Source organism: Ranitomeya imitator, chromosome 5 (assembly GCF_032444005.1).
Source record: "Ranitomeya imitator isolate aRanImi1 chromosome 5, aRanImi1.pri, whole genome shotgun sequence".
NCBI lineage: Eukaryota > Metazoa > Chordata > Amphibia > Anura > Dendrobatidae > Ranitomeya > Ranitomeya imitator.
In genome coordinates, this window is record NC_091286.1 from 4,756,023 (window position 1) to 5,042,175 (window position 286,153).

Below are 286,153 nucleotides of genomic sequence, written 5' to 3' on the forward strand. Positions count from 1 at the left end.
GAAACAGCCCCAAAGCATGATGTTTCCACCACCATGCTTTACAGTAGGTATGGTGTTTGATGGATGCAACTCAGTATTCTTTTTCCTCCAAACACGACAAGTTGTGTTTCTACCAAACAGTTCCAGTTTGGTTTCATCAGACCATAGGACATTCTCCCAAAACTCCTCTGGATCATCCAAATGCTCTCTAGCAAACTTCAGACGGGCCCGGACATGTACTGGCTTAAGCAGTGGGACACGTCTGGCACTGCAGGATCTGAGTCCATGGTGGCGTAGTGTGTTACTTATGGTAGGCCTTGTTACATTGGTCCCAGCTCTCTGCAGTTCATTCACTAGGTCCCCCCCGCGTGGTTCTGGGATTTTTGCTCACCGTTCTTGTGATCATTCTGACCCCACGGGCTGGGAATTTGCGTGGAGCCCCAGATCGAGGGAGATTATCAGTGATCTTGTATGTCTTCCATTTTCTAATTATTGCTCCCACTGTTGATTTCTTCACTCCAAGCTGGTTGGCTATTGCAGATTCAGTCTTCCCAGCCTGGTGCAGGGCTACAATTTTGTTTCTGGTGTCCTTTGACAGCTCTTTGGTCTTCACCATAGTGGAGTTTGGAGTCAGACTGTTTGAGGGTGTGCACAGGTGTCTTTTTATACTGATAACAAGTTTAAACAGGTGTCATTACTACAGGTAATGAGTGGAGGAAAGAGGAGACTCTTAAAGAAGAAGTTACAGGTCTGTGTGAGCCAGAAATCTTGATTGTTTGTTTCTGACCAAATACTTATTTTCCACCATAATATGCAAATAAAATGTTAAAAAAACAGACAATGTGATTTTCTGGATTTTTTTTTCTCAGTTTGTCTCCCATAGTTGAGGTCTACCTATGATGTAAATTACAGACGCCTCTCATCTTTTTAAGTGGTGGAACTTGCACTATTGCTGACTGACTAAATACTTTTTTGCCCCACTGTATATGAAGGGAACACGTGGTCTGTTGGACATATAAATAAAGTCTCTTAGGAGGGTGGGGGGCTTTTTGTCACGTGGGGGCTGTCACCTCCTGCCTTCACCATCATTCTCCATGGACATCGGACAAGGAAGCAACAGCTGGTAGCCATGATGACTTCAGAGTTCACACAGACAGACCGGTTTTACCATTCAGGACTTTGGGAAAGATGAGTAACAAGACAAGCGCTGATATTTACACATGGACAATCTATTCGTAACTATTTCATCTGCTTTTATGTTTTGCTGCAATGTGGTTTTTCTGTGGACAATTCAATAAACCACTATATTTTTCATGAGAATATCATGACATTTTTCTTGAAGAGTAAGCACCTGGTGAATAGTCCTGATTAAATAAATGTGCAAAATAAGCATATTTAACAGTAAGGTATGAGGAGATCCAGGATAGGACAAGGTCTTTGACACCAAAGGAAGAGAAGCTCTGTAGGAGGAGGCAGTGGTCAACTGTGTCGAAGGCAGAGGACAGGTCTAGGAGTATAGAGAATTGTCTGTTAGCTTTGGCTGTAAACAAGTCATAATTTTGGTCAGTCTCAGTGGAATGGTGGGGACGGAAGCTAGATTGAAGGTTGTTGAAGAGTTAGATGCAAAGTGAGAAGTTCAGCATGGACGTGCTGCTCAAGGAGCTTGGAAGCAAATGGGAGCAAAGATATGGGGCGATAGTTGACATAGCGCTCAAGTCAAGGGAAGGCTTTTGAGGATAGGGGTGATTGTGGCATGTTTGAAAGCAGAGGGGAAGGTACCAGAAGTTAGTGATAGGTTGAATAGATGGGTTAGGGATGGAGTCGGTGTGTGAGGTCAGGGAGGATGTGGGATGGGGTCAAGTGCACAAATGGTGAGGTGTGATTTGGAAAGATGATGAGCAAGCTCCCCTTCATAGATTTTGGAAAGGGAAGTTATGGGGTTAGGGCGTTGGTCTGGTATACAAAGGGGTTGTGGTGGTTTGAAAACAAAGACTTGCCTTGTTTGGTCTATCATTTTTGAAGTCCATGGCAAAATCCTCGGCAACGATTAGGGAACTCGGAGGGGGCAGTGGTGGGCGGAGGAGGGAGTTAAAAGTGTTGGACAACTGTTTGGGGTTGTTGGATAAGGAAGATACGAGGGTTGTGAAGTAGGCCTGTTTAGCAGAGGTGAGAGCTGATTTGAATGCGAGTGTTGCTTGTTTGAGTGCAGTAAAATCATCTTGCGAATGCATTTTCTTCCAACGCCGTTCTGCAATTCTGGCTACTTGCTGAAGCTTTTTAATTATGTAATTGTGCCAAGGTTGTCTATTGGTTTGTCGCAGTCTGCTGTGCATGACAGGGGCGACTGAGTCGATGGCTGATGCAAGAGGGGCATTGTAGAAACTAGTGGCAGTGTCTGTCGTGAGGATATGGATGCTAGTGGTAGAATAGAGTCAGAAAGCGTGTGGGTGTCAAGGTGTGCGAGGTTTCTGCGGGGGTGCGCATGTTGCAGATGGTGGTCATCAGATAGAGGGAGAGAGAAGGTTGTGAAGTTAGATAGGGATCAGAGATGGGTGAAGATCAGGTCTAATGTATGTCCGTCTGTGTGGGTGGCTGTGGAGAACCACTGAGTAAGTCCAAAAGATGAAGGGACAGGAGTTTGGTTTGAAGGCTGCTGACTGGTGGGTGTCAATGAGGATGTTGAAGTCACCCATGATGATGGTGGGAATATCAGCAGAGAGAAAGTGAAGGAGCCAGGTGAAGAATTGGTCAATAAAGGCAGTGGTCGGGCACGGAGGTCACTATATGACCATTTGGAGGTTGTAGGGGGGTAGATGCGGACAGAGTGGACTTCAAAAGAGGGGATAAGGGAGGGTAGAGGTGAGATTGGGTTAAAAGGTACAGTTGGAAGGAGAAAGCCCGCTCCTCCACCATGTCTGTTGCCAGGGCGAGGAGTGTAGGTGAAGTGGAGGTCACCGTAACATAGTGCAGCAGGGAGGATGTGTCAGAGGGTGTCAGCCATGTTTCGGTGATGCCCAGAAAGAAAAACTTACGAGAGGTAAAAAGGTCTTGAATCATGTGGAGTTTATTGCAGATGGAGTGGGCTTTCCAGAGTGATCAAGAGAGAGGGTGCAGGGGGGTGGGCGTCAAGGGCACGGATTTGAGGTGGGCAAGAATTCGGGTGTTTATATTGGGTTGGGAGCGATAGGAGGGGGTAGTAATGAGAAGTCTGAGCTGTAAGGATCCAGGATTGGGAGATATGTCGCCAGCAGTGAGAAGCAGAGAGAGACAGAGCAGGTGGGAGATGGACAATGGCAGCTTGTTTTATGTTTTATTAGGAGATCTGAGGTTGAGGAGCAGGTCAGCAGAGGTGGTCAGGTGGGGAGGCAGGAGGGAAGGAGAGATTATTACTTGGTTAGAGGGTGCTGGGGTTTGGGGATAGCGGACAGGAGTAATGGAGCCAAAACTGCTAGAGCGTATGTCAGCATGATGAGTAAGTGTGGTGGAAAGGGAAATAAATTTAGTACATTAACAGTGGTTAGTCGTACCTTCTGTTCACTTCTTGCTCATTTCTGACATATTTCTTCTGTTATCCTTTTAGAGTCATCCTTATAGAGAAAAACCACGGTCAAGACAGACCTGTCTCTCTGAATTTATAACAATGTAAGTGCACATGAAATAGGCCAGGTGTGATCAGGAGGGAGGGGCAGCAGGGAGACTGGTCACAGTCACGGGAGTGAATTACAAGTCAGAAGGGAAAATAGATCCAAATGGAGAGATAAAGCCAACTGTGTGTTGGCATCAAGAAATTAAGGTGAGAAAATGAGCAGGGGAAAAAAAATAGTGATAGCAGCCAGCGGACATACCAGGAATAGCAGACGGATACAGGGTGAGAAGGATCAGGAAAGTTGGGTGATGGTGATGGGATTGCAGCCAGCGGACATACCTGAGGATGAAGCGGATCGATTGTCAGATTGATTGCAATAAGGAAGCATAGTAATAATAATAATGATGATGATGACGCATCTATAGCAGGGGGTTATTTTTCTGGCATATTTCTGCTGCTATCCTTTTAGAGCCATCCTTATAGAGACAGACCACGGAAGATGGGTGCACCTGCAGGAAATGAAGAGTGGCTTATGAAGCCCATGGCCGGATTTTCGGCAATATAGTCCTTCAAAGCCTTTAGTTCAGACCCTGCCAGAGGGTCGATCTTACCAAAGGATATTCCTGCTCCAGGCAATAATTCAATTGGACAATCGTATGGTGAGGGGGAAGCTGGTCTGCGTTCTTCTTGTAACATACATCTGCATACTCCTGGTATATAGCTGGTAGCTCAGAGACTGACGTGGGTCTCTTAGGAACCGAACAAGCTAAAACTTCTGGACCCATCTGTTTCTCCGGAAAGTGCAGCTCCTTGGTCTCCGTTAATTGTAGGGTTCTGGGCCTGCAGCCATGGTAGCCCTAGAATGGGGAGTAGTGGGAAGAGATGAGCACAGAAGACAGCCTCTCCTAATGATCTTTACCCATAAGGATCTTCAAAGGCTCCATTTCCTGGCCCACTGGTCCAGAGTTTAGCAAGGAACCATCCAGTGTCTCCATCTGTACAGGAGTAGCCTTCTTCACTGAATGTATCCCATGTTTCTGAGCAAAGGAGAGGTCCATAAAATTACAGCTTGCCCCTGAGTCAATCATAGCAGAGCTAGACACCAAGACCGAGTCAACCTAGAGCTTAATGGAAAGAAAGCAATGAGAATTGTTCTTCTTACAGCTCTGCTGGGACAGTGCTGAGGAAACTTGAAAATCTGCCGCATTTACACAGTCATCAGCCTCTGAAATGTCGGAGTTTAAGTCCGAGAAATCAACATCTATAGCTGCAGATCTTTCTGGGGCCTAAGGTTTGGACATGAATGATCTCCTTTCCCAACACTCACAGTGAATGACTGCTGCAGTAGTTTTACGAGAAAGGCTGGGGCAGTTTATAATGAAGTGCCCTGACTTACCGCAATAGAAACAATTTTCTTTTAGGCAATGTTATTGGCATGCATCACTAACCAGTCTCTGTAGAGTCCACCTGCATGGGTTCAGGTTCTGGTTCCCGTATGATCCTGCTCAAATGTTCCTTAGCTGGGGAGGAAGATAGGAAATGATTAATGCGATTACTTTCAGACCATCTCTCCTGTCTGCGTTCAGTAAGACGGCATCAATATGGATGCAGTAGTTAAAAGTCACCTAACGCAGTTGGAGGGTCAGCACGAGCAAGTTCATCCTTAGGCTGCCGCCACACTAGCAGTATTTGGTCAGTATTTTACATCAGTATTTGTAGCTAAAACCAGGAGTGGAACAATTGGAGGAAAAGTATAATAGAAACATATGCACCACTCCTGCATTTATCACCTACACCTGGTTTTGGTTGAGAAATACTGATGTAAAATACTGACCAAATACTGCTAGTGTGACGGCAGCCTTAATCATGGGAGACAACCCTTTCTGCAAAATAGATTTTTTGGTGGAACTGTCCCAAGTGGTATCGAGGGCCCAGCTCTTGAAATCCAAGGCATATTTGAATACTGAGCGCTTACCTTGACGCAAAGACAACATGGCCGCTTTAGCTGTCGCACCTCGGTTAGGATTACCAAACACCTAGCCATGGCCGAAATGAAAAAGATTATTCATCCATCCTCAGTCTCGATCAGAGGGTTTGCCCACATCAGAGATCTGTTGGAGAGCAACATGATTATAGTAAGCACTTTGGATCATTCCAAGGTAAATTGCGAAGCATGTTGAGAGAAAAACTGTTTACATTGGATAATAAACCCCATGAATTTTTCACGTTCACCACCAAAATGAAAAGTGGGTAACTTGGGAATCCCAAAACCCGGGGGTAGGCATGGTGCCTAGACTTGTTCCTTCAGAGCCTCAATCCTGGCTCGTAAATCCTGAGTATTTTATCAGAACACTTGCAGATTGTGATTAAGATCCTGCAGACTTGCAAAGCTGGTCTTTAAAGCCTATATATCCTCAAGGATTGTATCGATAATTTTACACAAGTCCTTTACGCAAGCCTCCATCTTCCCAGATCCCTTAAGGCAGAAGTGCTGAAAAAGAAATAAGGCGCACAATAGTGTTTACCCGTGGTAATACGCCTGACTGAAAAGAAGGGAATGTGCTCACCTGAAATGGTGAAGTCACAACCACAATCATCACAGAAGGTATAAACAGATTACACGGTCCACAGCAGACGGCGTCCTCAGACCCAGCAGACACTACAGTTGGCTTCTGAATCTTGTGATGTATTGCACACAGTTCTATTTAGAGCCTTGTGCTTGGGTGCGAGGAAAACACAGGAGACAGGTTTGGTTATGACTTGCTTGTATTACTTCATACAAGTATGTCACAGAAAAAGGTTTTACACAATTGCAGGTACAGAGGCAGGAGACACGGCTGGTCAGAGTAAACCTTAAGTTTAGTATCAAGCAGAAAACAGGTTCAGAGTCTCTGTTACTTCCCTCACAAATGCTGATTAGCACGCAGCAGGGTTCGAGTGTCCACATAAGGAGATGGCTGGAATACTACATCTACTACATTTGGGCTCTCGCCTCACCCCTTAAAGGGACACTGTCACCTGAATTTGGAGGGAACAATCTTCAGCCATGGAGGCGGGGTTTTGGATTCACCCTTTCCTTACTCGCTGGCTGCATGCTGGATTGAAGTTCATTCTCTGTCCTCCGTAGTACATGCCTGCACAAGGAAGTCTTGCACAGCGCAGGTGTGTACTATGGAGGACAGAGAATGAACTTCAATCCAATATTGCAGCCAGCAGGTAAGGAAAGGGTGAATCAAACACCCAAAACCCCGCCTCCATGGCTGAAGATTGTTCCCTCCAAATTCAGGTGACAGTGTCCCTTTAAGCCTGTCTCCTGTCTCCATTAGGTAGGTATCTGGGCTCATGGTATACCATTGTTCAGTGTTCATGCTGTTCCTTTGTAACATTTTTTCCTCTCTTTAGTCCCCCCATTTTTTCTTACATCTTGGCACCCATTGGGTTATTTGATTGCAGGGGAGCACCAGTGTATGCCTATTCAAGGCTTTCTGGCACATGCTTGTAGCCCGCATTTATATACCTATCCTGGTACTGCCATCATCTTGGCTAAACAGCATGCTGATATAACACTTCACATTGTTATATACCAAACACTGAATTGCAGTAATTTTATTGCTAGATTATCTGTCAGTGTACCACTACAGGTTTAGGTATGCATTTGTTTCGGCCTTTATATATTCATGTATGTCATATTGGACCGTTACATGTTTAGACAGGACACATCTTGTACATATATAGCACTTTATCTATGCCGTGTTGTTATTTCATATTTGTGCTTAGGGGTGGTGACTTATGGTTCTGTACTCAGACCTTTTTTAAATGGTTTTATATGTTTGTCATGTTCTTTGAGGTGTAATTAAACATTTTTTGATATTTTCACATATTTTATCGGTGTACATACCATTATTGGTCGAGTCTTTTTTCTTTTGTGTTTATAGCATTCTATTTACTGACCAGGTTTTTGCACCCCATCTCCATGTGTTGTGCAGGGGTGCACCACTTATATTAATTATCCCGGGAATACTGCATCTGTGACATGGTCCCTTGGTACTTACCTGCATGCAACCTTCAATCCTCAAAAGATCTTTCTCTACTCCCCTCTCATCTCATCTTCCCACAACCGCATCCAAGACTTCTCCCGTGCTTCCCCCATACTCAAACTCTCTACCCCAACAGACTCGCCTACCATAGAAGCCTTCAAAAACAACCTGAAGACTCACCTCTTCCGACAAGCCTACAGCCTGCAGTGATCCTCAACCTACTGAACCGCCGCACGACCAGCTCTACCCTCTCTCAGTGTATCCTCACCCACCCCCTGCAGACTGAGCCCTCGCGGGCAGGGTCCTCCCTCCTTCTGTACCGGTTAGTGCCTTGTTTTTTGTTTGTTTATTGTATTTGTCTAGATATGCCCTTTTCACATGTAAAGCGCAAAGGAATAAATGGCGCTGTAAAAAATGTATTATAATATCAGTAATAATACTACTACCACCAGGACTTCCAGGAAGGAGCCAGGTCACAGGCAAACTGCAGACATGATTCAGAAGCACTGATTGAACAGCTGAGGCTGCTTAAAAAGGCAAGAGGCAAAGAACAGGGTGGAAACATAGAAGCTGGAAACTCCATACTGACTCAGGGCAAGGTAGCCACAGGACAAAGCAAAATGGCCGATGGAAAAACTAGGTTTCAATAACAAAATAATGTGAGGGTGATCCCTTAAAATGAGATCTATATGATTGCTTGTATCTGACAAAATATAAGCCGAGTGCTAGCTTAGAGGCAAAGAATGCATCAGATACACACTGCCTCTCTCTACCAAAGATGGTGCACAACTGAACTTTATTTTCAGAACAAAGGAAGATACTACAAGCAGAAAATGGTGGTGGTGGGGGGGGGCACAACTTCTGAACAGTCAGTGTCACTCTGATCGGGCCATTACAACTTCATTTCCATATATGGTATTCAATCCAATGTCCACTGACTCATTCATATTCCAAAAGTTCCTTCCAGTGTGCCGCTACTCAGGAAATAGACTCCACCTTGCTACACCATATCTGAACTGACATATAAGGTGTAATAATGGATTTCATTAGCCATTCTCTCCTTCACAATAACAGCAGATATAGCAAAGAGACCGAGAACCTTATAAGACAATGCTGTGTCCTCACAACTAAGCATCCAGGGTAACAGCAACTTACAAGTCATTATTACAGGCTTACACGAACAAGTCTGTTTTCTTGACTAACCAGAAAGAAAAGTTGAAAAGCCAACATACAGATAACAGTCAATGACTCTTGGCTTGCTGAAATTAGATGCCTGATTCATTAAAATAAAATGCTGTGCCGTCACAGCAGAGTATTATTATACCAGCTCAGCACTGCTGGATGAGACTTAATCGCATGAGTGTGATCGAAAAGTGTCACTTTTTGGTGTTTTTTTAATTTTTTTATTGGAAGGCCATGGGATAATAACCATGTTACAGTAAAGCTTGGATTTTACAAAGGATCTGGAACAAACCCCTTTCCTTTGCATCTGTTTACACATTTGATCAGAATGGAGTTCTATGCACCTGATACAATTGGACTTTCCTGGTGAGCTGGCTACATTGCGGTTTGTGATCAATTTGCCACATACCATATTTCATCAAGCACATAGCCTACAGATGGAAACTGGAACACAATACAGTAGTTGTTATTGTGGTCATCATTAAGGGAGCTTAGTCTCCAGAAACAAGTTGAGATTCTTACCCATATGGTTTGTGCTGAAGTTTGTATCCTCCATGTTTAAGTTTGTGAATAAAGAAAACTTTTCACGGATTCGGTGAAGCTGGACATTTTATTCTCTTGGAATCTACACGCCTGGACACAGCAAGTCCGTGTTCCCAAAACTCAGCTTATGCATCACGGGTGAGCTGGTTTATATTCCTTCTCTTCAAAGAATTACAGAACCCCACCAGTTTTTGTCAATTACATTCATAACTTCAAGAGTTGTAAAGCTGCTGAGGAACACCAAGTCTTCCCTCACCTTCCCCTGAAGACCCGTTTATTTGTAGACAGGACTGATGTTTGCTACGCCACCATTTGCACACTCTCAATGCCAAGAGGCTGCAGATATTTAGAGGGCAACATATGGGGGGGGGGGGGGGGTGGCCTGAGCGTTATGATATGATATGAGCGGTCGTCTGAGGCAGGAGCTCCCACTCAGTATAAGCTATATGCCGGATTGCAGCCAGTAAAATCGGTGGCCAGGTACCTGAAATTAGCAGGGAAGCCATGTCCGGTGTGGTGCCTGTGGTTCTGTGTGCCTACGGCGCAATGACCGGCAGAAAGAGCTCCAGGAAGGCGGCGGGGGAGCAGGAGCGAAAGACTCAAGATGGCACCAGCCAGGAGGCAGTGCTATCTGAGCCTGTGACTGCGAGGGAAGGTTCTGGGAGAGCAGATGCAGCAGCTAGGCAGCAACGCTTCGCCTGACAGACGGAGGAGATCCAGAGCCCAGCGGTGACAGGCAAGGTGAAAGATAAGCCTGTGGGGCACGGAGATATGGAGAAGTTGGGGGAGGAGGGAGAAGACAGTGATGGCACTGGAGTGCAGGAGGAGAGCGGGGGAATCATGAAAGGCTCTGTGCTATGCATCGATTGAATGAACTGCAGGGATTTATGTATATCCCGCTTTACAGTTCTGCTTGAACTTGAAGCTCTCTGGCGCCCCCCCTTACCCTCAGGTCAGATTAGGTACTGCACCTAGGGTAATTAGTCACCAGAAACTCTGCCTATGTACTGGCTATTGGGCACGCTGCAGCGACACGATATAACTACTCCTGCTCAGGCAGGAACAATAATTATCAACGCCACAGTTGCTACGACACCCAAAGGCACCGCACACGGTATGCTGCCACCAGCTTCGATTAAACAGGTCCGAAGCTAACCCAAAACAGTAGCATAATTCCCTTCAGAAGACTTAGGGTACGTTTTAGAGCAGGAAGAACAAATCTAGTATTTTAAATATTTTACTCCATTAAAATTAGGCAGTGTTTATGAAAAATATTACAAGGATGTTACACAAGGCCACTGAAAAATATGTACAAGGTAATTATAAAAATAACATGGATTAAAGAGGTAAAACTCACATGTTCTCAGTTCATGTCAGGCAAAACCATGCCGCAGGCTGGGCTCCCAAATGTCCCAATGCATAGTACAGCTCCTCAGGCACAAAAACTCAGACTCTGAGCTGGGTAAAGTGGAGTCACTTAACCATAACCTCGTGACATCACTAACAGGGCTGGTTTCCTCAGACCTTCCTATCTCTTCAGTCTTACCAAATTGCACAGTTTGTCTAATGCCTGTATCTCCGCTACTGAACATGTCAGAATCATAACACACCCAGCATTCATCTTGTATTAACATTGGTGTTCTAATGAAACCAAATTTGGGCTTGATGAGATGCATAGTTTCAGAGAAATCCATACTCTGTCCCTGTTGGAACTAGAAGCCCGCGCTTACCGTGGCTGATAGATGCGTCGATGGAGATTCACAAACTGGACATATTGTTTTCCTAGCCTAAACCGTTGGCCCAATCTCTCACTATAATGGAACAAAGGACTTCTTGCCTTTAAAGAAGGAAATCAGACCAGTTTCAGCTGGGACAACTGTCTATGCATCTATACTAATCGTAAAAATTTCTTTGGGAGGGGCATGAGGGGTTTGGGAGCTGAAAGTCAGGAATTTGCAGCAAGAAGCAATAAAAGCTCTTCTACACCCATTGAAAAGAAAAGGTAAACCCTGAAGTTAAGGGGGGTCAACGTCCACCCCATATGTGCTGGCAGAGAAACTAAACTTAAATACATTTTCCTCACAGGGGGAATCATGAAAGGCTCTGTGCTATGCATCGATGGAATGCAGATTCCTGAGGAGCCCGCTCTGAAGGATGTGTTTAAGATGGTTTTATACAGTCACAACACTATCACCAATATGGCTGCGCAGATGGGGGTCCTGCAGGCGGACATGTCTAAGATGCAACATTCCTTGCACGTGACCAAGGAAAGGATGGGAGAAGCGGAAAAACGTATTAGCGGCGCCGAGGACTGTATTGCTAAGGCAGATAAGGCTACAAAACGTATGAGTGCTGTGATTTCTGCCATACAAGCCAAAATGGATGACCTTGAAAATAGGTCCAGGCGCAATAATGTGTGGCTGATTGGGTGCCTGAAAAGACGGAAGGCGCGGTGCCAACAGAGTTCTTTGAGAAATGGCTATTAAACTATATTGGAGCCAAAGTTATCCCGGATGTATGCTATTGAAAGAGCGCCCACGTTACTGCGTATCCCCTCCCCCTGGGTGTCCTCCCAGACAAGTGCTAGTCAAGGTCTTGCACTACCGTGACAGAGACGCTGTCACGTATCCCTTCTCCGTGGCATCACTAATTCATCACGTGTCCGCTCTTACACGTGACTTGGGGTTGCGCCCGCAAGGGTTAATCTATCTCCCCTCTCTCAGTCCAGCATTCAACCTGTGTCCTATGCTGTAATGGGAGCATAAATCACCCACCGACCCAGGCCACATCCGCTCATACACGCTGCCACCACTCTACGAATACACGGGCGATGAGTCCCGGTACTAACAATACTAATAAAAATATGTCTATCACTCATAAGGCTCACACACCTTAGGCTATGGATTCTTTTAGAACATTCAAGGTTCAACTTGTTAAAGTTTTATACTTTAATAACAAAAGGTTCAATGCTTACAATAAGAAAAAGGTATAAGATAATAAAAAGACATACAACTTATGCAAAACAGTGTCAAAATAAACAGGAGAAACTTACAGAAATTATCTAACTGGTAGTTGCTTTCTGCTCCCTGAAAGTAGGAAGAATGTAGATTGGATCACACCAGCTTCCCAGGCTGCCCCCATCATGTGAACACAATTCGTTATCTGCAGCCTAAATTTATAACTTTGGTCTGAGGTCAGGTTTCTAGACTGGCCCCCAAGGCTAATATCATAATTGCGGTCTGTTTGATTGGGCACGGCCGCTCTACTAATGTATATTATTTTCCTCTAGAGACACTTGTGAGATGGTTCCCAGGAATAGATCCCCTCAGGCCGCAATTAGCATCTCCCCTCCAAGACCTAGGAGGTGCCAAATGTTACCTTCTTATTGGCTCTAGCTGGACCTCCTGGTGAGATATGGGGACAATTTCTACTAGTTCCAAGGAAGTACCTATTAACACCTAGGTGCGACTTACCTTCAGGACAGGTGTTACATTATCACTAGTCACACATATAACCCTAGACATATGTCACTATATATATATATATATATATATATATATATATATACACACACACACACACACACACACATTTCACCACAGATGCCATTCTCAGACATGCCAGACAGAACCCGGATTTGCAGATAAATGGCTCCAGGAGCTCCATGTTTCCGGACTTCTCTATAGAGGTGCAGAAGCAGAGAGCCAAATTTGTCCATATCAAGAAGAGGCTGAGGGAGATCGGCGTCACTTACTCGATGATGTACCCGGCCAAATTGAGTGGTTGCTGAAGGGAAAGTGCACTTCTTCACGGAGGATAAAGAGGCACTCGGATGGCTGGACAGCAACAAGCAACATTTGCGTCAAGTGAAATTAAAGGACTCAGTGGGATGATAGATCGGTTCTTTCTCATTCTGGTTCCTCTTTTACTGCCTCTTTTTTGGAGGGATCCATTGGCTTCTTTTTTCCCCCCTTGGTTTTTTTGTGTGCCTATGAGGCGGGGATGGGCCCTTGTTGGATCTCGAGTTGGAATTTATTTATAATAGTTTCCATGTGAAATGCATCAGTCCACAGGCTGCGCCCCTGGACAATATATTCTTTCTGACCTCCCCCACCTTTGTAATTCCCACAGTAAATATCAGCAGGCTCCGGCCCCCTGCGGCTATTGTAATGTATGTCTGGCCTGCTGTTTTCCTATTGGCCGGCCCTGTGTTTGTGTTATATATTGTGTGTTATAAATAAAGTGTGTTCTTAGACTGGAGAAGCAGTCAGCTTTTATATGCTCTCATGTAATCAAGAAATTCCTGCCAGCGTCCTTCATTCAGAATCCAGCAAAAGCAGAATGGACCTCCTGAAACACGGGGGGTGCTGAAAGAGGTACTCCAGCAGAGTAGACCCCGTTACAGTGGTGGCAGACAGCGGGATGTGATACCCCTTCTACAGGAGGAAAGGAATGAATGGAAGACTACTACCAGAAGTTAAAGAGGACTACATTAAAAGATCTGGTGGAGGCCCGAGGGTTAATCGCAGCAACAAAACAAAAGCGGATTTGATAGCAGCCATCATGGAACAAGACAGTGCAGCGCCCCCCAATGTGAACGTGGAGGAGACTGAATTCCAGAGGGAGGTAAACAGATTGGCGTTCTATGGCCCAAACCCTGCAGTAGAGATCATACGAGAGGTGATAGCTGATGTGCGTACTGATCTGAAGGAAGAGATGGCCGAGCGGACCAGAATAGAGCTAACCAAGATGGAGATGGCAGAGCGGACCAAAGTAGAGCTGGCCAAGATGGAAATGGCAGAGCGGAGAGTCAGCGAGCAAGGGGAGCTCTGGCCTCCGCCCAGGTACCTTCAACAGTAAGTCACAAAAAGATCAAGTATAATGCCTTCCGACAGTTGGGGGAGGCAGAGGAAGACATTGATGGCTTTCTGCAGGACTTTGAGCGGCAGTGTGCCCTTCATCAAATGAAGCCGGAGGAACGGGTTCAGATTCTGGCCAGCAAGCTGACAGGCCGGGCAGCGGACGCCTATCGCACGGTACCCGATGAGGACTGTATGGACTATGAGCGGACACAGGAATGGCTTCGGGATAGGCGGCCAATGACTCTTGAGGAAGCCGCTCGTCTGGCCGACGAACATCATGACGCCAGGAGGCCTCAGTTGTCCGGACCAAAGATGGTCACTAGGGGTCCGCCCATGGACCTGGAGGGCCCCAAACCACCGAAGATTGTAGGGGGACCAGCTAGAAACCCGGCCTACCACAGTTCTCCTGGGGCGCAATGCCACACCTGCCATCAGCTGGGCCACCTGCAAAGACAATGTCCCAACCAGACTCAGCATACCCAGTGGCCAAAGGCGGGAACAGCTATCTTCCGCCGGGCCGCTGTACACTGCTACCAAGGCGAAGCTGACCCGACATTGGGGGCTACGACTAACCAAGGGGTGGAAGACATGGAGGAAGTGCTGCATGAAGTATACCCCGTGCAGGCAGCCCGGGCAGATAATCGACAACAGCATCGACAGGTCGTGTGGGTTAATGGGAAACGCATGCAGGGACTAAGAGATTCCGGAGCAACTTTGACCCTTGTGAAGCCTCATCTCGTCCGGGACCAAGAGAAGACGGACCGGACGATCCGTGTAGCAGGGGGATCCATACATCGACTGCCCACTTCCAGGATTCCCCTGAACTGGGGAGTTAGGGATGGCCTTGTTGAGGTCGGCTTGATGGAGGATTTGCTGCAGATGTTTTGCTGGGAAATGACTTGGGGCCCATGTTGTCTGCCTTCTCGGTTGCCCCTCTGGCTGAGACATATCCTGTGACCACCCGGAGACAAGCTCGAGCTGCGGAGGCGGAATCACACTCAGAGGAGGCCCAGGTAAGACATCCCAGCCCTACACATTCCCATAGCCAGACACATTTCTTGGGCCACCCCAGATGAATTTAAGAGGGAGTTACTTGAGGATCCTGCATTGGAGGGATATCGTGGGAAGGCACAGGAGGGGAGAGGGGTACTGGAAGGGGAAGTTTATATGGAAGCAGGGACTTCTCTACTGGATCACAGAGCAGCACCACACAGGGACAAGCCCCACTATAAAACGACAGCTGGTAGTTCCCAAGAAGTAAAGGCAGGAGTTACTGCGAATCTCCGGGCACTTTGGCGTCAGTCGCACCAGGCATCATCTGACACAAAACTTCTTTTGGCCGGGGGTAATCTATGATGTTCGTCAATACTGCCAGACCTGTGAGTTGCCAGCGCATTGGCAAGAGGGGAGATCGATGCAAGGCCAAATTATGCCCCCTCCCCATTGTGGAGGAACCATTTAGCCGAGTAGCGGTCGATCTGATAGGGCCGTTAGCCAAACCCAGTCCGTCAGGGAAAAGGTATATATTGACAGTGGTAGATTATGCCACACGGTATCCAGAGGCGGTTGCGTTACCTAACATACTGGCAGAGACGGTGGCGGCTGCCCTGCTCCAGGTTTTCTCATGGGTTGGATTTCCCCGGGAGATTATCTCGGGCCAGGGTACCCAGTTTACAGCAAAGGTGACCAACCAACTGTGGAAGCTGTGCGGCGTAAAGTCAATTAGAAGCGCCCCGTACCACCCGCAAACCAATGGGTTGTGTGAAAGCTTTAACGGGACGTTAAAACAACTCATTGGGACTTTTACCAGGACCTACAGGGACTGGGAGAAATTCTTGCCTCACCTCCTGTTTGCCTATCGAGAGGTGCCCCAAGAATCCACGGGGTTCTCCCCATTCGAACTGGTATACGGGAGACGGGTAAGGGGACCCCTAGACTTAGTGCTAGAACACTGGGAAGGGGAGGGCATCATAGAAGGGGTACCTATTGTACCCTATGTGCTGGAATTCCGGGACTGGCTACAGGAGCTGACCCAGGCTGTACGGGGGAACATGCAGGTGGCCCAGCGACGCCAGCGCGTATGGTACAATCGGAGGGCCAGAGAGCGCACCTTGGAAATAGGGCAGAAGGTCCTGGTGTTAGAGCCCACTAGGCAGAACAAGTTCCAAGCTGCATGGCAGGGGCCCTACCAGGTAGTGGGGAAAATAGCCCCATCTGTGGCCATCTGTGCACCTGAAGCAGAGGATTTAGCCAGACTTCCCTTGCCTGATGTCTTAGGGGAGAGGACTCAGTCTAAAACATGGGACCAGGTACACTGGGGTGAAGACTTAGGTTCCCGGGAGACAGCAGGCGGAGGAGTTGTTGAGGCAGCGACAGAGGATGTTTTCGGGGAAACCCGGGTACACTCAGCTGGCACAACACAAGGTTGAGACCCAGGATCAGACCCCCCTGCGACAACCCCCCTTCCGCGTCCCTGAGTCTGTACAAGAAGGGATGCGACAAGAGATACAAGAGATGTTGCTTTTAGGGGTCATTGAAGAGTCAGATAATCCCTGGGTATCCCCCGTAGTGTTAGTGCCTAACAAGGATGGGACTACGCGGTTTTGTGTAGACTATCGTAAGCTCAATGAGAAAACAGTGGCGGATGCGTATCCCATGCCGCGTGTGGATGACTTGTTAGACCGGCTGGCAGGGGCAAAGTATTTGACCACCATCGATCTATGCAAAGGCTACTGGCAGATTCCCCTTAGTCCTGATGCTATTCCCAAGTCGGCATTTGTCACCCCGTTTGGCTTATTCCAGTTTCGAGTTATGCCATTCAGGATGAAGAATGCCCCGGCGACCTTCCAGAGGCTGGCTGACCGGCTTCTGGATGGTCTCCAGGACTATGCATGTGCCTACCTGGATGACATCACCATCTACAGCGCGACATGGGAAGAGCATCCAAATCACCTAGAGACAGTATTAGACAGGATCCACAAGGCCGGAATCACCCTGAACCCAAACAAGTGTCACGTGGGCAAAGCTGAGGTTCAGTATTTAGGGTATTGGGTGGGAAGTGGGAAACAGAGACCAGAACCAGCCAAGATTGAGGCCATAGCCAAATGGCCCACCCCACGCACTAAAACCCAGGTCATGGCGTTTGTGGGGACAGCGGGGTATTACAGGAAATTCGTTCCCAATAACAGCAGCGTAGCCAAGCCCCTCACTGATCTGACCCGTAAGAACCAACCCCGCCACGTAACCTGGACCCCAGAGTGTGATGAAGCCTTCCGCCAGCTAAAGGACGCCCTCACCAATACCCCTGTATTGGCCGCACCCGATCCAACTAAACGTTTCCTGGTTTACACAGACGCTTCTATGTTTGGATTGGGGGCAGTACTAAGCCAAGTCGGGCCGGACGGCCAAGAACACCCGGTAGCTTACCTGAGTCAGAAACTGCTGCCCCGTGAAGTGAGCTATGCGGCCATCGAGGAGTGCCTGGCAATAGTATGGGCACTCAAAAAGTTACAACCATATTTGTATGGACGACAGTTTTGCCTCCTGACGGACCATAATCCCCTAGTCTGGCTTAGTCGGGTCTCTGGAGACAACACCAGATTACTGCGGTGGAGTTTAGCCCTACAACCTCTGGACTTCACCATCCACTACAGACCCGACAAACAAAACAGTAATGCCGATGGACTAAGCCGGCAAACGGAACTTGTGCCAACCCCATAAACTTCGGTCATCCCTAAACCGATCCGTTAAGGATCAGACTGTGTATGCCGATCGCGTCGCTGAAAAGGGGAGCCGTGCTACAGAACCCCCCAGCACCAAGAATGTTATGCAGTATATGTATGTATAATAGTTTCCATGTGAAATGCATCAGTTCACAGGCTGCGCCCCTGGACAAGATATTCTCTTTCTGACCTCCCCCACCTTTGTAATTCCCACAGTAAATATCAGCAGGCTCCGGCCCCCTGCGGCTATTGTAATGTATGTCTGGCCTGCTGTTTTCCTATTGGCCGGCCCTGTGTATTTGTTATATATTCTGTGTGTTGTAAATAAAGTGTGTTCTTAGACTGGAAATACGTGGAGAAGCAGTCAGCTTTTATATGCTCTCATGCCAGCGTCCTTCATTCAGAATCCAGCAAAAGCAGAATGGACCTCCTGAAACACGGGGGGTGCTGAAAGAGGTACTCCAGCACAGCAGACCCCGTTACAGTCGCTTTGAAGGGAAGGGATGGAGCACACTGGTTGCAAAGCAATTTTGGAGGTGATGATGGAGTATTACTCAGATCTTTATAAATCACGGGTACAGCCAACGACGGAGGTGGATGATTTCTTGACAGAGGTACGGCTTCCCAGACTCTCAGTGGCCGATAGGGGACTCCTCGAGGAGCCATTTAATTTGGAGGCGCTTGACGCCGCATTGGTCTCTGTGCCCAATGATAAAAGCCCCAGGGGTAGATGGGATCCCCGGGGGAGGTGTATAAAAAAAATATAAAGAGATACTGCTTCCTGCCTTATTGGAGGTGTTTGAGGCTGGTCTGGTGGAGGGGGAGCTGCCGAGGTCCATGCGGGAGGCAATAGTTGTTGTTCTGCCAAAACAGGGTAAAGATCCGAGGGATCCAGCTTCTTATCGCCCAATCTCATTATTAACGATAGAAATCAAAATCTTGGCCAAGATGTTGGATAACAGTCTTAACAAGGTGATAATGACCTTAATACACCAGGACCAGTCCGGATTTATGCCCAATAGTTCCACAGCGTGTAATCTTCGACGACTTTCTCAATATGCAGGTAAAGGCGGATAATATGGGCCGGAGGGTTGTGGTGTCTTTAGACGCCGCTAAGGCATTTGATAGTGTGGAGTGGCAGTATTTGTGGACAGTCATGAAGGCTATGGGTTTTTGGTGAGAGGTTCATACGGTTGGTGCAGCTGATGTATGCGTCTCCAAGAGCCAGGATACGGGTAAATGGAGTCTTGTCGGGGGATTTCCCTTTATATAGGGGAACGCGGCAGGGGTGCCCCTTGTCTCCTCTGCTGTTTGCAATTGCTATACAGCCCCTGGCGGCGGCAATATGGAGGGACAGGGACGTAAAGGGGTTTCGGTATGGAAACTATGAGGGAAAAATAGCCCTGAAGATGCACAGGAGTCTCTGGGGGCCGCTATAAACAGTATATCTAAATTTGGGGCTCTATCCGGATTATCTATTAATTGGGAGAAGTCTGAGTTTTTGCCCGTGGACGCTGCGGCTCCTCTGATTCTTGACCCGGGGGTCCCTTAAGAGTAGTACATGAGTTTAAATATCTGGGCATTGTGGTTTCGGACAAAATAGAGGACTATGTACGGCTCAATCTGACTCCTTTGCTTGGGAGGTTCCAGCAAAAGATTGGGGCTTGGAAGAGGCTATTTCTGTCGGTCGCAGGCAGAGCCAATTTGATCAAAACGATACTTATGCCTCAGCTCCTCTACATATTGAATAATGCTCCAGTGTGGCTGCCTCGGAGTACATTTTATAGGATCAATACTCTATTTAGGGACCTAATTTGGAAGGGTGGACGGGCGCACATTAAATTGGAACATATGCTAAGGGTGAAGGATGAGGGTTGTCCAGCGGTCCCCAATCCATGGATCTACTATATAGATTCTCAATGCCAGCACATGGTAGGTTGGGGAGAGCCAGAACAAAGCTCTTCAGCGGGAATAATCATTGAACATGCGGTAGGGAAGGGCCCATTGTTGGCCAGTCTTGAAGCAGGTAGATTCAGAATTAACCCCCCAAAATTCCCAACAATAGCTATGATGGGGAAAGTATGTCAGAAAATTAAGCAATAGAGGGGAGTAATGGAATTTACGAGATATACACCAATTTGGTTTGAACCTAGGTTGGCAGAGCTTAAGAGATTGCGGGGGTTCGGTCAGTGGAGGCGCATTGGCATTTGGTTTGTGTCTCAGTTGCTTGATGGGGATGTTATCCTTAAAACATTCGAGACACTTAGAACTGAGTTTCCTTTAAACCAGAAGTCATTCTTTCAGTACCTCCAGTTGAGACATGCCCAAAACTGTCAAAACGAGGTGTCGCGCGTGAATCTGCAGTCAGATAGCGTGTTGAATTTTATTGGGCCTCGGAGAAGTACGAGGGGGTTTATTACCTTGATGTACAGGGGTCTGATGGATACCTTTTTATCGAAGCATCCGTTAAGGATTAAGGAGAAATGGGCGGTGAATGTGGGCCCCTTGTCAGAGTCCCAGTGGGAGTCCATACTTCAATGTATCCCCAGGGCTTCCCTGAGTGAGGCTAAAAGGGTGTCACAGTTATACCTGGTGTATAGGACCCCGGCATTGATGAGGAAGGCAGGGCAGAGGTGACTCAAAGTGTCCCAGGTGTGGTGAGGAAGGCACTGATCTGCTACATATGATGTGGTCGTGTGCTCGCCTCAAACCCTTTTGGGTGAAGGTGCTCAATTTGATCCAGGAGGTGACTGGAGTATTTGTGGTGCGTAACACGCTGACTTGCTTTTTGGGCTGTATGGATGATATTGCTACGGATTAATGTGGAAGGCTGACTATCGCAAGATTGTTGTATGCTGTGAGAAAGCTTATTGCAATGCATTGGCAGGATGAAAAACCGCCAGGAGAAAAGGAATTTATCAACAAGATAAATTTTATTGTTCTTATGGAAACATATACAGTAAGAGGTCAGAATACAAAATTTGAAAATGTGTGGGGTGGATGGAAGGATTACCCAGGTGTAGCATCTGCTGTGTTACTGCAAAGTAGAATGGGTGCTGTTTAGTGGATTCTGGGGGACTCATGTACAGGTGTTTTTGTAAAGCTTGTTATCTTTTCTCAAGAGGTGATGTTGTTAGATGGTTGTATTGGATAATAGGCAAGAGATTGGGGGGAGGGAGAGGGGGGTTGGTTTGGGGGCAAGGGTGTTGTTTAGTAAAATGAAAATGTATTATCAGGTTATGTATCTAACGTACGGTATTTGTCTGGAAATTGTATTGGACTGTTATTGGCGTTTCATGTTTTAATAAAAAAAAGTACATGATTAAGAAAAAAAAAAAGAGGGCAACATATAGCAACCCTGTCTACTGGTATGTAGAAAATCTCCAGACATGATGGCCAGTTGTCTACAGCATGAAAATGCCTGACACACTGGACCTTAGAGAGAAGTAACCATAAGAAGTCAAACATCCTGCAAGGTACATATAAATCACAAGAAAAAATACTAACATGAATGGAGGTACAGACTTTTATTGAACTGTTCAGAATCTGCATCAGAGACCTGGAATACACCTCCTGGGACATTTCTGCAACCTTATTCTTTAGGTCGTCTTCATATATTATATAATAAACAGAAAAAAAAATAACAGCGGGCAAAAACCCAAAAGCAGGATCAATAAGTACAAACATCTCTTACCCAGATGCGTTTCTCCAGGCTCAACCTTCGCAGTCCTTGGGGAAGACCTTGATGGAAGTTGATTGCAAGAAGCATCAAGATTAAAATCATTACAGAATTAAACAAGCAACAAAAGAACAGATGTAATTACATCAATACAACATTGTGCTGTCGCCCACGCTGGATGCAAACCTCACATGTGAAAAACTGGAATGTCAACGTAAAAATACAACAGAAAAAGTTTACAAAAGTAAAGCCAAGACGGGGATTCATATCAGAGGCCAAGTATGCTTAACGAGCAAAGTCAATTCTGTGTCACCATATCTTCTGAGTATCAGACATGAAATGATCACATTACATCCAGAAGGACATCTGCAGAGCCACTGAGGACTGGTATCAGGCTCCCAATAGATGTGAACAATTCAAGTAACTGACGAGTCAGAAAAGAGATATACTGCTCACTGTACACGACTCCTCACTACTGACCCTCAGAGAACTTTACAATGAACAAAATTAGGCTCCAAAGGAAGAGGTGCTATCCCGACCCAAAACCTTTACTACTTTTACAGATAAAGTTAACTTAGATTAGGTCTCATGCTCAGTGCATCTTCTATTTATGAGGAATTAATCAGAATCACAAGTAACATATACAGACATATCTTCCATGGAGTTTTCCGATGTAGCAAAGGTGGTCAAATGTGTGTCTTTGTATAGGTCTTTGTTCATTGAAACTTTTAGAGATGCCAAACTAAATGGCTGCTGGCTGCTACTTGATGCATAATTGGAGTGCATGAGGTTCCAGCCAGATGTCTGGGAAACAGAACTCGAAACAGCATCAGGAACTTCACACGCCATGTCGTAGTCATCAACATCTTCACCATAAACTTCTGATACAATTGGTCTGATTGGTGTTTTCACAAGAGCATGTGCCCTTCCTAATATGACTTTCTTCTCAGGTGGACTTTCTAACTTTGCCTGGAGAAGAGTTCTAGTTACATTTGTGGGTTGAGGGACAACTTCCGAGTCTTGGTCTTCAGACGTGGTTAAGTCTTCAGGATCATCCTCAGATGCTATCATCTTATAATACAAGTCAAGTTCTTGCTGCAATGCGCTGGGGTTGGCAGGGCTGTGTTTAGTACCCAAACTGGATGTAACATTTCCAAAAGGTGGAATCAAAAGAGTCTCTGTTTGGACTTGGCCATGATTGGGCTTCTGGTAATCAATTGATGCGATTTTGATGTCTTTACATCCAGCATCTTGTACATAACCAAACAAAGAACTGGGCAGGGACAATGGAGCTTTCTTAAATTTTTGATTGAGTTTGGTAGTAGTGTTGAATGTTGGTTGTGCCTTCTGTAAGGATAGCAGAGGAGTAGACACTGGTTTGTTTGCATCATCCCTGTTGATAACCACTGTAGACAAGGGTTTTGTTTCTTCAAAGTTTTGGAGATTTGTGTCCTTGGCTTTATTTTTTTGTGCAGGTAAATACTTCTGTCGACTCGTTACAGGGTTCATTAAAAACTTGGAGGCCTTAACCTCTTGGGGCGTCTGCTTTTCTGATTTGCTAGAAGTTGATTCTTCAGGTTTTTGGACTGTATTTTCCTCTTGTAGAGTAGGTCCAGCTTTTTCAGTCTGTGGGGTAGTGGGATTGATGGTGTTTCCTATTTTCGCATTGTTCAATAAACCACTGGTTGAATAGTGTAAGGATGAATTAGCAGATGTTGTGCTAACTGGAGATGGAGCCAGATTTGTAACAGGAGACTTGGTGTTTGGGGTGTGCTGAACCTTTTCAGGTCCTGTGCTCGCTGCTAGTTTTATGGGACCAAAGATGTTGGCATGTGAAGTGGTTGCGGGGACAGGATTGGATTTCTGAGAAATCCAACTTGAAGGTAACTTAGGGACTGAACTTTCCTTTTCTTTCTTTACCTCTTGCCTTTCTACAGTCTCATTTTTATTAACAAGGACATTGAACATGTCTTGTCCTTTTGTCACCTCTACAGGTTTCATGCTTTGTCCATCTGTCTTCTTAGGCTCCATTTTTGGAGTTTTATCCTTGGATTCTGGCTGTGCACTCTCTTTAAATATAACCATTTCTCCTCTAAAAGCTTTGGCGACCAAGTTCTCAGGGAAGACACCTGTGGGTTTGTTTGTCACTATTGGGATAGATTTTGATGTTGCATTTGAGGACTTTATAGACAGGAAAGTATTTAGTGGTGCAGGTTTACTCATTGTTACATGAGGGGTCGGTAAATGGACATTCAGTAGACCTGGCAGGTTGGGTCGAACTTTTGGTTGTGTTGTGGAAGTAGATGGATGTGACGCAGATGTTGAGGTCATGGAAGTAGTAGAGGTGATGGTTGTGGAGGCAGTCGAATGGGAAGGAGTAGAGGCATTTCCAGGCAGGGTACTAGGTTTACCCAGACATTTTATGACAAAAGCATTTTGCTTTAAACTGAGAGTTTTAGGCTCCTCTTCCTTCGGTTTGATAGGTGCAGCTTCCACTTTTGCAGAGTTGACAACAGCCTGGGTATTGTTTTCTGCTGTTTTCCATACAAACTTCCCAAACGTGGTGTTCTTTGCAGGATCCTTTTCTGGTGTCTTATTCCACCTCTGATCGGAGGATGGTGGAGAGGCAGTTGTGTGATGTTTGGATTTGACTTTTTCTTCTTCCTTCTTTGGCTTCTTAGATTTGCTACAGGCTTGCTCTGCAATCTTACGTTTCTGCTCTGCCATTCTCTGTTCCATTTCTTGAGCAGCAGTCAAGCTCGCCTTCTTCTTCTGCCGACGTACCACTTCATAATTGATGTGCACCTCAATGTATTTCTGTAAAGGAATATCAATCAATGAATGTCCAGAGATTCTAAGATTATAAGCATAAAGATTGTCTAAGAACACTCCTCACCAGACATCCAAAACCGATCCTGTAAGAAGAATTACCAGAACAGATACTGGTTTTAAGATTGACATGAGACAAACCTTGTACTTATCATTGTGGGCATATGTTCTCAAATGATCCTGGGCAGCAGTGTGATCCGGGAACGTCTCCTCACATAGTTCACAGTAGTGGCCATTAACAGGGACCAGGAATTCTGCACCTGCAACGTGCGACACCAATAGCATAAGGAATTGTACAAGCCCCATTCACCGCACAGTCAATGTGAAGGAAACATCTTTACCTTTCAGGGGAACATTTACTCTCGGTTTCTTTGTAGAGCTCGGTTCTTGAGGTTTCTTTTTCATCCATGGTCGCCTCACCTCTTTTAAACTCTGTACAATATGAAAAATATAACAGAAATCTATGAAAGCCGAACAACATCTAGAGCGAATCTATGGCTTCAACAGGTCACCAAATCCTGCCATAGCCAGTGACAACAGATGCAGCCATCACCCACTCATGGTACAAACCACAGCTCGGTCTCTCACCTGCTTGTGCTTCTCATCGTGGAGGTGTAGTAGGAATTCGAGCAGCGTCATGCAGATTTCATTACAGTCCTCACACCAATGTGAGCCAGGATCATGATATTCAAAGATTTCAGATATCTCAAAAAGCAGAGGATTCTCAGCATTTGCGGGTGTGTTGGATGATGGTGTCGTGGGTCGTGGGCTTTTTGACTGTGACTTGTCTCTTGATTTTGAAATGCGAGGCGAGTTGGGCTCTGGGGACTGCTCAGGGCTCGGCTTGGGTGGTCTGCCTTTACACTGGACTTCTGACTTCTCAGTGACATTGGACTGCTGGGTGGCCCCCAATATCTTTGTGTCAGCTCCACATGCAGAGCTGCTCTTGGCATTAGCATCAGACACTGGGTTGCTCCTAGACGTCAGATCACTTGCCGACTTTGAGGAGACACTACTGGTTCTCGATTCATTATCAGTGTCCTGAATAAGAAACAAGAAAGGTCTAAGAATAAAAATGACAGGTGTATGGAGCAGACAAATGAGTGGAGCACAGCTCAGGTAACATCGTTCACAACAGCAATGGAGTCAATAAGCCCTTGATAATGTGGATCAGATTTTACAATTCATGACAGGTTAACAGACTGATACTTGTATGCAGCTGCAGAGTAGACCTGGTGCTCACCTTGGTCAGCGCAGGACAACCTGAGCTTCCCTGCTCTTTCTTAAGGTCGCTCTTATCAGCCAGATCCGTGGGGCTGACACCCAGGATCTCCGCCACCTTAGTGAGCTGCAGTTGCTTCTGTTTTGCTGTGTTGGTCTCCTCAGAGAGGGAGTTTATCTGCTTTTGGGCAGTCTCCAATACATTATTCAGTTCTTCCAGCAGTGCATCCTTGTGCCCGTCCTTCTTCCGTCGCTTCTTCCGTAGGAGTCTACCTGTAACAATGAGAAGGGGTCATCTGCAGCCTTCGATTAAGCCTGTTCGCAGTTCCATATAACTCACCCTGCTGGATGCGCAGCTGCTCCACCTTGGTGCTGATGGTCTTTAAGCTCTCGCTCTTGGCCTTGTGCTCCTTCCTCACAGAGCCCAGCTCCTCCAAGACCTTCAATAAATGAAAGGCTCTTTTTCTTAGGGTTGTAAGCAGCATCTGCACACTGCAATACAGCCGCCCCCCAAAACATGGGAACTCCCTGATCACACTTACCTGGAACAGCACACGCACTGCCTGACTGATCAGTAACAACACCTTATTATAAGCTCTACTGGTCCATTTCCACTGTAGATGTTTGCCCAGAACAAGAGCTGATCGACCATATACATTTTAATGAGGGCTCCGCTTAGGCACCTGTTCACATTGGCCGATAACGTATGGCGACAGAAAGATTGTTCAATGGTTGTCCCCAATAGCATTATGTTTTCAGTAGCACATCCTTCATACAGGGGGCGATGTGATTCACTCTGCCAACTATTAGCTCTTGGCTTGTTCAATAGCGTATTCATACAGGTCAATAATTGAGAACACTCACTATCGTACATCACACCGTGGTCACAGGTCTGTTCGGCACTGACCTGCTCGCTATCATACATCGCATCATGGTCACAGATCTGTTAGTCACTGACCCACTCACTATTGTACACTACACCATGGTCAGATGTCTGCTCGGCACTGACCCGCTCACCATCTTACATCACACCATGGTCACAGATCTGTTAGTCACTGACCCGCTCACTATCGTACACTGCACAGTGGTCACAGGTCTGCTCGGCACTGACCCGCTCACTATCATACACTGCACATTGGTCACAGGTCTGCTCGGCACTGACCCGCTCACTATCGTACACTGCACAGTGGTCACAGGTCTGCTCGGCTCTGACCTGCTCGTTACCATACATTGCACATTGGTCACAGGTCTGCTTGGCACTGACCCGCTCGCTATCGTACATGGCACAGGGCTCACAGATCCGTTAGGCACTGACCCGCTCTCTATAGAACAGCCTAGGGGTCATATGTCTGCTCGGAATTGACCTGTTCGCTATCGTACAGAAGAGGTCACATGTCTTTTCGGCACTGACCCGCTTGCTATCATACACTGCACAGTGGTCACGTCTACTAGGCACAACCTGCTATCGTACAGCACAGTGAAAACAGATCTGATGGGCATTTACCCACTTTATGTTGGTCCATGAGCTTCCATTCATCCATTTCTGGGTCTCTATAAGAGGAAAGTCGCACTGAGGTGCCTACACCACTATGGGATATTAAATGAAAAGACTGCACACGCTGAAGGTTTCTCACAAAACTCTGCTGGATGACAGGAGCTACGACCCCAAGAGCTAAGAAAATGCAAGGTGAAGGATGAACACTGCAGTCCTTACGCGGCTGCACGCCCCAGGGATGCGAGCTGACTTACTTTAATTTTCTCAGCTTCCTTATTTTTGCGGTCGGCTTGCCGTTCTGCGAGCAGTGTAGCTAATGAAGTTGTGGGTTTGGCGTCTGTTTTGACAGCGGCTTTAGCATCAGTAAGATCTTCAGTGGTTTCAATGACGCGCAGGTTGCTGCGGGGGTTGTACACTGGGGCGGGTGCACTGACAGGGACACTTATAGGAGGCAGCAGTGGTGGTGGAATGTGTACTGGTGGTGGTTGGGGGGGCACTGGCGAGTACATAGTCCACATGGATGTGGGATACGACACATAGGGAGTATAGGGATTGTAGCTAGGTGGCATGCTATATCCAGGGACCATTGGGGAATGTGGGTATGGAGGGTAGACCGGGATTTGTGAGGGACTTATTGGAGAAAGCGTGGGTTCGGACACAGAGCAGGGGATGGGCAGTTGAACAGGGACCTCTACTTTCGGTGCTGCAATTGTCTCTTTGGGTAATGGATTCTTCAAAATAAGTTGAGGCTTCTCTATAGGAATGGGGGCCGGGCTCGGCAGCGTCACTGGGGGTGGTGGCTCTTTAGGGACTGGTTTTACAACTGGCTCAGTCTTCATTGAAGGTTCTTCTTTCCTTTCTGCTTTGACTTGGGGTTCAGGTTCTTTGGGTTCAGGTTCTTTGGGTTCAGACACTTTAGCCTTGAGCTCAGCAGAGTTGACCATGGGACCGCTCTGTGGCTGCTCAGCTGTAGGCTGCGTTATCTTAGGTGCCACTTTCTTCCCATGAAGTCGTTCTTGCGTTCTGGCAAGATTCCCGATTTCAGCAACACCAATATCCAGGCCAATGGTCTTCAGCAGGTCGTGGATCTTCTCAAACTCTTGTTTGTTCTCGGAGCTCTTGACTGGCGGAGTGGAGACTGTTTGGTCAGATTGAGCTTTTGTCTGCTCTGCCATCTTCTCCTCCTCGTCTCCATAAAGGAAGCGCTCCTCATCATCAATTTCGGTGGATCTGCACTGCCTGATATCTGAAGTTTTACTTAGGAGAGAAGACTGTTTGCAATCCTGGTCATGAGGCAACAAGAAGCTGCCTGCCACATCAGCCGCCGCCTTCTTAGGGAAGTCGTTCTCACCCCTGAATGGAGCAGTCTGAGATTTAGGGGAGCTCTTGGTAGAAAGGTTTCCTGTATTGGATGAGTGTGTGGTCACTTTGGAGCTGTCCTTTGGATCGCATGGAGGGGCTTTACTTGTGACATTTCGTTGCACCACAAAATCTGCGTTGCTGCTTAGTGTCCAGTTTGCTGGCGCTACCGTAAGCAGGTTACTGCCTTGTGGAAGAGGAGCTTCCGGTCTCTGTACTGCAGCTGCTAAAGCAGAAGAGTTGGAGGTGCTGGGTGTGAGGGGATCCATCTTTACCACCATAGATAGGGGGCTTTCTGTGGTCAGGTTACTCTTCTCTGTGCTCTTCCCTGCCCCCACAGAGCTGACACTTCTGCCATCTTTACTGCTCAAGAGCATGTCAGCCTGGAAAAATATGGAAATATCAAATTAGCAGAGTGAACAGTACAGGACCCCACTACCTCATCCCCGAGGACCTCGGAGAAGTGAGTGAAGAGCCGTAGAATGGAGCCATACATCCTAACCCCAGAGGACAAAGACGTTATGGAGAGTATGTAGTAAGGGGCCCCACAACCTCAGGCCAGAAAACAAAAAAGTGTGCGCAGACTTCACATTATGAGGCCAGAGGGAACATGGTCAGTATTATAAATGGCTACCATTGATCCTCAGAGCCCCCACCCTCAACCAGGCCCTTGGGAGGACACAGAAGTAGTGGTACCCGTACCTGGGGAGACTTGTCAGAGCTGGAGGGCTCCACATCTGGACGTTTCTTCAGGATGGACTTCTTGGGCATGGGCAGAGATGAAACGTGCAAGTCCCCAGAGCAGCTACGTAAGGAGGAATCATTGCCCAATAGCTTCACATCACCGTACCTGGAACAACAAGCACACCATGTCTGCAGGCGGGAAGCTCTCACTGTGGCGCACCAGGGAATACCAGCTACTGTTCCCAGCTACCAGCCATTGCCTGCAGCTCTGAACTCAGGGGAATTGCCTGCAGCTCCCCCATCAGGGGAATTTCTGGGCAACCTTCATTTTACAGTGTGCGATCTCCTGCCACTGGGTGGAAACAGTCAGCAAGCTGCTCATTAATCGCTGATATAACAGTATGTGTAAATATGATGATGTGCTGCAGGAACATGGAAAGAACAAAAACCTGCAGCACCCGAAGCAGTGAATGTTGGGAGGCCTGAGCAGTTCTAGGTTACGGGGAGGTCTGGTACCCATCATGTATCACAGAGGTCTGGTACCTATCAGAGGCGAGCGGCTGTGATCACATCCCCTCCACACATACCTGACAGGACGCAGCAACATCAGCAGCCGTCACCTCATCGGAGCAGCTCACCTCCCCATACACAGCCCCTTTAACAATGGCGGCTGTACATCAATTTAACCCCATAATGACGACAGTTCACCCAATGTTATACAATGAGCTGGACATAAGATGTAATAGTGGCTGTCAGGGCTGTGGAGTCAGTAAGCCGAAACTCCGACTCCTCAATTTCCCTGACTCCAACTCCACAGCACCAGTCACTACTGAGCATGTGCATAAAGTGCAGCTCTGGGATAAAATACTGCAAAGCCCTGGTGATTACAGAGCATGTGCATAAAGTGCAGCTCTGGGGTATAATACTGAACAGCCTTGGTCCCTACTGAGCATGATATACTGCACAGCGCTGGTCACTACTGAGCATGTGCATAAAGGGCAGCTCTGGGATAGAATACTGCACAGTCCTGGTCACTACTGAGCATGTGCATAAAGCGCAGCTCTGGGGTATAATACTTAGTAGTGACCGATGCTGTGCAGTATTATACCGTAGAGCTGCACAGAGACACTCTACAGGACAGCAGCCAAGACATCGTGGATCCATCATGAGGGACACATTTGCCATTATTCAGGATGTCGGCTTAGGGGACACTGTTCCCGACCGGACAAACATCGCGAATCCATGGACACGTTTGGGATAGTCAGGATTTAGACTCACTGTTCGCCTGAGCCCAATAGAGAAGTTTGTGGAGAAGCCGGGTTGTGACCCTCCAGTCACCTGGCCTTGTACCTAAATGGACTGTCATCTTCCTATGCTTGTCGTTACCTCCTCTCTGTGTGTGTACCACAGGTGGGGTAGCGACCCTGGGAGCTCTGAAGTAACATCTGCCATTATCCCAATGAGTCAGTGGAAGGGTGAGTCTCTAACGTGCACCGTCCTGGGTACTGTGCTGGGACTGTTCTATGTATTATCAGCCAGTTTTGTGGTACAATAAATTACCACACTGTTACCCTCACCATGTGTTGTCTGAGTAGCGTTATGCCCACGGTAAAAGAAGAACGGGCGTGCGGTAGGACGATCCCTGGTCCATGCGGTCTTGAGCCAGCGGACGGGTGCACCCGCTTCTGACCCCCTGTATCTCCACAGGGGGCATATACCAGAATGAGGGGGGATATTCCTTTTTATCTGCAGTCTGGTGTCCCTGCTCCTGTCCACCGCCTGCTGCCCCCGTGCTGGCATTTACGATACACAAGAAGATTTTAGGCTGCAGTTTGGGCAGTCCATCTCTCAAAGGTTGCCAGTCACTGTTGTAGTACATTACTTCAATAAAATGGCGCCAGTGTCGACGCATGCGCATGCCGCAATGTCCAGCGCCATTTTACTGAAAACACCAAATATGAGAATTGGCAATGTCTTCAACAAAATTGCGCCGGATATGACGGGATGCGCATGTCCCGACTCCGACAACGTCAACAGAGGGAGAACGGTGTCACAATGTGCCGCAACCGCACAAATGAGAATGGTGTCACAATTCGCCGTAACAGTACAGACAAGGAGAACGGAGTCACAACGTGCCGTAACCGTACAGACAAGGAGAACGGTGTCACAATGTGCCACAATCGTACAGACGAGAACGGTGTCACAATGTGCCTCAACCATACAGACGAGGAGAACGGTGTCACAATGTGACGTAACCGTACAGACTAGGAGAACGGTGTCACAATGTGCCGCAACCGTACAGACGAGAACGGTGTCACAATGTGCCGCAACCGTACAGACGAGGAGAACGGTGTCACAATGTGCCGCAACCGTACAGACGAGAACGGTGTCACAATGTGCCGCAACCGTACAGACGAGAACGGTGTCACAATGTGCCGCAACCGTACAGACGAGGAGAACGGTGTCACAATGTGCCGCAACCGTACAGACGAGGAGAACGGTGTCACAATGTGACGTATCCGTACAGACTAGGAGAATGGTGTCACAATGTGCCGCAACCGTACAGATGAGAACGGTGTCACAATGTACCGCAACCATACAGACGACAACGGTGTCACAATGTGACGTAACCGTACAGACTAGGAGAACGGTGTCACAATGTGCTGCAGCCGTACAGACAAGGAGAATGGTGTCACAATGGGCCATAACTGTATAGATGAGAACAGTGTCACAATGTGTCGTAACCGTACAGACGAGAATGGTGTCACAACGTGCCATAACCGTACTGTCACGGTTCATGGGGAGGATACCTTTATCATCTCCACCACTCACACCAATTAGTCAAGAACCGGGGTTGGTGGTTGCCCCGGTCCTTTCTGAAGGGGATTTATCTATATCCAACTTGCGAGTTCCGGTTTGGAACTTGCAGCTCTCTGGCGCCCCCTTAACCTCAGGTCAGACAGGGTACTGCACCTAGGATAATTAGACGCCAGAAAGGCTGCTTCACTTTGTTCTGGCTAATGGGCACACTGCAGCGAGGGTGACATAACTACTCTCACTCAGGCGGGAACAATAATTATCAACGCCGCCGGTCGCTACAAAGCCTCCTAATTGCACAGGACAAATTCTGCTGCCACCAGCTCAGATTAATTTTTAACGGGTCCGGAGCCAACCCAGATTACTAGCGTAATTCACTTCAGAGGACGTGACAGTACGTTATAGAGCAAAGAGAGACAAATCTAGTAAGGAGAACAGTGTCACAATGTGCCGTAACCGTACAGACGAGGAGAACGGTGTCACAATGTGCCGTAACCGTACAGACGAGGAGAACAGTGTCACAATGTGCCGTAACCGTACAGACGAGGAGAACGGTGTCACAATGTGCCATAACTGTACCAATGAGAACTGTGTTGTGAGGTAATTTGGCCACACCATGTGACGTACAAATAAGTCGGTGAGAATAGCACTTGGTATTTTCCAGTGCGGTAAGATGAGCGGTGTCACTGGAGCGCAACTTCTCCCGAGAACACGAGCCTGATACGTATACGAGGGCAGAAACAACAGGAGGGAAAGCATGGAAACGCAAACTGGCCGCGCCACAGAAATGGTTAAAAGGGTTTGCCCAAGAACAAACAACATTGTAACCAGCAGACCCCGGAACAACAGCGAGAGGATGTGACACCGCAACGGTACAATGTCCCCCCTGCTGTGATTGGCCACCTCTGACCGCACAGCCACATGGTCCGCGCCTCACACACCCAAGGGTCTCACACCTACCTGTCCTGCTGCGGTGGGCTGGCCCGAGTCCGGTGCCCAGAAGTTCGGGGATCCCTGGCCGGATTGGAGCGAAAACTGGGGGAACGGCGACCGGGGGAGCGACGACGCTGAAAACAAAGAGGAGGAAAAAGCAAAGTAATCTCCAGGAGAGAAAAGGAAGAGACGGCAGAGCCAGACCCCCCCAACAAGTGTACGGGAGCAGAGCCGGATCCCCCATCTCCCTCCATACGTGTACGAGTGCAGAGCCGGATCCCCCCTCTCCCCCCAACAAGTGTACGAGTGCAGAGCCGGATCCCCCCTCTCCCCCCAACAAGTGTACGAGTGCAGAGCCGGATCCCCCATCTCCTTCCATAAGTGTACGAGTGCAGAGCCGGATCCCCCCTCTCCCTTCATAAGTGTACGAGTGCAGAGCTGGATCCCCCCCATCTCCCTCCATAAGTGTACGAGTGCAGAGCCGGATGCCCACTCTACCCCCCCAATGAGTGCACGAGTGCAGAGCCGGATCCACCCTCACCCCCCCCAACAAGTGTACGAGTGCAGAGCCGGATCCCCCCTGTCCCCCCAACAAGTGTACGAGTGCAGAGCCGGATGCCCACTCTCCCCCCAATGAGTGCACGAGTGCAGAGCCGGATCCCCCCTCACCCCCCCAACAAGTGTACGAGTGCAGAGCCAGATCCCCCCTCAACAAGTGTACGAGTGCAGAGCCAGATCACCCCTCATCCCCCAACAAGTGCACGAGTGCAGAGCCGGATCACCCCCGTCAGGAAATAGGAAGAAGTTCTGATTACTTCAATTACACATACAGAGATCTCAGCTGCAGTTTCCTCTGCCTGCCAGCAGAAAACTGGAATCGTAAACCTCTCATTTCACCCCCTCTCTCAAGAATTTTTGTGGCTTTGAGCTGCCAAAGCAGGTCTCCCTACAATCCTCAATCTCCCCTCCCACCTAATACCAGCTAAAACTGGTACAGAAAGCATAGAATTCTATTGTTCGTTTAAGGTATATGTATATTGGCACTGATCAGGACTAGAGATATAAGGATTATATATTCCGGATGTCCATCGAGAGCTCTATAACCCCCTGAAATCGCTAGGAGCGAGTTTCTCCGGAAGCGGGTCATGTAACTATGCCGTGAAAAGAATCCCCCCGACGTTTAGCACATCCTGATCATTGTGTCTTTCGTATATGAGATTCATACAGCAAGATATGTATAAAAACAGTTGCCATAAGTAAGAAAAGGGGAGGATTCAGCCTCTAAATAAGGTCACCACAGGGGGGAGTGCCTTGGTTTTAGGCTGGGAAATAAGTGAGTGAAGCAGCACTCTTCCCATGTCTTGTCTAGGATCTAGCTGCTATACAGGGGTGATGCATCAGGATATATGCTCGCCCTTCACCCACAGCACACGGTCCGCCATAAGATGAAATGATCTGAACGAAATGTAAATGTTCTTTCAACTTTAATCCCATTTTATTTGTAATTGTATTGTACATACGATACTTGTCTTCTTTATAATATCTCTTTATACTTCTGTAAACACTGCCTACCTTTTTTGGAGTAAAATATAAAATTACTAGCTTTGTCTCTCCTTGCTCTATAACGAACTGTCACGTCCTCTGAAGTGAATTACGCTACTAATCTGGGTTGGCTCCAGACCCGTTAATAATTAAGTAATCTGCGCTGGTGGCAGTGGAATTTGTCCTGTGCGGTTAGGAAGCTTTGTAGCGACCGGCGGCGTTAATTATTGTTCCCGCCTGAGGGGGAGTAGTTATATCACCCTCACTGCAGTGTGCCCCTTTGCCAGTACAAAGTAAGGCAGCCTTTCTGGCGACTAATTATCCTAGGTGTCTGACCTGAGAGTAAGGGGGCGCCAGAGAGCTGCAAGTACCAAACTGGAACTGGGAAGTGGGATATAGATAAATCCCCTTCGGAAAGGACCAGGGGCAACCAAACAACCCCGGTTCATGACAAACTGGTGAGTGGTGGGGAAGATAAGGGTCTCCTCACCCATAAACCGTGACACCCCCCCCCCCAAACAAGTGTATGAGTGCAGAGCCGGATCACCTTTCTCCCCCCAACAAGTGTACGAGTGCAGAGCCGGATCCCCCCTCACCCCCAACAAGGTACGAGTGCAGAGCCAGATCCCCCCTCTCCCCAAACAAGTGTACGAGTGCAGAGTTGGATCCTCCCATCTCCCCTCAACAAGTGTACAAGTGCAGAGTCGGATCACCCACCCTCCAAGTGTACGAGTGCAGAGCCAGAACCCCCCCAACAAGTGTAGAAGTGCAGAGCTGGATCCCCTTTACAGATCCCACCAGATATGTCAGGGATCCCACCAATCTGTCATGGTTCACGGGGAAGATTCCTTTATCACCCCCACCGCTGACACCAATTTGTAACGAACCGGAGTGGTTTGGGTACCCCTGGTTCCGTCTGAAGGGGATTTATCTATATCCCACTTCCGGTTTGGAACTTGCAGCTCTCTGGCGCCCCCCTTACCCTCAGGTCGGTCAGGGTACTGCACCTAGGGTAATTAGTCGCCAGAAAGAATGACTGCTATATTCTAGCTATTGGGCACGCTGCAGCGAGGGCGATATAACTGCTCCCACTCAGGCGGGAACAATAATTATCAACACTGCCGTCGCTGCACAGACGCCCAACTGCACAGGACAAAGTCGCTGCCACCACCTCTGATTCCCTTGTTAACGGGTCCGGAGCAAACTAAAATCAGTAGCGTAATTCACCTCAGAGGATGCGACAGTTCGTTATTCAACAAGGAGAGACAGACAAGCTAGTAAATTGTAAATTTTACTACAAAAAAGGTAGGCAGTGTTTACAAAGTATAAAAAGATATTATAAAGACAAATCATGTGTACAATAGAATTACAAATAAAAAAAGGATTAAAATTGAATAGAACACTTACAGGTCGTTATGTCATTAAATCATCATGGCGGCCGTGTGCTCAGGAGGCACATCAAGGTGCATGAGAACAGCTTGCAGTGCTGCTGTTAGCTCGCTTCCCGGGCCAAGACTCATTCACAACTCACGAGGGTTAAGATATGCCCTCTGGTCGTGATATCACTGAGTGGGCTGAGTTATGAAATGCACTCATCTTTTCTCAGAATTATGAAAACTATTTTCATGCCTAACTCACTATGAATCTCGTATACGAAAGACCCGATGATCAGAATGTTCCCTCTCATCTGGGGGATTCTTTGAAGTGTAAACACGGAGTGATTACTTGCACCGCTTCTGGGGAAACTTACACTTTGCACTCGTTGCATTTAGGCTCTAGCGATGTCAGGGGATTATAGATCTCTTGATGGACATCCGGAATATATAATTCTTATATCCCTAGCCCGGATCGACGCCCGTATATACCCTTGAAAGAACAATAGAAGTGCATGGTTCCTATACCAGTTTCAACCAGTACCAGGTGGGAGGAGGGAATGAGTACAGTAGGGAGACTTGTCTGCTGCAGATGAAAGCCACACAACTGCTCAGTGGGGGCTGCGACACCTTGGTATCAGGCTGCACAGAGTGTGTCTGCCATAGGGCCGGGTGTTTGTACCAGCGAATGCAGTGTGGGAGAAAGGGGGCTCGAATCTCCAGCGTGTCTGTACCATGGTACCTTCTAGAACTAAACTCACAATATGGCATTTTTACATTAGCGTGACCCCCCTCCCCCCAAGTGTAGGACAGCAGAGCCCCCCAGACCGCAGGGCCGGACCCCAAGTGTAGGACCGCAGAGCCCCCAGACCGCAGGGCCGGAGCCCCGAGTGTAGGACCGCAGAGCCCACAGACCGCAGAGCCGGACCCCCGAGTGTAGGACCGCAGAGCCCCCAGACCGCAGGGCCGGACCCCGAGTGTAGGACCGCAGAGCCCCCAGACCGCAGGGCCGGAGCCCCGAGTGTAGGACCGCAGAGCCCCCAGACCACAGGGCCGGACCCCGAGTGTAGGACCGCAGAGCCCCCAGACCGCAGGGCCGGACCCCAAGTGTAGGACCGCAGAGCCCCCAGACCGCAGGGCCGGAGCCCCGAGTGTAGGACCGCAGAGCCCACAGACCGCAGAGCCGGACCCCCGAGTGTAGGACCGCAGAGCCCCCAGACCACAGGGCCGGACCCCCGAGTGTAGGACCGCAGAGCCCCCAGACCGCAGGGCCGGAGCCCCGAGTGTAGGACCGCAGAGCCCCCAGACCACAGGGCCGGACCCCGAGTGTAGGACCGCAGAGCCCCCAGACAGCAGGGCCGGACCCCGAGTGTAGGACCGCAGAGCCCCCAGACCGCAGGGACGGAGCCCCGAGTGTAGGACCGCAGAGCCCCCAGACCGCAGAGCCGGACCCCCGAGTGTAGGACCGCAAAGCCCCCAGACCACAGGGCCGGACCCCCGAGTGTAGGACCGCAGAGCCCCCAGACCGCAGGGCCGGAGCCCCGAGTGTAGGACCGCAGAGACCCCAGACCGCAGGGCCAGACCCCGAGTGTAGGACCGCAGAGCCCCCAGGGCCAGACCCCGAGTGTAGGACCGCAGAGCCCCCAGACCGCAGGGCCGGACCCCGAGTGTAGGACCGCAGAGACCCCAGACCGCAGGGCCAGACCCCGAGTGTAGGACCGCAGAGCCCCCAGGGCCAGACCCCGAGTGTAGGACCGCAGAGCCCCCAGACCGCAGGGCCGGACCCCCGAGTGTAGGACCGCAGAGCCCCCAGACCGCAGGGCCGGACCCCGAGTGTAGGACCGCAGAGCCCCCAGACCGCAGGGCCGGACCCCGAGTGCAGGACCGCAGAGACCCCAGACCGCAAGGCCGGACCCCCGAGTGTAGGACCGCAGAGCCCCCAGACCGCAGGGCCGGACCCCCGAGTGTAGGACCGCAGAGCCCCCAGACCGCAGGGCCGGACCCCGAGTGTAGGACCGCAGAGATCCCAGACCACAGGGCCGGACCCCGAGTGTAGGACCGCAGAGTCCCCAGACCGCAGGGCCGGACCCCCGAGTGTAGGACCGCAGAGCCCCCAGACCGCAGGGCCGGACCCCCGAGTGTAGGACCGCAGAGCCCCCAGACCGCAGGGCCGGACCCCGAGTGTAGAACCGCAGAGCCCCCAGACCGCAGGGCCGGACCCCGAGTGTAGAACCGCAGAGCCCCCAGACAGCAGGGCCGGACCCCCAAGTGTAGAACCGCAGAGCCCCCAGACCGCAGGGCCGGACCCCCGAGTGTAGAACCGCAGAGCCCCCAGACCGCAGGGCCGGACCCCCGAGTGTAGGACCGCAGAGCCCCCAGACCGCAGAGCCGGACCCCGAGTGTAGGACCGCAGAGCCGGACCCCGAGTGTAGGACCGCAGAGCCCCCAGACCACAGGGCCGGACCCCCGAGTGTAGGACCGCAGAGCCCCCAGAACGCAGGGCCGGAGACCGAGTGTAGGACCGCACAGCCCCCAGACCGCAGGGCCGGACCCCCGAGTGAAGGACCGCAGAGCCCCCAGGGCCGGACCCCGAGTGTAGGACCGCAGAACCCCCAGACTGCAGGGCCGGACCCCCGAGTGTAGGACCGCAGAGCCCCCAGACCGCAGGGCCGGACCCCCGAGTGTAGGACCGCAGAGCCCCCAGACCGCAGGGCCGGACCCCCGAGTGTAGGACCGCAGAGCCCCCAGACCGCAGGGCCGGACCCCCGAGTGTAGGACCGCAGAGATCCCAGACCACAGGGCCGGACCCCCGAGTGTAGGACCGCAGAGACCCCAGACCGCAGGGACGGAGACCGAGTGTAGGACCGCACAGCCCCCAGACCGCAGGGCCGGACCCCCGAGTGAAGGACCGCAGAGCCCCCAGGGCCGGACCCCGAGTGTAGAACCGCAGAGCCCCCAGACAGCAGGGCCGGACCCCCAAGTGTAGAACCGCAGAGCCCCCAGACCGCAGGGCCGGACCCCCGAGTGTAGAACCGCAGAGCCCCCAGACCGCAGGGCCGGACCCCCGAGTGTAGGACCGCAGAGCCCCCAGACCGCAGGGCCGGACCCCGAGTGTAGGACCGCAGAGCCCCCAGACCACAGGGCCGGACCCCGAGTGTAGGACCTCAGAGCCCCCAGACCGCAGGGCCGGACCCCGAGTGTAGGACCGCAGAGCCCCCAGACCGCAGAGCCGGACCCCCGAGTGTACGACCGCAGAGCCCCCAGACCACAGGGCCGGACCCCGAGTGTAGGACCGCAGAACCCCCAGACCGCAGGACCGGACCCCCGAGTGTAGGACCGCAGAGCCCCCAGACCGCAGGGCCGGACCCCCGAGTGTAGGACCGCAGAGCCCCCAGACCGCAGGGCCGGACCCCGAGTGTAGGACCGCAGAGTCCCCAGACCGCAGGGCCGGACCCCCGAGTGTAGGACCGCAGACCCCCAGACCGCAGGGCCGGACCCCCGAGTGTAGGTCCGCAGAGCCCCCAGACCGCAGGGCCGGACCCCGAGTGTAGAACCGCAGAGCCCCCAGACCGCAGGGCCGGACCCCCGAGTGTAGAACGGCAGAGCCCCCAGACCACAGGGCCGGACCCCGAGTGTAGGACCGCAGAGATCCCAGACCACAGGGCCGGACCCCGAGTGTAGGACCGCAGACCCCCAGACCGCAGAGCCGGACCCCCGAGTGTAGAACCGCAGAGACCCCAGACAGCAGGGCCGGACCCCCGAGTGTAGGACCGCAGAGATCCCAGACCACAGGGCCGGACCCCGAGTGTAGGACCGCAGAGCCCCCAGAGCCCCCAGACCGCAGGGCCGGACCCCGAGTGTAGGACCGCAGAGCCCCCAGACCGCAGGGCCGGACCCCCGAGTGTAGGACCGCAGAGCCCCCAAACCGCAGGGCCGGACCCCGAGTGTAGGACCGCAGAGACCCCCAGACCGCAGGGCCGGACCCCGAGTGTAGGACTGCAGAGACCCCAGACCGCAGGGCCGGACCCCGAGTGTAGGACTGCAGAGACCCCCAGACCGCAGGGCCGGACCCCGAGTGTAGGACCGCAGAGCCCCCAGACCGCAGGGCCGGACCCCGAGTGTAGGACCGCAGAGCCGGACCCCGAGTGTAGGACCGCAGAGCCCCCAGACCGCAGTGCCGGACCCCGAGTGTAGGACCGCAGAGCCCCCAGACCGCAGGGCCGGACCCCGAGTGTAGGACCGCAGAGACCCCCAAACCGCAGGGCCGGACCCCCGAGTGTAGGACCGCAGAGCCCCCAGACCGCAGGGCCGGACCCCGAGTGTAGGAGTGCAGAGCCCCCAGACCGCAGAGCCGGACCCCCGAGTGTAGGACCGCAGAGATCCCAGACCGCAGAGCCGGACCCCCGAGTGTAGGACCGCAGAGCCCCCAGACCGCAGGGCACGAGGGGCGTGGTTTGTCCGCGGGGGCGTGGTTTGTCCGCGGGGGCGGGCTCTCACCTCACGGCGGTACTCATCATCCGGGGACCGGCGCCGTTGCGGGGAGGGCGGGGAGCGGCGCCGGTGCGGGGAGGGCGGGGAGCGGCGGGGCCTGGAGCGGGAGCGGCCTGCACGGCTCCAGGACTTGGAGCGCGAGTTTCCCCGAGGTCTGGAGCGGGAGCGGAGCCGGGAGCGGCCTCTTCTGTCAGGTGAGCGGCTGCGCCTGCTGGGAGAGCGCGGCTTCCGGGCCGGGGAGTGGCCTCGGGACCAGGAGCGCTCCTCCGGAGAGCGGGGGCTGTCCCGGTACAGGACCGGAGAGTCCGGGGACAGAGCGCGGCGTCCAGGAGTCCGGTACATGGCGGAGGCTCCGATCACTGCGGCTGAGTCCTGCTGCGTCACACGCTCTACGTGCTACGTCATCACGGCAGGCGCCATCTTACTACACCCGCACTACTACATCTCTACAGACCGCGCCATCTTACTACACCCGCACTACTACATCTGTACAGACCGCGCCATCTTACTACACCCGCACTACTACATCTGTACAGACCGCGCCATCTTACTACACCCGCACTACATCTGTACAGACCGCGCCATCTTACTACACCCGCACTACTACATCTGTACAGACCGCGCCATCTTACTACACCCGCACTACTACATCTGTACAGACCGCGCCATCTTACTACACCCGCACTACTACATCTGTACAGACCGCGCCATCTTACTACACCCGCACTACTACATCTGTACAGACCGCGCCATCTTACTACACCCGCACTACTACATCTGTACAGACCGCGCCATCTTACTACACCCGCACTACACCTGTACAGACCGCGCCATCTTACTACACCCGCACTACTACATCTGTACAGACCGCGCCATCTTACTACACCCGCACTACTACATCTGTACAGACCGCGCCATCTTACTACACCCGCACTACATCTGTACAGACCGCGCCATCTTACTACACCCGCACTACATCTGTACACAACGCGCCATCTTACTACACCCGCACTACTACATCTGTACAGACCGCGCCATCTTACTACACCCGCACTACATCTGTACAGACCGCGCCATCTTACTACACCCGCACTACTACATCTGTACACAACGCGCCATCTTACTACACCCGCACTACTACATCTGTACAGACCGCGCCATCTTACTTCACCCACACTACATCTGTACAGACCGCGCCATCTTACTACACCCGCACTACTACATCTGTACAGAACGCGCCATCTTACTACACCCGCACTACTACATCTGTACAGACCGCGCCATCTTACTACACCCGCACTACATCTGTACAGACCGCGCCATCTTACTACACCCGCACTACATCTGTACAGACCGCGCCATCTTACTACACCCGCACTACTACATCTGTACAGAACGCGCCATCTTACTACACCCGCACTACTACATCTGTACAGACCGCGCCATCTTACTACACCCACACTACACCTGTACAGACCGCGCCATCTTACTACACCCGCACTACTACATCTGTACAGAACGCGCCATCTTACTACACCCGCACTACTACATCTGTACAGACCGCGCCATCTTACTACACCCGCACTACATCTGTACAGACCGCGCCATCTTACTACACCCGCACTACATCTGTACAGACCGCGCCATCTTACTACACCCGCACTACATCTGTACAGACCGCGCCATCTTACTACACCCGCACTACACCTGTACAGACCGCGCCATCTTACTACACCCGCACTACATCTGTACAGACCGCGCCATCTTACTACACCCGCACTACATCTGTTCAGACCGCGCCATCTTACTACACCCGCCCCGCTACATCTGTACAGACCGCGCCATCTTACTACACCCGCACTACATCTGTACAGACCGCGCCATCTTATTACACCCGCACTACATCTGTACAGACCGCGCCACCTTACTACACCCGCACTACATCTGTACAGACAGCGTCCTCTTACTACACCCGCACTACACCTGTACAGACCGCGCCATCTTACTACACCCGCACTACATCTGTACAGACCGCGCCATCTTACTACACCCGCACTACTACATCTGTACAGACCGCGCCATCTTACTACACCCGCACTACTACATCTGTACAGACCGCGCCATCTTACTACACCTGCACTACATCTGTACAGACCGCGCCATCTTACTACACCTGCACTACATCTGTACAGACCACGCCATCTTACTACACCCGCACTACATCTGTACAGACCGCGCCATCTTACTACACCCGCCCCGCTACATCTGTACAGACCGCGCCATCTTACTACACCCGCACTACATCTGTTCAGACCGCGCCATCTTACTACACCCGCACTACTACATCTGTACAGAACGCGCCATCTTACTACACCCGCACTACTACATCTGTACAGAACGCGCCATCTTACTACACCCGCACTACTACATCTGTACAGACCGCGCCATCTTACTACACCCGCACTACATCTGTACAGACCGCGCCATCTTACTACACCCGCACTACACCTGTACAGACCGCGCCATCTTACTACACCCGCACTACATCTGTACAGACCGCGCCATCTTACTACACCCGCACCGCTACATCTGTACAGACCGCGCCATCTTACTACACCCGCACTACATCTGTACAGACCGCGCCATCTTACTACACCCGCACTACATCTGTACAGACCGCGCCATCTTACTACACCCGCACTACATCTGTACAGACCGCGCCATCTTACTACACCCGCACTACATCTGTACAGACCGCGCCATCTTACTACACCCGCACTACTACATCTGTACAGACCGCGCCATCTTACTACACCCGCACTACTACATCTGTACAGAACGCGCCATCTTACTACACCCGCACTACATCTGTACAGACCGCGCCATCTTACTACACCCGCACTACATCTGTACAGACCGCGCCATCTTACTACACCCGCACTACATCTGTACAGACCGCGCCATCTTACTACACCCGCACTACATCTGTACAGACTGCGCCATCTTACTACACCCGCACTACATCTGTACAGACCGCGCCATCTTACTACACCCGCACTACATCTGTACAGACCGCGCCATCTTACTACACCCGCACTACATCTGTACAGACCGCGCCATCTTACTACACCCGCACTACATCTGTACAGACCGCGCCATCTTACTACACCCGCACTACATCTGTTCAGACCGCGCCATCTTACTACACCCGCACCGCTACATCTGTACAGACCGCGCCATCTTACTACACCCGCACCACTACATCTGTACAGACCGCGCCATCTTACTACACCCGCACCACTACATCTGTACAGACCGCGCCATCTTACTACACCCGCACTACATCTGTACAGACCGCTCCATCTTACTACACCCGCACTACATCTGTACAGACTGCACCATCTTACTACACCCGCACTACATCTGTACAGACCGCGCCATCTTACTACACCCGCACTACATCTGTACAGACCGCGCCATCTTACTACACCCGCACTACATCTGTACAGACCGCGCCATCTTACTACACCCGCACTACTACATCTGTACACAACGCGTCACCTTACTACACACGCACTATTACATCTGTACAGACCGCGCCATCTTACTACACCCGCACTACTACATCTGTACAGACCGCGCCATCTTACTACACCCGCACTACATCTGTACAGACCGCGCCATCTTACTACACCCGCACTACTACATCTGTACAGACCGCGCCATCTTACTACACCCGCACTACTACATCTGTACAGACCGCGCCATCTTACTACACCCGTACTACATCTGTACAGACCGCGCCATCTTACTACACCCGCACTACTACATCTGTACAGACCGCGCCATCTTACTACACCCGCACTACATCTGTACAGACCGCGCCATCTTACTACACCCGCACTACTACATCTGTACAGACCGCGCCATCTTACTACACCCGCACTACTACATCTGTACAGACCGCGCCATCTTACTACACCCGCACTACACCTGTACAGACCGCGCCATCTTACTACACCCGCACTACTACATCTGTACAGACCGCGCCATCTTACTACACCCGCACTACTACATCTGTACAGACCGCGCCATCTTACTACACCTGCACTACATCTGTACAGACCGCGCCATCTTACTACACCCGCACTACATCTGTACAGACCGCGCCATCTTACTACACCCGCACTACATCTGTACAGACCGCGCCATCTTACTACACCCGCACTACATCTGTACAGACCGCGCCATCTTACTACACCCGCACTACATCTGTACACAACGCGCCATCTTACTACACCCGCACTACTACATCTGTACAGACCGCGCCATCTTACTACACCCGCACTACATCTGTACAGACCGCGCCATCTTACTACACCCGCACTACTACATCTGTACACAACGCGCCATCTTACTACACCCGCACTACTACATCTGTACAGACCGCGCCATCTTACTTCACCCACACTACATCTGTACAGACCGCGCCATCTTACTACACCCGCACTACACCTGTACAGACCGCGCCATCTTACTACACCCGCACTACTACATCTGTACAGAACGCGCCATCTTACTACACCCGCACTACTACATCTGTACAGACCGCGCCATCTTACTACACCCGCACTACATCTGTACAGACCGCGCCATCTTACTACACCCGCACTACATCTGTACAGACCGCGCCATCTTACTACACCCGCACTACATCTGTACAGACCGCGCCATCTTACTACACCCGCACTACACCTGTACAGACCGCGCCATCTTACTACACCCGCACTACATCTGTACAGACCGCGCCATCTTACTACACCCGCACTACATCTGTTCAGACCGCGCCATCTTACTACACCCGCCCCGCTACATCTGTACAGACCGCGCCATCTTACTACACCCGCACTACATCTGTACAGACCGCGCCATCTTATTACACCCGCACTACATCTGTACAGACCGCGCCACCTTACTACACCCGCACTACATCTGTACAGACAGCGTCCTCTTACTACACCCGCACTACACCTGTACAGACCGCGCCATCTTACTACACCCGCACTACATCTGTACAGACCGCGCCATCTTACTACACCCGCACTACTACATCTGTACAGACCGCGCCATCTTACTACACCCGCACTACTACATCTGTACAGACCGCGCCATCTTACTACACCTGCACTACATCTGTACAGACCGCGCCATCTTACTACACCTGCACTACATCTGTACAGACCGCGCCATCTTACTACACCCGCACTACATCTGTACAGACCGCGCCATCTTACTACACCCGCCCCGCTACATCTGTACAGACCGCGCCATCTTACTACACCCGCACTACATCTGTTCAGACCGCGCCATCTTACTACACCCGCACTACTACATCTGTACAGAACGCGCCATCTTACTACACCCGCACTACTACATCTGTACAGAACGCGCCATCTTACTACACCCGCACTACTACATCTGTACAGACCGCGCCATCTTACTACACCCGCACTACATCTGTACAGACCGCGCCATCTTACTACACCCGCACTACACCTGTACAGACCGCGCCATCTTACTACACCCGCACTACATCTGTACAGACCGCGCCATCTTACTACACCCGCACCGCTACATCTGTACAGACCGCGCCATCTTACTACACCCGCACTACATCTGTACAGACCGCGCCATCTTACTACACCCGCACTACATCTGTACAGACCGCGCCATCTTACTACACCCGCACTACATCTGTACAGACCGCGCCATCTTACTACACCCGCACTACATCTGTACAGACCGCGCCATCTTACTACACCCGCACTACTACATCTGTACAGACCGCGCCATCTTACTACACCCGCACTACTACATCTGTACAGAACGCGCCATCTTACTACACCCGCACTACATCTGTACAGACCGCGCCATCTTACTACACCCGCACTACATCTGTACAGACCGCGCCATCTTACTACACCCGCACTACATCTGTACAGACCGCGCCATCTTACTACACCCGCACTACATCTGTACAGACTGCGCCATCTTACTACACCCGCACTACATCTGTACAGACCGCGCCATCTTACTACACCCGCACTACATCTGTACAGACCGCGCCATCTTACTACACCCGCACTACATCTGTACAGACCGCGCCATCTTACTACACCCGCACTACATCTGTACAGACCGCGCCATCTTACTACACCCGCACTACATCTGTTCAGACCGCGCCATCTTACTACACCCGCACCGCTACATCTGTACAGACCGCGCCATCTTACTACACCCGCACCCCTACATCTGTACAGACCGCGCCATCTTACTACACCCGCACCACTACATCTGTACAGACCGCGCCATCTTACTACACCCGCACTACATCTGTACAGACCGCTCCATCTTACTACACCCGCACTACATCTGTACAGACTGCACCATCTTACTACACCCGCACTACATCTGTACAGACCGCGCCATCTTACTACACCCGCACTACATCTGTACAGACCGCGCCATCTTACTACACCCGCACTACATCTGTACAGACCGCGCCATCTTACTACACCCGCACTACTACATCTGTACACAACGCGTCACCTTACTACACACGCACTATTACATCTGTACAGACCGCGCCATCTTACTACACCCGCACTACATCTGTACAGACCGCGCCATCTTACTACACCCGCACTACATTTGTACAGACCGCGCCATCTTACTACACCCGCACCACTACATCTGTACAGACCGCGCCATCTTACTACACCCGCACTACATCTGTACAGACCGCGCCATCTTACTACACCCGCACTACTACATCTGTACACAACGCGCCATCTTACTACACCCGCACTACTACATCTGTACAGACCGCGCCATCTTACTACACCCGCACTACACCTGTACAGACCGCGCCATCTTACTACACCCGCACTACTACATCTGTACAGAACGCGCCATCTTACTACACCCGCACTACTACATCTGTACAGACCGCGCCATCTTACTACACCCGCACTACATCTGTACAGACCGCGCCATCTTACTACACCCGCACTACATCTGTACAGACCGCGCCATCTTACTACACCCGCACTACATCTGTACAGACCGCGCCATCTTACTACACCCGCAATACACCTGTACAGACCGCGCCATCTTACTACACCCGCACTACATCTGTACAGACCGCGCCATCTTACTACACCCGCACTACATCTGTTCAGACCGCGCCATCTTACTACACCCGCCCCGCTACATCTGTACAGACCGCGCCATCTTACTACACCCGCACTACATCTGTACAGACCGCGCCATCTTACTACACCCGCACTACACCTGTACAGACCGCGCCATCTTACTACACCCGCACTACATCTGTACAGACCGCGCCATCTTACTACACCTGCACTACATCTGTACAGACCGCGCCATCTTACTACACCCGCACTACTACATCTGTACAGAACGCGCCATCTTACTACACCCGCACTACTACATCTGTACAGAACGCGCCATCTTACTACACCCGCACTACTACATCTGTACAGACCGCGCCATCTTACTACACCCGCACTACATCTGTACAGACCGCGCCATCTTACTACACCCGCACTACATCTGTACAGACCGCGCCATCTTACTACACCTGCACTACATCTGTACAGACCGCGCCATCTTACTACACCCGCACTACTACATCTGTACAGAACGCGCCATCTTACTACACCCGCACTACTACATCTGTACAGAACGCGCCATCTTACTACACCCGCACTACTACATCTGTACAGACCGCGCCATCTTACTACACCCGCACTACACCTGTACAGACCGCGCCATCTTACTACACCCGCACTACATCTGTACAGACCGCGCCATCTTACTACACCCGCACTACATCTGTTCAGACCGCGCCATCTTACTACACCCGCACTACATCTGTACAGACCGCGCCATCTTACTACACCCGCACTACATCTGTACAGACCGCGCCATCTTACTACACCCGCACTACATCTGTACAGACTGCGCCATCTTACTACACCCGCACTACATCTGTACAGACCGCGCCATCTTACTACACCCGCACTACATCTGTACAGACCGCGCCATCTTACTACACCCGCACTACATCTGTACAGACCGCGCCATCTTACTACACCCGCACTACATCTGTACAGACCGCGCCATCTTACTACACCCGCACTACATCTGTTCAGACCGCGCCATCTTACTACACCCGCCCCGCTACATCTGTACAGACCGCGCCATCTTACTACACCCGCACTACATCTGTACAGACCGCTCCATCTTACTACACCCGCACTACATCTGTACAGACTGCACCATCTTACTACACCCGCACTACATCTGTACAGACCGCGCCATCTTACTACACCCGCACTACATCTGTACAGACCGCGCCATCTTACTACACCCGCACTACATCTGTACAGACCGCGCCATCTTACTACACCCGCACTACATCTGTTCAGACCGCGCCATCTTACTACACCCGCACTACACCTGTACAGACAGCGTCACCTTACTACACCCGCCCCGCTACATCTGTACAGACCGCGCCATCTTACTACACCCGCACCACTACATCTGTACAGACCGCACCATCTTACTACACCCGCACTACACCTGAACAGACCGCGCCATCTTACTACACCCGCACCGCTACATCTGTACAGACCGCGCCATCTTACTACACCTGCACCGCTACATCTGTACAGACCGCTCCATCTTACTACACCCGCACCGCTACATCTGTACAGACCGCTCCATCTTACTACACCCGCACTACATCTGTACAGACCGCGCCATCTTACTACACCCGCACTACATCTGTACAGACCGCGCCATCTTACTACACCCGCACCACTACATCTGTACAGACCGCGTCATCTTACTACACCCGCACTACATCTGTACAGACCACGCCATCTTACTACACACGCACCACTACATCTCTACAGACCGCGTCATCTTACTACACCCGCACTACATCTGTACAGACCACGCCATCTTACTACACCCGCACCGGTACATCTGTACAGACCGCACCATCTTACTACACCCGCACCACTACATCTGTACAGACCGCGCCATCTTACTACACCCGCACTACATCTGTACAGACCGCGCCATCTTACTACACCCGCACTACATCTGTACAGACCGCGCCATCTTACTACACCCGCACTACATCTGTACAGACCGCGCCATCTTGCTACACCCGCACTACATCTGTACAGACCGCGCCATCTTACTACACCCGCACTACACCTGTACAGACCGCGCCATCTTACTACACCCGCACCGCTACATCCGTACAGACCACGTCAACTTACTACACCCGCCCCGCTACATCTGTACAGACCGCGCCATCTTACTACACCCGCACCGCTACACCTGTACAGACCGCTCCATCTTACTACACCCGCACTACATCTGTACAGACCGCGCCATCTTACTACACCCGCACCACTACATCTGTACAGACCGCGCCATCTTACTACACCCGCACTACATCTGTACAGACCGCGCCATCTTACTACACCCGCACCACTACATCTGTACAGACCGCGCCATCTTACTACACCCGCACTACATCTCTACAGACCGCGCCATCTTACTACACCCACACTACACCTGTACAGACTGCGCCATCTTACTACACCCGCACTACATCTGTACAGACCGCGCTATCTTACTACACCCGCACTACATCTGTACAGACCGCGTCATCTTACTACACCCGCACTACATCTGTACAGACCGCGTCATCTTACTACACCCGCACCACTACATCTGTACAGACCCCGCCATCTTACTAGACCCGCACTACATCTGTACAGACCGCGCCATCTTACTACACCCGCACTACATCTGTACAGACCGCGCCATCTTACTACACCCGCACTACATCTGTACAGACCGCATCATCTTACTACACCCGCACCTCTACATCTGTACACACCGCGCCATCTTACTACACCCGCACTACACCTGTACAGACCGCGCCATCTTACTACACCCGCACCGCTACATCTGTACAGACCGCGCCATCTTACTACACCCGCACTACATCTGTACAGAACGCGCCATCTTAGTACACCCGCACCGCTACATCTGTACAGACCACGCCATCTTACTACACCCGCCCCGCTACATCTGTACAGACCGCGCCATCTTACTACACCCGCACTCCACCTGTACAGACCGCGTCACCTTACTACACCCGCCCCGCTACACCTGTACAGACCGCTCCATCTTACTACACCCGCACTACATCTGTACAGACCGCGCCATCTTACTACACCCGCACTACATCTGTACAGACCGCGCCATCTTACTACACCCGCACCACTACATCTGTACAGACCGCGCCATCTTACTACACCCGCACTACATCTCTACAGACCGCGCCATCTTACTACACCCGCACCTCTACATCTGTACACACCGCGCCATCTTACTACACCCGCACTACACCTGTACAGACCGCGCCATCTTACTACACCCGCACCGCTACATCTGTACAGACCGCGCCATCTTACTACACCCGCACTACATCTGTACAGAATGCGCCATCTTATTACACCCGCACCGCTACATCTGTACAGACCACGCCATCTTACTACACCCGCCCCGCTACATCTGTACAGACCGCGCCATCTTACTACACCCGCACTACACCTGTACAGACCGCTTCACCTTACTACACCCGCCCCGCTACATCTGTACAGACCGCGCCATCTTACTACACCCGCACTACATCTGTACAGACCGCGCCATCTTACTACACCCGCACCTCTACATCTGTACAGACCGCGCCATCTTACTACACCCGCACTACATCTGTACAGACCGCGCCATCTTACTACACCCGCACTACATCTGTACAGACCGCGCCATCTTACTACACCCGCACTACACCTGTACAGACCGCGCCATCTTACTACACCCGCACTACATCTGTACAGACCGCGCCATCTTACTACACCCGCACTACATCTGTTCAGACCGCGCCATCTTACTACACCCGCCCCGCTACATCTGTACAGACCGCGCCATCTTACTACACCCGCACTACATCTGTACAGACCGCGTGTCACGATATGGTATGAAATATCATAAGTAGTTCTCTAGCCTGTGTGGGCTTAGCCCCCCTTCTTGGAGCAACAGTTTGTAGCTGCAAATTCCTGGCTTTCCTTCTCTGAGAGTATGGGGGAAGAGAGGTTTTATTGCTCTGGGGTCGTAAATTCCAGGCTCAGAGGAAAGTCCCTCAACCCCTCCCACATTCTCTAGTTCAAACTGGAAAAGTGGCTCCAAGATTCAGGAAAGATTCTTTGTTTAGTTTTTGTTAGATATTAGGCAAACGATTTAAGCTAGAAATACGAAAAAATATATTTTTATTCTCACTCGGTGTATCTACACAACCCGCGAAACACGAGCTTCTAACTCCCTCTGGTAAAGAAGTAGGGATTTCTCTGTAAATATGTATCCCAGATAGGACATATTTGATCTCATTAGAATGCCCACGTTAATCTGAGATGAATGAGGAGTTTGGTCTGACTCTGACATGTTTTGTAGTGAAGTTATAGAAATCAGAGAGAATAGTTTAAAGTTTAGGCAGAATGTAGAGAGAGGAGGGTCTGGATAAGCCAGCCTTTCTGTGATGTCACAGCCTTGAAAGTATAACTGACTGCACACATCCCCAGCTGTGTCTCTGCTAGATTTCTTCCTGACTTCTTGTCCTCTCCTGAAGCCAGCAGCATCCCATGGACTGGGATATATGGAAACTGCCCTAGCCTGGTTGCCTGTCATGCTTTGAACATGTAAGTGTTGCTTTTTCTCATTTATTCCCTTTATGTTATAATTACCCTTGTACATATTTGCAATTGTCTCATTTGTAACTTCTTTATAAAATATTTTTCATAAAGCACTGCCTAATTAATTTCAATGGAATATACTATTATATATTAGTTCGTTCATCCATGCTCTAAACTTACCCTGTCTTCTGAAGTGAAATATGCTACTGTTACTGTTGAGTTGGGTTAGCTTCGGACCCGTTTAATCGAAGCTGGTGGCAGCGAGAAGTGTGCAGACTTTTGGGTTATGTTGTAGCGGCTGCGACGTTAATAATTATTGTTCCTGCCTGAGTGGGAGTAGTTATCGCGTTGCTGCAGCGTGCCCAATAGCCAGTACATAGCAGGCAGCCTTTCTGGCAACTAATTACCCAGGGTGCAGTACCTAATCTGACCTGAGAGTAAGGGGGCGCCAGAGAGCTGCAAGTGTTAAGTGGAACTGTAAGCGGGATATACATAAATCCCTGCAGTTCGTGGTATATAGAAAAGCAGTGGGATACCTAGAATAAGCCCCTGCTGTAAACTAAGAGGTCAATAGCCTTGTGTGTGGTTTTTTTCATCACATCGTGGAGTGGAGGGATAACTAAGATAAGCCCCCTGCACATGTGATAGCCGTCTGTTGGCCTAAAGTCACCTCAATCCGTGACGTAGGGGTGACGGTCACGGTGTGAATCCTGACCCATTGGTGACAGCGGTCAGGGGGAATCGTGACAATTGGTGGCAAGGCGGTGGGATATCTTAGAGCATTAGTGATTTGGTTTGAGTAATCATTCCTCTCACTAAAAACTTGCAGAAAGTTCTTGCGAGGACTCTGCGCAAATAAGTTTGGAGAACGAACTCAGTGTTTTTTTAGTTGTGAGACAATTGCGTACTGGTAATTATCCCCTCCCTTTCTCTTCGTTTTTCTATCCTATCTTTTATTTGGCAACCATGGTTGTGCTGGGAGAAACCTTCTATGAGCAGCAGACCAGAGACACCCTTGTCGCCTTATGCAAGTCACAGCACACATTGACTTTGCAAGCAAAAACAAAGCCCAACTGGTCGCAGATCTGGTGCAATGGGAAGCCGCTCGAGACCAATCTCAGAGCTCAGAGGCCGCAGAAGCCAGCACCAGCGAACATGGTGCTGCAGCAGAGGTCCACCCACTGAATGCTGGCCCTGTTAGCAATCCGGGCGAATTGGACCCCCACCTGCAGGCGGCCTTGAAAGAATTCCCCACTGACGACCATGAGGGACGTCGGCAGCTGATTCAGCAATACCGGCAAGAGGCCCGAGCTGAGCGAGAGGCCCGAGCTGAGCGAGAGGCCCAGGCCCAGCAAGCTTAGTGGGAGTACCAGCTGCAGATGGCCCGACTGCAAATGCAGGGGTCGTCCCAGTCCAGCCGTGAGCCCAGCAGCGCTCAGATGCCTAAACCCCGGCCCGATCACTTCCCTGTTATGGAGAAGGACGGAGACTTGGACACTTTTCTGCGGGCCTTTGAGAAAGCCTGCAGACAGTACCGGCTGCCTACAGATGAATGGGCCCGATACCTGACACCAGGGCTGAGAGGTAAAGCTCTGGAGGCGTTTGCTGCCCTCCCTCAAGAACAAGATGGTGACTATGAGGCCATCAAGCAGGCCCTGATAGCAAAGTACCAGCTTACTCCCGAGGTGTACCGTAGAAAGTTCCGGACCCTCCAACGTGGCCCACACGACAGTTACAGTGATGTGGTGCATGGACTGGGGACCCACTTTGACCAGTGGACCCAAGGACTGTCAGTGACCACCTTTGCGCAGCTGCGAGACCTGATGATCAAAGACCAGTTCTTTCATCTTTGCCCAGCTGAGGTGCGACAGTTCGTGATGGACAGAGAACCCAAAGACGTGACGAAAGCAGCGCAGATTGCCGATGCCTATGAGGCCAACCGTCGATCGGAAGTGCGGAAGCCAGTCACCACCAGCTGGAGAGGGGGTAAGCCTGCAACCAACGCCAGTACCCCTGCCAGCCAACACACCAGAGGTCCTGTCCCCGTGGCCAACAGCACCAGACCTACCACCGAACCTCGCAAGTGTTACACCTGCCATCAGACTGGTCATATCAGTCCCTCCTGCCCAACCAAGCAGAAGAACACCCCAGCCAAGGCCCCAGGGCCTAATGCAGCAGTTCTTTTGGTGGGGGGTGTGGTTGGGAGGGTGTGTGACAACGTACAGCCCGTCACTGTGGGGGGCCATGTTGCTACAGGCCTCAAGGACACCGGGGCTGAACGAACCCTCATCCGACCCGAACTGGCGGCCCCTGAAGAAATCATTCCGGGGAAAACCCTAACTGTCACTGGGATTGGGGGCATCAGCTGTCCCTTACCGATGGCCCGGGTTTTTATTGATTGGGGTGCTGGGAGCGGGGTGAAGGAAGTGGGGCTGTCGGATAATTTGCCCACTGATGTTTTGTTGGGAACTGATTTGGGGAGGATGGTTGCATACTACGTCCCTGACACCCCTCCCCAATCTACTAATAAGGGTGACGTTAACCCTGATGATGATGATGATGATGGGAAATCGCATGTGTTACCTGACCATGCTTTATCTTGTAATGATGCATCTAATAACCATTTTTTCCCTAGGATTGAGGGTGAAAATGTTGTACCTGTGCCAGCGGAACCTGATAATGATTTTTCTGTGAAGGTTAATGTGTCCATAGGTACAGGCGTGCCCAGCCACGTCGCTCTGCGGAGTGAGACGGCTGAGGAACCCCTAACAGGGGCAAGTGTCAGTGCTACAGGAAATGGGGAGATGCATGGGAACCGTGAGGAAGGTGACGCCATGAAAGTGACCAGTGCCACCGAGGAAGGTAACTGGCCCATAAGTAGCACTGCCCCTGGAGTGTTGGGGGTGGATGGGGAGGTAGAGCCCATAGCAGCGCCGGCTGATGGGCCTGTAGAAACCCCCGGGGAGACAGCCTATGTAGCTGCTGTCACCCGCAGTCAGAGTGCCCGGAACGCAGATAACTGTCTGCCTTCCGGACCCTCCTCAGTCATCACTGTGACTGAACCAGAGGTGGACCCAGAGCAGGTCCAAGAGGGTTCCCGTGGGGAAGGGACCCTGACGTCGCTTCTGGCTTCCCCTAGCCAGGAGTTTCAGGCCGCTCTGCACACAGATGCGAGCCTAGAGAGTTTGAGACAACTCGCCGGGACGCGCTTCTCCGAGACTGATAAGGAGAAGGTGTTCTGGGAACGAGGAAGGTTGTACCGGGAGACAGTACCCGGAGAATCACAAAAGGAGTGGTTGAGGGAAAGACAGCTGGTCGTCCCGCAGCAATTCCGGGGTGAGTTGTTGCGGATTGCCCATGAGATCCCGCTAGCTGGACACTTGGGGATCAGCAAAACTAAGGCCCGGCTGTCTCAACACTTCTATTGGCCTAAGATGGGGACAGATGTGTCAAACTACTGCCGCTCCTGTGTCACCTGTCAAAGAGTGGGGAAGGCGGGGCCTGCTCTTAAGGCTCCCCTGATCCCTTTGCCAGTGATAGAGGAGCCTTTCCAGAGGATCGCGGTGGACATTGTGGGCCCGCTGGCCGTCCCCAGCAGCTCTGGGAAGCAATACATCCTTACTGTGGTAGACTATGCTACCCGGTACCCAGAGGCAGTAGCTCTGTCGTCAACTAGGGCAGATAGGGTGGCCGATGCCATGTTGGCTATCTTTTCACGTGTAGGATTTCCCAGGGAAATGCTTACTGATCAAGGGACCCAATTTATGTCTCGCCTAATGGAGGCTCTCTGTAAGAGAATGCAGGTTAAGCACCTGGTATCGAGTGCGTATCACCCACAGACCAATGGCTTGTGTGAACGCTTCAATGGTACCCTCAAACAGATGCTACGCATGCTGGTTGAGACTCAAGGGCGCGACTGGGAGCGGTACCTCCCACACCTGCTGTTCGCTTACCGAGAGGTTCCACAGGCCTCGACGGGGTTCTCCCCCTTCGAGCTCCTGTACGGCAGGCGAGTCCGGGGACCCCTTGGGTTGGTAAGAGAATCCTGGGAAGAGGAGCCGAACCCTTCTGAAGTGTCCATAGTGGAGTATGTCATGCGCTTCCGTGACAAGATGCAGACCTTGACGCAGTTGGTGCATGACAACATGACGCAGGCTCAGGCTGATCAGAAGCACTGGTACGACCAGAACGCCCGGGAGCGGACCTACCACGTGGGTCAAAAGGTGTGGGTGCTGGTCCCCGTACCAACGGATAAGCTTCAGGCAGCCTGGGAGGGCCCGTACGTCGTCCACCAACAGCTCAACCCGGTCACTTACGTGGTCACGCTTGACCACGCTCGGGGTAGGCGAAAGGCCTTTCACGTCAACATGATGAAGGCTCATCACGAACGTGAACCTTTCGTCCTACCGGTCTGCAGCTTGCCCGAAGACGGTGAGGAAGACACCCTCCTGGACTTGCTGGCCCAAGCCAAGGCCAATGGGTCCATCGAGGATGTGGAGGTAAGCGCCTCGTTAACTGAACCCCAGCGGGTGCAGTTGCAAACCACACTGGAACCCTTCCGGGTCGTATTCTCCAACCGACCTGGGAGGACTGAGTTAGCCGTCCACGAGGTGGACACCGGGAATCACGCCCCACTACGGCGAACACCCTATCGAATCTCTGACCAGGTGCAGCAGACTATGCGCCAAGAGATCGATGAGATGTTACAGCTGGGGGTGATTCGACGGTCAAAGAGCGCGTGGGCATCGCCTGTAGTTCTCGTGCCAAAGAAGGACCGGACCACACGGTTCTGCGTGGACTACAGGGGGCTCAACGCCATCACAGCCTCGGATGCGCACCCAATGCCGCGCATCGAGGAGCTGCTTGAGAAGTTAGCTGGCGCAAAATACCTGACAATAATGGATTTGAGTAGAGGATACTGGCAGATTCCCCTGAGCCCCGAGGCGCAGGAGAAGTCCGCCTTTATCACACCCTTTGGACTGTACGAGTCCACGGTCATGCCCTTCGGCATGAAGAATGCCCCTGCCACTTTCCAGCGGATGGTCAACCGCCTGCTTCAGGGACTGGAGACGTACGCCGTGGCGTACTTGGATGACATTGCCATCTTCAGTCCCTCCTGGAAGGAACACCTGCAGCATCTCGAGGAGGTGCTCAGGCGAATTCACCAAGCAGGACTGACTATCAAGCCGGGAAAGTGTCAGATGGGCATGAGGGAGGTTCACTACCTGGGGCACCGGGTAGGCGGGAACACCCTGAAGCCAGAGCCTGACAAAGTGGGAGTGATCGTGAACTGGCCCACTCCCGTGACCAAGAAACAGGTGATGTCCTTCTTGGGCACTGCAGGGTACTATAGGCGCTTCGTACAGCACTATAGTAGCCTGGCAAAACCTTTGACGGACCTCACCAGGAAGAAGCTACCCCACATCGTCAACTGGACAGATGGCTGTGAGGGGGCCTTCCAGGCGTTGAAAACCGCACTGTGCAACGCCCCTGTGTTGAAAGCAGTCGACAGCAGTCGACCGTTCTTGGTGCAGACCGACGCCAGCGAGTTTGGCCTTGGTGCTGTGCTCAGCCAGGTCGACTCGGAGGACCAAGAGCACCCCGTGTTATACCTGAGCCGGAAACTTTTGCCGAGGGAAGTGGCCTACTCCACAATCGAGAAGGAGTGCCTGGCCATAGTCTGGGCCCTGCAGCGCTTGCAGCCCTACTTGTACGGTCACACCTTCACTGTGGTGACCGACCACAACCCTCTGCGCTGGCTAAACGCCATGTGTGGAACCAACGGCAGGTTGCTACGCTGGAGCCTTGCCCTTCAGCAGTTTGACTTCACCATTGAACATAAAACGGGCAAAGAGCATGGGAATGCAGATGGACTCTCACGCCAGGGTGAACCTACTGAGGTGCCCATGGAGGCATACCGTGGGGTACTGCCTCCCTAGCGCACACCAAAAGGGGGAGGTGTCACGATATGGTATGAAATATCATAAGTAGTTCTCTTGCTAGCCTGAGTGGGCTAAGCCCCCCCTTCTTGGAGTAACAGTTGTAGCTGCAAATTCCTGGCTTTCCTTCTCAGAGAGTGTGGGGGTTAGAAGTTTTATGGCCGAACGGAATTTACGACTGGCATTTCCTGTGTAAGCTCTTGTCCAGCTAGAACAGGAAAAATGGCTCCAAAAATCCATGAAAGATTCTTTGTTTAGTTTTTGTTAGATATTAGGCAAACGATTTAAGCTAGAAATACGAAAATATATATTCGTAGTCCCACTCGATGTATCTACACAACCCGCGAAACACGAGTTTCTAACTCCATCTGGTAAAGAAGTAGGGTTTTCTCTGTAAATATGTATCCCAGATAGGACATATTTGATCTCATTAGAATGCTCACGTTAATCCGAGATGAATTATGGGTTTGGTATGACTCTGACATGTTTTGTAGTGAAGTTATAGAAATCAGAGGAAATAGTTTAAAGTTTCCTCAGAATGTAGAGAGAGGAGGGTGTGGATAAGCCAGCCTTTCTGTGATGTCACAGCCTTAATGTTTTAAGTGTCTGGCAGGCTCTGAGGAGTCACTTTTTGCTGATTTCTCCCTCTGGACTGCTTTGTCCTATTGTCCTGGAAGAGCTGGTACATCCCATGGACTGGGATGTATGGAAACTGCACTAGCCTGGATGCCTGCAATGCTTTTAATATGTGAGTGTTATCTTTTCTCATTTATTCCCTTTATGTTATAATTACCCTTGTACATATTTGCAATTGTCTCATGTATAACATCTTTATAAACTATTTTTGATAAAGCACTGCCTAGTTATTTTGAATGGGATATACTATTATATATTAGTTCTTCTCCTGCTCTAAACCGTACCCTGTCTCTGAAGGGAAATACGCTACTGTTACTGTTGTGTTGGGTTAGCTTCGGACCCGTTTAATCGAAGCTGGTGGCAGCAAAAGTGTGCTGACGGTTGGATTATGCTGAAGCAACTGCGGGTTTGATAATTATTGTTCCTGCCTGTGTGGGAGTAGTTATCGCGTCGCTGCAGCGTGCCCAATAGCCAGTACATAGCAGGCAGCCTTTCTGGCGACTAATTACCCAGGGTGCAGTACCTAATCTGACCTGAGAGTAAGGGGGGCGCCAGAGAGCTGCAAGTGTTAAGTGGAACTGTAAGCGGGATATACATAAATCCCTGCAGTTCGTGGTATATAGAAAAGCAGTGGGATACCTAGAATAAGCCCCTGCTGTAAACTAAGAGGTCAATAGCCTTGTGTGTGGTTTTTCATCACATTGTTAGCAGTGGAGGGATAACTAAGATAAGCCCCCCTGCACATGTGATAGCCGTCTGTTGGCCTAAAGTCACCCTGATCCGTGACGTAGGGGTGACGGTCACGGTGTGAATCCTGACCCAGTGGTGACAGCGGTCAGGGGAATCGTGACAGTTGCCTTATGCAAGTCACAGCACATTGACTTTGCAAGCAAAAACAAAGCCCAACTGGTCGCAGATCTGGTGCAATGGGAAGCCGCTCTAGACCACTCTCAGAACTCAGAGGCCGCAGAAGCCAGCACAAGCGAACATGGTGCTGCAGCAGAGGTCCAACCACTGAATGCCGGCCCGATTAGCAACCAGGGCGGATTGGACCTCCACCTGCAGGCGGCCTTGAAAGAATTCCCCACTGACGACCATGAGGGACGTCGGCAGCTGATTCAGCAATACCATGAGCGAGCCGAGCGAGAGGCCCAGCGAGCCGAGCGAAAGGCCCAAGCGGAGCGGGAGTACCAGCTGCAGATGGCCCGACTGCAAATGCAGGGGTTGTCTGTTGTGAATTCTGTGGTCAAGCTCCCTCCTGTGGTCATGAGTGGTACTTCGGCTGGTTCTGTCTATGAGCTTCCTCTGGTGGATGTGAGTGGGGCTGCGGCTTCTGAGTTTCCTTCCTCAGGTGACGAGGTTAAGTCGTTGCTGCTCTATTTAACTCCACCTAGTTCTTTGTTCCTGGCCTCCAGTCAATGTTCCAGTATTGGTCTTGCTCTCTCTCCTGGATCGTTCTTGTGGCCTGTCTGCCCTGCATAAGCTAAGTTTTGCTTGTGTTACTTTTGTTTGCTATATTTTCTGTCCAGCTTGCTATATTGGTTTTTCTTGCTTGCTGGAAGCTCTGAGACGCAGAGGGAGCACCTCCGTACCGTTAGTCGGTGCGGAGGGTCTTTTTGCCCCCTCTGCATGGTTGTTTGTAGGTTTTTGTGCTGACCGCAAAGCTATCTTTCCTATCCTCGGTCTATTCAGTAAGTCGGGCCTCACTTTGCTAAAATCTATTTCATCTCTGTGTTTGTATTTTCATCTTAACTCACTGTCATTATATGTGGGGGGCTGCCTTTTCCTTTGGGAAATTTCTCTGAGGCAAGGTAGGCTTATTTTTCTATCTTCAGGGCTAGCTAGTTTCTCAGGCTGTGCCGAGTTGCATAGGGAGCGTTAGGCGCAATCCACGGCTACCTCTAGTGTGGTATGATAGGATAAGGGATTGCGGTCAGCAGAGTTCCCACGTCTCAGAGCTCGTCCTATGTTAGTAACTATCAGGTTACTTTGTGTGCTCTTAACCACTAGGTCCATTGTGGTTCTGAATCACCTGTTCATAACAGTACTGGAGGCCCAAAGTACAAATGCATCTCAATAGAGGGAAAAGAGAAGTTCTGAGACCATTTTTTTTCTCTGTACTGTGTTTTGTCTTTCTTTTCCCCTAGGCATTTGGGTGGTTCAGGACACAGGTGTAGTGATGGACATTAAGGATCTGTCTTCTTGTGTGGATCATCTCACTGCAAGAGTACAAAATATTCAAGACTTTGTGGTTCAGAATTCTATGTTAGAACCAAGAATTCCTATTCCTGATTTGTTTTCTGGAGCTGGAGCTAAGTTTCTGAGCTTTAAGAATAATTGTAAACTATTTCTGGCTTTGAAACCCCGCTCCTCTGGTGACCCAGTTCAACAAGTTAAGATCATTATTTCTTTATTACGTGGCGACCCTCAAGACTGGGCATTTTCCCTTGTGCCAGGAGATCCTGCATTATGTAATATTGATGCGTTTTTTTCTGGCGCTCGGATTGCTGTATGATGAACCTAATTCAGTGGATCAGGCAGAGAAAAATTTGCTGGCTCTGTGTCAGGGTCAGGATGAGGTAGAGATATATTGTCAGAAGTTTAGGAAGTGGTCTGTGCTCACTCAATGGAATGAATCTGCGCTGGCAGCAATTTTCAGAAAAGGTCTCTCTGAAGCCCTTAAGGATGTCATGGTGGGATTTCCTATGCCTGCTGGTCTGAATGAGTCTATGTTTTTGGCCATTCAGATCGGTCGACGCTTGCGTGAGCGTAAAACTGTGCACCATTTGGCGGTATTATCTGAGCATGGACCTGAGCCTATGCAGTGCGATAGGACTTTGACCAGAGCTGAACGGCAAGAACACAGACGTCAGAATGGGCTGTGTTTTTACTGTGGTGAATCCACTCATGCTATCTCCGATTGTCCTAAGCGCACTAAGCGGTTCGCTAGGTCTGCCACCATTGGTACGGTACAGTCAAAATTTCTTCTGTCCGTTACCTTGATCTGCTCTTTGTCATCATATTCTGTCATGGCATTTGTGGATTCAGGCGCTGCCCTGAATTTGATGGACTTGGAGTATGCTAGGCGCTGTGGGTTTTTCTTGGAGCCCTTGCAGTATCCTATTCCATTGAGAGGAATTGATGCTACGCCTTTGGCCAAGAATAAGCCTCAGTACTGGACCCAGCTGACCATGTGCATGGCTCCTGCGCATCAGGAGGATATTCGCTTTTTGGTGTTGCATAATCTGCATGATGTGGTCGTGTTGGGGTTGCCATGGCTACAAGTCCATAACCCAGTATTGGATTGGAAATCAATGTCTGTGTCCAGATGGGGTTGTCAGGGAGTACATGGTGATGTCCCATTTCTGTCTATTTCATCATCCACCCCTTCTGAGGTCCCAGAGTTCTTGTCTGATTACCGGGATGTATTTGATGAGCCCAAGTTCAGTGCCCTACCTCTGCATAGGGATTGTGATTGTGCTATCGAGTTGATTCCTGGTAGTAAGTTTCCTAAAGGTCGACTGTTTAATTTATCTGTGCCAGAACACGCCGCTATGTGGAGTTACATAAAGGAATCCTTGGAGAAGGGTCATATTCGCCCGTCATCGTCGCCATTGGGAGCAGGGTTCTTTTTTGTGGCCAAGAAGGATGGTTCGCTGAGACCTTATATTGATTACCGCCTTCTAAATAAAATCACGGTCAAATTTCAGTACCCCTTGCCGCTGCTGTCTGATTTGTTTGTTCGGATTAAGGGGGCTAGTTGGTTCACCAAGATAGATCTTCGTGGTGCGTATAATCTTGTGCATATTAAACAGGGCGATGAATGGAAAACAGCATTTAATACGCCCGAGGGCCATTTTGAGTACCTGGTTATGCCATTCGGGCTTTCTAATGCTCCATCAGTGTTTCACTCCTTTATGCATGACATCTTCCGAGAGTACCTGGATAAATTCATGATTGTATATTTGGATGATATTTTGGTCTTTTCGGATGATTGGGAGTCTCATGTGAAGCAGGTCAGAACGGTGTTCCAGGTCCTGCGTGCAAATTCTTTGTTTGTGAAGGGGTCAAAGTGTCTCTTTGGTGTTCAGAAGGTTTCATTTTTGGGTTTCATTTTTTCCCCTTCTACTATCGAGATGGACCCTGTTAAAGTTCAGGTCATTTATGATTGGACTCAGCCGACATCTCTGAAGAGTCTGCAAAAGTTCCTGGGCTTTGCTAATTTTTATAGTCGCTTCATCAATAATTTTTCTAGTATTGCTAAACCGTTGACTGATTTAACCAAGAAGGGTGCTGATGTGGTCAATTGGTCTTCTGCTGCTGTGGAAGCTTTTCAAGAGTTGAAGCGTTGTTTTTCTTCTGCCCCTGTGTTGTGCCAACCAGATGTTTCGCTCCCGTTCCAGGTGGAGGTTGATGCTTCTGAGATTGGAGCAGGGGCTGTTTTGTCGCAAAGAAGTTCTGATGGCTCGGTGATGAATCCATGCGCCTTCTTTTCCAGGAAGTTTTCGCCTGCTGAGCGTAATTATGATGTTGGCAATCAAGAGTTGCTGGCCATGAAGTGGGCATTCGAGGAGTGGCGTCATTGGCTTGAGGGAGCTAAGCATCGCGTGGTGGTCTTGACTGATCACAAGAACTTGACTTATCTCGAGTCTGCCAAACGGTTGAATCCTAGACAGGCTCGTTGGTCGCTGTTTTTCTCCCGTTTTGACTTTGTGGTTTCGTACCTTCCGGGCTCTAAAAATGTGAAGGCGGATGCCTTGTCTAGGAGTTTTGTGCCCGACTCTCCGGGTTTGTCTGAGCCGGTGGGTATTCTTAAAGAGGGGGTAATTTTGTCTGCCATCTCCCCTGATTTGCAGCGGGTGCTGCAAAAATTTCAGGCTAATAGACCTGACCGTTGCCCAGCGGAGAAACTGTTTGTCCCTGATAAATGGACGAGTAGAGTTATCTCTGAGGTTCATTGTTCGGTGTTGGCTGGTCATCCTGGAATCTTTGGTACCAGAGATTTGGTGGCTAGATCCTTTTGGTGGCCGTCTCTGTCACGGGATGTGCGTTCGTTTGTGCAGTCCTGTGGGATTTGTGCTCGGGCTAAGCCCTGCTGTTCTCGTGCCAGTGGGTTGCTTTTGCCCTTGCCAGTCCCGAAGAGGCCATGGACACATATCTCTATGGATTTTATTTCGGATCTCCCCGTCTCTCAAAAAATGTCGGTCATTTGGGTTGTTTGTGATCGCTTCTCTAAGATGGTCCATTTGGTACCCTTGTCTAAATTGCCTTCCTCCTCTGATTTGGTGCCATTGTTCTTCCAGCATGTGGTTCGTTTACATGGCATTCCGGAGAACATCGTTTCTGACAGAGGTTCCCAGTTTGTTTCGAGGTTTTGGCGAGCCTTTTGTGCTAGGATGGGCATTGATTTGTCTTTTTCCTCGGCTTTCCATCCTCAGACAAATGGCCAGACTGAACGAACCAATCAGACCTTGGAAACATATCTGAGATGTTTTGTTTCTGCCGATCAGGATGATTGGGTGTCCTTTTTGCCTTTGGCTGAGTTCGCCCTTAACCCCTTTCTGACATCAGACGTACTATCCCGTCCAGGTGGGGTGGGCCCCCATGACCAGGGACGGGATAGTACGTCATGCCCATTAATGCGACACTGCGACTTAAGTCGCGGTGATCACATTAAAATTCCGATGCCATCTTACCTCAGGGAAGATGGCCTCGGCATCCTGGGGTATGGCGTCCCCTCCCCCGCCTCCCGATCGCTGTGATTGGCTGTTCAATTCTGAACAGCCAATCACAGCCTTTCTCATTGTTTCAGCCAATCAGCTTGGCTGAAACAGTGAGGTTCCAGGCTAGGATCGAGTACCGATGTACTCGATCCTGGGGCCGGTGCCTGGCAACCCAGGCACCGGCCAAAACCTCCGGATTGGCGCGATCGACGATCACATCGATCGCGCCAATCGCAGGGCATAGCGGCGGTGTTACCGCGCTGTGCCCTGCCTGAAAGTGCCTGATCCGGAGCCGCAGGGCAGCTGAGGAAGGCTCCGGATCCTGCAGCTGTGATTGGCGCGATCGATGTGATCGTCGATCGGCGCGATCGACGATGACATCGATCGCCGTCGATCGCAGGGCACAGCGGCGGTGTTACCGCGCTGTGCCCTGCTTGGAAATCCAGCCTCATCTGCCTGCCACCTCCCCCACCACCTCCTGCAGCTCTGCCAATCAGGGCACAGCAGCGGTGTGCCCGCACTGTGCCCTGATGGTGACCTTGCCGGTCACTTGCTGGTGACCTGCCGGTGACCTGCCTATGATCGGAGCTGTGAGCTCCGATCATAGGCTGGTGCCTAGCGACACCGGCGTCACCAGGGCCACCTCTGATTGGTGGGATCGATGTGATCATTTGATCCCACCAATGACAGGTCACAGCAGCGGTGTGACTGCTCTGTGACCTGTCTCACCTGTCCCTGACCTGTCTGACTGCTCTTCAGGAATCCTCACACTTGGTGAGGATTCCTGAAGAGCGGTCACGCTGACAGATCCCCTCCTGTGCTGAGACTTGTGGTGCCACAGTAGCCTGTGACACCACAATTCTTGCTAAAGAAAGAAGACAGAAGAAAGAAGACAGAAGACAGAAGAAAGAAGAGAGACTACAACCGTAAGTGTTCATCCCCGATCCCGGCCCGATCTTACTTCACCCCCCCCCCTTACCCTTCCCCCCCTTCCCCTTCCACCCCCACTTTGCGCCGCGTCCGTCCGTGCCCAAATATAGCAGCCGCCGAGCGTTGATTGGTGACGCAGTTCACCGATCAACACTCGTGCTCGCTTTTCTTTCCCACATCCCCGTCCACGCACCCCGCCGCTGCGTCTGAACCCGTGCCTTTCATTTCTTTTTTTTTTTTCCCACATCCCCATCCACGCACCCCGCTGCTGCGTCTGAACCCGTGCCTTTCATTTCTTTTTTTTTTCCCACATCCCCGTCCACGCACCCCGCCGCTGCGTCTGAACCCGTGCCTTTCATTTCTTTTTTTTTTTCCCACATCCCCGTCCACGCACTCTGCCGCTGCGTCTGAACCCGTGCCTTTCATTTCTTTTTTTTTTTCCCACATCCCCGTCCACGCACTCCGCCGCTGCGTCTGAACCCGTGCCTTTCATTTCTTTTTTTTTTCCCACATCCCCGTCCACGCACTCCGCCGCTGCGTCTGAACCCGTGCCTTTCATTTCTTTTTTTTTTTTTCCCACATCCCCATCCACGCACCCCGCCGCTGCGTCTGAACCCGTGCCTTTCATTTCTTTTTTTTTTACACATCCCCGTTCACACACCCAGCAGCCGCCGAACTTTGATAAGTGACACAGTTCACTTATCAGAGCTAGGGCCTGCTGTTTTAGACTTTTCCTTTTACAGGTATTTTTTTTCCCTTTAGCTTTTTCCTTTCGGAATAGTTTGCACCAAACACTATCCCCCCCCACACGTACACAGTTATCAATAAATATTACACCCAAGCACCATAATCACACAAAAAATGTCCCGTTCGTCCCAGCAGCGCTATTCATTGGAGGAGGCATATGCTTTCCTTGCCTCCGACACTGATAGCGAGGGAGAGGATCCCACATTCCTTTACTCTTCAGATTCTTCATCCTCTTCCTCCTCCTCATCTTCCTCCTTGGGTCCTGCGGAACCGCCACGCAGACGCCCCAGGAGAGAAGATCAGGCAGCGCCCACTCCTGAAAATGAACCAGCGCGACCCTCTTCGGACCCCACATGGACCTCGCCCCCCGAAAATTACGAGCCACTGATTCCTGATTTTGTGGCAGAATCAGGAATCAAGTTTGACACCACCGGCCTCACAGAAATAGACTTTTTCAAAGTCTTTTTCTCTGAGGCTTTCGTTAACCTCATGGTGGAGCAAACTAATTTGTATGCTCGGCAATTTTTGGAGCAAAACCCCCGTTCATCATTTTCTAACTGGTCTCCTGTGGACGCAGTTGAAATGATGCAGTTTTGGGGCCTGGTCCTCCATATGGGGATCCTGAAGAAGCCAGAAATTCGGCAATATTGGAGTGTAGATATTTTATAAAACACTCCAGTGTTCCGAATGGTCATGGTTCGGACGCGTTTTGAGGCCATCCATAAGTTTTTGCATTACAACGATAATGCACGGTGTCCCGCACGAGATGACCCCAATTTTGACCGTCTCTACAAAGTTCGGCCGGTCATCGAACACTTCAGCAAAAAGTTTGCTGAAGTGTACGTGCCCAAAAGGGACATCTGTGTGGATGAGTCCTTGGTTCATTTTAAGGGGCGGCTCAGATTCCGTCAATACCTGCCCAGCAAAAGGGCCAGGTACGGAATCAAACTCTACAAGCTGTGTGAGAGTACCTCAGGGTACACCTACAGCTTTAGAGTGTACGAAGGGAAGGACAGCAGGATTGAACCGCCTGAGTGTCCTTCCATCCTTGGAGTGAGTGGGAAAATTGTGTGGGATTTGGTGCACCCACTGCTGGATAAAGGTTATCACCTCTATACTGATAACTTTTATACCAGCATCCCACTCTACAAATCCCTCTCTGCGCGAGGTACCGCAGCCTGCGGTACTGTCCGCAAAATTCAGAGAGGCCTCCCGAAGACGCTACTTGGGCAGATGCTCAGAAAAGGTGAGAGCAAAGCCCAATGTAGCGACCACCTGCTGGTGGTCAAGTACAAGGACAAGAGGGATGTCCTTCTCTTGACCACCATACACGGTGATGGCAGTGCCCTCAGCAGTGTACGGGGTACCTCAACACAGGTCTGCAAACCGGACTGTGTACTGGGGTACAACAAAAACATGGGGGGCGTTGATCTCTCCGATCAACTCCTCCAACCGTACAGTGCTTTGAGGAAGGCCAAGGTGTGGTACAAAAAGCTGTCCGTGTACATCGTACAAATGGCAATGCTCAACGCTTTCCTGCTGTCACAATGTGCACGACACACTGATACGTCGTACCTTCAGTTCCAGGAGGTAGTGGTTAAGGCCCTGATATTTGGCACGAGGGAAGGAGCGGGCCCCAGTACTTCCGGAACTGAGGGTGCTCGTATCATACCAGGTCAGCATTTTCCGGGGGTGGTCCCGCCAACTGATAGAAAAAGTAAGCCGCAAAAAAGGTGCCGAGTGTGCTACAAAAGAGGAGTACGCAAGGACACCATCTATCAATGCGACACCTGCCCCGACAAACCTGGCCTGTGTATGAAGGACTGCTTCAAATTGTACCACACCTCCATGCACTACTAATTTACTTAACAGGAACCAATAGATTAGTTCCAAATAGGGGGCACATCTAAGTAAGTTCCTTGGGGGTCTAGGTTCCAAAATGATGTCACTTGTGTTTTTTTTTTTACTGTTTAGGCACATCAGGGGCTCTGCAAACGGAACATGACGCCCTCAGAACTAGTCCATCAAAGTCTGCATTCCAAATCGTCACTGCTTCCCTTCTGAGTCCCGAAGTGCCCAAACAGTTTTTTCCCACATATGGGGTACTAGCGTACTCAGAACAAATTGGACAACAACTTTTGGTGTCCAATTTCTCCTGTTACCCTTGGGAAAATAAAAAATTGGGGGCTGAAAGATCATTTTTGTGGGGGAAAAAATAGAATTTTTTATTTTCACACCGGGCATCATAGACTTTAGTGAAGCACTTGGAGGTTCAAAATTCTCACGACACACATAGATAAGTTCCTTAGGGGGTCAAGTTTCCAAAATGGGGTCACTTGTGGGGAGTTTCTACTGTTTAGGCACATCAGGGGCTCACCAAATGGCACATGATGCCTGCAGACAATTCCATCAAAGTCTGCATTCCAAGACGTCACTACTTCCCTTCCGAGCCCCGAAGTGTGCCCAAACAGTAGTTTTCTCCCACATATGGGGTACCAGCGTACTCAGGACAAATTCAACAACAACTTTTGGGGTCCAATTTCTCCTGTTACCCTTGGGAAAATAAAAAATTGGGGGCTGAAAGATCATTTTTGTGGGGGAAAAAATAGAATTTTTTATTTTCACACCGGGCATCATAGACTTTAGTGAAGCACTTGGAGGTTCAAAATTCTCACGACACACCTAGATAAGTTCCTTAGGGGGTCAAGTTTCCAAAATGGGGTCACTTGTGGGGAGATTCTACTGTTTAGGCACATCAGGGGCTCACCAAATGGCACATGATGCCTGCAGACAATTCCATCAAAGTCTGCATTCCAAAACATCACTACTTCCCTTCCGAGCCCCGAAGTGTGCCCAAACAGTAGTTTTCTCCCACATATGGGGTACCATCGTACTCAGGACAAATTGGACAACAACTTTTGGGGTCCAATTTCTCCTGTTACCCTTGGGAAAATAAAAAATTGGGGGCTGAAAGATCATTTTTGTGGGGGAAAAAATAGAATTTTTTATTTTCACACCGGGCATCATAGACTTTAGTGAAGCACTTGGGGGATAAAAGTGCTCACCACACAACTAGATAAGTTCCTTAGGGGGTCTAGTTTCCAAAATGGGGTCACTTGTGGGGGGTTTCCACTGTTTAGGCACATCAGGGGCTATCCAAACGCGACATGGCGTGCGATCTCAATTCCAGACAATTTTAGCTTGAAAATGTCAAACGGCGCTCCTTTCCTTCTGAGCCCTGCCATGCGCCCAAACAGTGGTTCCCCCCCACATATGGGGTATCAGCGTACTCAGGACAAATTGGATAACAACTTTTGGGGTCCAATTTCTCCTTTTACCTTTGAGAAAATAAAAAATTGGGGACTAAACCATCATGTTTGTGGAAAAAATAGGATTTTTTATTTTCACGCCCGGGCGTTATAAACTTTCGTGAAGCACTTGGGGGATAAAAGTGCTCACGACACAACTAGATAAGTTCCTTAGGGGGTCTAGTTTCCAAAATGGGGTCACTTGTGGGGGGTTTCCACTGTTTAGGCACATCAGGGGCTGTCCAAACGCGACATGGCGTCCGATCTCAATTCCAGCCAATTTTAGCTTGAAAATGTCAAGCGGCGCTCCTTTCCTTCTGAGCCCTGCCATGCGCCCAAACAGTGGTTCCCCCCCACATATGGGGTATCAGCGTACTCAGGACAAATTGGACAACAACTTTTGGGGTCCAATTTCTCCTTTTACCTTTGAGAAAATAAAAAATTGGGGACTAAACCATCATGTTTGTGGAAAAAATAGGATTTTTTATTTTCACGCCCGGGCGTTATAAACTTTCGTGAAGCACTTGGGGGATAAAAGTGCTCACGACACAACTAGATAAGTTCCTTAGGGGGTCTAGTTTCCAAAATGGGGTCACTTGTGGGGGGTTTCCACTGTTTAGGCACATCAGGGGCTGTCCAAACGCGACATGGCGTCCGATCTCAATTCCAGCCAATTTTAGCTTGAAAATGTCAAGCGGCGCTCCTTTCCTTCTGAGCCCTGCCATGCGCCCAAACAGTGGTTCCCCCCCACATATGGGGTATCAGCGTACTCAGGACAAATTGGACAACAACTTTTGGGGTCCAATTTCTCCTTTTACCTTTGAGAAAATAAAAAATTGGGGACTTAGGCCATGTTCACACAGTGCGTTTTTTACTGCGGAACCGCAGCGGTTTTGCCGCTGCGGTTCCGCAGCTGTTTTCCATGCAGGGTACATAACAATGTAACCCTATGGAAAACAGTCACTGCTGTGCACATGATCCGTAATTTCGTTTAAAAAGCCGCGCAGAATAGCTGCGGCAAAAAAGAAGGAGCATGTCACTTCTTTTTCCTGAACCGCAGCGGTTCTGCACCCATAGACCTCCATTGTGAGGTCAAAATCGCAGTAAAACCCGCAGATCAAAAATATATCTGCGGGTTTTACTGCGATTTGATGTGCAGAACCGCTGCAGCAGGAAGTGCGGGGGAGCGGGCGGAAGTGCGTGGGCGGAGTGTGGCTGCCCCCCCGTGCTCCGATCCCGCCCCCCCGTGCTCCAATCCCACCGCCCCGTGCTCCGATGCCCCCCCCCAGTGCTCCGATGCCCCCCCGTGCCCTAATCTCCCCCCCTTATACTTACCCGGCGTCCCGGTGTCCGTCCGGCCGTCTTCTCCCTGGGCGCCGCCATCTTGCAAAATGGCGGGCGCATGCGCAGTGCGCCCGCCGAATCTGCCGGCCGGCAGATTCGCTCCAAAGTGCATTTTGATCACTGAGATATAACCTATCTCAGTGATCAAAATAAAAAAATAGTAAATGACACCCCCCCCACTTTGTCACCCCCATTGGTAGGGACAATAAAAAAATTAAGAATTTTTTTTTTTTTTTCACTAAGGTTAGAATAGGGGTAGGGGTAGGGTTAGGGGTAGGGTTAGGGTTAGGGGTAGGGTTAGGGGTAGGGTTAGGGTTAGGGGTAGGGTTAGGGGTAGGGTTAGGGTTAGGGGTAGGGTTAGGGTATTTTCAGCCATTTTAGCCCTAAAAAGCTTCCTAGGAAACACACAGTCTCTGCATAGAAAACTGCATAAAAAAAGGATAAAAAAACGCATCAAAAAACGCATCAAAAAAGGACAAAAAAAGGACCAAAAAAAGGACCTGCGTTTTCTGCCAAGAGCTGCAGTTTTTAAAAAAAACTGTCCTGAAAAAAAAAGGATGGAAATCCTGAACGTGTGAACATACCCTAAACCATCATGTTTGTGGAAAAAATAGGATTTTTTATTTTCACGCCCGGGCGTTATAAACTTTTGTGAAGCACTTGGGGGATAAAAGTGCTCACGACACAACTAGATAAGTTCCTTAGAGGGTCTAGTTTCCAAAATGGGGTCACTTGTGGGGGGTTTCCACTGTTTAGGCACATCAGGGGCTGTCCAAACGCGACATGGCGTCCGATCTCAATTCCAGCCAATTTTAGCTTGAAAATGTCAAGCGGCGCTCCTTTCCTTCTGAGCCCTGCCATGCGCCCAAACAGTGGTTCCCCCCCACATATGGGGTATCAGCGTACTCAGGACAAATTGGACAACAACTTTTGGGGTCCAATTTCTCCTTTTACCTTTGAGAAAATAAAAAATTGGGGACTAAACCATCATGTTTGTGGAAAAAATAGGATTTTTTATTTTCACGCCCGGGCGTTATAAACTTTCGTGAAGCACTTGGGGGATAAAAGTGCTCACGACACAACTAGATAAGTTCCTTAGGGGGTCTAGTTTCCAAAATGGGGTCACTTGTGGGGGGTTTCCACTGTTTAGGCACATCAGGGGCTGTCCAAACGCGACATGGCGTCCGATCTCAATTCCAGCCAATTTTAGCTTGAAAATGTCAAGCGGCGCTCCTTTCCTTCTGAGCCCTGCCATGCGCCCAAACAGTGGTTCCCCCCCACATATGGGGTATCAGCGTACTCAGGACAAATTGGACAACAACTTTTGGGGTCCAATTTCTCCTTTTACCTTTGAGAAAATAAAAAATTGGGGACTTAGGCCATGTTCACACAGTGCGTTTTTTACTGCGGAACCGCAGCGGTTTTGCCGCTGCGGTTCCGCAGCTGTTTTCCATGCAGGGTACATAACAATGTAATCCTATGGAAAACAGTCACTGCTGTGCACATGATCCGTAATTTCGTTTAAAAAGCCGCGCAGAATAGCTGCGGCAAAAAAGAAGGAGCATGTCACTTCTTTTTCCTGAACCGCAGTGGTTCTGCACCCATAGACCTCCATTGTGAGGTCAAAATCGCAGTAAAACCCGCAGATCAAAAATATATCTGCGGGTTTTACTGAGATTTGATGTGCAGAACCGCTGCAGCAGGAAGTGCGGGGGAGCGGGCGGAAGTGCGTGGGCGGAGTGTGGCTGCCCCCCCGTGCTCCGATCCCGCCCCCCCGTGCTCCAATCCCACCGCCCCGTGCTCCGATGCCCCCCCGTGCCCTAATCTCCCCCCCTTATACTTACCCGGCGTCCCGGTGTCCGTCCGGCCGTCTTCTCCCTGGGCGCCGCCATCTTGCAAAATGGCGGGCGCATGCGCAGTGCGCCCGCCGAATCTGCCGGCCGGCAGATTCGCTCCAAAGTGCATTTTGATCACTGAGATATAACCTATCTCAGTGATCAAAATAAAAAAATAGTAAATGACACCCCCCCACTTTGTCACCCCCATTGGTAGGGACAATAAAAAAATTAAGAATTTTTTTTTTTTTCACTAAGGTTAGAATAGGGGTAGGGGTAGGGTTAGGGGTAGGGTTAGGGTTAGGGGTAGGGTTAGGGGTAGGGTTAGGGTTAGGGTTAGGGGTAGGGTTAGGGGTAGGGTTAGGGTATTTTCAGCCATTTTAGCCCTAAAAAGCTTCCTAGGAAACACACAGTCTCTGCATAGAAAACTGCATAAAAAAAGGATAAAAAAACGCATCAAAAAACGCATAAAAAAAGGACCAAAAAAAGGACCTGCGTTTTCTGCCAAGAGCTGCAGTTTTTTAAAAAAACTGTCCTGAAAAAAAAAGGATGGAAATCCTGAACGTGTGAACATACCCTAAACCATCATGTTTGTGGAAAAAATAGGATTTTTTATTTTCACGCCCGGGCGTTATAAACTTTCGTGAAGCACTTGGGGGATAAAAGTGCTCACGACACAACTAGATAAGTTCCTTAGAGGGTCTAGTTTCCAAAATGGGGTCACTTGTGGGGGGTTTCCACTGTTTAGGCACATCAGGGGCTGTCCAAACGCGACATGGCGTCCGATCTCAATTCCAGCCAATTTTAGCTTGAAAATGTCAAACGGCACTCCTTTCCTTCTAAGCCCTGCCATGCGCCCAAAAAGTGGTTCTCCCTCACATGTGGGGTATCAGCGTATTCAGGACAAATTGGACAACAACTCTTGAGGTCCATTTTCTTTTTTTACCCTTGGGAAATTAAAAAAAATTATTGCTGAAATAACATTTTTGTGACTAAAAAGTAAAATGTTAATTTTTTCCTTCCATGTTGCTTCTGCTGCTGTGAAACACCTGAAGGGTTAATAAACTTCTTGAATGTGGTTTTGAGCAGCTTGAGGGGTGCAGTTTTTAGAATGGTGTCACTTTTGGGTATTTTCTGCCATATAGACCCCTCAAAATGACTTCAAATGTGAGGTGGTCCCAAAAAAAATGGTTTTGTAAATTTTGTTGTAAAAATGAGAAATTGCTGGTCAAATTTTAACCCTTGTAACTTCCTAGAAAAAAAAAATTTTGTTTCCAAAATTGTGCTGATGTAAAGTAGACATGTGGGTAATGTTATTTATTAACTATATTGTGTCACTTAACTCTCTGGTTTAACAGAATAAAAATTCAAAGTTGGAAAATTGCGAAATTTTCAAAATTTTCGCCAAATTTCCGTTTTTTTCACAAATAAACGCAAGTTATATAGAAGAAATTTTACCACTATCATGAAGTACAATATGTTACAAGAAAACAGTCTCAGAATCACTGGGATCCGTTGAAGCGTTTCAGAGTTATAACCTCATAAAGGGACAGTGGTCAGAATTGTAAAAATTGGCCCGGTCATTAACGTGCAAACCACCCTTGGGGGTAAAGGGGTTAATAATCGGGCCAGCTCGGCTACTTTGGTTTCGCCGTTTTTCTGCAATTCTGGTTTCCATCCTCGTTTCTCTTCAGGGCAGGTTGAGTCTTCTGACTGTCCTGGTGTGGATACTGTGGTGGATAGGTTGCAGCAGATTTGGACTCATGTGGTGGACAATTTGACATTGTCTCAGGAGAAAGCTCAACGTTTCGCTAACCGCAGGCGCTGTGTGGGTCCCCGACTTCGTGTTGGGGATTTGGTTTGGTTGTCATCTCGTTATATTCCTATGAAAGTTTCCTCTCCTAAGTTTAAGCCTCGTTTCATTGGTCCGTATAGGATTTCTGAGGTTCTTAATCCTGTGTCTTTTCGTTTGACCCTTCCAGCTTCTTTTTCCATCCATAACGTATTCCATAGGTCATTGTTGCGGAGATACGTGGCGCCTGTGGTTCCATCCGTTGATCCTCCTGCCCCGGTTTTGGTTGAGGGGGAGTTGGAGTATATAGTGGAGAAGATTTTGGATTCTCGTATTTCGAGACGGAAACTCCAGTACCTGGTTAAGTGGAAGGGTTATGGTCAGGAAGATAATTCCTGGGTCTTTGCCTCTGATGTTCATGCTGCCGATCTGGTTCGTGCCTTTCATTTGGCTCATCCTGGTCGGCCTGGGGGCTCTGGTGAGGGTTCAGTGACCCCTCCTCAAGGGGGGGGTACTGTTGTGAATTCTGTGGTCAAGCTCCCTCCTGTGGTCATGAGTGGTACTTCGGCTGGTTCTGTCTATGAGCTTCCTCTGGTGGATGTGAGTGGGGCTGCGGCTTCTGAGTTTCCTTCCTCAGGTGACGAGGTTAAGTCGTTAGGTGCTGCTCTATTTAACTCCACCTAGTTCTTTGTTCCTGGCCTCCAGTCAATGTTCCAGTATTGGTCTTGCTCTCTCTCCTGGATCGTTCTTGTGGCCTGTCTGCCCTGCATAAGCTAAGTTTTGCTTGTGTTACTTTTGTTTGCTATATTTTCTGTCCAGCTTGCTATATTGGTTTTTCTTGCTTGCTGGAAGCTCTGAGACGCAGAGGGAGCACCTCCGTACCGTTAGTCGGTGCGGAGGGTCTTTTTGCCCCCTCTGCGTGGTTGTTTGTAGGTTTTTGTGCTGACCGCAAAGCTATCTTTCCTATCCTCGGTCTATTCAGTAAGTCGGACCTCACTTTGCTAAAATCTATTTCATCTCTGTGTTTGTATTTTCATCTTTACTCACAGTCATTATATGTGGGGGACTGCCTTTTCCTTTGGGGAATTTCTCTGAGGCAAGGTAGGCTTATTTTTCTATCTTCAGGGCTAGCTAGTTTCTCAGGCTGTGCCGAGTTGCATAGGGAGCGTTAGGCGCAATCCACGGCTACCTCTAGTGTAGTGTGATAGGATAAGGGATTGCGGTCAGCAGAGTTCCCACGTCTCAGAGCTCGTCCTATGTTAGTAACTATCAGGTCACTTTGTGTGCTCTTAACCACTAGGTCCATTGTGGTTCTGAATCACCTGTTCATAACAGTTGTCCCAGACCAACCGTGACCCCAGCAGCACTCAGACACCGAAGACCTGGCCCGATCACTTTCCTGTTATGGAGAAGGACGGGGACTTGGGACACGTTTCTGCGGGCCTCTGAGAGCCTGCAGACAGTACCGGCTGCCTACAGATGAATGGGCACGATACCTGACACCAGGGCTGAGAGGCAAAGCTCTGGAGGCGTTTGCTGCCCTCCCTCAAGAACAAGATGGAGACTATGAGGCCATCAAGCAGGCCCTGATAGCAAAGTACCAGCTTACACCCGAGGTGTACCGTAGAAAGTTCCGGAACCTCCAACGTGGCCCACACGACAGTTACAGTGATGTGGTGCATGGACTGGGGACCCACTTTGACCAGTGGACCCAAGGACTGTCAGTGACCACCTTTGCACAGCTGCGAGACCTGATGATCAAAGACCAGTTCTTTCATCTTTGCCCAGCTGAGGTGCGACAGTTCGTGATGGACAGAGAACCCAAAGACGTGACTAAAGCAGCGCAGATTGCCGATGCCTATGAGGCCAACCGTAGATCAGAAGCGCGGAAGCCAGTCACCACCAGCTGGAGAGGGGGTAAGCCTGCATCCAACGCCAGTACCCCTGCCAGCCAACACACCAGAGGTCCTGGCCCTGTGGCCAACAACACCAGACCTACCACCGAACCCCGCAAGTGTTACTTCTGCAATCGGCCTGGTCATATCAGTCCCAACTGTCCAGACAAGCAGAAGATCCCCTCATCCAAGGCCCCAGGGCCTAATGCAGCAGTTCTTTTGGTGGGTGGTGTGGTTGGGAGTGTGTGTGACAACGTACAGCACGTCACTGTGGGAGGCCATGTTGCTACAGGCCTCAAGGACACCGGGGCTGAACAAACCCTCATCCGACCCGAACTGGCGGCCCCTGAAGAAATCATTCCGGGGAAAACCCTAACTGTCACGGGGATTGGGGGCATCAGCTGTCCCTTACCGATGGCCCGGGTTTATCTTGATTGGGGTGCCGGGAGCGGGGTGAAGGAAGTGGGGCTGTCTGATAATTTGCCCACTGATGTTTTGTTGGGGACTGATTTGGGGAGGATGGTTGCATATTACGTCCCTGACATCACTCCCCAATCTACTAATAAGGGTAACGTTAACCCTGATGATGATGATGGGAAATCGCATGTGTTACCTGACCATGCTTTATCTTGTAATGATGCATCTAATAACTTTTTGTTTCCTAGGATTGATGGTGAAAACGTTGTACCTGTGCCAACTGAACCTGATAATGATTTTTCTGTGAAGGTTAATGTGTCCTTAGGTACAGGCATACCCAGCCACGTCGCTCTGCGGAGTGAGACGGCTGAGGAACCCCTAACAGGGGCAAGTGTCGGTGCTACAGGAAATGGGGAGATGCATGGGAACCGTGAGGAAGGTGATGCCATGCAAGTGACCAGTGCCACCGAGGAAGGTAACTGGCCCATAAGTAGCACTGCCCCTGGAGTGTTGGGGGTGGATGGGGAGGTAGAGCCCATAGCAGCGCCGGCTGATGGGTCTGTAGAAACCCCCGGGGAGACAGCCTACATAGCTGCTGTCACCCGCAATCAGAGTGCCCGGAACGCAGATAACTGTCGTCCTTCCGGACCCTTCTCAGTCATCAGTGTGACTGAACCAGAGGTGGACCCAGAGCAGGTCCAAGAGGGTTCCCGTGGGGAAGGGACCCTGACATCGCTTCTGGCTTCCCCTAGCCAGGAGTTCCAGGCCGTTCTGCGCACAGATGCGAGCCTAGAGAGTTTGAGGCAACTCAAAGGAGACCCAGGAGAGGGTGTTCTGGGAGCGAGGAAGGTTATACCGGGAGACAGTACCCGGAGAATCACAAAAGGAGTGGTTGAGGGAAAAACAGCTGGTCGTCCCGCAGCAATTCCGGGGTGAGTTGTTACGGATTGCCCATGAGATCCCGCTAGCTGGACACTTGGGGATCAGCAAAACTAAGGCCCGGCTGTCTCAACACTTCTATTGGCCTAAGATGGGGACAGATGTGTCAAACTACTGCCACCCCTGTATCACTTGTCAAAGAGTGGGGAAGGCGGGGCCTGCTCTTAAGGCTCCCCTGATCCCTTTACCAGTGATAGAGGAGCCTTTCCAGAGAATCGCGGTGGACATTGTGGGCCCGCTGGCCATCTCCAGCAGCTCTGGAAAGCAATACATCCTTACTGTGGTAGACCATGCTACCCAGTACCCAGAGGCAGTAGCTCTGTCGTCAACTAGGGCAGATAAGGTGGCGAATGCCCTGTTGGCCATCTTTTCACATGTAGGATTTCCCAGGGAAATGCTTACTGATCAAGGGACCCAATTTATGTCTCGCCTCATGGAGCCTCTCTGTAAGAGAATGCAGGTGAAGCACCTGGTATTGAGTGGTATCACCCACAGACCAATGGCTTGTGTGAACGCTTGAATGGTAACCTCAAACAGATGCTACGCATGCTGGTTGAGACCCAAGGGCACGACTGGGAGCGGTACGTCCCACACCTGCTGTTCGCTTACCGAGAGGTTCCGCAGGCCTCGACGGGGTTCTCTCCCTTCGAGCTCCTGTATGGCAGGCGAGTCCGGGGACCCCTTGGGTTGGTAAGAGAATCCTGGTAAGAGGAGCTGAACCCTTCTGAAGTGTCCATAGTGGAGTATGTCATGCGCTTCCGTGACAAGATGCAGACCTTGACGCAGTTGGTGCATGACAACATGACGCAGGCTCAGGCTGACCAGAAGCACTGGTACGACCAGAACGCCCGGGAGCGGACCTACCACGTGAGTCAAAAGGTGTGGGTGCTGGTCCCCGTACCAAAGGATAAGGTTCAGGCAGCCTGGGAGGGCCCGTACGTCGTCCATCAACAGCTCAACCCGGTCACCTACGTGGTCATGCTTGACCACGCTCGGGGTAGGCGAAAGGACTTTCACGTCAACATGATGAAGGCTCATCACGAACGCGAACCTTTCGTCCTACCGGTCTGCAGCTTACCCGAAGACGGGGAGGAAGACACCCTCCTGGACATGCTGGCCCAAGCCAAGGCCAATGGGTCCATCGAGGACGTGGAGGTAAGCGCCTCGTTAACTGAACCCCAGCGGTTGCAGTTGCAAACCACACTGGAACCCTTCCGGGTCGTGTTCTCCAACCGACCTGGGAGGACTCAGTTAGCAGTCCACGAGGTGGACACCGGGAATCACGCCCCACTGCGGCGAACACCCTATCGAATCTTTGACCAGGTGCAGCAGATTATGCGCCAAGAGATCGATGAGATGTTACAGCTGGGGGTGATTCGATGGTCAAAGAGCGCGTGGGCATCACCTGTAGTTCTCGTGCCAAAGAAGGACCGGACCACCCGGTTCTGCGTGGACTACAGGGGGCTCAACGCCATCACAGCCTCTGACGCTCACCCAATGCCGCGCATCGAGGAGCTGCTGGATAGGTTAGCTGGCGCAGATTACCTGACGATAATGGATCTGAGTAGAGGATACTGGCAGATTCCCCTGAGCCCCGAGGCGCAGGAGAAGTCCACCTTTATCACGCCCTTCGGACTGTACGAGTCCACGGTCATGCCCTTTGGCATGAAGAATGCCCCTGCCACTTTCCAGCGGATGGTCAACCTCCTGCTTCAGGGACTGGAGAAGTACGCCGTGGCGTACTTGGATGACATTGCCATCTTCAGTTCCTCCTGGAAGGAACACCTGCAGCATCTCGAGGAGGTGCTCAGGCGAATTCACCAAGCAGGACTGACTATCAAGCCGGGAAAGTGCCAGATGGGCATGAGGGAGGTTCACTACCTGGGGCACCGGGTAGGCGGAGGCACCCTAAAGCCAGAGCCTGACAAAATGGGAGTGATCGTGAACTGGCCCACTCCCGTGACCAAGAAACAGGTGATGTCCTTCCTGGGCACTGCAGGGTACTATAGGCGCTTCGTACAGCACTATAGTAGCCTGGCAAAACCTTTGACGGACCTCACCAGGAAGACGCTACCCCGCATTGTCAACTGGACAGATGGCTGTGAGGGGGACTTCCAGGCGTTGAAAACCGCACTGTGCAACGCCCCTGTGTTGAAAGCAGTCGACAGCAGTCGACCGTTCTTGGTGCAGACCGACGCCAGCGAGTTTGGCCTTGGTGCTGTGCTCAGCCAGGTTGACTCGTAGGACCAAGAGCACCCCGTGTTATACCTGAGCCGGAAACTTTTGCCGAGGGAAGTGGCCTACTCCACCATCGAGAAGGAGTGCCTGGCCATAGTCTGGGCCCAGCAGCGCTTGCAGCCCTACTGGTACAGTCGCCCCTTCACTGTGGTGACCGACCACGACCCTCTGCGCTGGCTAAATGCCATGTGTGGAACCAACGGCAGGTTGCTACGCTGGAGCCTTGCCCTTCAGCAGTTTGACTTCACCACTGAACACAAAACGAGCAAAGAGCATGGGAATGCAGATGGACTGACCCACCAGGGTGAACACACTGAGGTGCGCATGGAGGCATACCGTGGGGTTCTACCTCCCTAGCGCACACCAAAAGGGGGAGGTGTCACGATATGGTATAAAATATCATATATGTAGTTTCTCTTGTTAGCAGGCTGCAGTCTAAAAAGCCCCCCTTCCCTTTCACTCAGCCAAGAGCTGCCTTGCCAATGTACATGGGGGAAGAGAGTTTTATTGCTTAAAGGAATTTTTATGACCAGGCTAGAATCTTCCTCCAGCAGGAACTGGATTAGAAATCTCTAGAATACTTGGAAGTCATTTGTTCCATTATTGTAAGATATTACGCAAACCATTTAAGTTAAGAACACGAAAATATATATTCTTAATCTCCCTCGGTGGATCTACCCATCACTCTAAACACGGGCTTCTAACTCCATCTGGTAAAGAAGTAGGGATTTCTCTGTAAATATGTATCTCACATAGGACATATTTGATCTCATTAGAATGCCCACGTTAATCCGAGATGAATGCTGGGTTTGTTATGACTATGACATGTTTTGTAGCGAAGTTATGGAAAGTAGACAAATTTAAGGTTAAAATATTCAGAATGTAGAGAGAGGAGGGTCTGGATAAGCCAGCCTTTCTGTGATGTCACAGGCTGCAGGTTTTTAAATCTCTGGCAGGCTCCCAGCAGGTCTTCTTGTTTTTTCCTGGAGAGCCCTGAGCACGTCCCATGAACTGGGACGTATGGAAACTCCACTACCCTGGGTGCCTGCAATGCTCTGAGAACATGTGAGTGTTATCTTTTCTCCTGTAATCCCTTTATGTTATAATTACCTTGTACATATTTGCAATTGTCTCATATTGTAACATCTTTTTATATAAACACTGCCTGAAACTTTTGATGGGGTATATTATTTAATACTAGTTCGTTCATCCTGTTCTAAACCATACCCTAAGTCTCCTGAAGGGAATTACGCTACTGTTGTTTTTGGGTTAGCTTCGGACCCGTTTAATCGAAGCTGGTGACAGCGATAGTGTGCAGGCTTTTGGGGTGATGTTGTAGCATCTGTGGCGTTGATAATTATTGTTCCTGCCTGAGTGGGAGTAGTTTATCGCGTCGCTGCAGCGTGCCCAATAGCCAGTACATAGCAGGCAGCCTTTCTGGCGACTAATTACCCCAGGTGCAGTGCCTCATCTGACCTGAGAGTAAGGGGGGCGCCAGAGAGCTGCAAGTTTTAAGTGGAACTGTATGCGGGATATACATAAATCCCTGCAGTTTGTGGCATATTGAAGAGCAGTGGGATACCTAGAATAAGCCCATGCTGTAAACTAAGAGGTCAATAGCCTTGTGTGTGTTTTTTCATCACATTGTGGAGTGGAGAAATAACTAAGATAAGCTCCCCTGCACATGTGATAGCCGTCTGTTGGCCTAAAGTCACCCCGATCCGGGACGTACCGCTACATCTGTACAGACCGCGCCATCTTACTACACCCTCACTGCTACATCTGTACAGACCGCGCCATCTTACTAGATGAAAAGAAAAACATTAGACTCGAACAAAGACGACCCAGGAAAACATACTCAGAAGGGAGGTAAGAACATTTCTAAAACAATCCACAGTGAGGAGATTGGAACAAAACAAAATCCTCTAAACTGCATGCTCGCAAACGCCAGAAGCCTGACAAACAAGATGGAAGAACTAGAAGCAGAAATATCTACAGGTAACTTTGACATAGTGGGAATAACCGAGACATGGTTAGATGAAAGCTATGACTGGGCAGTTAACTTACAGGGTTACAGTCTGTTTAGAAAGGATCGTAAAAATCGGAGAGGAGGAGGGGTTTGTCTCTATGTAAAGTCTTGTCTAAAATCCACTTTAAGGGAGGATATTAGCGAAGGGAATGAGGATGTCGAGTCCATATGGGTTGAAATTCATGGAGGGAAAAATGGTAACAAAATTCTCATTGGGGTCTGTTACAAACCCCCAAATATAACAGAAAGCATGGAAAGTCTACTTCTAAAGCAGATAGATGAAGCTGCAACCCATAATGAGGTCCTGGTTATGGGGGACTTTAACTACTCGGATATTAACTGGGAAACAGAAACCTGTGAAACCCATAAAGGCAACAGGTTTCTGCTAATAACCAAGAAAAATTATCTTTCACAATTGGTGCAGAATCCAACCAGAGGAGCAGCACTTTTAGACCTAATACTATCTAATAGACCTGACAGAATAACAAATCTGCAGGTGGTCGGGCATCTAGGAAATAGCGACCACAATATTGTGCAGTTTCACCTGTCTTTCACTAGGGGGACTTGTCAGGGAGTCACAAAAACATTGAACTTTAGGAAGGCAAAGTTTGAACAGCTTAGAGATGCCCTTAATCTGGTAGACTGGGACAATATCCTCAGAAATGAGAATACAGATAATAAATGGGAAATGTTTAAGAACATCCTAAATAGGCAGTGTAAGCGGTTTATACCTTGTGGGAATAAAAGGACTAGAAATAGGAAAAACCCAATGTGGCTGAACAAAGAAGTAAGACAGGCAATTAACAGTAAAAAGAAAGCATTTGCAGTACTAAAGCAGGATGGCACCATTGAAGCTCTAAAAAACTATAGGGAGAAAAATACTTTATCTAAAAAACTAATTAAAGCTGCCAAAAAGGAAACAGAGAAGCACATTGCTAAGGAGAGTAAAACTAATCCCAAACTGTTCTTCAACTATATCAATAGTAAAAGAATAAAAACTGAAAATGTAGGCCCCTTAAAAAATAGTGAGGAAAGAATGGTTGTAGATGACGAGGAAAAAGCTAACATATTAAACACCTTCTTCTCCACGGTATTCACGGTGGAAAATGAAATGCTAGGTGAAATCCCAAGAAACAATGAAAACCCTATATTAAGGGTCACCAATCTAACCCAAGAAGAGGTGCGAATATCTCGCTGAGGATCTGTTTATACCAAGGAAGGTGACTGGCACAAGGGGGCATTCTTTGCGTCTGGAGGAGAGAAGGTTTTTCCACCAACATAGAAGAGGATTCTTTACTGTTAGGGCAGTGAGAATCTGGAATTGCTTGCCTGAGGACGTGGTGATGGCGAACTCAGTCGAGGGGTTCAAGAGAGGCCTGGATGTCTTCCTGGAGCAGAACAATATTGTATCATACAATTATTAGGTTCTGTAGAAGGACGTAGATCTGGGTATTTATTATGATGGAATATAGGCTGAACTGGATGGACAAATGTCTTTTTTCGGCCTTACTAACTATGTTACTATGTTACTATGTTACTACACCCGCACCGCTACATCTGTACAGACGGCGCCATCTTACTACACCCGCACTACATCTGTACAGACCGCGCCATCTTACTACACCCGCACAACATCTGTACAGACTGCGTCATCTTACTACACCCGCACTACTACATCTGTACAGACGGCGCCATCTTACTACACTCGCAGTACATCTGTACAGACTGCGTCATCTTACTACACCCACACTACTACATCTGTACAGACCGCGACATCTTACTACACCCGCACTGCTACATCTGTACAGACCGCATCATCTTACTACACCTGCAATACATCTGTACAGACCGCTTCATCTTACTACACCTGCACCGCTACATCTGTACAGACTGCATCATCTTACTACACCTGCACTACATCTGTACAGACCGCGCCATCTTACTACACCTGCACCACTACATCTGTACAGACCGCGTCCTCTTACTACACCTGCACCGCTACATCTGTACAGACCGCGCCATCTTACTACACCCACACTACATCTGTACAGACCGCATCATCTTACTACACCTGCACTACATCTGTACAGACCGCGCCATCTTACTACATCTGCAGTACATCTGTACAGACCGCGCCATCTTACTACACCCGCACCGCTACATCTGTACAGACCGCGCCATCTTACTACACCCACACTACATCTGTACAGACCGCATCATCTTACTACACCTGCACTACATCTGTACAGACCGCGCCATCTTACTACATCTGCAGTACATCTGTACAAACCGCGCCATCTTACTACACCCGCACCGCTACATCTGTACAGACCGCGCCATCTTACTACACCCGCACTACATCTGTACAGACTGCGCCATCTTACTACACCCGCACCGCTACATCTGTACAGACCGTGCCATCTTACTACACCCGCACCGCTACATCTGTACAGACCGCGTAATCTTACTACACCCGCACCGCTACATCTGTACAGACCGCGCCATCTTACTACACCCGCACCGCTACACCTGTACAGACCGCGCCATCTTACTACACCCGCACCGCTACATCTTTACAGACCGCGACATCTTACTACACCCGCAGCGCTACATCTGTACAGACCGCGACCTCTTACTACACCCGCACCGCTACATTTGTACAGACCACGCCTGTCACGATATTGTATGAAATATCATATAAGTTTAGTTTCTCTTGTTAGCCTAGGCTGTGGGCCAAAATCCCCCCTTCCCTTTCACTCAGGCAACAGCTTGCCTTGTCAATATATGTGGGGGAGTTTTATTGAAGAAAGGTATTTACGACTGTCATAGCTGCAGTGAAAAGTTGTGCTAACTAAAACCGTTCTGATTCCCTTCTGTAAATGCAAGAAGTCCTTTGTTCCATTATTGTAAGATATTGGGCCAACGATTTAGGCTAGAAAAAGGAAAAATACATATTGTTAATATTCGTCGGCGGTTCTGTCAGACACTCTAAACATGAGCTTCTAACTCCATCAGGTATAAAGTAAGGATTCCTCTGTAATTATGCATCACAAATAGGATATATTTGATCTCATTAGAATGCCAATGTTAATACGAGATGAAGGCTGGGTTTGTTATGACTATGACATGTTCTGTAGCGGAGTTACAGGCATTAGACAAATTTAGGTTAAATTTAGTTAAACTGAAGAGAGAGGAGGGTCTGGGTAAGCCAGCCCTGTTGGTGATGTCACAGGCTGCGGTTTATAAGTTTTGCCAGACCCCAGCAGTTACTCTGTCTGCTGGAGCCTATGTGAGTCTGACTTGAAGAGCTGTTCCTAACCAGAGTCCTAATGCACTGGGACAGATGGAAACTCCACCAACTAGCCTGGTTGCCTGCAATGTTCTGAACACATGTAAGTGTTGATTTCTCATGTAATCCCTGTTTTTTTTTTATAATTACCTTTGTACATATTTTCAATTGTCTCATATTGTAACATCTTTATATAACTTTTTATAAACACTGCCTTATTTTTCGGAGTAAAAATATTTAAAGTACTAGTTCGTTCTTCCTGTTCTAAAACGTACCCTAAGTCTTCGGAATGGAATTATGCTACTGTTTTGGGTTAGCTGCAGACCCGTTTAATAGAAGCTGGTGGCAGCATACGTTTTACTGGGTAGTTGGGAGTCGTTTTAGCGACTGCGGCGTTGATAATTATTGTTCCTGCCTGAGTGGGAGTAGTTAATCGCGTCGCTGCAGCGTGCCCAATAGCCAGTACATAGAAGGCAGCCTTTCTGGCGACTAATTACCCTAGGTGCAGTACCTAATCTGACCTGAGAGTAAGGGGGGCGCCAGAGAGCTGCAAGTTTCAAGTGGAACTGTAAGCGGGATATACTTAAATCCCTGCAGTTCGTGGTATATTGAAGAGCAGTGGGATAACTAAAATAAGCCCCTGCTGTAAACTAAGAGGTCAATAGCCTTGTGTGTGTTTTTCATCACATTGTGGAGTGGAGGGATAACTAAGATAAGCCCCCTGCACATGTGATAGCCGTCTGTTGGCCTAAAGTCACCCCGATCCGTGATGTGGGGGTGACGGTCACGGTGTGAATCGTGACAAATTGGTGGCAAGGTGGTGGGATCTTAGAGCATTAGTGATGTGATCATTCCTCTCACTAAAAACTTGCAAAGTTCTTGCGAGAACTCTGCGCAAATAAGTTTGGAGAACGAGCTCAGTGTTTATTAGTCCTGAAACAATTGTGTGTACTGGTAATTATCCCTTCCCTTTCTCTTTGTTTTTCTGTCCTATCTTTTATTTGGCAACCATGGTTGGGCTGGGAGAAACCTTTTATGGGCAGCAGACCAGAGACACCCTTATTGCCTAATGCAAGTTACAGCACATTGACTTTGCAGGCAAAAACTAAAGCCCAACTGGTCGCAGATCTGGTGCAATGGGAAGCCCCTCTAGACCACTCTCAGAGCTCAGTGCCCTCAGAAGCCAGCACAAGCGAACATCGTTCTGCAGCAGAGGTCCAACCATTGGATGCCGGCCCTATTAGTAATCAGGGCTAATTGGACCCCCACCTGTGGGCGGCCTTGGAAGAATTCCCCACTGACGACCATGAGGAACGTCGGCAGCTGATTCAACAGTACTGGCAGGAGGTCCGAGCCGAGCGGCAAGCCGAGCAGGAGGCTGAGAGAGCCGAGCGAGAGGCCCAGGCCCAACGAGCTGAGCGCCAAGCCCAGCGAGAACATGAACGGGAGATGCTCCGGCAGGGGGGGATGCCCTCCACCGCCCAGAGCCGTGAGCCCAGCAGCGCTCAGATACCGAAGGCCCGGCCCGATCACTTTCCTGTTATGGAAAAGGACGGGGACTTGGACACTTTTCTGCGGACCTTTGAGAAAGCCTGCAGACAGTACCAGCTGCCTACAGATGAATGGGCACGATACCTGACACCAGGGCTGAGAGGCAAAGCTGTGGAGGCGTTTGCTGCCCTCCCTCAAGAACAAGATGGTGACTATGAGGCCATCAAGCAGGCCCTGGTAACAAAGTACCAGCTTACACCCGAGGTTTACCGTAGAAAGTTCTGGAACCTCCAACGTGGCCCACACGACAGTTACAGTGATGTGGCACATGGACTGGGGACCCATTTTGACCAGTGGACCCAAGGACTATCAGTGACCACCTTTGCACAGCTACGAGACCTGATGATCAAAGACCAATTCTTTGATCTTTGCCCAGCTGAGGTGCAACAGTTCGTGATGGACAGAGAACCCAAAGACGTGACGAAAGCAGCGCAGATTGCCGATGCCTAAGAGGCCAACCGTAGATTGGAAGCGCGGAAGCGTCACCACCAGCTGGAGAGGGGGTAAGCCTGCATCCAACGCCAGTACCCCTGCCAGCCAACACACCAGAGATCCTGTCCCCGTGGCCAACAGCACCAGACCTACCACGAACCTCGCTAGTGCTTCCACTGCAAGCGGACTGGTCATATCAGTCCCTACTGTCCAGACATGCAGAAGAACCCCCCAGCCAAGGCCCCAGGGCCTAATGCAGCAGTTCTTTTGGTGGGTGGTGTGGTTGGGAGGGTGTGTGACAACGTACAGCACGTCACGGTGGGAGGCCATGTTGCTACAGGCCTCAAGGACACGGGGGCTGAACGAACCCTCATCCGACCCGAACTGGCGGCCCCTGAAGAAATCATTCCGGGGAAAACCCTAACTGTCACTGGGATTGGGGGCATCAGCTGTCCCTTACCAATGGCCCGGGTTTATATTGATTGGGGTGCCGTGAGCGGGGTGAAGGAAGTGGGGCTGTCTGATAATTTGCCCACTGATGTTTTGTTGGGGACTGATTTGGGGAGGATGGTTGCATACTACATCCCTGACACCCCTCCCCAATCTGCTAATAAGGGTAACGTTAACCCTGATGATGATGATGATGGGAAATCGCATGTGTTACCTGACCATGCTTTATCTTGTAATGATGCATCTATTAACCATTTTTTCCATAGGATTGATGGTGAAAATGTTGTACCTGTGCCATCGGAGCCTGATAATGATTTTTCTGTGAAAATTGATGTGTCCATAGGTACAGGCGTGCCCAGCCACGTCGCTCTACGGAGTGAGACAGCTGAGGAATCCCTAGCAGGGGCAAGTGTCGGTGCTACAGGAAATGGGGAGATGCATGGGAACCGTGAGGAAGGTGATGCCATGAAAGTGACCAGTGCCACCGAGAAAGGTAACTCGCCCATAAGTAGCACTGCCCCTGGAGTGTTGGGGGTGGATGGGGAGGTAGAGCCCATAGCAGAGCCGGCTGATGGGTCTGTAGAAATCCCCAGGGAGACAGCCTATGTAGCTGCTGTCACCCGCAGTCAGAGTGCCCGGAACGCAGATAACTGCCTTTGTGACTGAACCCCAGGTGGACCCAGAGCAGGTCCAAGATGGTTCCCGTGGGGAAGGGACCCTGACATCGCTTCTGGCTTCCCCTAGCCAGGAGTTTCAAGCCGCTCTGCGCACAGATGCGAGCCTAGAGAGTTTGAGACAACTCGCCGAGACGCCCACCTCCGTGACTGAGAAGGAGAGGGTGTTCTGGGAACGAGGAAGGTTGTATTGGGACACAGTACCCGGAAAATCGCAAAAGGAGTGGTTGAGGGAAAGACAGCTGGTCGTCCCGCAGCAATTCCGGGGTGAGTTGTTACGGATTGCCCATGAGATCCCGCTAGCTGGACACTTGGGGATCAGCAAAACTAAGGCCCAGCTGTCTCAACGCTTCTATTGGCCTAAGATGGGGACAGATGTGTCAAACTACTGCCGCACCTGTATCACCTGTCAAAGAGTGGGGAAGGTGGGGCCTGCTCTTAAGGCTCCCCTGATCCCTTTGCCAGTGATAGAGGAGCTTTTCCAGAGAATCGCGGTGGACATTGTGGGCCCACCGGCCGTCCCCAGCGGCTCTGGAAAGCAATACATCCTTACTGTGGTAGACTACGCTACCCGGTACCCAGGGGCAGTAGCTCTGTCGTCAACTAGGGCAGATAAGGTGGCGGATGCCCTGTTGGCCATCTTTTCACGTGTAGGATTTCCCAGAGAGATGCTTAATGATCAAGGGACCCAATTTATGTCTCGCCTAATGGAGGCTCTCTGTTAGAGAATGTAGGTGAAGCACCTGGTATCGAGTGGTATCACCCACAGACCAATGGCTTGTGTGAACGCTTGTGTCACGATATGGTATGAAATATCATAAGTAGTTCTCTTGCTAGCCTGAGTGGGCTAAGCCCCCCCTTCTTGGAATAACAGTTTGTAGCTGCAAATTCCTGGCTGTCCTTCTCTGAGAGTATGGGGGAAGAGAGGTTTTATTGCCGAACGGAATTTACGACTAGCATTTCCTGTGTAAGCTCTTGTTCAGCTATAAGGAAAAGTGGCTCCAAAAATTCAGGAAAGATTCTTTGTTTAGTTTTTGTTAGATATTAGGCAAACGATTTAAGCTAGAAATACGAAAATATATATTTTTATTCTCACTCGGTGTATCTACACAACCCGCGAAACACGAGCTTCTAACTCCATCTGGTAAAGAAGTAGGGATTTCTCTGGAAATATGTATCCCAGATAGGACATATTTGATCTCATTAGAATGCTCACGTTAATCCGAGATGATTGATGGGTTTTTTTAGGACGCTGACATGTTCTGTAGTGAAGTTATAGAAATCAGAGAGAATAGTTTAAAGTTTAGGCAGAATGTAGAGAGAGGAGGGACTGGATAAGCCAGCCTTTCTGTGATGTCACGGCCTTGAAAGTATAACTGGCTGCACACATCCCCAGCTGTGTCTCTGCTAGATTTCTTCCTGACTTCTTGTTCTCTCCTGAAGCCAGCAGCATCCCATGGACTGGGATATATGGAAACTGCCCTAGCCTGGTTGCCTGTCATGCTTTGAACATGTAAGTGTTGCTTTTTCTCATTTATTCCCTTTATGTTATAATTACCCTTGTACATATTTGCAATTGTCTCATTTGTAACTTCTTTATAAAATATTTTTTCATAAAGCACTGCCTAATTAATTTCAATGGAATATACTATTATATATTAGTTCGTTCATCCATGCTCTAAACTTACCCAGTCTTCTGAAGTGAAATACGCTACTGTTACTGTTGTGTTGGGTTAGCTTCGGACCCGTTTAATCGAAGCTGGTGGCAGCGAGAAGTGTGCAGACTTTTGGGTTATGTTGTAGCGGCTGCGACGTTAATAATTATTGTTCCTGCCTGAGTGGGAGTAGTTATCGCGTCGCTGCAGCGTGCCCAATAGCCAGTACATAGCAGGCAGCCTTTCTGGCGACTAATTACCCAGGGTGCAGTACCTAATCTGACCTGAGAGTAAGGGGGCGCCAGAGAGCTGCAAGTGTTAAGTGGAACTGTAAGCGGGATATACATAAATCCCTGCAGTTCGTGGTATATAGAAAAGCAGTGGGATACCTAGAATAAGCCCCTGCTGTAAACTAAGAGGTCAATAGCCTTGTGTGTGGTTTTTTCATCACATCGTGGAGTGGAGGGATAACTAAGATAAGCCCCCTGCACATGTGATAGCAGTCTGTTGGCCTAAAGTCACCTCAATCCGTGACGTAGGGGTGACGGTCACGGTGTGAATCCTGACCCATTGGTGACAGCGGTCAGGGGGAATCGTGACAATTGGTGGCAGCGGTGGGATATCTTAGAGCATTAGTGATTTGGTTTGAGTAATCATTCCTCTCACTAAAAACTTGCAGAAAGTTCTTGCGAGGACTCTGCGCAAATAAGTTTGGAGAACGAACTCAGTGCTTTTTAGTTGTGAGACAATTGCGTACTGGTAATTATCCCCTCCCTTTCTCTTCGTTTTTCTATCCTATCTTTTATTTGGCAACCATGGTTGTGCTGGGAGAAACCTTCTATGAGCAGCAGACCAGAGACACCCTTGTTGCCTTATGCAAGTCACAGCACATTGACTTTGCAAGCAAAAACAAAGCCCAACTGGTCGCAGATCTGGTGCAATGGGAAGCCGCTCGAGACCAATCTCAGAGCTCAGAGGCCGCAGAAGCCAGCACCAGCGAACATGGTGCTGCAGCAGAGGTCCACCCACTGAATGCTGGCCCTGTTAGCAATCCGGGCGAATTGGACCCCCACCTGCAGGCGGCCTTGAAAGAATTCCCCACTGACGACCATGAGGGACGTCGGCAGCTGATTCAGCAATACCGGCAAGAGGCCCGAGCTGAGCGAGAGGCCCGAGCTGAGCGAGAGGCCCAGGCCCAGCAAGCGGAGCGGGAGTACCAGCTGCAGATGGCCCGACTGCAAATGCAGGGGTCGTCCCAGTCCAGCCGTGAGCCCAGCAGCGCTCAGATGCCTAAACCCCGGCCCGATCACTTCCCTGTTATGGAGAAGGACGGGGACTTGGACACTTTTCTGCGGGCCTTTGAGAAAGCCTGCAGACAGTACCGGCTGCCTACAGAAGAATGGGCCCGATACCTGACACCAGGGCTGAGAGGTAAAGCTCTGGAGGCGTTTGCTGCCCTCCCTCAAGAACAAGATGGTGACTATGAGGCCATCAAAAAGGCTCTGATAGCCAAGTACCAGCTTACACCCGAGGTGTACCGTAGAAAGTTCCGGACCCTCCAACGTGGCCCACATGACAGTTACAGTGATGTGGTGCATGGACTGGGGACCCACTTTGACCAGTGGACCCAAGGACTGTCAGTGACCACCTTTGCGCAGCTGCGAGACCTGATGATCAAAGACCAGTTCTTTCATCTTTGCCCAGCTGAGGTGCGACAGTTCGTGATGGACAGAGAACCCAAAGACGTGACGAAAGCAGCGCAGATTGCCGATGCCTATGAGGCCAACCGTAGATCGGAAGTGCGGAAGCCAGTCACCACCAGCTGGAGAGGGGGTAAGCCTGCAACCAACGCCAGTACCCCTGCCAGCCAACACACCCGAGGTCCTGGCCCTGTGGCCAACAGCACCAGACCTACCACCGAACCTCGCGCGTGTTACACCTGCAAGCGGCCTGGGCATATCAGTACCTTCTGTCCAGACAGGCCGAAGAACCCCCCAGCCAAGGCCCCAGGGCCTAATGCAGCAGTTCTTTTGGTGGGTGGTGTGGTTGGGAGGGTGTGTGACAACGTACAGCCCGTCACTGTGGGGGGCCATGTTGCTACAGGCCTCAAGGACACCGGGGCTGAACGAACCCTCATCCGACCCGAACTGGCGGCCCCTGAAGAAATCATTCCGGGGAAAACCCTAACTGTCACTGGGATTGGGGGCATCAGCTGTCCCTTACCGATGGCCCGGGTTTTTATTGATTGGGGTGCTGGGAGCGGGGTGAAGGAAGTGGGGCTGTCGGATAATTTGCCCACTGATGTTTTGTTGGGAACTGATTTGGGGAGGATGTTTGCATACTACGTCCCTGACACCCCTCCCCAATCTACTAATAAGGGTAACGTTAACCCTGATGATGATGATGATGATGGGAAATCGCATGTGTTACCTGACCATGCTTTATCTTGTAATGATGCATCTAATAACCATTTTTTCCCTAGGATTGATGGTGAAAATGTTGTACCTGTGCCAGCGGAACCTGATAATGATTTTTCTGTGAAGGGTAATGTGTCCATAGGTACAGGCGTGCCCAGCCACGTCGCTCTGCGGAGTGAGACGGCTGAGGAACCCCTAACAGGGGCAAGTGTCGGTGCTACAGGAAATGGGGAGATGCATGGGAACCGTGAGGAAGGTGATGCCATGAAAGTGACCAGTGCCACCGAGGAAGGTAACTGGCCCATAAGTAGCACTGCCCCTGGAGTGTTGGGGGTGGATGGGGAGGTAGAGCCCATAGCAGCGCCGGCTGATGGGCCTGTAGAAATCCCCGGGGAGACAGCCTACATAGCTGCTGTCACCCGCAGTCAGAGTGCCCGGAACGCAGATAACTGTCTGCCTTCCGGACCCTCCTCAGTCATCACGGTGACTGAACCAGAGGTGGACCCAGAGCAGGTCCAAGAGGGTTCCCGTGGGGAAGGGACCCTGACGTCGCTTCTGGCTTCCCCTAGCCAGGAGTTTCAGGCCGCTCTGCACACAGATGCGAGCCTAGAGAGTTTGAGACAACTTGCCGGGACGCCCTTCTCCGAGACTGATAAGGAGAAGGTGTTCTGGGAACAAGGAAGGTTGTACCGGGAGACAGTACCCGGAGAATCACAAAAGGAGTGGTTGAGGGAAAGACAGCTGGACGTCCCGCAGCAATTCCGGGGTGAGTTGTTGCGGATTGCCCATGAGATCCCGCTAGCTGGACACTTGGGGATCAGCAAAACTAAGGCCCGGCTGTCTCAACACTTCTATTGGCCTAAGATGGGGACAGATGCGTCAAACTACTGCCGCTCCTGTATCACTTGTCAAAGAGTGGGGAAGGCGGGGCCTGCTCTTAAGGCTCCCCTGATCCCTTTGCCAGTGATAGAGGAGCCTTTCCAGAGGATCGCGGTGGACATTGTGGGCCCGCTGGCCGTCCCCAGCAGCTCTGGAAAGCAATACATCCTTACTGTGGTAGACTATGCTACCCGGTACCCAGAGGCAGTAGCTCTGTCGTCAACTAGGGCAGATAAGGTGGCGGATGCCCTGTTGGCCATCTTTTCACGTGTAGGATTTCCCATGGAAATGCTTACTGATCTAGGGACCCAATTTATGTCTCGCCTAATGGAGGCTCTCTGTAAGAGAATGCAGGTGAAGCACCTGGTATCGAGTGCGTATCACCCACAGACCAATGGCTTGTGTGAACGCTTCAATGGTACCCTCAAACAGATGCTACGCATGCTGGTTGAGACTCAAAGGCGCGACTGGGAGCGGTACCTCCCACACCTGCTGTTCGCTTACCGAGAGGTTCCGCAGGCCTCGACGGGGTTCTCACCCTTCGAGCTCCTGTACGGCAGGCGAGTCCGGGGACCCCTTGGGTTGGTAAGAGAATTCTGGGAAGAGGAGCCGAACCCTTCTGAAGTGTCCATAGTGGAGTATGTCATGCGCTTCCGTGACAAGATGCAGACCTTGACGCAGTTGGTGCATGACAACATGACGCAGGCTCAGGCTGATCAGAAGCACTGGTACGACCAGAACGCCCGGGAGCGGACCTACCACGTGGGTCAAAAGGTGTGGGTGCTGGTCCCCGTACCAACGCATAAGCTTCAGGCAGCCTGGGAGGGCCCGTACGTCGTCCACCAACAGCTCAACCCGGTCACTTACGTGGTCACGCTTGACCACGCTCGGGGTAGGCGAAAGGCCTTTCACGTCAACATGATGAAGGCTCATCACGAACGTGAACCTTTCGTCCTACCGGTCTGCAGCTTACCCGAAGACGGGGAGGAAGACACCCTCCTGGACTTGCTGGCCCAAGCCAAGGCCAATGGGTCCATCGAGGATGTGGAGGTAAGCGCCTTGTTAACTGAACCCCAGCGGGTGCAGTTGCAAACCACACTGGAACCCTTCCGGGTCGTATTCTCCAACCGACCTGGGAAGACAGAGTTAGCAGTCCACGAGGTGGACACCGGGAATCACGCCCCACTACGGCGAACACCCTATCGAATCTCTGACCAGGTGCAGCAGACTATGCGCCAAGAGATCGATGAGATGTTACAGCTGGGGGTGATTCGACGGTCAAAGAGCGCGTGGGCATCACCTGTAGTTCTCGTGCCAAAGAAGGACCGGACCACCCGGTTCTGCGTGGACTACAGGGGGCTCAACGCCATCACAGCCTCGGATGCGCACCCAATGCCGCGCATGGAGGAGCTGCTTGAGAAGTTAGCTGGCGCAGATTACCTAACAATAATGGATCTGAGTCGAGGATACTGGCAGATTCCCCTGAGCCCCGAGGCGCAGGAGAAGTCCGCCTTTATCACACCCTTTGGACTGTACGAGTCCACGGTCATGCCCTTCGGCATGAAGAATGCCCCTGCCACTTTCCAGCGGATGGTCAACCTCCTGCTTCAGGGACTGGAGACATACGCCGTGGCGTACTTGGATGACATTGCCATCTTCAGTCCCTCCTGGAAGGAACACCTGCAGCATCTCGAGGAGGTGCTCAGGCGAATTCACCAAGCAGGACTGACTATCAAGCCGGGAAAGTGTCAGATGGGCATGAGGGAGGTTCACTACCTGGGGCACCGGGTAGGCGGGAACACCCTGGAGCCAGAGCCTGACAAAGTGGGAGTGATCGTGAACTGGCCCACTCCCGTGACCAAGAAACAGGTGATGTCCTTCTTGGGCACTGCAGGGTACTATAGGCGCTTCGTAAAGCACTATAGTAGCCTGGCAAAACCTTTGACGGACCTCACCAGGAAGAAGCTACCTCACATTGTCAACTGGACAGATGGCTGTGAGGGGGCCTTCCAGGCGTTGAAAACCGCACTGTGCAACGCCCCTGTGTTGAAAGCAGTCGACAGCAGTCGACCGTTCTTGGTGCAGACCGACGCCAGCGAGTTTGGCCTGGGTGCTGTGCTCAGCCAGGTTGACTCGGAGGACCAAGAGCACCCCGTGTTATACCTGAGCCGGAAACTTTTGCCGAGGGAAGTGGCCTACTCCACAATTGAGAAGGAGTGCCTGGCCATAGTCTGGGCCCTGCAGCGCTTGCAGCCCTACTTGTATGGTCACACTTTCACTGTGGTGACCGACCACAACCCTCTTCGCTGGCTAAACGCCATGTGTGGAACCAACGGCAGGTTGCTACGCTGGAGCCTTGCCCTTCAGCAGTTTGACTTCACCATTGAACATAAAACGGGCAAAGAGCATGGGAATGCAGATGGACTCTCCCGCCAGGGTGAACCTACTGAGGTGCCCATGGAGGCATACCGTGGGGTACTGCCTCCCTAGCGCACACCAAAAGGGGGAGGTGTCACGATATGGTATGAAATATCATAAGTAGTTCTCTTGCTAGCCTGAGTGGGCTAAGCCCCCCCTTCTTGGAGTAACAGTTTGTAGCTGCAAATTCCTGGCTGTCCTTCTCTGAGAGTATGGGGGAAGAGAGGTTTTATTGCCGAACGGAATTTACGACTAGCATTTCCTGTGTAAGCTCTTGCTCAGCTATAAGGAAAAGTGGCTCCAAAAATTCAGGAAAGATTCTTTGTTTAGTTTTTGTTAGATATTAGGCAAACGATTTAAGCTAGAAATACGAAAATATATATTTTTATTCTCACTCGGTGTATCTACACAACCCGCGAAACACGAGCTTCTAACTCCATCTGGTAAAGAAGTAGGGATTTCTCTGGAAATATGTATCCCAGATAGGACATATTTGATCTCATTAGAATGCTCACGTTAATCCGAGATGATTGATGGGTTTTTTAGGACGCTGACATGTTCTGTAGTGAAGTTATAGAAATCAGAGAGAATAGTTTAAAGTTTAGGCAGAATGTAGAGAGAGGAGGGACTGGATAAGCCAGCCTTTCTGTGATGTCACAGCCTTGAAAGTATAACTGGCTGCACACATCCCCAGCTGTGTCTCTGCTAGATTTCTTCCTGACTTCTTGTCCTCTCCTGAAGCCAGCAGCATCCCATGGACTGGGATATATGGAAACTGCCCTAGCCTGGTTGCCTGTCATGCTTTGAACATGTAAGTGTTGCTTTTTCTCATTTATTCCCTTTATGTTATAATTACCCTTGTACATATTTGCAATTGTCTCATTTGTAACTTCTTTATAAAATATTTTTTCATAAAGCACTGCCTAATTAATTTCAATGGAATATACTATTATATATTAGTTTGTTCATCCATGCTCTAAACTTACCCAGTCTTCTGAAGTGAAATACGCTACTGTTACTGTTGTGTTGGGTTAGCTTCGGACCCGTTTAATCGAAGCTGGTGGCAGCGAGAAGTGTGCAGACTTTTGGGTTATGTTGTAGCGGCTGCGACGTTAATAATTATTGTTCCTGCCTGAGTGGGAGTAGTTATCGCGTCGCTGCAGCGTGCCCAATAGCCAGTACATAGCAGGCAGCCTTTCTGGCGACTAATTACCCAGGGTGCAGTACCTAATCTGACCTGAGAGTAAGGGGGCGCCAGAGAGCTGCAAGTGTTAAGTGGAACTGTAAGCGGGATATACATAAATCCCTGCAGTTCGTGGTATATAGAAAAGCAGTGGGATACCTAGAATAAGCCCCTGCTGTAAACTAAGAGGTCAATAGCCTTGTGTGTGGTTTTTTCATCACACCGTGGAGTGGAGGGATAACTAAGATAAGCCCCCTGCACATGTGATAGCCGTCTGTTGGCCTAAAGTCACCTCAATCCGTCACGTCGGGGTGACAGTCACGGTGTGAATCCTGACCCATTGGTGACAGCGGTCAGGGGGAATCGTGACAGCTTGAATGGTAACCTCAAACAGATGCTACGCATGCTGGTTGAGACACAAGGGCGTGACTGGGAGCGGTACCTCCCACACCTTCTATTCGCTTACCGAGAGGTTCCGCAGGCTTCGACGGGGTTCTCCCCCTTCGAGCTCCTGTATGGCAGGCGAGTTCTGGGACCCCTTGGGTTGGTAAGAGAATCCTGGGAAGAGGAGCCGAACCCTTCTGAAGTGTCCATAGTGGAGTATGTCATGCGCTTCCGTGACAAGATGCAGACATTGACGCAGTTGGTGCATGACAACATGACGCAGGCTCAGGCTGACCAGAAGCACTGGTACGACCAGAACGCCCGGGAGCGGACCTACCACGTGGGTCAAAAGGTGTGGGTGCTGGTCCCTGTACCAAAGGATACGCTTCAGGCAGCCTGGGAGGGCCCGTACGTCGTCCACCAACAGCTCAACCCGGTCACCTACGTGGTCACGCTTGACCACGCTCGGGGTAGGCGAAAGGCCTTTCACGTCAACATGATGAAGGCTCATCATGAACGTGAACCTTTCGTCCTACCGGTCTGCAGCTTACCCGAAGACGGGGAGGAAGACACCCTCCTGGACATGCTGGCCCAAGCCAAGGCCGGTGGGTCCATTGAGGACGTGGAGGTAAGTGCCTCGTTAACTGAACCACAGCGGTTGCAGTTGCAAACCACACTGGAACCCTTCCGGGTCGTGTTCTCCAACCGACCTGGGAGGACTCAGCAGTCCACGTGGTGGACACCGGGAATCATGCCCCACTACGACACCCTATCGAATCTCCAACCAGGTGCAGCAGGTTATGCACCAGGAGATCGATGAGATGTTACAACTGGGGGTGATTCGACGGTCAAAGAGTGCGTGGGCCTTGCCTGTAGTTCTTGTGCCAAAGAAGGATCGGACCACCCGGTTCTGCGTGGACTACAGGGGACTCAACGCCATCACAGCCTCTGACGCGCATCGAGGAGCTGCTTGAGAGGTTAGCTAGCGCAGAGTACCTGACCATAATGGATCTGAGTCAAGGATACTGGCAGATTCCCCTGAGGCGCAGGAGAAGTCCGCCTTTATCACACCCTTCGGACTGTACGAGTCCACAGTCATGCCCTTCGGCATGAAGAATGCCCCAGCCGCTTTCCAGCGGATGGTCAACCTCCTGCTTCAGGGACTGGAGAACTACGCAGTGGCGTACTTGGATGACATTGCCATCTTCAGTTCCTCCTGGGAGGAACACCTGCAGCATCTCGAGGAGGTGCTCAGGCGAATTCACCGAGCTGGACTGACTATCAAGCCGGGAAAGTGCCAGATGGGCATGAGTGAGGTCCACTAGCTGGGGCACCGGGTAGGCGGAGGCACCCTAAAGCCAGAGCCTGAGAATGTGGGAGCGATCGTGAACTGGCCCACTCCCGGGACCAAGAAACTGGTGATGTCCTTCCTGGGCACTGCAGGGTACTATAGGCGCTTCGTACAGCACTATAGTAGCATGGCAAAACCCTTGACGGACCTCACTCAGGAAAAAGCTACCCCACATCGTCAACTGGACCAATGGCTGTGAGGGGGCCTTCCAGGCGTTGAAAACAGCACTATGCAACGCCCCTGTGTTGAAAGCAGTCGACCGTTCTTGGTGCAGACCGACACCAGCGAGTTTGGCCCTGGTGCTGTGCTCAGCCAGGTTGACTCGGAGGACCAAGAGCACCCGGTGTTACACCTGAGCCGGAAACTTTTGCCGAGGGAAGTGGCCTATTCCACAATCGAGAAGGAGTGCCTGGCCATAGTCTGGGCCCTGCAGCGCTTGCAGCCCTTCTTGTACGGTCGCACCTTCACTGTGGTGACCGACCACAACCCTCTGCGCTGGCTAAACGCCATGTGTGGAACCAACGGCAGGTTGCTACGCTGGAGCCTTGCCCTTCAGCCGTTTGACTTCACCATTGAACACAAAATGAGCAGGGAGCATGGCAATGCAGATGGACTGTCCCGCCAGGGTGAACCTGTTGAGGTGCGCATGGAGGAGCACCATCATGTCCTGCCTCCATAGCGCACACCTGAAGGGGGAGGTGTAAGGATAATGTATAATATAAGTTTAGTTGCTCTTGCCTGTTAGCACCATACTGTGGGCGTTGACCCCCCTTTTCTTCAGGGTTTAGCTTTTCTTTTCAATGGGTTGTCACGATATGGTATGAAATATCATAAGTAGTTCTTTTGCTAGCCTGAGTGGGCTAAGCCCCCCCTTCTTGGAGTAACAGTTGTAGCTGCAAATTCCTGGCTTTCCTTCTCAGAGAGTGTGGGGGTTAGAAGTTTTATGGCCGAACGGAATTTACGACTGGCATTTCCTGTGTAAGCTCTTGTCCAGCTAGAACAGGAAAAATGGCTCCAAAAATCCATGAAAGATTCTTTGTTTAGTTTTTGTTAGATATTAGGCAAACGATTTAAGCTAGAAATACGAAAATATATATTCGTAGTCCCACTCGGTGTAGCTACACATCTCATGACACTCGGGTTTCTAACTCCATCTGGTAAAGAAGTAGGGTTTTCTCTGTAAATATGTATCCCAGATAGGACATATTTGATCTCATTAGAATGCTCACGTTAATCTGAGATGAATGATGAGCTTTTTAGGACGCTGACATGTTTTGTAGTGAAGTTATAGAAATCAGAGAGAATAGTTTAAAGTTTAGGCAGAATGTAGAGAGAGGAGGGTCTGGATAAGCCAGCCTTTCTGTGATGTCACAGCCTTAATGTTTTAAGTGTTTGGCAGGCTCTGAGGAGTCACTTGCTGCTGGATTTCTTGTCCTGTCCTGGAAGAGCCCTGCTCACGTCCCAATGAGCTGGGACGTATGGAAAAACTCCACTAGCCTGGTTGCTTGTCATGCTTTAAACATGTAAGTGTTGCTTTTCTCATTTATTCCCTTTATGTTATAATTACCCATGTACATATTTGCAATTGTCTCATTTATAACCTCTTTATAAACTATTTTTGATAAAGCATTGCCTAATTATTTTTAATGGGATATACTATTATATATTAGTTTGGTCTCCTGTTCTAAACCGTACCCTAAGTCTCTGAAGGGAAATACGCTACTGTTACTGTTGTGTTGGGTTAGCTTCGGACCCGTTTAATCGAAGCTGGTGGCAGTGATACCGATAGTGTGCAGACTTTTGGGTTATGTGGTAGCGGCTGCGGCTTTAATAATTATTGTTCCTGCCTGAGTGGGAGTAGTTATCGCGTCGCTGCAGCGTGCCCAATAGCCAGTACATAGCAGGCAGCCTTTCTGGCGACTAATTACCCAGGGTGCAGTACCTAATCTGACCTGAGACTAAGGGGGCGCCAGAGAGCTGCAAGTGTTAAGTGGAACTGTAAGCGGGATATACATAAATCCCTGCAGTTCGTGGTATATAGAAAAGCAGTGGGATACCTAGAATAAGCCCCTGCTGTAAACTAAGAGGTCAATAGCCTTGTGTGTGGTTTTTCATCACATCGTGGACTGGAGGGATAACTAAGATAAGCCCCCCTGCACATGTGATAGCCGTCTGTTGGCCTAAAGTCACCTCAATCCGTGACGTAGGGGTGACGGTCACGGTGTGACTCCTGACCCGTTGGTGACAGCGGTCAGGGGAATCGTGACAATTGGTGGCAAGGCGGTGGGATATCTTAGAGCATTAGTGATTTGGTTTGAGTAATCATTCCTCTCACTAAAAACTTGCAGAAAGTTCTTGCGAGGACTCTGCGCAAATAAGTTTGGAGAACGAACTCAGTGCTTTTTAGTTGTGAGACAATTGCGTACTGGTAATTATCCCCTCCCTTTCTCTTCATTTTTCTATCCTATCTTTTATTTGGCAACCATGGTTGTGCTGGGAGAAACCTTCTATGAGCAGCAGACCAGAGACACCCTTGTCGCCTTATGCAAGTCACAGCACATTGACTCTGCAAGCAAAAACAAAGCCCAACTGGTCGCAGATCTGGTGCAATGGGAAGCCGCTCGAGACCAATCTCAGAGCTCAGAGGCCGCAGAGGCCAGCACAAGCGAACATGGTGCTGCAGCAGAGGTCCAACCACTGAATGCTGGCCCTGTTAGCAATCCGGGCGAATTGGACCCCCACCTGCAGGCGGCCTTGAAAGAATTCCCCATTGACGACCATGAGGGACGTCGGCAGCTGATTCAGCAATACCGGCAGGAGGCCCAGCGAGCTGAGAGAGAGGCCCGAGCTGAGAGAGAGGCCCGAGCTGAGAGAGAGGCACAGGCCCAGCGAGCCGAGCGGCAAGCTGAGCGGGAGTACCAGCTGCAGTTAGCCCGACTGCAAATGCAGGGGTTGTCTCAGACCAACCGTGAGCCCAGCAGCGCTCAGATACCTAAGCCCCGGCCCGATCACTTCCCTGTTATGGAGAAGGACGGAGACTTGGACACTTTTCTGTGGGCCTTTGAGAAAGCCTGCAGACAGTACCGGCTGCCTACAGATGAATGGGCCCGATACCTGACACCAGGGCTGAAAGGTAAAGCTCTGGAGGCGTTTGCTGCCCTCCCTCAAGAACAAGATGGAGACTATGAGGCCATCAAGCAGGCTCTGATAGCCAAGTACCAGCTTACACCCGAGGTGTACCGTAGAAAGTTCCGGACCCGCCAACGTGGCCCACACGACAGTTACAGTGATGTGGTGCATGGACTGGGGACCCACTTTGACCAGTGGACCCAAGGACTGTCAGTGACCACCTTTGCACAGCTGCGAGACCTGATGATCAAAGACCAGTTTTTTCATCTTTGCCCAGCTGAGGTGCGACAGTTCGTGATGGACAGAGAACCCAAAGACGTGACGAAAGCAGCGCAGATTGCCGATGCCTATGAGGCCAACCGTAGATCGGAAGCGCGGAAGCCAGTCACCACCAGCTGGAGAGGGGGTAAGCCTGCAACCAACGCCAGTACCCCTGCCAGCCAACACACCAGAGGTCCTGTCCCTGTGGCCAACAGCACCAGACCTACCAACGAACCTCGCGCGTGTTACACCTGCAAGCGGCCTGGGCATATCAGTACCTTCTGTCCAGACAGGCCGAAGAACCCCCCAGCCAAGGCCCCAGGGCCTAATGCAGCAGTTCTTTTGGTGGGTGGTGTGGTTGGGAGGGTGTGTGACAACGTACAGCCCGTCACTGTGGGAGGCCATGTTGCTACAGGCCTCAAGGACACCGGGGCTGAACGAACCCTCATCCGACCCGAACTGGCGGCCCCTGAAGAAATCATTCCGGGGAAAACCCTAACTGTCACTGGGATTGGGGGCATCAGCTGTCCCTTACCAATGGCCCGGGTTTTTATTGATTGGGGTGCTGGGAGCGGGGTGAAGGAAGTGGGGCTGTCTGATAATTTGCCCACTGATGTTTTGTTGGGGACTGATTTGGGGAGGATGTATGCATACTACGTTCCTGACACCCCTCCCCAATCTACTAATGAGGGTAAAGTTAACCCTGATGATGATGATGATGGGAAATCGCATGTGTTACCTGACCATGCTTTATCTTGTGTTGATGCATCTACTAATGATTTTTTCCCTAGGATTGATGGTGAAAATGTTGTACCTGTGCCAGCTGAACCTGATAATGATTTTTCTGTGAAGGTTAATGTGTCCATAGGTACAGGTGTGCCCAGCCACGTCGCTCTGCGGAGTGAGACGGCTGAGGAACCCCTAACAGGGGCAAGTGTCGGTGCTACAGGAAATGGGGAGATGCATGGGAACCGTGAGGAAGGTGACGCCATGAAAGTGACCAGTGCCACCGAGGAAGGTAACTGGCCCATAAGTAGCACAGCCCCTGGAGTGTTGGGGGTGGATGGGGAGGTAGAGCCCATAGCAGCGCCGGCTGATGGGCCTGTAGAAATCCCCGGGGAGACAGCCTACGTAGCTGCTGTCACCCGCAGTCAGAGTGCCCGGAACGCAGATAACTGTCTGCCTTCCGGACCCTCCTCAGTCCCCACTGTGACTGAACCAGAGGTGGACCCAGAGCAGGTCCAAGAGGGTTCCCGTGGGGAAGGGACCCTGACGTCGCTTTTGGCTTCCCCTAGCCAGGAGTTTCAGGCCGCTCTGCACACAGATGCGAGCCTAGAGAGTTTGAGACAACTCGCCGAGACGCCCACCTCCGTGACTGATAAGGAGAGGGTGTTCTGGGAACAAGGAAGGTTATACCGGGAGACAGTACCCGGAGAATCACAAAAGGAGTGGTTGAGGGAAAGACAGCTGGTCGTCCCGCAGCAATTCCGGGGTGAGTTGTTGCGGATTGCCCATGAGATCCCGCTAGCTGGACACTTGGGGATCAGCAAAACTAAGGCCCGGCTGTCTCAACACTTCTATTGGCCTAAGATGGGGACAGATGTGTCAAACTACTGCCGCTCCTGTGTCACCTGTCAAAGAGTGGGGAAGGCAGGGCCTGCTCTTAAGGCTCCCCTGATCCCTTTGCCAGTGATAGAAGAGCCTTTCCAGAGGATCGCGGTGGACATTGTGGGCCCGCTGGCCGTCCCCAGCAGCTCTGGAAAGCAATACATCCTTACTGTGGTAGACTATGCTACCCGGTACCCAGAGGCAGTAGCTCTGTCGTCAACTAGGGCAGATAAGTTGGCGGATGCCCTGTTGGCCATCTTTTCACGTGTAGGATTTCCCAGGGAAATGCTTACTGATCAAGGGACCCAATTTATGTCTCGCCTAATGGAGGCTCTCTGTAAGAAAATGCAGGTGAAGCACCTGGTATCGAGTGCGTACCACCCACAGACCAATGGCTTGTGTGAACGCTTCAATGGTACCCTCAAACAGATGCTACGCATGCTGGTTGAGACTCAAGGGCGCGACTGGGAGCGGTACCTCCCACACCTGCTGTTCGCTTACCGAGAGGTTCCGCAGGCCTCGACGGGGTTCTCCCCCTTCGAGCTCCTGTACGGCAGGCGAGTTCGGGGACCCCTTGGGTTGGTAAGAGAATCCTGGGAAGAGGAGCCGAACCCTTCTGAAGTGTCCATAGTGGAGTATGTCATGCGCTTCCGTGACAAGATGCAGACCTTGACGCAGTTGGTGCATGACAACATGACGCAGGCTCAGGCTGATCAGAAGCACTGGTACGACCAGAACGCCCGGGAGCGGACCTACCACGTGGGTCAAAAGGTGTGGGTGCTGGTCCCCGTACCAACGGATAAGCTTCAGGCAGCATGGGAGGGCCCGTACGTCGTCCACCAACAGCTCAACCCGGTCACTTACGTGGTCACGCTTGACCACGCTCGGGGTAGGCGAAAGGCCTTTCACGTCAACATGATGAAGGCTCATCACGAACGTGAACCTTTCGTCCTACCGGTCTGCAGCTTGCCCGAAGACGGTGAGGAAGACACCCTCCTGGACTTGCTGGCCCAAGCCAAGGCCAATGGGTCCATCGAGGATGTGGAGGTAAGCGCCTCGTTAACTGAACCCCAGCGGGTGCAGTTGCAAACCACACTGGAACCCTTCCGGGTCGTATTCTCCAACCGACCTGGGAGGACTGAGTTAGCCGTCCACGAGGTGGACACCGGGAATCACGCCCCACTACGGCGAACACCCTATCGAATCTCTGACCAGGTGCAGCAGACTATGCGCCAAGAGATCGATGAGATGTTACAGCTGGGGGTGATTCGGCGGTCAAAGAGCGCGTGGGCATCACCTGTAGTTCTCGTGCCAAAGAAGGACCGGACCACCCGGTTCTGCGTGGACTACAGGGGGCTCAACGCCATCACAGCCTCGGATGCGCACCCAATGCCGCGCATGGAGGACCTGCTTGAGAAGTTAGCTGTTGCAGATTATCTAACAATAATGGATCTGAGTCGAGGATACTGGCAGATTCCCCTGAGCCCCGAGGCGCAGGAAAAGTCCGCCTTTATCACACCCTTTGGACTGTACGAGTCCACGGTCATGCCCTTCGGCATGAAGAATGCCCCTGCCACTTTCCAGCGGATGGTCAACCTCCTGCTTCAGGGACTGGAGACGTACGCCGTGGCGTACTTGGATGACATTGCCATTTTCAGTCCCTCCTGGAAGGAACACCTGCAGCATCTTGAGGAGGTGCTCAGGCGAATTCACCCAGCAGGACTGACTATCAAGCCGGGAAAGTGTCAGATGGGCATGAGGGAGGTTCACTACCTGGGAAACCGGGTAGGCGAAGGCACCATGGAACCAGATCATGGCAATGGTGATGGGTTGGCCCACCAGGGTGAACCTGCTGAGGTGCGCATGGAGGAGAACCATCAGGTCCTGCCTCCCTAGCGCACACCAAAAGGGGGAGGTGTCACGATATGGTATGAAATATCATAAGTAGTTCTTTTGCTAGCCTGAGTGGGCTAAGCCCCCCCTTCTTGGAGTAACAGTTGTAGCTGCAAATTCCTGGCTTTCCTTCTCAGAGAGTGTGGGGGTTAGAAGTTTTATGGCCGAACGGAATTTACGACTGGCATTTCCTGTGTAAGCTCTTGTCCAGCTAGAACAGGAAAAATGGCTCCAAAAATCCATGAAAGATTCTTTGTTTAGTTTTTGTTAGATATTAGGCAAACGATTTAAGCTAGAAATACGAAAATATATATTCGTAGTCCCACTCGGTGTAGCTACACATCTCATGACACTCGGGTTTCTAACTCCATCTGGTAAAGAAGTAGGGTTTTCTCTGTAAATATGTATCCCAGATAGGACATATTTGATCTCATTAGAATGCTCACGTTAATCTGAGATGAATGATGAGCTTTTTAGGACGCTGACATGTTTTGTAGTGAAGTTATAGAAATCAGAGAGAATAGTTTAAAGTTTAGGCAGAATGTAGAGAGAGGAGGGTCTGGATAAGCCAGCCTTTCGGTGATGTCACAGCCTTAATGTTTTAAGTGTCTGGCAGGCTCTGAGGAGTCACTTGCTGCTGGATTTCTTGTCCTGTCCTGGAAGAGCCCTGCTCACGTCCCAATGAGCTGGGACGTATGGAAAAACTCCACTAGCCTGGTTGCTTGTCATGCTTTAAACATGTAAGTGTTGCTTTTCTCATTTATTCCCTTTATGTTATAATTACCCATGTACATATTTGCAATTGTCTCATTTATAACCTCTTTATAAACTATTTTTGATAAAGCACTGCCTAATTATTTTTAATGGGATATACTATTATATATTAGTTCATAGTAACATAGTAACATAGTAACATAGTTAGTAAGGCCGAAAAAAGACATTTGTCCATCCAGTTCAGCCTATATTCCATTATAATAAATACCCAGATCTACGTCCTTCTACAGAACCTAATAATTGTATGATACAATATTGTTCTGCTCCAGGAAGACATCCAGGCCTCTCTTGAACCCCTCGACTGAGTTCGCCATCACCACCTCCTCAGGCAAGCAATTCCAGATTCTCACTGCCCTAGGAGTTCGTTCTCCTGTTCTAAACCGTACCCTAAGTCTCTGAAGGGAAATACGCTGTTACTGTTGTGTTGGGTTAGCTTCGGACCCGTTTAATCGAAGCTGGTGGCAGTGATACCGATAGTGTGCAGACTTTTGGGTTATGTGGTAGCGGCTGCGGCTTTAATAATTATTGTTCCTGCCTGAGTGGGAGTAGTTATCGCGTCGCTGCAGCGTGCCCAATAGCCAGTACATAGCAGGCAGCCTTTCTGGCGACTAATTACCCAGGGTGCAGTACCTAATCTGACCTGAGACTAAGGGGGCGCCAGAGAGCTGCAAGTGTTAAGTGGAACTGTAAGCGGGATATACATAAATCCCTGCAGTTCGTGGTATATAGAAAAGCAGTGGGATACCTAGAATAAGCCCCTGCTGTAAACTAAGAGGTCAATAGCCTTGTGTGTGGTTTTTCATCACATCGTGGACTGGAGGGATAACTAAGATAAGCCCCCCTGCACATGTGATAGCCGTCTGTTGGCCTAAAGTCACCTCAATCCGTGACGTAGGGGTGACGGTCACGGTGTGACTCCTGACCCGTTGGTGACAGCGGTCAGGGGAATCGTGACATGGGTGTAGAAGAGCTTTTATTGCTTCTTGCTGCAAATTCCTGACTTTCAGCTCCCAAACCCCTCATGCCCCTCCCAAAGGAATTTTTACGATCTGTATAGATGCATAGACAGTTGTACCAGCTGAAACTGGTTGGATCTCCCTTTTAAAACATGAGGCTCTTTGTCTTAATCTTGTAAGATTCTGGGCCAACGATTTGGGTTAGGAAAATAATAAGTACATATTGCTAAAGTCCATCAGCGCATCTATCCACCACTGTGAGCGCTACCCCAGGTAAAAAAGTACGGATTTCTCTGGAACTATGCATCCCATCAAGCCCAAATTTGGTCTCATTAGAACAACAATGTTAATACAAGATAAATGCTTGGTGTGTTATGATTCTGACATGTTCTGTAGCGGAGATGCAGGCATTAGATAAACTTGTGTGCAATTTAGTAAGACTGAAGAGATAGGAGGGTCTGAGGAAACCAGCCCTGTTAGTGATGTCACGAGGCTGTGGTTATTTCAGTGACTCCACTTTACCCAACCTTCAGAGTCTGTGAGAGTCTGTCTGAGTCTGACTTGAGGAGCCCTCACTGCCAGTCCTGATGCATTGGTACTTTGGGAGCTCCGCCCACTAGCCTGGTTGCCTAAAATGACCTGAACACTTGTTAGTGTTAAATTCTCATTTAATCCCTTTATTTTATAATTACTTTGTACATAATTTCAATTGTCTAATTGTATCATCTTTATATAACTTTTTATAAACACTGCCTTAAATCTTTTATGGAGTATAATATTTAAAATACTAGATTCGTTCTTCTGCTCTAAAACATACCCTAAGTCTTCTGAAGGGAATTAAGCTACTATTTTTGGTTAGCTTCGGACCCGTTTAATCGAAGCTGGTGGCAGTATACCGTGTGCTGTGCCTTTGGGAGTCGTTGTAGCGACTGCGGCGTTGATAATTATTGTTCCTGCCTGAGTGGGAGTAGTTATATCGCCTCGCTGCAGCGTGCCCAATGGCCAGTACATAGCAGGCAGCTTTTCTGGCAGCTAATTACCCTAGGTGCAGTACCTAATCTGACCTGAGGGTAAGGGGGGCGCCAGAGAGCTGCAAGTTCAAGCAGAACTGTAAAGTGGGATATACATAAATCCCTGCAGTTTGTGGTATATTGAAGAGCAGTGGGATAAATAGAATAAGCCCCTGCTGTAAACTAAGGCTATGTGCACACGTAGGAAGGGTCCTCTGCGGGTTCTCCCGCAGCAGATTTGATAAGATCTACAGGGCAAAACCGCTGCGATTATCCCTGCAGATTTATCACGGTTTGTCTTGCGGTTTCCGCTGCAGGTTACTCCTGCACTTGTTTTACTATTGATGCTGCATATGCAGCATCAATAGTAATGTTAAAAATAATTTAAAAATGGTTATACTCAGCCCCCGACGTCCCGATCTCCTCGGGGCTGCACGCGGCAATCCGGTTCCAAAGATGCTATGCGAGAAGGACCTTCGTGACGTCACGGTCATGTGACCGCGACGTCATCGCAGGCCCTGCTCGCAGAGCAACCCTGCGACCGGACGGCTGCGTGCAGCACTGAGAGGTGAGTATATCATTATTTTTTATTTTAATTCTTTTTTTTTTTAACACAAATATGGTTCCCAGGGCCTAGAGGAGAGTCTCCTCTCCTCCACCCCGGGTACCATCCGCACATGATCCGCTTACTTCCCGCATGGTGGGCACAGCCCCATGCGGGATGTAAGCGGATCAATGCATTCCTATGTGTGCAGAATCGCCGCAATTCTGCACAAAGAAGTGACATGCTGCGGATTGTAAACCGGTGCGTTCCCGTGTGGTTTTTTCCGCAGCATGTGCACAGCGTTTTCGGTTTCCCATAGGTTTACATTGAACTGTAAACTCATGGGAAACTGCTGCGGATCCGCAGCAAAATCCGCACCGTGTGATCCATAGACTTGTGTGTGTTTTTTTTCCATCACATTGTAGCAGTGGAGGGATAACTAAGATAAGTTACCCCGATCCGTGACGTGGGGGTGACGGTCACGGTGTGAATCGTGACACTCTATACGCCCGCACTGTATATACCCCGTGTAATCCTCTATACCCGCCGCACTGTATATACACCTTGTTATCCTCTATACCCCCCGCAATATATAGACCGCGCGTTATCCTCTATACCCCCGCACTAGATATATATATATATATATATATATATACCCCGCGTTATCCTCTATACTCCCCGCACTGTATATACCCCGCGTTATCCTCTATTCCCCCCGCACTGTATATACCCCGCGTTATCCTCTATACCCCCCGCAATATATAGACCGCGCGTTATCCTCTATACCCCCGCACTGTATATACCCCGCGTTATCCTCTATACTCCCCGCACTGTATATACCCCGCGTTATCCTCTATACCCCCGCACTGTATATACCCCGCGTTATCCTCTATACTCCCCGCACTGTATATACCCCGCGTTATCCTCTATACCCCCCGCACTGTATATACCTCGCGTTATCCTCTATACCCCCCGCACTGTATATACCCCGCGTTATCCTCTATACTCCCCGCACTGTATATACCCCGCGTTATCCTCTATACTCCCCGCACTGTATATACCTTGCGTTTTCCTCTATACCCCCCGCACTGTATATACCCCGCGTTATCCTCTATACTCCCCGCACTGTATATACCCCGCGTTATCCTCTATACCCCCCGCACTGTATATACCCCGCGTTATCCTCTATACTCCCCGCACTGTATATACCCCGCGTTATCCTCTATACTCCCCGCACTGTATATACCCCGCGTTATCCTCTATACTCCCCGCACTGTATATACCCCGCGTTATCCTCTATACCCCCGCACTGTATATACCCCGCGTTATCCTCTATACTCCCCGCACTGTATATACCCCGCGTTATCCTCTATACCCCCCGCACTGTATATACCTCGCGTTATCCTCTATACCCCCCGCACTGTATATACCCCGCGTTATCCTCTATACTCCCCGCACTGTATATACCCCGCGTTATCCTCTATACTCCCCGCACTGTATATACCTCGCGTTATCCTCTATACCCCCCGCACTGTATATACCCCGCGTTATCCTCTATACTCCCCGCACTGTATATACCCTGCGTTATCCTCTATACTCCCCGCACTGTATATACCCCGCGTTATCCTCTATATCCCCCGCACTGTATATACCCCGCGTTATCCTCTATACCCCCCGCACTGTATATACCCCGCGTTATCCTCTATACCCCCCGCACTGTATATACCCCGCGTTATCCTCTATACCCCCCGCACTGTATATACCCCGCGTTATCCTCTATGCCCCCCGCACTGTATATACCTCGCGTTATCCTCTATACTCCCCGCACTGTATATACCCCGCGTTATCCTCTATACCCCCCGCACTGTATATACCCCGCGTTATCCTCTATACCCCCCGCACTGTATATACCCCGCGTTATCCTCTATACCCCCCGCACTGTATATACCCCGCGTTATCCTCTATACCCCCCGCACTGTATATACCTCGCGTTATCCTCTATACTCCCCGCACTATATATACCCCGCGTTATCCTCTATACCCCCCGCACTGTATATACCCCGCGTTATCCTCTATACCCCCTGCACTGTATATACCTCGCGTTATCCTCTATACTCCCCGCACTGTATATACCTCGCGTTATCCTCTATACCCCCCGCACTGTATATACCCCGCGTTATCCTCTATACTCCCCGCACTGTATATACCCCGCGTTATCCTCTATACCCCCGGCACTGTATATACCCCGCGTTATCCTCTATACTCCCCGCACTGTATATACCCCGCGTTATCTTCTATACCCCCGCACTGTATATACCCCGCGTTATCCTCTATACCCCCGCACTGTATATACCCCGCGTTATCCTCTATACTCCCCGCACTGTATATACCCCGCGTTATCCTCTATACTCCCCGCACTGTATATACCCCGCGTTATCCTCTATACCCCCGCACTGTATATACCCCGCGTTATCCTCTATACTCCCCGCACTGTATATACTCCGCGTTATCCTCTATACCCCCCGCACTGTATATACCTCGCGTTATCCTCTATACCCCCCGCACTGTATATACCCCGCGTTATCCTCTATACCCCCGCACTGTATATACCCCGCGTTATCCTCTATACTCCCCGCACTGTATATACCCCGCGTTATCCTCTATACCCCCCGCACTGTATATACCCCGCGTTATCCTCTATACTCCCCGCACTGTATATACCCCGCGTTATCCTCTATACCCCCCGCACTGTATATACCCCGCGTTATCCTCTATACTCCCCGCACTGTATGTACCCCGCGTTATCCTCTATACTCCCCGCACTGTATATACCCCGCATTATCCTCTATACTCCCCGCACTGTATGTACCCCGCGTTATCCTCTATACTCCCCGCACTGTATATACCTCGCGTTATCCGGTTCCAAAGATGCTATGCGAGAAGGACCTTCGTGACGTCACGGTCATGTGACCGCGACGTCATCGCAGGCCCTGCTCGCAGAGCAACCCTGCGACCGGACGGCTGCGTGCAGCACTGAGAGGTGAGTATATCATTATTTTTTATTTTAATTCTTTTTTTTTTTAACACAAATATGGTTCCCAGGGCCTAGAGGAGAGTCTCCTCTCCTCCACCCCGGGTACCATCCGCACATGATCCGCTTACTTCCCGCATGGTGGGCACAGCCCCATGCGGGATGTAAGCGGATCAATGCATTCCTATGTGTGCAGAATCGCCGCAATTCTGCACAAAGAAGTGACATGCTGCGGATTGTAAACCGGTGCGTTCCCGTGTGGTTTTTTCCGCAGCATGTGCACAGCGTTTTCGGTTTCCCATAGGTTTACATTGAACTGTAAACTCATGGGAAACTGCTGCGGATCCGCAGCAAAATCCGCACCGTGTGATCCATAGACTTGTGTGTGTTTTTTTTCCATCACATTGTAGCAGTGGAGGGATAACTAAGATAAGTTACCCCGATCCGTGACGTGGGGGTGACGGTCACGGTGTGAATCGTGACACTCTATACGCCCGCACTGTATATACCCCGTGAAATCCTCTATACCCGCCGCACTGTATATACACCTTGTTATCCTCTATACCCCCCGCAATATATAGACCGCGCGTTATCCTCTATACCCCCGCACTAGATATATATATATATATATATATACCCCGCGTTATCCTCTATACTCCCCGCACTGTATACACCCCGCGTTATCCTCTATACCCCCGCACTAGATATATATATATATATATATATATATATATATATATACCCCGCGTTATCCTCTATACTCCCCGCACTGTATATACCCCACATTATCCTCTATACTCCCCGCACTGTATATACCCCGCGTTATCCTCTATTCCCCCCGCACTGTATATACCCCACGTTATCCTCTATACTCCCCGCACTGTATATACCCTGCGTTATCCTCTATACCCCCCGCAATATATAGACCGCGCGTTATCCTCTATACTCCCCGCACTGTATATACCCCACGTTATCCTCTATACTCCCCGCACTGTATATACCCTGCATTATCCTCTATACCCCCCGCAATATATAGACCGCGCGTTATCCTCTATACCCCCGCACTAGATATATATATATATACCCCGCGTTATCCTCTATACTCCCCGCACTGTATATACCCCGCGTTATCCTCTATACCCCCGCACTAGATATATATATATATATATATATATATATATATATATACCCCGCGTTATCCTCTATACTCCCCGCACTGTATATACCCCACATTATCCTCTATACCCCCCGCACTGTATATACCCCGCGTTATCCTCTATACTCCCCGCACTGTATATACCCCGCGTTATCCTCTATACTCCCCGCACTGTATATACCCCGCGTTATCCTCTATACTCCCCGCACTGTATATACCCCGCGTTATCCTCTATACCCCCGCACTGTATATACCCCGCGTTATCCTCTATACTCCCCGCACTGTATATACCCCGCGTTATCCTCTATACCCCCCGCACTGTATATACCTCGCGTTATCCTCTATACCCCCCGCACTGTATATACCCCGCGTTATCCTCTATACTCCCCGCACTGTATATACCCCGCGTTATCCTCTATACTCCCCGCACTGTATATACCTCGCGTTATCCTCTATACCCCCCGCACTGTATATACCCCGCGTTATCCTCTATACTCCCCGCACTGTATATACCCTGCGTTATCCTCTATACTCCCCGCACTGTATATACCCCGCGTTATCCTCTATATCCCCCGCACTGTATATACCCCGCGTTATCCTCTATACCCCCCGCACTGTATATACCCCGCGTTATCCTCTATACCCCCCGCACTGTATATACCCCGCGTTATCCTCTATACCCCCCGCACTGTATATACCCCGCGTTATCCTCTATGCCCCCCGCACTGTATATACCTCGCGTTATCCTCTATACTCCCCGCACTGTATATACCCCGCGTTATCCTCTATACCCCCCGCACTGTATATACCCCGCGTTATCCTCTATACCCCCCGCACTGTATATACCCCGCGTTATCCTCTATACCCCCCGCACTGTATATACCCCGCGTTATCCTCTATACCCCCCGCACTGTATATACCTCGCGTTATCCTCTATACTCCCCGCACTATATATACCCCGCGTTATCCTCTATACCCCCCGCACTGTATATACCCCGCGTTATCCTCTATACCCCCTGCACTGTATATACCTCGCGTTATCCTCTATACTCCCCGCACTGTATATACCTCGCGTTATCCTCTATACCCCCCGCACTGTATATACCCCGCGTTATCCTCTATACTCCCCGCACTGTATATACCCCGCGTTATCCTCTATACCCCCGGCACTGTATATACCCCGCGTTATCCTCTATACTCCCCGCACTGTATATACCCCGCGTTATCCTCTATACCCCCGCACTGTATATACCCCGCGTTATCCTCTATACCCCCGCACTGTATATACCCCGCGTTATCCTCTATACTCCCCGCACTGTATATACCCCGCGTTATCCTCTATACTCCCCGCACTGTATATACCCCGCGTTATCCTCTATACCCCCGCACTGTATATACCCCGCGTTATCCTCTATACTCCCCGCACTGTATATACTCCGCGTTATCCTCTATACCCCCCGCACTGTATATACCTCGCGTTATCCTCTATACCCCCCGCACTGTATATACCCCGCGTTATCCTCTATACCCCCGCACTGTATATACCCCGCGTTATCCTCTATACTCCCCGCACTGTATATACCCCGCGTTATCCTCTATACTCCCCGCACTGTATATACCCCGCATTATCCTCTATACTCCCCGCACTGTATATACCCCGCGTTATCCTCTATACCCCCCGCACTGTATATACCCCGCGTTATCCTCTATACTCCCCGCACTGTATGTACCCCGCGTTATCCTCTATACTCCCCGCACTGTATATACCCCGCATTATCCTCTATACTCCCCGCACTGTATGTACCCCGCGTTATCCTCTATACTCCCCGCACTGTATATACCTCGCGTTATCCGGTTCCAAAGATGCTATGCGAGAAGGACCTTCGTGACGTCACGGTCATGTGACCGCGACGTCATCGCAGGCCCTACTCGCAGAGCAACCCTGCGACCGGACGGCTGCGTGCAGCACTGAGAGGTGAGTATATCATTATTTTTTATTTTAATTCTTTTTTTTTTTAACACAAATATGGTTCCCAGGGCCTAGAGGAGAGTCTCCTCTCCTCCACCCCGGGTACCATCCGCACATGATCCGCTTACTTCCCGCATGGTGGGCACAGCCCCATGCGGGATGTAAGCGGATCAATGCATTCCTATGTGTGCAGAATCGCCGCAATTCTGCACAAAGAAGTGACATGCTGCGGATTGTAAACCGGTGCGTTCCCGTGTGGTTTTTTCCGCAGCATGTGCACAGCGTTTTCGGTTTCCCATAGGTTTACATTGAACTGTAAACTCATGGGAAACTGCTGCGGATCCGCAGCAAAATCCGCACCGTGTGATCCATAGACTTGTGTGTGTTTTTTTTCCATCACATTGTAGCAGTGGAGGGATAACTAAGATAAGTTACCCCGATCCGTGACGTGGGGGTGACGGTCACGGTGTGAATCGTGACACTCTATACGCCCGCACTGTATATACCCCGTGAAATCCTCTATACCCGCCGCACTGTATATACACCTTGTTATCCTCTATACCCCCCGCAATATATAGACCGCGCGTTATCCTCTATACCCCCGCACTAGATATATATATATATATATACCCCGCGTTATCCTCTATACTCCCCGCACTGTATATACCCCGCGTTATCCTCTATACCCCCGCACTAGATATATATATATATATATATATACCCCGCGTTATCCTCTATACTCCCCGCACTGTATATACCCCACATTATCCTCTATACTCCCCGCACTGTATATACCCCGCGTTATCCTCTATTCCCCCCGCACTGTATATACCCCACGTTATCCTCTATACTCCCCGCACTGTATATACCCCACGTTATCCTCTATACTCCCCGCACTGTATATACCCTGCGTTATCCTCTATACCCCCCGCAATATATAGACCGCGCGTTATCCTCTATACTCCCCGCACTGTATATACCCCACGTTATCCTCTATACTCCCCGCACTGTATATACCCCGCGTTATCCTCTATACCCCGCACTAGATATATATATATATATATATACCCCGCGTTATCCTCTATACTCCCCGCACTGTATATACCCCACGTTATCCTCTATACTCCCCGCACTGTATATACCCCGCGTTATCCTCTATTCCCCCCGCACTGTATATACCCCGCGTTATCCTCTATACCCCCCGCAATATATAGACCGCGCGTTATCCTCTATACCCCCGCACTAGATATATATATATATATACCCCGCGTTATCCTCTATACCCCCCGCACTGTATATACCCCGCGTTATCCTCTATACCCCCGCACTGTATATACCCCGCGTTATCCTCTATACTCCCCGCACTGTATATACCTCGCGTTATCCTCTATACCCCCCGCACTGTATATACACCGCGTTATCCTCTATACTCCCCGCACTGTATATACCCCGCGTTATCCTCTATACTCCCCGCACTGTATATACCCCGCGTTATCCTCTATACCCTCGCACTGTATATACCCCGCGTTATCCTCTATACCCCCCGCACTGTATATACCCTGCGTTATCCTCTATACTCCCCGCACTGTATATACCCCGCGTTATCCTCTATACCCCCCGCACTGTATATACCTCGCGTTATCCTCTATACCCCCCGCACTGTATATACCTCGCGTTATCCTCTATACTCCCCGCACTGTATATACCCCGCGTTATCCTCTATACCCCCGCACTGTATATACCCCGCGTTATCCTCTATACTCCCCGCACTGTATATACCCCGCGTTATCCTCTATACTCCCCGCACTGTATATACCTCGCGTTATCCTCTATACCCCCCGCACTGTATATACCCCGCGTTATCCTCTATACTCCCCGCACTGTATATACCCCGCGTTATCCTCTATACCCCCCGCACTGTATATACCCCGCGTTATCCTCTATACTCCCCGCACTGTATATACCCCGCGTTATCCTCTATACTCCCCGCACTGTATATACCCCGCGTTATCCTCTATACCCCCCGCACTGTATATACCCCGCGTTATCCTCTATACTCCCCGCACTGTATATACCCCGCGTTATCCTCTATACTCCCCGCACTGTATATACCCCGCGTTATCCTCTATACTCCCCGCACTGTATATACCCCGCGTTATCCTCTATACTCCCCGCACTGTATATACCCCGCGTTATCCTCTATACTCCCCGCACTGTATATACCCCGCGTTATCCTCTATACTCCCCGCACTGTATATACCCCGCGTTATCCTCTATACTCCCCGCACTGTATATACCCCGCGTTATCCTCTATACCCCCGCACTGTATATACCCCGCGTTATCCTCTATACTCCCCGCACTGTATATACCCCGCGTTATCCTCTATACCCCCCGCACTGTATATACCTCGCGTTATCCTCTATACCCCCCGCACTGTATATACCCCGCGTTATCCTCTATACCCCCCGCACTGTATATACCCCGCGTTATCCTCTATGCCCCTCGCACTGTATATACCCCGCGTTATCCTCTATGCCCCCCGCACTGTATATACCTCGCGTTATCCTCTATACTCCCCGCACTGTATATACCCCGCGTTATCCTCTATACCCCCCGCACTGTATATACCCCGCGTTATCCTCTATATCCCCCGCAATGTATATACCCCGCGTTATCCTCTATACCCCCCGCACTGTATATACCCCGCGTTATCCTCTATACTCCCCGCACTGTATATACCCCGCGTTATCCTCTATACCCCCCGCACTGTATATACCCCGCGTTATCCTCTATACTCCCCGCACTGTATATACCCCGCGTTATCCTCTATACTCCCCGCACTGTATATACCTCGCGTTATCCTCTATACCCCCGCACTGTATATGCCCCGCGTTATCCTCTATACTCCCCGCACTTTATATACCCCGCGTTATCCTCTATACCCCCGCACTGTATATACCCCGCGTTATCCTCTATACCCCCCGCACTGTATATACCCCGCGTTATCCTCTATACCCCCCGCACTGTATATACCCCGCGTTATCCTCTATACCCCCGCACTGTATATACCCCGTGTTATCCTCTATACCCCCGCACTGTATATACCCCGCGTTATCCTCTATACTCCCCGCACTGTATATACCTCGCGTTATCCTCTATACCCCCCGCACTGTACAGTGGGGCAAAAAAGTATTTAGTCAGTCAGCAATAGTGCAAGTTCCACCACTTAAAAAGATGAGAGGCGTCTGTAATTTACATCATAGGTAGACCTCAACTATGGGAGACAAACTGAGAAAAAAAAATCCAGAAAATCACATTGTCTGTTTTTTTAACATTTTATTTGCTTATTATGGTGGAAAATAAGTATTTGGTCAGAAACAAACAATCAAGATTTCTGGCTCTCACAGACCTGTAACTTCTTCTTTAAGAGTCTCCTCTTACCTCCACTCATTACCTGTAGTAATGGCACCTGTTTAAACTTGTTATCAGTATAAAAAGACACCTGTGCACACCCTCAAACAGTCTGACTCCAAACTCCACTATGGTGAAGACCAAAGAGCTGTATAAGGACACCAGAAACAAAATTGTAGCCCTGCACCAGGCTGGGAAGACTGAATCTGCAATAGCCAACCAGCTTGGAGTGAAGAAATCAACAGTGGGAGCAATAATTAGAAAATGGAAGACATACAAGACCACTGATAATCTCCCTCGATCTGGGGCTCCATGCAAAATCCCACCCCGTGGGGTCAGAATGATCACAAGAACGGTGAGCAAAAATCCCAGAACCACGCGGGGGGACCTAGTGAATGAACTGCAGAGAGCTGGGACCAATGTAACAAGGCTTACCATAAGTAACACACTACGCCACCATGGACTCAGATCCTGCAGTGCCAGACGTGTCCCACTGCTTAAGCCAGTACATGTCCGGGCCCGTCTGAAGTTTGCTAGAGAGCATTTGGATGATCCAGAGGAGTTTTGGGAGAATGTCCTATGGTCTGATGAAACCAAACTGGAACTGTTTGGTAGAAACACAACTTGTCGTGTTTGGAGGAAAAAGAATACTGAGTTGCATCCATCAAACACCATACCTACTGTAAAGCATGGTGGTGGAAACATCATGCTTTGGGGCTGTTTCTCTGCAAAGGGGCCAGGACGACTGATCCGGGTACATGAAAGAATGAATGGGGCCATGTATCGTGAGATTTTGAGTGCAAACCTCCTTCCATCAGCAAGGGAATTGAAGATGAAACGTGGCTGGGTCTTTCAACATGACAATGATCCAAAGCACACCGCCAGGGCAACGAAGGAGTGGCTTCGTAAGAAGCATTTCAAGGTCCTGGAGTGGCCTAGCCAGTCTCCAGATCTCAACCCTATAGAAAACCTTTGGAGGGAGTTGAAAGTCCGTGTTGCCAAGCGAAAAGCCAAAAACATCACTGCTCTAGAGGAGATCTGCATGGAGGAATGGGTCAACATACCAACAACAGTGTGTGGCAACCTTGTGAAGACTTACAGAAAACGTTTGACCTCTGTCATTGCCAACAAAGGATATATTACAAAGTATTGAGATGAAATTTTGTTTCTGACCAAATACTTATTTTCCACCATAATATGCAAATAAAATGTTAAAAAAACAGACAATGTGATTTTCTGGATTTTTTTTTCTCAGTTTGTCTCCCATAGTTGAGGTCTACCTATGATGTAAATTACAGACGCCTCTCATCTTTTTAAGTGGTGGAACTTGCACTATTGCTGACTGACTAAATACTTTTTTGCCCCACTGTATATACCCCGCGTTATCCTCTATACCCCCTGCACTGTATATACCCCGCGTTATCCTCTATACTCCCCGCACTGTATATACCCCGCGTTATCCTCTATACTCCCCGCACTGTATATACCTCGCGTTATCCTCTATACTCCCCGCACTGTATATACCTCGCGTTATCCTCTATACTCCCCGCACTGTATATACCCCGCGTTATCCTCTATACTCCCCGCACTGTATATACCTCGCGTTATCCTCTATACCCCCGCACTGTATATGCCCCGCGTTATCCTCTATACCCCCCGCACTGTATATACCCCGCGTTATCCTCTATACCCCCCGCACTGTATATACCCCGCGTTATCCTCTATACCCCCCGCACTGTATATACCCCGCGATATCCTCTATACCCCCGCACTGTATATACCCCGCGTTATCCTCTATACCCCCCGCACTGTATATACCCCGCGTTATCCTCTATACCCCCCGCACTGTATATACCCCGCGTTATCCTCTATACTCCCCGCACTGTATATACCCCGCGTTATCCTCTATACCCCCCGCACTGTATATACCCCGCGTTATCCTCTATACTCCCCGCACTGTATATACCTCGCGTTATCCTCTATACCCCCCGCACTGTATATACCCCGCGTTATCCTCTATACTCCCCGCACTGTATATACCTCGCGTTATCCTCTATACCCCCCGCACTGTATATACCCCGCGTTATCCTCTATACCCCCCGCACTGTATATACCCCGCGTTATCCTCTATACTCCCCGCACTGTATATACCCCGCGTTATCCTCTATACCCCCCGCACTGTATATACCCCGCGTTATCCTCTATACCCCCCGCACTGTATATACCCCGCGTTATCCTCTATATCCCCCGCACTGTATATACCCCGCGTTATCCTCTATACTCCCCGCACTGTATATACCCCGCGTTATCCTCTACACTCCCCGCACTGTATATACCCCGCGTTATCCTCTACACTCCCCGCACTGTATATACCCCGCGTTATCCTCTATACTCCCCGCACTGTATATACCTCGCGTTATCCTCTATACTCCCCGCACTGTATATACCCCGCGTTATCCTCTATACCCCCCGCACTGTATATACCCCGCGTTATCCTCTATACCCCGCACTGTATATACCCCGCGTTATCCTCTATACTCCCCGCACTGTATATACCCCGCGTTATCCTCTATACTCCCCGCACTGTATATACCCCGCGTTATCCTCTATACTCCCCGCACTGTATATACCTCGCGTTATCCTCTATACTCCCCGCACTGTATATACCCCGCGTTATCCTCTATACCCCCCGCACTGTATATACCCCGCGTTATCCTCTATACCCCCCGCACTGTATATACCCCGCGTTATCCTCTATACTCCCCGCACTGTATATACCCCGCGTTATCCTCTATACTCCCCGCACTGTATATACCTCGCGTTATCCTCTATACTCCCCGCACTGTATATACCTCGCGTTATCCTCTATACTCCCCGCACTGTATATACCCCGCGTTATCCTCTATACTCCCCGCACTGTATATACCTCGCGTTATCCTCTATACCCCCGCACTGTATATGCCCCGCGTTATCCTCTATACCCCCCGCACTGTATATACCCCGCGTTATCCTCTATACCCCCCGCACTGTATATACCCCGCGTTATCCTCTATACCCCCCGCACTGTATATACCCCGCGATATCCTCTATACCCCCGCACTGTATATACCCCGCGTTATCCTCTATACCCCCCGCACTGTATATACCCCGCGTTATCCTCTATACCCCCCGCACTGTATATACCCCGCGTTATCCTCTATACTCCCCGCACTGTATATACCCCGCGTTATCCTCTATACCCCCCGCACTGTATATACCCCGCGTTATCCTCTATACTCCCCGCACTGTATATACCTCGCGTTATCCTCTATACCCCCCGCACTGTATATACCCCGCGTTATCCTCTATACTCCCCGCACTGTATATACCTCGCGTTATCCTCTATACCCCCCGCACTGTATATACCCCGCGTTATCCTCTATACCCCCCGCACTGTATATACCCCGCGTTATCCTCTATACTCCCCGCACTGTATATACCCCGCGTTATCCTCTATACCCCCCGCACTGTATATACCCCGCGTTATCCTCTATACCCCCCGCACTGTATATACCCCGCGTTATCCTCTATATCCCCCGCACTGTATATACCCCGCGTTATCCTCTATACTCCCCGCACTGTATATACCCCGCGTTATCCTCTACACTCCCCGCACTGTATATACCCCGCGTTATCCTCTACACTCCCCGCACTGTATATACCCCGCGTTATCCTCTATACTCCCCGCACTGTATATACCTCGCGTTATCCTCTATACTCCCCGCACTGTATATACCCCGCGTTATCCTCTATACCCCCCGCACTGTATATACCCCGCGTTATCCTCTATACCCCGCACTGTATATACCCCGCGTTATCCTCTATACTCCCCGCACTGTATATACCCCGCGTTATCCTCTATACTCCCCGCACTGTATATACCCCGCGTTATCCTCTATACTCCCCGCACTGTATATACCTCGCGTTATCCTCTATACTCCCCGCACTGTATATACCCCGCGTTATCCTCTATACCCCCCGCACTGTATATACCCCGCGTTATCCTCTATACCCCCCGCACTGTATATACCCCGCGTTATCCTCTATACTCCCCGCACTGTATATACCCCGCGTTATCCTCTATACTCCCCGCACTGTATATACCCCGCGTTATCCTCTATACCCCCCGCACTGTATATACCCCGCGTTATCCTCTATACCCCCCGCACTGTATATACCCCGCGTTATCCTCTATACCCCCCGCACTGTATATACCCCGCGTTATCCTCTATACCCCCCGCACTGTATATACCCCGCGTTATCCTCTATACCCCGCACTGTATATACCCCGCGTTATCCTCTATACTCCCCGCACTGTATATACCCCGCGTTATCCTCTATACCCCCCGCACTGTATATACCCCGCGTTATCCTCTATACCCCCCGCACTGTATATACCCCGCGTTATCCTCTATACTCCCCGCACTGTATATACCCCGCGTTATCCTCTATACTCCCCGCACTGTATATACCCCGCGTTATCCTCTATACTCCCCGCACTGTATATACCTCGCGTTTACCTCTATACCCCCCGCACTGTATATACCCCGCGTTATCCTCTATACTCCCCGCACTGTATATACCCCGCGTTATCCTCTATACCCCCCGCACTGTATATACCCCGCGTTATCCTCTATACTCCCCGCACTGTATATACCCCGCGTTATCCTCTATACCCCCCGCACTGTATATACCCCGCGTTATCCTCTATACCCCCCGCACTGTATATACCTCGCGTTATCCTCTATACCCCCCGCACTGTATATACCCCGCGTTATCCTCTATACTCCCCGCACTGTATATACCCCGCGTTATCCTCTATACTCCCCGCACTGTATATACCCCGCGTTATCCTCTATACCCCCCGCACTGTATATACCCCGCGTTATCCTCTATACCCCCGCACTGTATATACCCCGCGTTATCCTCTATACCCCCCGCACTGTATATACCCCGCGTTATCCTCTATACCCCCCGCACTGTATATACCCCGCGTTATCCTCTATACCCCCCGCACTGTATATACCCCGCGTTATCCTCTATACCCCCGCACTGTATATACCCCGCGTTATCCTCTATACTCCCCGCACTGTATATACCTCGCGTTATCCTCTATACCCCCCGCACTGTATATACCCCGCGTTATCCTCTATACCCCCGCACTGTATATACCCCGCGTTATCCTCTATACTCCCCGCACTGTATATACCCCGCGTTATCCTCTATACCCCCCGCACTGTATATACCCCGCGTTATCCTCTATACCCCCGCACTGTATATACCCCACGTTATCCTCTATACTCCCCGCACTGTATATACCTCGCGTTATCCTCTATACCCCCCGCACTGTATATACCCCGCGTTATCCTCTATACTCCCCGCACTGTATATACCCCGCGTTATCCTCTATACCCCCCGCACTGTATATACCCCGCGTTATCCTCTATACCCCCCGCACTGTATATACCCCGCGTTATCCTCTATACCCCCCGCACTGTATATACCCCGCGTTATCCTCTATACCCCCCGCACTGTATATACCTCGCGTTATCCTCTATACCCCCCGCACTGTATATACCCCGCGTTATCCTCTATACCCCCCGCACTGTATATACCCCGCGTTATCCTCTATACTCCCCGCACTGTATATACCCCGCGTTATCCTCTATACCCCCCGCACTGTATATACCCCGCGTTATCCTCTATACTCCCCGCACTGTATATACCCCGCGTTATCCTCTATACCCCCCGCACTGTATATACCTCGCGTTATCCTCTATACCCCCCGCACTGTATATACCCCGCGTTATCCTCTATACCCCCCGCACTGTATATACCCCGCGTTATCCTCTATACTCCCCGCACTGTATATACCCCGCGTTATCCTCTATACCCCCCGCACTGTATATACCCCGCGTTATCCTCTATACTCCCCGCACTGTATATACCTCGCGTTATCCTCTATACCCCCCGCACTGTATATACCTCGCGTTATCCTCTATACTCCCCGCACTGTATATACCCCGCGTTATCCTCTATACCCCCGCACTGTATATACCTCGCGTTATCCTCTATACCCCCCGCACTGTATATACCTCGCGTTATCCTCTATACCCCCCGCACTGTATATACCCCGCGTTATCCTCTATACCCCCCGCACTGTATATACCTCGCGTTATCCTCTATACTCCCCGCACTGTATATACCTCGCGTTATCCTCTATACTCCCCGCACTGTATATACCCCGCGTTATCCTCTATACTCCCCGCACTGTATATACCCCGCGTTATCCTCTATACTCCCCGCACTGTATATACCCCGCGTTATCCTCTATACTCCCCGCACTGTATATACCCCGCGTTATCCTCTATACTCCCCGCACTGTATATACCCCGCGTTATCCTCTATACTCCCCGCACTGTATATACCTCGCGTTATCCTCTATACTCCCCGCACTGTATATACCCCGCGTTATCCTCTATACTCCCCGCACTGTATATACCTCGCGTTATCCTCTATACTCCCCGCACTGTATATACCTCGCGTTATCCTCTATACTCCCCGCACTGTATATACCTCGCGTTATCCTCTATACTCCCCGCACTGTATATACCCCGCGTTATCCTCTATACTCCCCGCACTGTATATACCCCGCGTTATCCTCTATACTCCCCGCACTGTATATACCCCGCGTTATCCTCTATACCCCCGCACTGTATATACCCCGCGTTATCCTCTATACCCCCCGCACTGTATATACCTCGCGTTATCCTCTATACTCCCCGCACTGTATATACCCCGCGTTATCCTCTATACTCCCCGCACTGTATATACCCCGCGTTATCCTCTATACTCCCCGCACTGTATATACCTCGCGTTATCCTCTATACCCCCCGCACTGTATATACCCCGCGTTATCCTCTATACCCCCCGCACTGTATATACCCCGCGTTATCCTCTATACTCCCCGCACTGTATATACCCCGCGTTATCCTCTATACCCCCCGCACTGTATATACCCCGCGTTATCCTCTATACCCCCCGCACTGTATATACCCCGCGTTATCCTCTATACTCCCCGCACTGTATATACCTCGCGTTATCCTCTATACTCCCCGCACTGTATATACCCCGCGTTATCCTCTATACCCCCCGCACTGTATATACCCCGCGTTATCCTCTATACTCCCCGCACTGTATATACCCCGCGTTATCCTCTATACCCCCCGCACTGTATATACCCCGCGTTATCCTCTATACCCCCCGCACTGTATATACCTCGCGTTATCCTCTATACCCCCCGCACTGTATATACCTCGCGTTATCCTCTATATCCCCCGCACTGTATATACCTCGCGTTATCCTCTATACCCCCCGCACTGTATATACCCCGCGTTATCCTCTATACCCCCCGCACTGTATATACCCCGCGTTATCCTCTATACTCCCCGCACTGTATATACCCCGCGTTATCCTCTATACTCCCCGCACTGTATATACCCCGCGTTATCCTCTATACCCCCCGCACTGTATATACCCCACGTTATCCTCTATACCCCCCGCACTGTATATACCCCGCGTTATCCTCTATACCCCCCGCACTGTATATACCCCGCGTTATCCTCTATACTCCCCGCACTGTATATACCCCGCGTTATCCTCTATACTCCCCGCACTGTATATACCCCGCGTTATCCTCTATACTCCCCGCACTGTATATACCCCGCGTTATCCTCTATACTCCCCGCACTGTATATACCCCGCGTTATCCTCTATACTCCCCGCACTGTATATACCCCGCGTTATCCTCTATACTCCCCGCACTGTATATACCCCGCGTTATCCTCTATACCCCCCGCACTGTATATACCCCGCGTTATCCTCTATACTCCCCGCACTGTATATACCCCGCGTTATCCTCTATACTCCCCGCACTGTATATACCCCGCGTTATCCTCTATACTCCCCGCACTGTATATACCCCGCGTTATCCTCTATACTCCCCGCACTGTATATACCCCGCGTTATCCTCTATACTCCCCGCACTGTATATACCCCGCGTTATCCTCTATACTCCCCGCACTGTATATACCCCGCGTTATCCTCTATACTCCCCGCACTGTATATACCTCGCGTTATCCTCTATACTCCCCGCACTGTATATACCCCGCGTTATCCTCTATACTCCCCGCACTGTATATACCCCGCGTTATCCTCTATACCCCCCGCACTGTATATACCTCGCGTTATCCTCTATATCCCCCGCACTGTATATACCTCGCGTTATCCTCTATATCCCCCGCACTGTATATACCTCGCGTTATCCTCTATACCCCCCGCACTGTATATACCCCGCGTTATCCTCTATACCCCCCGCACTGTATATACCCCGCGTTATCCTCTATACTCCCCGCACTGTATATACCCCGCGTTATCCTCTATACTCCCCGCACTGTATATACCCCGCGTTATCCTCTATACCCCCCGCACTGTATATACCCCACGTTATCCTCTATACCCCCCGCACTGTATATACCCCGCGTTATCCTCTATACCCCCCGCACTGTATATACCCCGCGTTATCCTCTATACTCCCCGCACTGTATATACCCCGCGTTATCCTCTATACTCCCCGCACTGTATATACCCCGCGTTATCCTCTATACTCCCCGCACTGTATATACCTCGCGTTATCCTCTATACTCCCCGCACTGTATATACCCCGCGTTATCCTCTATACTCCCCGCACTGTATATACCCCGCGTTATCCTCTATACCCCCCGCACTGTATATACCCCGCGTTATCCTCTATACTCCCCGCACTGTATATACCCCGCGTTATCCTCTATACTCCCCGCACTGTATATACCCCGCGTTATCCTCTATACTCCCCGCACTGTATATACCCCGCGTTATCCTCTATACTCCCCGCACTGTATATACCCCGCGTTATCCTCTATACTCCCCGCACTGTATATACCCCGCGTTATCCTCTATACTCCCCGCACTGTATATACCCCGCGTTATCCTCTATACTCCCCGCACTGTATATACCCCGCGTTATCCTCTATACTCCCCGCACTGTATATACCCCGCGTTATCCTCTATACTCCCCGCACTGTATATACCCCACGTTATCCTCTATACTCCCCGCACTGTATATACCCCACGTTATCCTCTATACTCCCCGCACTGTATATACCCCGCGTTATCCTCTATACTCCCCGCACTGTATATACCCCGCGTTATCCTCTATACCCCCCGCACTGTATATACCTCGCGTTATCCTCTATATCCCCCGCACTGTATATACCTCGCGTTATCCTCTATATCCCCCGCACTGTATATACCTCGCGTTATCCTCTATATCCCCCGCACTGTATATACCCCGCGTTATCCTCTATACCCCCCGCACTGTATATACCCCGCGTTATCCTCTATACCCCCCGCACTGTATATACCCCGCGTTATCCTCTATACTCCCCGCACTGTATATACACCGCGTTATCCTCTATACTCCCCGCACTGTATATACCCCGCGTTATCCTCTATACTCCCCGCACTGTATATACCCCGCGTTATCCTCTATACCCCCCGCACTGTATATACCCCGCGTTATCCTCTATACCCCCCGCACTGTATATACCTCGCGTTATCCTCTATACTCCCCGCACTGTATATACCCCGCGTTATCCTCTATACCCCCCGCACTGTATATACCCCGCGTTATCCTCTATACTCCCCGCACTGTATATACCCCGCGTTATCCTCTATACTCCCCGCACTGTATATACCCCGCGTTATCCTCTATACCCCCCGCACTGTATATACCCCACGTTATCCTCTATACCCCCCGCACTGTATATACCCCGCGTTATCCTCTATACCCCGCGTTATCCTCTATACCCCCCGCACTGTATATACCTCGCGTTATCCTCTATACTCCCCGCACTGTATATACCTCGCGTTATCCTCTATACTCCCCGCACTGTATATACCCCGCGTTATCCTCTATACTCCCCGCACTGTATATACCCCGCGTTATCCTCTATACTCCCCGCACTGTATATACCCCGCGTTATCCTCTATACCCCCGCACTGTATATACCCCGCGTTATCCTCTATACCCCCCGCACTGTATATACCCCGCGTTATCCTCTATACTCCCCGCACTGTATATACACCGCGTTATCCTCTATACTCCCCGCACTGTATATACCCCGCGTTATCCTCTATACTCCCCGCACTGTATATACCCCGCGTTATCCTCTATACCCCCCGCACTGTATATACCTCGCGTTATCCTCTATATCCCCCGCACTGTATATACCTCGCGTTATCCTCTATATCCCCCGCACTGTATATACCTCGCGTTATCCTCTATATCCCCCGCACTGTATATACCTCGCGTTATCCTCTATATCCCCCGCACTGTATATACCCCGCGTTATCCTCTATATCCCCCGCACTGTATATACCTCGCGTTATCCTCTATATCCCCCGCACTGTATATACCTCGCGTTATCCTCTATATCCCCCGCACTGTATATACCCCGCGTTATCCTCTATACCCCCCGCACTGTATATACCCCGCGTTATCCTCTATACCCCCCGCACTGTATATACCCCGCGTTATCCTCTATACTCCCCGCACTGTATATACACCGCGTTATCCTCTATACTCCCCGCACTGTATATACCCCGCGTTATCCTCTATACTCCCCGCACTGTATATACCCCGCGTTATCCTCTATACCCCCCGCACTGTATATACCCCGCGTTATCCTCTATACCCCCCGCACTGTATATACCTCGCGTTATCCTCTATACTCCCCGCACTGTATATACCCCGCGTTATCCTCTATACCCCCCGCACTGTATATACCCCGCGTTATCCTCTATACTCCCCGCACTGTATATACCCCGCGTTATCCTCTATACTCCCCGCACTGTATATACCCCGCGTTATCCTCTATACCCCCCGCACTGTATATACCCCGCGTTATCCTCTATACCCCCCGCACTGTATATACCCCGCGTTATCCTCTATACCCCGCGTTATCCTCTATACCCCCCGCACTGTATATACCTCGCGTTATCCTCTATACTCCCCGCACTGTATATACCTCGCGTTATCCTCTATACTCCCCGCACTGTATATACCCCGCGTTATCCTCTATACTCCCCGCACTGTATATACCCCGCGTTATCCTCTATACTCCCCGCACTGTATATACCCCGCGTTATCCTCTATACCCCCGCACTGTATATACCCCGCGTTATCCTCTATACTCCCCGCACTGTATATACCCCGCGTTATCCTCTATACTCCCCGCACTGTATATACCCCGCGTTATCCTCTATACTCCCCGCACTGTATATACCCCGCGTTATCCTCTATACCCCCCGCACTGTATATACCCCGCGTTATCCTCTATACCCCCCGCACTGTATATACCCCGCGTTATCCTCTATACCCCCCGCACTGTATATACCCCGCGTTATCCTCTATACTCCCCGCACTGTATATACCCCGCGTTATCCTCTATACCCCCGCACTGTATATACCCCGCGTTATCCTCTATACTCCCCGCACTGTATATACCCCGCGTTATCCTCTATACTCCCCGCACTGTATATACCCCGCGTTATCCTATATACTCCCCGCACTGTATATACCCCGCGTTATCCTCTATACCCCCCGCACTGTATATACCCCGCGTTATCCTCTATACCCCCCGCACTGTATATACCCCGCGTTATCCTCTATACCCCCCGCACTGTATATACCCCGCGTTATCCTCTATACTCCCCGCACTGTATATACCCCGCGTTATCCTCTATATCCCCCGCACTGTATATACCCCGCGTTATCCTCTATACTCCCCGCACTGTATATACCCCGCGTTATCCTCTATACCCCCGCACTGTATATACCCCGCGTTATCCTCTATACCCCCCGCACTGTATATACCCCGCGTTATCCTCTATACCCCCGCACTGTATATACCCCGCGTTATCCTCTATACCCCCCGCACTGTATATACCCCGCGTTATCCTCTATACTCCCCGCACTGTATATACCCCGCGTTATCCTCTATACTCCCCGCACTGTATATACCTCGCGTTATCCTCTATACTCCCCGCACTGTATATACCCCGCGTTATCCTCTATACTCCCCGCACTGTATATACCCCGCGTTATCCTCTATACCCCCCGCACTGTATATACCCCGCGTTATCCTCTATACTCCCCGCACTGTATATACCTCGCGTTATCCTCTATACTCCCCGCACTGTATATACCTCGCGTTATCCTCTATACTCCCCGCACTGTATATACCCCGCGTTATCCTCTATACCCCCCGCACTGTATATACCCCGCGTTATCCTCTATACTCCCCGCACTGTATATACCCCGCGTTATCCTCTATACCCCCCGCACTGTATATACCCCGCGTTATCCTCTATACCCCCGCACTGTATATACCCCGCGTTATCCTCTATACCCCCCGCACTGTATATACCCCGCGTTATCCTCCATACCCCCGCACTGTATATACCCCGCGTTATCCTCTATACTCCCCCGCACTGTATATACCCCGCGTTATCCTCTATACTCCCCGCACTGTATATACCCCGCGTTATCCTCTATACCCCCCGCACTGTATATACCCCGCGTTATCCTCTATACCCCCGCACTGTATATACCCCGCGTTATCCTCTATACCCCCCGCACTGTATATACCCCGCGTTATCCTCTATACTCCCCGCACTGTATATACCCCACGTTATCCTCTATACCCCCCGCACTGTATATACCCCGCGTTATCCTCTATACCCCCGCACTGTATATACCCCGCGTTATCCTCTATACTCCCCGCACTGTATATACCCCGCGTTATCCTCTATACCCCCCGCACTGTATATACCCCGCGTTATCCTCTATACTCCCCGCACTGTATATACCCCGCGTTATCCTCTATACTCCCCGCACTGTATATACCCCGCGTTATCCTCTATACCCCCCGCACTGTATATACCCCGCGTTATCCTCTATACTCCCCGCACTGTATATACCCCGCGTTATCCTCTATACTCCCCGCACTGTATATACCCCGCGTTATCCTCTATACCCCCCGCACTGTATATACCCCGCGTTATCCTCTATACCCCCCGCACTGTATATACCCCGCGTTATCCTCTATACTCCCCGCACTTTATATACCCCGCGTTATCCTCTATACCCCCCGCACTGTATATACCCCGCGTTATCCTCTATACCCCCCGCACTGTATATACCCCGCGTTATCCTCTATACCCCCCGCACTGTATATACCCCGCGTTATCCTCTATACTCCCCGCACTGTATATACCCCGCGTTATCCTCTATACTCCCCGCACTGTATATACCCCGCGTTATCCTCTATACCCCCCGCACTGTATATACCTCGCGTTATCCTCTATACCCCCCGCACTGTATATACCCCGCGTTATCCTCTATACCCCCCGCACTGTACATACCCCGCGTTATCCTCTATACTCCCCGCACTTTATATACCCCGCGTTATCCTCTATACCCCCCGCACTGTATATACCCCGCGTTATCCTCTATACTCCCCGCACTGTATATACCCCGCGTTATCCTCTATACTCCCCGCACTGTATATACCCCGCGTTATCCTCTATACTCCCCGCACTGTATATACCCCGCGTTATCCTCTATACTCCCCGCACTGTATATACCCCGCGTTATCCTCTATACTCCCCGCACTGTATATACCCCGCGTTATCCTCTATACCCCCCGCACTGTATATACCCCGCGTTATCCTCTATACTCCCCGCACTTTATATACCCCGCGTTATCCTCTATACCCCCCGCACTGTATATACCCCGCGTTATCCTCTATACCCCCCGCACTGTATATACCCCGCGTTATCCTCTATACCCCCCGCACTGTATATACCCCGCGTTATCCTCTATACTCCCCGCACTGTATATACCCCGCGTTATCCTCTATACTCCCCGCACTGTATATACCCCGCGTTATCCTCTATACTCCCCGCACTGTATATACCCCGCGTTATCCTTTATACCCCCCGCACTGTATATACCTCGCGTTATCCTCTATACTCCCCGCACTGTATATACCCCGCGTTATCCTCTATACCCCCCACACTGTATATACCCCGCGTTATCCTCTATACTCCCCGCACTGTATATACCCTGCGTTATCCTCTATACTCCCCGCACTGTATATACCCCGCGTTATCCTCTATACCCCCCGCACTGTATATACCCCGCGTTATCCTCTATACTCCCCGCACTGTATATACCCCACGTTATCCTCTATACTCCCCGCACTGTATATACCCCGCGTTATCCTCTATACTCCCCGCACTGTATATACCCCGCGTTATCCTCTATACCCCCCGCACTGTATATACCCCGCGTTATCCTCTATACTCCCCGCACTTTATATACCCCGCGTTATCCTCTATACCCCCCGCACTGTATATACCCCGCGTTATCCTCTATACCCCCCGCACTGTATATACCCCGCGTTATCCTCTATACCCCCCGCACTGTATATACCCCGCGTTATCCTCTATACTCCCCGCACTGTATATACCCCGCGTTATCCTCTATACTCCCCGCACTGTATATACCCCGCGTTATCCTCTATACTCCCCGCACTGTATATACCCCGCGTTATCCTTTATACCCCCCGCACTGTATATACCTCGCGTTATCCTCTATACCCCCCGCACTGTATATACCCCGCGTTATCCTCTATACCCCCCGCACTGTATATACCCCGCGTTATCCTCTATACTCCCCGCACTGTATATACCCCGCGTTATCCTCTATACTCCCCGCACTGTATATACCCCGCGTTATCCTCTATACTCCCCGCACTGTATATACCCCGCGTTATCCTTTATACCCCCCGCACTGTATATACCTCGCGTTATCCTCTATACCCCCCGCACTGTATATACCCCGCGTTATCCTCTATACCCCCCGCACTGTATATACCTCGCGTTATCCTCTATACCCCCCGCACTGTATATACCCCGCGTTATCCTCTATACTCCCCGCACTGTATATACCCCGCGTTATCCTCTATACTCCCCGCACTGTATATACCCCGCGTTATCCTCTATACTCCCCGCACTGTATATACCTCGCGTTATCCTCTATACTCCCCGCACTGTATATACCCCGCGTTATCCTCTATACTCCCCGCACTGTATATACCCCGCGTTATCCTCTATACCCCCCGCACTGTATATACCCCGCGTTATCCTCTATACCCCCGCACTGTATATACCTCGCGTTATCCTCTATACCCCCCGCACTGTATATACCCCGCGTTATCCTCTATACCCCCCGCACTGTATATACCCCGCGTTATCCTCTATACCCCCCGCACTGTATATACCCCGCGTTATCCTCTATACTCCCCGCACTGTATATACCCCGCGTTATCCTCTATACTCCCCGCACTGTATATACCCCGCGTTATCCTCTATACTCCCCGCACTGTATATACCCCGCGTTATCCTCTATACCCCCCGCACTGTATATACCCCGCGTTATCCTCTATACCCCCCGCACTGTATATACCTCGCGTTATCCTCTATACCCCCCGCACTGTATATACCCCGCGTTATCCTCTATACTCCCCGCACTGTATATACCCCGCGTTATCCTCTATACCCCCCGCACTGTATATACCTCGCGTTATCCTCTATACTCCCCGCACTGTATATACCTCGCGTTATCCTCTATACCCCCCGCACTGTATATACCCCGCGTTATCCTCTATACTCCCCGCACTGTATATACCCCGCGTTATCCTCTATACCCCCCGCACTGTATATACCTCGCGTTATCCTCTATACCCCCCGCACTGTATATACCCCGCGTTATCCTCTATACTCCCCGCACTGTATATACCCCGCGTTATCCTCTATACCCCCCGCACTGTATATACCCCGCGTTATCCTCTATACTCCCCGCACTGTATATACCCCGCGTTATCCTCTATACCCCCCGCACTGTATATACCCCGCGTTATCCTCTATACCCCCCGCACTGTATATACCCCGCGTTATCCTCTATACCCCCCGCACTGTATATACCCCGCGTTATCCTCTATATCCCCCGCACTGTATATACCCCGCGTTATCCTCTATACTCCCCGCACTGTATATACCCCGCGTTATCCTCTATACCCCCCGCACTGTATATACCTCGCGTTATCCTCTATACCCCCCGCACTGTATATACCCCGCGTTATCCTCTATACTCCCCGCACTGTATATACCCCGCGTTATCCTCTATACTCCCCGCACTGTATATACCCCGCGTTATCCTCTATACCCCCCGCACTGTATATACCCCGCGTTATCCTCTATACTCCCCGCACTGTATATACCCCGCGTTATCCTCTATACTCCCCGCACTGTATATACCCCGTGTTATCCTCTATACCCCCGCACTGTATATACCCCGCGTTATCCTCTATACTCCCCGCACTGTATATACCCCGCGTTATCCTCTATACTCCCCGCACTGTATATACCCCGCGTTATCCTCTATACTCCCCGCACTGTATATACCCCGCGTTATCCTCTATACTCCCCGCACTGTATATACCCCGCGTTATCCTCTATACTCCCCGCACTGTATATACCCCGCGTTATCCTCTATATTCCCCGCACTGTATATACCCCGCGTTATCCTCTATACCCCCCGCACTGTATATACCCCGCGTTATCCTCTATACCCCCCGCACTGTATATACCTCGCGTTATCCTCTATACTCCCCGCACTGTATATACCCCGCGTTATCCTCTATACTCCCCGCACTGTATATACCCCGCGTTATCCTCTATACTCCCCGCACTGTATATACCCCGCGTTATCCTCTATACCCCCCGCACTGTATATACCCCGCGTTATCCTCTATACCCCCCGCACTGTATATACCTCGCGTTATCCTCTATACCCCCCGCACTGTATATACCCCGCGTTATCCTCTATACTCCCCGCACTGTATATACCCCGCGTTATCCTCTATATCCCCCGCACTGTATATACCCCGCGTTATCCTCTATACTCCCCGCACTGTATATACCCCGCGTTATCCTCTATACTCCCCGCACTGTATATACCCCGCGTTATCCTCTATACTCCCCGCACTGTATATACCCCGCGTTATCCTCTATACTCCCCGCACTGTATATACCCCGCGTTATCCTCTATACTCCCCGCACTGTATATACCCCGCGTTATCCTCTATACCCCCCGCACTGTATATACCCCGCGTTATCCTCTATACTCCCCGCACTGTATATACCTCGCGTTATCCTCTATACCCCCCGCACTGTATATACCCCGCGTTATCCTCTATATCCCCCGCACTGTATATACCTCGCGTTATCCTCTATATCCCCCGCACTGTATATACCCCGCGTTATCCTCTATACTCCCCGCACTGTATATACCCCGCGTTATCCTCTATACCCCCCGCACTGTATATACCCCGCGTTATCCTCTATACTCCCCGCACTGTATATACCCCGCGTTATCCTCTATATCCCCCGCACTGTATATACCCCGCGTTATCCTCTATACTCCCCGCACTGTATATACCCCGCGTTATCCTCTATACCCCCCGCACTGTATATACCCCGCGTTATCCTCTATACTCCCCGCACTGTATATACCCCGCGTTATCCTCTATATCCCCCGCACTGTATATACCCCGCGTTATCCTCTATACTCCCCGCACTGTATATACCCTGCGTTATCCTCTATACCCCCCGCACTGTATATACCCCGCGTTATCCTCTATACTCCCCGCACTGTATATACCCCGCGTTATCCTCTATATCCCCCGCACTGTATATACCCCGCGTTATCCTCTATACTCCCCGCACTGTATATACCCCGCGTTATCCTCTATACTCCCCGCACTGTATATACCCCGCGTTATCCTCTATACTCCCCGCACTGTATATACCCCGCGTTATCCTCTATACCCCCCGCACTGTATATACCCCGCGTTATCCTCTATACTCCCCGCACTGTATATACCTCGCGTTATCCTTTATACCCCCCGCACTGTATATACCCCGCGTTATCCTCTATACTCCCCGCACTGTATATACCCCGCGTTATCCTCTATACTCCCCGCACTGTATATACCTCGCGTTATCCTCTATACCCCCCGCACTGTATATACCCCGCGTTATCCTCTATATCCCCGCACTGTATATACCCCGCGTTATCCTCTATACTCCCCGCACTGTATATACCTCGCGTTATCCTTTATACCCCCCGCACTGTATATACCCCGCGTTATCCTCTATACTCCCCGCACTGTATATACCCCGCGTTATCCTCTATACTCCCCGCACTGTATATACCTCGCGTTATCCTCTATACCCCCGCACTGTATATACCCCGCGTTATCCTCTATACTCCCCGCACTGTATATACCTCGCGTTATCCTCTATACTCCCCGCACTGTATATACCCCGCGTTATCCTCTATACTCCCCGCACTGTATATACCTCGCGTTATCCTCTATATCCCCCGCACTGTATATACCCCGCGTTATCCTCTATACTCCCCGCACTGTATATACCTCGCGTTATCCTTTATACCCCCCGCACTGTATATACCCCGCGTTATCCTCTATACTCCCCGCACTGTATATACCCCGCGTTATCCTCTATACCCCCCGCACTGTATATACCCCGCGTTATCCTCTATACCCCCCGCACTGTATATACCCCGCGTTATCCTTTATACCCCCCGCACTGTATATACCCCGCGTTATCCTCTATACTCCCCGCACTGTATATACCCCGCGTTATCCTCTATACTCCCCGCACTGTATATACCTCGCGTTATCCTCTATACCCCCGCACTGTATATACCCCGCGTTATCCTCTATACTCCCCGCACTGTATATACCTCGCGTTATCCTCTATACTCCCCGCACTGTATATACCCCGCGTTATCCTCTATACTCCCCGCACTGTATATACCTCGCGTTATCCTCTATATCCCCCGCACTGTATATACCCCGCGTTATCCTCTATACTCCCCGCACTGTATATACCTCGCGTTATCCTTTATACCCCCCGCACTGTATATACCCCGCGTTATCCTCTATACTCCCCGCACTGTATATACCCCGCGTTATCCTCTATACCCCCCGCACTGTATATACCCCGCGTTATCCTCTATACTCCCCGCACTGTATATACCTCGCGTTATCCTCTATATCCCCCGCACTGTATATACCCCGCGTTATCCTCTATACTCCCCGCACTGTATATACCCCGCGTTATCCTCTATACTCCCCGCACTGTATATACCCCGCGTTATCCTTTATACCCCCCGCACTGTATATACCCCGCGTTATCCTCTATACTCCCCGCACTGTATATACCCCGCGTTATCCTCTATACTCCCCGCACTGTATGTACCCCGCGTTATCCTCTATACTCCCCGCACTGTATATACCCCGCGTTATCCTCTATACTCCCCGCACTGTATATACCCCGCGTTATCCTCTATACTCCCCGCACTGTATGTACCCCGCGTTATCCTCTATACTCCCCGCACTGTATATACCTCGCGTTATCCTCTATACCCCCCGCACTGTATATACCCCGCGTTATCCTTTATACCCCCCGCACTGTATATACCCCGCGTTATCCTCTATACTCCCCGCACTGTATATACCCCGCGTTATCCTCTATACCCCCCGCACTGTATATACCCCGCGTTATCCTCTATACCCCCCGCACTGTATATACCCCGCGTTATCCTCTATACCCCCCGCACTGTATATACCCCGCGTTATCCTCTATACTCCCCGCACTGTATATACCCCGCGTTATCCTCTATACTCCCCGCACTGTATATACCTCGCGTTATCCTCTATATCCCCCGCACTGTATATACCCCGCGTTATCCTCTATACTCCCCGCACTGTATATACCTCGCGTTATCCTTTATACCCCCCGCACTGTATATACCCCGCGTTATCCTCTATACTCCCCGCACTGTATATACCCCGCGTTATCCTCTATACTCCCCGCACTGTATATACCCCGCGTTATCCTCTATACCCCCCGCACTGTATATACCCCGCGTTATCCTCTATACTCCCCGCACTGTATATACCCCGCGTTATCCTTTATACCCCCCGCACTGTATATACCCCGCGTTATCCTCTATACTCCCCGCACTGTATATACCCCGCGTTATCCTCTATACCCCCCGCACTGTATATACCCCGCGTTATCCTCTATACTCCCCGCACTGTATATACCCCGCGTTATCCTCTATACTCCCCGCACTGTATATACCTCGCGTTATCCTCTATACCCCCGCACTGTATATACCCCGCGTTATCCTCTATACCCCCCGCACTGTATATACCTCGCGTTATCCTCTATACCCCCCGCACTGTATATACCTCGCGTTATCCTCTATATCCCCCGCACTGTATATACCTCGCGTTATCCTCTATACCCCCCGCACTGTATATACCCCGCGTTATCCTCTATACCCCCCGCACTGTATATACCCCGCGTTATCCTCTATACTCCCCGCACTGTATATACCCCGCGTTATCCTCTATACCCCCCGCACTGTATATACCTCGCGTTATCCTCTATACCCCCCGCACTGTATATACCTCGCGTTATCCTCTATATCCCCCGCACTGTATATACCTCGCGTTATCCTCTATACCCCCCGCACTGTATATACCCCGCGTTATCCTCTATACCCCCCGCACTGTATATACCCCGCGTTATCCTCTATACCCCCCGCACTGTATATACCCCGCGTTATCCTCTATACCCCCCGCACTGTATATACCCCGCGTTATCCTCTATACCCCCCGCACTGTATATACCCCGCGCAGTTTCGGACACTGAGTGATGACGTCATTAGGGCGTGGTCAGACAGTGACGCGGTACTGTTACTATAGAAACAAGACAGCGTCACCGGAGCACAGGACCCCGGAACCGGCCTGTATTACCGGGGGACGCAGGTAACAACTGACGGAGCCGACAGCGAAAGGCAGAGACAATTACCCTTCCCCCCCCCGAGCTGTGGTAATTACCCCTCCTCCCCCCCCGAGCTGTGGTAATTACCCCTCCCTCCCCCCCGAGCTGTGGTAATTACCCCTCCTCCCCCCCGAGCTGTGGTAATTACCCCTCCTCCCCCCCCGAGCTGTGGTAATTACCCCTCCCTCCCCCCCCGAGCTGTGGTAATTACCTCCCCCCCCCCCTGAGCTATGGTAATTACCTCCCCCCCCTGAGCTGTGGTAATTACCTCCCCCCCCCCCTGAGCTGTGGTAATTACCCTCCCCCCCCCAAGCTGTGGTAATTACCCCTCCCCCCCCCTGAGCTGTGGTAATTACCCTCCCCCCCAAGCTGTGGTAATTACCCCCCCCCCCCCCCGAGCTGTGGTAATTACCCCTCCTGAGCTGTGGTAATTACCTCCCTCCCCCCCCTGAGCTGTGGTAATTACCCCTCCCCCCCTGAGCTGTGGTAATTACCTCCCCCCCCCTCCTGAGCTGTGGTAATTACCCCTCCCCCCCCCTGAGCTGTGGTAATTACCCCTCCCCCCCCCTGAGCTGTGGTAATTACCCCTCCCCCCCCCCCTGAGCTGTGGTAATTACCCTCCCCCCCAAGCTGTGGTAATTACCTCCCCCCCCCTCCTGAGCTGTGGTAATTACCCTCCCCCCCCCCCCCGAGCTGTGGTAATTACCCCTCCCCCCTCTTGAGCTGTGGTAATTACCCCCCCCCCCCGAGCTGTGGTAATTACCTCCCCCCCCCTCCTGAGCTGTGGTAATTACCCTCCCCCCCCCCGAGCTGTGGTAATTACCCCTCCCCCCTCTTGAGCTGTGGTAATTACCCCTCCCCCTCTTGAGCTGTGGTAATTACCCCTCCCCCCTCTTGAGCTGTGGTAATTACACCTCCCCCCCTGAGCTGTGGTAATTACCTCCCCCCCCCCTCCTGAGCTGTGGTAATTACCTCCCCCCCCTGAGCTGTGGTAATTACCTCCCCCCCCCCTCCTGAGCTGTGGTAATTACCCCTCCCCCCCTGAGCTTTGGTAATTACCTCCCCCCCCTCCTAAGCTGTGGTAATTACCTCCCCCCCTGAGCTGTGGTAATTACCCCTCCCCCCCTGGGCTTTGGTAATTACCTCCCCCCCTCCTAAGCTGTGGTAATTACCTCCCCCCCCCCTGAGCTGTAGTAATTACCTCCCCCCCCCCTCCTAAGCTGTGGTAATTACCTCCCCCCCTGAGCTATGGTAATTACCTCCCCCCCCTCCTGAGCTGTGGTAATTACCTCCCCCCCCCCTGAGCTGTAGTAATTACCTCCCCCCCCCCTCCTGAGCTGTAGTAATTACCCCTCCCCCTCTTGAGCTGTGGTAATTACCCCTCCCCCTCTTGAGCTGTGGTAATTACCCCCATTGTCGGAGCTGTGTTGTCTTCTGCCTTCTCTTCTCCTCTTTGCTACCCCTGTGTCATACGTTCCCCTCTTTCCAGAAAATGTATTATTTTCCCCAGAACATTATTACATTCCCCGTGTTTTGTTACACTGAAGATTATTTCCTTTGTGTATATTGGAACAACAAAATAGTGATAAAAAACAGCAAATTGGACGTAATTTCACGCAAACCCCCAAAATAGGCCTCTCAGAATTGTTGGCGCCCTCCACTTTATATTTGGTTGCCCCCATTGGAATAAATACCTGCAATCAGTCGCTTCCTATAACCATCACAAGCTTCTTCCTCCTCTCAGCCGGGATCTTGGACTCTTCTTCTTCCACCTCTCAGCCGGGATCTTGGACTCTTCTTCCACCTCTCAGCCGGGGTCTTGGACTCTTCTTCCACCTCTCAGTCGGGATCTTGGACTCTTCTTCTTCCTCCTCTCAGCCGGGATCTTGGACTCTTCTTCCTCCTCTCAGCCGGGATCTTGGACTCTTCTTCCTCCTCTCAGCCGGGATCTTGGACTCTTCTTCCACCTCTCAGCCGGGGTCTTGGACTCTTCTTCCTCCTCTCAGCCGGGATCTTGGACTCTTCTTCCTCCTCTCAGCTGGGATCTTGGACTCTCCTTCCTCCTCTCAGCTGGGATCTTGGACTCTTCTTCCTCCTCCTGTCAGTCGGGATCTTGGACTCTTCTTCCTCCTCTCAGCCGGAATCTTGGACTCTTCTTCCTCCTCTCAGCCGGGATCTTGGACTCTTCTTCCTCCTCTCAGCCGGAATCTTGGACTCTTCTTCCTCCTCTCAGTCGGGATCTTGGACTCTTCTTCCACCTCTCAGCCGGGATCTTGGACTCTTCTTCCTCCTCTTAGCCGGGATCTTGGACTCTTCTTCCTCCTCTCAGCCGGGATCTTAGTCTCTTCTTCCACCTCTCAGCCGGGATCTTGGACTCTTCTTCCACCTCTCAGCCGGCATCTTGGACTCTTCTTCCACCTCTCAGCCGGGATCTTGGACTCTTTTTCCACCTCTCAGCCAGAATCTTGGACTCTTCTTCCTCCTCTCAGGCGGCAACTTGGACTCTTCTTCCACCTCTCAGCCGGCAACTTGGACTCTTCTTCCACCTCGCAGCCGGGGTCTTGGACTCTTCTTCCACCTCTCAGCCAGGATCTTGGACTATTCTTCCCCCTCTCAGCCGGGATCTTGGACTCTTCTTCCACCTCTCAGCCGGGATCTTGGACTATTCTTCCACCTCTCAGCCGGCATCTTGGACTCTTCTTCCACCTCTCAGCCGGCAACTTGGACTCTTCTTCCACCTCGCAGCCGGGGTCTTGGACTCTTCTTCCACCTCTCAGCCGGCATCTTGGACTCTTCTTCCACCTCTCAGCCTGGATCGTGGACTCTTCTTCCACCTCTCAGCCGGGATCTTGGACTCTTCTTCCACCTCTCAGCCTGGATCGTGGACTCTTCTTCCACCTCGCAGCCGGGGTCTTAAACGATTTCTTTTGTAAACTGCTCCTGGTCTCATGTGAATTCACCTCCCAGCAGTGATTTTAAGATCTCTCTACAGGTGCTCAATGGGATTTAGATCCGGACTCTTTGCTGCCTCCTCAGAATTCACCAGCGCTTTGTTTCCTTCCATTTCTGGGGGCTTCTTGAACTATATTTGGGGTCATCGTCCTGCTGGAAGACCCCATGACATAGGATCCACACTCAACTGTCTGACACTGGGCACTACATTGCCACCCAAAATCCTTTGGTAATCTTCAGATTTCATGATGCCTTGTCACACAGTGATTCCACCCAGTGCCATAGCCTGCAAAACAACCCTAAAACATCTGACCCTCCAGCATATCTGACTGTAGGTACTGTGTTATTTTCCCTGTAAGCTTAATTCAGTTGTCAGTAAACAGTAGAATGATTTGCTTTACCAAAAGCCCTATCTTGGTCTCATGTGTGCACAAGACGCTTTCCCTGGAGGATTTTGGTAACTCACATACAGCTCTGGCAAAAATGAAGAGACCACTGCAGAGTTTTATAAAAATCAGCTCCTCTACATGTCTGACATCCATTCCAGTGTCAGGTGAATTCCAACCAGAGGACATCTCATTCTACTTAATGTGCTTCTGATTAGGTGATCACCTGAACCAAATCTTATTTAACAAAGCAAAGTCTAAAAAACACTGCTGAAGTGTTCACAATCCTCCTGCAATAGGATAAGCTAGATGGCAAAACGAGTGCTAGTAATATCCCAAAAGTAATAGGAATGAAAAAATAACTTTTAACCATGCCAAAGGAGTTGAAAAGAAAAGTCTTGAGTGAGGAAAGAAGGGCTCAATCCTGGCTTTACTAGCAGAGGGATACAGTGAGCATCATGTTGTCTCCATCCTTAAAATTTCTAAGACGGCAGTCCATTACAACGAGGTCAAGCAGCAGACATTGGGGACAACAAAGCTACAGACCGGCAGAGGGCAAAAATGACTCTCCACTGACCGGGATGACCGTCCTCTTATTCGAATGTCACTCAGCAACCGCAGGATGACATCAAGTGACCTACAAAAGGAATGGCAAATGGCAGCTGGGGTAAATTGCACGGCAAGAACAGTTCATAACAGGCTCCTAGAGGCAGGAGTCAAGTCATGTAAAGCTAGAAAAAAGCCTTTCATCAATGAAAAGCAAAGGAGAGCCAGGCTGAAGTGTCCCAAAGACCATAAGGATTGGACCATAGAGGACTGGAGAAGGTAATCTTCTCTGATGAGTCTAATTTTCAGCTTTGCCCAACACCTGATCGTCTAATGGTTAGACGGAGATCTGGAGAGGCGTACAAGTCACAGTGTCTTGCACCCACTGTGAAATTTGGTGGGGGATCGGTGATGATCTGGGGGATCGGTGATGATCTGGGGAGGCGTCAGCAAGGCTGGAATTGGGCAGGTTAATCTGTGCGATAGACGTATGAATCAAGCCGCATACAAGGTTATCCTGGAAAAACAGTTGATTCCTTCTGCTCAGGCAATGCTCCCCAACTCTGAGGACTGGTATTTCCAGCAGGACAATGCGCCATGCCACACAGCTAGGTCAATCAAGGTGTGGATGAAGGACCACCACATCACATCCCTGTCATGTGCCGCCCAATCTCCAGACCTGAACCCCATTGGAAACCTCTGGAATGTAATCAATAGGAAGATAGATCGTCACAAGCCATCAAACAAAGAAGAACGGCTGACATTATTGTACCACGAGTGGCAGAAGGTCACCCAGGAGCCGTGTGAGAGACTGGTGGAAATCTGCCAAGACGCAGGAAAGCTGGGATTAACAATCATGGTTATTCCACAAAATGTTGATTTCTTCCTGAGGTAAAACATTAGTATTGTTGTTTCTAAATGATTATGAACTTGTTTTTTTGCATTATTTGAGGTCTGCAAGCAATGTATTTTGTTATTTTGACCATTTCTCATTTTCAGAAAAGAAACACAAAATGTATTGCTTGGAACTTCAGAGACATGTTGTCAGTAGTTTATAGAATAAAAGAACAATTTACATTTTACTCAAAAATATAAAGAGAAAAATCAGACAAACTGAACATTCTACAGTGGTCTCTTCATTTGTGCCAGAGCTGTACATTTTGGCAAACTGCAGTCTATCTATTTATATCTCTGTGTCAGCAGTGGGGTCCTCGGGGGTCCCCTGCCATAGCATTTCATCCACATGTGGACGGATAGTTCGCTCTGACACTGATGCCGCCTGAGCCTGCAGACAGTTTGAAATTCTTTGGAGCTTGATTGGGGCTTATCTGTCATCCAGACTATTGAGCATTACAACCTTTCATCAATTATCTACCGTCCACGTCCAGGAAGATTAGATACAGCGCCATGGGTTGTCTTGCTTATGTTCCCCACCATGGACATGTTGCGGAAAGTGGTACGGATTGATTTTGGTGAATCTGCAGGTAAACCACACTGCGGATTTCCTGCGGAATTACTGTGATTTTTTTTGCGGATTTTGTGCTGATTTCACCTGCAGTTTTACACCTGTGAATTCCTATTATGGAGCAGGTGTAAAGCGCTGCGGAATCCGCACAAAGAATTGACATGCTGGGGAATAAACAACGCTACGTTTCCGCACGTTTCCATGGTACTGTAAATGCATGGAAAACTGCTGCGGATCCGCAGCGTGTGCACATACCCCAATATCTCTGGAGATGGACTTGTAATCTTGAGATTGTTGATAATGTTCAGTAATGTTGGTTCTCAAGTCCTAAGGCTACGTTCACATTAGCGTTTTGCGTGTTTGCGTCGGGCGACGCAGCGGCGACGCATGCGTCATGTGCCCCTATATTTAACATGGGGGACGCATGGACATGCGTTGTGCTGCGTTGTGCGACGCATGTGGTTTTTTTGCCGCAAGCGTTGGGCGCAGAAAACGCAACAAGTTGCATTTTTCTTGCGTCCAAATCTCGGCAAAAAACGACGCATGCGTTGCAAAACGCAGCGTTTTTGCGTGCGTTTTGGTGCGTTTTTATTTGCGTTGTGCGTTGCGTCGCCGACGCAGCGGCGCACAACGCAAATGTGAACGTAGCCTAAGCCAGTTGTCTTCTCCTCTTTGTGATTCCATGCCTAGTGCAGCGCACACAATGCAAAGCTTGAGGCAACTTCTTCCCTTTTTATCTGGTTTCAGGTGTGATTTTCATGTTGCCCTCACGTGTTATTTCCACAGTTGAGTCTGAATCAGCAACACATGCTGGAAACAATGTAGTTTACTCACCATTTTGGAAAGGTGCCAACAATTTTGTCTGCCTCATGTTTAGGGTTTCGTGTGAAATTATGTCCAATTTGCCTTTTTTTCTGTTTTGTGTTGCTCCAATACACACAAAAGAAATAAACCTGTGTTTAACAAAATGTGTAATTGCAATAATTGTCAGGAAGACGTACTTCATTTTCTGGAACAATTTTAAGGGTGCCAACACATTTGGCCATGAATTTATCTGTGTAGAGGTCACACATCCTCCGTCTCATCCTTGGAGTGCCATTATATCTGTCCAGAGGTCACACACCCTCAGTGTCATCCTTGGAGTGTGGTTGTATCTGTCCAGAGGTCACACATCCTCCGTGTCATACTTGGAGTGTGGTTGTATCTGTCCAGAAGTCACACATGCTCCGTATCATCCTTGGAGTGTGGTTGTATCTGTCCAGAGGTCACACATCCTCAGTGTCATCCTTGGAGTGTGGTTGTATCTGTCCAGAGGTCACACATCCTCCGTGTCATACTTGGAGTGTGGTTGTATCTGTCCAGAAGTCACACATGCTCCGTATCATCCTTGGAGTGTGGTTGTAGCTGTCCAGAGGTCACACATCCTCAGTGTCATCCTTGGAGTGTGGTTGTAGCTGTCCAGAAGTCACACATCCTCCGTGTCATCCTTGGAGTGTGGTTGTATCTGTCCAGAGGTCACACATCCTCAGTGTCATACTTGGAGTGCCGTTATATCTGTCCAGAAGTCACACATCCTCAGTGTCATCCTTGGAGTGTGGTTGTAGCTGTCCAGAGGTCACACATCCTCCGTGTCATCCTTGGAGTGGGGTTGTAGCTGTCCAGAAGTCACACATCCGTGTCATCCTTGGAGTGTGGTTGTAGCTGTCTAGAGGTCACACATCCTCCGTGTCATCCTTGGAGTGGGGTTGTAGCTGTCCAGAGGTCACACATCCTCCGTGTCATCCTTGGAGTGTGGTTCTAGCTGTCCAGAGGTCACACATCCTCCGTGTCATTCTTGGAGTGGGGTTGTAGCTGTCCAGAGGTCACACACCCTCAGTGTTATACTTGGAGTGTGGTTGTAGCTGTCCAGAAGTCACACATCCTCCGTGTCATACTTGGAGTGGGGTTGTATCTGTCCAGAAGTCACACATGCTCCGTGTCATCCTTGGAGTGTGGTTGTATCTGTCCAGAGGTCACACATCCTCAGTGTCATACTTGGAGTGCCATTATATCTGTCCAGAAGTCACACATCCTCAGTGTCATCCTTGGAGTGTGGTTGTAGCTGTCCAGAGGTCACACATCCTCCGTGTCATCCTTGGAGTGTGGTTGTAGCTGTCCAGAAGTCACACATCCTCCGTGTCATCCTTGGAGTGTGGTTGTATCTGTCCAGAGGTCACACATCCTCAGTGTCATACTTGGAGTGCCGTTATATCTGTCCAGAAGTCACACATCCTCAGTGTCATCCTTGGAGTGTGGTTGTAGCTGTCCAGAGGTCACACATCCTCCGTGTCATCCTTGGAGTGGGGTTGTAGCTGTCCAGAAGTCACACATCCGTGTCATCCTTGGAGTGTGGTTGTAGCTGTCTAGAGGTCACACATCCTCCGTGTCATCCTTGGAGTGGGGTCGTAGCTGTCCAGAGGTCACACATCCTCCGTGTCATCCTTGGAGTGTGGTTGTAGCTGTCCAGAGGTCACACATCCTCCGTGTCATTCTTGGAGTGGGGTTGTAGCTGTCCAGAAGTCACACATCCTCCATGTCATCCTTGGAGTGTGGTTGTAGCTGTCCAGAAGTCACACATCCTCCGTGTCATCCTTGGAGTGTGGTTGTATCTGTCCAGAAGTCACACATCCTCCGTGTCATCCTTGAAGTGTGGTTGTATCTGTCCAGAAGTCACACATCCTCTGTGTCTTCCTTGGAGTGCGGTTTTATCTGACCAGAGGCCACACATCCTCCGTGTCATCCTTGGAGTGCGGTTGTATCTGTCCAATGGTCACGCATCCTCAGTGTCATTTTGGAGTGCATTTGTATCTATCCAGAAGCCACACATCCTCAATGTTGTCCTTTGAGTGCGGTTTTATTTGTCCAGAGGCCACATAACCTCTGCCTTTTCAGGCAGCTTCTTGTACATAACGCTGGATTCAGTGTCACTCTTCTCTTCCTGTAGGGGGTTTGACTCTCGCTTCTGGTACCCCGCAGTCATCGGCCTCGTGGGGTTATCCTCACCTACACAGCATGTTACCGGGCTCCATTCAGATGTCAGGAGAAACCCTCTCCAGCGCAGAGGTGAAAGGGGTGTGCGAGGGCCTGGTGGAGGGCACAGTTCGTCTTCTCTCCCTGCGCGGATGTCACCTCTCGGACAGAGACTTTACCCGGCTGTGTCAGGGTGTGTCGGAGTCCCCTTCCCTGGTGCAGCTGAATCTTAACCTCGGGGTCGTGTCCAGCACAGCCCGGGTCCAGCAGCTGGCACAAAGTCTCCACCGGAACCGTTCCCTGCAGTCCATCTTGTAAGTATTAGGCTCTAGTGAGGAGAGTCAGGATGCTCACCTAATAATTATTTCCATTTTCTGTCCTCTCTGTAGCCTGCATGGCAACCCCCTTACAGACACTGGTCTATCCCTCCTTAACCCCTCTCTGGCCAGCCACCCTGCTTTGTTGTCTCTGGACCTTGGGGATTGCATGCTTGGCGATGAGGGAATCGGCCTGATCTGCAGCCTCCTTCCCCCTGATGGGGCTAAGCCAGGTGAGGATCCTCTCTCTGTAGATCTTCGCTGGTGCCACAGTCCTATGTTATAGCAAGGTTTAGAGTTGGACATTGATGTATAGATGACATATTCTGTCTGTGGTTTTAGGTCTTCGGGAGCTGACTCTTTCTGCCAACCCTGGGATTTCTTGCACAGGTTGGGCTCGTCTGGCCATGGCTGTGGCTCACAGTTCACAAGTCCGGACCCTAAATCTGGATTATAATCCACTGGGTGAGAGAGATATGAATCTTGCTATTCAGTGTTGTCTGTACGTGGGTCAAACGTCCTATACATCGTCCTCCATGTGCGGTTGTATCTGTACTGGGGTCATGACCTCTGTTGTCCTCCATGTGTGGTTGTATCTGTATCTCTACAGATGTTGCATGTCCTCTATGTCGGCCTCCGTGTGCGATTGTGCCTGTATAGGCATCATGTCCTCTTCATTGTCCTTAGTGTGCGGTTTATCTGTATGGGGGGGTCCAACGTCCTCTACGTTGTCCTTCGTGTGCCGTATGTATCTATAAGGACATCACGTCATCTGTATCGCTGCCAGTGCGTAGTTGTATATGTATGGGGGTCACATCCTCTCCATTATCCTCCGGGGACAATTGTATCTGTATGGGGGTCACACTTCCTTTATGTTGCCTGTCAAGTCAGCAGTCTTCCCCATGATTGTGGAGTTACTGAAACAGACTAAGGGACCTTTATAAAGGCTCAGGAAGCCTTTCTGGATGTTTTTTGTTAATTTTTCTAATTTTCTGAGATAATGACTTTTGGGTTTTCATTGGCTGTAAGCCATAATCATCAACATTAGCAGAAATAAACACGTGAAATAGATCACTCTGTGTGTAATGACTCTATAGAATATATGAGATTCACTTTTTGGATTGAAGAACTGAAGTAAATTAACTTTTTGATGATATTCTAATTTAGTGAGAAACCCTTGTAAGACACAAGCATTAGCAATTCAAAATCATCAATTTAACCCCTTAACGACTGCCGATACGCCTTTTAATGGTGGCAGTTAAGGGTACTTAATCCTCAGCACCGCAGAGAAATAAGGTTATAGCGCCCCTCAGCGTCGGAAAATGTCCGAAGTCTCAGGTACCGGGTGTAGCCGAGACCCCAGAGAACATGATGATGAGATCACCATTATTTACCGACTAATGGGAACCAAAAAAAAAATTCCTATTTATTTCTCTCTCCTCTGATATGATCTAGCACATCAGAGGAAAGAGAAATGGGGTCCACCAAGCCCCCCCTACACCTCCGGTGTCCCCCGATCCTTAGCATCTTCCGGGTGCATGGACAGTCATCTGCCGGCCGGCACCCGCCAACAATAGATGTTTCCTATTGGTTCATTTTGATCAAAATAAAAAAAAATAGTAAATCAAACCCCCCATAATCAGCCCCTTAGTTAGGTAAAAAATTGTAAAAAATTATTTATTTCCATTTTTCCATTAGAGTTAGGTTTGGGCTAGGGTTAGGGTTTTTGAGATGGGCTTACGGTGGTGTTGTGGTTAGGGTTGGAGTTAGAATTGGGGGGTTTCTACTGTTTAGGTACATCAGGGGATCTCCAAACGTGACATGGCACCCACCATTGATTCCAGACAATTTTGTGATCAAAAAGTGAAACGATGCTCCCTCCCTTCTGAGCCCTGCCATGCGCCAAAACAGTGGCTTTCCCCCACATAGGGGGTATTGGCGTCCATTTTCTCCTGATACCCTTGTGAAAATCAAAAAGTTTGGTTCCAAAGTAAATTTTTTGTGAAAAAAGTAAAATGTTCATTTTTTCCTGCCACCTTTCTTTAGTTCTCGTGAAGCACCTGAGGTGTTAATAAACTTCTCGACTGTGGTTTTGAGCACCTTGTGGGGTGCAGGTTTCAGAATAGTGTTACTTGTGTGTATTTTCTGTTATATTGACCCCTCAAACTCGCTTCAAATATGAGGTGGTCAGTAAAAAAAATGGTTTTGTAAATTTTGTTGTTTCCAAAATTGTGCTCATGTAAAGTAGGCATGTGGGAAATGTTGTTTATGAACTATTTTGTGTGACATCTCTCTATAATTTAAGGGCACAAAAATTAAAAGTTTCAAAATTGTGAAATTTTTCAAAATTTTTACCAAATTTCCTTTTTTTTCATAAATAAATGCAAGTAATATCGAAGAAATTTTACCAGTAACATGAAGTACAATATGTTACGAAAAAACGGTTTCAGAATCAGTGGGATCCGTTTTAGTGTTCCAGAGCTATAACTTCATAAAGTGACAGTGGTCAGAATTATAAAAATTTGCCAGTCATTAAGTACAAAATTGGCTCTGTCACTAAGGGGTTAACCTTCAAGAAGGGTCAACATTTCAGACTCTTGCCCAACCGAAGAAAAAAATGCATAAATTCAAAAGTCAACACATAGATAACAGTCAATGATTCTTAGCTTACTGAAAATAGACGTCTGGTTAATTAAAAAAAATGCGGTGTTGTCACACCTGTTTTTCCCCTTTTCCTCGCTTTTTCCTTTTTCCCGCTCTTCCCTTTACCCTCTGCAGAGCAGTGGTGTTCACACAGTGCGACAGATAGGCAGTGACCCAAGAAAGTTCAACATAAAACATCTGTTTTCCATAAAACTCACAAAATAAGGTAAACGTCTTCTGGTTCGCAGCCGGATGATCCAAACAGTCCGTGTCCGAACCTGTTACTGTGGGCGATTGCACCACCATATGCCTCTCCAGTGCGTCAGCAGCTTTGTTGTCCTAGGCTCCGTGTTAAATCTCACCCGGGCCTGTGTTGCACAGAGCCTCCTGCTCTGCAGCTTCCAAACAAAGCACTGACACACCCAAAGCTCAACACAAAGTTTAAAGGGAACCTGTCACCTGAATTTGGCGGGACCGGTTTTCGGTCATATGGGCGGAGTTATCAGCTGTTTGATTCACCCTTTCCTTACCTGCTGGCTGCATGCTGGCCGCAATATTGGATTGAAGTTCATTCTCTGTCCTCCATAGTACATGCCTGCGCAAGGCAATCAGGTTCCTCATATCATGTTCTCATACACTTTATGCAGTTAATAGCCCTCTGTGTCTGTACTGCTACATACTTAGGCTGATAACTGGTTCATGCAGCTTTACATGAACACCTGAGCCTTACACTATAGCTGGTCCGAACAACTAAAGCAATTGTTACCATCCACCTCTCGTGTCTCCCCTTTTCCTCATAGTTTGTAGCTTGCGAGCAGCAGGACCCTCACTCCTCTTGGTATCTATTCTGAACTGTGATTATTGTTATGCTGGAATGTCTATTGTCTGTACAAATCCCCTCATAATGTAAAGCGCTGAGGAATATGTTGGCGCTATATAAATAAAATTATTATTATTCCCCTGCTCTTCCCTTTTTCCTCTCTCTGCCTTTTTCCCCGCTCCTCCCTTTTCCCACTGTGCGTGTCTTGCACTATCTTGCTTGCATGCTGGTATTGCTGTGACTATCTGATGTACGGATATCATCACCACCTTTCGCCAGTGCGTGCGTCTCTGTGGGCTTCTTCCAATATCCACCGGACACCAGTGTGGTGAAATATGTGTGTGTGTATATATATATATATATATATATATATATATATATATATATATATATATATACTAGATGGTGGCCCGATTTTAACGCATCGGGTATTCTAGAATATGCAGTCCACGTAGTATATTGCCCAGCCACGTAGTATATTGCCCAGTCACGTAGTATATTGCCCAGCCACGTAGTATATTGCCCAGTCACGTAGTATATTGCCCAGTCACGTACTATATTGCCCAGTCACGTAGTATATTGCCCAGTCACGTAGTATATTGCCCAGTCACGCAGTATATTGCCCAGCAACGTAGTATATTGCCCAGTCACGTAGCATATTGCCCAGTCACGTAGTATATTGCCCAGCCACGTAGTATATTGCCCAGTCACATAGTATATTGCCCAGCTACGTAGTATATTGCCCAGTCACGTAGTATATTGCCCAGTCATGTAGTATGTTGCCCAGTCACATAGTATATTGCCCAGCGACGTAGTATATTGCCCAGCGACGTTGTATATTGCCCTACGACGTAGTATATTGCCCAGTCACGTAGCATATTGCCCAGTCACGTAGTATATTGCCCAGCCACGTAGTATATTGCCCAGCTACGTAGTATATTGCCCAGTCACGTAGTATATTGCCCAGCCACGTAGTATATTGCCCAGCCACGTAGTATATTGCCCAGTCACGTAGTATGTTGCCCAGTCACGTAATATGTTGCCCAGCCACGTAGTATATTGCCCAGTCACGTAGCATATTGCCCAGCCACGTAGTATATTGCCCAGCTACATAGTATATTGCCCAGTCACGTAGTATATTGCCCAGCCACGTAGTATATTGCCCAGCCACGTAGTATATTGCCCAGTCACGTAGTATATTGCCCAGTCACGTAGTATATTGCCCAGGTACGTAGTATATTGCCCAGTGACGTAGTATATTGCCCAGCCACGTAGTATATTGCCCAGTGACGTAGTATATTGCCCAGCCATGTAGTATATTGCCCAGCCATGTAGTATATTGCCCAGTGACATAGTATATTGCCCAGCCATGTAGTATATAGCAGAGCCACGTAGTACAGTATATTGCCCAGTCACGTAGTATATAGCAGAGCCACGTAGTATATAGCAGAGCCACGTAGTATATTGCCCAGCACAGAGCCACGTAGTATAGAGACTTAAAAAAATAAATAAACATATACTCACCTTCCGAAGGCCCGTTGAAGTCGTGCTATACTCCCCATCCGCCGCCTTTGCCGCTCAGCGCCAAAGGACCTATGATGACCTATGCAGCATCAATAGTAAATAGTTGGGGACACACAGGGTTAATAGCAGCGGTAACGGAGCGCATTACACCGCGGGCCGTTACCGCTGCCATTAACCCTGTGTGAGCGGTGAGTGGAGGGGATTATGGAGCGGGCGCCGGGCAGTGAGTGCAGGGGAGTAGGGGAGGGACTAATCGGACTGTGCCTGTCGCTGATTGGTCGCGGCAGCAATGACAGGCAGCTGCCGAGACCAATCAGCGAATGAATAAACGTGACAGAAAGATTTTTCTGCATTTTCAGGACTATGAAAATTGTACATTCACACTGAAGGCATCAAAACTATGAATTAACACATGTGGAATTCTATACTTAACAAAAAAGTGTGAAACATCTGGAATTATGTCTTATATTCTAGGTTCTTCAAAGTAGCCACCTTTTGCTTTGATGACTGCACACTCTTGGCATTCTCTTGATGAGCTTCAAGAGGTAGTCACCAGGAATGGTCTTCCAACAATCTTGCCTGGTTGCTAGGGAATCCCCACATGTAATCAAGCTAGCTAATAGCTGTAAATCATTCAGCTGCGGTGATGAAAACTAAATCTCCGAGTACTAAATAATACTCGGAGGACACCCGAGCATGCTCACGAAATAACGAGTATATTCGCTCATCACTAATGCTTAGCACTTGTTGGCCATTTTGCCTTCACTCTGTGGTCCAGCTCACCCCAAACCATCTCGGTTGGGTTCAGGTCTGGTGACTGTGGAGGTCAGGTCATCTGGTGTAGCCCCCCATCACTCTCCCTCTTGGTCAAATAGCCGTTACACAGCTTGGATGTGTTTGGTGTCATTGCCCTGTTGAAAAATAAATGATGGTCCAGCTAAACGCAAACCGGATGGAATAGCATGCCGCTGCAAGATGCTGTGGTAGCCATGATGGTTCAGTATGCCTTCAATTTTGAATAAATCCCCAACAGTGTCACCAGCAAAGCACCCCCACACCATCACACCTCCTCCTTCATGCTTCACGGTGGGAACCAGGCATGTAGAGTCCATCTGTTCACCTTTTCTGCATCGCACAAAGACACGGTGGTTGGAGCCAAAGATCTCAAATTTGGACTCATCAGACCAAAACACAGATTTGCACTGGTCTAGTGTCCATTCCTTGTGTTTTTTAGCCCAAACAAGTCTCTTCTGCTTGTTGCCTGTCCTTAGCAGTGGTTTCCTAGCAGCTATTTTACCATGAAGGCCTGCTGCACAAAGTCTCCTCTTAACAGTTGTTGTAGAGATGTGTCTGCTGCTAGAACTCTGTGTGGCATTGACCTGGTCTCTAATCTGAGCTGCTGTTAACCTGCGATTTCTGAGGCTGGTGACTCGGATAAACTTATCCTCAGAAGCAGAGGTGACTCTTGGTCTTCCTTTCCTGGGGCGGTCCTCGTGAGCCAGTTTCTTTGTAGCGCTTGATGGCTTTTGCCACTGCACTTGGGGACTGTCACGGATCCCTTCTCCGTGGCGTCTTTTATTTGTCACGTGCCTGCTCTCGCATGTGACTTGGGGTTGTGCCTGCAAGGGTTAATCTATCTCCCCACTTTCAGTCCAGCATTCAACCTCTGTTCTATGCTGGAATGGGAGCATAAATCACACACCGACCCAGGCCACACACACGCTCATACACGCTGCCACCACTCATCGAATACGCGGGCGATGAGTCCCGGACTAATAATAATACTAATAAAAATATGTCTATCACTCATAAGGCTCGCACACCTTTAGGCTATGGATTCTTTTAGAACATTCAAGGTTCAGCTTGTTAAAGTTTTATACTTTAATAGCAAAAAGTTCAATACTTACAATAAGAAAAAGGTATAAAAATATGATAATAAAAAGACATACAACTTATGCAAAACAGTATCAAAATAAACAGGAGAAAACTTACAGAAATTATCTAACTGGTAGTTGCTTTCTACTCCCTGAGGGAAGGAAGAATGTAGATTGGATCACATCAGCTTCTCAGGCTGCCCTCATCATGTGAACACAATTCTGTGTCTGCAGCCTAAATTTATAACTTTGGTCTGAGGTCAGGTTTCTAGACCGGCCTCCCAGGTTAATATAATTGCGGTCTGTTTGATTGGGCATGGCCACTCTACTAATGAATATATATTATTTTCCTCTGGAGACACTTGTGAGGTGGTTCCCAGGGATACATCACTTCAGGCCGCAATTTAGCATCTCCCCTCCAAGACCTCAGAGATGCCAAATGTTGCTTTTCTTCTCGGCCCTAGCTAGACCCCCTGGTGAGATATGGAGATAGAATTTCTACTAGTCCCGAGGAAGTAACTATTAACACCTAGGTGCAACTTGCCTTCAGGACAGATGTTACATTATCACTAGTCACACATATAACCCTAGACATATGTCCCTACACACATATAGATATATATATTTCACCACAGAGCCACTTTTAAAGTTTTCCCAATTTTTCGGACTGACTGACCTTCATTTCTTAAAGTAATGATGGCCACTCGTTTTTCTTTACTTAGCTGCTTTTTTCTTGCCATAATACAAATCGAAACAGTCTATTCAGTAGGACCATCAGCTGTGTATCCACCAGTCTTCTGCACAACACAACTGATGGTCCCAACACCAAGGCAAGAAATCCCAGTCATTAAACCTGACAGGGCACACCTGTGAAGTGAAAAAACATTCCTGTTGACTACCTCTTGAAGCTCATCAAGAGAATGCCAAGAGTGTGCAAAGCAGTCATCAAAGCAAATGGTGGCTACTTTAAATTACCTAGAATATAAGACATAATTTCAGTTGTTTTACACTTTTTTGTTAAGCATATAATTCCACATCTGTTAATTCATAGTTTTGATGCCTTCAGTGTGAATGTACAATTTTCATAGTCATGAAAATACAGAAAAATCTTTAAATGAGAAGGTGTGTCCAAACTTTTGTTCTGTACTGTATATGTGTGTAGTGGACTATGTAAAGATTTATTCTGTCACTGCCAATAATGTAACATCTGTCTTGAAAGCTGCATGTCGCACCCAGGTGTTAATATGTATTTTCCTGGGACAAGTAGACTCTGTCCCAATCTCACCAGGAAGTCTTGCAGGAAGCCAAGAAGAAAGGTAACATTTGGCACCTCCTAGCTCTTGGAAGAGAGATGTTAATTACGGCCTGATAGTATCTCTGTAGGAACGTTTACACAAAGGATCTCAAGAGAAAAATAATATATTCATTGGGGGCGCGGCCATAGTGGTCCAATCAAAAAACAAGCAGTTATGATATTAACCTGAGGGGCTGGTCTAGAAACCTGACCTCCAGACCAAAGTTATAAAATAGACCTGTATTCAGAGAATCGTGTTCACATGTGAGGGCAGCCGACGCTGATGTTTCCCATCAACTTCATTCACCCCCCCCCCCTCAGGGAGCAGAAAGCAAACTACCAAGTTAGATGATTTCTGTAAGTTTCTCCGGTTATTTTATACTGTTTTGCATAAGTTGTATGTCTTTTTATTATCATATTTTTATACCTTTTTCTTACTGACAGCACTGAACCTTTTGTATTAAAGTATAAAACTTTTAACAAGTTGAACCTTGAATGTTCTAAAAGAATCCATAGCCTAAGGTGTGTGAGCCTTATGAGTGATAGACATTATTAGTATTAATATTTCCGGGACTCATCACCGGGTATTCGGTGAGTGGTGGCAGCGTGTATGAGCGGATGTGTGTCCTTGGTCGGTGTGTGACTTATGCTCCCGTTACAAACATAGGATAGAGGTTGAATGCTGGACTGAGAGAGGGGAGATAGAGTAACCCTTGCAGGCACAACCCAAGTCACGTGCTGAGAGCGGGCACGTGACGAATTAGTTACACCACGGAGTAGGGATCCGTGACAATTGGTGGCAGAGCGGTGGGATAGAATTATTTCTATTAGCGCATTAGTGCATGGTTTAAGCAATTATTCCCTGTACTAAAGAATTGGTATCCTTGCGAGGAGTGCACCAGTTCTACAAGGTTCAACTCAGTGCTTACTTAGACATACTTGCAAACAGTTTCCCCTCCCCGTTTTTCTTTTCTATCTTTTATTTGGCAAAGGATGTTCATCGATATGGCAGCCCAGTAGAAGAAGCTGAGCAAAGAGGCTCTGACCGGCCTCTGTGAGCAGAGAGGAATAGAGACGGCCGACAGATCCAGGGAGCGGCTGATATGTGCCTTGGTTGAGCAGGACATGGAGCAAAGTGCTGAAGCATCTGGCCAAGGAGAGAGTTCACCTCACAGAGACCCAGCAATGCCAGCTCTTGCCCCGGAGATACCTGATGGAAATGCCAGTGTTGAGGTGCCTATAGATTGTACTTTACAAATGGACTTACAACAGCTGGGAACGAGTGATCCCAATCTGCACATGCAGCTTATTCTACAGCACCGACAGGCTGAGAGAGAGGCTGCAGAACTCTGGGACCGACAGACAGAGAGAGGCTGCAGAATGCCGGGATCGGGCCGAGAGAGAGGCTGCAGAACGCCGGGAGGACAGAGCTTTCCAGCTTCAGATGGCTCAAATAGAGCGGGGTATCAGTCCCCAGTTAACCCCCTCCCAGGACATAAATCCAAAGAGACCATGTCTGGAAAACTTCCCTGTGAGGGAGGATACGGTCTTAGATACTTTCCTTCAGGGGTTTGAAAAAACCTGCAGGCAATACCTTCTGCCCCGTGAGCAGTGGGCCCAGTATCTAACCCCAGGGTTGAGAAGCAAAGCCCTGGAAGTTTTTGCTGGCCTCCCACCAGAGCTAGATGGGAACTATGAGGCCATAAAAGAGGCCCTGATCAGGAAATACAACCTAACACCAGAAGTGTATCGAAGAAAGTTCCGGAACCTACAACATGGATCAGCTGAGAGCTATGTGGATGTTGTGAGCACCTTGAGGACCACGTTCCTCCAATGGATCAGGGGACCTTCTGTTCACAGTTTTGAGCACTTAATGGATCTCATGGTCAAGGATCAATTTCTTCACATGTGCCCCATGGATGTACGACAATTTGTGTGTGATCGGGAGCCACAAACTGTGGATCAGGCTGCAAGGATTGCGGACTGCTATGTGGCTAACAGGATGCCTGAGTTGCGGAAGCCATCGGGATTCAGCTGGCGGGGAGGTAAGCCAAACGGGGATCCATCTCCCTCTGCTGGCCGATCACCCGTGCTGTCCAAGCCCACCTTCTATGGGGCCCCGGGGCATTCTCTTGGTGATGCACGCCAGTGCTTCTCCTGCAACAAAGTGGGATATGTTAGTTCTGTCTGCCCTGATAGGGAGAAACGCCCAACCACAACCACAAAGCCGTCTATGTCCCCACCATCTGTCCTCTTTGTGGCCGGCTCTGATGCGAGGGCTAATGAGAACTGTCAATCTGTCAATGTTGGCAATAAAGTCACCATTGGTCTCAGAGACACTGGGGCAGAGGTGACCCTGGTGTGTCCAGCCATGATACGCCCTGCCGATATCATACAAGGAAAGACTATGTCTATAACCGGGATTGGAGGGGTCAGCTGTTATGATCCGGTGACCTAGGAGCTGCATGAGAACTTTCACTGCAGAGGGTGTCCACTATACTGACCGCAATCCTGAACTTAACACCGCAACTAGAAGTAGCCGTGGAGTGTACCTAACACACCTAGACACCTCGTCACAGCCAGAGGACTAAATACCCCTAAAGATGGAAATTGGAATACTATCTTGCCTCAGAGAAAATCCCCAAAGGATAGACAGCCCCCCACAAATATTGGCGGTGAGTCGGAGAGGGAAAAACATACACAGGCAGAAAAACAGGATTTAGCACAGGAGGCCACTCTAGCTAGATAGGACCGGATAGGACAGAGTTCTGTGCGGTCAGTATTAAAACCCTTCAAAACATACACAGCAGAATATACAAAAAACTTCCTACATCTACTAAAAGATGTAGGAGCGTAAATCTGCAACTCCAGTGAATCCTACAATCAGAGCAGGAATAAAACTGAAACAAGCACACAGCAGTGTGCCACAGATACAAAAACCAAACACTTATCTTTGCAGAATTTGGCAGCAACAGGAGAAGCCAGAAAGTGATCCAACACTTCACAAGTAACATTGACAACTGGCAAGGGCTAAAGGATCCAGCACACCTAAATATCCCAGTCAGAATTGTAATCATCCGATACACCTGGCCAGGACTGTGAGTCAGAGACAACTGCATTCCCACCAACAGCCACTGGAGGGAACCCAAGAGCAGAATTCACAACAGTACCCCCCCTTGAGGAGGGGTCACCGAACCCTCACCAGGACGATCAGGACGAGCCAGATGAAAGGCACGGACCAAATCAGCAGCATGGACATCAGAGGCAAAAACCCAAGAATTATCCTCCTGGCCATAACCCTTCCATTTGACCAGGTACTGAAGCTTCCGCCTCGGAAAACGGGAATCCAAAATCTTCTCAACAACATATTCCAACTCCCCATCAACCAACACAGGGGCCGGAGGATCAACAGAGGGAACAACGGGCTCCACATATTTCCGCAACAAAGATCTATGGGAGACATTATGAATAGCAAAAGAGGCCGGACGCGCCAGTCGAAAAGACACCGGATTAATAATCTCAGAAATCCTATAAGGACCAATAAATCGAGCCTTAAACTTAGCAGAAGAAACCTTCATAGGAACATGACGGGAAGACAACCAGACCAGATCCCCAACCCGAAGCCGGGAACCAACACACCGACGACGGTTAGCAAAACGTGGAGCCTCCTCCTGAGACAACACCAAATTGTCCACCACCTGAGCCCAAATCTGCTGCAACCTGTCCACCACAGAATCCACACCAGGACAGTCAGAAGGCTCAACCTGCCCAGAAGAAAAACGAGGATGAAAACCAAAATTACAAAAGAAAGGCGAAACCAAGGTAGCAGAACTAGCCCGATTATTTAGGGCAAACTCGGCCAATGGCAAGAAGGCCACCCAATCATCCTGATCAGCAGACACAAAGCATCTCAAATAAGTTTCCAAGGTCTGATTAGTTCGCTCGGTCTGGCCATTTGTCTGAGGATGAAATGCAGAAGAAAAAGACAAATCAATGCCCAGCCTAGCACAAAAGGCCCGCCAAAACCTAGAAACAAACTGGGAACCTCTGTCGGACACAATATTCTCCGGAATACCATGCAAACGAACCACATGCTGAAAGAACAACGGAACCAAATCAGAAGAGGAAGGCAATTTAGGTAAGGGCACCAAATGAACCATCTTAGAGAACCGGTCACAAACAACCCAGATAACAGACATCTTCTGGGAGACCGGGAGATCAGAAATAAAATCCATCGAAATATGCGTCCAGGGCCTCTCAGGGACTGGCAATGGCAAAAGTAACCCACTAGCACGGGAACAAGAAGGCTTGGCCCGCGCACAAGTCCCACAGGACTGCACAAAAGAACGCACATCACGTGACAATGAAGGCCACCAAAAGGACCTACCAACCAAGTCTCTGGTACCAAAAATGCCAGGATGACCGGCCAACACGGAACAGTGAACCTCAGAAATCACTCTACTAGTCCATCTGTCAGGAACAAACAATTTCCCCACAGGACAGCGGTCAGGTTTGTCAGCCTGAAATTCCTGAAGAACCCGTCGTAAATCAGGGAAAATGGCAGAAAGGACCACCCCCTCTTTCAGAATACCGACCGGCTCTAAGACCTCAGGAGAATCAGGCAAAAAACTCCTAGAGAGGGCATCAGCCTTAATATTCTTAGAACCCGGAAGGTACGAGACCACGAAATCAAAACGGGAAAAAACAAGGACCATCGAGCCTGTCTAGGATTCAGCCGTTTAGCAGACTCGAGGTAAATCAAATTCTTATGATCGGTCAAGACCACAATACGGTGCTTAGCTCCCTCAAGCCAATGTCGCCACTCCTCAAACGCCCACTTCATAGCCAACAACTCCCGATTGCCGACATCATAATTGCGTTCAGCAGGCAAAAACTTACGGGAAAAGAAGGCACACGGTTTCATTAAGGAACCAACAGGATCCCTCTGAGACAAAACGGCCCCTGCCCCAATCTCAGAAGCGTCAACCTCAACCTGAAACGAAAGAGAAACATCCGGTTGGCGCAACACTGGAGCAGAAATAAATCTACGTTTAAGCTCCTGAAAGGCAGAGACAGCCGTAGAGGACCAATTCGCCACATCAGCGCCTTTCTTCGTCAAATCGGTCAAGGGTTTAACCACGCTGGAAAAATTAGCAATGAAACGGTGATAAAAATTAGCAAAACCCAAAAATTTCTGAAGGCTCTTCACGGATGTGGGCTGAATCCAATCATGAATGGCCTGAACCTTAACCGGATCCATCTCTATAGACGAAGGAGAAAAAATGAAGCCCAAAAAAGAGACTTTCTGCACCCCAAAGAGACACTTAGACCCTTTCACAAACAGGGCATTGTCACGAAGGATCTGAAATACCATCCTGACCTGTTGCACATGAGACTCCCAATCATCGGGAAAAATCAAAATATCGTCCAAATATACAATCAAGAATTTATCAAGATAAGTCCGGAAGATATCATGCATGAAGGACTGAAAAACAGATGGAGCATTAGAGAGTCCGAATGGCATCACAAGGTATTCAAAATGGCCTTTGGGCATGTTAAACGCAGTTTTCTATTCATCACCCTGCTTAATACGAACACGATTATATGCTCCTCAAAGGTCAATCTTGGTAAACCAACTAGCTCCCTTAATCCTAGCAAACAAATCGGAAAGCAAAGGTAAAGGATATTGAAACTTGACCGTGATTTTATTCAAGAGGCGATAATCTATACAGGGTCTCAAGGAACCATCTTTTTTAGCAACAAAAAAGAATCCCGCTCCCAACGATGAAGATGGCCGAATATGCCCTTTCTCCAAAGACTCCTTAATATAGCTCTGCATGGCGGTATGTTAAGGCACAGATAGATTAAAAAGTCGACCCTTAGGAAACTTACAGCCTGGAATCAAGTCAATAGCACAATCGCAGTCCCTGTGCGGTGGAAGGAAACTGGACTTGGGCTCATCGAATACATCCTGAAAATCAGACAAAAACTCTGGAATTTCAGAAGGTGAAGAAGAGGAGATTGACATCAAAGGAACATCATTATGAACTCCCTGACAACCCCAACTAGTCACAGACATGGACTTCCAGTCCAACACAGGATTATGTACCTGCAACCATGGAAAACCCAGCACGATAACATCATGCAAGTTATGCAACACCAGAAATCGACAATCTTCCTGATGAGCTGGCGCCATGCGCATGGTCACCTGTGTCCAAAACTGGGGCTTATTTTTAGCCAAGGGTGTAGCATCAATGCCCCTTAAAGGAATAGGGTTCTGCAAAGGCTACAAGGGAAAACCACAACGCTTGGCAAACTCAAAATCCATTAAATTCAAGGCGGCGCCTGAATCCACAAACGCCATGACAGAAAATGATGACAATGAGCAAATCAAGGACACAGATAACAGAAATTTAGGTTGTACAGTACTAATGGTAATTGAACTGGCGATCCTCTTTGTCCGCTTAGGGCAGACAGAAATGACATGCGAAGCGTCGCCACAATAATAACACAACCTATTTTGACGTCTGAAACCTTGTCGTTCCGTTCTAGACAGAATTCTATCACATTGCATAGGCTCAGAAATTTGCTCTGAGGATAACGCCACAGCGCGCACAGTTCTGCGCTCCCGCAGGCGTCGGTCAATCTGAATGGCCAGAGACATAGAATCACTCAGACCGGAAGGCGTGGGAAACCCCACCATAACATCTTTAACGGATTCAGAAAGCCCCCTTCTGAAAATTGCCGCCAAAGCATCATTATTACATTTAGTTAACACAGACCATTTTCTGAATTTCTGACAATACAATTCTGCCGCCTCTTGACCCTGAGACAGGGCCAACAAGGTCTTCTCAGCTTGATCCACAGAATTAGGTTCATCATATAATAGTCCTAAAGCCTGAAAAAAGGAATCAATATTAAGCAAAGCCGGATTCCCAGATTCCAGGGAAAACGCCCAATCATGCGGGTAGCCACGCAGCAGGGAGATTACGATCTTTACCTGCTGAATGGAATCACCAGAGGATTGAGGTCTCAGGTCAAAAAACAGTTTACAGTTGTTTTTAAAACTCAAAAATTTAGACCTGTCACCAGAAACCAAATCAGGAGTAGGAATCTTCGGTTCTAAAGCAGGAGTCTGAACAATATAATCAGAAATACCTTGCACCCTAGCAGCAAGCTGGTCTACACGAGAAGCTAATTCCTGAACATTCATGCTTGCACCAGGCTCCTCAGCCACCCAGATATTAAGAGGGAAGAGAACACAAAACAGACTGGAGAAAAAAAAATGGCTCAAGAGCTTCCTTCCCTTCTTCTGAGATGCACTTAACTCATTGTTGGCCAGTTGTACTGTTATGATCCGGTGGCCTAGGAGCTGCATGAGAACTTTCACTGGAGAAGGTGTCCACTATACTGACCGCAATCCTGAACTTAATAACGCAACTAGAAGTAGCCGTGGAATGTACCTAACACACCTAGACACCTCGTCACAGCCGGAGGACTAAATACCCCTAAAGATGGAAATTGGAATACTATCTTGCCTCAGAGAAAATCCCCAAAGGATAGACAGCCCCCCACAAATATTGGCGGTGAGTCGGAGAGGAAAAAACATACACAGGCAGAAAAACAGGATTTAGCACAGGAGGCCACTCTAGCTAGATAGGACCGGATAGGACAGAGTTCTGTGCGGTCAGGATTAAAACCCTTCAAAACATACACAGCAGAATATACAAAAAACTTCCTACATCTACTAAAAGATGTAAGAGCGTAAATCTGCAACTCCAGTGAATCCTACAATCAGAGCAGGAATAAAACTGAAACAAGCACACAGCAGTGTGCCACAGATACAAAAACCAAACACTTATCTTTGCAGAATTTGGCAGCAACAGGAGAAGCCAGAAAGTGATCCAACACTTCACAAGTAACATTGACAACTGGCAAGGGCTAAAGGATCCAGCACACCTAAATATCCCAGTCAGAATTGTAATCATCCGATACACCTGGCCAGGACTGTGAGTCAGAGACAACTGCATTCCCACCAACAACCACTGGAGGGAACCCAAGAGCAGAATTCACAACAGTCAGCCCTGCCGTGCCCATGGCCCGTGTGTACCTGGACTGGGGAGCAGGGAAAGGATTGAGGGAAGAGGGAGTATCAGGCGCTATTACCACTTATGTGTTGCTAGGCACGGACCTGGGGAGGATGGTGTCCCACTATTTTCCTCCCTTGCAAGTAAATGCTACAGAGAAGGTGGAAGCAAGTGACCCACCTGAGATCCCGTGCGAGGAGGGAAAATGTCCCAATGCACAGGACTGTAAATATGTGTCAGCCGTGACCCATAGTCAGGCTTCGGCTCAGACTCAGGCCCAGAGATTAGAGGATGAGTCTCAGAATTGCCAGAACAGGAGGCCCATACTGTGGTCCCGGAGCCTCCATACATGGCAGACCCACCAAGGTCCCTGATAACAGACACTGAGGACTCGGCTTCAGACCAGGGCCTGGCAGTCACACTAGGCCAGGGCCTGCAGGCTGACAGTCAGAGCTTCCAGGAGGCCCTGCAGACAGATGCCAGTCTGGAAGAGTTCAGATGTCTTGCAGACCGACCCCCTGCTGCTTGTGGCAAAGAGAGAGTATACTGGGACCAGGGCAGACTGTATACAGAGACTATCCCCACGGATACTACAGAATCTTGGGACTCTGAAAGGTGGCTGGTCGTCCCTTATCTATTTAGGGAACAATTATTGAGGATTGCCCATGAAATTCCTTTGGCCGGACACCTTGGAATACAAAAGACTAAAGCTGGCCTGACATAACATCTATTGGCCCAAGATGGGGACAGATATCGCCTATTACTGCCGATCATGTGTAGTTTGTCAGAGAGTTGGAAAGTCTGGGAATATACAGAAAACTCCATTGATACCACTGCCTGTGATCGATGAGCCTTTCCAGCGAGTGGCTGTGGATATCATAGGGCCACTTGCAATCCCTAGCAGCTCTGGCAAAAAGTACATCCTCACAGTGGTGGACTATGCTACACGATACCCGGAAGTTGTGGCACTATCCTCCATCCGAACAGACAAAGTGGCGGATGCTTTACTGACTGTGTGATCTCGTGTGGGTTTCCCCAGGGAACTGTTGACCGATCATTGAACCCAGTTCATGTCTGATCTGATGGAAAGCCTCTGTGAAAGAATACAAGTACAGCATGTTGTGGTCAGTACCTGTCATCCCCAAACCAATGGACTCTGCGAGCGTTTTAACGGAACCTTAAAGCAAATGCTCAAAATGCTGGTGGAGACTGAAGGGAGAGACTGGGAGCGGTACCTCCCCCATCTGCTGTTTGCCTACAGAGAGGTACCCCAGGCGTCTACTGGATTCTCCCCCTTTGAACTGGTTTATGGGAGGAGGGTCAGGGGGCTACTTGATTTGATTAAGGACTGTTGGGGGGACAACCCCAGAAGAGTCTCAGTGGTCGAATATGTCCTGCGGCTCAGAGAGAGAATGCAAAAACTGAGTAACTTGGCCCATGAGAACGTGACCCAGGCCCAAATCAACCAGAAAGTCTGGTACGACCGTAATGCCAGACTGAGGGCCTACGAGGAAGGGCAGAAGGTTTGGGTGTTGGTCCCTATGTTACAGAACAAATTGCAGGCCGCATGGGAGGGACCATACACTGTATATAAGCGGCTGAATGATGTTAATTATGTGGTGACACTAGATGAGCATGCAAAGCGTCAGAAAGTGTTTTATGTAAATATGCTGAAGGCTCATCATGGCAGGGAGGCCTGTGTCTTACCTGTCTGTATCCTGTCTGAAGAGGGGGAGGCTGATCTGTTACTGGCTGTGGGGGCCGGGACTCAGTACATGGAGTCCCTGGAGTCAGCAGAGTTTAACCCTGAGCTATCCCACAGTCAGAGGTCTGAGCTGATGGGGCGCTCAGCGAGTTCACCGAAGTCTTCACAGGGGAACCTGGGAGGACACACTTAGCAGTTCACCATGTGGACACTGGTATTAATCCCCCAGTACGGCAGTCTGCACACCGTGTGTCAGCAGAGGTGAAGGCACACATGAGGGAACAGGTAGAGGAGATGCTGAAACTCAAGGTGATACAAAAATCCCAGCCTGTGCCTCACCTGTGGTTCTTGTCCCAAAAAAGGACTGTACTACTGACAGGAAATTAAACGTACTGACATGTGAAGTCTACCCCATGCCGAGGATAGAGGAGCTGTTACATCAGCTAGCTAAAGCATCGTAACTCACCATCATGGACCTAAGTAGGGGATACTGGCAGACACCCCTGCCCGCAGAAGTGGCTTATGCCACCATTGAAAAGGATTGGCAATTGTGTGGGCTCTGCAGAAGCTGCAACCATACCTCTATGGGCGCAACTTCACCGTGATTACAGATCATAACCCACTGAGTTGGCTCAACTGAGTAGTTGGGGACAACGGGAAATTGGTTAGATGGAGTTTGATACTTCAGCAATATGATTTCACAATTCAGCACAAGAAGGGAGTCGATCATGGCAATGCCGATGGCCTGTCTCGCCAAGATGGGGCAGAACCAGATATGTGCTTGGGAGATGACCTGTAAGTCAACCCCCATGCACGTTCATAAGGAGGGAGGTGTGGTGAAATATGTATGTATATGTGTATTTATATATATATATATATATATATATATATACACGTGTGCAGTGGACTATGTATAGACTTATTGTGTCACTGGCAATAATGTAACATCTGTCTTGAAAGCTGCATGTCGCACCCAGGTGGTAATATGTATTTTCCTGGGACAAGTAGACTCTGTCCCCAATCTCACCAGGGAGTCCGGCGGGAAGCCAAGAAGAAAGGTAACATTTGACACCTCCTAGCTCTTGGTAGAGAGATGTTAATTACGGCCTGATAGTATCTCTGTAAGAACGTTTACACACAGGATCTCAAGAGAAAAATAATATTCATTGGTAGCGCGGCCGTGGTCCGCGCTCCAATCAAAAAACATGCAGTTATATTAACCTTAGGGGCTGGTCTAGAAATCTGACCTCCAGACCTAAGTTATAAAATAGACCTGTATTCAGAGTGTGTGGCCTGGGTCGGTGTGTGTCCTATGCTTGTAACGGGAGCATAAATCAGAGGTTGAATGCTGGACTGAGAGCGGAGATAGATTTACCCTTGCAGACACAACCGAAGTGACGTGTGAGAGCGGGCACGTGACGAAGTAGTTACACCATGGAGTAGGGATCCGTGACCCCCAGGTATACTGGGCATTGTACTGTAATCTGAGGCCAGAGAGCGTGAGCTCATTCCAGGACCATGTTGTGTACCAGCCAGTTGTTCTGTTCACTTTTTCAGTGGTTTTATTGTTTTGTGCTGAAATATTTACATTTTATTGCTGCTCCTTGTAATGTTGCTATTTATTTGTACAAGGCTCATGCCCTCCGTGTGCGGTTGTATCTGTACCCAGGTCATACGCTCATCGTGTGCGGTTAAATTTGTACAAAGGTCATACACTCATCATGTGCGGTTGTATCTGTACGCGGATCATACGCTCATCGTGTGCGGTTGTATCTGTACCCAGGTCATACGCTCATCGTGTGCGGTTAAATTTGTACAAAGGTCATACACTCATCGTGTGCGGTTGTATCTGTACGCGGGTCATACGCTAATCGTGTGCGGTTGTATCTGTACAAAAGTCATACACTCATTGTGTGCGGTTGTATCTGTACGCGGATCATACGCTCATCGTGTGCGGTTGTATCTGTACGCGGGTCATATGCTCACCGTGTGCGGTTGTATCTGTACGCGAGTCATACGCTCATCGTGTGCGGTCGTATCTGTACGCGGGTCATACGCTCATGGTGTGCGGTTGTATCTGTACGCGGGTCATACGCTCATCGTGTGCGGTTGTATCTACGCGGGTCATACGCTCGTGTGCGGTTGTATCTGTACGCGGGTCATACGCTCATCATGTGCGGTTGTATCTGTATGCGGGTCATACACTTATCGTGTGCGGTTGTATCTGTACACAGGTCATACGTCATCCATGTGCGTTTATACCTGTACACGGTCATACGTTCATCGTGTGTGATTGTTTCTTTACACGGGTCATACGCCCTCTGTGTTAACTTGGGGGTGCGGTTATATCTGTACATGGGTCATATGCCCTCCATGTGCGGTTGTGTCTGTACACGAGTCATACACCCTCCATGTTGTCTTCAGGTTGCAATTGTATATGTACACAAGTCATACACAGTCTGTTGTCTCCGGGGTGAGATTGTATGCATATTCAAGGGTCATAGTATGAAGGATGTATCTTGTGTGCGGTTGTATCTGTACAGGGGTCATACGCTCATCTTGTGCGGTTGTATCTGTACAGGGGATCACATTGCCTCCATGTTGGCAGTGTGTGTGGCATCCAGTCGGACTCTGGAAGTTCTGGATTTGGAAGGGACTGGACTCAGCAATCAGTCGGCTCAGGTACGTTTCCAGGTTTCTTGTGGCCAGTACAGGGTAGCCTGGCTCTGGCATCATGAGCAGTTTTCCCCACTGGAGACATGAGTACACCGCCTAGCGATGTGGTGTGCACGTTCCCCCGGGGGCTAAGCTGTAGCTGCCGTGTTGCCTCGTGTAGGTTTACTGCCTCTCCTTCTGTCTACTCTTCTACATCTGTGACTGGTCAGAGTAGTCGACCGATCTGTGTCCTTCCTGCAGATCCTACTGGACATGGTGCAGAATTATCCGACCCCGCTGAAGTCTCTGGTGCTGTCTGAGAATAACATCAGTGTGGAGCTGCAGCAGCAGATTGCGGACCTTCTTTCGGAGGGCGAGGATGAAGATGAGAGCGAAGAGCACGGCAAGGAGCGACCCATCAGGGAGAAAGAACTGAAGAGCAGTATAGGTGAGAGGCGGCATAGTCCAAGAGGAGAATAAAAGTTACTGTCACCTGCGCCCATGTACAGATGTAGTGTGAACAGGGCGGTGTGGAGCAGACAGGGTTCATGGTGGAGGGATGAAGCAGGCATAGGGCGGTATGAAGGGGGTGGGTTGCAAGAACATTGTTGGGAATGGAGGGAGGGGATGTTGTATGAAGAGTTAGGACTGTACTCAGAGGGGGTGTATACTGTAATGGGTGATAGGATCCCACGGGCTTGCTTTGTATAGTTTGAGCAGCTGCCCCTTCCTCACTCTCTTGCCCCCCATTTCTCAGGTCCTGGCCCCCATAGGGTTCTCCTGACCTCCGGCATCGGGGATAACCTCCTGGCGGAGACAGAGATGTGAGGCTCGGATACATCACACAATTGTCATCTGCTCAAGGTAATCCAACTCCTGAAGCCTTGAGAAGTGAGCAATGGCTGCGGCTCCACCGATGGAGAAATCTGATGGACAAATCACAAATTTGCACAATTCAGGGGAGCGTTTGTGTTGCACAGAGGGCAGACTGGGTGTTGGGGGTAAATGATGGCTCTACGATTAGCACAGAGAATTTATCAATATATTATGTATCCACAATGTACAGGGCACTGCCAGCTTCACCACATCTCTGCCCCATAGGGGACTGGAGCTGCATGGGCAGAGCTCTGGCCACTGTACTACAAGCACAAGCTAATAAAGGTTCCTGAAAAGAATCTGTGTCGCGTGTCTGTGAAGACCTACGCACATGTGAATGGGCGGTGCTGCACACACGTGTCTGATGGGGGCGGTGCTGCGCACACGTGTCTGTATGTGAGGGGGGCAGTGCTACACACACGTGTCTATGTGAGGGCGGTGCTACACACACGTGTCTGTATGTGAGGGGGCGGTGCTACACACACGTGTCTGTATGTGAGGGGGCGGTGCTGTGTGCGCGTGTGTGGAGGGCGGTGCTACACACACGTGTCTGTATGTGAGGGCGGTGCTACACACACGTGTCTGTACGTGAGGGGGGCGGTGCTGTGTGCGCGTGTGTGTGGAGGGCGGTGCTGCGCACACGTGTGTGTATGTGAGGGGGCGGTGCTGCGCACACGTGTCTGTATGTGAGGGGGCGGTGCTACACACACGTGTCTGTATGTGAGGGGGGCGGTGCTGTGTGCGCGTGTGTGGAGGGCGGTGCTACACACACGTGTCTGTATGTGAGGGGGCGGTGCTGCGCACACGTGTCTGTATGTGAGGGGGCGGTGCTGCGCACACGTGTCTGTATGTGAGGGGGCGGTGCTGCGCACACGTGTCTGTACGTGAGGGGGCGGTGCTGTGTGCGCGTGTGTGTGGAGGGCGGTGCTGCACGTGTGAGAGGAGGGTGGCGTGTGTGAGGGGACAGGTGCTGCGCACGCGAGTGTGTGTGTGGAGGGCGGTGCTGCACGTGTGAGAGGAGGGTGGGGTGTGAGGGGAGAGGTGCTGCGCACGCGAGTGTGTGTGTGGAGGGCGGTGCAGCGCATGTGTGAACGGACAGGTGGTGCTGCGTGCGTGTGTGTGTTCTGCTCTTGCGCTTCCACTGCTTGATCAACAGCAGGAAGATTGCACCGGCACACTCCTCTTCTGAAATACTCTGTGCAGCACTATACATGATTCACATTTCTTCTTTTCCTGTGTTGCTCTCTACAATGACATCACAAATCTCAAAGCCACACCCCCTGCAATGACATCACGGTCACTTCCAAATCACCTAACAGTTGAACGACTCCGAAGGTGCAGACTGAAGACTCTGCTCCCAAGTGTCTATCAACACCCTCCCCCTCTCATAGCTGCAAATCAAAGTATGGGAGCAATGCAGATTCAGACTCTACAGAGCAACACAGCCGATGGCAAATTTAAAACGCTATGCGGGATGGGTGACACTCCTGCCCCCCTCCACACAGCAGGCGCAATCACTCAGCGTCACCTTCCTGACCCCCCCTGCTTAGAGGCAATTCTCAGCTCCTCCTCCAAAATCAGTTTCCCACCCAGAGTGAAATTGTGCACTCAGAGCGTCTCCTTCCCGCCCCCTACATGCCATCACCGAGCGTCTCCTTCCCGCCCCCTCCATACCATCACCGAGCGTCTCCTTCCCGCCCCATCCATGCCATCACCGAGCCTCTCCTTCCCGCCCCCTCCATACCATCACCGAGCGTCTCTTTCCCGCCCCTCCATGCCATCACCGAGCCTCTCCTTCCAGCCCCCTCCATGCCATCACCGAGCGTCTCCTTCCCGCCCCCTACATGCCATCACCGAGCGTCTCCTTCCCGCCCCATCCATGCCATCACCGAGCCTCTCCTTCCCGCCCCCTCCATACCATCACCGAGCCTCTCCTTCCCGCCCCCTCCATACCATCACCGAGCGTCTCTTTCCCGCCCCTCCATGCCATCACCGAGCGTCTCCTTCCCGCCCCCTCCATACCATCACCGAGCGTCTCCTTCCCGCCCCATCCATGCCATCACCGAGCCTCTCCTTCCCGCCCCCTCCATACCATCACCGAGCCTCTCCTTCCCGCCCCCTCCATGCCATCACCGAGCGTCTCTTTCCCGCCCCTCCATACCATCACCGAGCGTCTCCTTCCCGCCCCCTCCATACCATCACCGAGCGTCTCTTTCCCGCCCCTCCATGCCATCACCGAGCGTCTCCTTCCCGCCCCCTACATGCCATCACCGAACGTCTCCTTCCAGCCCCCTCCATGCCATCACCGAACGTCTCCTTCCAGCCCCCTCCATGCCATCACTGAGCGTCTCCTTCCCGCCCTCTCCATGCCATCACCGAGCGTCTCCTTCCCGCCCTCTCCATGCCATCACTGAGTGTCTCCTTCCCGCCCCCTCCATGCCATCACTGAGCGTCTCCTTCCCGCCCCCTCCATGCCATCACCGAGCGTCTCCTTCCCGCCCCCTCCATGCCATCACCGAGCGTCTCCTTCCCGCCCCCTCCATGCCATCACCGAGCGTCTCCTTCCCGCCCCCTTCATGCCATCACCGAGCGTCTCCTTCCCGCCCCCTCCATGCCATCACCGAGCGTCTCCTTCCCGCCCTCTCCATGCCATCACCGAGCGTCTCCTTCCCTCCCTCTCCATGCCACCACTGAGCGTCTCCTTCCCGCCACCTCCATACCATCACCGAGCGTCTCCTTCCCTCCCTCTCCATGCCACCACTGAGCGTCTCCTTCCCGCCACCTCCATACCATCACCGAGCGTCTCCTTCCCGCCCCATCCATGCCATCACCGAACGTCTCCTTCCAGCCCCCTCCATGCCATCACTGAGCGTCTCCTTCCCGCCCTCTCCATGCCATCACCGAGCGTCTCCTTCCCTCCCTCTCCATGCCATCACCGAGCGTCTCCTTCCAGCCCCCTCCATGCCATCACCGAGCGTCTCCTTCCAGCCCCCTCCATACCATCACCGAGCGTCTCCTTCCCGCCCTCTCCATGCCATCACCGAGCCTCTCCTTCCCGCCCCCTCCATGCCATCACTGAGTGTCTCCTTCCCGCCCCCTCCATGCCATCACTGAGTGTCTCCTTCCCGCCCCCTCCATGCCATCACCGAGCCTCTCCTTCCAGCCCCCTCCATGCCATCACCGAGCGTCTCCTTCCAGCCCCTCCATGCCACCACTGAGCGTCTCCTTCCTGCCCTCTCCATGCCATCACCGAGCGTCTCCTTCCAGCCCGCTCCATGCCATCACCGAGCCTCTCCTTCCAGCCCCCTCCATGCCATCACCGAGCCTCTCCTTCCAGCCCCCTCCATGCCATCACCGAGCGTCTCCTTCCAGCCCGCTCCATGCCATCACCGAGCCTCTCCTTCCAGCCCCCTCCATGCCATCACCGAGCCTCTCCTTCCAGCCCCCTCCATGCCATCACCGAGCGTCTCCTTCCAGCCCGCTCCATGCCATCACTGAGCGTCACCTTCTGCTCGCCCCCCGCGCACAGGTCACAAATAGTGAGCCACTTTCCTGCCCCCTCTGCCCAGCGGTCTCACTAACCGCGTGCCACATTTTCTTACAATAAGGCACAACTCATTTAAAATAGTTTATTTCTCATTGGAAAATAGATGTCAGCTTTGAAAAATTTCAGAAAATATATCTACACAGGGTTAACAGTCTGAGATCCAGAGGATGGGAGGCGCCAGACACGCAGGGACAACACGGCCGCCAGATACAAAAATATATATACATATATATGTGCATCTATATACAGACGTGATGGACACGAGTCTGACAGGAGCACTAGGACAGGACACAGGCGCCACGCAGACAGGAGAACACACAAAACACCAGCGGGCCGTGGAGGGGTCCGCTCGCCACAATCCGCCATCTCACTGAGCAAAAAAAGCTGCAAATAGTCAACACAAGAAGGGGCGGACGTGGAAAGCTCAGATGTGTGACCGGGGGTGCGTCAGCCTACGTCAAACACCAGGGCTGTAGAAATACGGCAGATCCGAGTTACCCAGCAGCCATGACAGTGTGGACAAGGAGAGGTCACTGCAGCAACAGATCGCCCACCAAATAAATCAGTGGGCATCAAGCCGCCGTCAGGAGACCACAAGACTCAATATTTCACCGGCTAAATAAAGACCCCACATGTAACGATTAGGTGAGCTCTCCCCTCCGACCACTTTTACCCTTCATTACATTTCTCCAGCTGACTCGGGGACTATGTTCAGCATGGTGGGACTTGAGGCTGTAGTCACTTGGAAGGAGGGGGAACACATTGGACTGTCACTACGAATGGCAGCACCTGATGGGACATCGCATAGAATCGGGGTGGAGGGGGGCATTCAGTCTATATGGGGGCTTTACTAGTCCCCCTCCAGCTGACTCCAGAGTCTACGAGCGGTCGCGTCCATCTCCTGTAGTGCATTGTGCGTGGGAGACCCTTGGGCCTGGGAATCTGCATATACTGTCGGTAATGGCCGCCATCCGGACATTCTACATATATAGTGCCGTGCTCTCGGGCTAGTTCAGCAAGTTGCCCTGCTCCTGGGCCCGGGTCAGACTGTCCTTCCGATGCAGGTGGTGCACACCCATTCGTTTAGGGCTTCGGTGCGGACGGCCGCTTGGAGGTTTCTCCTTTAATATGTCACTGTCCTCCTGCTCTTCACAAGCCTGGAGGATTTGATCTTCCAGTTCCTGGTACTCGTCGAGGTCTTCGGACGGCCGTAGGGGCTCCACATCCTCCTCCAAATCCCCAGAGAGAAGGTCTTGGGCCTCCTCCTTGGAAAATTCCTTGCCATACTCATTGGGGAATTGTCCCCTCTTTGTGCCGGAGACCTCCTTTTCTGAGCCTTTCTCCCGGCTGCTCATCCAGCTGTTCCCGGACATTTCCCGTTCAGAGAACGCTTGTGCCACGTGGCTCAGCTCCTGCATGGAGCGGCTGAACCTCTGCTGCAACTCTAGTGCGGTGTCCCGACTAAAGGACGTGCGGTGAGCCAGGGATCCCTCTGAACTTGGGGCCGCTTTATCTACAAACATCCTTTGCCAATTAGCCAGCATGTCCTCCTCTGAGCTGGCCGAGCTGGGGGCCGCACTACTTAACGGAGAGCGCAAAGGATTGTCAGCACTTCGTGCCCGCTGGGGGTAGCCTTCTGATGATGCAGGGCTGTTTGGGACAGTGCGGTGTCTGTCGGGGCTGCCCTCCTCACCCTGTACTAGGCTGAGTGAGATGGCCTGCCTTGTGGCATAAGTGCAGTTGGGCAGGGGGCTGTTTTTGGGGATTCGCACCTTCTCATCGGAGAACTCTATAACCTTACGTCCTGGGTACAGAGGATGGGGCGGTGGAGGTGTTGGATAGGGACTGAGTTTTTCGAAGGCTGGAGGCTCTTCAGTAGCACTGTCCGAGCTGCTCTGCTTCTGCAGGACACCATTCTGCTGCTGTGTGGAGCCGCTCATGTCTACATGCACAAAAACGTCCTCTGCAGTGGGGCCACTGCCGCTGCTGGACATCGCAGAGTTAAGAATAAGTGATTCTGGCTTCTCCAGAACACGGGCAATGACGGAAGTGGGCACCACGTCTGAATGTGAAAGACCTGGAGGAGGAGTGTCCTGACCGGAGCCCGGAGAGGAGGCCGCGCTCTGGAGATGCTTACTGACCATGTCCTGCAGCTTGTAGGGCAACTGCGAGAAGAGAGCAGGCGGGTCAGTGAGGACATACAGGACCCGGCACCACAACCACCTACACGCGCACACTCCGGACCCGGCACCATAACCACCTACACGCGCACACTCCAGACCCGGCACCACAACGCCCATCTACAAGCGCACACACCGGACCCAGCACCGCAACCCCCATCTACACACCGGACCCAGCACAGCAACCCCATCTACACGCGCACACCCCGGACTCATCACCAGAACCCCCCCATCTACATGCGCACATACTGGACCAGTCACCGCAACCCCCATCTACACATGCGCGCGCGCACACACACACACACACACACACACATCTATACACGCACACACCAGACCCGTCACCACAACCCCCATGCCACCGCAACCCCATCTACACGCGCACACACCAGACCCGTCACCGCAACCCCCATCTACACACCGCACCCAGCACAGCAACCCCATCTACACGCGCACACCCCGGACCTGGCACCACAACCCCCATCTACACACACCGGACATGGCACCGCAACCCCATCTACATGCGCACATACCAGACCCGTCACCACAACCCTCATCTACACACACACTGGACCCGGCACCGCAACCCCCATCTACATGCGCACACCCCGGACCCGGCACCACAACCCTCATCTACACACACACCGGACCAGTCACCACAACCCCCATCTACACGCGCACACCCCGGACCCGGCACCACAACCCTCATCTACACACACACAGGACCAGTCACCACAACCCCCATCTACACACCGCACCCAGCACAGCAACCCCATCTACACGCGCACACCCCGGACCTGGCACCACAACCCCCATCTACATACACCGGACATGGCACCGCAACCCCATCTACATGCGCACATACCGGACCCGTCACCACAACCCTCATCTACACACACACTGGACCCGGCACCGCAACCCCCCCATCTACATGCGCACACCCCGGACCCGGCACCACAACCCTCATCTACACACACACCGGACCAGTCACCACAACCCCCATCTACACGCGCACACCCCGGACCCGGCACCACAACCCTCATCTACACACACACAGGACCAGTCACCACAACCCCCATCTACACGCGCACACCCAGCACAGCAACCCCATCTACACGCGCACACCCCGGACCTGGCACCACAACCCCCATCTACACACAGCGGACATGGCACCGCAACCCCATCTACACGCGCACATACCGGACCAGTCACTGCAACCCCCATCTACATGCGCACATACCGGACCAGTCACCGCAACCCCCATCTACACATGCGCGTGCACATCAGTAACGGCACCGCAACCCACATCTATACACGCACACACTGGACCTGTCACCGCAACCCCCATCTACATGCGCACACATCGGACCCGTCACCACAACTCCCATGTACACACACCGGACATGGCATCGCAACCCCATCTACATGCGCACACAATGGACGCGTCACCGAAACCCCCATCTACACGCATGCGTGCACGCACACACCGGACCCGGCACCATAACCCCCATCTGCACGTGCACACACACCGGACACAGCACTGCAACCCCGAATCTACACACGGTCACACCAGACCAAGCACCGCAACCACCACCTGGACACTGTCAGGCAATGTGCACACGTTGCGGATTCCATTGCGGAATTTTCCGCAGCGGATTTACAAAATCCGCAGTGAAAAACCGCTGCGGTTTTTACTGCGGATTTACCGCGGTTTTTAATGCGGATTCTGCTGCAGTTTTCCATCTGCAATTTTCTATTGAAGCAGATGGAAAACCACTGCGGATTTCGCACAAAGAATTGACATGCTGCGGAAAATAAACCGCTGCGTTTCCGCGCGTTTTTTTCCGCAGCATGTGCACAGCGGTTTTTGTTTTCGATAGGTTAACATGGTACTGTACACCACATGGAAAACTGCTGCGGATCCGCAGCGTCAAAACCGCAACGTGTGCACATAGCCTCAAACTGGAGCTGACGTCACAATCCTCCCATCTACATTCTGTCACATCAGACCCGACACCAAAACTCACATGAACATCCATACAGCTCACAGTACCAGTGTAATGAATCATCAATCGCAATGTCAATACTCACATCTGCAAACTTGTGGTTCCTGAAGTGAGACTTGTTGCATTTCAGCAACTGCACAGCGAGATTACAGTCCTGTCTGTATCGCTCCTGGAAAAGAAGAGACAGGCGTCATAACAGAACACTAAGGACGACCTCTGATTGAATATATAACGCAGTCACTGACTACATAAAAAAGCTTATAGTGCATTATACTCCAGAGCTGCACTCACTATTCTGCTGCTGCAGTCACTGTGTACATACATTACATTACTGATCCTGAGTTACCTCCTGTATTATACTCCAGAGCTGCACTCACTATTCTGCTGGTGCAGTCACTGTGTACATACATTACATTACTGATCCTGAGTTACATCCTGTATTATACTCCAGAGCTGCACTCACTATTCTGCTGGTGCAGTCACTGTGTACATACATTACATTACTGATCCTGAGTTACATCCTGTATTATACTCCAGAGCTGCACTCACTATTCTGCTGCTGCAGTCACTGTGTACATACATTACATTACTGATCCTGAGTTACCTCCTGTATTATACTCCAGAGCTGCACTCACTATTCTGCTGGTGCAGTCACTGTGTACATACATTACATTACTGATCCTGAGTTACATCCTGTATTATACCCCAGAGCTGCACTCACTATTCTGCTGGTGCAGTCACTGTGTACATACATTACATTACTGATCCTGAGTTACATCCTGTATTATACTCCAGAGCTGCACTCACTATTCTGCTGGTGCAGTCAGTGTGTATATACATTACTGATCCTGAGTTATATCCTGTATTATACCCCAGAGCTGCACTCACTATTCTGCTGGTGCAGTCACTGTGTACATACATTACATCACTGATCCTGAGTTACATCCTGTATTATACTCCAGAGCTGCACTCACTATTCTGCTGGTGCAGTCAGTGTGTATATACATTACTGATCCTGAGTTACATCCTGTATTATACCCCAGAGCTGCACTCACTATTCTGCTGGTGCAGTCACTGTATACATACATTACATTACTGATCCTGAGTTACATCCTGTATTATACTCCAGAGCTGCACTCACTATTCTGCTGGTGTAGTCACTGTGTACATACATTACATTACTGATCCTGAGTTATATCCTGTATTATACCCCAGAGCTGCACTCACTATTCTGCTGGTGCAGTCACTGTGTACATACATTACATTACTGATCCTGAGTTACATCCTGTATTATACTCCAGAGCTGCACTCACTATTCTGCTGGTGCAGTCAGTGTGTATATACATTACTGATCCTGAGTTACATCCTGTATTATACCCCAGAGCTGCACTCACTATTCTGCTGGTGCAGTCACTGTGTACATACATTACATTACTGATCCTGAGTTGCATCCTGTATTATACCCCAGAGCTGCACTCACTATTCTGCTGGTGTAGTCACTGTGTACATACATTACATTACTGATCCTGAGTTACCTCCTGTATTATACTCCAGAGCTGCACTCACTATTCTGCTGGTGTAGTCACTGTGTACATACATTACATTACTGATCCTGAGTTACATCCTGTATTATACCCCAGAGCTGCACTCACTATTCTGCTGGTGCAGTCACTGTGTACATACATTACATTACTGATCCTGAGTTACATCCTGTATTATACTCCAGAGCTGCACTCACTATTCTGCTGGTGCAGTCAGTGTGTATATACATTACTGATCCTGAGTTATATCCTGTATTATACCCCAGAGCTGCACTCACTATTCTGCTGGTGCAGTCACTGTGTACATACATTACATTACTGATCCTGAGTTACATCCTGTATTATACTCCAGAGCTGCACTCACTATTCTGCTGGTGCAGTCAGTGTGTATATACATTACTGATCCTGAGTTACATCCTGTATTATACCCCAGAGCTGCACTCACTATTCTGCTGGTGCAGTCAGTGTGTATATACATTACTGATCCTGAGTTACATCCTGTATTATACCCCAGAGCTGCACTCACTATTCTGCTGGTGCAGTCACTGTGTACATACATTACATTACTGATCCTGAGTTACATCCTGTATTATACCCCAGAGCTGCACTCACTATTCTGCTGGTGCAGTCACTGTGTACATACATTACATTACTGATCCTGAGTTACATCCTGTATTATACTCCAGAGCTGCACTCACTATTCTGCTGGTGCAGTCAGTGTGTATATACATTACTGATCCTGAGTTATATCCTGTATTATACCCCAGAGCTGCACTCACTATTCTGCTGGTGCAGTCACACGGTCACATGACCAGCTAGAGTCGGTGCCCTCACCTCGCTTGGATGATAAAGTGATCCCCCCTCCTAGATAAGCTCATTTATTAGTGGTGTCTGTCAGGAGGCCGTGCTCTCATCTCCTCCGTGCTCTCATCTCCTCCGACATAATTGTGTGACAAGAGCTGTGCAGTCATCAGCAATTGATAAGAATTTCTGTCTCCCCCATCCCTTTGAAGAATGTCTGCGGTACATCGTACAGGCAGCTCTGGTGACATGGTTTCCAGACAGTAATTAGAGAAGACGCGATGGCTGGATCTTACAGGAGCTTCTCACTATATTAGAATATCATCAAAAAGTGAATTTATTTCAGTTCAATGCAAAAATTGAATCTCTCATATTCTATAGAGTCATTACACACAGAGTGATCTATTTCACGTGTTTATTTCTGTTAATGTTGATGATTATGGCTTACAGCCAATGAAAACCCAAAAGTCATTATCTCAGTAAATTAGAATACTTTATGAAAAATTTTAAATCCAAAATGTTGTCCTACTGAAATGTATGATCAGTAAATGCCCTCAGTACTTGGTCGCGGCTTATTTGGCATCAATTACTGCATCAATGTGGCGTGGCATGGAGGCGATCAGCCTGAGGCGCTGCTGAGGGGTTATGGAAGCCCAGGTTGCTTTGATAGCCTTCAGCTCGTCTGCATTGTTGGGTCTGGTGTCTCATCTTCCTCTTGACAATATTCCATAGATTTTCTATGGGGTTAAGGTCAGGCGAGTTAGCTGCCAATCGAGCCCAGTGATACTGTTGTGTTTACACCAGGTATTGGTACTTTTGGCAGTGTGGACAGGAGCCAAGTCCTGCTGGAGAATGACATTTTCATCTCCACAAAGCTTGTCGGCAGAGGGAAGCATGAAGTGCTCTACAATGTCCTGGTAGACGACTGCGCTGACTTTGGTCTTGATAAAACACAGTGGACCTACACCAGCAGATGACATGGCTCCATCACTGATTGTGGAGACTTCACACTAGACCTCCAGCAGCTCGGATTGTGGCCTCTCCACTCTTCCTCCAGACTCTGGGACCTCGATTTCCAAATGAAATGCAACATTTACTTTCATCTGAACACAACACCTTGGACCACTGACAACAGTCCGGTTCTTTTCCTCCTTGGCCCAGGTAAGACGCTTCTGGCGTGGTCTATTGGTCATGAGTGGCCGGACACAAGGAATGTGACACTTGTAGCCCATGTCCTGGACACGTCTGTGTGTGGTGAAGCAATGACTCCAGCAGCAGTCCACTCCTTGTGAATCTCCCCCACATTATTGAATGTCCTTTTCTTAATCTTTTCCAGGCTGCGGTTATCCCGGTTGCTTGTGCACCTTTTTCTACCACACTTTTTCCTTCCACTCCACTTTCCATTAATATTCTTGGACACAGCACTGTGTGAACAGCCGGCTTCTTTACAAATGACCTTTTGTGGCTTCCCCTCCTTGTGGAGTGTGTCAGTGATGCCTTCTGGACATCTGTCAGTCAGCAGTCTTCCCCATGATTGTGGAGCTAGTGAGACAGACTAAGGGACCTTTATAAACACTTAGGTGTTTATTGTTAATTATTCTAATTTACTGAGATAATGACTTTTTGGTTTTCATTGGCTGTAAGCCATAATCATCAACATTAACAGAAATAAACACGTGAAATAGATCACTGTTGTGAATTCAGCTTTTGGACTCCCTCCGGTGGTTATAGAGGGTAATGCAGTTGTGCCTGGACTGCAGGATTGGACAGGTGTATCTACTAATTGCAAAACTAACTGGGGTATATAGCTTTGCAGGACTCTTTAGTCCCTGCCAGTTGTCCATTGTTTTTGGAGGATTCACATCCCTTCTGGTCTCTCCTGTTCGCTGTGCTTTTCTTCAAAGATAAGTCCTGGCTTTGTTTTTGCTGTCCACCTGCTGTGGACCTTATAGTTCTGTGCATTTTCATGTTTTGTCTTGTCCAGCTTTGTCTGTGAAGTATTTTTTGCAGCCTTGCTGTGTCTCTGGAGATGCAGATATACCCTCCATGTCTTTAGTCAGATGTGGTGTTTTGTATTTTCTGTGGTGGATATTTTCTAGTGTTTTAATACTGACCGCATAGTACTCTGTTCTATTCTTTCTATTTAGCTAGTATGGCCTCCTATGCTAAATCCTGATTTCATGTCTGCGTGTGTTTTTTCCCTCTCCTCTCACAGTCAATATTTGTGGGGGCTATCTATCCTTTGGGGATTTTCTCTGAGGCAAGATAGGTTTCCTGTTTCTGTCTTTAGGGGTAGTTAGTTTCTTAGGCTGTGTCGAGGGGTCTAGGGAGTGTTAGGTACCCTCCACGGCTACTTCTAGTTGCGCTGCTAGGTTCAGGATTTGCGGTCAGTACAGGGACCACCTTCTCCAGAGTACGTCTCATGCTGCTCCTAGGCCACCAGATCATAACAGATCACTCTGTGTGTAATGACTCTATAGAATATACAAGATTCACTTTTTGTATTGAAGAACTGAAATAAATTAACTTTTTGATGATATTCTCATTTAGTAAGAAGCACCTGTAAGTATACATAAGATAAAGGTAAAAACAATCATTCCATTACTCTTGATAGTGTCTCAGAGGCCTCAATGGAGCCATTGCTTCATATGAGACTGTACCTTGACTTATATCGTATGTTAATTTGTGAATGCCTGCTGATTGACAAACTACAGTGGGCTGATGCAATATGCACGACTAAGGATAAATATCCAGATTATTTGAACAATCAAACGACGCAAGATTACTGCCCCCACCCTCCTCCAATCCTGTGGAAGAATGTCCTGAATGGGAGCTGTGGATATAAAGTCTCTGGCTCCCTCTGCAAAGAGACAGTATTCAGGAACAGCCCAATGGCTCCCATCTGGTGGAATACAGGTCTGATCTTCTAACCATCACTGAACCCACAGACATTTCGAGAACCCCAGTTGGGACTGTACTATCTTGTTGCCGGCTGGTGCTACGGCTGCGATATCTGTTATCTGGGTGTGAGGAACTATCTTAAGGACGGTTGTTGCCAGCTGGAGCGGAAGTCGTGCCACAGTCATGATATAGAGCATGGATTGGGACTGTAGACTATAGCAGCAGCAGATCCAAAAGCAGTGGGCCGACCTAAAGTTGGGAGATAGTGAGCCTCCCCTGGTACGAGGGCAGTGGAACTATCGGCCCCAGGATGGAATCTTATTGACTGCACACATTGCATTGTGACCCTCTCCCCACAATTGCTTTAAGACCATGGATGTAAGGAATAAAAAAAAGTTGCATTGTTAACCTGTCTAGGTGATTATTACAACCCACAACCTCACATCTTCACAGTCAAGAAAATAAAAGTCTGAAATCAGCAACCACGAGGACTGATGATGGGAGGAAATCTACACTCAACAGTGAGATTACCGAATAAAGAAGGAGAAGTAGTGGAAAGATCCAAATGAAGGATGGAGAAGTCACTGATCTGTACAGGATGAAGTCTGAGCCTCAATCAGAAATCTCGGCACCTCCGGCCTCGGCTGCTGCCACTGAGGTTACTACTGGTCGTATAAGGAATGTTCTTAACTGATCTGTACAAATCATCAGGATCCACTGCCAACCTCTCCTGTGTAATCACCGACAATGACGTTTCCCATGTGCTCGATGGAGACAAGTCTGGAGACGCTGCTAACAGCTCCTGTGTAATCACTGATCAATGACGTCCCCATGTGCTCGATGGAGACAAGTCCAGAGACGCTGCCAACAGCTCCATGTAATCACCAACCAATGACGTCCCCATGTGCTTGATGGAAACAAGTCTACGGGAGTAGGTTCAGGTCACACATTCGCTCAGAGTAAAGCGAGGAACACGCGGCCCTGGGATGTCATGTGGAAAACCGGTTTCTGGAACACTGGAGAAATGACTGTACTGCTGGTTCTACCACTGTTGTGAATTCTGTGGCAGAGCTCCCTCCTGTGGTCACAAGTGGTACTTCGGCTGATTCTCTCTGGGAGCTTCCGTTTGTGGAGGAAACTGGTACTGCTGCTTCTGAGTTTCCTCCCTCAGGTGATCTGGTGAGGTCGTTAGGTGCTTCTCTACTTAACCCCACCTAATGCTTTGATTCTTGCTTCCTGTCAATGTTCCAGTGTTGGACTTGTGTTTCTCTGGATCATTCCTGTGGCCTGCTGCTCTGCATAGCTAAGTGCTTCTTTGCTATTTGTTGCTATTTTTTCTGTCCAGCTTGTCTATTTGTTTTGCTGGAAGCTCTGGGACGCAAAGGGTGTACCTCCGTGCCGTTAGTTCGGTACGGAGGGTCTTTTTGCCCCTTTGCGTGGTTTTCTTTAGGGTTTTGTGTAGACCGCAAAGTTATCTTTCCTATCCTCGTTCTGTCTAGAATATCGGGCCTCGCTTTGCTGAATCTATTTCATCCCTACGTTTGTCTTTTCATCTTACTCACAGTCATTATATGTGGGGGGCTGCCTTTTCCTTTGGGGTATTTCTCTGAGGCAAGGTAGGCTTATTTTTCTATCTTCAGGCTAGTTAGTTTCTCAGGCTGTGCCGAGTTGCATAGGTAGCGTTAGGCGCAATCCACGGCTGCCTCTAGTTGTGTTTGGAGAGGATCAGGGATTGCGGTCTGCAGAGTTCCCACGTCTCAGAGCTCGTTCTGTTATTTTGGGTTATTGTCAGATCACTGTATGTGCTCTGACCTCCATGTCCATTGTGATACTGAATTGCCACTCATAACATACCACCAATCGATGTAACACCAAAAGGTTAGTGACCAAGAATTAAACCTTGAGGGGTTCGGCTAGCGAACATTATACCCCACAACATAATGTTGGGGAGTAGGACCAGTATGACATCCCCTCGTGAAGCCTCTTCATGGCGCTGCCCACATGGCCTCATCAGATTAGGAGAATGGCGTGCAGTGTTCTGGTCTGTACTACAAGTGACAGTCATATACTAAGAGTAAGGAGTTACTGAGCGTCTACACAAACCACCAAAAGACAATGGGCTACTAGCCAGACGTCCGGCTACAGAAGTCCACGGACCCCACACCACCGTTCTCAAAGGCCATCATGGAGTAGAGCAGAACCACAATGGAGGCTGGAGTGGAGGTCGTCCTGAGCGAGGAGTCCGGCTTTAGTATGGGACACAATGATGGCCAGAGATTGGTCAGGAGACCATGTGGGCAGCACCATGAAGAGGTGTCACAAGGGAATGTGGAAGTGTCCCAGGTGCCATTTTTCCCCATGACAACCCCAAGTCTCATGTTCCTCACATTACTGTGAGCCGCCTGCGTGGCCTAAACCTGCTACCGTGGCTGCAGGGTCTCTGGACTTCAACAAGCACATGGGGATATCATAGGTCAGTGATCACACAGGAGCTGCCAGCAGCCTCACTGGACTTGTCTCCATCGGGGACATCATTGGTCGATGATCACACAGGAGCTGCCGGCAGCCTCACTGGACTTGTCTCCATCGGGGACATCATTGGTCGGTGATTACATAGGAGCTGCCGGCAGCCTCACTGGACTTGTCTCCATCGGGGAAATCATTGGTCGGGGATTACACAGGAGCTGCCGGCAGCCTCACTGGACTGGTCTCCATCGGGGACATCATTGGTCGTTGATTACACAGGAGCTGCCGGCAGATTCTCTGGACTTGTCTCATCGGGGACATCATTGGTCGATGATCACACAGGAGATGCCGGCAGCGGTCCTGATGATTTGTACATTCAGCAGCAGAACCTTCCTCATACGACCATTAATAACCTCAGTGACAGCAGCCGAGGTGCCCAATTTTCTGCACAAGGATCAGACTCCGGACTGGAGAATCCCGATGATGTTAATTCTGTTTCACCACCATACGCCGATCAGTGACGTCTCCGTCCGGTGATCACCAATCACCACTTTTTATGGGGAAGAGGTGAGGCAGGTTTATAGGTGGCAGATGACAGAGCTTTTCACCATGTAAATCTCGGACATAGGTATTTCAATGGGACGTGCGCTGGGGCACGAGCACACAACCCTAATGTTGCACCGAAAAGACCACACTGAGGAGCTCAACCATGGGGGCTGCTGCCATCGTGGTCCACAGGCTGAGCTTAAAAGGAGATCGAGATGTTCGCTATGTACCGCAGTATATAACATAAGCCATCAATCGCAGGGTCCCGTCCCCTGAGGGACTTAAAAAAATAAAAAAATAAGAGGGAAAAATAAGATTACAGTTTTTCAAAATATAAAATTATAAATAGTTAATTTCTATTAAAAACAGAAAACAAATACCACAGACCGATATCGCCAAAATACGATATGAACCCTACAGTATAAACCATAAAGGAATAAACACAAATCGCCAGAATTGCAGTTTTTCGTCTACCTCACTTCAAAAAGGATAAAATACAAATAGGAGATGATTAAAACCACCGAACCTACAACAAAAATAGTATTCATAGACCATCGGCCCGGCACGAAAACAAGCCCTCGCCACGGGCCACAAACTCCACGGCTCGCAGAAAGTGATCTCAGAAAGCTTTTGTTTTTTTACTACAAACTACAGATTTTCTTTTTTCAACACGCACGTTCAGCTCCTCCAGCTTGTTGACGGTCGTCTTGGCGTCCAGCAGCTTATTTGTCAGCTCCACAATCTCCCAGTCCAGGGTTTTTCTGTCCATCTCGGCCTTCTTGATCTAGAAGTGACAAAAGGCAGGAGGTCAGTGACGGCGTGGAGCAGACGGAGGGCGGGGGAGGTGCAGCCATCAGGAAACACATGAGGTCATACAGGTGACATACAGGAGAACCCAGAGTGGCAGTCATACCAGAGGTGTCACTATTAACACCAAGGATACCAAAGAGGGAAGACAGGAGAAAAAGGGGACGTTCTGGAGAAGTAACACACAAATCCAAAAATTATCCCTCCCTCCCCCGTCCCGTAACCACTACCAAACGCAACTGAATAGATCCAGCTCTGGCTGAAAGAGGCCTGCAACAGCGCGAGACAAAGAGAAAGAAAATTACATGTAAGATATAGCAGAGCTCAACGTGCGGCACTCACAGCTCCAGCACCACAACCACGGCGTCAATGGGCCTCATCCGCTCCACCTTCGACACGCCGTCAGCCAGGCCTCATTTCCTCCCACCTTCACCTTGGACACACCGTCAGTCAGGCCTCATTCACTCCACCTTCACCGTGGACACACCGTCAGCCAAGCCTCATTCACTTCACCTTGGACACACAGTCAGCCGGGCCTCATTCACTTCACCTTGGACACACAGTCAGCCGGGCCTCATTCACTTCACCTTGGACACACCATCACCCGGGCCCTCATTCACTCCACCTTCACCTTTGACATACTGTCAGCCAAGCTTCATTCGCTCCCACCTTCACCTTGGACATGCCTTCAGCCGGGCCTCATTCGCTCCACCTTCACCTTGGACATGCCGTCAGCCGGGCCTCATTCGCTCCACCTTCACCTTGGACACACCGTCAGCCGGGCTTCATTTGCTCCACCTTCACCTTGGACATGTCGTCAGCCGGGCATGATTCCCTCCCACCTTCACCATGGACACGCTGTCAGCTGGGCCTCATTCACTCCACCTTCACCTTTGACATACCGTCAGCCAAGCCTCATTCGCTCCCACCTTCACCTTGGACATGCCATCAGCCGGGCCTCATTCGTTCCACCTTCACCTTGGACACACCGTCAGCCGGGCTTCATTTGCTCCACCTTCACCATGGACACGCTGTCAGCTGGGCCTCATTCGCTCCACCTTCACCTTGGACACACCGTCAACCGGGCCTCATTTGCTCCACCTTCACCTTGGACATGTCGTCAGCCGGGCCTCATTTGCTCCACCTTCACCTCGGACATACCGTCAGCCGGGCTTCATTCGCTCCACCTTCACCTTGGACACACCGTCAGCCGGGCCTCATTTGCTCCACCTTCACCTTGGACATGCTGTCAACCGGGCCTCATTCACTCCACCTTCACCTTGGACACACCGTCAGCCGGGCCTCATTTGCTCCACCTTCACCTTGGACATGCTGTCAGCCGGGCCTCATTCACTCCACCTTCACCTTGGACACACCATCAGCCGGGCCTCATTCTCTCCACCTTCACCTTGGACATGTCGTCAGCCGGGCCTCATTTGCTCTACCTTCACCTTGGACACACCGTCAGCCGGGCCTCATTCGCTCCACCTTCACCTTGGACATACCGTCAGCCGGGCTTCATTCGCTCTACCTTCACCTTGGACACACCGTCAGCCGGGCCTCATTTGCTCCACCTTCACCTAGGACATGCTGTCAGCCGGGCCTCATTCGCTCCACCTTCACCTTAAACACACCGTCAGCCGGGCCTCATTCGCTCCACCTTCACCATGGACATGCTGACGGCCGGATAACTACAACAGCCATCCACTACACATTCACCATCCTACAAGAATTGCTCCTGCAGCCAGATGTCAGAAATATGGAGAACATTTCTGCATGTGCTACCATTAGAGCAGGAGCCCTTCACAGTCTTACCAGGGTGTGTAGCTTTTCCTCCAGGTCCTGGTTGGTCCTCTGAGAGGCCGTGTAGCTGTTCTGTAACCTGCAGGACAGGAGGTGATGGTGGGATCGAGGGTCACGGGTGATGGGATGACAGAGTTCCAGCTCCACATCAATTACCTGCGGAACTTGTCCTTGAGTTTCTCCAGCTCCTCACGATTACGACTGAGCTCCACCTCCAAATAATGTCGTCCGGCATCCACCTCGTGCTCCATGGCCTCCATTTTGGTTGTGGCGTAGGCCAGGCGCCTGCGCAGCTCATCATTCTGATGCTGCAGAAAGCTGCAAGGAAGAAAATGAGTAAAGCACCGAGACAGATCACCCACCATCCCTGTGCCCGGCCAGAGGTCAACGCTATAAGACGGTCATCTGAGCTAAATAGAGATGGCGGAATGACAGGATGGAGTTAATTCTATGAGGCAGATGGCATTATACATAGGGTCAGGGACAATGACCTCCGATGATCATGGGGGAGGGGCAGTATCATGTTCTCAGGATATGGAGATCTGGGGGTATAAAGGTGAACAGAGCTGCCGCGATGCGTGCGCCACGTGTATATGGTACAGGCTGAGAATGAAATCCAGACACCCGACATACAGCTCGCTCCTCGAGATGCCACATCGTCCTCCATGAGGCCAGCCTCCATGTCCTCAGTCTGCAGCATGGAGCTCGGCTGGCGAGAACTCATCAGATATCTACCGCATCGTGATGGACACATCCTCCTGCTTCATCCTTCCTCGCTCTTGATCCGATTTTTACCGTCACCAGACATGACTTCCATTATTTGGATGAACAATCAGCCACTCCTCCTATGGCTGCTCTTCTTGTCCAACGTCTAGATTATGAAGGTGTCGATTTTCACGTTCACACTCCTACAACAAATCGTCTAAAGCTCGAAACAACCCATTGAGAAAATCCACTACACGGTGCGCACACACCCCGTCTATCACACACACACACCCCCATGTATCACACACCGTGTATCACACACCGTATCACACATACACCCCCGTGTATCACACACACACCCCCGTGTATCACACACTGTGTCACACACACAGCGTATCACAAACACCCCCCTGTGTATCTCCTCCCTCCCCCCCCCCGTGTATCACACACACACACACGGGTGAGTGATAAATGGGGGGGTGTGTGATACACGGGTGTGAGTGATGCATGGGGGTGTATCACACACACCCCCTGTATCATACACACACACACCGTATCTCTCACACACATACCATATCACACACGCACACCCGTGTATCACACCCCCCAATGTATCTCACACACACACCCGTGCATCTCACACACACACACCCCCGTGTATCTCACACACACACCCCGTGTATCACACACACCCGTGTATCTCACCCCCCCGTATCACACACACGCCGTGTATCACACACACCCCCCCCCGTGTATCACACACAGACACCCCATATCACCCACACACAGACACCCCGTATCACAGACAGACACACCGTGTCACACACACACACCCGTGTATCACACACATATACCCCGTGTATCACACACACACTGTGTATCACACACACACCCCCGTGTATCACACACATATACCCCGTGTATCTCACACACCGTATCTCTCACACACATACCATATCACACACGCACCACCTGTGTATCACACCCCCCATGTATCTCACACACACACCCCCGTGTATCTCACACACACACACACACGTGTATCTCACACACACACACCCGTGTATCTCACACACACACCCCCGTGTATCACACACACACGTGTGTATCTCACACACACACCCCCGTGTATCACACACACACACCCGTGTATCACACACACACACCAGTGTAGCTCACACACACACACCCTTGTATCTCTCACACACACACACACCCGTGTATCTCTCCCCCCCGTGTATCTCACACATCATTGCTACCGTCTACTACCACATACACCGTGTATCACACATTTCTTACACCGTTGTAGTAAAACGAAAGCAGATTTTTGATTGGCATTAGTTTCTCTGTTAAAACGAAAGCTGAGCTCTGATTGGTTGCTGTGTGGAACAAGGACACATTTCCTTTATAGAACGGACAGGTTGTGGTTTCCATGGCAGCAGTCTGTACATTTCTTGTCTCCATATTTTGAGAGGAAATATTCGTCTCCTTACAGATGACATTGTATTTAGAGATGAGAAAATAACGGTCTATGGCGACACCATCACTTTATCTGGGTAACCGGACATTATTACAACCGATCATTTATCTCATAATCCATCTCTCTTCTCGCTACTCCTCCGCTTCTCCCCTCTGCAAATCCCTTCACTGGCTCCCATTCCCTCCGCGTATCCAGTTCACATTACTAATACTGACCTACAAAGCCATCCATAACCTGTCTCCTCCACATATCTCTGAACTAATCTCTCAATATCTTCCCTCACGTAATCTCCGGTCCTCCCAAGACCTCCTTCTTTCCTCCACACTTATTCGCTCCTCATCCAATCGCCTCCAAGACTTCTCCCGAATATCCCCCATCCTCTGGAGTTCTCTGCCCCAACATGGCCGACTATCAACCACATTTGGATCCTTCAGACGGAACCTGAAAACTCATCTCTTCAGGAAAGCCTACAGCCTGCACTGACACCGCTGCTGCCTCATCACTATCGAAGCTACCGCCTCACCACCACCGGAGCTACCGCCTCACCAACACCGGAGCTACCGCCTCACCAACACCGGAGCTACCGCCTCACCAACACCGGAGCTGCCGCCTCACCAACACCGGAGCTGCCGCCTCACCACCACCGGAGCTGCCGCCTCACCACCACCGGAGCTACCGCCTCACCAACACCAGAGCTGCCGCCTCACCACCACCGGAGCTGCCGCCTCACCAACACCGGAGCTACCGCCTCACCAACACCGGAGCTACCGCCTCACCAACACCGGAGCTACCGCCTCACCAACACCGGAGCTGCCGCCTCACCACCACCGGAGCTACCGCCTCACCAACACCGGAGCTGCCGCCTCACCACCATCGGAGCTGCCGCCTCACCACCACCGGAGCTACCGCCTCACCAACACCGGAGCTACCGCCTCACCAACACCGGAGCTACCGCCTCACCGGAGCTGCCGCCTCACCACCACCGGAGCTACCGCCTCACCGGAGCTGCCGCCTCACCACCACCGGAGCTGCCGCCTCACTACCACCGGAGCTGCCGCCTCACCACCACCGGAGCTGCCGCCTCACCACCACCGGAGCTGCCGCCTCACCACCACCGGAGCTGCCGCCTCACCAACACCGGAGCTGCCGCCTCACCAACACCGGAGCTGCCGCCTCACCAACACCGGAGCTGCCGCCTCACCACCACCGGAGCTGCCGCCTCACCACCACCGGAGCTGCCGCCTCACCACCACCGGAGCTACCGCCTCACCAACACCGGAGCTACCGCCTCACCAACACCGGAGCTACCGCCTCACCGGAGCTGCCGCCTCACCACCACCGGAGCTGCCGCCTCACCACCACCGGAGCTGCCGCCTCACTACCACCGGAGCTGCCGCCTCACCACCACCGGAGCTGCCGCCTCACCACCACCGGAGCTGCCGCCTCACCACCACCGGAGCTACCGCCTCACCAACACCGGAGCTGCCGCCTCACCAACACCGGAGCTGCCGCCTCACCAACACCGGAGCTACCGCCTCACCGGAGCTGCCGCCTCACCACCACCGGAGCTGCCGCCTCACCACCACCGGAGATGCCGCCTCACCACCACCGGAGCTGCCGCCTCACCACCACCGGAGCTGCCGCCTCACCACCACCGGAGCTGCCGCCTCACCAACACCGGAGCTGCCGCCTCACCAACACCGGAGCTGCCGCCTCACCAACACCGGAGCTGCCGCCTCACCACCACCGGAGCTGCCGCCTCACCAACACCGGAGCTGCCGCCTCACCAACACCGGAGCTGCCGCCTCACCAACACCGGAGCTACTGCTTCACCACCACCGGAGCTACCGCCTCACCAACACCGGAGCTACCGCAACCCTCAACCTACTGTCTCCATCCCCACCATCCTGTAGAATATAAGCCCGTGGGGGCCGGGTCCTCGCCCCTCTGTATCAGTCTGTAATTGTTAGTTTACTGTAAGTGATATCTGTAATTTGTATGTAACCTTCTCATGTACAGCACCATGGAACACGCCTGGATGTCATACACCGCCTGGAACACGCCTGGATGTCATACACCGCCTGTAACACGCCTGGATGTCATACACCGCCTGTAACACTCCTGGATGTCATACAGCTCCTGGAACACGCCTGGATGTCATACACCGCCTGGAACACGCCTGGATGTCATACACCGCCTGGAACACGCCTGGATGTCATACACCGCCTGGAACACGCCTGGATGGCATACACCGCCTGGAACACGCCTGGATGTCATACACCGCCTGTAACACGCCAGGATGTCGTACACCGCCTGGAACACGCCTGGATGGCATACACCGCCTGGAACACGCCTGGATGGCATACACCGCCTGGAACACGCCTGGATGTCATACACCGCCTGGAACAAGCCTGGATGTCATACACCGCCTGGAACACGCCTGGATGTCATACACCGCCTGGAACACGCCTGGATGTCATACACCGCCTGGAACACGCCTGGATGTCATACAGCTCCTGGAACACGCCTGGATGTCATACACCGCCTGTAACACGCCTGAATGTCATACACCGCCTGGAACACGCCTGGATGTCATACACCGCCTGGAACACGCCTGGATGTCATACACCGCCTGGAACACGCCTGGATGTCATACACCGCCTGGAACACGCCTGGATGTCATACACCGCCTGGAACACGCCTGGATGTCTGTTGTGAATTCTGTTGTTAAGCTCCCTCCTGTGGTCATGAATGGTACTTCGGCTGGTTCTGTCCATGGGCTTCCTCTGGTGGTTGTGAGTGGGGCTGCGGCTTCTGAGGTTCCTTCCACAGGTGACGAGGTTAATTCGTTAGCTGGCTGCTCTATTTAACTCCACTTAGATCTTTGCTCCATGCCACCTGTCAATGTTCCAGTATTGGTCTAGTTCTCTCCTGGATCGTTCTTGTGACCTGTCTTCCCAGCAGAAGCTAAGTTCCTGCTTGTTTTTCTCTGGTTTGCTATTTTTCTGTCCAGCTTGCTATTTTGATTTTTTGTCTTGCTTGCTGGAAGCTCTGGGACACAGAGGGAGTGCCTCCGCACCGTGAGTCGGTGTGGAGGGTCTTTTTGCGCCCTCTGCGTGGTCTTTTTGTAGTTTTTTGTGCTGACCGCAAAGCTACCTTTCCTATCCTCTGTCTGTTCAGTAAGTCGGGCCTCACTTTGCTAAATCTATTTCATCTCTGTGTTTGTAATTTTCATCTTTACTCACAGTCATTATATGTGGGGGGCTGCCTTTTCCTTTGGGGAATTTCTCTGAGGCAAGGTAGGCTTTATTTTTCTATCTCTAGGGCTAGCTAGTTCCTTAGGCTGTGTCGAGTTGCATAGGGAGCGTTAGGCGCAATCCACGGCTATTTCTAGTGTGTGATATAGGATTAGGGATTGCGGTCAGCAGAGTTCCCACGTCTCAGAGCTCGTCCTACATTATTAGTAACTATCAGGTCATTCCGTGTGCTCTTAACCACCAGGTCCATTATTGTCCTTACCACCAGGTCATAACAGATGTCATACACCGCCTGTAACACGCCTGGATGTCATACAGCTCCTGGAATACGCCTGGATGTCATACACCGCCTGGAACACGCCAGGATGTCATACACCGCCTGGAACACGCCTGGATGTCATATACCGCCTGGAACACGCCTGGATGTCATACACCGCCTGGAACACGCCTGGATGTCATACAGCGGCTGTGACACGCCAGGATGTCATACACCGCCTGGAACACGCCTGGATGTCATATACCGCCTGGAACACGCCTGGATGTCATACACCGCCTGGAACACGCCAGGATATCATACACCGCCTGGAACACGCCTGGATGTCATACAGCGCCTGTGACACGCCTGGATGTCATACACCGCCTGGAACACGCCTGGATGTCATACACCGCCTGTAACACGCCTGGATGTCATACAGCTCCTGGAACACGCCTGGATGTCATATACCTCCTGGAACACGCCTGGATGTCATACAGCGCCTGTAACACGCCTGGATGTCATATACCGCCTGTAACACGCCTGGATGTCATATACCGCCTGGAACACGCCTGGATGTCATACAGCTCCTGGAACACGCCTGGATGTCATACACCGCCTGGAACACGCCTGGATGTCATACAGCGCCTGGAACATGCCTGGATATCATACACCGCCTGGAACACGCCTGGATGTCATATACCGCCTGGATGTCATACACCGCCTGGAACACGCCTGGATGTCATACACCGCCTTTTCTCTGGTTTGCTATTTTTCTGTCCAGCTTGCTATTTTGATTTTTTGTCTTGCTTGCTGGAAGCTCTGGGACGCAGAGGGAGCGCCTCCGCACCGTGAGTCGGTGTGGAGGGTCTTTTTGCGCCCTCTGCGTGGTCTTTTTGTAGTTTTTTGTGCTGACCGCAAAGCTACCTTTCCTATCCTCTGTCTGTTCAGTAAGTCGGGCCTCACTTTGCTAAATCTATTGCATCTCTGTGTTTGTAATTTTCATCTTTACTCACAGTCATTATATGTGGGGGGCTGCCTTTTCCTTTGGGGAATTTCTCTGAGGCAAGGTAGGCTTTATTTTTCTATCTCTAGGGCTAGCTAGTTCCTTAGGCTGTGTCGAGTTGCATAGGGAGCGTTAGGCGCAATCCACGGCTATTTCTAGTGTGTGATATAGGATTAGGGATTGCGGTCAGCAGAGTTCCCACGTCTCAGAGCTTGTCCTATATTATTAGTAACTATCAGGTCATTCCGTGTGCTCTTAACCACCAGGTCCATTATTGTCCTTACCACCAGGTCATAACAGATGTCATACACCGCCTGTAACACGCCTGGATGTCATACACCGCCTGGAACACGCCTGGATGTCATACAGTGACTGTGACACGCCTGGATGTCATACACCGCCTGGAACACGCCAGGATGTCATATACCGCCTGGAACACGCCTGGATGTCATACACCGCCTGGAACACGCCTGGATGTCATATACCGCCTGGAACACGCCTGGATGTCATACACCGCCTGGAACAAGCCAGGATGTCATACACCGCCTGGAACACGCCTGGATGTCATACAGCGCCTGTGACACGCCTGGATGTCATACACCGCCTGGAACACGCCTGGATGTCATACAGCTCCTGGAACACGCCTGGATGTCATATACCGCCTGGAACACGCCTCGATGTCATACAGCTCCTGGAACACGTCTGGATGTCATACAGCGCCTGTAACACGCCTGGATGTCATATACCGCCTGTAACACGCCTGGATGTCATATACCGCCTGGAACACGCCTGGATGTCATATACCGCCTGGAACACGCCTGGATGTCATATACCGCCTGGAACACGCCTGGATGTCATATACCGCCTGGAACACGCCTGGATGTCATACAGCGCCTGGAACACGCCTGGATGTCATACAGCTCCTGGAACACGCCTGGATGTCATATACCGCCTGGAACACGCCTCGATGTCATACACCGCCTGGAACGCGCCTGCATGTCATACACCGCATGGAACACGCCTGGATGTCATACACCGCCTGGAACACGCCTGGATGTCATACAGCGCCTGTAACACGCCTGGATGTCATACACCGCCTGTAACACGCCTGGATGTCATACACCGCCTGTAACACGCCTGGATGTCATACACCGCCTGGAACACGCCTGCATGTCATACACCGCCTGGAACACGCCTGGATGTCATACAGCTCCTGGAACACGCCTGGATGTCATACAGCTCCTGGAACACGCCTGGATGTCATACACCGCCTGGAACACGCCTGGATGTCATACAGCGCCTGGAACATGCCTGGATATCATACACCGCCTGGAACACGCCTGGATGTCATATACCGCCTGGATGTCATACACCGCCTGGAACACGCCTGGATGTCATACAGCGCCTGGAACATGCCTGGATATCATACACCGCCTGGAACACGCCTGGATGTCATATACCGCCTGGATGTCATACACCGCCTGGAACACGCCTGGATGTCATACACCGCCTGTAACGCGCCTGGATGTCATACACCGCCTGGAACACGCCTGGATGTCATACACCGCCTGGAACACGCCTGGATGTCATACACCGCCTGGAACACGCCTGGATGTCATACACCGCCTGGAACACGCCTGGATGTCATACACCGCCTGGAACACGCCTGGATGTCATACACCGCCTGAACCATGCACATAGTCCCACTCCTCCTGTGTGGCCGTGCTTCACTATGGTGACTGCTCTGGTGTCCTAGATTCAGCAGAATACGTCACCAGTAATGTAATGTATGCCTCATGACTAAGAGGGGCCGAGGGCATGATCAGGGTAAGAGGAGGAATTTGGGGCAAAAAGATGGCAACAGAAGGAGGAGATCAAGAGGCAGGAATAAAGAGAAGAGGGGGTCAAACAGGAAAGCAGCGGACTGGGGGAGGGGTGAAGAACAGACGGAGTAAGAGGGGCGACAGGTGGAAAACTTACTGAATTCTGTCGGCTTCGGTTACGGGCTCCTGTGAACAGAGAGAAGATCAGTCACTGATCGAGCAGTTGTCACCGTCGGGGGGCGCTGTCACACCGTCCGCTCTCTCATAACTGCTCATTCTGGGGTGCGATGCTGGTATCAGAGGTCTGGGAGAGCGGAGGGCACCATTACACACATCACCCTGCTGTCTGCAACCACATCATGAGTGTCTGCTACATCCAAGCCCCTCATAATATTCATACCAGACCACCGAGCAAAGTTGTGATTATCACTTTAAGGGGCCGTCACCCATGAACAGGGAACGATCTTTCAAGCAGGGCCTCAGGATGCTGGGAGCAGTAGTGGCAAGAGACAGTAACCATGAGGAGAGGGGAAGAGAGGGAACCTAGGAGAAGATGCAGCAGACGGTGGGAGGGCCTAGAGTGCCGCCATAGAATGCAGGAGGGCCTAGAGTGCCGCCATAGAATGCGGGAGGGCCTAGAGTGCCGCCATAGAATGCGGGAGGGCCTAGAGAGCCGCCATAGAATGCGAGAGGGCCTAGAGTGCCGCCATAGAATGCGGGAGGGCCTAGAGTGCCGCCATAGAATGCGGGAGGGCCTAGAGTGCCGCCATAGAATGCGGGAGGGCCTAGAGTGCCGCCATAGAATGCAGGAGGGCCTAGAGTGCCGCCATAGAATGCGGGAGAGCCTAGAGTGCCGCCATAGAATGCAGGAGGGCCTAGAGTGCCGCCATAGAATGCGGGAGAGCCTAGAGTGCCGCCATAGAATGCGGGAAGGTCTAGAGTGCCGCCGAAGACGGTGGGAGGGCCTAGAGTGCCGCCATAGAATGAGGGAGAGCCTAGAGTGCCGCCATAAAATGAGGGAGGGCCTAGAGTGCCGCCGAAAACGTTGGGAAGGCCTAGAGTGCCGCCATAGAATGCGGGAAGAGCCTAGAGTGCCGCCATAGAATGCGGGAAGGGCCTAGAGTGCCGCCATAGAATGCGGGAAGGGCCTAGAGTGCCGCCATAGAATGCGGGAAGGGCCTAGAATGCCGCCATAGAATGCGGGAAGGGCCTAGAGTGCCGCCGAAGACGGTAGGAGGGCCTAGAGTACCGCCGAAGATGGTGGGAGGGTCTACAGTGCCGCCGAAGATGGTGGGAGGGCCTACAGTGCCGCCGAAGATGGTGGGAGGGCCTACAGTGCCGCCGAAGATGGTGGGAGGGCCTAAAGTGCCGCCGAAGACAGTGGGAGGGCCTACAGTGCCGCCGAAGACGGTGGGAGGGCCTAAAGTGCCGCCGAAGATGGTGGGAGGGCCTACAGTGCCGCCGAAGATGGTGGGAGGGCCTACAGTGCCGCCGAAGATGGTGGGAGGGCCTACAGTGCCGCCGAAGACGGTGGGAGGGCCTACAGTGCCGCCGAAGACGGTGGGAGGGCCTACAGTGCCGCCGAAGACGGTGGGAGGGCCTACAGTGCCGCCGAAGACGGTGGGAGGGCCTAGATTAGTTCTAGGGGAAAGTGGGGGCACTAACCTTGTAGCAGGCAGCAGTAAGAGAAGGTGATGTCCTGGGTGAGGGGCTTTTGCCCTCAGGACTCCAGTGAGAAGCAGAAGAGAGGGACTCTGTGTCCAGGAAGCCCTGCTCAGATGGAGAGTGACACGGCTCCTTGCTGTGTGAGGCGGCTTCATGTCTCCTGTCTGCTGACCTCCTCCTGCCCACAGCCCTCCGGTGCCCTGTCCTCCTACCATGCCGCTCTTCTGCTGGGCACCCACATCCGTTGCCAGGTGTCCTGACGGACAGGGGAGCCTCGTCGTCAGTGCTTCCCCCTCTTCTCTGGGCCTTTTGCTGGTTGGTCGGGCTCAGCACTCGGGAGGTAATCTCATCCAGGAACCTGGAGAAGTTGGTCTTGTCCTGCAGGGTCTTGTGGTCTGGGGAGGGGGATCCTGGGTGGGATGGTGAGCGCAGTGTATCTGGGTTCAGGGCACCAGGCTGCTTCAGGATGCTCTTCAGAGGCTGATCGCTGGATGAGTGCTGGGCTTTCTTGGGGGCCAGCACCTCGGCAGGCTCTTTAAACACCAGGCTTCGGTTCTTGCTCTCCATCTTTCCCACTTCTGACGCAGCAATGTTCTCTTCACTGTGGCTTAGGAATTGTCGCAGTCCCATGAGCCTTTTGGATTTGCCCACCTTCCCCTTACCCCTGAGGGACTTTACCCTTCGAAGCAGGGTCCGTGGTTTGCTCCTACCCCTGCCCTCCCATTCTGCTTCCTTCTCATTGCTAGAGGCTATGGACCAGGAGGAGGAGCAGCTCAAGTGGTCTGAAGCATCCAGCTCCACCGCCTCGGCTCGGCTGAAGCACGTGCGCTGGTTCCCAGCTAATGCACCTGTGGTTACCTGACTACTCAGCTGCTCCATCACCTCCTCCCGCGCTCCAGGTGGCTCATGGCGGACCTCGCGGTGCTGCGGCGGAGCCTTACGGTACGGCTTCTTAATGGGGGCTGTGCTGCTCATCCTGAGCTCTCCGGGCACCGATCCTATGGCAGAGTAAGAACAGTCAGAGGCTGCACACTCAGGGCACCGGGGCGGCAGACTGAGCACAACACACACATCCAGAGCCACAGGCAGAATATTGATCCCTCCAGGAGGAGGCGCCGCTCACTGGGGAAAGATCAATCGGACAGGCAGAACAACAGGAGGCGGCCAAGCTGGCGTCATACACTGGACCCAGGAGCTCACACTCCACACCTCCAGGAGCACCAGAATGTACTCACCACATACAGAACTACACCCTGGGTCAGACGGGAGCTCCGCAGCGTGTCAGGAGGCCTGCGGAGAAGCACAAGTAACGGTAGGAGCACAAGACCCCTGAAAAAAGGGGGTACAAAACTAACTCAGGGGGGAGAGAGGAGGCACAGCTGACCGGATGGTGAGGGACCCTCACAGTACTTCACAAACATTTACAACGACACAAAGAATGAGCCAATATGAACCTAAGGGGCACAGCCGGGGGCACAGCCAGGGGCAAACCCTCCAGGGAGCCGGGCGCGAGGCTGGGCAGGGGTCTTCTCACCTGTGAAGGGTACAGCATCCCGCTCCCACCTGCTGCCATCTGGGTGATGTCGCCGGAATCTGCTCCGCCGTCTGTAATTCAAGATGCAGAAGACGGCATTGTGCCTGCGAAACATGAGGAGACAAGTATCATATCCCCCACCTGTGCCCGCAGCCCCCTCACCACCCTGCAGCAGTTGTTCTCTATCCTCCAGCAGGGGGCACAGTCACTATACCACGGGGGTCTATTCCCCCCAGCAGGGGGCACAGTCACTATACATCAGGGGTCTATTCCCCCCAGCAGGGGGCACAGTCACTATACATCAGGGGTCTATTCCCCCCAGCAGGGGGCACAGTCACTATACATCAGGGGTCTATTTTCCCCAGCAGGGGGCACAGTCACTATATATCGGAGGTCTATTCCCCTCAGCAGGGGGCACCGTCACTATATATCGGAGGTCTATTCCCCTCAGCAGGGGGAACCGTCACTATATATCGGAGGTCTATTCCCCCTGCAGGGGGCACCGTCACTATACATCTGAGGTCTATTCCCCCTGCAGTGGGCACCGTCACTATACATCTGAGGTCTATTCCCCCCCAGCAGGGGGCACAGTCACTATACATCGGGGGTCTATTACCCCCAGCAGGGGGCACAGTCACTATATATCAGGGGTCTATTTCCCCCAGCAGGGGGCACAGTCACTATACATAAGGGGTCTATTTCCCCCAGCAGGGGGCACCGTCACTATATATCGGAGGACTATTCCCCCCGCAGGGGCAAAGTCACTATACATCAGGGTTCTAATCCCCCCGCAGGGGCACAGTCACTATACATCGGGGGTCTATTCCCCCCCCACAGGGGGACAGTCACTATACATCGGAGGTCTATTCCCCCCGCAGGGAGCACAGTCACTATACATCGGGGGTCTATTCCCCCCCGCAGGGGCACAGTCACTATACATCGGGGGTCTATTCCCCCCGCAGAGGCACAGTCACTATACATCGGGGGTCTATTCCCCCCCCACAGGGGGACAGTCACTATACATCGGAGGTCTATTCCCCCCGCAGGGGCACAGTCACTATACATCGGGGGTCTATTCCCCCCGCAGGGGCACAGTCACTATACATCGGGGGTCTATTCCCCCCGCAGGGAGCACAGTCACTATACATCAGGGCTCTACGCTCCAGTAGGGGGCACATCAGGGGTCTATCCATGCGGCAGGGGTGCTTGGGTGCCATATGGCAGGTCGGTTGGTGCAGCAGGTGGTACATAGCATGCGCCCCCGCAGCAGAGGTGATGGGGGGATACTCATGGAGAGGGCTCTTTGTCTAGGAATCCGCGCCGCTTCCCCTCCACCTCTTATATTGACTCGTGCCTCTAGGGCTTCAGGTGTATCCAGGTGAAGACACGCGTGGTGCTGCCCCGCCCTTTCCTCGCCTCTTTATAAAGTTTGTACCCCCCAGCTATGAACAGCGTGCCTGACTCGTACCTACAGGAATGTGAAGAGCGATCGTACGCCAGAAACACACACTCAGGACAAAACCTCCGTCATCCTCCCACGTCCAGACAAGACCTGGCAGAGCGGTAACCCGAGCGGCGAGACACGGCCTGCGCCCAGATCGGCTCCAGTCACTCGGGATCACAGCTCCGCACTGAGCAGGGCCACGGGTGTCACACAGGAAACACACACACGTGTGACCGCCAGGGCGAGCACCCGACAGGGCACCGACTGTGACTAAGAGCCGTCCGTCCCAAAAGGCGCCAGGAATCAGTTCATACTGCGCAACGTGTAGGACAGTGGAGGTTCATCTTCTGTGAGACGGCGGCACAAGGTCCCTGACGTCCCCCACACCCAGCACTGCGCGCAGCACACAGTCCCCGATGCCCCCCACACCCAGCACTGCGCACAGCACACAGTCCCCGATGCCCCCCACACCCAGCACTGCGCGCAGCACACAGTCCCCGACGCCCCCCACACCCAGCACTGCGCGCAGTACAGTCCCCGATGCCCCCCACACCCAGCACTGCATGCAGCACACAGTCCCGGACTCCCCCCACACCCAGCACTGCGCGCAGCACACAGTCCCCGATGCCCCCCCACACCCAGCACTGCACGCAGCACACAGTCCCCGATGCCCCCCACACCCAGCACTGCGCGCAGCACACAGTCCCCGACGCCCCCCACACCCAGCACTACGCGCAGCACACAGTCCCCGATGCCCCCCACACCCAGCACTACGCGCAGCACACAGTCCCCGATGCCCCCCCACACCCAGCACTGCGCGGAGCACACAGTCCCCGACGCCCCCCACACCCAGCACTGCGCGCAGCACAGTCCCCGATGCCCCCCACACCCAGCACCGCGCGCAGCACACAGTCCCCGACGCCCCCCACACCCAGCACTGCGCGCAGCACAGTCCCGGATGCCCCCCACACCCAGCACACAGTCCCCGATGCCCCCCACACCCAGCACTGCGCGCAGCACACAGTCCCCGATGCCCCCCACACCCAGCACTGCGCGCAGCACACAGTCCCCGATGCCCCCCACACCCAGCACTGCGCGCAGCACAGTTCCCGACGCCCCCCACACCCAGCACTGCGCGCAGTAGTCCCCGATGCCCCCCACACCCAGCACTGCATGCAGCACACAGTCCCGGACGCCCCCCACACCCAGCACTGCATGCAGCACACAGTCCCCGATGCCCCCCACACCCAGCACTGCGTGCAGCACACAGTCCCCGATGCCCCCCCACACCCAGCACTGCACGCAGCACACAGTCCCCGATGCCCCCCACACCCAGCACTGCGCGCAGCACACAGTCCCCGACGCCCCCCACACCCAGCACTACGCGCAGCACAGTCCCCGATGCCCCCCCACACCCAGCACTGCGCGGAGCACACAGTCCCCGACGCCCCCCACACCCAGCACTGCGCGCAGCACACAGTCCCCGATGCCCCCCACACCCAGCACTACGCGCAGCACACAGTCCCCGATGCCCCCCCACACACACCCAGCACACAGTCCCCGATGCCCCCCACACCCAGCACTGCGCGCAGTAGTCCCCGATGCCCCCCACACCCAGCACTGCATGCAGCACACAGTCCCGGACGCCCCCCACACCCAGCACTGCATGCAGCACACAGTCCCCGATGCCCCCCACACCCAGCACTGCGCGCAGCACACAGTCCCCGATGCCCCCCCACACCCAGCACTGCACGCAGCACACAGTCCCCGATGCCCCCCACACCCAGCACTGCGCGCAGCACACAGTCCCCGACGCCCCCCACACCCAGCACTACGCGCAGCACAGTCCCCGATGCCCCCCCACACCCAGCACTGCGCGGAGCACACAGTCCCCGACGCCCCCCACACCCAGCACTGCGCGCAGCACACAGTCCCCGATGCCCCCCACACCCAGCACTGCGCGCAGCACACAGTCCCCGACGCCCCCCACTGCGCGCAGCACAGTCCCGGATGCCCCCCACACACACCCAGCACACAGTCCCCGATGCCCCCCACACCCAGCACTGCGCGCAGCACACAGTCCCCGACGCCCCCCACACCCAGCACTACGCGCAGCACACAGTCCCCGATGCCCCCCACACCCAGCACTACGCGCAGCACACAGTCCCCGATGCCCCCCCACACCCAGCACTGCGCGGAGCACACAGTCCCCGACGCCCCCCACACCCAGCACTGCGCGCAGCACACAGTCCCCGATGCCCCCCACACCCAGCACCGCGCGCAGCACACAGTCCCCGACGCCCCCCACACCCAGCACTGCGCGCAGCACAGTCCCGGATGCCCCCCACACCCAGCACACAGTCCCCGATGCCCCCCACACCCAGCACTGCGCGCAGCACACAGTCCCCGATGCCCCCCACACCCAGCACTGCGCGCAGCACACAGTCCCCGATGCCCCCCACACCCAGCACTGCGCGCAGCACAGTTCCCGACGCCCCCCACACCCAGCACTGCATGCAGCACACAGTCCCGGACGCCCCCCACACCCAGCACTGCATGCAGCACACAGTCCCCGATGCCCCCCACACCCAGCACTGCGCGCAGCACACAGTCCCCGATGCCCCCCCACACCCAGCACTGCACGCAGCACACAGTCCCCGATGCCCCCCACACCCAGCACTGCGCGCAGCACACAGTCCCCGACGCCCCCCACACCCAGCACTACGCGCAGCACAGTCCCCGATGCCCCCCCACACCCAGCACTGCGCGGAGCACACAGTCCCCGACGCCCCCCACACCCAGCACTGCGCGCAGCACACAGTCCCCGATGCCCCCCACACCCAGCACTGCGCGCAGCACACAGTCCCCGACGCCCCCCACACCCAGCACTGCGCGCAGCACAGTCCCGGATGCCCCCCACACACACCCAGCACACAGTCCCCGATGCCCCCCACACCCAGCACTGCGCGCAGCACACAGTCCCCGATGCCCCCCACACCCAGCACTGCGCGCAGCACACAGTCCCCGATGCCCCCCACACCCAGCACTGCGCGCAGCACAGTTCCCGACGCCCCCCACACCCAGCACTGCGCGCAGTACAGTCCCCGATGCCCCCCACACCCAGCACTGCATGCAGCACACAGTCCCGGACTCCCCCCACACCCAGCACTGCATGCAGCACACAGTCCCCGATGCCCCCCACACCCAGCACTGCGCGCAGCACAGTCCCCGACACCCCCACCCAGCACTGCGCGCAGCACACAGTCCCCGATGCCCCCACACCCAGCACTGCACGCAGCACAGTCCCCGACGCCCCCCACACCCAGCACTGCGCGCAGCACAGTCCCGGACGCCCCACACACCCAGCACTACGCACAGCACAGTTCCTGATGCCCCCACACCCAGCACTACGCGCAGCACAGTCCCCGACGCCCCCCACACCCAGCACTGCGTGCAGCACAGTCCCCGACGCCCCCCGCACTGCGTGCAGCACACAGTCCCCAACGTCTCCCCCCCCCCCCCACACCCAGCAATACTCGCAGCACATTGTCCCTGACACCCATCCCCCCAACAACCAGCGCTACATGGTCCCTGATGAACTCGATGGAAAGTGCACACGATCCTGGATGCGTCCACACACTCAGCACTAAGTACGGCACACGGACCACAACACCTGCACACGCAGTGCTACGCACGGCACAGTGACACGGATCTGCAGTACAGCAGTTATGCTTTTGTGGCCACATCTCTTCCATTCTTACTGCAGAGAAGTAACATCCACCATCCTCCTCTGCAGCGTCCCATGACCCTGACCATACACCAGGCCTGAGCCCCGAAACCAGAGCCCACGGCTCAAATGTCTGGAAAAACTGCGGCTCTTACATCCAAACAAGACACAAGTGAAACAGGTGAGAAGCAGATTCAATTACACAACAGGCAGAGGCGGAGGAGACACATCCATATTACAGGGGCCGAGAAGAGGAGACACATCTATATTACAGGGGCCGAGAGGAGGAGACACATCTATATTACAGGGGCCGAGAAGAGGAGACACATCCATATTACAGGGGCCGAGAAGAGGAGACACATCTATATTACAGGGGATGAGAGGAGGAGACACATCCATATTACAGGGGCCGAGAAGAGGAGACACATCTATATTACAGGGGATGAGAGGAGGAGACACATCCATATTACAGGGGCCGAGAGGAGGAGACACATCCATATTACAGGGGCCGAGAAGAGGAGACACATCCATATTACAGGGGATGAGAGGAGGAGACACATCCATATTACAGGGGCCAAGAGGAGGAGACACATCTATATTACAGGGGATGAGAGGAGACACATCTATATTACAGGGGATGAGAGGAGGAGACACATCTATATTACAGGGGCCGAGAAGAGGAGACACATCTATATTACAGGGGATGAGAGGAGGAGACACATCCATATTACAGGGGCCGAGAGGAGGAGACACATCCATATTACAGGGGCCAAGAGGAGGAGACATATCTATATTACAGGGGATGAGAGGAGGAGACACATCTATATTACAGGGGCCGAGAAGAGGAGACACATCTATATTACAGGGGATGAGAGGAGGAGACATATCCATATTACAGGGGCCGAGAGGAGGAGACACATCTATATTACAGGGGCCGAGAAGAGGAGACACATCTATATTACAGGGGATGAGAGGAGGAGACACATCCATATTACAGGGGCCGAGAGGAGGAGACACATCTATATTACAGGGGCCGAGAAGAGGAGACACATCTATATTACAGGGGCCGAGAAGAGGAGACACATCCATATTACAGGGGCCGAGAAGAGGAGACACATCCATATTACAGGGGCCGAGAGGAGGAGACACATCTATATTACAGGGGCCGAGAGGAGGAGACACATCTATATTACAGGGGCCGAGAAGAGGAGACACATCTATATTACAGGGGATGAGAGGAGGAGACACATCCATATTACAGGGGCCGAGAGGAGGAGACACATCTATATTACAGGGGCCAAGAGGAGGAGACACATTTATATTTCAGGGGATGAGAGGAGGAGACACATCCATATTACAGGGGATGAGAGGAGGAGACATCTATATTACAGGGGATGAGAGGAGGAGACATCTATATTACAGGGACCGAGAGGAGGAGACACATCCATATTACAGGGGATGAGAAGAGGAGACACATCTATATTACAGGGGATGAGAGGAGGAGACATCTATATTACAGGGGATGAGAGGAGGAGACATCTATATTACAGGGGATGAGAGGAGGAGACATCCATATTACAGGGGCCAAGAGGAGGAGACATATCTATATTACAGGGGATGAGAGGAGGAGACACATCTATATTACAGGGGCCGAGAAGAGGAGACACATCTATATTACAGGGGATGAGAGGAGGAGACATATCCATATTACAGGGGCCGAGAGGAGGAGACACATCTATATTACAGGGGCCGAGAAGAGGAGACACATCTATATTACAGGGGATGAGAGGAGGAGACACATCCATATTACAGGGGCCGAGAGGAGGAGACACATCTATATTACAGGGGCCGAGAAGAGGAGACACATCTATATTACAGGGGCCGAGAAGAGGAGACACATCCATATTACAGGGGCCGAGAAGAGGAGACACATCCATATTACAGGGGCCGAGAGGAGGAGACACATCTATATTACAGGGGCCGAGAGGAGGAGACACATCTATATTACAGGGGCCGAGAAGAGGAGACACATCTATATTACAGGGGATGAGAGGAGGAGACACATCCATATTACAGGGGCCGAGAGGAGGAGACACATCTATATTACAGGGGCCAAGAGGAGGAGACACATTTATATTTCAGGGGATGAGAGGAGGAGACACATCCATATTACAGGGGATGAGAGGAGGAGACATCTATATTACAGGGGATGAGAGGAGGAGACATCTATATTACAGGGACCGAGAGGAGGAGACACATCCATATTACAGGGGATGAGAAGAGGAGACACATCTATATTACAGGGGATGAGAGGAGGAGACATCTATATTACAGGGGATGAGAGGAGGAGACATCTATATTACAGGGGATGAGAGGAGGAGACATCTATATTACAGGGGATGAGAGGAGGAGACACATCTATATTACAGGGGATGAGAGGAGGAGACACATCTATATTACAGGGGATGAGAGGAGGAGACATCTATATTACAGGGGATGAGAGGAGGAGATATATCTATATTACAGGGGATGAGAGGAGGAGACATCTATATTACAGGGGATGAGAGGAGGAGACACATCTATATTACAGGGGATGAGAGGAGGAGACACATCTATATTACAGGGGATGAGAGGAGGAGACACATCTATATTACAGGGGATGAGAGGAGGAGACACATCTATATTACAGCGGATGAGAGGAGGAGACATCTATATTACAGGGGATGAGAGGAGGAGACATCTATATTACAGGGGATGAGAGGAGGAGATATATCTATATTACAGGGGATGAGAGGAGGAGATATATCTATATTACAGGGGATGAGAGGAGGAGACATCTATATTACAGGGGATGAGAGGAGGAGATATATGTATATTACAGGGGATGAGAGGAGGAGACATCTATATTACAGGGGATGAGAGGAGGAGACACATCTATATTACAGGGGATGAGAGGAGGAGACACATCTATATTACAGGGGATGAGAGGAGGAGACACATCTATATTACAGGGGATGAGAGGAGGAGACATCTATATTACAGGGGATGAGAGGAGGAGACAAATCCATATTACAGGGGATGAGGGGAGGAGACACATCTATATTACAGGGGATGAGAGGAGGAGACACATCTATATTACAGGGGCCGAGAAGAGGAGACACATCCATATTACAGGGGATGAGAGGAGGAGACACATCTATATTACAGGGGCCGAGAAGAGGAGACACATCCATATTACAGGGGCCAAGAAGAGGAGACACATCCATATTACAGGGGATGAGAGGAGGAGACACATCCATATTACAGGGGATGAGAGGAGGAGACACATCCATATTACAGGGGATGAGAGGAGGAGATATATCTATATTACAGGGGATGAGAGGAGGAGACATCTATATTACAGGGGATGAGAGGAGGAGACATCTATATTACAGGGGATGAGAGGAGGAGACATCTATATTACAGGGGATGAGAGGAGGAGACACATCTATATTACAGGGGATGAGAGGAGGAGACATCCATATTACAGGGGATGAGAGGAGGAGACATCTATATTACAGGGGATGAGAGGAGGAGACACCTATATTACAGGGGATGAGAGGAGGAGACACCTATATTACAGGGGATGAGAGGAGGAGACATCTATATTACAGGGGATGAGAGGAGGAGACACATCTATATTACAGGGGATGAGAGGAGGAGACATCCATATTACAGGGGATGAGAAGAGGAGACATCTATTTTACAGGGGATGAGAGGAGGAGACACCTATATTACAGGGGATGAGAGGAGGAGACATCTATATTACAGGGGATGAGAGGAGGAGACACATTCATATTACAGGGGATGAGAGGAGGAGACACATCCATATTACAGGGGCCGAGAAGAGGAGACACATCTATATTACAGGGGCCGAGAAGAGGAGACACATCCATATTACAGGGGCCGAGAGGAGGAGACACATCCATATTACAGGGGCCGAGAGGAGGAGACACATCCATATTACAGGGGCCGAGAAGAGGAGACACATCCATATTACAGGGGATGAGAGGAGGAGACACATCCATATTACAGGGGCCGAGAAGAGGAGACACATCTATATTACAGGGGATGAGAGGAGGAGACATCTATATTACAGGGGATGAGAGGAGGAGACATCTATATTACAGGGGATGAGAGGAGGAGACACATCTATATTACAGGGGATGAGAGGAGGAGACATCTATATTACAGGGGATGAGAGGAGGAGATATATCTATATTACAGGGGATGAGAGGAGGAGACATCTATATTACAGGGGATGAGAGGAGGAGACACATCTATATTACAGGGGATGAGAGGAGGAGACACATCTATATTACAGGGGATGAGAGGAGGAGACACATCTATATTACAGCGGATGAGAGGAGGAGACATCTATATTACAGGGGATGAGAGGAGGAGACATCTATATTACAGGGGATGAGAGGAGGAGATATATCTATATTACAGGGGATGAGAGGAGGAGATATATCTATATTACAGGGGATGAGAGGAGGAGACACATCTATATTACAGGGGATGAGAGGAGGAGACACATCTATATTACAGGGGATGAGAGGAGGAGACATCTATATTACAGGGGATGAGAGGAGGAGACACATCTATATTAGAGGGGATGAGAGGAGGAGACACATCCATATTATAGGGGATGAGAAGAGGAGACACATCTATATTACAGGGGATGAGAGGAGGAGACATCTATATTACAGGGGCCGAGAAGAGGAGACACATCCATATTACAGGGGCCGAGAAGAGGAGACACATCCATATTACAGGGGCCGAGAAGAGGAGACACATCCATATTACAGGGGATGAGAGGAGGAGACACATCCATATTACAGGGGATGAGAGGAGGAGATATATCTATATTACAGGGGATGAGAGGAGGAGACATCTATATTACAGGGGATGAGAGGAGGAGACACATCTATATTACAGGGGATGAGAGGAGGAGACATCTATATTACAGGGGATGAGAGGAGGAGACACATCTATATTACAGGGGATGAGAGGAGGAGACATCCATATTACAGGGGATGAGAGGAGGAGACATCTATATTACAGGGGATGAGAGGAGGAGACACCTATATTACAGGGGATGAGAGAAGGAGACAAATCTATATTACAGGAGATGAGAGAAGGAGACATCTATATTACAGGGGATGAGAGGAGGAGACACATCCATATTACAGGGGATGAGAGGAGGAGACATCTATATTACAGGGGATGAGAGGAGGATACATCTATATTACAGGGGATGAGAGGAGGAGACACATCTATATTACAGGGGATGAGAGGAGGAGACATCTATATTACAGGGGACGAGAGGAGGAGACACATCCATATTACAGGGGATGAGAGGAGGAGACACATCCATATTACAGGGGATGAGAGGAGGAGACATCTATATTACAGGGGATGAGAGGAGGAGACATCCATATTACAGGGGCCAAGAAGAGGAGACACATCCATATTACAGGGGATGAGAGGAGGAGACATCCATATTACAGGGGCCGAGAAGAGGAGACACATCTATATTACAGGGGATGAGAGGAGGAGACACATCTATATTACAGGGGATGAGAGGAGGAGACACATCCATATTACAGGGGATGAGAGGAGGAGACACATCCATATTACAGGGGATGAGAGGAGGAGACACATCCATATTACAGGGGATGAGAGGAGGAGACACATCCATATTACAGGGGATGAGAGGAGGAGACACATCTATATTACAGGGGATGAGAGGAGGAGACATCCATATTACAGGGGCCGAGAAGAGGAGACACATCCATATTACAGGGGATGAGAGGAGGAGACATCTATATTACAGGGGCCGAGAAGAGGAGACACATCCATATTACAGGGGCCGAGAAGAGGAGACACATCCATATTACAGGGGCCGAGAAGAGGAGACACATCTATATTACAGGGGCCGAGAAGAAGAGACACATCCATATTACAGGGGCCGAGAAGAGGAGACACATCTATATTACAGGGGCCGAGAAGAGGAGACACATCTATATTACAGGGGCCGAGAAGAGGAAACACATCTATATTACAGGGGCCGAGAAGAGGAGACACATCCATATTACAGGGGCCGAGAAGAGGAGACACATCCATATTACAGGGGATGAGAGGAGGAGACACATCTATATTACAGGGGCCGAGAAGAGGAGACACATCCATATTACAGGGGATGAGAGGAGGAGACACATCCATATTACAGGGGCCGAGAAGAGGAGACACATCCATATTACAGGGGCCGAGAAGAGGAGACACATCCATATTACAGGGGCCGAGAAGAGGAGACACATCCATATTACAGGGGATGAGAGGAGGAGACATATCTATATTACAGGGGCCGAGAAGAGGAGACACATCCATATTACAGGGGCCGAGAAGAGGAGACACATCCATATTACAGGGGATGAGAGGAGGAGACACATCTATATTACAGGGGATGAGAGGAGGAGACACATCTATATTACAGGGGATGAGAGGAGGAGACACATCTATATTACAGGGGCCGAGAAGAGGAGACACATCCATATTACAGAGGCCGAGAAGAGGAGACACATCCATATTACAGGGGCCGAGAAGAGGAGACACATCCATATTACAGGGGATGAGAGGAGGAGACACATCCATATTACAGGGGATGAGAGGAGGAGACATATCTATATTACAGGGGCCGAGAGGAGGAGACATCTATATTACAGGGGATGAGAGGAGGAGACACATCTATATTACAGGAGATGAGAGAAGGAGACACATCTATATTACAGGGGATCAGAGGAGGAGACATCTATATTACAGGGGATGAGAGGAGGAGACACATCTATATTACAGGGGATGAGAGGAGGAGACATCTATATTACAGGGGATGAGAGGAGGAGACACATCCATATTACAGGGGATGAGAGGAGGAGATATATCTATATTACAGGGGATAAGAGGAGGAGACATCTATATTACAGGGGATGAGAGGAGGAGACACATCCATATTACAGGGGATGAGAGGAGGAGACACATCTATATTACAGGAGATGAGAGAAGGAGACACATCAATATTACAGGGGATGAGAGGAGGAGACACATCTATATTACAGGGGATGAGAGGAGGAGACATCCATATTACAGGGGATGAGAGGAGGAGACACCTATATTACAGGGGATGAGAGAAGGAGACAAATCTATATTACAGGAGATGAGAGAAGGAGACATCTATATTACAGGGGATGAGAGGAGGAGACACATCCATATTACAGGGGATGAGAGGAGGAGACATCTATATTACAGGGGATGAGAGGAGGATACATCTATATTACAGGGGATGAGAGGAGGAGACACATCTATATTACAGGGGATGAGAGGAGGAGACATCTATATTACAGGGGACGAGAGGAGGAGACACATCCATATTACAGGGGATGAGAGGAGGAGACACATCCATATTACAGGGGATGAGAGGAGGAGACATCTATATTACAGGGGATGAGAGGAGGAGACATCCATATTACAGGGGCCAAGAAGAGGAGACACATCCATATTACAGGGGATGAGAGGAGGAGACATCCATATTACAGGGGCCGAGAAGAGGAGACACATCTATATTACAGGGGATGAGAGGAGGAGACACATCTATATTACAGGGGATGAGAGGAGGAGACACATCCATATTACAGGGGATGAGAGGAGGAGACACATCCATATTACAGGGGATGAGAGGAGGAGACACATCCATATTACAGGGGATGAGAGGAGGAGACACATCCATATTACAGGGGATGAGAGGAGGAGACACATCTATATTACAGGGGATGAGAGGAGGAGACATCCATATTACAGGGGCCGAGAAGAGGAGACACATCCATATTACAGGGGATGAGAGGAGGAGACATCTATATTACAGGGGCCGAGAAGAGGAGACACATCCATATTACAGGGGCCGAGAAGAGGAGACACATCCATATTACAGGGGCCGAGAAGAGGAGACACATCTATATTACAGGGGCCGAGAAGAAGAGACACATCCATATTACAGGGGCCGAGAAGAGGAGACACATCTATATTACAGGGGCCGAGAAGAGGAGACACATCTATATTACAGGGGCCGAGAAGAGGAAACACATCTATATTACAGGGGCCGAGAAGAGGAGACACATCCATATTACAGGGGCCGAGAAGAGGAGACACATCCATATTACAGGGGATGAGAGGAGGAGACACATCTATATTACAGGGGCCGAGAAGAGGAGACACATCCATATTACAGGGGATGAGAGGAGGAGACACATCCATATTACAGGGGCCGAGAAGAGGAGACACATCCATATTACAGGGGCCGAGAAGAGGAGACACATCCATATTACAGGGGCCGAGAAGAGGAGACACATCCATATTACAGGGGATGAGAGGAGGAGACATATCTATATTACAGGGGCCGAGAAGAGGAGACACATCCATATTACAGGGGCCGAGAAGAGGAGACACATCCATATTACAGGGGATGAGAGGAGGAGACACATCTATATTACAGGGGATGAGAGGAGGAGACACATCTATATTACAGGGGATGAGAGGAGGAGACACATCTATATTACAGGGGCCGAGAAGAGGAGACACATCCATATTACAGAGGCCGAGAAGAGGAGACACATCCATATTACAGGGGCCGAGAAGAGGAGACACATCCATATTACAGGGGATGAGAGGAGGAGACACATCCATATTACAGGGGATGAGAGGAGGAGACATATCTATATTACAGGGGCCGAGAGGAGGAGACATCTATATTACAGGGGATGAGAGGAGGAGACACATCTATATTACAGGAGATGAGAGAAGGAGACACATCTATATTACAGGGGATCAGAGGAGGAGACATCTATATTACAGGGGATGAGAGGAGGAGACACATCTATATTACAGGGGATGAGAGGAGGAGACATCTATATTACAGGGGATGAGAGGAGGAGACACATCCATATTACAGGGGATGAGAGGAGGAGATATATCTATATTACAGGGGATAAGAGGAGGAGACATCTATATTACAGGGGATGAGAGGAGGAGACACATCCATATTACAGGGGATGAGAGGAGGAGACACATCTATATTACAGGAGATGAGAGAAGGAGACACATCAATATTACAGGGGATGAGAGGAGGAGACACATCTATATTACAGGGGATGAGAGGAGGAGACATCCATATTACAGGGGATGAGAGGAGGAGACACATCTATATTACAGGGGATGAGAGGAGGAGACACATCCATATTACAGGGGATGAGAGGAGGAGACACATCCATATTACAGGGGATGAGAGGAGGAGATATCTATATTACAGGGGATGAGAGGAGGAGACACATCTATATTACAGGAGATGAGAGGAGGAGACACATCTATATTACAGGGGATGAGAGGAGACACATCCATATTACAGGGGATGAGAGGAGGAGACACATCCATATTACAGGGGCCGAGAAGAGGAGACACATCCATATTACAGGGGCCGAGAAGAGGAGACACATCCATATTACAGGGGCCGAGAAGAGGAGACACATCCATATTACAGGGGATGAGAGGAGGAGACATATCTATATTACAGGGGATGAGAAGAGGAGACACATCCATATTAAAGGGGCCGAGAAGAGGAGACACATCCATATTACAGGGGCCGAGAAGAGGAGACACATCCATAATACAGGGGCCGAGAAGAGGAGACATCCATATTACAGGGGCCGAGAAGAGGAGACACATCCATATTACAGGGGCCGAGAAGAGGAGACACATCCATAATACAGGGGCCGAGAAGAGGAGACACATCCATATTACAGGGGCCGAGAAGAGGAGACACAACCATATTACAGGGGCCGAGAGGAGGAGACACATCTATATTACAGGGGATGAGAGGAGGAGACACATCTATATTACAGGGGATGAGAGGAGGAGACACATCTATATTACAGGAGATGAGAGGAGGAGACACATCTATATTACAGGAGATGAGAGGAGGAGACACATCTATATTACAGGGGATGAGAGGAGACACATCTATATTACAGGGGATGAGAGGAGGAGACACATCCATATTACAGGGGATGAGAGGAGGAGACACATCTATATTACAGCGGATGAGAGGAGGAGACACATCTATATTACAGGGGATGAGATGAGGAGACATCTATATTACAGGGGATGAGAGGAGGAGACACATCCATATTACAGGGGATGAGAGGAGGAGACACATCCATATTACAGGGGCCGAGAAGAGGAGACACATCCATATTACAGGGGATGAGAGGAGGAGACATCTATATTACAGGGGATGAGAGGAGGAGACACATCTATATTACAGGGGATGAGAGAAGGAGACATCTATATTACAGGGGATGAGAGGAGGAGACACATCTATATTACAGGAGATGAGAGAAGGAGACACATCTATATTACAGGGGATGAGAGGAGGAGACATCTATATTACAGGGGATGAGAGGAGGAGACACATCCATATTACAGGGGATGAGAGAAGGAGACATCTATATTACAGGGGATGAGAGGAGGAGACATCTATATTACAGGGGATGAGAGGAGGAGACACATCCATATTACAGGGGATGAGAGGAGGAGATATATCTATATTACAGGGGATGAGAGGAGGAGACATCTATATTACAGGGGATGAGAGGAGGAGACACATCCATATTACAGGGGATGAGAGGAGGAGACACATCTATATTACAGGAGATGAGAGAAGGAGACACATCTATATTACAGGGGATGAGAGGAGGAGACACATCTATATTACAGGGGATGAGAGGAGGAGACACATCCATATTACAGGGGATGAGAGGAGGAGACACATCTATATTACAGGGGATGAGAGGAGGAGACACATCCATATTACAGGGGATGAGAGGAGGAGACACATCCATATTACAGGGGATGAGAGGAGGAGATATATCTATATTACAGGGGATGAGAGGAGGAGACACATCCATATTACAGGGGATGAGAGGAGGAGACACATCTATATTACAGGGGATGAGAGGAGGAGACACATCCATATTACAGGGGATGAGAGGAGGAGACACATCTATATTACAGGGGATGAGAGGAGGAGACATCTATATTACAGGGGCCGAGAAGAGGAGACACATCCATATTACAGGGGCCGAGAAGAGGAGACACATCCATATTACAGGGGATGAGAGGAGGAGACACATCCATATTACAGGGGATGAGAGGAGGAGACATCTATATTACAGGGGCCGAGAAGAGGAGACACATCCATATTACAGGGGCCGAGAAGAGGAGACATCCATATTACAGGGGCCGAGAAGAGGAGACACATCCATATTACAGGGGCCGAGAAGAGGAGACACATCTATATTACAGGGGATGAGAGGAGGAGACATATCCATATTACAGGGGCAGAGAAGAGAAGACACATGTATATTACAGGGGATGAGAAGAGAAGACACATCTATATTACAGGGTATGAGAGGAGGAGACACATCTATATTACAGGGGATGAGAAGAGGATACACATCCATATTACAGGGGCCGAGAAGAGGAGACACATCTATATTACAGGGGATGAGAGGAGGAGACACATCCATATTACAGGGGATGAGAGGAGGAGACACATCTACATTACAGGGGATGAGAAGAGGATACACATCCATATTACAGGGGCCGAGAAGAGGAGACACATCTATATTACAGGGGATGAGAGGAGGAGACACATCCATATTACAGGGGATGAGAGGAGGAGACACATCTATATTACAGGGGATGAGAGGAGACACACCCATATTACAGGGGCCGAGAAGAGGAGACATCCATATTACAGGGGATGAGAGGAGGAGACATATCTATATTACAGGGGATGAGAGGAGGAGACATCTATATTACAGGGGATGAGAAGAGAAGACATCTATATTACAGGGGATGAGAGGAGGAGACATCCATATTACAGGGGATGAGAGGAGGAGACATCCATATTACAGGGGATGAGAGGAGGAGACACATCTATATTACAGGGGATGAGAAGAGAAGACACATCTATATTACAGGGGATGAGAGGAGGAGACACATCCATATTACAGTGGCCGAGAAGAGGAGACACATCCATATTACAGGGGATGAAAGGAGGAGACACATCTATATTACAGGGGATGAGAAGAGAAGACATCTATATTACAGGGGATGAGAGGAGGAGACATCTATATTACAGGGGATGAGAAGAGAAGACATCTATATTACAGGGGATGAGAGGAGGAGACATCCATATTACAGGGGATGAGAGGAGGAGACATCCATATTACAGGGGATGAGAGGAGGAGACACATCTATATTACAGGGGATGAGAGGAGACACATCCATATTACAGGGGATGAGAAGAGGAGACATCCATATTACAGGGGATGAGAGGAGGAGACACATCTATATTACAGGGGATGAGAGGAGACACATCTATATTACAGGGGATGAGAAGATAGACATCTATATTACAGGGGATGAGAGGAGGAGACATCTATATTACAGGGGATGAGAGGAGGAGACATCTATATTACAGGGGATGAGAGGAGGAGACATCTACATTACAGGGGACGAGAAGAGGAGACACATCTATATTACAGGGGATGAGAGGAGGAGATATATCTATATTACAGGGGATGAGAGGAGACACATCCATATTACAGGGGATGAGAGGAGGAGACACATCTATATTACAGGGGATGAGAGGAGGAGACACATCTACATTACAGGGGATGAGAGGAGGAGATATATCTATATTACAGGGGATGAGAGGAGACACATCCATATTACAGGGGATGAGAGGAGGAGACACATCTATATTACAGGGGATGAGAGGAGGAGACACATCTATATTACAGGGGATCAGAGGAGGAGACACATCTATATTACAGGGGATGAGAGGAGGAGACATCTATATTACAGGGGATGAGAGGAGGAGACATCTATATTACAGGGGATGATAGAAGGAGACACATCTATATTACAGGGGATGAGAGGAGGAGACATCTATATTACAGGGGATCAGAGGAGGAGACATCTATATTACAGGGGATGAGAGGAGGAGACACATCTATATTACAGGGGATGAGAGGAGACACATCTATATTACAGGGGATGAGAGGAGGAGACATCTATATTACAGGGGATGAGAGGAGACACATCTATATTACAGGGGATCAGAGGAGGAGACATCTATATTACAGGGGATGAGAGGAGGAGACACATCTATATTACAGGGGATGAGAGGAGGAGACATCTATATTACAGGGGATCAGAGGAGGAGACATCTATATTACAGGGGATGAGAGGAGGAGATATATCTATATTACAGGGGATCAGAGGAGGAGACATCTATATTACAGGGGATGAGAGGAGGAGACACATCTATATTACAGGGGATGAGAGGAGGAGACATCTATATTACAGGGGATGAGAGGAGGAGACACATCCATATTACAGGGGATGAGAGGAGGAGACACATCTATATTACAGGGGATGAGAGGAGGAGACATCCATATTACAGGGGATGAGAGGAGGAGACACATCTCGATTTTTCCAAAGCGTTTGATACCGTGCCGCACAAGAGGTTGGTACACAAAATGAGAATGCTTGGTCTGGGGGAAAATGTGTGTAAATGGGTTAGTAACTGGCTTAGTGATAGAAAGCAGAGGGTGGTTATAAATGGTATAGTCTCTAACTGGGTCGCTGTGACCAGTGGGGTACCGCAGGGGTCAGTATTGGGACCTGTTCTCTTCAACATATTCATTAATGATCTGGTAGAAGGTTTACACAGTAAAATATCGATATTTGCAGATGATACAAAACTATGTAAAGCAGTTAATACAAGAGAAAATAGTATTCTGCTACAGATGGATCTGGATAAGTTGGAAACTTGGGCTGAAAGGTGGCAGATGAGGTTTAACAATGATAAATGTAAGGTTATACACATGGGAAGAAGGAATCAATATCACCATTACACACTGAACGGGAAACCACTGGGTAAATCTGACAGGGAGAAGGACTTGGGGATCCTAGTTAATGATAAACTTACCTGGAGCAGCCAGTGCCAGGCAGCAGCTGCCAAGGCAAACAGGATCATGGGGTGCATTAAAAGAGGTCTGGATACACATGATGAGAGCATTATACTGCCTCTGTACAAATCCCTAGTTAGACCGCACATGGAGTACTGTGTCCAGTTTTGGGCACCGGTGCTCAGGAAGGATATAATGGAACTAGAGAGAGTACAAAGGAGGGCAACAAAATTAATAAAGGGGATGGGAGAACTACAATACCCAGATAGATTAGTGAAATTAGGATTATTTAGTCTAGAAAAAAGACGACTGAGGGGCGATCTAATAACCTTGTATAAGTATATAAGGGGACAATACAAATATCTCGCTGAGGATCTGTTTATACCAAGGAAGGTGACGGGCACAAGGGGGCATTCTTTGCGTCTGGAGGAGAGAAGGTTTTTCCACCAACATAGAAGAGGATTCTTTACTGTTAGGGCGGTGAGAATCTGGAATTGCTTGCCTGAGGAGGTGGTGATGGCGAACTCAGTCGAGGGGTTCAAGAGAGGCCTGGATGTCTTCCTGGAGCAGAACAATATTGTATCATACAATTATTAGGTTCTGTAGAAGTACGTAGATCTGGGGATTTATTATGATGGAATATAGGCTGAACTGGATGGACAAATGTCTTTTTTCGGCCTTACTAACTATGTTACTATGTTACATCCATATTACAGGGGATGAGAAGAGGAGACATCCATATTACAGGGGATGAGAGGAGGAGACATATCTATATTACAGGGGATGAGAGGAGGAGACATCTATATTACAGGGGATGAGAGGAGGAGACACATCTACATTACAGGGGATGAGAGGAGGAGATATATCTATATTACAGGGGATGAGAGGAGACACATCCATATTACAGGGGATGAGAGGAGGAGACACATCTATATTACAGGGGATGAGAGGAGGAGACACATCTATATTACAGGGGATGAGAGGAGGAGACACATCTATATTACAGGGGATGAGAGGAGGAGACACATCTATATTACAGGGGATGAGAGGAGGAGACACATCTATATTACAGGGGATGAGAGGAGGAGACACATCTATATTACAGGGGATGAGAGGAGGAGACACATCTATATTACAGGGGATGAGAGGAGGAGACACATCTATATTACAGGGGACGAGAAGAGGAGACACATCTATATTACAGGGGATGAGAGGAGGAGATATATCTATATTACAGGGGATGAGAGGAGACACATCCATATTACAGGGGATGAGAGGAGGAGATATATCTATATTACAGGGGATGAGAGGAGGAGACACATCTATATTACAGGGGATGAGAGGAGGAGACACATCTATATTACAGGGGATGAGAGGAGGAGACACATCTATATTACAGGGGATGAGAGGAGGAGACACATCTATATTACAGGGGATGAGAGGAGGAGACACATCTACATTACAGGGGATGAGAGGAGGAGATATATCTATATTACAGGGGATGAGAGGAGGAGACACATCCATATTACAGGGGATGAGAGGAGGAGACACATCCATATTACAGGGGATGAGAGGAGGAGACACATCTATATTACAGGGGATGAGAGGAGGAGACACATCTACATTACAGGGGATGAGAGGAGGAGATATATCTATATTACAGGGGATGAGAGGAGGAGACACATCTATATTACAGGGGATGAGAGGAGGAGACACATCTATATTACAGGGGATGAGAAGAGAAGACACATCTATATTACAGGGGATGAGAGGAGGAGACATCTATATTACAGGGGATGAGAAGAGAAGACATCCATATTACAGGGGATGAGAGGAGGAGACACATCCATATTACAGGGGATGAGAGGAGGAGACACATCCATATTACAGGGGATGAGAGGAGGAGATATATCTATATTACAGGGGATGAGAGGAGGAGACACATCCATATTACAGGGGATGATAAGTCCTAGGTAAGCATTGGAAAATACTGCGCAGTAGGAAGCTTCCAGTAATAAAAGGGTTAATAGTTGATTATGAATTCACAAATCATCCGTACCCGGTGAGCGCCCGTCTCCTCCGTCATCCGTACCCGGTGAGCGCCCGTCTCCTCCGTCATCCGTAATCCGTACCCGGTGAGCGCCCGTCTCCTCCGTCATCCGTACCCGGTGAGCGCCCGTCTCCTCCGTCATCCGTACCCGGTGAGCGCCCGTCTCCTCCGTCATCCGTACCCGGTGAGCGCCCGTCTCCTCCGTCATCCGTACCCGGTGAGCGCCCGTCTCCTCCGTCATCCGTACCCGGTGAGCGCCCGTCTCCTCCGTCATCCGTACCCGGTGAGCGCCCGTCTCCTCCGTCATCCGTACCCGGTGAGCGCCCGTCTCCTCCGTCATCCGTACCCGGTGAGCGCCCGTCTCCTCTGTCATCCGTACCCGGTGAGCGCCCGTCTCCTCCAACACTTAGGGTACGTGTCCACGTTCAGGATGGCCGGCGCTTTGGATGGAGCGGAAGACTCGCTCCGTCCAAAGCTCCGCCCTTCTGGGGACACAATGATGCCGGATATGTTCATTGCACACATCCGGACTCTACACACCCTATGCATAGGGCCCTTTGTTTCACCTTGTGGCGGCGCAGGTAAACGGATATGCTGCGATCTAAAAAGACGTGCCGCATGTCCAGAATCGCAGGGCCGCCGGATGCTTGATACCATGCATAGTGGAGACAGGATTTCATAAAATCCCCTCCACTATGCTGTCACAATAGGACGTTGCGGATTGAATGCTGCGGCTCCACGCAGCGTTCAATCCGCAGCTAGTCCAGATGTAGAACGGCCCGTGGACACATACCCTTACTGTGTTTTTTTTAACGGACCAATTAAAAGCTACTTTTTTTTTTATCCCTTCTTCTGTGAAATTCATCACTGGAGATCCATTTCCTTCCTTTGCCTCTGCTGAATGCATCCTGGACAGAGACGGCTCCGTGCCGATTGTTTTTCCTGAACATGTGCATACGGATACGGTGAGGTGACTTTACCTCTTTGCAATAAGAAATCTCCAATTAGTAATGTAGTATAGTTCTTCTGATTCGCTATGTGTCTTTCCTCATGTGCAGACATTGCAGTAGCTTAGTTATCCATTAGAATCTAGCTAGCTGTGGCTATGAGTAGTCGTAACCATGGATACCGTGGTGTGGGGACACAGCATTGTATCTTAATAAACCAGACACGTCTATTTCCAGTTGGCCAGGAAGAATAGACTCATCCATTTGTTCAGTTTGAATTTATGCATTTTGTTTCTTCAGTTGGGCAAGATTCTGAAATATTGACTCTTCCTCTTTCCTGCAGGGTCATCGAACAATTTTATTTGCTGATATGCCAATTACACATTGTCCAGGCCAGCTAGTTTGTTGGCTTGCAAAATAGAGGAGGCAAAAACTATGTAAACAGATCACCATTCTTCCCCTTTATCTAAGAATGCTGGCTTGAAGGACATTTGTTAACTTTAAAAAGGAGAAATACCTCCAGATATACAGAGGGACATCCAGACAGCCAAGAGATCCAAACATCCAGAGACTCTACAGGACAGCAGCCAAGACATAATGACTCCATCAAGAGGGACACAGATTTGTCATTCTACAGGATGCCAGTTTAGGGGACCAAGGCCCTGGCTGGAATGGAATGCTCCATTGACCATTGTGAATCCCAGGACTTGTTTGCAGAAAGCCAGGACTGGGACCCACCGGTCACCTGGCTCCATGGAGATGTTCGGAGAAGCAAGTTTATGACCCTCCGGTCACCTGGCCTTGTACCTCAATGGACTGTCAGTTTCCTAAGCTTATCGTTACCTCCTCTCGGTTCGTGCCACAGATGGGATAATTGGCCCTGGAAGCTCTGAAGTCACAGCTGCTCAAATCCCGACAAGTCACAGGAAGGGTGAGACTCTGACGTGCACCATCTTGGTTATTTTGCTGGGACTTTTTTTGTGTTTACCTGTTTTGCGGTTCAATAAAGCATTGTCACACAGTTACCCTCAACCTGTGTTTTCTGGGTAGTATTATACCCATGGTTAAAGGAGAGTGGGCGTTCGGTGGAATGATACCTCGTCCATGTAGTTTCGGCTAGCGGACTAGAGCACCCACTGACCCGCCGTGTCTCCACACTAAGCTGCTACGCCATCACTGCGTCCAAGACAAAAGCTGGACTCATCGCTGAACACAGACCTTCACTCCAGCCATTTTCAGCGGCAAAACCTTACTCAGTAGAGGTTCCGGGATTTCTGCACGAGACTGGATACATCCAGAGGGTTTGATCATTTTGTTCCCAATTTTTTTTTTCAACATTGGCATATACAAAACACACAGGCTCAGACTGATCCTGCCAAAAGCTGGAGAATTCCCCCATGGTGCCCAGTGCCACGGGCGTGCAATGGAGGGTTCCACAGGGGCTCACTCGCTTTCCCTGGTGGTGCCAGGTCCTGGGGGCTGATGGACGGCTTCAGCAGGAGAGGAGTCGCTAACAATGACGAGTGTCGTAGATGTGCGAGTGCCTCCCCTGCAGCGAAGGTGTCCCTCAGACCCCCGATACTAGTAGGTGAAGGTGGGAGTGTGCCTCTAGTGCAGCCAGGGCCTGAAGGAAGACCGCAGTGGCCATGTTTGTCCTCCTGTGACGCTCTCCACACGCTGGACTTCAGAGGAGAACCCTGCTTGTGCTATAGGCGGCTCTGCAGGTTTAAAGGTCTTACAGGAACTTAAAGATTTACAAAGAATAGGTTACATATACACACACGTATATACACACACACAGCTATATGAAAAAGTTTGGGCACCCCTATTAATTTTAAGCTTAATGTTTTATAAAAATTGTTTTTTTGCAGCAGCAGCTATTTCAGTTTCATATATCTAATAACTGTTGGACCCAGTAATGTTTCTGCCTTGAAATGAGGTTTATTGTACTAACAGAAAATGTGCAATCTGCATTTAAACAAAATTTGACAGGTGCATAAGTATGGGCACCCCACCAGAAAGGTGACATTAATATTTAGTAGATCCTCCTTTTGCACAAATAACAGCCTCTAGTCGCTTCCTGTAGCTTTTCATGAGTTCCTGGATCCTGGATGAAGGTATTTTTGACCATTCCTCTTTACAAAACAATTCCAGTTCAGTTAAGTTTGATGGTCGCCGAGCATGGACAGCCCTCTTCTAATGATCCCACAGATGTTCAATGATATTCAGGTCTGGGGACTGGGATGGCCATTCCAGAACAGTGTAATTGTTCCTCTGCATGAATGCCTGAGCAGATTTGGAGCGGTGTTTTGGATCATTGTCTTGCGGAAAGATCCAGCCCCTGCGTAACTTCAACTTTGTCACTGATTCATGAACATTATTGTCAAGAATCTGCTGATACTGAGAGGAATCCATGCATCCCTCAACTTTAACAAGATTCCCGGTGCCGGCATTGGCCACACAGCCCCAAAGCATGATGGAACCTCCACCAAATTTTACTGTGGGTAGCAAGTGTTTTTCTTGGAATGCTGTGTTTTTTGGCCGCCATGCATAACGCCTTTTTGTATGACCAAACAACTCAATCTTGGTTTCATCAGTCCACAGGACCTTCTTCCAAAAAGAAATTGGCTTCTCCAAATGTGCTTTTGCATCCCTCAGCCGACTGTTTGTGGCGTGCTTGCAGAAACGGCTTCTTTCGCATCACTCTCCCATGGCTTCTCCTTGTGCAAAGTGCGTTGTATAGTTGACCGATGCACAGTGACACCATCTGCAGCAAGTTGATGCTGCCGCTCTCTGGAGGTGGTCTGAGGATTGTCCTTGACTGATCTCACCATTCTTCTTCTCTGCCTTTCTGATGTTTCTCTTGGCCTGCCACTTCTGGCCTTAACAAGAACTGTACCTGTGTTCTTCCATTTCCTTACTATGTTCCTCACAGTGGAAATTGACAGGTTAAATCTATGAGACAGCTTTTTGTATCCTTCCCCTGAACAACTATGTTGAATAATCTTTGTTTTCAGATCATTGGACAGTTGTTTTGAGGAGCCCAAGATGCCGCTCTTCAGAGGAGATTCAAACAGGAGAACAACTTGCAAGTGGCCACTTTAAGTAGCTTTTCTCATGGTTGCAGACACCTGGCTATGAAGTTCAAAGCTCAATGAGGTTAGAAAACCAAAAAAAAGTGCTTTAGTAAGTCAGTAAACAGTAGGTAGGAGTATTTAAAACAAGAAAATGATAAGGGTGCCCATACTTATGCACCTGTCAAAGTTAGTTTGAATGCAGATTGCACATTTTCTGTTTGTACAATAAACCTCATTTCAAGGCAGAAACATTAATGTGTCCAACAGTTATTAGATATATGAAACTGAAAGAGCTGCTGCAAAAACAACTTAATTAATAGGGGTGCCCAAACTTTTTCATGTAACTGTACATATACACACACATCTATATAGAAGTTTCAATTAAAGCTCCATTTCGCACCAAAAATGGAAAGAAAAAAAAACGTAACGAGTCCAAAATCAAAACCTGTACAGTCCACCCAGATATAGAGTGACGCGGCTGGAGCTGGGATTGTTTTGGCCATACAGGCTGGGGGCCGAGGGCGCACAACTGTTCAGGCAACGTAAAAAATTAATTTCACTAGAATAATAAATGGCGGCCGAGGCTGCAATCATCAGAACCGCCGCGGCCCGGAAACGCGTCACCACGCAACGACATCCCAAAACACGCCCCAATGGCTGCGGCACAGCGGGTTCTTGGCGGTCGCACTCAGATTTTATCTCTACATTTTATGTTCTTCAGAACTACAACTTGTCCCCCAACAAATGGCGCCGGGGGCACAAAGTGTCACATTTATGGCTCCTCTTTAGATGATTAAAGGCTCTGGCCCACGGCGTAGTGAAAGAGGAAAAATACCACCAGGAGCAACGCGCAGGTTCCCAATCACCCCCCCCCCCCCCCCCCCGGCCAGGAGCAACGCGCAGGTGCCCAACTTCCCCCCCTCCCCCCCCCCCGGCCAGGAGCAGCATGCAGGCGCCCAACTGCGCCCCCCCCCGGCCAGGAGCAACACGCAGGTGCAAAACCACCCCCCCCCCCGCCAGGAGCAACGCGCAGGTGCCCAACTGCCCCCCCCGGCCAGGAGCAACGCGCAGGTGCCCAACCACCACCCCCCCCCCCCCCGGCCAGGAGCAGCACGCAGGTGCCCAACTGCCCCCGCCCCCCCCCCTCGCCCAGGAGCAACGCGCAGGTGCAAAACCCCCCCCCCCCCCGCCAGGAGCAGCATGCAGGCGCCCAACTGCGCCCCCCCCCGGCCAGGAGCAACGCGCAGGTGCCCAACCACCCCCCCCCCCCCCCGGCCAGGAGCAACACGCAGGTGCCCAGCCACCCCCACCCCCCCGGCCAGGAGCAACACGCAGGTGCCCAGCCACCCCCCCCCCCCCCGGCCAGGAGCAACGCGCAGGTGCCCAACTGCCCCCCCCGGCCAGGAGCAGCACGCAGGTGCCCAACAACCCCCACCCCCCAGCCAGGAGCAATGCGCAGGTGCCCAACTGCCCCCCCCGGCCAGGAGCAACGCGCAGGTGCCCAACAACCCCCACCCCCCAGCCAGGAGCAATGCGCAGGTGCCCAACTGCCCCCCCCGGCCAGGAGCAACGCGCAGGTGCCCAACCACCACCCCCCCCCCCCCCCGGCCAGGAGCAGCACGCAGGTGCCCAACTGCCCCCGCCCCCCCCCCTCGCCCAGGAGCAACGCGCAGGTGCAAAACCCCCCCCCCCCCCGCCAGGAGCAGCATGCAGGCGCCCAACTGCGCCCCCCCCCGGCCAGGAGCAACGCGCAGGTGCCCAACCACCCCCCCCCCCCCGGCCAGGAGCAACACGCAGGTGCCCAGCCACCCCCCCCCCCCCCCCGGCCAGGAGCAACGCGCAGGTGCCCAACAACCCCCACCCCCCAGCCAGGAGCAATGCGCAGGTGCCCAACTGCCCCCCCCGGCCAGGAGCAGCACGCAGACCCTTATAGCGAAAAAAAACAAACAAGCTAAAGGGTAACAGACGACCGCCTGGCCGAGCTGGCACCCCGACAACAGACAGACCCTCCCCTTCTTCCAAGTCCTGCCCCCGCCAACAAAACCTTCCCCCACAACACAGGGAGGGGGAGAACAATCACTCCCATCATCCACTAACAAAGCTTCAAATATCCACCTAACACAAACTAAGGAAAAACTCATCATCCACTGAGCAGACGCTACCTGCTGACCTCACATGTTCCCCAGGAGGAGAACTCCCATCATCCACTGAGCAGACGCTACCTGCTGACCTCACATGTTCCCCAGGAGGAGAACTCCCATCATCCACTGAGCAGACACTACCTGCTGACCTCACATGTTCCCCAGGAGGAGAACTCCCATCATCCACTGAGCAGACACTACCTGCTGACCTCACATGTTCCCCAGGAGGAGAACTCCCATCATCCACTGAGCAGACGCTACCTGCTGACCTCACATGTTCCCCAGGAGGAGAACTCCCATCATCCACTGAGCAGACGCTACCTGCTGACCTCACATGTTCCCCAGGAGGAGAACTCCCATCATCCACTGAGCAGACGCTACCTGCTGACCTCACATGTTCCCCAGGAGGAGAACTCCCATCATCCACTGAGCAGACACTACCTGCTGACCTCACATGTTCCCCAGGAGGAGAACTCCCATCATCCACTGAGCAGACGCTACCTGCTGACCTCACATGTTCCCCAGGAGGAGAACTCCCATCATCCACTGAGCAGACGCTACCTGCTGACCTCACATGTTCCCCAGGAGGAGAACTCCCATCATCCACTGAGCAGACGCTACCTGCTGACCTCACATGTTCCCCAGGAGGAGAACTCCCATCATCCACTGAGCAGACGCTACCTGCTGACCTCACATGTTCCCCAGGAGGAGAACTCCCATCATCCACTGAGCAGACACTACCTGCTGACCTCACATGTTCCCCAGGAGGAGAACTCCCATCATCCACTGAGCAGACGCTACCTGCTGACCTCACATGTTCCCCAGGAGGAGAACTCCCATCATCCACTGAGCAGACACTACCTGCTGACCTCACATGTTCCCCAGGAAGAGAACTCCCATCATCCACTGAGCAGACGCTACCTGCTGACCTCACATGTTCCCCAGGAGGAGAACTCCCATCATCCACTGAGCAGACGCTACCTGCTGACCTCACATGTTCCCCAGGAGGAGAACTCCCATCATCCACTGAGCAGACGCTACCTGCTGACCTCACATGTTCCCCAGGAGGAGAACTCCCATCATCCACTGAGCAGACGCTACCTGCTGACCTCACATGTTCCCCAGGAGGAGAACTCCCATCATCCACTGAGCAGACACTACCTGCTGACCTCACATGTTCCCCAGGAAGAGAACTCCCATCATCCACTGAGCAGACGCTACCTGCTGACCTCACATGTTCCCCAGGAGGAGAACTCCCATCATCCACTGAGCAGACACTACCTGCTGACCTCACATGTTCCCCAGGAAGAGAACTCCCATCATCCACTGAGCAGACGCTACCTGCTGACCTCACATGTTCCCCAGGAAGAGAACTCCCATCATCCACTGAGCAGACGCTACCTGCTGACCTCACATGTTCCACAGGAGGAGAACTCCCATCATCCACTGAGCAGACGCTACCTGCTGACCTCACATGTTCCCCAGGAGGAGAACTCCCATCATCCACTGAGCAGACGCTACCTGCTGACCTCACATGTTCCCCAGGAGGAGAACTCCCATCATCCACTGAGCAGACGCTACCTGCTGACCTCACATGTTCCCCAGGAAGAGAACTCCCATCATCCACTGAGCAGACGCTACCTGCTGACCTCACATGTTCCCCAGGAGGAGAACTCCCATCATCCACTGAGCAGACGCTACCTGCTGACCTCACATGTTCCCCAGGAGGAGAACTCCCATCATCCACTGAGCAGACGCTACCTGCTGACCTCACATGTTCCCCAGGAGGAGAACTCCCATCATCCACTGAGCAGACGCTACCTGCTGACCTCACATGTTCCCCAGGAGGAGAACTCCCATCATCCACTGAGCAGACGCTACCTGCTGACCTCACATGTTCCCCAGGAAGAGAACTCCCATCATCCACTGAGCAGACGCTACCTGCTGACCTCACATGTTCCCCAGGAAGAGAACTCCCATCATCCACTGAGCAGACGCTACCTGCCGACCTCACATGTTCCCCAGGAGGAGAACTCCCATCATCCACTGAGCAGACGCTACCTGCCGACCTCACATGTTCCCCAGGAGGAGAACTCCCATCATCCACTGAGCAGACGCTACCTGCTGACCTCACATGTTCCCCAGGAGGAGAACTCCCATCATCCACTGAGCAGACGCTACCTGCTGACCTCACATGTTCCCCAGGAGGAGAACTCCCATCATCCACTGAGCAGACGCTACCTGCTGACCTCACATGTTCCCCAGGAGGAGAACTCCCATCATCCACTGAGCAGACGCTACCTGCTGACCTCACATGTTCCCCAGGAAGAGAACTCCCATCATCCACTGAGCAGACGCTACCTGCTGACCTCACATGTTCCCCAGGAGGAGAACTCCCATCATCCACTGAGCAGACGCTACCTGCTGACCTCACATGTTCCCCAGGAAGAGAACTCCCATCATCCACTGAGCAGACGCTACCTGCTGACCTCACATGTTCCCCAGGAGGAGAACTCCCATCATCCACTGAGCAGACGCTACCTGCTGACCTCACATGTTCCCCAGGAGGAGAACTCCCATCATCCACTGAGCAGACGCTACCTGCTGACCTCACATGTTCCCCAGGAGGAGAACTCCCATCATCTTCAGTGTCAGGACTCCACACAAGCGACACCGAGAGGCCGAGCACAAGACAAAGTCCAGGGAGATGTGGAGCGGTCACAGTCCAAGCGTGACTCACATACAGCAGTGATAGAGCGCCGGGGGCTGCAGCGCCCCCAATGGTGAGGACACAGATTACAGTCAGGATCCAGCTCCTTACCTCACAGCCCGATCCTCCGGAGGAGAAGCCCAGAGCTCATCTACAAGACACAAACACGACCGGCTACAATGGAGTCCGGACCCCAGAGACCCCCCGACATCGACCCGAGCCATTCACTGACCCCGCCGTGTCCCCCCATCACACACACACCGCCCCCGCCGTGCCCCCCATCACACACACCGCCCCCGCCGTGCCCCCCCATCACACACACACCGGCCCCGCCGTGTCCCCCCATCACACACACACCGGCCCCGCCGTGTCCCCCCATCACACACACACCGGCCCCGCCATGTCCCCCCATCACACACCGCCCCCGCCGTGCCCCCCCCATCACACACACATCGCCCCCCTCCGTGTCCCCCCATCACACACACATACCACCCCCTCCGTGTCCCCCCATCACACACACACACCGCCCCCCTCCGTGTCCCCCCATCACACACACACCGCCCCCCTCCGTGTCCCCCCATCACACACACACCGCCCCCCTCCGTGTCCCCCCATCACACACACATACCACCCCCTCCGTGTCCCCCCATCACACACACATACCACCCCCCTCCGTGTCCCCCCATCACACACACCGCCCCCCTCCGTGTCCCCCCATCACACACACCGCCCCCCTGCCTTGTCCCCCCATCACACACACATACCACCCCCTCCGTGTCCCCCCATCACACACACATACCACCCCCTCCGTGTCCCCCCATCACACACACATACCACCCCCCTCCGTGTCCCCCCATCACACACACCACCCCCTCCGTGTCCCCCCATCACACACACCACCCCCCTCCGTGTCCCCCCATCACACACACCACCCCCTCCGTGTCCCCCCATCACACACACCACCCCCCTCCGTGTCCCCCCATCACACACACACACACCACCCCCTCCGTGTCCCCCCATCACACACACCACCCCCCTCCGTGTCCCCCCATCACACACACACACACCACCCCCTCCGTGTCCCCCCATCACACACACCGCCCCCTCCGTGTCCCCCCATCACACACACCGCCCCCTCCGTGTCCCCCCATCACACACACCGCCCCCCTCCGTGTCCCCCCATCACACACACATACCACCCCCCTCCGTGTCCCTCCATCACACACACACACCACCCCCTCCGTGTCCCCCCATCACACACACCACCCCCCTCCGTGTCCCCCCATCACACACACCACCCCCTCCGTGTCCCCCCATCACACACACCACCCCCTCCGTGTCCCCCATCACACACACCACCACCCCTCCTTGTCCCCCCATCACACACACACACCACCCCCTCCGTGTCCCCCCATCACACACACACACCGCCCCCTCCGTGTCCCCCCATCACACACACACACCGCCCCCCTCCGTGTCCCCCCATCACACACACCGCCCCCCTCCGTGTCCCCCCATCACACACACACCGCCCCCTCCGTGTCCCCCCATCACACACACATCGCCCCCCTCCGTGTCCCCCCATCACACACACACACCGCCCCCCTCCGTGTCCCCCCATCACACACACCACCCCCCTCCTTGTCCCCCCATCACACACACCACCCCCCCTCCTTGTCCCCCCATCACACACACCACCCCCCTCCGTGTCCCCCATCACACACACACACCACCCCCTCCGTGTCCCCCCATCACACACACACACCGCCCCCCTCCGTGTCCCCCCATCACACACACACCGCCCCCCTCCGTGTCCCCCCATCACACACACCACCCCCCTCCGTGTCCCCCCATCACACACACACACCGCCCCCCTCCGTGTCCCCCCCATCACACACACACCACCCCCCCTCCTTGTCCCCCCATCACACACACCACCCCCCTCCGTGTCCCCCCATCACACACACACACCGCCCCCCTCCGTGTCCCCCCATCACACACACACCGCCCCCCTCCGTGTCCCCCCATCACACACACACACCGCCCCCCTCCGTGTCCCCCCATCACACACACCGCCCTCCTCCGTGTCCCCCCATCACACACACATACCACCCCCCTCCGTGTCCCCCCATCACACACACACACCGCCCCCCTCCGTGTCCCCCCATCACACACACCGCCCTCCTCCGTGTCCCCCCATCACACACACATACCACCCCCTCCGTGTCCCCCCATCACACACACCGCCCCCCTCCGTGTCCCCCCATCACACACACCGCCCCCCTCCGTGTCCCCCCATCACACACACACACCGCCCCCTCCGTGTCCCCCATCACACACACACCGCCCCCCTCCGTGTCCCCCCATCACACACACATACCACCCCCTCCGTGTCCCCCCATCACACACACACACCGCCCCCCTCCGTGTCCCCCCATCACACACACCGCCCCCCTCCGTGTCCCCCCATCACACACACCGCCCCCCTCCGTGTCCCCCCATCACACACACACACCGCCCCCCTCCGTGTCCCCCCATCACACACACACCGCCCCCCTCCGTGTCCCCCCATCACACACACACCGCCCCCCTCCGTGTCCCCCCATCACACACACATACCACCCCCTCCGTGTCCCCCCATCACACACACCACCCCCCTCCGTGTCCCCCCATCACACACACACACCGCCCCCTCCGTGTCCCCCCATCACACACACCGCCCCCCTCCGTGTCCCCCCATCACACACACACACCGCCCCCTCCGTGTCCCCCCATCACACACACCGCCCCCCTCCGTGTCCCCCCATCACACACACATACCACCCCCTCCGTGTCCCCCCATCACACACACCACCCCCCTCCGTGTCCCCCCATCACACACACATACCACCCCCTCCGTGTCCCCCCATCACACACACATACCACCCCCTCCGTGTCCCCCCATCACACACACCGCCCCCCTCCGTGTCCCCCCATCACACACACCACCCCCTCCGTGTACCCCCCCCCCCCCATCACACACACACACCGCCCCCCGCCGTGCCCCCCATCAGTATGACTATAGAGCGGGTGTCCGCCTCCCTCTCACTCGTCTCTATGGCGCCCCCTCCCAGCACCGTCACCGCTCAGGCGGCCTCCCTCCTTCTTCTCTTACCTGCTGGCAGCCATGTTTCCGAGAGGCACGCCGGGTAATCCTCCGGAATCCCCACGTTAGACGTGTGACGTCACAGTCCGAGTCCTCTGTACGGCTGTCCGCTGCACATCAATGTACAAGGGCCGCCATCTTCTCGGAGTCCAGCGCTTCCGTCACCAGACAGCGAGCCTCAAAAAGATGGCGCCGATCAGCAGATAATGAATAAAGAACCCGGACGACCTCTACCGCCCGCTGTATAGAGCAACATCAAGCCGGACCAATCACAGAGCGGCTTATATAATCACACCTACTGGGTGAAGTGAAAGAAGGCCTCTGATTGGAGGCTTTGTGTGCCGTGCTCATAGCCTAACAGCAATACACAGGGATAGAATCCAGTAGAATCCTGCTGCACATTCTTCTCCCAGTCCTTCAGACTCCAAATTAAGTCTCATTAGCTGTTTGAGTGTTCCGTTGAGGCGCTCACACAACCTGATATTTTCGGGGTGGTGCGCCTGGGGCTGACTCCATGTTTATCCCAAACGGTCTGAATCGGCTCTCTGTGGGCCTCGGGTCTGTCAATACCTCCTGTGGAAACCCTACTCTACTAAAGATGGAAACCCTACTCTACTAAAGATGGAGACCCTACTCTACTAAAGATGGAAACCCTACTCTACTAAAGATGGAAACCCTACTCTACTAAAGATGGAAACCCTACTCTACTAAAGATGGAAACCCTACTCTACTAAAGATGGAAACCCTACTCTACTGAAGATGGAAACCCTACTCTACTAAAGATGGAAACCCTACTCTACTAAAGATGGAAACCCTACTCTACTAAAGATGGAAACCCTACTCTACTAAAGATGGAGACCCTACTCTACTAAAGATGGAAACCCTACTCTACTAAAGATGGAAACCCTACTCTACTAAAGATGGAAACCCTACTCTACTAAAGATGGAAACCCTACTCTACTAAAGATGGAAACCCTACTCTACTAAAGATGGAAACCCTACTCTACTAAAGATGGAGACCCTACTCTACTAAAGATGGAGACCCTACTCTACTAAAGATGGAAACCCTACTCTACTAAAGATGGAAACCCTACTCTACTAAAGATGGAGACCCTACTCTACTAAAGATGGAGACCCTACTCTACTAAAGATGGAAGCCCTACTCTACTAAAGATGGAAACCCTACTCTACTAAAGATGGAAGCCCTACTCTACTAAAGATGGAAACCCTACTCTACTAAAGATGGAAACCCTACTCTACTAAAGATGGAAGCCCTACTCTACTAAAGATGGAAACCCTACTCTACTAAAGATGGAAACCCTACTCTACTAAAGATGGAGACCCTACTCTACTAAAGATGGAAACCCTACTCTACTAAAGATGGAGACCCTACTCTACTAAAGATGGAAACCCTACTCTACTAAAGATGGAAACCCTACTCTACTAAAGATGGAAACCCTACTCTACTAAAGATGGAAACCCTACTCTACTGAAGATGGAAACCCTACTCTACTAAAGATGGAAACCCTACTCTACTAAAGATGGAAACCCTACTCTACTAAAGATGGAAACCCTACTCTACTAAAGATGGAAACCCTACTCTACTAAAGATGGAAACCCTACTCTACTAAAGATGGAAACCCTACTCTACTAAAGATGGAGACCCTACTCTACTAAAGATGGAAACCCTACTCTACTAAAGATGGAGACCCTACTCTACTAAAGATGGAGACCCTACTCTACTAAAGATGGAAGCCCTACTCTACTAAAGATGGAAACCCTACTCTACTAAAGATGGAAGCCCTACTCTACTAAAGATGGAAACCCTACTCTACTAAAGATGGAAACCCTACTCTACTAAAGATGGAAGCCCTACTCTACTAAAGATGGAAACCCTACTCTACTGAAGATGGAAACCCTACTCTACTGAAGATGGAAACCCTACTCTACTAAAGATGGAAACCCTACTCTACTAAAGATGGAAACCCTACTCTACTAAAGATGGAAACCCTACTCTACTAAAGATGGAAACCCTACTCTACTAAAGATGGAGACCCTACTCTACTAAAGATGGAGACCCTACTCTACTAAAGATGGAAACCCTACTCTACTAAAGATGGAAACCCTACTCTACTAAAGATGGAAACCCTACTCTACTAAAGATGGAAACCCTACTCTACTAAAGATGGAGACCCTACTCTACTAAAGATGGAAACCCTACTCTACTAAAGATGGAGACCCTACTCTACTAAAGATGGAGACCCTACTCTACTAAAGATGGAAACCCTACTCTACTAAAGATGGAGACCCTACTCTACTAAAGATGGAGACCCTACTCTACTAAAGATGGAAACCCTACTCTACTAAAGATGGAAACCCTACTCTACTAAAGATGGAAACCCTACTCTACTAAAGATGGAGACCCTACTCTACTAAAGATGGAGACCCTACTCTACTAAAGATGGAAACCCTACTCTACTAAAGATGGAGACCCTACTCTACTAAAGATGGAGACCCTACTCTACTAAAGATGGAAACCCTACTCTACTAAAGATGGAAACCCTACTCTACTAAAGATGGAAACCCTACTCTACTAAAGATGGAGACCCTACTCTACTAAAGATGTCCAGTGGAGCTTGAGCTACGCGCTCTGCATCTCTGAAAGTCAGGGCAAAGTCAACCAGGGTGAGGATCAACCTGCGCTGCGGTTGGCGATGGCTAAGGTGCCTACTAAATCAATGGCAACCGTCTGAAACGGTCCACCTATCACAGGCTTGGATTGGAGCGGGGCACGACACACCAGACAAGAGGCTTGGTATTTCCGCACCTCTTGAGTGACCCTTGACCCAAAGAAACTACTCAGCAGATGGACCCCCTCATGTGTCAAGTGCAGGTGTTGGGGTCAGTACTGCTGGGGTACCATGAGCTGATGGAAAAAGGTCCATGGTTCCTCTGGGCAGAATGTGGGCTCTTCCCGATATAACAACCCCTTCTCCCCCTGATTTCTTTCCCCAGGTCGGGCAAGTGTACTGTGGACAAGCTCTAAGGTAGGATCCATGAGTTGGGCTTTCCTAAACTCCTTGTGATCTATCTTCCCACAGTAAATGGCCACAATCTGGTCAGGTGTACTCACCGTCGCCAGCTAAGAGGAGGATGATGGAGCTTGGAGTGTGCATTATCCTTGGAAAGGGTGGCAGAAAGGTTTGCATCAGGGTGCTGCTTGGCTTGGGTGCGGGTGATGCCTGTTGCAAACTGGCTGGGCAGCACTTGTCTTAGGTCATTCCCCAAAATAACGTATGGGGAGGTCATCCATGATCCCCACTTCAACCTCTCCTTGGTCAGTCCAAGTGCACACGTGTTGTCTGGTGTAGAGCGACCAACTCGGCGTAGAGAGTGGATGTGATATATCACTTCCTCCGCTGCCGGTGTATCCCAGGAGTAGCATCCCTGAGACCCTCATGGCTCATCTTGGCAGACGTTCACCGGCTTGGCTTCAGGCATGGGGCCCTGGCCATGTGTCTAAGGCGCCCGCACGTACAACAGTGCCGCGGGTTGGGCAAATCACGGGTTCTTTTTGTAAATCTTTGTCCTGGTGGGGTTTCTCTTGGGTAACGAGATAGTCCTGCTCGAGTGTCTGCCGCTCAAATCCTTGGTTGAGAGGTCTCCTGGGATCGGTGGATACATTGTGTCTCTAGCGGGGTTGATTGGCTCAATACTCATTGTAACGGGGTCTACCAAGCTGGGGTACCTCTTTCAGTACCACCCCGTGTTTCAGGAAGTCCACTCTGCTTTTGCTAGATTCTGAATGAAGGACGCTGGCAGGAATTTCTTGATTACATGAGAGCATATAAAAGCTGACTGATTCTCCACGTATTTCCAGTCTAAGAACCACCTTTATTTACAGCACACAGAATATATAACACAGATACACAGGGCAGGCCAATAGGAACACAGCAGGCCAGACCTACATTACAATAGCCGCAGGGGGCCGGAGCCTGCCAATATTTACTGTGGGAATTACAAAGGTGGGGGGAGGTCAGAAAGAGACTATCTTGACCAGGGGCGCAGCCTGTGGACTGATGCATTTCACATGGAAACTATTATACATACATATACTGCATAACATTCTTGGTGCTGGGGGGTTCTGTAACACTCATCAGATAATTGGGCTGCTTGCTCTGGGGTATCAGCCTTCTGGTCGGTTACCCACTCATATTTTTTGGGCCATCTTTTCAATAAACTGTTCGAGCAAGCATGATCCTGTCCTGGAGTCAGCTGTGCAGTGGACAGCCTGACCTTCGAGCCAGTGGTTGCAGTGCCATCAGAGTTGACTGCCAAATTTTACATAGGAGGCCCCTTGGTGACACAACGTCCTAAACTTTGTGCGATATCTCTCAGAGGTGATGGTAAAAAGGGCCAACAGGGTGTCCTTAATGGTCCTATAATCCAGGCAGTCCCGAGGCCCAAGCAACCGGGGAGCATTCTGGGTCTGACTAGGCAAGCTAGTTCAATCAGCTGTGGGCACCTGGTGCACCAGCATCAGGGTCTCAAAACTATGCAGGTGTTCATCAACCCTGGTGTTAGACTCATTATTATATTGGCACCACGTCTCTGTAGTGGAGATGATTTCCATGGTGGTGGACCATCATGAAGGTAGGGCCGGCGCTGGCGGTAGAGGAATTGGAACTCCCAAAACGGATTCCATAACACAATCCCTTTCCCCACTTGAAGCTCCAGGTCCCATTATAATCAACAACTGAATTCAGGCTGCTTGGGACTGGGTTGTTGATTCCAGACTACCACTGGACACTTGATCTAGCAAGCAGTTCAATTCCTGTGGGTCAACCTAGTCAGCCTCCACGACATTCTGGGCATCCCAACAGACCATTCCTGGATAAAATATGACCGAGTGGCAATGGCCTGCTATTTGATCCGAAAAAGCTGCCATAGATGCTGTAGTTGCCATTTCCTGTTGAAGCTGTATATTCTCTCTGGTCTGCTTTCCATGGCCGACCTGGTGGGGTTGGACATGGTGGCGTCCGAAGCCTGCTGTGTATGCCTCGCCTATGTCTGCTGGGTCTGCCAGTATACCTCCCTGTTTGTGGAACTCTTGGATGGTGTCTATGAACACCAATCCGCTGTAGCTCCCCCGGATGAGGTCGGCTGAGTAGTATCCCACTGCGAAGATACAAATGCTATCCCAAGTGTGGAGACACAAGAGTCAGTGGGTGCTCTAGTCTGCTGTCCTGGCTGTCTTTAGAAAGACCCCACGGGCCAGGATTCATCTCACTGACCACCTGTGAGGGTACTGAACTGCCGTAAGATTTTATTAGATCACCAACAGTCAACAACATATAGGACATTCCCAGTAAGTACACAAGATGGTGCAAATATCAGTCTCATCAATAATGGGCGATCAAAAGATTGTATCTCCACCAAATTGGTATCAACAAAACGTCAGCTCGGCACGCAAAAAACCAAGCCCTCACCCAATCCGAGATCACGAAAAATTGAGACGCTGCGGGTATCGGAAAGTGGCGCAATTTTTTTTTAACAAACTTTGGATTATTTTTCACCACTTAAATAAAAAATAACCTAGACATGTTTGGTGTCTGTGAACTCATAATGTCCAGATTTTCGGTTTTTGCTGAAAAACGTGTTTTCTCTTTATTGTGAACACCAAAAAAGGTAAAGAAATCACCGCAGTGTTTCAAAGTAGGTAACGTTTCGACCTATAGGGTCTTTCTCAAACCTTACTTATAGTTGAAGGAGCAGAGCTGAGAGCATGGAAGGGTGTACAAGTCCCAGTGCAGACACCACATCCTAAGCTGCTATAGCCCGCACTGGGACTTGTACACCCTTCCATGCTCTCAGCTCTGCTCCTTCAACTATAAGTAAGGTTTGAGAAAGACCCTATAGGTCGAAACGTTACCTACTTTGAAACACTGCGGTGATTTCTTTACCTTTTTTGGTGTTCACAATAAAGAGAAAACACGTTTTTCAGCAAAAAACGAAAATCTGGGAATTTTTTTCCTTGAGTGCGACTGTTGTTGTATGGACATAGTTTGGAGTATCCCTCCATGTTCAGTCTGCACCACCATTAGCGAGAGTGCACGTCTTGTTCGTTAATACTGTGAACTCATAATGACCTGGAAAATCATAATGGCAGGTCCGTTTTAGCATTTGGCGAACTTGGTAAAATAAAATTAAAAAAAGCGTGGAATTGCACTTTTTTTTTTGCAATTTCACCACACTTGAAATTTTTTTTCCTGTTTTTGAGTACACTATATGGTAAAAACAATGGAGTCACTCAAAAGTACAACTTATCCCGCAAAAAAAAAAGAGCCCTGACATGGCCATATCGACGGAAAAATAAAAAAGTTATGGCTCTGCCAAGAAGGGGAGAAAAAAACAGAAACACAAAAACGGGCTCCAGCGCGAAAGGGTTAAAAAATATGCTTTGTAGCCTGAGGGCTGACGTCCTTATTTCTACTGCTTTCATGATTTTCCTTGACCCTTGTGTGTCCTTACTATACTTTTCTTCAGCTGTTCGAGCTTTTCTTTTCTGTACAGCTCTTTGCCGCGGACCCGGTCAGCAGAACAGGTACACGTTTACAAGCTCTTTATCGGACTGATAGAGCTCCTTTACCTTCTAATCCGTGCTTACAAGCTGCCACGGTGGTCGGCCTCCCAGGAAATGACAAGTGTTAATATCTCGAGAAGTTCTGCAAATTTTAATAAACAGTGAATTGCGAAATTGCTTGTTTTACAATAAGTATCTGACCATACCCATCAGAGAATAACCATCACCTAGAGTAAATCAGTAATTAGAGAGCATCGTTAAAGTCCTATCAGCACAATGCTGCTAGACGACCTCCAATACGCTCCAGTACTTTCCCTACCATCCCTTTATGTCAGTCGTGCTGATTGTTTTATGACAGACTCATTTTAAATCCCTCAGATGAAACATCGACCTTCAGAACTAATTGTTGGCTGGAGACAGGGAGCTGAAGGACTTGGATGGAAGCAAATTCTAGTTTGCCTACCATATTTAGACAGTGGTGAGAGCTACAGGCGAGCAGAAGTGAGAGGATTTCAGTGTCAGCTGGAGAAAAAGACTTCTGCATGAACCCTTTATCTGTCCCTGTTGCACTGAGACAAGACCTCAGTCTCAAAGACAAGAGAGACACCCAATCAGTTGGAACAGGTGCTGGGCAGGTCAATGGCAGTCATAGGGCCAATGTGTTGGGAAGATTTTGTCTGCTCTTTGCAGAACACATTGGAGTAATCCACATAGTGCAGTTGGAAGAGTTGGCAAAAGCTCAGACAAGAAGCTGATGGTGCCGCGGCGCTAGGTATCCACAGACACTGCTGGAACTCAGCAAGGAAATAATGGAAGATATGTGCCGAGATAACCGAACAGCGGGTGCATGGACATGTGACCAGGACAGACCCAAAATGTCTGACACATTCATGGCAGTGAATATTAACCATGGTGGCCAAGTCCAGGGTAAACAATAAATACGTTTCTTTGAGGGCCATGTTATACCAGGGTGAAGTCTGAAGTTGTGTTGAAGCCTCACAATGTTCTTCTCTGGCCAGTGGCATAACTACAAAGTTATGGGTCCCCCCACCATGCCAAAATATATAGGTGAATTAGAAATGGCGACACGTGAAGTGAAGTTCACGGTCTGTATAGAGACCACAGCCTCCAGCCTCGTGGAGGGTATCCTGATCCAATCACACCCTCGTCCTGGACTTCCTCTTCGCGTTCAGTTTGTCCGAGGATGGAGACCGTGACACCAGCGCTGATTGGTGCCGGGAATCAGAACATCACAGCCCCGAGGGGTCATCACAGCCACTGTGGGTCCGCCGCCGGCACAGGAGGGGAGTATAGGCTTTATCATTTTATCAGGGCTGAACATTCAGTTTAAGATGAGGTTGTTCCAGTGGGAGACAATCCCTTTAACAGTGGACTCTTTATCAGCCCATGTGGCAACATTTCCGTCTGAGAGAAATGTTCAGTTATTGATCCGAAACGTGGCCACATGGGCCAATAAAGAGTCCGACACTTATCACAATCAATCAGAGTGCTGTGTGTGTGTATAAATATATATATCTAGACAGACACACACATACATTATATAGGTGAAACTGCGACTGCGGTATGTACAGTAAGTTATATAGGTTGTACCACTGTGTGTGACATACTGCGACCGCTGTGCATAGCCCATATAGGCCAGCTGCAGTGTGTGTGTGTATATGTGTGCGTATATAACACACACACTGCGGCTGGCCTATATGGGCTATGCACAGCGGTCGCAGTATATCACACACAGTGGTACAACCTATATAACTTACCGCAGTCGCAGTTTCACCTATACAATGTATATAGACTGCTGTACATACATTATATAGGTGATACTGTGATTGCAGTATAAATATGCAGCACTATCACCTATATCACGTATATACACATTAGTCACAGTGTCACCTATATAATGAATATAGACTTCTGTATATACATTATATAGGTGATACAGTGATTATATACAGCAGTGTCACCTATATATTGTACATGCAGCAGTCTATACACAGTATACAGGTCAGACTGCAAATGCTGCGTATACATGAAAAGCTTTCATCCTGGTACCTGAGATGGAGGAGGATGAGGAGGGTCCACTGTCCAGCCAGCGTCGGAGGTGCTGAGGACTCGGAGCGGATGCCGGCCGGGGATCGGTGAGGAGAGCGCTGTTCAGAGTGAGGCTCAGGCGTCTGTGTGGCCTTTTCTCACTTCTGCACAGGCCCTGGTGTGCGCACGCTCTCCTGTGTGCCCGCACTGACCAGGGCTGCAGACACACGCCCCAGCACGAACAAGGGCCACACTCACAAAGGGCACAGAGATTATAGGGGGAACATAGCTGGGGGGCACAGGGAGAACAGAAATCACAGGGGTCACATAGCTGGGGGCACAGAGATCACAGGGGGAACATAGCTGGGGGGCACATAGCTGGGGGCACAGAGATCACAGGGGGCACATAGCTGGGAGGCACAGAGATCACAGGGGGAACAGAGATCACAGGGGGCACATAGCTGGGGGCACAGAGATCACAGGGGGCACATAGCTGGGGGCACAGAGATCACAGGGGGAACATAGCTGGGGGGCACAGGGGGAACAGAAATCACAGGGGGCACATAGCTGGGGGCACAGAGATCACAGGGGGCACATAGCGGGGGGGCACAGAGATCACAGGGGGCACATAGCTGGGGGGCACAGAGATCACGGGGCACATAGCTGGGAGGCACAGAGATCACAGGGGGAACAGAGATCACGGGGCACATAGCTGGGGGGCACAGATATCACAGGGGGAACAGAGATCACAGGGGGCACATAGCTGGGAGGCAAGGAGATCATATTGGGGCACTCAGCGTGGGGGGCAGATATCATATTGTGGCACACAACGTGGGGCACAGAGATCATATTGGTGCATACTGCGGGGGGCATAGAGATCATATTGGTGAATACTGCGGGGGCACAGAGATCATATTGGGGCACTTAGCGGGGGCACAGAGATCATATTGGGGCACTCAGCGGGGGGCACAGAGATCATATTGGTGCATACTGTGGGGGGCCCAGAGATCATATTGGTGCATACTGCGGGTGGCACAGAGATCATATTGGTCCATATTGCGGGTGGCACAGAGATCATATTGGGGCACACAGCGGGGGGCACAGAGATCATATTGGTGCATACTGCGGGTGGCACAGAGATCATATTGGTCCATATTGCGGGTGGCACAGAGATCATATTGGGGCACACAGCGGGGGGCACAGAGATCATATTGGTGCATACTGCGGGTGGCACAGAGATCATATTGGTCCATATTGCGGGGGGCACAGAGATCATATTGGTGCATACTGCGGGTGGCACAGAGATCATATTGGGGCACACAGTGGGGGGCACAGAGATCATATTGGGGCACTCAGCGGGGGGCACAGGGATCATATTGGTGCACTCAGCGTGGGGCACAGAGCTCGTATTGGGCACTCAGCGTGGGGAACAGAGATCACATTGGGGCACACAGTGGGGGGCACAGAGATCATATTGGGGCACTCAGCGGGGGGCATAGAGATCATATTGGTGCACTCAGCGTGGGGCACAGAGATCGTATTGGGCACTCAGCGTGGGGAACAGAGATCATATTGGGGCATACAGCGGGGGGCACAGAGATCATATTGGGGCGCTCAGCGTGGAAGGCGGAGATTGTATTGGGCACTCAGTGTGGGGAACAGAGATCATATTGGGGCACACAGCGGGGGGCACATAGATCGTATTGGGCACTCAGCGTGGGGAACAGAGATCGTATTGGGCACTCAGCGTGGGGAACAGAGATCATATTGGGGCATACAGCGGGGGGCACAGAGATCATATTGGGGCGCTCAGCGTGGAAGGCAAAGATCATATTGGGGCACTCAGTGTGGGGCACAGAGATCATATTGGAGCACTCAGCGTGGGGCACAGATCATATTGGAGCACTCAGCGTGGGGCACAGATCATATTGGGGCACTCAGCGTGGAAGGCAGAGAACATATTGGGGCACACAGCGGGGGGCACAGAGATCATATTGGGGCAAACTGGGGTGGCACAGATCTGAGGGGCACAGATGACCTGCAGCGAGGCACAGAGCTGCCAGCACAGAGATCGCTCTGGTGGAGTCTGGACTCTGTCGGGCAGCAGCTCCTATTTCGGGAGTTGGGACAGGACAGGAGAGCATTGGGCGGTAACTCTGCCCAACTGGTAACCCTGCCCACCCCGATGACATCATTCCTGTGCTGCTGTGCAGGAGAGGCAGCGTTCTGTAATGAACGCTTCTTACCCTGCACTCGGGGGTTAACGGGTCGGCAGCCGGCACAATACAGCAGGCTGCCACCGGAGAATTGCGGACGTGCCTGCCGGCCGCATGAAAAGCCACCCACTGATTTAAAGGGCCGGTGGACAATTTTGTAGCTCAGTGCTTAGGGGCCCGCCCAGTCTTTGCTGGACTGGGCGGGCCCCTATGTACTCCGGGCCCAGTCGCAGCTTCGACCCCTGCGACCGCGGTAGTTCTGCCCCTGTCTCTGGCCATGTCCAATATACAACCCCTGGCAAAAATTATGGAATCACCGGCCTTGGAGGATGTTCATTCAGTTGTTTAATTTTGTAGAAAAAAAGCCAATCACAGACATGGCACAAAACTAAAGTAATTTCAAATGGCAACTTTCTAGCTTTAAGAAACACTAAAAGAAATCAAGAACAAAAAATGTGGTAGTCAGTAATGGTTACTTTTTTAACCAAGCATAGGAGAAAAATTATGGAATCACTCAATTCTGAGGAAAAAAATTATGGAATCACCGTGTAAATTTTCATTCCCAAAACGAACACCTGCATCAACTGCTCATTAGTCTGCATCTAAAAAGGAGTGATCACACCTTGGAGAGCTGTTGCACCAAGTGGACTGACATGAATCATGACTCCAACACGAGAGATCGAGAGATGTCAATTGGAACAAAGGAGAGGATTATCAAATTCTTAAAAGAGGGTAAATCATCACGCAATGTTGCAAAAGATGTCGGTTGTTCACAGTCAGCTGTGTCTAAAATCTGGACCAAATACAAACAACATGGGAAGGTTGTTAAAGGCAAACATACTGGTAGACCAAGGAAGACATCAAAGCATCAAGACCGGAAACTTAAAGCAATATGTCTCCAAAACAGGAAATGCCCAACAAAACAAATGAGGAACGAATGGGAGGAAACTGGAGTCAACATCTGTGACCGAACTGTAAGAAACCGCCTAAAGGAAATGGGATTTACAGAAAAGCAAAGCGAAAGCATCATTAACACCTAAACAGAAAAAAAACAAGGTTACAATGGGCTAAGGAGAAGCAATCGTGGACTGTGGATGACTGGATGAAAGTCATATTCAGTGATGAATCGTGAATCTGCATTGGGCAAGGTGATGATGATGGAACTTCTGTTTGGTGCCGTTCCAATGAGATTTATAAAGATGACTGCCTGAAGAGAACATGCAGATTTCCACAGTCATTGATGATACGGGGCTGCATGTCAGGTAAAGGCACTGGGGAGACGGCCGTCATTACATCTTCAATAAATGCACAAGTTTATGTTGATGTTTTGGACACTTTTCTTATCCCATCAATTGAAAGGATGTTTGGGGACGATGAAATCATTTCTCAAGATGATAATGCATCCTGCCATAGAGCAAAAACTGTGAAAACATTCCTGGAAAAAAGACACATAAGGTCAATGTCATGGCTGCAAACAGTCCGGATCTCAATACAATTGAAAATCTTTGGTGGAAGTTGAAGAAAATGGTCGATGACAAGAATCCAACCTGCAAAGCTGATCTGGCAACAGCAATCAGAGAAAGTTGGAGCAGATTGATGGAGAGTCCTGGGTGACCCTCAGTAAGTCCAGGCCTCAGAGACGGCAAGCTGTAATGAAAGCCAGAGGTGGTGCAACAGAATACTAGAGATGTGTTGGAGGGTTTTTTGTTTGTTTGTTTTTCATGATTTCATAAGTTTTTCCTCAGAATTGAGTGATTCCATAATTTTTTCCTTATGATTGGTTAAAAAAGTAACCATCACTGACTACCACATTGTTTGTTCTTGATTTCTTTTACTGTTTCTTAAAGCCAGAAAGTTGTCATTTGAAATGACTTTAGTTTTGTGCCATGTCTGTGATCGGCTTTTCTTCTACAAAATTAAACAACTGAATGAACATCCTCCAAGGCCGGTGGTTCCATCATTTTTGCCAGGGGTTGTACTATATATACGTCTTCAGGGCTTTCCTTTTGTTCTCAGACCCCAAAGGGGTAAGTTGTCCATTATATTCAGTTGTCAAAGAATGCATTCAAGATTGCAGAAATCTGTGAACCCCCGTGTTACTCTTCTGAGCCTGGAAGTCGGCACAACATACTGTCCTTGTAGGATGACTTTTAGGGTATGTGCATGAAGCGCCCCCAGACACAGGGCCACAGGTTGATCGGTACCGGTCCTTTCTGTCTCAGTTCTGGGGTTGTCACGATGGCTAGACCCGGTCCGTGACCCTGCTAAGGGGCGTCCAATAAAAGGTGATAGGAGTCTGTCAGGGGTTTGTGACGCCACCTGTGGTGTTCGGTCAGGGTGACCGACGCTGCTGTGGGGTCCGCTGGGGTGATGTGATGGCAGCTGGATGGTATACCTTCCCACAGGTGAAGTATATCCCCAGGGCTTCCCAGTAAGGTGGATGGAGATGGTGTGAGGTGCAGTCAATAACGAGGACACAGGGTTGCAGTCTCTTTACCTCTTTACTGAAGACTTCAGGATCCTCAATCCAGAGCACGATTAACAGGGCTATCAGAGACCGGCCGGTCCGATGGGCACATCCAGAGTACCCTTTGCAGGTGGAAATCGTTGCCTACCAATAGCGCCTGTGTGTTGTAGTGCTACCCTGCTGAGCATTCGGAATAGTCCTCACAACTTCTGTTCTAGTTTGTTCGTTCATTCATTCTTTCTAGTTCTTTCTCTTTCTTTCTATTTCGTTCCAGATGTTACTAGTTTCTCGTCCCCCAGGTATGTTATGGCTAGGACGCACCCGTATGACGGAAAGGCTCGGAGCTCTTCCGGGACCCTAGAGACGCCCCTCTCCCACTGTTGCCCCCTATGTCTTCATAGGAAATTTAAGGTAGACAGCCAACCTATAATTAACTGTCCTGCGGAGTTTGAAGTAAGGCATAGAGTCAGTCACTTCCTCGGTGTTCCGGCCACCGGCTACGCGCCTCAGTAGGATGTTGCCGTTCTCGGGGCACGACTCTTACTGGCTCTCCTTTGTGCTTGATCTCGTTTACACTGTTCCACAATATCCTTCGCTTCGTGTCTCTCTCTTAGGATACTGCCGCAGGGTGTGCAGGCGCGGTTTCGTAACATTCTGCTCTGTTCGCTAGGCACCTGCCAGGTTCCCACGCCTGACAGGGAACCCCCTGTGCCTTCTCCCTGCAACACCCCTGCCACGGGATGTTGCCTGGTTCCAACCCAGTCAGCTTCTGACTAACTTCCTATCCACCCCCTAGTTTTACCAGTGTGAGGAGGGGCCCAATAAATAAAGCCTTTTTCTCCCCCTAGTGGCCGGAGTGTGAAGTGTAATGTGTTCTGGTGATACCTGGTCAGAAGAATTCCTTCAGTGCCATCAGACGTACCATCACTCCCCTTAGTGGCAGAGCGATGTTACTGCAACGACCAGGTCTCTGGGGCGCTGCATGCACATGTTCAGGTTTTTTAAAAATGCATTACAAACTGCAGACATATGCATCCTATCATTTAGAATGCATTCTGCAATTTTTGTGCATATGATGCGTTTTTTTTCTGCAAAAAAAAAACGCATTGCGGTAAAAAAAAGCAGTATGTTCATTAATTATGTGGATTTTTCACGTTTTTCCCGCTATTCTATGCATTTGAAAAAATGCAAAAAAAAAAAACGCATAAAAACGCAAAAAAAAACGCATGCGGATTTCTGGCAGAAATGTTCGTTTTTTGTCAGGAAATTTCTGCAAGAAATTCCTGACATGTGCACATACCCTGAGGGTCAGATTTGTGATCCCCGTGATGCCTCTTTACTAGTGATGAGCGAGTATACTCGTTGCTCGGGTTTTCCAGAGCACGCTCGGGTGACCTCCGAGTATTTGTTAGTGTTCGGAGATTTAGTTTTCATTGCTGCAGCTGGATGATTTACAGCTATTAGCCAGCTTGATTACATGTGGGGATTCCCTAGCAACCAGGCAACCCCCACATGTACTCAGCCTGGCTAGCAGCTGTAAAGCATTCAGCTGCAGCGATGAAAACTTAATCTCGGAACACTAACAAATACTCGGAGACCACCCGAGCGTGCTCTGGAAAACCCGAACAACGAGTATACTCGCTCATCACTAGTCTTTACACATAGTAGATACACGTGTGGAACCATTGTGATGATGAGAGACAGATGTATACAAACAGCCACCTTTCCTTCAGGGCGGGCAGAATCGTGCGCCTCCGTGTTACTCTGAACAGGGAGTGCCGTGTGGGGTTTGCAGCTCTTTTCTCTGAGAGATTAGCTCTGAATGTTGAGTTTATTTAAACACAGGGAATGAAATCTTTGGCCATGAGTAATGCGGGCGGGTCACCACCAAGTCCTTTAATTGCTGCTGTGAATTATGTAGCCGCAGGGCACGTATTTTACACACAGCCTGGTTTATGTACAAACTTGCTGCCAAACCAGCACCGTGCCAGCACACAATCTGGAATTCCAGGCATACAAAGCCACCAAACTGCCCCAGGTAAGATTCACACCTTTCCATCATGGACCAGCACTTCCCTGGAGCATCAGCCAGGGGCGCTACAGTGCAGGGTATTCCTGAAGCTCCTCATTAAAATTAACTTAATCACCCTAAAGTCACCGAGACTCTAAATATAACTTCCCTGAATAATCGTGAGACGAGGCGTTTACTTTGTCTTCTGGATTGTGGTATCACTCATCATTTCCGTGCGCTGTCAGCAGCACTGGATTCTGGCTACCTGTTTACTGCTTGTCTAGTCACCAGGAACATCAGTCAGGAGCCCCTTCAATGGCCATGAGGTGCAGATTCTGGCTACCTGTGGACTGCTTGTCTAGTCACCAGGAACATCAGTCAGGAGCCCCTTCAATGGCCATGAGGTGTAGATTCTGGCTACCTGTGGAATGCTTGTCTAGTCACTAGGAACATCAATCAGGAGCCCCATCAATGGCCATGAGGTGTAGATTCTGGCTACCTGTTGACTGCTTGTCTAGTCACTAGGAACATCAGTCAGGAGCCCCTTCAATGGCCATGAGGTGCCGAATCTGGCTACCTGTGGACTGCTTGTCTAGTCACCAGGAACATCAGTCAGGAGCCCCTTCAATGGCCATGAGGTGCAGATTCTGGCTACCTGTGGACTGCTTGTCTAATCACCAGGAACATCAGTCAGGAGCCTCTTCAATGACCATGAGGTGTAGATTCTGGCTACCTGTGGACTGCTTGTCTAGTCACCAGGAACATCAGTCAGGAGCCCCTTCAATGGCCATGAGGTATACATTCTGGCTACCTGTGGACTGCTTGTCTAATCACCAGGAACATCAGTCAGGAGCCCTTTCAATGGCCACGAGGTGCAGATTCTGCCTACCAGTGGACTGCTTGTCTAGTCACCAGGAACATCAGTCAGGAGCCCCTTCAATGGCCATGAGGTGCAGATTCTGGCTACCTGTGGACTGCTTGTTTACTGACCAGGAACATCAGTCAGGAGCCCTTTCAATGGCCATGAGGTGTAGATTCTGGCTACCTGTGGACTGCTTGTCTAGTCACCAGGAACATCAATCTGGAGCCCCATCAATGGCCATGAGGTGTAGATTCTGGCTACCTGTTGACTGCTTGTCTAGTCACCAGGAACATCAGTCAGGAGCCCCTTCAATGGCCATGAGGTGCAGATTCTGGCTACCTGTGGACTGCTTGTCTAGTCACCAGGAACATCAATCTGGAGCCCCATCAATGGCCATGAGGTGTAGATTCTGGCTACCTGTTGACTGCTTGTCTAGTCACCAGGAACATCAGTCAGGAGCCCCTTCAATGGCCATGAGGTGCAGATTCTGGCTACCTGTGGACTGCTTGTCTAGTCACCAGGAACATCAGTCAGGAGCCCCATCAATGGCCATGAGGTGCAGATTCTGGCTACCTGTGGACTGCTTGTTTACTGACCAGGAACATCAGTCAGGAGCCCTTTCAATGGCCATGAGGTGTAGATTCTGGCTACCTGTGGACTGCTTGTCTAGTCACCAGGAACATCAATCTGGAGCCCCATCAATGGCCATGAGGTGTAGATTCTGGCTACCTGTTGACTGCTTGTCTAGTCACCAGGAACATCAGTCAGGAGCCCCTTCAATGGCCATGAGGTGCAGATTCTGGCTACCTGTGGACTGCTTGTCTAGTCACCAGGAACATCAATCTGGAGCCCAATCAATGGCCATGAGGTGTAGATTCTGGCTACCTGTTGACTGCTTGTCTAGTCACCAGGAACATCAGTCAGGAGCCCCTTCAATGGCCATGAGGTGCAGATTCTGGCTACCTGTGGACTGCTTGTCTAGTCACCAGGAACATCAGTCAGGAGCCCCTTCAATGGCCATGAGGTGCCGAATCTGGTTACCTGTGGACTGCTTGTCTAGTCACCAGGAACATCAGTCAGGAGCCTCTTCAATGGCCACGAGGTGCCGAATAGATAGATCAGGTAGGGGTGATACCCAAGATGGGGGAAAGATGATGAGTTCGGTTTTGTCTACATTGAGTTTTAGGAAGCGAGAGTTGAAGAAGGAGGATATGGCTGACAGACACTCCGAGATTCTGGACAGAAGATAGGCGACATCTGGGCCAGAGAGGTAGATCTGAGTGTTGTCCGCATATAGGTGATACTGGAAGCCATGGGACTTTATGAGTTGTCCTAGGCCAAGGGTATAGATGGAAAAAAGTAGAGGCCCTAGGACAGAGCCTCAATCAGGAGCCCGTTCGATGGCCATTAGGTGTGGATATTAGGTCATTCACAATGGTTGGCACATTTGTGGTCAGCCTCAGCTCCTCAGGATCTGTAGGAAACTAACACACCATTGAACACATTTTCTAGGTCAATTTCCAATCTTTCCAATGCTATACATACAGTACCATGGAATCAATGGTGCTATATAAATAAATGATAAAAATAAGTTGTTGCTTTCGGAATTTGAGTGTTAAGCTTTTTCTAAGAACACTGTTCTACGAGCAACAGATAAAGGAGGCAGAGGAAGACCGAAAGAAGGATGGATTTAATTCCAGAAATCAGGAAATATGAGTCATTGCGAAATATGCACCTAAAACACAAAATAGAACATTCCGTAGGAACTTGAGTCATGTGAGATCTGTGAAGAGCAAACAAATATTATATGATGATTTTGGAACGGTGTATGGACGAAATTGTAGAGCAGTTAGGCAACGGTGCCGTGTCATCTGAGGGTTAATGCATCTATCTGCTTTCAGAGCAGCGTAGGACTCGTCCAGACGCATTCATGCCCTGGATCACTGCCGAGATATTTTTATCATATTGATTTTATCAGAGAGTGTCACCAGCCAGATTTCTCTGTAGCTGGTGTAACCAGGATCTACAGACATGTGTCCTATGGGCAGAGTGGTAGCCAGATATAAAAGACTAGATGAAGGCTCAGTGCTATCGCATTGGGAGGGCGGTAATGTCGCAATGGGGGCTGGCTTTGCAGCATTGACAATCTCTCCCCCATGTGCTCACCCACCTATCCACTCTCTCTTTCCCCATGTGCTGACTTCTCCCGTCTCTGCTCTCTTCTTTGACCTGTCTCCCCATGTGCTATCCCCCCTGTCTGCTGTCCCTCTCCTTCCTGTGCTGTGTTCTCCCCTCATGTGCTCTCCCCCCTGTCTGCTGTCCCTCTCCTTCCTGTGCTGTGTTCTCCCCATGTGCTATCCCCCCTGTCTGCTGTCCCTCTCCTTCCTGTGCTGTGTTCTCCCCTCATGTGCTCTCCCCCCTGTCTGCTGTCTCTCTCCTTCCTGTGCTGTGTTCTCCCCTCATGTGCTCTCCCCCTTGTCTGCTGTCCCTCTCCTTCCTGTGCTGTGTTCTCCCCTCATGTGCTCTCCCCCTTGTCTGCTGTCTCTCTCCTTCCTGTGCTGTGTTCTCCCCTCATGTGCTCTCCCCCCTGTCTGCTGTCCCTCTCCTTCCTGTGCTGTGTTCTCCCCTCATGTGCTCTCCCCCCTGTCTGCTGTCTCTCTCCTTCCTGTGCTGTGTTCTCCCCATGTGCTCTCCCCCCTGTCTGCTGTCTCTCTCCTTCCTGTGCTGTGTTCTCCCCTCATGTGCTCTCCCCCCTGTCTGCTGTCCCTCTCCTTCCTGTGCTGTGTTCTCCCCTCATGTGCTCTCCCCCCTGTCTGCTGTCCCTCTCCTTCCTGTGCTGTGTTCTCCCCTCATGTGCTGTCCCGCTTGTCTGCTGTCCCTCTCCTTCCTGTGCTGTGTTCTCCCCTCATGTGCTCTCCCCCTTGTCTGCTGTCCCTCTCCTTCCTGTGCTGTGTTCTCCCCTCATGTGCTCTCCCCCCTGTCTGCTGTCCCTCTCCTTCCTGTGCTGTGTTCTCCCCTCATGTGCTCTCCCCCTGTCTGCTGTCTCTCTCCTTCCTGTGCTGTGTTCTCCCCTCATGTGCTCTCCCCCCTGTCTGCTGTCCCTCTCCTTCCTGTGCTGTGTTCTCCCCTCATGTGCTCTCCCCCTTGTCTGCTGTCCCTCTCCTTCCTGTGCTGTGTTCTCCCCTCATGTGCTCTCCCCCCTGTCTGCTGTCCCTCTCCTTCCTGTGCTGTGTTCTCCCCTCATGTGCTCTCCCCCCTGTCTGCTGTCCCTCTCCTTCCTGTGCTGTGTTCTCCTCTCATGTGCTCTCCCCCTTGTCTGCTGTCCCTCTCCTTCCTGTGCTGTGTTCTCCCCTCATGTGCTGTCCCGCTTGTCTGCTGTCCCTCTCCTTCCTGTGCTGTGTTCTCCCCTCATGTGCTCTCCCCCTTGTCTGCTGTCCCTCTCCTTCCTGTGCTGTGTTCTCCCCTCATGTGCTCTCCCCCCTGTCTGCTGTCCCTCTCCTTCCTGTGCTGTGTTCTCCCCTCATGTGCTCTCCCCCTGTCTGCTGTCTCTCTCCTTCCTGTGCTGTGTTCTCCCCTCATGTGCTCTCCCCCCTGTCTGCTGTCCCTCTCCTTCCTGTGCTGTGTTCTCCCCTCATGTGCTCTCCCCCTTGTCTGCTGTCCCTCTCCTTCCTGTGCTGTGTTCTCCCCTCATGTGCTTTCCCCCCTGTCTGCTGTCCCTCTCCTTCCTGTGCTGTGTTCTCCCCTCATGTGCTCTCCCCCCTGTCTGCTGTCCCTCTCCTTCCTGTGCTGTGTTCTCCCCTCATGTGCTCTCCCCCTGTCTGCTGTCTCTCTCCTTCCTGTGCTGTGTTCTCCCCTCATGTGCTCTCCCCCTTGTCTGCTGTCCCTCTCCTTCCTGTGCTGTGTTCTCCCCTCATGTGCTCTCCCCCTTGTCTGCTGTCCCTCTCCTTCCTGTGCTGTGTTCTCCCCTCATGTGCTCTCCCCCCTGTCTGCTGTCCCTCTCCTTCCTGTGCTGTGTTCTCCCCTCATGTGCTCTCCCCCTTGTCTGCTGTCCCTCTCCTTCCTGTGCTGTGTTCTCCCCTCATGTGCTCTCCCCCCTGTCTGCTGTCCCTCTCCTTCCTGTGCTGTGTTCTCCCCTCATGTGCTCTCCCCCCTGTCTGCTGTCTCTCTCCTTCCTGTGCTGTGTTCTCCCCTCATGTGCTCTCCCCCCTGTCTGCTGTCCCTCTCCTTCCTGTGCTGTGTTCTCCCCTCATGTGCTCTCCCCCCTGTCTGCTGTCTCTCTCCTTCCTGTGCTGTGTTCTCCCCTCATGTGCTCTCCCCTGTCTGCTGTCTCTCTCCTTCCTGTGCTGTGTTCTCCCCTCATGTGCTGTCCCCCTGTCTGCTGTCCCTCTCCTTCCTGTGCTGTGTTCTCCCCTCATGTGCTCTCCCCCCTGTCTGCTGTCCCTCTCCTTCCTGTGCTGTGTTCTCCCCTCATTTGCTCTCCCCCTTGTCTGCTGTCTCTCTCCTTCCTGTGCTGTGTTCTCCCCTCATGTGCTCTCCCCCTTGTCTGCTGTCCCTCTCCTTCCTGTGCTGTGTTCTCCCCTCATGTGCTCTCCCCCCTGTCTGCTGTCTCTCTCCTTCCTGTGCTGTGTTCTCCCCTCATGTGCTCTCCCCCTTGTCTGCTGTCCCTCTCCTTCCTGTGCTGTGTTCTCCCCTCATGTGCTCTCCCCCCTGTCTGCTGTCCCTCTCATTCCTGTGCTGTGTTCTCCCCTCATGTGCTGTCCCCCTTGTCTGCTGTCCCTCTCCTTCCTGTGCTGTGTTCTCCCCCCATGTGCTCTCCCCCCTGTCTGCCGTCCCTCTCCTTCCTGTGCTGTGTTCTCCCCTCATGTGCTCTCCCCCTTGTCTGCTGTCCCTCTCCTTCCTGTGCTGTGTTCTCCCCTCATGTGCTCTCCCCCTTGTCTGCTGTCCCTCTCCTTCCTGTGCTGTGTTCTCCCCTCATGTGCTCTCCCCCTTGTCTGCTGTCTCTCTCCTTCCTGTGCTGTGTTCTCCCCTCATGTGCTCTCCCCCTTGTCTGCTGTCTCTCTCCTTCCTGTGCTGTGTTCTCCCCTCATTTGCTCTCCCCCTTGTCTGCTGTCTCTCTCCTTCCTGTGCTGTGTTCTCCCCTCATTTGCTCTCCCCCTTGTCTGCTGTCTCTCTCCTTCCTGTGCTGTGTTCTCCCCTCATTTGCTCTCCTCCTTGTCTGCTGTCTCTCTCCTTCCTGTGCTGTGTTCTCCCCTCATGTGCTCTCCCCCTTGTCTGCTGTCCCTCTCCTTCCTGTGCTGTGTTCTCCCCTCATGTGCTCTCCCCCTTGTCTGCTGTCTCTCTCCTTCCTGTGCTGTGTTCTCCCCTCATTTGCTCTCCCCCTTGTCTGCTGTCTCTCTCCTTCCTGTGCTGTGTTCTCCCCTCATTTGCTCTCCCCCTTGTCTGCTGTCTCTCTCCTTCCTGTGCTGTGTTCTCCCCTCATTTGCTCTCCCCCTTGTCTGCTGTCCCTCTCCTTCCTGTGCTGTGTTTTCCCCTCATGTGCTCTCCCCCCTGTCTGCTGTCTCTCTCCTTCCTGTGCTGTGTTCTCCCCTCATTTGCTCTCCCCCTTGTCTGCTGTCCCTCTCCTTCCTGTGCTGTGTTCTCCCCTCATGTGCTCTCCCCCCTGTCTGCTGTCCCTCTCCTTCCTGTGCTGTGTTCTCCCCTCATTTGCTCTCCCCCTTGTCTGCTGTCCCTCTCCTTCCTGTGCTGTGTTCTCCCCTCATTTGCTCTCCCCCCTGTCTGCTGTCTCTCTCCTTCCTGTGCTGTGTTCTCCCCTCATGTGCTCTCCCCCTTGTCTGCTGTCTCTCTCCTTCCTGTGCTGTGTTCTCCCCTCATGTGCTCTCCCCCCTGTCTGCTGTCTCTCTCCTTCCTGTGCTGTGTTCTCCCCTCATTTGCTCTCCCCCTTGTCTGCTGTCTCTCTCCTTCCTGTGCTGTGTTCTCCCCTCATGTGCTCTCCCCCTTGTCTGCTGTCCCTCTCCTTCCTGTGCTGTGTTCTCCCCTCATGTGCTCTCCCCCCTGTCTGCTGTCTCTCTCCTTCCTGTGCTGTGTTCTCCCCTCATTTGCTCTCCCCCTTGTCTGCTGTCCCTCTCCTTCCTGTGCTGTGTTCTCCCCTCATGTGCTCTCCCCCCTGTCTGCTGTCTCTCTCCTTCCTGTGCTGTGTTCTCCCCTCATTTGCTCTCCCCCTTGTCTGCTGTCCCTCTCCTTCCTGTGCTGTGTTCTCCCCTCATGTGCTCTCCCCCCTGTCTGCTGTCTCTCTCCTTCCTGTGCTGTGTTCTCCCCTCATTTGCTCTCCCCCCTGTCTGCTGTCTCTCTCCTTCCTGTGCTGTGTTCTCCCCTCATGTGCTCTCCCCCTTGTCTGCTGTCTCTCTCCTTCCTGTGCTGTGTTCTCCCCTCATGTGCTCTCCCCCCTGTCTGCTGTCTCTCTCCTTCCTGTGCTGTGTTCTCCCCTCATTTGCTCTCCCCCTTGTCTGCTGTCTCTCTCCTTCCTGTGCTGTGTTCTCCCCTCATGTGCTCTCCCCCCTGTCTGCTGTCCCTCTCCTTCCTGTGCTGTGTTCTCCCTTCATGTGCTCTCCCCCCTGTCTGCTGTCCCTCTCCTTCCTGTGCTGTGTTCTCCCCCCATGTGCTGTCCCCCTGTCTGCTGTCTCTCTCCTTCCTGTGCTGTGTTCTCCCCTCATGTGCTCTCCCCCCTGTCTGCTGTCCCTCTCCTTCCTGTGCTGTGTTCTCCCCCCATGTGCTGTCCCCCTGTCTGCTGTCCCTCTCCTTCCTGTGCTGTGTTCTCCCCTCATGTGCTCTCCCCCCTGTCTGCTGTCCCTCTCCTTCCTGTGCTGTGTTCTCCCCTCATGTGCTCTCCCCCTTGTCTGCTGTCCCTCTCCTTCCTGTGCTGTGTTCTCCCCTCATGTGCTCTCCCCCCGTCTGCTGTCCCTCTCCTTCCTGTGCTGTGTTCTCCCCTCATGTGCTCTCCCCCCTGTCTGCTGTCCCTCTCCTTCCTGTGCTGTGTTCTCCCCTCATGTGCTCTCCCCCTTGTCTGCTGTCTCTCTCTTTCCTGTGCTGTGTTCTCCCCTCATGTGCTCTCCCCTGTCTGCTGTCTCTCTCCTTCCTGTGCTGTGTTCTCCCCTCATGTGCTGTCCCCCTGTCTGCTGTCCCTCTCCTTCCTGTGCTGTGTTCTCCCCTCATGTGCTCTCCCCCCTGTCTGCTGTCTCTCTCCTTCCTGTGCTGTGTTCTCCCCTCATTTGCTCTCCCCCTTGTCTGCTGTCTCTCTCCTTCCTGTGCTGTGTTCTCCCCTCATGTGCTCTCCCCCTTGTCTGCTGTCTCTCTCCTTCCTGTGCTGTGTTCTCCCCTCATGTGCTCTCCCCCCTGTCTGCTGTCTCTCTCCTTCCTGTGCTGTGTTCTCCCCTCATGTGCTCTCCCCTGTCTGCTGTCTCTCTCCTTCCTGTGCTGTGTTCTCCCCTCATGTGCTGTCCCCCTGTCTGCTGTCCCTCTCCTTCCTGTGCTGTGTTCTCCCCTCATGTGCTCTCCCCCCTGTCTGCTGTCTCTCTCCTTCCTGTGCTGTGTTCTCCCCTCATGTGCTCTCCCCCTTGTCTGCTGTCTCTCTCCTTCCTGTGCTGTGTTCTCCCCTCATGTGCTCTCCCCTGTCTGCTGTCTCTCTCCTTCCTGTGCTGTGTTCTCCCCTCATGTGCTCTCCCCCTTGTCTGCTGTCCCTCTCCTTCCTGTGCTGTGTTCTCCCCTCATGTGCTCTCCCCCCTGTCTGCTGTCTCTCTCCTTCCTGTGCTGTGTTCTCCCCTCATGTGCTCTCCCCCTTGTCTGCTGTCTCTCTCCTTCCTGTGCTGTGTTCTCCCCTCATTTGCTCTCCCCCTTGTCTGCTGTCCCTCTCCTTCCTGTGCTGTGTTCTCCCCTCATGTGCTCTCCCCCCTGTCTGCTGTCTCTCTCCTTCCTGTGCTGTGTTCTCCCCTCATGTGCTCTCCCCCTTGTCTGCTGTCCCTCTCCTTCCTGTGCTGTGTTCTCCCCTCATGTGCTCTCCCCCCTGTCTGCTGTCCCTCTCATTCCTGTGCTGTGTTCTCCCCTCATGTGCTGTCCCCCTTGTCTGCTGTCCCTCTCCTTCCTGTGCTGTGTTCTCCCCCCATGTGCTCTCCCCCCTGTCTGCCGTCCCTCTCCTTCCTGTGCTGTGTTCTCCCCTCATGTGCTCTCCCCCTTGTCTGCTGTCTCTCTCCTTCCTGTGCTGTGTTCTCCCCTCATGTGCTCTCCCCCCTGTCTGCTGTCCCTCTCCTTCCTGTGCTGTGTTCTCCCCTCATGTGCTCTCCCCCCTGTCTGCTGTCCCTCTCCTTCCTGTGCTGTGTTCTCCCCTCATGTGCTCTCCCCCTTGTCTGCTGTCTCTCTCCTTCCTGTGCTGTGTTCTCCCCTCATGTGCTCTCCCCCTTGTCTGCTGTCCCTCTCCTTCCTGTGCTGTGTTCTCCCCTCATGTGCTCTCCCCCTTGTCTGCTGTCCCTCTCCTTCCTGTGCTGTGTTCTCCCCTCATGTGCTCTCCCCCTTGTCTGCTGTCTCTCTCCTTCCTGTGCTGTGTTCTCCCCTCATGTGCTCTCCCCCTTGTCTGCTGTCTCTCTCCTTCCTGTGCTGTGTTCTCCCCTCATTTGCTCTCCCCCTTGTCTGCTGTCTCTCTCCTTCCTGTGCTGTGTTCTCCCCTCATTTGCTCTCCTCCTTGTCTGCTGTCTCTCTCCTTCCTGTGCTGTGTTCTCCCCTCATTTGCTCTCCCCCTTGTCTGCTGTCCCTCTCCTTCCTGTGCTGTGTTCTCCCCTCATGTGCTCTCCCCCCTGTCTGCTGTCTCTCTCCTTCCTGTGCTGTGTTCTCCCCTCATTTGCTCTCCCCCTTGTCTGCTGTCCCTCTCCTTCCTGTGCTGTGTTCTCCCCTCATGTGCTCTCCCCCCTGTCTGCTGTCTCTCTCCTTCCTGTGCTGTGTTCTCCCCTCATGTGCTCTCCCCCTTGTCTGCTGTCCCTCTCCTTCCTGTGCTGTGTTCTCCCCTCATGTGCTCTCCCCCCTCTCTGCTGTCTCTCTCCTTCCTGTGCTGTGTTCTCCCCTCATGTGCTCTCCCCCCTGTCTGCTGTCTCTCTCCTTCCTGTGCTGTGTTCTCCCCTCATTTGCTCTCCCCCTTGTCTGCTGTCCCTCTCCTTCCTGTGCTGTGTTCTCCCCTCATGTGCTCTCCCCCCTGTCTGCTGTCTCTCTCCTTCCTGTGCTGTGTTCTCCCCTCATGTGCTCTCCCCCCTGCCTGCTGTCTCTCTCCTTCCTGTGCTGTGTTCTCCCCTCATTTGCTCTCCCCCCTGTCTGCTGTCCCTCTCCTTCCTGTGCTGTGTTCTCCCCTCATGTGCTCTCCCCCCTGTCTGCTGTCTCTCTCCTTCCTGTGCTGTGTCCTCCCCTCATTTGCTCTCCCCCTTGTCTGCTGTCTCTCTCCTTCCTGTGCTGTGTTCTCCCCTCATGTGCTCTCCCCCCTGTCTGCTGTCTCTCTCCTTCCTGTGCTGTGTTCTCCCCTCATGTGCTCTCCCCCGTCTGCTGTCTCTCTCCTTCCTGTGCTGTGTTCTCCCCTCATGTGCTCTCCCCCCTGTCTGCTGTCTCTCTCCTTCCTGTGCTGTGTTCTCCCCTCATTTGCTCTCCCCCTTGTCTGCTGTCTCTCTCCTTCCTGTGCTGTGTTCTCCCCTCATGTGCTCTCCCCCCTGTCTGCTGTCCCTCTCCTTCCTGTGCTGTGTTCTCCCCTCATGTGCTCTCCCCCCTGTCTGCTGTCTCTCTCCTTCCTGTGCTGTGTTCTCCCCTCATTTGCTCTCCCCCCTGTCTGCTGTCTCTCTCCTTCCTGTGCTGTGTTCTCCCCTCATGTGCTCTCCCCCCTGTCTGCTGTCCCTCTCCTTCCTGTGCTGTGTTCTCCCCTCATGTGCTCTCCCCCCTGTCTGCTGTCCCTCTCCTTCCTGTGCTGTGTTCTCCCCTCATTTGCTCTCCCCCTTCTCTGCTGTCTCTCTCCTTCCTGTGCTGTGTTCTCCCCTCATGTGCTCTCCCCCCGTCTGCTGTCCCTCTCCTTCCTGTGCTGTGTTCTCCCCTCATGTGCTCTCCCCCCTGTCTGCTGTCTCTCTCCTTCCTGTGCTGTGTTCTCCCCTCATTTGCTCTCCCCCTTGTCTGCTGTCTCTCTCCTTCCTGTGCTGTGTTCTCCCCTCATGTGCTCTCCCCCCTGTCTGCTGTCTCTCTCCTTCCTGTGCTGTGTTCTCCCCTCATGTGCTCTCCCCCTTGTCTGCTGTCTCTCTCCTTCCTGTGCTGTGTTCTCCCCTCATGTGCTCTCCCCCCTGTCTGCTGTCCCTCTCCTTCCTGTGCTGTGTTCTCCCCTCATTTGCTCTCCCCCTTGTCTGCTGTCTCTCTCCTTCCTGTGCTGTGTTCTCCCCTCATTTGCTCTCCCCCTTGTCTGCTGTCTCTCTCCTTCCTGTGCTGTGTTCTCCCCTCATGTGCTCTCCCCCCTGTCTGCTGTCCCTCTCCTTCCTGTGCTGTGTTCTCCCCTCATGTGCTCTCCCCCTTGTCTGCTGTCTCTCTCCTTCCTGTGCTGTGTTCTCCCCTCATGTGCTCTCCCCCCTGTCTGCTGTCCCTCTCCTTCCTGTGCTGTGTTCTCCCCTCATGTGCTCTCCCCCTTGTCTGCTGTCTCTCTCCTTCCTGTGCTGTGTTCTCCCCTCATGTGCTCTCCCCCTTGTCTGCTGTCTCTCTCCTTCCTGTGCTGTGTTCTCCCCTCATGTGCTCTCCCCCCTGTCTGCTGTCCCTCTCCTTCCTGTGCTGTGTTCTCCCCTCATTTGCTCTCCCCCCTGTCTGCTGTCTCTCTCCTTCCTGTGCTGTGTTCTCCCCTCATGTGCTCTCCCCCCTGTCTGCTGTCCCTCTCCTTCCTGTGCTGTGTTCTCCCCTCATGTGCTCTCCCCCTTGTCTGCTGTCTCTCTCCTTCCTGTGCTGTGTTCTCCCCTCATGTGCTGTCCCCCCTGTCTGCTGTCTCTCTCCTTCCTGTGCTGTGTTCTCCCCTCATGTGCTCTCCCCCTTGTCTGCTGTCCCTCTCCTTCCTGTGCTGTGTTCTCCCCTCATTTGCTGTCCCCCTTGTCTGCTGTCTCTCTCCTTCCTGTGCTGTGTTCTCCCCTCATGTGCTCTCCCCCCTGTCTGCTGTCTCTCTCCTTCCTGTGCTGTGTTCTCCCCTCATGTGCTCTCCCCCCTGTCTGCTGTCTCTCTCCTTCCTGTGCTGTGTTCTCCCCATGTGCTATCCCCCCTGTCTGCTGTCTCTCTCCTTCCTGTGCTGTGTTCTCCCCTCATGTGCTCTCCCCCTTGTCTGCTGTCCCTCTCCTTCCTGTGCTGTGTTCTCCCCTCATGTGCTCTCCCCCCTGTCTGCTGTCCCTCTCCTTCCTGTGCTGTGTTCTCCCCTCATGTGCTCTCCCCCCTGTCTGCTGTCCCTCTCCTTCCTGTGCTGTGTTCTCCCCTCATGTGCTCTCCCCCTTGTCTGCTGTCCCTCTCCTTCCTGTGCTGTGTTCTCCCCTCATGTGCTCTCCCCCCTGTCTGCTGTCTCTCTCCTTCCTGTGCTGTGTTCTCCCCTCATTTGCTTTCCCGTTTGAGCTGTCTCCCCCCTGTGCTCAAATTGTCTGTGTCTGACCGAGTACAGAACATACCACAGGCAGGGGAGGAAGCAAAAGGCAATGCTGACATTACAGCAGGGGATCACAGTGGAGACATTTTGTGAGGTAAAATATTGTTTAAAAACCATCAGTGAAATATTTTACCTCACAAAATGAATCCACTGTGATCCCCTGCTGTAATGAAATCAGACCGCCGCCATCTTTGTGCAGACAGATAGCAGCGGTCACATTAGAACTGCGCATGCGCTCCTCCTGTACAAAGATGGCAACGGTCAGTGAATCATTCGGCTGATCCCGGCGGCGGCGTGGTCGCAATGGTGTTCCGCTAGTGGTACCGCGCAAGAGGCTGCATATGGCATATACAGTGTGTGTGGTGCGTACGGCGTATACAGTGTGTAGGTGGTGCGTACGGCGTATACAGTGTGTGTGGTGCGTACGGCATATACAGTGTCTGTGGTGCGTATGGCGTATACAGTGTGTAGGTGGTGCGTATGGCATATACAGTGTGTGGTGCATACAGCGTATACAATGTGTGTGTGTGTGTGGTGCGATGGTGTTCCACTGGTGGTACCGCGCAAGAGGCTGCGTACGGCATATACACTGTGTTTGTGGTGTGTACGGCGTATACAGTGTGTGTGTGGTGCGTACGGCGTATACAGTGTGTGTGGTGCGTACGTCATATACAGTGTGTGGTGCATACAGCATATACAGTGTGTGTGTGGTGTGTACGGCGTATACAGTGTGTTTGTGGTGTGTACAGCGTATACAGTGTGTGTGTGGTGTGTACGGCATATACAGTGTGTGTGTGTGGTGCGTACGGCGTATACAGTGTGTGTGTGGTGCGTATGGTGTATACAGTGTGTGGTGCATACAGCGTATTCAGAGTGTGTGTGTGTGGTGCGATGGTGTTCCGCTGGTGGTACTGCACAATAGGCTGCGTACGGCATATACAGTGTGTGTGTGTGTGGTGTGTACAGCGTATACAGTGTGTGTGTGGTGTGTATGGCATATACAGTGTGTGTGTGGTGTGTACGGCGTATACAGTGTGTGTGTGGTGTGTACGGCGTATACAGTGTGTGTGTGGTGCGTACGGCATATACAGTGTGTGGTGCATACAGCGTATACAGAGTGTGTGTGTGTGTGGTACGACGGTGTTCCGCTGGTGGTACCGCGTAAGAGGCTGGTACCACAAGCAGTATCCATATGGAGACACCCATCATTTGTCCCAATATGGCAGTCGGTGAACTTCCGCAGCTTGGAATTCTGGGATCTGGACACATCTGGACAGAACAGGATGTGAAGACATTGCAATGTAAGTATATATTAAGATAGGGCAGCCAGCCTCCTGGCTGTACAAGAAGGCAGCCCCTGGGCAGGAGGACAATAACCTTGAGGGCACCTAAACCTCAGGACGATGGAGACCCTGGCTGATGACCTGCCCCTTCTGTCTGTCCATCTCTCCACTAATAGATCTACATTGGTTCTGTTGCACTTCACAGATATTATTCTGCCCAGAAATGACGAGAGAAGCTGACGAATCAGAATGAGTGTCTCCGGGGTCAATTTGTGGTGGGCATGGTCTAGTTTTCTACTTTTCTGATACTTCATCTCACAATGAGGGTTGCAATCATGAGAACATTAAGGTCTATACTCTGCTCGACTCAGTAAGAGCAAACATTCAGTAGAAAGTGGCGTGGATTACCAATGTCTCAAACATGTAGGGACAGTACACAAGTAATAAACAAGCATCTCCGTCTATATGATACCGGGAGGGGTCTGACATTTAATTACAGGCCCTCGTACTATTATTATGGAGCTGCGGATGCAGTAGAGTGCGGTTCCACAATGAATACTAGACCAATCATGAGATAACGACACCACCCTGGAAACTTTCTACAGTTACCAGTCAGGGAGAAAGGTGTAGTATGGCGGCTGCTGGCACCAGGTTGGAGATGAGCTATGGGCACCTCCAGCAGCCGATCTGTCTGTGCTATGCAGCAAGGGATAATGTTGTTCTAGGCGTCCACCTGTCCTGCTCTGGGGTTTGGTTACAGGTCTCTCCTGCCGCTTCATCAAAGTTTGATGACTTGAGTGGTGTCCTCTTACTTTCTGTTGTCACAACCTTTGAATGCGCTCTATAGAAGGAGACAATATCTTCTGTATGACAATTGGTCATAAAGACTCACAATGGAATCGAATGAAAACAGTCAGCCTCCGACCATTACATATAACCCTAGTATAAAAGACTTTACACTCCGTGCATTGTCTATAAGTCGACCTCTTAAATATTCTCATATTGATCATCAGCCACTGAAATAGCTGAAAGATAACCAGTATAACCGGCACTGCAGTTTTTCCGGGAGTTTACCCAACTTTTCCACACTCCTGAATAGTAAATCTGTGGCTTTGCAGACTTCCCATTCAGAGCCTAGGAAGGAGATAAGTGCAGTCGTATTGATTTTCCCTCATGTCAGGTCTGTATTTGAAGGGAACATTCTACCAGAAGCGGTAGCCTTCTGCCTCATTTTACTTACTCTGAACTACCAAGGTGGCAGCTATCTAAAGCTACTTTTAATTGGACCTCCACATTAAATGGAATATTTTTGGGTTTTTATAAGGAAAACCATTACAGACATAAACAACACTGGGTTAATAAAGAGATGAAAGCCAGCTGTGATCCAATGCTCATTAGTAAAATAAAGATCCCAACAAGAAAGTCCATCATGGCGGAGGATCATCTAGTCAACAAATCCGCAAGATGGCACTACAAAGTGCGGATGAAAGAACGCGACAGTTCAAATGGTGACAATCGGCAATCTCATGCAAAATCTCTTATGAACACGTGCAATAGATTGAAATGCTGTGGCCAGAAAGGTATGACTGCCGTTGAGGTTGGGTACATGGCCTGGCCTCTCTTTGAGATGTATGGGTGCAGCTGTTGTGGGGTCTCTTCACTAGAGGTCATGTCTCATGTTGACTAGTTGTAGTCTTGTTTTCAGCATGTGGGATGTTGACGTTGGATTCCTCCGTGTATGATCGGATTTGGCAAACAGAGCCACTTCCAATCCTTTTCCTGATGATATAAGATATAAACTCTTTTAGACATTTACATTTTTCAATACCCAGCAATCCTCGACCTTCTGGAATGTAGGGGTTAATCTTAAGACTCATACCAGGACACATTATGGCTAAAATTACTTCCACCGATCACTGGTAGGTAGGGGGCTTGGATTCCCAATTTAGATCCTGGAATCTCGCGGTCAGTGTCCCTTGTGGCGAGTAATAAGTTAATCCAAGTATTAGGGGGGGCATGGCGGTCTCCAGAGAAATGAGTGAGATTTATGGTCCCTGACACAGTGCCCTAGACTGATGTGAGTATGAGAGTCTTGCTGACAACATCTCCAGGGCCATTTGGCATCTTGCCCTTGACTCTGTGGCTTGCATTCACTTGACTTTGTGTAAACAATACAACAGGTCATTAAGACAAACACAGACGTCTGATATGTTCTGTGTGTCATCACGTGATATGACTGACTTCCATCTTCTGCTAGACAATCTATGGAGGCCAACAGTAATCTGGGAAATAGCTGGAGCTATTGTTCATCATCCTGCTGGACACCGTACAAGATGGCCCGGCAAGTAAGGGTCAGGCAGACATTTATTTCAGAAGTGGAACATTATAGCTCCAAAAATGATCCAAATTCAATCTCTTATCATTGGATAACCTACAACTAAGTGGTCTTCAGACATCTGTTGTATAAGCCAAACTAATGGTTTTCTTCAGTTTTGCTTATTTATTACATTTTCAGCTTTATATTTATATATAAAAAAACAGAAAAGAAGAGTTTCTGGGCCTGTGACACCGGCATCATAGATGGAATGAAGCTCCCTAAATTCTGACTTCAGCGGGGCGGTAAATCAGCCACTGGGGACACTGGCCAAGTCCCAGAACTCTACTTCTTGAGTTCTGTAATGACTTGATCAGAGAATTAATTTCTTCACCCCCAATCCCCACTCACCCAGTAGACGGAGACCTCTGGTGGACTATTACATGAATCAGTGGGGTCAGTACTGGTTCTACACATTCTGCTGCTCAGCTAGTCAAAATGAGGTCACGAAACCTGGCGTGAAGAAGTGTCATCATGCATGGGTATAATTGTGTCTCGAATGACCCGGGAGGTGGAGGTATTTAAATACCATGTAAAAAATGGGAAATTTACAGTGAATTAATAAAAACCTAAAGCTGCCCCTAATTCCTGGAACCTCATTACTTATCTCCTCCTTTTCAAGGTGTCATCAAACCTTACTGACATTTGTGTGACACTTCCGATTAAAATATAAATAAATGTGAAATATCCCAGAGTGACTTTTGTGGATTAGATGTCCGTTCGGCACGTGTCACAGCTGAGGGCAGCTGCTCCCTCGTCCCCTAGTAATCCTGATATGTAGGTACACAAGGTCATCTACCAGCTGAATCCCCACCCGCACAATGACCTACACGTGGCACAAACTGGGGTCACACAGCTGACAGACTGAGGGGGGGGGGGGAATGACACTTAACCCCTCCCAGCCCAAACACTGTCCTGAAAACAGCTTGTATGTATAGGATGGAGCTCTAACTCCTTCTGAAATGTCGTATAGCCAACAACTCAGCATATATTATGTAAAATAATCAGCCTCCTACTCCTGTATCTGTAGAGTGTAAGCTCCTGTGGTCAGGACTCCTCCTCCTGTATCTATAGAGTGTAAGCTCCTGTGGTCAGGACTCCTGCTCCTGTATCTATAGAGTGTAAGCTCCTGTGGTCAGGACTCTTCCTCCTCCTGCATCTGTAGAGTGTAAGCTCCTGTGGTCAGGACTCTTCCTCCTCCTGTATCTATAGAATGTAAGCTCCTGTGGTCAGGGCTCCTCCTCTTCCTGTATCGATAGAGTGTAAGCTCCTGTGGTCAGGGCTCCTCCTCCTCTTGTATCTATAGAGTGTAAGCTCCTGTGGTCAGGACTTCTCCTCCTCTTGTATCTATAGAGTGTAAGCTTCTGTGGTCAGGACTCCTCCTCCTGTATCTATAGAGTGTAAGCTCCTGTGGTCAGGACTCTTCCTCCTCCTGTATCTATAGAGTGTAAGCTCCTGTGGTCAGGGCTCCTCCTCCTCCTGTATCTATAGAGTGTAAGCTCCTGTGGCCAGGACTCTTCCTCCTCCTGTATCTATAGAGTGTAAGCTCCTGTGGTCAGGACTCCTCCTCCTCCTGTATCTATGGAGTGTAAGCTCCTGTGGTCAGGACTCTTCCTCCTCCTGTATCTATAGATTGTAAGCTCCTGTGGTCAGGACTCTTCCTCCTCCTGTATCTATAGAGTGTAAGCTCCTGTGGTCAGGACTCCTCCTCCTCCTGTATCTATGGAGTGTAAGCTCCTGTGGTCAGGACTCCTCCTCCTCCTGTATCTATAGAGTGTAAGCTCCTGTGGTCAGGACTCCTCCTCCTCCTGTATCTATGGAGTGTAAGCTCCTGTGGTCAGGACTCTTCCTCCTCCTGTATCTATAGATTGTAAGCTCCTGTGGTCAGGACTCCTCCTCCTCCTGTATCTATAGAGTGTAAGCTCCTGTGGTCAGGACTCCTCCTCCTCCTGTATCTATAGAGTGTAAGCTCCTGTGGTCAGGACTCCTCCTCCTGTATCTATAGAGTGCAAGCTCCTGTGGTCAGGCCTCCTCCTCCTCCTGTATCTATAGAGTGTAAGCTCCTGTGGTCAGGACTTCTCCTCCTCCTGTATCTATAGAGTGTAAGCTCCTATGGTCAGGACTCCTCCTCCTGTATCTATAGAGTGTAAGCTCCTGTGGTCAGGACTCCTCCTGTATCTAGAGTGTAAGCTCCTGTGGTCAGGACTCCTCCTCCTGTATCTATAGAGTGTAAGCTCCTGTGGTCAGGACTCCTCCTCCTCCTGTATCTATAGACTATAAGCTCCTGTGGTCAGGACTCCTCCTCCTCCTGTATCTATAGAGTGTAAGCTCCTGTGGTCAGGACTTTTCCTCCTCCTGTATCTATAGATTGTAAGCTCCTGTGGTCAGGACTCCTCCTCCTGTATCTATAGAGTGTAAGCTCCTGTGGTCAGGACTCCTCCTCCTCCTGTATCTATAGAGTGTAAGCTCCTGTGGTCAGGACTTTTCCTCCTCCTGTATCTATAGATTGTAAGCTCCTGTGGTCAGGACTCCTCCTCCTGTATCTATAGAGTGTAAGCTCCTGTGGTCAGGACTCATTCTCCTCCTGTATCTATAGAGTGTAAGCTCCTGTGGTCAGGACTCTTCCTCCTCCTGTATCTATAGAGTGTAAGCTCCTGTGGTCAGGACTCCTCCTCCTGTATCTATAGAGTGTAAGCTCCTGTGGTCAGGACTCCTCCTCCTCCTGTATCTATAGAGTGTAAGCTCCTGTGGTCAGGACTCCTCCTCCTGTATCTATAGAGTGTAAGCTCCTGTGGTCAGGACTCTTCCTACTCCTGTATCTATAGAGTGTAAGCTCCTGTGGTCAGGACTCTTCCTCCTGTATCTATAGAGTGTAAGCTCCTGTGGTCAGGAATCTTCCTACTCCTGTATCTATAGAGTGTAAGCTTCTGTGGTCAGAACTCTTCCTCCTCCTGTATCTATAGAGTGTAAGCTCCTGTGGTCAGGACTCCTCCTCCTCCTGTATCTATAGAGTGTAAGCTCCTGAGGTCAGGACTCCTCCTGCTCCTGTATCTATAGAGTAAGCTCCTGTGGTCAGGGCTCCTCCTCCTCCTGTATCTATAGAGTGTAAGCTCCTGTGGTCAGGACTCCTCCTCCTCCTCCTGTATCTATAGATTGTAAGCTCCTGTGGTCAGGACTTTTCCTCCTCCTCTATCTATAGATTGTAAGCTCCTGTGGTCAGGGCTCCTCCTCCTCCTGTATCTATAGACTGTAAGCTCCTGTGGTCAGGACTCTTCCTACTCCTGTATCCATAGAGTGTAAGCTCCTGTGGTCAGGACTTTTCCTCCTCCTATATCTATAGATTGTAAGCTCCTGTGGTCAGGGCTCCTCCTCCTCCTCCTGTATCTATAGAGTGTAAGCTCCTGTGGTCAGGACTCTTCCTCCTCCTGTATCTGTAGAGTGTAAGCTCCTGTGGTCAGGACTCTTCCTACTCCTGTATCTATAGAGTGTAAGCTCCTGTGGTCAGGACTCCTCCTCCTGTATCTATAGAGTGTAAGCTCCTGTGGTCAGGACTCCTCCTCCTCCTGTATCTATAGAGTGTAAGCTCCTGTGGTCAGGACTCCTCCTCCTGTATCTATAGAGTGTAAGTTCCTGTGGTCAGGACTCCTCCTCCTCCTGTATCTATAGAGTGTAAGCTCCTGTGGTCAGGACTCTTCCTCCTGTATCTATAGAGTGTAAGCTCCTGAGGTCCGGACTCTTCCTCCTCCTGTATCTATAGAGTGTAAGCTCCTGTGGTCAGGACTCTTCCTACTCCTGTATCTATAGAGTGTAAGCTCCTGTGGTCAGGACTCTTCCTCCTGTATCTATAGAGTGTAAGCTCCTGTGGTCAAGAATCTTCATCAGCTCCTCCTCACTATGCTCCGCTCCATCGGCCTCAAGGACACCGTTCTCTCCTGGTTCTCCTCCTATCTCTCTGACCGATCCTTCACTGTATGTTTCGCTGGTTCCTCCTCCTCTCACCTTCCCCTTACTGTTGGGGTTCCTCAAGGATCAGTCCTAGGCCCCCTCCTCTTCTCTTTGTATACTGCCCCTATTGGACAAACAATCAGTAGATTTGGCTTCCAGTACCATCTCTATGCTGACGACACCCAACTATACACTTCTTCTCCTGATCTCACGCCTGCCTTATTAGAAAACACCAGTGATTGTCTTACCGCTGTCTCTAGCATCATGTCCTCCCTCTATCTGAAACTAAACCTGTCAAAAACTGAACTCCTCGTGTTTTCTCCCTCTACTAACCTACCTTTGCCTGACATTGCCATCTCCGTTTGCGGTTCCACCATTACTCCAAAGCAACATGCCCGCTGCCTTGGGGTCATCCTTGATTCTGACCTTTCATTCACCCCCTACATCCGATCACTGGCTCGCTCTTCTTACCTGCATCTCAAAAACATTTCTAGAATTCGCCCTTTTCTTACTTTCGACTCTGCAAAAACTCTTACTGTTTCACTTATTCATTCTCGTCTGGACTATTGTAACTCTCTACTAATCGGCCTCCCTCTTACCAAACTCTCCCCGCTCCAATCTGTCCTGAATGCTGCTGCCAGGATCATATTCCTCACCAACCGTTACACCGATGCCTCTACCTTGTGCCAGTCATTACACTGGTTACCCATCCACTCAAGAATCCAGTACAAAACTACTACCCTCATCCACAAAGCACTCCATGGCTCAGCACCACCCTACATCTCCTCTCTGGTCTCAGTCTACCACCCTACCCGTGCCCTCCGCTCCGCTGATGACCTCAGGTTAGCATCCTCAATAATCAGAACCTCCCACTCCCGTCTCCAAGACTTTACACGTGCTGCGCCGATTCTTTGGAATGCACTACCTAGGATAATACGATTAATCCCCAATCCCCACAGTTTTAAGCGTGCCCTAAAAACTCATTTGTTCAGACTGGCCTACCGCCTCAATGCATTAACCTAACGATCCCTGTGTGGCCTATATTAAAAAAAAAAAAAAAATTAATTAACTGGTTCATGCAGCTTTACATGAACACCCAAGCCTTACACTATGGCTGGTCCGAATAACTATAGCAATTGTTACCATCCACCTCTCGTGTCTCCCCTTTTCCTCATAGTTTGTAAGCTTACGAGCAGGGCCCTCACTCCTCTTGGTATCTGTTTTGAACTGTATTTCTGTTATGCTGTAATGTCTATTGTATGTACAAGTCCCCTCTATAATTTGTAAAGCGCTGCGGAATATGTTGGCGCTATATAAATAAAAATTATTATTATTATTATTATTATTACTCCTGTATCTATAGAGTGTAAGCTCCTGCGGTCAGGGCTCCTCCTCCTCCTGTATCTATAGAGTGTAAGCTCCTGTGGTCAGGACTTCTCCTCCTCCTGTATCTATAGAGTGTAATCTCCTATGGTGAGGACTCCGACTCCTGTATCTATAATGTGTAAGCTCCTGTGGTCAGGGCTCTTCCTACTCCTCTATCCATAGAGTGTAAGCTCCTGTGGTCAGGACTCTTCCTACTCCTGTATCTATAATGTGTAAGCTCCTGTGGTCAGGACTCTTCCTACTCCTCTATCCATAGAGTGTAAGCTCCTGTGGTCAGGACTCTTCCTACTCCTGTATCTATAATGTGTAAGCTCCTGTGGTCAGGGCTCTTCCTACTCCCGTATTTATAGAGTGCAAGCTCCTGTGGTCAGGACTTCTCCTCCTCCTGTATCTATAGAGTGTAATCTCCTATGGTCAGGACTCCGACTCCTCCTGTATCTATAGAGTGTAAGCTCCTGTGGTCAGGACTCTTCCTACTCCTGTATCTATAGAGTGTAAGCTCCTGTGGTCAGGACTCCTCCTCCTGTATCTATAGAGTGTAAGCTCCTGTGGTCAGGACTCCTCCTCCTCCTGTATCTATAGAGTGTAAGCTCCTGTGGTCAGGACTCCTCCTCCTGTATCTATAGAGTGTAAGCTCCTGTGGTCAGGACTCCTCCTCCTCCTGTATCTATAGAGTGTAAGCTCCTGTGGTCAGGACTCTTCCTCCTGTATCTATAGAGTGTAAGCTCCTGAGGTCCGGACTCTTCCTCCTCCTGTATCTATAGAGTGTAAGCTCCTGTGGTCAGGACTCTTCCTACTCCTGTATCTATAGAGTGTAAGCTCCTGTGGTCAGGACTCCTCCTCCTCCTGTATCTATAGAGTGTAAGCTCCTGTGGTCAGGACTCTTCCTCCTGTATCTATAGAGTGTAAGCTCCTGTGGTCAAGGATCTTCCTACTCCTGTATCTATAGAGTGTAAGCTCCTGTGGTCAGGACTCCTCCTCCTCCTGTATCTATAGAGTGTAAGCTCCTGAGGTCAGGACTCCTCCTCCTCCTGTATCTATAGAGTAAGCTCCTGCGGTCAGGGCTCCTCCTCCTCCTGTATCTATAGAGTGTAAGCTCCTGTGGTCAGGACTTCTCCTCCTCCTGTATCTATAGAGTGTAATCTCCTATGGTGAGGACTCCGACTCCTGTATCTATAATGTGTAAGCTCCTGTGGTCAGGACTCTTCCTACTCCTCTATCCATAGAGTGTAAGCTCCTGTGGTCAGGACTCTTCCTACTCCTGTATCTATAATGTGTAAGCTCCTGTGGTCAGGACTCTTCCTACTCCTCTATCCATAGAGTGTAAGCTCCTGTGGTCAGGACTCTTCCTACTCCTGTATCTATAATGTGTAAGCTCCTGTGGTCAGGGCTCTTCCTACTCCCGTATCTATAGAGTGCAAGCTCCTGTGGTCAGGACTTCTCCTCCTCCTGTATCTATAGAGTGTAATCTCCTATGGTCAGGACTCCGACTCCTCCTGTATCTATAGAGTGTAAGCTCCTGTGGTCAGGACTCTTCCTACTCCTGTATCTATAATGTGTAAGCTCCTGTGGTCAGGACTCTTCCTACTCCTGTATCCATAGAGTGTAAGCTCCTGTGGTCAGGACTCTTCCTACTCCTGTATCTATAGAGTGTAAGCTCCTGTGGTCAGGACTCTTCCTACTCCTGTATCTATAGAGTGTAAGCTCCTGTGGTCAGGAGTGGACTCCTACTCCTATATCTATAGAGTGTAAGCTCCTGTGGTCAGGACTCTTCCTCCTCCTGTATCTATAGAGTGTAAGCCCCTGTGGTCAGGACTCCTCCTCCTGTATCCATAGAGTGTAAGTGAAGCGATGGCCAGGGGACCACCACGGTGCACGAAGACTACCATACACAAGATGAGGTGCAAACAACAAAGGGTAAATTTATTGGAAGGTAAGGAATGAAGTGGATGAGGAAGATGCAAACAGGGGTATGCAATGGCAAAAGATAATTTACAAGAGTTATATTCTTTAGCTTGTCCGTAAAATAGCACGGTGCTCCAACTGTTACAGACTCAATATATGTCACACAAGTAAATGCAAACAATAAACAAATAATGATGCTACTCTATGTATAACCTCCCTGGTCTTTACTAAGCAGGCCACACGGCTGCCGTGTTCTGACTATTGAAGCCTACACTAGGCCCTAACCTGTGCACAAAACTGGAACAAACTCACGGTGATGTTGAGGACTCTGATCCAGTCCCGGGGGCCCCCTCCAGTCTAGTATGGTGGTGCGCACGGCTTTCTGCCAGCTCCATAAAACGTGGTCTTCTCCTTTCTTCTGGGTGCTGGAGATACGTCTGGAAACTGTAAATCCCTTTATCGGTGTCTTCGTGGCTTCTCAAACTCACACAGGAAAGCCACCCTCGCTGCACCCGGAAAAGTCTGTCAAATTTCACAAGTCCACTCAGTTACAGGCCGTGGGTCCTCTCTTGCAGCAAAACAGCACAAAGTTCCCTCTGCAGCAGCTCCAGCTTACACAGGCTGTTCAGGCTCCACCCCCACCCTCTGCACAGTCCAGTTCATTCACACAGTTTATTGCAGGGGAGAAGCAGAACATTCCATCAAGCCAGACAAGGGGGTGCAGTCTCTTAAAGTGACAGCATGTTCCTTACTGTCCATAACAGCACCACCCTCTTACATGCCTCCCTTCTTAATGATGGTCATCCTCGGCCATCACAGCATCAAGATCCTTCATATAATGAAGGAATGTGCAATGCGGAAACAGCACCTATAGAGGAGGCAACAAAGTTGGAAAAGCAGACAAAGCACACCGTTCTACATATCGGACTGGTGGAACCTCTGCATTAGACCTCTGGGATCTCCGAAGCTCTTGGCTGTCAGGCAAGGCTTGACTATCTTCCAGAGGAATACTTGCTGCAGGAGTCATCGTGGGCTCTTGTCTGGTCTCGTCCTTGCATGGCGGTACTGGTAAATCCATGGGATTACCGTCTCTGTGCGGCTGACGACCCCCTACTGTGTCAGGGACGGTCCACCACTCGTCATTGATTTCACCATCAGGCATGACAGATTCAGGAAGTGGAGTAGCGCCTTCAGGCGACAATGACGTAGAACAGATCTCAGACCGGCAGGGCAACAGCATGTTTCTGTGAAGTACTCTAGGGGAGGACGCCCCACTCTCAATCTGCACCTTGTAGACAGGGCCGTTAGCATACATTTGCTCGATTACTCTGTAAGGCTGTACTTCCCGTCTCTCACTTAGTTTTCCCTTGGGGAATTTCTCTCTGACTCGGTCTCCGGGTTGGAGCGGTAACTCTTGAGTCGTTTTACGGCCCATATGCCCTTTTTCTTGCAACCGCCGAATCGTTTGTAATCGTTGCTGATGCTTTTTCACCCATGAGGTGACAGTTCGCTCCATCAGCTCCTCTGGTTGTTCCAAATTCAGCTCAATGATCTCTCATCCAGCTCTTCCAAATAGCAGTAGATAGGAGGTATAACCCGTGGTGGAGTGGACCAGATTGCTGTAGGTCCACAACAACTCTGGCAGGTAGTCTGGTCAACACGCCTTCTTATCCTCCTCCTTTAACATTCTCAGCATTTGAAGTACGGTTCGGTTGAAGCGTTCACATGCTCCATTATAATCTTTAATAATCTTTATTTTTATATAGCGCTAACATATTCCGCAGCGCTTTACAGTTTGCACACATTATCTTCACTGTCCCCAATGGGGCTCACAATCTAAATTCCCTATCAGTATGTCTTTGGAATGTGGGAGGAAACCGGAGTGCCCGGAGAAAACCCACGCAAACACGGAGAGAACATGCAAACTCTTTGCAGATGATGTCCTGGGTGGGATTAGAACCCAGGACTCCAGCGCTGCAAGGCTGCAGTGCTAACCACTGCGCCACCGTGCTGCCATTGCCTTGAGGATGATAAGGGGTGGTCTGAAACCGCTCAATGCCATACATACGATACAGTTCTTCCATCACCTTGCCTTGGAAACATGCGCCTTGGTCGGAGTGGATGCGCTTTGGGCACCCGTACACCCAGATGAAGTCTTGACAGATGGCTCGCGCCGCCGATTCCGCAGTCTGATCTCTAGTCGGGGTGACTACTGTGAACTTAAGAGAAATGATCGGTCATCACCAAACAGTACTGTAGCTCCCGGGCAGAGTGTCCCACGAGGAGATAGTCAATCATCAAGACTTCTAGCGGCTCCTTAGTTTATATGGTCTGTATGGGTGCCCTCTGTTCGGTACTCTTAATGAGGTCACATACTCTACATTGCTGGCAAACCTCTTCCACCACTCCAACCGGGGGCAATACACATACCGCTGTAACCATTGGTAGGTCTTTGTGGGCCCGAAGTGAGCTCCAAATTCGTGGGCTTCTGTAGCCACTTCTTGAACTATTCTTCCTGGGATGACCACCTGTCATCTTACTTCCATATCTTTTGGCTGTTGTCTCTTACGATATAGCACTGACTCTCGCACCTCCAGTCTATCCCACTGATGTAACACACTCTTCATTTCAGAGTCCAGATCATCTCTCTCTTGTTTGCCAGGCTTCTGCTTCTGAGTTACCCATCATTTCATCTGTCTCAGCCCTTCGTCTTCATCCTGAACATGTCCCCATCCTCATTGGTTCTCGCCAGGGACCGGGGTAATGCGCATGCCTCCCTTCTTGACTGGGCCACAACCACTGGGGGCTTAAGCTTACAAAAGTCTGGGGTTTCCTCCTCTTCGAGTTGCTCATTGAGATCCCCCATTGGAGTCTCCACAGTCACTCTTGCCACCCCATCAGCATTTGCGTTTCCGGTAGCAGAGCGATAACGAATGGTAAAGTCAAACTTGGCTAGGCGAACCACCCACCGTTGTTCTAAGGCCCCCAATTTAGCATTCTCATGGTAGGCCAGGGTATTATTGTCTGTTCGAACTTGAATCTTGGTCCCTGTCAGGAAGCCCGCAAACTTCTCTGCCATGGCCCACACCAGGGCAAGGAGCTCTAACCAGAAGGAGCTGTAATTGTGAGGGTTTCTTTTGCTGTCTCGCAGGGACCTGCAGGCATACCCGATGACTCTCTCATGTCCATCCTGTATCTGAGAAAGTACTGCACCAAGTCCATGAAGGCTACCATCTGTGTACAACAGGAACGGTTGATCGAAGTCTGCGTAGGCCAAGATTGGGGCTGAAGTAAGGGCATTATTTATAGCCTGGAAGGCCTCTTCTTGTCTCTGGGCCCAAGGGATGTACTGAGTCTCCAGCGGTCCCCCTCAGCAGCTCATTGAGAGGACCCGCCACCTTTGTGAAGTCTTTAACAAACCGGCGGTAGTACCCAGCGAGCCCTAGAAAGGCCTGGAGTTCTCTCACTGTTCGATACACTGGCCACTTCTGGATAGCAGCCACTTTTTCTGATGAGGGTTGAACTCCATCTTGTGACATTATATGGCCCAGGTACTCGATCTCTCTCTTGAAAAGGTGGCACTTCTTTGGCTTCACCTTCAGGTTAAAACCCACAGTCTTCTGAGTACCTGTCCAAGCCGGGCAAGGTGTTCTTCGAATGAGGCCGAAAACACAATGATGTCATCCAGATAGATCAGGGTAGCCTCAAAATTTAAGTCTCCCAAACAGTTTCCATCAGCCATTGAAACGTGCCTGGAGCACTGGAGAGCCCGAAGGGCATCCGGTTAAACTCGAACAGCCCTATAGGGAGGATGAAGGCGTTTTTTCTTTGTCTTTCTCTGCCACGGCTACTTGCCAGTATACGCTTGCTAGGTCCAGGGTGGAGAAGTACTTGGCTTTCCCCAATGCTGTCAAGGATTCCTCGATGCGGGGCAACGGATACGAGTCTCGAACAGTGCAGGCATTGAGTTTCCTGTAATCTACGCAGAACCGGATGGTCCCATCCTTTTTCTTGACGAGCACCACCGGGGCTGCCCAAGGGCTCTGACTACTCTGCACCACTCCTGAATACAGCATCTGCCTCAGTAATGTTTTCACCTCTTAATACATCTTGGGCGGGATCTGCTGATATCATTCTCGAATTGGGCGAGCTTCTCCGGTCGGTATCTCATGCATGATGGCTTCAGTACAGCCAAAATCCTCAGCGTGACGGGCGAATGCGGCCTGATTTTCCCACAGCATAGCTTCTATTGCTTACATACGCTCAGGGCCCAGAGCCTTCACATCCACTTCCATTTGATCAAGGATGACCCGTCCACTCCGGGGATGGCGTCTCCTCGGTCCCGGCAGCAACTGCTAGGATCCAACCCGCACCTTCTTTCGGCGATAAAGACATCTCCTTCTGACTCACCACTTCACCCTTATGTAGATACACCAGGGCTAGATCTGTCCCTCGTGGCAGGGTGACCTCCCCGGGGCCCACATACAAAACTCTTATGGGGACGTGTCCTCACTGGACCACAGGTATCATACGAGCTATCATGACTTATTTGTCTACTCCTCGTCCTACTATAGGCTGAACAATCACTTCCAACCCGTCAAGGTTGCGATGCGTCCCCACTGGAAGGTATACTATAGTTTCTCGCTCAGGAAGCAGGACTACAAGTCCTTTACCAGAAGCCCTGATGACCCCTACGGTCTGATAGGATGGCACACTCTTCTGAGTCCCACAGATGCAGATCAGTCGTTGAAGGGCTTCTTGAGTAGGCATATGTGTAGTAACCTTCCAATATCCAGGTCCCCGTATGGTAAACATAATCTGATCGAGTTCACATAGGATATTCATTCCCAGTACTACAGGCACATCTTCTTTGATAGGCTCAGGGACTAGCATGATCCCTTTTCTCCCCACTTCTTGCCCACAGATTCGAATATTCATCCACATGACCCCAGTGACTGGGATCGGTTGTTGGTTGGCAGCAAACAACCGGATCAATGTCTCTTTTTCTGGCTTGGCCAGGGGCTGTAAATGCTGCTTGAAATACGTTTCTGGCATCGTCGTCACTTGTGACCCGGTATCTATCAGGCAATCCACTAGAACTCCCTCGAATTCAGCACGTAGGATGGGACATCCAGCAATCAAGTGTTCGTTATGATATGGAGCAGCCTCTCTCCTCTCCTCCCCCGCAGAGTGCCGCACTACTGCGGGGGTTGGTAGTTTAATGGCGGCTTCCGCTGGCCTTGAGTATGGTTCCAACAGTCTCTGGCAAGGTGCCCGCATCCTCCACATTCCCAGCATTGGATGCCTCCTCCTCGCCGGGGGCACCTCGAGCCTGTCCTCATGCCTCCGATGCCTGACGAGAGGGGGCTTGCTCTCACTGATCTCTTATCGGGCCGAAGAATGGTTGCATGAGTACAGTGGGTCACACTGTTGTAGTTCCCCCACCCTTCGCTCTATCTGGGTACGTTTCTCTTGCACGTTGACAAGGGACCGCTGCAAGTCTTGCACCATCTAGACCAGCACCTCCTGATGGTTTGGGTCCCCTCTGGTATTGGTTCCCTGGACACGCATCCCCCCAGACACGTAGCTCTTTTCTTTACTTCGGACCACTGTTTCCACCAGGATTTGACGAAACATTAGAGCTGGATCTCCCCGGACCCGTTCTGACAGTGCTCGCCTCAAGGATGTGCTGTGCAGTCCCAGAATGAATTGCTCCTGGAGTATCCGGTCTTTAGAGCCCATGCCGCCAAATCCATCCACCTCCTTTCTCTGCACCTCCGCTAACACTTCTTGCAATGCTGTTGCATACTGAGAAATTCCTTCTTCCCGCTGCAGCCTAGAGAAAAATTTGGCACAAAGGTGTCCGGCACTAGCAGTCTTGCCGTAGATCTCTTCCAGGAACTTCACTAGCTCCTTCAGGGTACTGCGGGTGAGTTCTGGTTGTAGGCAGACGTTTCTATGGGCTTCTCTGTTATGTTTGCTAATGACAGGTGTTATGAAGGCAATCCAGAAACACAGTGTGCTTAGCGATCAGAGCGCACACAGTGATCTGACAAATACCCAAAAATACAAGAACGAGCTCTGAGACGTGGAAACTCTGTAGACTGCACACCTGATCCTATCCTAAACACAACTAAAAGCGGCTGTGGATTGCGCCTAACAACTACCTAGGCAACTCGGCACAGCCTAAGAAACTAGCTAGCCTGAAGATAGAAAAATAGGCCTGACTTGCCCCAGAGAAATTCCCCAAAGGAAAAGGCAGCCCCCCACATATAATGACTGTGAGTAAGATGAAAAGACAAAACGTAGGGATGAAATAGATTCAGCAAAGTGGGGTCCGATATTCTAGGACAGAGCGAGGACAGTAAAGCGAACTTTGCAGTCTACAAAAAACCCTAAAGCAAAACCACGCAAAGGGGGCAAAAAAAACCCCACCGTGCCGAACTAACCGCACGGCGGTACACCCTTTGCGTCTCAGAGCTTCCAGCAAAACAAAAGACAAGCTGGACAGAAAAAAAGCAACAAAAAAGCAAAAACCACTTAGCTATACAGAGCAGCAGGTCACAGGAACAATCAGGAGAAGCTCAGATCCAACACTGAAACATTGACAAGGAGCAAGGATAGCAGCATCAGGCGGAGTTAAGTAATGAAGCAGTTAACGAGCTCACCAGAACACCTGAGGGAGGAAGCTCAGAAGCTGCAGTACCACTTGTGACCACAGGAGTGAATTCAGCCACAGAATTCACAACAGTACCCCCCCCCCTTGAGGAGGGGTCACTGAACCCTCACCAGAGCCCCCAGGCCGACCAGGATGAGCCGCATGAAAGGCACGAACAAGATCGGGAGCATGAACATCAGAGGCAAAAACCCAGGAATTATCTTCCTGAGCATAACCCTTCCATTTAACCAGATACTGGAGTTTCCGTCTAGAAACACGAGAATCCAAAATCTTCTCCACAATATACTCCAATTCCCCCTCCACCAAAACCGGGGCAGGAGGCTCAACAGATGGAACCATAGGTGCCACGTATCTCCGCAACAACGACCTATGGAATACATTATGTATGGAAAAGGAGTCTGGGAGGGTTAAACGAAAAGACACAGGATTGAGAACCTCAGAAATCCTATACGGACCAATAAAACGAGGTTTAAATTTAGGAGAGGAAACCTTCATAGGAATATGACGAGAAGATAACCAAACCAGATCCCCAACACGAAGTCGGGGACCCACACGGCGTCTGCGATTAGCGAAAAGTTGAGCTTTCTCCTGGGACAAGATCAAATTGTCCACTACCTGAGTCCAGATCTGCTGCAACCTATCCACCACAGAATCCACACCAGGACAGTCCGAAGACTCAACCTGTCCTGAAGAGAAACGAGGATGGAACCCAGAATTGCAAAAAAATGGAGAAACCAAGGTAGCCGAGCTGGCCCGATTATTAAGGGCGAACTCAGCCAACGGCAAAAAGGACACCCAATCATCCTGGTCTGCAGAAACAAAACATCTCAGATATGTTTCCAAGGTCTGATTGGTTCGTTCGGTCTGGCCATTAGTCTGAGGATGGAAAGCCGAGGAAAAGGATAGGTCAATGCCCATCCTACCACAAAAGGCTCGCCAAAACCTTGAAACAAACTGGGAACCTCTGTCAGAAACAATATTCTCAGGAATGCCATGCAACCGAACCACATGCTGAAAGAACAAAGGTACCAAATCAGAGGAGGAAGGCAATTTAGCCAAGGGCACCAGATGGACCATTTTAGAAAAGCGATCACAGACCACCCAAATGACCGACATCTTTTGAGAAACGGGAAGGTCAGAAATGAAATCCATCGAAATATGTGTCCAAGGCCTCTTTGGGACCGGCAAGGGCAAAAGCAACCCACTGGCACGAGAACAGCAGGGCTTAGCCCTAGCACAAATCCCACAGGACTGCACAAAAGTATGTACATCCCGTGACAGAGATGGCCACCAGAAGGATCTAGCCACTAACTCTCTGGTACCAAAGATTCCAGGATGACCAGCCAACACCGAACAATGAAGTTCAGAGATAAGTTTATTAGTCCACCTATCAGGGACGAACAGTTTCTCTGCTGGACAACGATCAGGTTTATTCGCCTGAAATTTTTGCAGCACCCGCCGCAAATCAGGGGAGATGGCAGACACAATGACTCCTTCCTTGAGGATACCCGCTGGCTCAGATAAACCCGGAGAGTCGGGCACAAAACTCCTAGACAGAGCATCCGCCTTCACATTTTTAGAGCCCGGAAGGTACGAAATCACAAAGTCGAAGCGGGCAAAAAATAACGACCAACGGGCCTGTCTAGGATTCAAGCGCTTGGCAGACTCGAGATAAGTCAAGTTCTTATGATCAGTCAATACCACCACGCGATGCTTAGCTCCTTCAAGCCAATGACGCCACTCCTCGAATGCCCACTTCATGGCCAGCAACTCTCGATTGCCCACATCATAATTACGCTCAGCGGGCGAAAACTTCCTGGAAAAGAAAGCACATGGTTTCATCACTGAGCAATCAGAACCTCTCTGTGACAAAACCGCCCCTGCTCCAATCTCAGAAGCATCAACCTCGACCTGGAACGGAAGAGAAACATCTGGCTGACACAACACAGGGGCAGAACAAAAACGACGCTTCAACTCCTGAAAAAAAAGCTTCCACAGCAGCAGAAGACCAATTAACCAAATCAGCACCCTTCTTGGTCAAATCGGTCAATGGTTTGGCAATGCTAGAAAAATTACAGATGAAGCGACGATAAAAATTAGCAAAGCCCAGGAACTTTTGCAGACTTTTCAGAGATGTCGGCTGAATCCAATCCTGGATGGCTTGGACCTTAACTGGATCCATCTCGATAGTAGAAGGGGTAAAGATGAACCCCAAAAATGAAACTTTCTGCACACCGAAGAGACACTTTGATCCCTTCACAAACAAAGAGTTAGCACGCAGGACCTGGAAAACCATTCTGACCTGCTTCACATGAGACTCCCAATCATCTGAGAAGATCAAAATGTCATCCAAGTAAACAATCAGGAATTTATCCAGATACTCACGGAAGATGTCATGCATAAAAGACTGAAACACAGATGGAGCATTGGCAAGTCCGAACGGCATCACTAGATACTCAAAATGACCCTCGGGCGTATTGAATGCAGTTTTCCATTCATCTCCTTGCCTGATTCTCACCAGATTATACGCACCACGAAGATCTATCTTAGTGAACCAACTAGCCCCCTTAATCCGAGCAAACAAGTCAGATAACAATGGCAAGGGATACTGAAATTTAACAGTGATCTTATTAAGAAGGCGGTAATCAATACACGGTCTCAGCGAACCATCCTTCTTGGCTACAAAGAAGAACCCTGCTCCCAGTGGTGATGACGATGGGCGAATATGTCCCTTCTCCAGGGATTCCTTCACATAACTGCGCATAGCGGCGTGTTCGGGCACGGATAAATTAAATAATCGACCTTTAGGGAATTTACTACCAGGAATCAAATTGATAGCACAATCACAATCCCTATGCGGAGGTAGGGCATCGGACTTGGGCTCTTCAAATACATCCTGATAATCAGACAAGAACTCTGGGACCTCAGAAGGGGTGGATGACGAAATCGACAAAAATGGAACATCACCATGTACCCCCTGACAACCCCAGCTGGATACCGACATGGAATTCCAATCCAATACTGGATTATGGGTTTGTAGCCATGGCAACCCCAACACGACCACATCATGCATATTATGCAACACCAGAAAGCGAATAACTTCCTGATGTGCAGGAGCCATGCACATGGTCAGCTGGGCCCAGTATTGAGGTTTATTCTTGGCCAAAGGTGTAGCATCAATTCCTCTCAACGGAATAGGACACCGCAAAGGCTCCAAGAAAAACCCACAACGTTTAGCATAATCCAAATCCATCAGATTCAGGGCAGCGCCCGAATCCACAAACGCCATGACAGAAAACGACGACAAAGAGCATATCAAGGTAATGGACAGAAGGAATTTGGACTGTACAGTACCAATGACGGCAGACCTAGCGGACCGCTTAGTGCGCTTAGGACAATCAGAAATAGCATGAGTGGAATCACCACAGTAGAAACACAGACCATTCAGACGTCTGTATTCCTGCCGTTCAACTCTAGTCATAGTCCTATCGCACTGCATAGGCTCAGGTTTAACCTCAGGCAGTACCGCCAAATGGTGCACAGATTTACGCTCGCGCAAGCGTCGACCGATCTGAATGGCCAAAGACAAAGACTCATTCAAACCAGCAGGCATAGGAAATCCCACCATGACATCCTTAAGAGCCTCAGAGAGACCCTTTCTGAACAAAGCTGCCAGCGCAGATTCATTCCACTGAGTGAGTACTGACCATTTCCTAAATTTCTGACAATATACTTCTATATCATCCTGACCCTGGCACAAAGCCAGCAAATTTTTCTCAGCCTGATCCACTGAATTAGGCTCATCATACAGCAATCCGAGCGCCAGGAAAAACGCATCGACACCACTCAATGCAGAATCTCCTGGTGCAAGAGAAAACGCCCAGTCTTGAGGGTCGCCGCGCAAAAAAGAAATAATAATCAAAACCTGTTGAATAGGATTACCAGAAGAATGAGGTTTCAAGGCCAGAAATAGCTTACAATTATTTTTGAAACTTAGAAACTTAGTTCTATCTCCAAAAAAACAAATCAGGAATAGGAATTCTTGGTTCTAACATAGATTTCTGATCAATAGTATCTTGAATTTTTTGTACATTTATAACGAGATTATCCATTGAAGAGCACAGACCCTGAATATCCATGTCCACACCTGTGTCCAGAATCACCCAAATGTCTAGGGGAAAAAAAAAAAGTGAACACAGAGCAGAAAAAAAAAAAAAATGATGTCAGAACTTTTTCTTTCCCTCTATTGAGAATCATTAGTTGGGCTCCTTGTACTGTTATGTTTGCTAATGACAGGTGTTATGAAGGCAATCCAGAAACACAGTGTGCTTAGCGATCAGAGCGCACACAGTGATCTGACAAATACCCAAAAATACAAGAACGAGCTCTGAGACGTGGAAACTCTGTAGACTGCACACCTGATCCTATCCTAAACACAACTAAAAGCGGCTGTGGATTGCGCCTAACAACTACCTAGGCAACTCGGCACAGCCTAAGAAACTAGCTAGCCTGAAGATAGAAAAATAGGCCTGACTTGCCCCAGAGAAATTCCCCAAAGGAAAAGGCAGCCCCCCACATATAATGACTGTGAGTAAGATGAAAAGACAAAACGTAGGGATGAAATAGATTCAGCAAAGTGGGGCCCGATATTCTAGGACAGAGCGAGGACAGTAAAGCGAACTTTGCAGTCTACAAAAAACCCTAAAGCAAAACCACGCAAAGGGGGCAAAAAAAACCCCACCGTGCCGAACTAACGGCACGGCGGTACACCCTTTGCGTCTCAGAGCTTCCAGCAAAACAAAAGACAAGCTGGACAGAAAAAAAGCAACAAAAAAGCAAAAACCACTTAGCTATACAGAGCAGCAGGTCACAGGAACAATCAGGAGAAGCTCAGATCCAACACTGAAACATTGACAAGGAGCAAGGATAGCAGCATCAGGCGGAGTTAAGTAATGAAGCAGTTAACGAGCTCACTAGAACACCTGAGGGAGGAAGCTCAGAAGCTGCAGTACCACTTGTGACCACAGGAGTGAATTCAGCCACAGAATTCACAACACTTCTCCCTCTAGGGCAGTTAACTGTTATGATCCGGTGACTTTGGAGCTGCATGAGAACTTTCACTGGAGATGGTGGCCACTGTACTGACCACAATCCTGAACTTAACACGGCAACTAGAAGTAGCCGTGGAGTGTACCTAACACACCTAGACACCTCGTCACAGCCGGAGGACTAATTACCCCTAAAGATGGAAAGAGGAATACTATCTTGCCTCAGAGAAAATCCCCAAAGGATATACAGCCCCCCACAAATATTGGCGGTGAGTCGGAGAGGAAAAAACACACACAGGCAGAAAACAGAATTTAGCACAGGAGGCCACACTAGCTAAATAGGACAGAATATGACAGAGTTCTGTGCGGTCAGTAAAAAAACCCTCAAAAACATCCACTGCAGAAATAACAAAAATTACCTACATCTAACTAATAGATGTAAGAGCGTAAATCTGCAACTCCAGTGACTCCTAATATCAGAGCAGGAATAAAACTGAAACCAGCACACAGCAGTGTGCCACAGATACAAAGAACCAAACACTTATCTTTGCAGAATTTGGCAGCAAGCAGGAGAAGCCAGAAAGTGATCCAACACTTCACAAGGAACAGTGACAACTGGCAAGGGCTAATGAATCCTGCACACTAAAATATCCCAGTCCGAACAGCAATTAGCAGATACACCTGGCCAAGATTGCGACTCAGAGACAACTGCATTCCCACCTACAACCACTGGAGGGAACCCAAGAGCAGAATTCACAACAGTTAACGCAATGTCAGCCTCAAGGTGTGGGCTGATGTTATAAATCTTCAGGGAGCTTTGCAGTCGGGACACCCAATCGAACAGTGGCATATTATTGCCGTCAAACTTTGGTAACACACTAAATATGGTGCCCATAGGGAGTGTTCTTGCAGGGGTTCCACCAATGCCCACAGCATCTCCATTAATATTAGCATTCCCGCCGTTGCTATCTGCTGCCTCCATCTTGGTGACAGTACCCTGCTCGCAGCGCCACTTGAAGCGATGGCCGGGGGACCACCACGGTGCAGGAAGAATACCGTACACAAGATGAGGTGCAAACAACAAAGGGTAAATTTATTAGAAGGCAAGGAATGAAGTGGATGAGGAAGATGCAAACAGGGGTATGCAATGGCAAAAGATAATTTACAAGAGTTATATTCTTTAGCTTGTCCGTAAAATAGCACAATGCTCCAACTGTTACAGACCCAATATATGTCACACAAGTAAATGCAAACAATAAACAAATAATGATGCTACTCTACGTATAACCTCCCTGGCCTATACTAAGCAGGCCACACGGCTCCCGTTTACTGACTATTGAAGCCTACAGTAGGCCCTAACATTTGCACAAAACTGGAACAAATTCACAATGATGTTGGGGACTCAGATCGAGTTCCAGGGAGCCCCCAGCAGTTTAGTACGGTGGTGCGCATGGCTTTCTGCCAGCTCTGTGAAACGTGGTCTTCTCCTTGCTTCTGGGTGCTGGAGGAGCTCCTGGAAACTGTAAATCCCTTTATCGGTGTCTTCATGGCTTCTCAAACTCACAAAGGACAGCCACTCTTGCTGGACCAGGAAAAGTATGTCAAATTTCACAAGTTCAGTCTGATACAGGCTGTGATTCCTCTCTTGCAGCAAAACAGCACAAAGTTCCCTCTGCAGCAGCTCCAGCTCACACACGCTGTTCAGGCGCCACCCCCACCCTCTGCACAGTCCAGTTCATTCACACAGTCTATTGCAGGGGAGAAGCAGAACATTCCATCAAGCCAGACAAGGGGGTGCAGTCTCTTAAAGTGACAGCGTGTTCCTTACTGTCCATAACAGCACTACCATTTTACATGAGCTCCTGTGGTCAGGACTCCTCCTCCTGTATCTATAGAGTGTAGGCTCCCGTGGTCAGGACTCCTCCTCCTGTATCTATAGAGTGTAAGCTCCTGGGGTCAGGACTCCACCTCCTCCTGTATCTATAGAGTATAAGCTCCTGTGGTCAAGACTCCTCCTCCTCCTGTATCTATAGAGTGTAAGCTCTTGTGGTCAGGACTCCTCCTCCTGTATCTATAGTGTAAGCTCCTATGGTCAGGAATCCTCCTCCTGTATCTATGGAGTGTAAGCTCCTATGGTCAGGAATCATCCTCCTGTATCTATAGAGTGTAAGCTCCAGTGATCAGGACTCCTCCTCCTCCTGTATCTATAGAGTGTAAGCTCCTGTGGTCAGGACTCCTCCTCCTGTATCTATAGTGTAAGCTCCTATGGTCAGGAATCCTCCTCCTGTA

The 286,153-nt window shown here is 50.7% G+C and overlaps 3 protein-coding genes and 1 long non-coding RNA gene across 8 annotated transcripts in view; 1 reads left to right on the top strand and 3 right to left on the bottom strand.

The window, feature by feature from the left end:
- Positions 1–6,596, bottom strand: part of LOC138681028 (uncharacterized) — an 8,633-nt gene extending 2,037 nt beyond the window's left edge. Inside the window, exons 1-6 of one of the 4 annotated variants that reach the window (XR_011321875.1) lie at positions 5,762–6,596; positions 5,541–5,676; positions 4,177–5,085; positions 3,905–4,074; positions 3,507–3,566; positions 940–1,486 (exon numbers count right to left, since the gene is read on the bottom strand). This is a non-coding gene — a long non-coding RNA (uncharacterized lncRNA). Of the gene's footprint in view, positions 1–939; positions 1,487–3,506; positions 3,567–3,904; positions 4,075–4,176; positions 5,086–5,540; positions 5,677–5,761 lie in introns of those variants that run through there. The other 3 variants (XR_011321876.1, XR_011321877.1, XR_011321878.1) reach the window with 3 other exon arrangements.
- Positions 6,597–22,164: 15,568 nt separating this feature from the next.
- Positions 22,165–40,706, bottom strand: LOC138681029 (zinc finger protein 318-like). The gene is made up of 10 exons (XM_069768226.1): positions 40,341–40,706; positions 32,956–33,062; positions 29,197–29,344; positions 27,390–28,877; positions 25,981–26,080; positions 25,663–25,913; positions 25,008–25,460; positions 24,761–24,851; positions 24,561–24,679; positions 22,165–24,407 (listed from the first exon to the last, which is right to left on the bottom strand). The coding sequence occupies exons 1-10, from the start codon at positions 40,674–40,676 to the stop codon at positions 22,209–22,211; spliced, it is 5,292 nt and encodes a 1,763-aa protein (XP_069624327.1). The 5' UTR covers positions 40,677–40,706; the 3' UTR covers positions 22,165–22,208.
- Positions 40,419–169,993, top strand: LRRC73 (leucine rich repeat containing 73). 2 transcript variants are annotated; one of them, XM_069768227.1, is made up of 8 exons: positions 40,419–40,528; positions 88,033–88,182; positions 147,874–148,213; positions 148,289–148,449; positions 148,559–148,681; positions 168,745–168,845; positions 169,080–169,266; positions 169,576–169,993. In XM_069768227.1, exons 2-8 carry the CDS (start codon positions 88,125–88,127, stop codon positions 169,644–169,646), a joined length of 1,041 nt encoding a protein of 346 aa, XP_069624328.1. In that variant the 5' UTR covers positions 40,419–40,528; positions 88,033–88,124; the 3' UTR covers positions 169,647–169,993. The 2 variants fall into 2 exon arrangements, with proteins under 2 accessions (XP_069624328.1, XP_069624330.1); XM_069768229.1 differs by lacking the exons at positions 40,419–40,528; positions 88,033–88,182 and adding an exon at positions 139,477–139,525.
- Positions 169,994–173,309: 3,316 nt separating this feature from the next.
- On the bottom strand, positions 173,310–233,474 carry TJAP1 (tight junction associated protein 1). Its single transcript, XM_069768230.1, has 11 exons — positions 233,395–233,474; positions 230,352–230,391; positions 200,016–200,119; positions 199,717–199,771; positions 199,340–199,479; positions 196,974–197,002; positions 188,449–188,610; positions 188,305–188,371; positions 186,359–186,466; positions 177,513–177,596; positions 173,310–175,406 (listed from the first exon to the last, which is right to left on the bottom strand). The coding sequence occupies exons 5-11, from the start codon at positions 199,454–199,456 to the stop codon at positions 174,249–174,251; spliced, it is 1,725 nt and encodes a 574-aa protein (XP_069624331.1). The 5' UTR covers positions 199,457–199,479; positions 199,717–199,771; positions 200,016–200,119; positions 230,352–230,391; positions 233,395–233,474; the 3' UTR covers positions 173,310–174,248.
- Between the last annotated feature and the right edge of the window lie 52,679 nt (positions 233,475–286,153).

Coding starts and splice junctions, on each gene's coding strand:
- LOC138681029 (XM_069768226.1), bottom strand. CDS start 40,676: ATGTACCGGACTCCTGGACGCCGCGCTCTGTCCCCGGACTCTCCGGTC. Junction 33,063..40,340: donor ATGATGAGTACCGCCGTGAG/GTGAGAGCCCGC, acceptor CTTTGTTTTCAG/CGTCGTCGCTCCCCCGGTCG. Junction 24,680..24,760: donor AGTAAATGTTCCCCTGAAAG/GTAAAGATGTTT, acceptor CGCACGTTGCAG/GTGCAGAATTCCTGGTCCCT.
- LRRC73 (XM_069768227.1), top strand. CDS start 88,125: ATGCATGGGAACCGTGAGGAAGGTGATGCCATGAAAGTGACCAGTGCC. Junction 88,183..147,873: donor GACCAGTGCCACCGAGAAAG/GTAACTCGCCCA, acceptor CTCTTCCTGTAG/GGGGTTTGACTCTCGCTTCT. Junction 168,846..169,079: donor TCAGCAATCAGTCGGCTCAG/GTACGTTTCCAG, acceptor TCCTTCCTGCAG/ATCCTACTGGACATGGTGCA.
- TJAP1 (XM_069768230.1), bottom strand. CDS start 199,456: ATGAGCAGCACAGCCCCCATTAAGAAGCCGTACCGTAAGGCTCCGCCG. Junction 188,611..196,973: donor ACCGAAGCCGACAGAATTCA/GTAAGTTTTCCA, acceptor TCTTCCTTGCAG/CTTTCTGCAGCATCAGAATG. Junction 175,407..177,512: donor GGAACCACAAGTTTGCAGAT/GTGAGTATTGAC, acceptor CTCTTCTCGCAG/TTGCCCTACAAGCTGCAGGA.